The sequence below is a fragment of the Pristiophorus japonicus genome, chromosome 10 (assembly GCF_044704955.1).
Source record: "Pristiophorus japonicus isolate sPriJap1 chromosome 10, sPriJap1.hap1, whole genome shotgun sequence".
NCBI classification, from domain to species: domain Eukaryota; kingdom Metazoa; phylum Chordata; class Chondrichthyes; family Pristiophoridae; genus Pristiophorus; species Pristiophorus japonicus.
This window is the reverse complement of record NC_091986.1, coordinates 160,516,486-160,739,841: the sequence shown is the minus strand read 5'-3', so window position 1 is coordinate 160,739,841 and position 223,356 is coordinate 160,516,486. Positions and strand designations below refer to the sequence as shown.

The following is a 223,356-nucleotide window of genomic DNA, read 5'->3' as shown; positions in this document are numbered from 1 at the left end:
TCATCATCATAGGCAGTCCCTCAAAATCGAGAAAGACTTGCTTCCACTCTGAAAGTGAGTTCTTAGGTGACTGAACAGCCCAATACAGGAATTACAGTCGCTGTCACAGGTGGGACAGACGTCGTTGGAGGAAAGAGTGGGTGGGGAGTCTGGTTTGCCGCACGCTCCTTCCGCTGCCTGTGCTTGATTTCTGCATGCTCTCGGCGACGAGACTCGAGGTGCTCAGTGCCCTCCCAGATGCTCTTCCTACACTTAGGGCGGTCTTTGGCCAGGGACTCCCAGGTGTCGGTGGGGATGTTGTATTTTATCAAGGAGGCTTTGAGGGTATCCTTGAAACATTTCCTCTGCCCACCTGGGGATCGCTTGCCGTGTAGGAGTTCCGAGTAGAGCACTTGCTTTGGGAGTCTTGTGTCAGGCATGCAAACAATGTGGCCCGCCCAGCGGAGCTGGTTGAGTGTGATCAGTGCTTCAATGCTGGGGATGTTGGCCTGATCGAGGACACTAACATTGGCGCGTCTGTCCTCCCAGGGGATTTGCAGGATCTTGCGGAGATATCGTTGGTGGTATTTTTCCAGTGATTTGAGTATTGTATATGGTCCACGTCTCTGAGCCATACAGGAGGGCAGGTATCACTACAGCCCTGTGGACCATGAGCTTGGTGGCAGATTTGAGGGCCTGATCTTCGAAAACTCTCTTCCTCAGGCGGTGGAAGGCTGCACTGGAGGAGGTGCTGAACCTCCTCCTCGATGTTTGCCCTTGCTGATAATAGGCTCCCGAGATATGGAAAGTGGTCCACGTTGTCTAGGGCCGTGCCATGGATCTTGATGACTGGGGGGGCCAGTGCTGTGAGGCAACTGACAGTCGCCTGTGGCCTATGCAATAGTGGCCTGGACAGCATGGCGGCCCTGACCTGCAAGCAACCATCTGCGGCACGTCGGGGCCATAAAAGGAGCGGCAAGCGGCGGCCCCTGGACAGCGTGGTGGCATGCCACTACAAGGTACAGCGTGAGCTGATACAGCAGGACAACGGCAGCGAAGAGTGAAGTCAGTAAGATCCAGGTCGGTGATTAGAGCATGGGCAGATGCAGCAGGAGCGGCGAGATCAGGATGAAAGAGTTGTGAGAGACTGTGGAGGGATGTGATCGGGGCTCAGGGGAGGAGTGAGTTCGGGGCCAGGGGCCCAGGGGCAGCACGGGCCAGCCCACCCTGCGATATGTGTGCGCACTAGGTCTGTGCAGCAGAGCAGGTCTCCAGTTGTCTTGGGTAATCCTTGCCACTGGACCAAGACCTAGCTCTGTCAAGTCGGTGTGGTGGCTGATGTGCAACGGCCACCACATGTTAAAAAAAATCCACGCGCAGGCATCTTCCACCCTTGAGGATGTAGTTCGGGTTCTTCTTTCGAAACACCTGTGAACTCACCCTTTTTTTGGCGTGGAAGCAAGTCATCCTTGTTTCGAGGGACTGCCTATGATGATGATGATGCAATAGGTAATCTAGCTCTGTTTGAATGCCCCAGACCAAAGAAAATGTGAAGCAGTACTTCACTGCAATTAAAATGGAAAAGGGGTAAAAATAAGGGGTCGAGCAGACAGTCCATGTACTGTCTGCTCGAGCCAAGCTCTAAGACAATCTTATAGCTCTTTCTTTGCTTATCATGCACACCCATATTCAATAGGGCACACAGTCAAAGTGCAACTTTCTATTGAAACTGTGGTGTATGGAGAAAGAGTCAGACTGAACACTGTGAGCTCAAAGTAAAGTGTGACCTTATTCTTTTATCACAGGTCTCCAGAGTGCCTCTCCAACCTGTGAAGCACTCTTAAATACCTGTGCTCCCCAGGGGTTATGAGATCCCTTGGGACTCCGGGGAATGAGCCCTCTGGTGGCTGTACAGAGTAAATACAAGTCCAGATACATAACAACATTCCCCCCTAAAGTTAATAGTGTAACTATTTACAATGTGAGTCGATCTGGGGCCCTTCTTGCCCTGGTTGATCGTCTCAGTGTGAAGGCTGGTGTTGTTGAGTCATTTGTTGGGCCCTCGCTGGGCTGCTGTGCAGCTGGCCTTGCTGGGCTGCCTGGTGTGTTGGACCCTGCAGGGCTGCTGTGGATGATGGGTTCTGCTTCATGGTCAACCGTGGTGTCGGTTGCCACTGGTGTGTGTGTTGGGGGATCAAAAAAGGTAGGGTCCAAGGTGGGTTGCTCAGGGTAGTCCATGAATCTGAGTTTGATTTGGTCCAAGTGTTTCCGGTGAATGAGTCCATTTGAAAGTTTGACCCGAAACACCCTTGTCCCCTCTTTAACCATGACAGCGCCGGGAAGCCACTTGGGACCTTGCCCATAATTTAACACGAATACAGGATCATTGACTTTAGTCTTGCGTGACTCATTTGCGCTATCATGGTATGCACTTTGTTGAAGCCGCCTGCTCTCTACCTGTTCAGGTAGATCAGGGTGAAATAACGAGAGCATTGTGTTAAGTGCTCTTTTCATGAGCAGTTCAGCAGGTGGGATCCCAGTGAGTGAGTGTGGTCTCATGCGGTAACTAAGCAGGACTCGGGATAGGCGAGTCTGCAGTGAGCCTTCAGTTACCCTCTTCAAGCCTTGCTTGATGGTTTGCACTGCTCTCTTTGCCTGACCATTGGACACTGGTTTAAACGGGGCAGATGTGATATGTTTGATCCCGTTACGGGTCATAAATTCCTTGAACTCAGCACTGGTAAAACATGGCCCGTTGTCGCTCACCAGGACATCGGGTAAGTCATGTGTGGCAAACATGGCCCTCAGGCGTTCAGTGGTGGCAGCGGACGTGCTAGCTGACATTATCACACATTCAATCCACTTGGAGTACGCGTCTACAACCACAAGGAACATTTTACCCAAGAACGGGCCTGCATAGTCGACGTGTACCCTAGGCTACGGTTTGGAGGGCCAAGACCATAAACTTAGTGGCGCCTCCCTGGGTACACTGCTTAACTGCAAGCATGTATTACATCTGTGAACGCAGGACTCTAAGTACGCATTGATGCCGGGCCACCACACGTGGGATCTGGCTATCGCTTTCATCATTACGATTCCTGGGTGGGTACTGTGGAGGTCATTGATGAAGGTGTCTCTGCCCTTCTTGGGGACCACTACTCGCTTGCCCCACAGAAGGCAGTCTGCCTGTATAGACATTTCATCTTTGCACCGCTGGAACAGCTTTATCTCTTCCTGCATTTCCACTGGGACACTGGAACAGCTCCCCTGAAGCACACAGCTTTTGACTAGTGATAATAAGGGGTCCTGGCTTGTCCAGGTTTTGATCTGCCGGGCAGTGACGGGTGATTGCTCACTCTCAAATGCTTCCATAACCATGGCTAGATCTGCGGGCTGCATCATTTCCACCCCCGTGGTGGGCAATGGCAGCCTACTGAGTACATTGGTGCAGTTTTCTGTGCCTGGCCTGTGGCGGATGGCGTAGTTGTATGCGGACAACGTGAGCGCCCATCTCTGGATGCGGGCCGATGCATTGGTATTTATCCCTTTGTTCTCGGAAAACAGGGATATAAGTGGCTTATGGTCAGTTTCCAATTCGAATTTTGGCCCAAATAGGTATTGATGCATTTTCTTTACCCCATGGACACACGCTAACACTTCTTTCTCAATCATGCTGTAGGCTCTCTCGGCCTTAGACAGACTCCTGGATGCATAAGCAACCGGTTGCAGTTTCCCAAAATCATTAGCTTGCTGGAATACACACCCGACGCCATATGACGACGCATCACATGCTAGTACCAAATGCTTACATGGATCATACAACACAAGCATAACAATTTGTTATGAGCATAACGATTTTCTCACTTTTACAAAGGCATTTTCTTGGCTTTTGCCCCAAACCCATTCGCACCCTTTTTGTAGTAAGACATGCAGTGGTTCTAGCAGGGTGCTGAGACCCGGTAAGAAGTTACCAAAGTAGTTCAAGAGTCCCAGGAACGACCGCAGCTCTGTCACGTTCTGTGGCCTCAGTGCGTTCTCGATTGCCTCCATCTTCACTTTGGTGGGCCTGATACCGTCCGCCGCAATCCTCCTTCCCAAAAACTCCACTTCATGCGCCAGGAAAACGCACTTCAAGCATTTTAACCTGAGCCCCAGGTGATTGAGCCGACTAAGAACCTCATCCAGGTTCTGCAGGTGCTCGACTGTGTTCCGACCTGTGACCAAGATGTCGTCCTGGAAGACCACGGTGTGCGGGACCAACTTCAGTAAACTTTCCATGTTTCTCTGGAATATCGCCGCTGCTGATCGGCATCTGTTATAAACAAAAAGACCTTTGTGCGTGTTGATGTAGGTGAGGGCCTTCGATGATTCCTCCAGTTCCTGCGTTATGTAGGCTGAAGTCAGATCTAGCTTTGTGAACGTCTTTCCTCCCGCCAGCGTTGCAAAGAGTTCGTCGGCTTTTGGTAGTGGGTATTGGTCCTGCAGGGAGAAACAATTGATAGTTACTTTGTAATCACCACAGATTCTGACGGTGCCGTCTCCCTTGAGGACTGGGACAATAGGACTGGCCCAATAGCTGAACTCGATCAGTGAGATGATGCCCTCTCTTTGTAGCCAGTCGAGCTCGATTTCTACCCTTTCTCTCATCATGTACAGTACTGCTCTCGCCTTGTGATGGATGGGTCGCGCCCCCGGAATTAGGTGGCTCTGCATTTTTGCTCCTTGGAATTTCCCGATGCCTGGTTCGAACAGCGAAGGAAATTTGTTTTAAGACCTGGGCACACGAAGTGTCGTCAGCAGGCCATAGCGCTCGGATGTCGTCCCAGTTCCAGCGTATCTTTCCCAGCCAGCTCCTGCCGAGCAGCATGGGGCCATCGGCCGGTACCACCCAGAGTGGTAGCTTGTGCACCTCTCCATCGTAGGAGACCTTTACGGTAGCACTGCCGATTACAGGTATCAGTTATTTCGTGTAATTTCTTAGTTTCGTGCGAATTAGAGTTAAGACTGGCCTTGAGGCCTTGTTGCACCACAACCCATGATGGAATGGCTCGCGCCTGTGTCCAGCTCCATTGACAGCGAGAGTCCATTTAGTTCAACCTTCAGCATTATTGGGGGACAATTCGTGGTGAATGTGTGCACCCCACCTACCTCTACCTCCTCTATCAGAGGTTCTGTTTTGTCGTGATCCTCCGTGGATCTGTTCTCCTCTGCAACGTGGTGGCTTTCAGGTTTAGCAGGCCTAGCAGCTTGCCTGCACACTCGTTGGAGATGTCCCATTGTTCCACAGCCCTTGCAAATGTATCCTTTGAATCGGCATGAATGGAAACGATGATCACCCCCGCAGCGCCAACAAGGTGTTAATGGCCTTGCATTCATCACCCTTGATGGTGGATTCTAAGACATCTGCGGACGTTTAGCTGCAGGTATTTGTGACCTGCACTGTCTGTTACGATTCGCAAACAGCATACTTTGTTCACAGTACTTGTAGCAGCACTTGTGTGCTGAGAGATTTGCTTCCTATTGTCACTGGTGGCAATGAACGCCTGGGCTATCGCTACGGGGTCTCCACAGTCAATAGTTTGCGAAGTATGGTTTCGTGGCCAATGTTAAGTACGAAAAAGTCTCTGAGCATGTGCTCCAAATGTCCTTCAAATTCGCACTGTCCTGCAAGGTTTCTTAGCTTGGCGACATAACTTGCCACTTCCTGACCTTCAGATCTTTTGTAGGTGTAGGTGTGGGCGGCGGGGAGCGGGGGGGGAGGTGGGGGTGACGGGGGGGGAGGGGGATGTGGGGGCAGCGGGGGGTGGGGGGGAGCAACATGACGCCTGTGGAGTTGGCTGCAGCACTCCTGCTCCTCCTAGCTCCACAGGAAAGTTTGTGTACAAATTTAATTTTTCTTTAAATGTTTTTTTGGCAGCTGCAACGGCCGTTGTAGATTCGTGAGGGGACCAGGCCTGCACCTGCTCAGTTCATTGCAAATACATTCCCCAGAGGGGCTCATAAACAGGCATTAGGCCGAGACTAATATTTGCAAGAAGCCTAATACCTGTTTTAGTTGCCGCCTGGAACGCCTAAAATATTGGCCCAACGAATGTAGCAGTGGCCTGAACAATTGGGTCCAGACCGTGCCTGTGCTAAATTTGCAAGCATTATGCACAGTTTTACGCCCGTTAAACGAGTACATGGATACCAATTTTTACTTCAATATCGTGCTAAGCAAGCTGCTTTAGGGTGTTTCTCGCAACCGGCTTTAAACATTTGTTTCTTCTCTGTCACTGTGGGCCAGAAATAGCAGCCTGTCAGCACTGTCAGAATGAGACTGTACCTCACAGCAGAGGCAGCTGGCTCCCAGCATTGCCAGGAAGGTTTGCTCGGGCCTGCAGACACAATTGATTTGCATATTAGTGGGTTAAGCCAGGTTGGCTCTCTGATCTCCCTAGCTTAACTTAATTTTAACTTGACACTCAAATCAACGTGGGGCACTGTGCCTTGCAGTTAACTTTTCAATGCATTTTTTCAAACAATATTTTTGTTTTTGTTTCTACAGAAACATTGCCGACATGTTCTGATGACAAACATAATCAACAAAATAAAATCAGAGAATAAAGATTTTCAACTCCCTCTTTAACTACCCTTTTACGAAAAGTTTTAATATTGTGATTAACATCCATTGCTATATTCTCCTTTTAACCTGTTTCAGTAAATCCCTACGCTCTTGCTGAAGTTCTCCACCTCCCTTTTGCCTGGTAGGCTTCGCACCATAGCTCAATTAGAAGTGATCTCATTGCCAGGCCAGAAGGTGACGGACTGAAGCCCCATGCCAGGACCTTGAAGGTATAAACTGAGCTGACACTCCAGTGCTCCACTGACCGGGTGCTCCCTCGATGGGTGCTCCACCAACTGGGTGCTCCAGTGACTGGGTGTTCTACTGACATGGTACTCCACCGACTGGGTACTCCACTGACAAGATGCTCCACTGACCGGGTGCTCCCTCGACGGGTGCTCCACCGACTGGGTGCTCCACCGACTGGGTGCTCCACCGACAGGGTGCTCCACTGATAGAGAATTCAAACAGGCTGCATTTAGACAAGTTGAGAAAACACAGACTCCAATGACTACGTGCAGTTCAGCATGTTGCATTAAGTCATCAATCAACTTGACATTTTAGGACCTTGGGTAGAGAACCAATTAAAAGATTAGAAGACTATTAATTGAGCCAATAAGGTCAAAGAAGGCAAGTTCTTTTCTGTAAATTGATCCAGGTATAAGTACAGCCATTTTGACCATGTGGTCCCAGAAGGACAAAGATCTGGCTTAAAGCCAAGAACTTGTTACTGCTGTCTGCCAAAATAAAGAAGTTAAAACTACAATCGGAGTTCGTATTTCATTGGAAATTAAGAGATCTAACAATTTTGGCGTCACGAACAGGATCGCTGAGGAAAGAAACTGAATTTTGGACATCGGACCTACATACTGAGGTAAGCACACCTCTTTTAAAAAAGTCCTTGGTCAAAAGTCTAAATTCGCCTCTCCTTCTACGTGATTCCGAAAGCCTCCGGTTTGCGAACCCTCCGGTTGGTAGTCGGCTCGAGGTCCCATAGACGTCTAAACTTCGGCGGTGTGTTAGTTAATTAATCACCGACCTATTGATCGGCTGGAAAGCCTGCGACTCGAGACCCCAGTAAAGCAATCAGTATTATGGCAACAGGAGATAAGAGCAAAGAATTGCCTACAACTCTTAAAGGTGGGCAGGCACCACCTGAAGTTTCGCTAGATTTAATTCTCGAACAGTTGAAAGAATACATAGAGCAACAATTCAATTTATCTAAAACCTATATTAAGATCGAACAAAAGTACGGAACCTCCAAAGGACAATGGTCCTTGGATGAGATTAAAAAGGTCTGGGGAAAAACGACCCTTATGAAAAATAAAGAGCGAACTAGATGGTCCCGAGCGGTTATGGAAAAGATCCGAAACCGGAATGAAATTATAATGCGTTCCCAACATGATCGAGAACTGACCAGTACAAAGGATCAATTGCAAGCAGTTTGTGCACAGCTGCGACAGAAAAAACTTGAACTTGAAAAGCTGGAAGCGGAAGTTAGAGATCTTAAAGGTGAAATTAAAGGATGGAAAAAATCATTAGGTCAAGAGACAGTAATAGGAAAAGGAAAATGTATTGGTCAATTCCCAGGGTACCCATGTTTGGATAAATTAAAAGCGCAAACCCGAAGACACAACCGAGGAATAGATACGGATTCTGAATCCTCCGACAATACAGTGTCGGAGGATGAAGAATTAGGGGTTCGCTTTGCCCCGTTTAAAAAAAGACGAGTTGTAGTCAAATCAGAAGAGACTGCGGATGAGGGCGGAACCAAAAAAACAAAGAAAAGGGTGTACGAAAAATACTTAGTTCATGATCCGGCAGACCCAGAGAAAATTGATAAATGGTCCAAGGAATTGCCCAATCCAAAGAAAGGGGGAGTAAAAACGTGGGACCAATTGGACCACTTAAGAAATATATATCAACTTCATCCCTGGGACAGAGTGCAAATTTTGACCATAATGGTGCCAAAAACACAGGGAAGAAAATTGCACGACAAGGTAGAAGAAGCTTTGGGGCAGAATGAGCAAGAATTAGACGCAGGATGGGAGGCGATTAAACACTGGCTGCAAGCCTTCAGTCCAGCTAAGACAGACTGGGGAAAAATTGCAGCCTGCCAACAGAAAGGAACAGAGGAGGTCCTGGAGTATGACAAGCGGTTTGGATGCACGTGGCTAGAACATTCGGGTATGAATAATACGGATGAGGAAATGGATGAACAAGTGTTTGGACCCCTGAAAGCAGCTTTCGTGGCAGGTCTAAAGCCAGAACTGTCCAAAATGCTTAAGGTAGTGTTACCAGACTGGGAAGGTAGAGGAACTACCTTTGCAGCATTGGTGGATCGATGTAACCAATTAGATCGGGATATGGGAGCTAAAGTCCGAGCTGTACAGGCTATGGGATGGAAATCCCAAGATTCCGATAAACAGTTATTAGGAAAATTACCCGGAAAATGTTGTGGGAAAGAAGGTCACTGGGCCAAGACGTGCAGGGCAAAACAGAAAGTTCGTGGCTGGGGAAGAGGACGCAGCCAGGGATACAATTCAGCCAGGCTTGTCACAAGATAATGACCTCATAGAAGCATTTAAGCGACTGACAATACAACAACAGAAGGAGTTACTTGGGATAGCAAAAAACGGTTAGAGCCCACCCTGGCCCCCCTCCTCGCACTAATACAACAAAGGGGAGATGGGCTATATATAACTGTGAGGGTGGGCGATAATGATGTGGACTGTCTTTTAGACACGGGGCGGAATTAACATGCTTACCCCTACAATATGGAGACTTTTTGCCGTTGGATGGTAGGGCACGTACAGCCTATGGAGTTGGGGGCCATAAAATGGAAATTAAAAGGACAACACCGGTACTTATAGGGCTGGGTCCACATGAACTAACCACGCTGGTCTGGATAGGCCCAGTAGATCAACTCCTATTGGGAATGGACGTTCTAATCCAAATAGATTCATCGTTGCATTTCGAGGATGGTCGGGTGACATGGTCAATTAGAACTTTGAAGAAAGAAGAATTGAAGGAACACCTGATATGGGCTAAAGATAAGAACGATTGTGGCCTACTCCAGATGGAACCTGTGTCATTTACAGGGACCAAGCCTCCATGCACTAAACAGTATCCCATCAGTCCAACTGCCATCGCGGGAATCTTACCGGTTATTCAGCAATTGGAGAAACAAGGGATGCTTATTAAAACACATAGCTCCTCCAATAGCCCCGTGTGGCCGGTACAGAAATCTGATGAGACTTGGCGTTTGACTGTCGATTATAGGAAAGCTAACCAGTGTATTGATCAAAAAGCTCCTTTGGTCGCAGATCCCTCCACCATTTTTAATGCCCTCAAACCGGAACATAAATATTTCTCGGTTATAGATATGGCCAACGGATTTTGGTCGGTGCCTCTGGCACCGGAGGTTCGACAGTGGTTTGCTTTCACGGTCCAAGGACAACAGTATACTTGGACCCGGTTACCGCAGGGTTTCCACAACAGCCCTACGGTATTCCTCATGGATTTACAAAGCCATTTGCGAGAATTACCTCCCCTGTCATCCACAGTCATCCAATATGTAGATGATATCTTCAAACACGGAAGAACAGCATGAACAAGATTTACGAGCTTTGCTGGACCACCTTCGGTTGAAAGGACATAAAGCCAGCATCGACAAAGCACAAATATCCCAAGAAGAGGTTGTATACCTGGGACAAAAGATTTCACAAGGAAAGAGAGAACTTACCCAGGATAGAACTGCAGCCATTCGGGCTGCTATAAAACCCACCACTATTCAGGAACTAAGGTCTTTTTTGGGGTTGTGTAACTTTAACAGAAATTGGATTGACTCCTTCACACAGCTTGCTCAGCCATTGAATGATATTTTAAAGGGGAAATGTGCCTCTTAAGAAGCCATCACCCTCACAAAAGAACAGCAAGAGGCCTTCCTGAGTTTGAAAAAAGCTTTGTGTTCGGCACCGGCTCTGGGAATCCCCGACAGTGGTAAACCATTTACCCTGTTTGTTCATGAGAAAGAAGGATATATGACAGCTATACTGACACAAGAACATGGGGATCGGCAAAGACCTATTGGCTATTATTCAGCAAAACTGGATGCGGTAGCCCTCGGATGGGGAAGTTGCCTAATGGCCATGGAAGCTACATGTCGAGCGGTAATGACCACTGCGGGTCTAGTCCTCGACCAAAAGCTGTTTGTCAAGTGTCCCCACACCGTACACGCTTTGCTGTCTATGAATAGAATGTCTCAGGTGACGGCAGCTGGATGGACCCACTGGACAGTAGTTTTGGAAGCTCCTAATCTCCATATCGTCCGGGCCGGCCCGGTTAATCCAGCAACTATGCTCCCGATGTCAGAATCGAGGGAGCAAGAGGGGGAGAATGTGAAGAGCATGACTGCGTGGAGATTTTAAAAGAAACAGAAGAAGCAGCCTTAGCAGCAGAGGAGCCTCTGCACAACCCAGACCTCATCCTGTTTACAGATGGTTCCTCCTTTGTTGACAATGGTACCAGAAATGCAGGATGGGCAGTTACAACCTTATATGAGGTAGTGGCAAATGGATGTTTACCCTCAGGAACGTCAGCACAACAGGCCGAGTTACGGCCCTGTCAGAAGCATGTCAAATAGCAGAAGGACAGACAGCTAATGTCTACACAGATTCGCGTTATGCTTTTGGAGTTGCTCACGACTTTGGTCTGTTATGGCGGAAAAGAGGATTCCTCACTGCTGCTGGTACACCTATCTGAAATGGAAAAGAAGTCCGAGACTTACTGGAGGCCATACAATTACCTCAGGAAGTGTCCATCCTGAAGTGTAAGGCCCATAACTAGGAAAATACCACAGAAGCACAGGGAAATGCCCTAACCGACCAGGCAGCTAAAGATGCCGCCTCACAGGGCGTTCCTCCAGAAGAACCAACACAGATGTGCAGTTTGAAAGCACTCAGGACTCTGACACGAGACCTTCAAACAATGCAAGGTGAGTGCTCCCGAGAGGAAAAATGGACATGGATTGGGGCAGGAATTAAGCTATGCGAAGATGGTGTCTGGAGACAAAGAGTTACCGACAAGCCAGTCGCGCCACAAGCGCTTATGCCTTTTTTAGCCCAACAGATCCACTCGTGGGGACACTTGGCCTCACAACAGATGACGGCACGGTTCCAGAAAAGCTGGTGGGGTCGGGGATTTAAAAAACATGCCCGGCTGGTAACAGACCACTGTGTGGTCTGCCAGAAAATTAATTCTGAACCCGTCACGGCAATGCCCCAACTGAGGCCCCCTGCCCTTGTCGGACCATTCCAGCATCTGCAGGTTGATTATATATCTCTTCCTTCATGCCAAGGATACTAACATTCTTGTCATGGTCGACAGATTCTCTAGATGGGTAGAAGCTGTCCCAACTAAAAGAGCCACAGCCAATCACACTGCAAAGGTCTTGTGTAAGGATTACATTCCCCGATGGGGAGTCCCGAGTAGCATTGACTCAGATCAGGGAACACACTTCACAGGTGCTGTCTGCCAAGAAGTCTGCAGGTTACTGAACATTACGTGGGATTTACACTGTCCTTATCATCCACAATCATCAGGACAAGTAGAGCGAATGAATCGAACTCTGAAACAACGGCTTGCCAAATATCACCAAGAAGGAACACCATGGCCCCAGGCACTACCAATAGTGCTATGTAGCATTAGGGCAACCCCGAACAGAACTACAGGTCTAAACCCATTTGAAATTATAACAGGAAGACCCATGTCGCTGCCAGGAACTATCGATTTACGGAAAGCTGATGTTCACTTAATGAGTGACACTTTGTTATCATACTGTCAGAACTTAACCAATGCTATTAGTTCTGTTTCCCGACAGGTATCGGCAGCTTAGGGTAATCCACCTGAAGGAGGACACGACATCATCCTGGGAGTTTGGGTGTATGTGAAAAAGTTGCATAAAGAACCTTTGGGTGCCAAGTGGGAGGGACTTTATCAAGTGTTATTGACCACCCAAGCAGCTGTTAAAGTCCAAGGAAAGAAAGCCTGGATCCACTCTTCACACGTTAAACGATCACCCGTAACTGAAGCTGAAATCTAATAAGGACAATTACTTTTTGCGAAAATGTATAAATTTACTGTATTATTGATTGTAGGTATTCTAGGCATAGGCCTACTTCTTACTAGCCGACCTTCTGCACCAAAGGGAAATTGTAGGGTAGCAAGGGAATTACATGTAAATACCTTTTTATATATGTCATACATTTATGCCAAACAAGGTAACATTTCTAGTTGTTGGGTGTGTACGCATATTCCTATTCACTCAAAGGGAGGGATTCCCTTGAGGCCAGTTCCCTTGAATATCTCGGAAATGGCTGAGTGGATAATTAATCAAAACAAAACAGGCAATGCGTTTCAGGATACGGAAAACTGGGCACGTAAATGGAAGTCAGCAGGTTACAATCTGACTACCTTTGAAGGGGGCTACCTACCATGCTACAATAATTCCAAACGGCCCCCATTTTTTGTTAACACTAATACAACGGGAATAGGAAGACCGGGGGGATCGGTCTGTCTGATTAGAAACATCAAAGGAGGCCAAAATATGGGTATCGTAACTGCTCCCGGAATTATAATATAATCAAGCCACGGAACTGTCCAAACTGGGCCGATGTGGGAATTTTTAACGTAACGGGGATTCTGAATAAAACAGATGGAAAAGCCTGGACAGGCACCGGAGTGTTGCTGACAAAGAAACAGCTAACATTCATTGCATATAATGGCACCTATTGGGTATGTGGCCACAAGGCCTACCCTTGGCTGCCCCAGAATTGGATGGGATCCTGCTATTTAGCCTACATTGTGCCTTATATGTATCATATAAAGTCACTGCCAGAACGTTTACACCGTCCTAAGAGAGCTATCACAGAAACAGAGAGGTTCTTTGCCATTTTGATCCCTGGGTATGGGACCGCCAAACTGGCAAGGGAATCCATTAACATGGCATCCGTTGTGGAACGAGTAGCCAATGATGCTTCAGAGGCCCTAGTTAAAATCAATGCAGAAATGGTAGCAATCCGCACAGTAGCCCTGCAGAATAGACTGGCCCTTGATTACATCCTGGCTGAAAAGGGAGGTACTTGCACCCTACTCGGAACTGAGTGTTGTACATATATCCCAGATAGCTCCGAAGAAATTACCCACTTAGCGGAGCATATCCAAAAGGAGGTAGAAAAACTTAAGCAACCCCATCATTCACTTTGTGGAGTGGAGTCACTGAATGGCTAGGTTCAATAGGAACTTCATTGGTGGAAGGTTTAATTCTATTTGTTGTAATTATTTTACTTTTATATTGTTTGTTTATGTTGATTAAATGTTGTTGCGACCAGGCGGCTGTAGCTGCTGTCCTGCATGTGAGACACCTTGCAGGTCCCAGCAGACCGTCTGTATGTGGCACAGGGGTATGTTATGCTTAAGGGAAGGTTGTTTACTGGTTGAACTAAGATATTGATTTGGATTAAATTGGAATAAGGTTAATTAACCTACTAAAACCAGACTTCCATTGTGGCCACGATGGAACTCGGGTTGGTGTAAATTTGTGTGGAAGCTACTTGTCCGGACATGTGGCGAAACACATCAACAAATTTTAGAAGGAAACTCTATTAACATGTATGAAATTATTTTGTAGAATGTTTAACCAGTGATACCTGATATTTTATGATTCAGTTTGTGAAAGAATCAAAGGGGGGATTGATAGAGAATTCAAACAGGCTGCATTTAGACAAGTTGAGAAAACACAGACTCCAATGACTACGTGCAGTTCAGCATGTTGCATTAAGTCATCAATCAACTTGACATTTTAGGACCTTGGGTAGCGAGCCAATTAAAAGGTTAAAAGACTATTAATTGAGTCAATAAGGTCAAAGAAGGCGCGTTCTTTTCTGTAAATTGATCCAGGTATAAGTACAGCCATTTTGACCATGTGGTCCCAGAAGGACAAAGACCTGGCTTAAAGCCAAGAACTTGTTACTGCTGTCTGCCAAAATAAAGAAGTTAAAACTACAATCGGAGTTCGTATTAAATTGGAAATTAAGAGATCTAACATCCACCGACTGGGTGCTCCACTGACTGGGTGCTCCATTGAAAGGGTGCCCCATTGACAGGGTGCCCCATTGATTGGGTGCTCCACTGATTGGGTGCTCCATTGACAGGTTGCTCCACTGCCTGGGTGCTCCATTGAAAGGGTGCCCCATTGATTGGATGCTCCACTGATTGGGTGCTCCATTGACATGTTGCTCCACTGCCTGGGTGCTCCATTGAAAGGGTGCCCCATTGACAGGGTGCCCCATTGATTGGGTGCTCCACTGATTGGGTGCTCCATTGACTGAGTGCTCCATTGAAAGGGTGCCCCATTAGCAGGGTGCTCCATTGATTGGGTGCTCCACTGATTGGGTACATGTGGAATCGCCATAAGTATGCATGAGGATCCAATTATTTTATTGGTTGGGTTGGTCCACTTGGTTTGCAAGTGCCCCTGGGGTACTTGAGCCTCTTCCTGCGGGTAGCCGGAGAGGCCTAGGACCATAAATCTTCGTGCCTCCCGGACCAGCAAGTACACGGGCATTTTATTTGTGGATTGGAGGCATTTCCCCGCAGGAAGCCTCCAACCGCAAATTCAGGGCCATTAGAGCGGCAAAGGATTGTGCGTGCTTAAGGTCATATCTCTAGTCCGTACCTTCAGTGTAGATGGAAGGTAAACATTGGGTAGGCAGAGAATAACACTAGCTAGGAATGTGCTCCTTCAATGGGTTGGAAGGAAAAGAGAAAAGAAGCATGGGAGTGAAGGATCAACATAGGTCTGGAAAGCAGACTATGGGTAAATTTTATGACTCATTCTCTGATCTTTCTCCTGAATGTTAACTTGTAAAATCTACCCTGTGTCTCAGATCTTGGAGCAAACACCGAGCACCTGTAGAGCAGGGTGATATCCCAACATATTTAAAGACGCCCAAGCACCAGCTAAAGACATGACATAAATTTCACCTGGAGTGGAAAGAGTTCTTGGGGAATGATTAGTCCCTTTGACTAGAAACAGAAATAGGAAAGGTTTAAATCAAGAGGTCATTTGATACCTGGCAGGGGACAAATAGTTCTCTGACCTCTCTGTGACTCTTAAGGCACATGTTTTCTTTCTTGTAATATAGGTAATAATTAGGTAACTTTAGGCAATAGTTTAATGATTTATTTGCTTTTGTAACAAAGTGCAAATGGCATATCCTTAGCTCAGCAAGATGTTTAATTTCTAATGGGTAATTTTTCTCACAGTAACAGTATATAGCTCACTGTCAATACTTACATAACTTGAATGTTGTGAATGCTGTTTTATCTGTTCAGTGAAAGCACTTGCATGTAAGGTAAGATTGTCAGACTTCAGTGAGTTGTTGAACTCTCGTGTTTAGTTATTGTTACATGCATAAATAGGTGTAAGTATTTGTAAAATTTTTAAAAAAATGTTTCCAGCTTTTTTCCTTTCATTTTAGCCTGCAAGATCCATTACCCTTTTAGGCTGGAAGTAGTTAGACAATCTGGGAGGCTAAATTGGATCATCCCTGAAAATGGGCATAGGGATCGCAATAAACCCATGCCCGATCGATGTAATGCTGCCAGGACGCCAGCTTCGTGCTGCCTGCTCATTTACATGATTTCTGCATGCTGCCAGCACTTAACGCGCTGTTGATTGGCTGCACACATCAGCAGGGGTCCCAAAATCGTAACTTTTGAGCAGTACTTAAAGCTAGCCTACACTGCCTAAAGTGAGCCTGCACCTCTTAAAAGGGAGGTGCATTATGGCTGGAGCAGGTGCAGGCGTGGGAGTTGAATCTGACATAGGAAAGATAGAAGAATGGCTAAACATGGTTTCTGACACTGCATTGGTGGAGGAGGTGAAAAGGAGAAAAGATGTCCTGTATCTGCAGAGGGACAGGAGCCCCTCCAATCACACAGTGAAATAGCAGTGGGAGCAGATAGCCGTGGTCAATGCCAAGAGTTTAGCCCTGAGAAACTGGATGTAGTGCTGCAAGAAGTTCAATGACCTCCCACGAGTGGTCAATGTCAGCGAATGCATCTTCAAATGCTGTATCCTACCAACTGCAGCACTAGCCTCACACACGGACCAAATCAACACACCCCCATCACTCTCCAGCAGCAACCTCGATCAATCAGGACTCATACCTCACATGCATATGCTTCATCTCACCCTCACACACATAGCACTGTTCCAAGGCTCATACCTGCAGCTCACAGCTTACACATGCTGCTAGCTATTCAACCACATCACAGCCACACCACTCAAACATATGGCACGATACCCAAGGACTGCAATTTGGCCATGCAGTGGAGGAACACCAAGAAAAAAGTGATGATGAAGATACATCATCAATTAATTTCACACTTATAACCACTAGCTCAAATACTGACACTGTTCGTATCTTAGAGGAGAGGTTCTCAATCTCTTTGCTTCTGAGGCAACTGTTCAATGTTACAAAAATTCCGCAGTACCCTGTAACACAACACAAGTATTTTTCTGTATTAAAATTGTTGCATGGGTTGGGGGCGGGGGGGAAGTTTGTCCCACAGTCTATGGGGGGATTCGTATCTGAGTTCCAGTCACACATCCAGCTACTGGGCTTTGACTACACCGGAAGGTTCTGGAAACACTATGGGTCCGACACCCCTGGACAGGCCAAGGAATGGCTGCACCGCTGAGCGGAGCCTCCCGGTAACGGTTTCAGTGAATTACAAAGCCGATGCTTGGACTCAGTAACCAGGGCCTGGAATCCGTAACCAGTGCCCAGCCCCGAGGCAGCCAGGGACCCTCACACCACAGCCAAGCCCGCACAGTTCCCCTGGACTCACCCTGCATCGAGCAGATGGCCTACCACAGGCCATTGGTGCATTGGGAAGCCTGCCAGAAAGCCTGTGTTCAATGTCAAGGAGCATGGAGGAGTCCAGCACCAACTTGGCACAGTGCTTTGCGCAAAGCTTGGAGCCCATCCTTCCCACACTTGTGGACCTACCCATGATGCAGCATCTGATGGCCGTTATCTCAGCTTCTATTGGAGCTCAAGCAGCTTCCACCAAAGTTCTGAGTGCTGCAGGGGAAGCTCAGACTGGAGTCATGCGAGCTCAGACTACTGCCACCATGCGTTATCAGTGTTCAAAAGGGCTTGCAGGCTAGTTCACTCCGCCTACTTGTCTCTGAAGTTAGCTCTCTGGGAATAGAGAATTTCAGTGACCTCCCTTATGCAACTGTGCATGCCAAGCTATGAGATTTTGCTAATATCTCCAGCTGCAGCCTGGAAGGAGCCAAACGCATAAAAGTTCATTAGCACAGTCATCTTCACAGCCACAGGGACTGCGATCCTTGGCTTGCTCTGAGGTTGCTGTTGGGGCTGCAGCAGATAGCAGATTTCAGTGAGGTCGTCCTTACTGAAGTGCAGATGTCTCACACACTGTTCCTTGCTGAGGTTCAGGTCGGAGAATCGTTCCCTGAACACTCTGGGCGGATCTGCCTCCTGCTGAGAGCCCTTTTCCCACTCCTCATCCTCCCTCTTCCAGCAGCTTGTCCTGCTCTGTGTGGCCTCGGCTCATTCTCCCAGTCATGCTCTATTCCAAGAAAAAGGCCTACTCATGCACCCATGTCTGGGAGCAACTGGTTTGTGCAGAAACCTTGAAATCGGCAAAAACTACTTCAGCACCTGCCACACCACTCCCTGTAGACTTTAGAAACTTGAAACAAATATAGAAAGCATCAAAAATGTATAGAATTGTAGCAACAGCTAGAAGAAATGAACGCGCAACAAACCTGTAATAGTTGATTAATCCTTTAAATGGCAGATGGGGATGCTTCCTGCTGCTGAACGTGTGTTCAGCTGTGCGAGCTTAAGAGAGGGCGTCGGCTGGAGCGTTGAGCTCCAATACGGCAGCGCTGGCGTCAAATCAGCGTTGCCCACTGAATGACATCATGATCTGCCTGCTCTGTATACTTCCGGCGGACATTCACTGCGCGCTAACGCCTGCACCAACATAGTGTCTGGAACACTTAATGTCACAAGTGTGTGCATGTGCTGTGGATGCCAGTTTGCAGCTCCAAGGGAGTTACTGAGCCCAATTTTTCGCCCCTGGTCTGTACATATCTCCATGGCCATTCTTAATGCTGCTCTCTCACAGATCTGCTGGAGGGCATGTTAAGCAATGTTAAGCAATGCACAAAGAGAGTGCCTTCCCTGGGCTAATGAAACAGCTGAGATCACTCTCCAGGTATACTTCAAGTGCAAATGGCAATGGGGACTGCTACTTGAACTCAGATTTTCTAACTCAAAGCTAAAACTGGCCAATCCAGCATTACATTTTTAAAATAGACCACAGATTAGTAAATGTGATAATTAAACACAGTTCAGTTGAAATAGAACATTGTTCTAAGTTTAAAGTGGACAAGATGTGTAAATGTAGCATCTACTCTCTGTGCAGCACATTATGTGTAGTCACTGGATAAGAATAGCGCAGCACTCTTTATACACAATGAAACCACAGAGTAGTGATCAGTCGAGGTGTTTCACACTGAAAGGGTTAAATGTTTGTACTTCAACTGAACCAATGTGCATTTTTCCAGCACTGATAACCTGATGAGTAAATAATGCTGTACTATTTCTATTTGTGCCTATTGCTATACCCCACTAAACTTTCTATTTTGTGTCAAATTTATTTGTTTTGTCTTAAAACACTCCTGTGAAGCACCTTGGATTTTACACTGTGTTAAAAGCGTTATATAAGTACAAGTTGCTGTTGTTTTAGGTGATGGTTCTGCTGGCATGGCTCTTCTTTTGTGTCCTAACTGGAAGTCTGACTACCAATGCTAAGAAGTTAGATGACGAAACATGTAATGCTGGAATTCCAGGCACTCCAGGTACTTCAGGACATCATGGTCTTCCAGGTCGAGATGGCAGAGATGGTCCACCAGGAGCTAAAGGAGAAAGGGGAGAACGAGGTATGATGAGACAACTGTGTCATAATCTCTTAATCTTGTCAACACATTTAGAAATTCTATTGTTTTCTTGGTTATTATCTTATGACATCACTGAAAGATATTTCAGCCTTGAAGTTACATTGTTCGATATTATCATACAAGCCCAGAACAAGTTGGTGTGAAGTTGCTTTGACTGCTATTTTATTGGAGGTGTTAACTGCTTTAAAATAAATAGGCAAATACCTCCATTAAAACAGCGATAAAGGGAAATGGATATAAATATGTGTACGGTAACATAGTACAATGTAATTTTCAGGCTTTTATTATTTTCATATTAGAAAGATTTATCTCTAAGTAATGCATACAAAAATTGTCCTAAAATTGTCACAAAGCAGTACTATATTTGTTCAATATTCCATTTATGTGCATGATTTTTAAATGTGTATTTTTTAAGACGTTCTTCAATTAGGTTTTTCTTCAGGTGTATAATAATGAAGTGTATTTATTTTGTATGCTTGTTTCTCAACCTATACAGTCATTCTGGAATAGCAAATGCTAATCTGTTTATTGTTCATTCAAGTGCAGTATACATTGTGGTTTAAGCTCCTTATAAAACACATCTTATTATTTAATAAATTATTTAAACATATAACGGGACCCGTGCTTAAAGGGAGGTAAATTCTGCAGAAGTAAGCAAGTGGTCAATCTATGAACAGCCTCCCTGTAAGATAAGTAGAAAAAAACCGGCCACGAGAAGCAGCGGGAGCTGGGCGGTAGGTAAATAGTAAGTAAGTAAAAAGGGTAAGTTAATGGGTTTTTAATTATTATTTTAAAATTATTTTCCAGTGATTGTTGAAAAGGGTCCTGAGAATGTTTTTTTATTTTTTATTTTATGTTTTTTGGAATTTTTTTTGGTGTTTTCCCCCCTCCTGGCCCAACCTGCAGCCTTGGGCTAAGTTTTAGTAATTACCGCACATTTTGTTTAAGAACCGCTCAATCAGTCCAAGATTGCATTTTCCGCTGAGAATCCGGGTGTAAGGTCCATTTATTTTTGCTGGGTGGAATTTTTTCCTTTTTTTGTGGAATTTAATGCCCACGGTAATTTTAAAATCTTAGCGGTATTTGGGGCGGCAATCTGGCGCTGGCAGATTTTTTTGAAATTCTAGCCCTTGGTCTTTTTCATCTAGCAATTCTATGTTGTTATAAATTGCTTAAATTATAAGTCAATTACTAAGAATGTAATTGATTCAATTATATCAGAATTTATATGTATATTTTTGTGTAATTCACCATTGCAAATAATCGTGATCTCCGAGAAGTACAACACCACAAAAGTTGTATCCTGTGACTGTCTACATCATATCAAAAAGAAACAATATAATTAGAAGCAGCCAACATGGATTTAGAAGAGGAAAATCTTGCCTGACAAACCTCCTTAACTTTGGAGACAAAGTGCCACATGAAAGATTACTAATTGAACTATAAGCCATAGGAATCCAATGTACAACGTGGAGTCGGGTCAGAAGATGTTTTCTAAATAGTAAGCAGAGAGTACCCATAAAAGGAATAATGACAGAATGGGGGCAGGTGTTTAGTGGGACTTGCAGGTATCAGCACTTGGGCTCTTGCAGTTTCTAGTTTACTTTAATAACCTAAATATTGAAAGTAAATGTAAAATTTACTGATGACACCAAAATGCAGTATTGGCGAAAGATTTGTCCAATGAATTATATGGGCTATGGAATAACTTAGATAGGCAAACAAATGGTAAATGATATTCAACACTGAAAAATCTTACTGCACATTGGTTGTAAGAATGAAGAGTATGGAGGAGAATGTCCCGATCCTACGTCATGACTTTGGCAGGAACCCTGGAGAAACTACCATTTACTCCAGGGTTCCTGCTGATCTTCTGCCAAAGTTATGGTGGGAGAGCGAGAAAACCCCCAAAGAAATTCCAGGTGCATAACTAAACAATGGGTTTCCATTGACGTCAATGGAAGGGGAAATCAGGCGGGTTGTACTGCCACCCATTTTACACCCCCACCGTAGCTGAATATCACCCCACAGCAACTTATGATTTGTGAGAAAGGAAACACAATATAAAATCAAAATAAAAATACTGGTAAGTTAGTGATAGCATGATGGCAGCAGACCAAAGAGTTCACTGCAAGTTAAAAACATTTATGGACACTTTCAAAGATCTGATGCTATAATTATCTTTAATTGTTTGTAATTATAAGAACTAAATAAAGTTTACCTAAATAACACATTTTATTGGGTTATTGGTATGATTGGTACTTTAGAAAAAGCAAATCCCTCACATAGAATCTTTGAGAAGAACAGCTCTGATATGTTCACCGTATTCTGATTTATTTTTTACATCATTAATTTCCCTTCTATTGTTTCTCAATTTTATAAGATGGACTCATTAATAACAAATGTTTGATTTGTTTCTCTTTCTAGGTCCAAATGGAGCTGTAGGTCCACCTGGGTACCCTGGGAAAGCTGGGCCACAAGGATCTCCTGGCCCAATGAGTACTTTGACACATCAGAGGATGTATGCCTTCCATGTGGGTCTCACAAGCTCTAACCCTCCTTCAGATATCCCGATTATATTTTCAAAGATATTTTATAATGATCAAAATGTCTACAGTCCAATTTCTGGTAAATTCACAAGTCCTGTAAGTGGGATTTACTTTTTCACTTATCAAATCACAGTATGGGATCAGGACATGAAGGTGACATTAATGAAAAATGGAGATGAAATCCAATACACACAGGTCAGCAATTCCTTGAAAACTATGCAGGGATCTGGAACTGCTATACTAAAGCTTCTGAAAGGGGATGAAATTTGGCTTAAAGTAGCTGAGCAGAAAAATGGACTTTATGCAGACAGCAATGATGATACCACATTTACTGGGTTCTTATTGAGTTAACTATAATATGAAAATCTTAGATACCCGAGGATAAAAATGCCTGCCAGGAATTAGATGTTCAGTTTATTTCTAACTCCAATGCTTGTCTAATCTTGAATTAATTGAATGTTCCCTCACAATTTTTCTTAAAGTCCAAAAGATCCTGATTGCATTAGAAACATAGAAACATAGAAAATAGGTGCAGGAGTTGGCCATTCGGCCCTTCGAGCCTGCACCGCCATTCAATGAGTTCATGGCTGAACATGCAACTTCAGTACCCCATTCCTGCTTTCTCGCCATACCCCTTGATCCCCCTAGTAGTAAGGACTACATCTAACTCCTTTTTGAATATATTTAGTGAATTGGCCTCAACAACATTCTGTGGTAGAGATTTCCACAGATTCACCACTCTCTGGGTGAAGAAGTTTCTCCTCATCTCGGTCCTAAATGGCTTACCCCTTATCCTTAGACTGTGACCCCTGGTTCTGATCTTCCCCAACATTGGGAACATTCTTCCTGCATCTAACCTGTCTAAACCCATCAGAATTTTAAACGTTTCTATGAGATTGTGTGAAGACCTACAAGAGCACAAGCCTATTCTCACAGACTGTATCACTTTGCTTTATTTTTTGTTTGATTATGCCTCTGTGAAGCACCTCAGGATGTTTTTCTACATTAAAGGGGCTATCTAAATGCAAGTTGTTGTTGTTTTTTTGCTGTTGTTTTAAGAGTAACTGTAGACATGTGACAGCCCATATTTTCAGCTGGGGATTTTGAAGAATTTAAAGGAGTACTTTTTTCAATCAGAAAAGCAAAGCATTTTTAATGTTTACCAAACATTTGGCACAGTGTTATAATTTGCTTCAAAACACATTGTGGCACAAAAAACACCAGAAGTTGAAGATTAATCGGTAAGTGTTCAGATATTAATGGTTTTTAATTGATCTTCAAAAGGTGGAGTGCACTCAGATTTAAGATTCAGTTTTAGTATTTACCATATATTCATGAACCTTTAAATGTATCAGGAAGCAATGAGCAGTTATATTTTGCTGCACTATAAATTGATTTTCTGTGACATGCTCCTATAGAATTATTGCGTGTACTTCTAGACCGCGAAAGAGGGAAAAACTGTAAATGCTGGAAATCTGAAATAAAAACAGAAAATGCTGGAAATACACAGCAGGTGTGTACAGTTCATGGGCGTGCTGATGAAGGGTGCATTACTGAAATACCATAACCTGTCAGATCTCTTTACAGATGCTGACTGATTTGCTGTATATTTCCAACATTTTCTGTTTTATTGCACATCCATAGACATTATTTAAGCTAAACATCAGGACAACTCCATCTTGATATCACAGATGTGGACAGGTATATGTCCTGATGGTATTATAAAATCAAAATCAAAGTGTTCTTGTAGATAATCCTGAATTTTTATCGCAAGATACAGAACTTGTCAAACAGTGACGTTAGATTATCTCTTGTAGACGGCAATGTGAATCAATTGTCAAACCTAATTTCCATATGTCAGAACTCTAAGGGCCTTTCACTCATGAGATACGTTCTGATGTATGGTGTGAGACAGGAATCCAGTATCTTTATCCAGCATACTTTGGGAAAATAGACCAAATTGGGCAGCAAAGGCTCACGGGGGGAGGGAGGGTTGCTTACAATTAAAACCACCTGTACAGCAGTTTTTAGATGCTACCCCAGCAGCTTACAAAGGGAAAAGTAAGGCCAGGTGTGTTATCAGCTCAAAGTCTGTTCTCTGTAACTTAACTCAATTAATACATTTTGTATAGTTGTAAGGATTCTTTGTCCTGGTGGGTGAGATCTTTATATCTCTAGAGCTAGTCCAGATAAGACGAACATCTCCATACTAAAGAATAATACTGTATAGGGCCAAAGTGGGAGGGGTGGGGGTGGGCTGGATAATTGTGCAAGACATGCAGAAAAACCCAATATAAGAAAAGTTGAGCTCCCAGTTAGGCTGAGCTCTCGGGGCGATTTGTGACGCTAGTGCCATTGATAGGAGGAAGATTGATCACCTCTGGGTCCGAGGCGCAGATGGGTATTTGTGGTTGTACTGTGTAATTGATAGTAGCATTTAAGGTTATGTAGATTCGTAAAACTATCTCTATTGAGTCTAGTGGCCGACTGGGCAAGTAAGATTATAGCACACTTACACATTGCTCATAGTTTTTGTTTGTAATCTTATTGCCTTATGGCTAGTCTTACCAGTCCTTGTGCCACCTGCTCCCAGAGCACTGCTAATGTTGCTTTATACCAGCAGCCAGGTGGCATGTGACAGCAGTCCGATGTGGAACAAGCTGGTGATTTTTTCTTCCCACCCAGGGAGGCCCCTTGCTTCTGCTTGGTATTTCCCAGTGCAGCATGACTCAGACTACCAAGTAAGTGGAGTGGGAGATTGAACCTGCTCCTGAGACTCTGTGTGTTAGTGCACCAGCATGTAGTCCCCATGCTGCTCATTTGCTTTATAACTCCGATGGCACTGGAAACAAAATCTTCCAGTAAAATAAAACAACATTTGTCTATAACTGAGCAATTTGATTAACTGATAAAAAACTGGCACTTTTACTGACATTGATAGATTCAATCAAGCAATTGTATCTGTTATGTCTTGGATAAAGGATCAGACTAGATACTGCAAGCTCAAAGTAAGTGTGACCGTAGTCCTTTATTACAGATCTCAGAGTGCCTCTCCAGCCTGTGAGGCTTCCTTATATACAGGTTCTCCCAAGGGATTGTGGGTCCCTTGGGACTCCAAGGGATAAGCCCTCTGGTGGTTAGACATGGTAATTACAGGTTCACATACATAACAACACTCCCCCCCCCCCTCAAAAGTCAATAGTATAACTATTGAAAATGTGAGTCGATCTGGGGCCTTCCTTTCCCTGGTTGATCGTCTTGGTGCAAATGCTGGTGTTGGTGAGTCGTTTGTTGGGTCTTTGCTGGGCTGCTGCGCAGCTGGCCTTGCTGGACTGCTGGGGGTGGTGAGTCTTGGTGGGCTGCTGCTGGTGATGGGTTCTGCTTCATGGTCAACCGCTGGGTCGGTTGCCACTTGTGTGTGTGTTGGAGGGTTGAAAAAGGTAGCGTTTATTGTGGGTTGTTCTGGATAGTCCGTAAATCTGAGTTTGGTTTGGTCCAAGTGTTTTCTGCAGGTGAGTCCATTTGCGAGTTTGACCACAAACATCCTACTCCCCTCTTTGGCCAAAACAGTGCCAGCAATCCACTTGGGACCTTGTCCATAGTTCAACACAAATACAGGATCATTTACTTCAATTTCGCGTGACAAATTTGCGCGATAATGATATGTATTCTGTTGAAGCCGTCTGCTCTCTACCTGTTCGGGTAGATCAGGGTGGACTAACGAGAGCCTTGTCTTAAGTGCCCTTTTCATGAGCAGTTCAGCGGGATGGACCCTGGTGAGCGAGTGGGGTCTTGTGCGGTAACTAAGCAGGACTCGGGATAAGCGAGTGTGCAGTGAGCCTTCAGTTACCCTTTTCAAGCTCTGCTTGATTGTTTGAACTGCTCTTTCTGCCTGACCATTGGACGCTGGCTTAAACGGGGCAGACGTGACATGTTTGACCCCATTGTGGGTCATGAATTCCTTGAATACAGCACTGGTAAAGCACGGCCCATTGTCACTTACAAGGACATCAGGCAGACCGTGCGTGGCAAACATGGCCCGTAGGCTTTCAATGGTGGCAGCGGATGTGCTTGCCGACATTATCACACATTCGATCCACTTGGAGTACGCATCTACAATCACTAAAAACATTTTTCCGAAGAATGGGTCTGCATAGTCGACATGAACCCTAGACCACAGTGTGGAGGGCCAAGACCATAAACTTAATGGTGCCTCCCTAGGTGCATTGCTTAACTGGGAACATATATTACATTTGTGCACACAGGACTCTAAGTCTGCATCGATACCGGGCCACCACACATGGGATCTGGCTATCGCTTTCATCATTACAATGCCTGGGTGGGTATTGTGGAGGTCACTCATGAAAGTGTCCCTGCCCTTTTTTGGTACCACTACCCGATTACCCCACGGAAGGCAGTCTGCCTGTATAGACATTTCATCTTTGCGCCGCTGGTTCGGCTTTATTTCTTCCTGCATTTCTAACGGGACACTAGACCAACTCCCGTGGAGCACACAGTTTTTTATTAAGGGGTCCTGGCTCGTCCAGGTTCTAATCTGTCAGGCAGTAACAGGTGATTTCTCACATTCGAATGCTTTCATTAACATAACTAAATCTGCAGGCTGTGCCATCTCCACCCCAGTGGTGGGCAATGGTAGCCTACTGAGAACATCGGCACAGTTCTCTGTGCCTGGCCTGTGGCGGATGGAATAGTTTTATACGGACAACGAGAGTGCTCATCTCTGGATGCGCGCTGATGCATTCGTATTTATCCCCTTATTTTCAGAAAAGAGGGATATAAGCGGCTTATGGTCGGTTTCCAATTCAAATTTGAGCCCGAACAGATATTGATGCATTTTCTGTACCCCATAAACACACACCAACGCCTCTTTTTCGATCATACTGTAGGCCCTCTCGGCCTTAGACAGACTTCTGGATGCATAAGCAATCGGTTGCAATTTCCCAAATTCATTAACTTGTTGCAATACACACCGGACCCCGTACGACGACGCATCAAATGCTGGTACCAAACGTTTACATGGATCGTACAACACAAGCAATTTGTTTGCACATAACAGCTTCCTAGCTTTCTCAAAGACATTTTCTTGGCTTTTGCCCCATACCCAATCATCTCCTTTACACAGTAAAGAGTGCAGGGGTTCTAACAATGCGCCAAGACCCAGTAAGAATTTACCAAAATAGTTCGGGAGTCCTAGAAACGACCGCAGCTTTATCATGTTCTGTGGTCTTGGTGCGTTTTTGATTGCCTCCGTCTTTGAATCAGTGGGCCTGATGTCATCCAACGCGATTCGTCTCCCCAGGAACTCCACTTCAGGCGCCAGGAAAACGCACTTCGAGCGTTTTAGCCTGAGCCCCACACAATTAAGCCGACTAAGAACCTCCTCCAGATTCAGTAGATGCTCGACGGTGTCCTGACCTGTAACCAAGATGTCGTCCTGGAAGACCATGGTGCATGGGACCGACTTCAGCAAGCTTTCCATGTTCCTCTGGAATATTGCTGTGGCCGATCGAATCCCAAACGAGCATCTGTTGTGAAAGAAAAGACCTTTGTGCGTGTTGATGCAGGTGAGGCCTTTCGAAGATTCCTCCAGCTCCTGCGTCATGTAGGCCGAGGTCAAGTCCAGCTTCATGAACGTTTTCCCTCCTGCCAGCGATGCAAATAGGTCGCCTGCCTTTGGTAGTGGGTATTGATCCTGCAGTGAGAAATGATTGATAGTTACTTTGTAATCGCCACAGATTCTGATGGTGCCGTCTCCCTTGAGGACTGTAACAATTGGGCTGGCCCACTCATTGAATTCGATTGGCGAAATGATGCCCTCTCGTTGCATCCTGTCCAATTCGATCTCCACCCTCTCTCTCATCATGTAAGGTACCGCTCTCGCCTTGTGATGGATGGGTCGCGCCCCCGGAATCAAATGGATCTTCCTTGGAATTTCCCGATGCCTGGTTCAAACAGCAAGGGGAACTTGCTTAGGACCTGGGCACATGAGGTGTCGTCGACGGACGAAAGCGCTCGGATGTCGTCCCAGTTCCAGCGTATCTTTCCCAGCCAGCTCCTGCCGAGCAGCGTGGGGCCATCGCCCGGTACCACCCGGAGTGGTAAATCGTGCACCGCTCCATCGTAGGAGACCTTTATGGTAGGACTGCCAATTACGGGAATCAGTTCCTTTGTGTACGTTCTAAGTTTGGTACGAATGGGAGTCAGGACTGGCCTTGAAACCTTGTTGCATCACAACTTATCGAAAATCTTTTTACTCAATATGGACTGGCTTGCGCTCGTGTTCAGCTCCATGGACACTGGGAGTCCATTTAATTCAACATTCAGCATTATCGGGAGACACTTTGTGGTAAATATGTGCACCCCATATACCTCTGCCTCTTCGGTCTGAGGCTCTGGTTCATCATGATCCACCGTGGATCTGTCCTCCTCTGCAACATGGTGGTTTGCAGGATTAGCAGGGTTTTCAGCTCGCCTGCACATACGTTGGAGGTGTCCCATTGTTCCACAGCCCTTGCAAATGTATCCTTTGAAACAGCATGAATCGAATCGATGATCATCCCTGCAGCACCAACAAGGTGTTAATTGCCTTGTATTCACCACCCTTAATGGCGGACTCTGAGTCATCTGCGGACGTGCAGCTATGGGCCTGTAAGTCCTGCCCTGTACATTTCGATTCGAAAACAACGTTACTTTGTTCACAGTACTTGCAGCAGCACTAGTGTGTTGGGAAATTTGTTTGGTATTGTCACTGATGGAGATAAACACCTGGGCTATCGCTATGGCTTTACTCAAGGTTGGGGTCTCTACAGTCAAAAGTTTGCGAAGTATTACTTCATGATCAACACCAAGTAGAAAGAAATCCCTGAGCATATGTTCTTCAAATTCGCAATGTCCTGCAAGGCGCCTTAGCTCAGCGACGTAGCTTGCCACTTCAGACCTCTTGTACGTGTAGAATCGATACCTCGCCATCAGAACGCTTTCCTTCGGGTTTAGTTGCTCCCGGACCAGTGTGCACAACTCATCGTAGGACATGTCTGTGGGTTTTGCTGGAGCGAGCAGGTTTTCCATGAGGCCATACTTTGGTGCCCCGCAAATGGTGAGGAGGATCGCCCTTCATTTGGCAGCGTTCCCTTCTCCTTCCAGCTCGTTGGCCACGAAGTATTGGTCAAGTCGCTCCACGAAGGTTTCCCAATCATCTCCCTCTGAAAATTTCCTCAAGATTCCCACAGTTCTCTGCATTGTTGCATTGGGGTTCGTCATCTGTATCTCGGCGGCAGTTGTTATGTCTTGGATAAAGTGTCAGACTAGATACTGCAAGCTCAAAGTAAGTGTGACCGTAGTCCTTTATTACAGATCTCAGAGTGCCTCTCCAGCCTGTGAGGCCTCCTTATATACAGGTGCTCCCAAGGGATTGTGGGATTCCTTGGGACTCCAGGGGATAAGCCCTCCGGTGGTTAGACATGGTATTTACAGGTTTACATACATAACAGTAACCATGAAAAACCAGCAAAAATATGCAAATGTTTATGTGAAGTTTGCTACTCCACCTAATTGGTTCTTATAAGTAATGATATCCACTTTGGCCTTCTCAAGTGCAGGTGGGGGATAGAGGGGTGAGGGGGGGGGGCGGGGGGGCAACGGCAGGAGGTGGTCATGATGAAAGCAGTTCTGCTCCTCCCAGCTCCACAGGAAGGTTTTTTTTACAAAAGTTTAATTAAAAACCTTACCTTTTGTTGGCGTCTGCAGCAGATGCTGAGGAATCCTGAGCGGGACAGGCCCGCCATCTGCCTTGCTCATTGCTGCATAATTTCTAAAATTGTTAGGCCTCTCATTTACATAGAAAAAGGGCTAACACTTGTTAGATGCCACCTAATTTCTACCCCAGAGTTGCCACAGCTCCTATAACAAGAGCTACTTTCTAATCTTAAAAAATTATCTTTAATATAGTTGCAAATGAAATTAGTTACGGCATGTGTTCCAGCAGGAATCTGTGGACCAGTAGGAGCTATGTTGGAGAATATGAAAGTCACTGCCCAGATAAGTATGATGTCACATTCTGACCTGATAGTTAGCATTGCCAACTCTGGTTGGAGGCATTCCTGGAGGTTTCATCACAAGGCCTCCTGCCACCTCTGCTCCCCCACACCCACCCCCACTGCCCTGCCCAATCAAACAGCCATTTCCCCCATCTGCAATGGTTTCATAACGAATAAACAAGAGTGCTCAAAAATATGAAAAAGAAACACTTTTTTTACCATCCCACTGATTTTTCTACTGGCTTGCTTGGAGGAATGTTTCGGAGATTATGCACGAATTCCTCGAGACTCCGGGGCAATCTTGGAGGTTTGGGAACCTCAGTCCAAGAGATGGTGGAGGGGAGGAAGGAAGCCAAGCCAGGATCACAGGAGTAGAGCAAGAGGCAACTTTGGCCAATGCAATAGGTAATCTAGCTCTGTTTGAATGCCCCAGTCCAAAGAAAACGTGAAGCAGTACTTCACTGCAATTAAGATGGGCAAGGGGTAAAAATTATACAGATGCAATTCAAAATGCTATATGTCCATGTACTGTCTGCCCGTGCCAAGCTCTAAGACAATCTTATAGCTCTTTCTTTGCTTATCATGCACACCCATATTCCAATAGGGCACACAGTCGAAGTGCAACTTGCTATTGAAACCATTGTCAGAGCAACATAACCTCGCTATATGAGGCATCGTAAACTAACTACACACACGATGAGCTACAGAGTAGACACATATTCACCACTGTACATGCTCTTTCAAATTACAACATCTCAAGACTACTTTTCAGCTTGCATGACAAGCAGATGGCACACAATAGAAGGGAATCAGCCCGAACTGGAGGAGGGCCCAGAAATGACATAGCCTTGAATCCCTTTGCGGAGGTCATTGTGGACATCCTTGCATATAAATGTATTTAACAAGTAGACAAATGTGAAGTCACAAGCCTTCCTCAAATTTGGGATAATGCCATCTTGCTCTTGTGCTTTGTATCTCCTTTAAACCTTGTTACCTTTCACTCTCACTCACTCACTCACTCATTCACCTCACCTCACTCATTCACACACTTGACTCATTCACTCACTCATCTCACCTCACTCACTAACTCATTCACTCATGACTCATTCACTCACTCACTCATTCATTCACGCATAGAAATATAGAAAATAGGTGCAGGAGTAGGCCATTCGGCCCTTCGAGCCTCCACCGCCATTCAATGAGTTCATGGCTGAACATTAAACTTCAGTATCCCATTCCTGCTTTCTCGCCATACCCCTTGATCCCCCTAGTAGTAAGGACTACATCTAACTCCTTTTTGAATATATTTAGTGAATTGGCCTCAACAACTTTCTGTGGTAGAGAATTCCACAGGTTCACCACTCTCTGGGGGAAGAAGTTTCTCCTCATCTCGGTCCTAAATGGCTTGCCCCTGATCCTTAGACTGTGACCCCTGGTTCTGGACTTCCCCAACATTGGGAACATTCTTCCTGCATCTAACCTGTCTAAACCCGTCAGAATTTTAAACGTTTCAATGAGATCCCCTCTCATTCTTCTGAACTCCAGTGAATACAAGCCCAGTTGATCTAGTCTTTCTTGATATGTCAGTCCCGCCATCCCGGGAATCAGTCTGGTGAACCTTTGCTGCACTCCCTCAATAGCAAGAATGTCCTTCCTCAAGTTAGGAGACCAAAACTGTACACAATACTCCAGCTGTGGCCTCACCAAGGCCCTGCACACTGTAGTAACACCTCCCTGTCCCTGTACTCAAATTCTCTCGCTATGAAGGCCAACATGCCATTTGCTTTCTTAACCGCCTGCTGTACCTGTATGCCAACCTTCAATGACTGATGTACATGACACCCAGGTCTCGTTGCACCTCCCCTTTTCCTAATCTATCACCATTCAGATAATAGTCTGTCTCTCTGTTTTTACCACCAAAGTGGATAACCTCACATTTATCCACATTATACTTCATCTGCCATGCATTTGCCCACTCACCTAACCTATCCAAGTCACTCTGCAGCCTCATAGCATCCTTCTCGCAGCTCACACTGCCACCCGACATAGTGTCATCTGCAAATTTGGAGATACTACATTTAATCCCCTCGTCTAAATCATTAATGTACAATGTAAACAGCTGGGGCCCCAGCACAGAACCTTGCGGTACCCCACTAGTCACTGCCTGCCATTCTGAAAAGTACCCATTTACTCCTACTCTTTGCTTCCTGTCTGACAACCAGTTTTCAATCCACGTCAGCACACTACCCCCAATCCCACGTGCTTTAACTTTGCACATTAATCTCTTGTGTGGGACCTTGTCGAAAGCCTTCTGAAAGTCCAAATACACCACATCAACTGGTTCTCCCTTGTCTACTCTACTGGAAACATCCTCAAAAAATTCCAGAAGATTTGTCAAGCATGATTTCCCTTTCACAAATCCATGCTGACTTGGACCTATCATGTCACCTCTTTCCAAATGCGCTGCTATGACATCCTTAATAATTGCTCCCGATGTCAGGCTGACCGGTCTATAATTCCGTTTTCTCTCTTCCTCCTTTTTTAAAAAGTGGGGTTACATTGGCTACCCTCCACTCCATAGGAACTGATCCAGAGTCAATGGAATGTTGGAAAATGACTGTCAATGCATCCGCTATTTCCAAGACCACCTCCTTAAGTACTCTGGGATGCAGACCATCAGGCCCTGGAGATTTATCTGCCTTCAATCCCATCCATTTCCCCAACACAATTTCCCGACTAATAAGGATTTCCCTCAGTTTCTCTCACCCCTTTTTTATCCGGAAGATTGTTTGTGTCCTCCTTAGTGAATACCGAACCAAAGTACTTGTTCAATTGGTCTGCCATTTCTTTGTTCCCCGTTATGACTTCCCCTGATTCTGACTGCAGGGGACCTAAGTTTGTCTTTACTAACCTTTTTCTCTTTACATATCCATAGAAGCTTTTGCAGTCCGTCTTAATGTACCCTGCAAGCTTCCTCTCGTACTCTATTTTCCCTGCCCTAATCAAACCCTTTGTCCTCCTCTGCTGAGTTCTAAATTTCTCTCAGTCCCTGGGTTCGTTGCTATTTCTGACCAATTTGTATGCCACTTCCTTAGCTTTAATACTATCCCTGATTTCCCTTGATAGCCACGGTTGAGCCACCTTCCCTTTTTTATTTTTACGCCAGACAGGGATGTACAATTGTTGTAGTTCATTCATGCGGTCTCTAAATGTCTGCCATTGCCCATCCACTGTCAACCCCTTAAGTATCATTCGCCAATCTATCCCAGTCAATTCACGCCTCATACCTTCAAAGTTACCTTTCTTTAAGTTCTGGACCATGGTGTCTGAATTAATTGTTTCATTCTCCATCCTAATGTAGAATTATACCATATTATGGTCACTCTTCCCCAAGGGGCCTCGCACAACGAGATTGCTAATTAATCCTCTCTCATTACACAACACCCAGTCTAAGATGGCCTCCCCTCTAGTTGGTTCCTCGACATATTGGTCTAGAAAATCATCTGTTATGCACTCCAGGAAATCCTCCTCCACCGTATTGCTTCCAGTTTGGTTAGCCCAATCTATATGATTATTAAAGTCACCCATGATAACTGCTGCACCTTTATTGCATGCACCCCTAATTTCCTGTTTGATGCCCTCCCCAACATCACTACTACTGTTTGGATGTCTGTACACAACTCCCACTAACGTTTTTTGCCCTTTGGTGTTCTGCAGCTCTACCCATATAGATTCCACATCATCCAAGCTAACGTCCTTCCTAACTATTGCATTAATCTCCTCTTTAACCAGCAATGCTACCCCACCTCCTTTTCCTTTTATTCAATCCTTCCTGAATGTTGAATACCCATGGATGTTGAGTTCCCAGCCCTGATCATCCTGGAGCCACATCCCTGTAATCCCAAGCACATCATATCTGTTAACATCTATTTGCACAGTTAATTCATCCACCTTATTACGGATACTCCTTGTATTAAGACACAAAGCCTTCAGGCTTGTTTTTTTAACACCCTTTGTCCTTTTAGAATTATGATGTAGTGTGGCCCTTACTCACTGACTCACTCATGCACATCACTCACCTCATTTACTCACTCACCTCACTCACTCTCTCGCTCACCTCATACACTCACTCATTAACGCGCTCACCTCATTCACTCATTCAATCACTGCATTCAGTCACTCACTCACCTCATTCAATCACAGTCACCTCACTCACTTACCTCGTTCACTCACCTCACTAATCTCACACTCACTCGCCTCCCTCACTCACCTCACACTCACTCACTCACTGACTCACTCATGCACATCACTCACCTCATTCACTCACTCACCTCATTCACTCAGTCACCTCATTCACTCACTCACGTCATGTAATCATACATATCAACCACACAAACATCCCACACTATGGGGTAAAAATTTGGCAGGACCCTGCTGCCCAATGGGGAGCTCATGGGCCTTATTAACAGGGCCAGCTCACACAGTGGTGCTTGCCTCGCCGCTGACGGCCCGAAGGTAAGTTGTGGGAGGAGGGTTAGAACGGGCGACAGGGGTGGGGGTGGCGGGGTGTTGGGGGGAGGTGGGGGCGGCGGGGATGGGGTTGGGGAGGTGTGGACCTGGGGGTGGGGAGGTGGGGGCAGCGGGGGAGGGAGATGGGGGCGGCAAGGGGGTGGGGTAGAGGTGTGGATGCAGGGGTGGGGGCGGTGGGGGGGAGGAGGTGGGGGGGTGGCGGGGGGGTGGGGGGAGGTGTGGATGCCAGGGGTGGGGGGGAGGTGGGGGCAGTGGGGGAGGGGGGTTGGTGGGGACAGCAGGGATAAGTGGGGGCAGTGGGGTTGGGGGGGAGGTGTGGTGCCGGGGGTGGGTGGGGGGGAGGTGGGGCGGTGGGGGGGGAGGAGGTGGGGGCGGCCGGGGGGGGGGGAGGGGGCAGTTGGGGGCGGTGGGCGGGGAGGGGGCAGTTGGGGGCGGTGGGCGGGGAGGGGGGAGTTGGGGGCGGTGGGGTGAGTGGGGGAGGTGTGGGTGCCGGGGGTGGGATGTGGGAGCATTGGAGGTAGGTGTGGATGGCGGGGGGGGGGGGTTAGGTAGGTGCGGCGGGGGGGGGAGGAGCTGGGGGGCAGCGGGGGTGGGGGTGGGGGTGGCGGGGAGCAACATGACGACTGTGGAGTTGGCTGCAGCACTCCTGCTCCTCCTAGCTCCACAGGAAAGTTTGTGTACAAATTTAATTTTTCTTTAAATGTTTTTTTGGCAGCTGCAGCGGCCGTTGTAGATTCGTGAGGGGACCAGGCCTGCACCTGCTCAGTTCATTGCAAATACATTCCCCAGAGGGGCTCATAAACAGGCATTAGGCCGAGACTAATATATGCAAGAAGCCTAATACCTGTTTTAGTTGGCACCTGGAACGCCTAAAACATTGGTCCAACGAATGTAGCAGTGGCCTGAACAATTGGGTCCAGACCGTGCCTGTGCTAAATTTGCAAGCGTTATGCACAGTTTTACGCCCGATAAACGGGCACATGGATACCAATTTCTACTTCAATATCGTGCTAAGCAAGCTGCTTTAAGGTGTTTCTCGCAACCGGCTTTTAACATTTGTTTCTTCTCTGTCACTGTGGGCCAGGAATAGCAGCCTGTCAGCACTGCCAGAATGAGACTGTACCTCACAGCAGAGGCAGCTGTCTCCCAGTGTTGCAAGGAAGGTTTGCTCGGGCCTGCAGACACAATTGATTTCCATATTAGTGGGTTAAGCCAGGTTGGCTCTCTGATCTCCCTCGCTTAACTTTGTTTATTTTATTCCAGTTCAAACATGTAATTTGTATTGTGGTCCTTTAAAAGCATCCTTTGGCATTAATTTTAACTTGACACTCAAATCAACATGGGGCACTGTGTCTTGCAGTTAACTTTTCAATGAATTTTTTCAAACAATATTTTTGTTTTTGTTTCTACAGAAACATTGCCAACATGTTCTGATGACAAACATAATCAACAAAATAAAATCAGAGAATAAAGATTTTCAACTCCCTCTTTAACTACCCTTTTACTAAAAGAATGTTTTAATATTGTGATTAACATCCATTGCTATATTCTCCTTTTAACCTGTTTCAGTAAATCCCTACACTCTTGCTGAGTTTCACCACCTCCCTTTTGCCTGATAGTCTTCGTAAGATAGACAGAAAGGAAAAGGAGGTGGGGTAGCTTTATCGGTTAAAGAGGAGATTAACACAATAGTAAGAAAGGACATTAGCTTGGATGCTGTGGAATCTGTATGGGTAGAGCTGCGAAACACCAAAGGGCAGAAAACGTTAGTGGGAGTTGTGTACAGACCACCAAACAGTAGTAGTGAGGTGGGGATGGCATCAAACAGGAAATTAGGGATGCGTGCAATAAAGGTACAGCATGGGTGACTTTAATCTACATATAAATTGGGCTAACCAAATTGGTAGCAACACTGTGGAGGAGGATTTCCTGGAGTGTGTAAGGGATGGTTTTCTAGACCAATATGCCAAGGAACCGACTGGAGAGCAGGCCATCCTAGACTGGGTCTTGTGTAATGAGAGAGGATTAATTAGCAATCTTGTCATGTGAGACCCCTTGGGGAAGAGTGACCATAATAAGGTAAAATTCTTCATTATGATGGAGAGTGACACAGTTAATTCAGAGACGAGGGCCCTGAACGTAAAGAAAGGTAACTTTGATGGTTTGAGACGTGAATTGGCTAGGATAGACTGGCGAATGACACTTAAAGGGTTGACAGTAGATAGGCAATGGCAAACATTTAAAGATCACATGGATGAACTACAACAATTGTACACCCCTGTCTGGTGTAAAAATAAAACGGGGAAGGTGGTTCAACCGTGGCTAACAAGGGAAATTAGGGATAGTGTTAAATCTAAGGAAGAGGCAGATAAATTGGCCAGAAAAAGCAGCAACCCTGAAGACTGGGAGAAATTTAGAATTCAGCAGAGGAGGACTAAGGGTTTAATTAGGAGGGGGAAAATAGAGTATGAGAGTAAGCTTGCAGGGAACATAAAAACTGACTGCAAAAGGTTATATAGATATGTGAAAAGAAAAAGATTAGTGAAGACTAATGTAGATCCCTTGCAATCAGAATCAGGTGAATTCATAATGGGGAACAAGGAAATGGCAGACCAATTGAACAAATACTTTGGTTCTGCCTTCACTAAAGAAGACACAAATAACCTCCCAAAAATACTGGGGAACCGAGGTTCTAACGAGAAGGAGGAACTGAGAGAACTGAGGGAAATCTTTATTAGTCAGGAAATGGTGTTAGAAAAATTGATGGGATTGAAGGCCGATAAATCCCCAGGGCCTGATAGTCTGCATCCCGGAGTACTTAAGGAAGTGGCCCTAGAAATAGTGGATGCATTGCTAGTCATTTTCCAAAATTCTACAGACTCTGGATCAGTTCCTATGGATTGAAGGGTAGCTAATGTAACATCACTTTTTTTAAAAAGGAGGGAGAGAGAAAACAGGGAATTATAGATCGATTAGCCTGACATCGGTGGTGGGGAAAATGCTGGAATCAACTATTAAAGATGTAATAGCAGCGCATTTGGAAAGCAGTGACAGGATCGGTCCAAGTCAGCATGGATTTATGAAAGGGAAATCATGCTTGACAAATCTTCTGGAATTTTTTGAGGAAGTAACTAGTAGAGTGGACAAGGGAGAACCAGTGGATGTGGTGTATTTGGACTTTAAAAAGGCTTTTGACAAGGTCCCACACAAGAGATTGGTGTGCAAAATTAAGGCACATGGTATTGGGGGTAATGTACTGACGTGGATAGAGAACTGGTTGGCAGACAGGAAGCAGAGCGTTGGGATAAGCGGGTCTTTTTCAGAATGGCAGGCAGTGACTAGTGGGGTGCCGCAGAGCTCAGTGCTTGGACCCCAGCTCTTTACAATATATATTAATGATTTAGATGAAGGAATTCAGTGTAATATCTCCAAGTTTGCAGATGACACTAAGCTGGGTGGTGGTGTGAGCTGTGAGGAGGACATTAAGAGCTGAAGGGTGACTTGGACAGGTTAGGTGAGTGGGCAAATGCATGGCAGATGCAGTATAATATGGATAAATGTGAGGTTATCCACTTTGGGGGCAAAAACACGTAGGCAGAATATCATCTGAATGGCGGCAGATTAGGAAAAGGGGAGGTGCAACGAGACCTGGGTATCATGGTGCATCAGTCATTGAAAGTTGTCATACAGGTACAGCAGGCGGTGAAGAAGGCAAATGGTATGTTGGCCTTCATAGCTAGGGGATTTGAGTATAGGAGCAGGGAGGTCTTACTGCAGGCCTCATCTGGAATATTGTGTTCAGTTTTGGTCTCCTAATCTGAGGAAGGATGTTCTTGCTTTGAGGGAGCGCAGCGAAGGTTCACCAGACTGATTCCCGGGATGGCTGGACTGACATATGAGGAGAGACTGGATCGACTGGGCCTGTATTCACTGGAGTTTAGAAGGATGAGAGGGGATCTCATAGAAACATATAAAATTCTGACGGGACTGGACAGGTTAGATGCAGGAAGAATGTTCCCGATGTTGGGGAAGTCCAGAACCAGAGGACACTGTCTAGGGATAAGGAGTAAGCCATTTAGGACTGAGATGAGGAGAAACTTCTTCATTCAGAGAGTTGTTAACCTGTGGAATTCCCTACTGCAGAGAGTTGATGCCAGTTCATTGGATATATTCAAGAGGGAGTTAGATATGGCCCTTACGGCTAAAGGGATCAAGGGATATGGAGAGAAAGCAGGAAAGGGGTACTGAGATGAATGATCAGCCATGATCTTATTGAATGGTGATGCAGGCTCGAAGGGCTGAATGGCCTACTCCTGTACCTCTTTTCTATGTTTCTATACCTCTTGGAGTTAAACAGTACTCAGTCTAACAGTTATTGCATACACAACAGCTATGTATCACTGAATTGCTTATTTCATTCTTTCTTTTCTCTGTAGAAAACTACAGGACTCAGACCGATTACAATGATGCTCTGATAATAAAGTTATTTGCCTTCCAGTTTGCCAACAGTTACTCATCTCTGTTTTATATTGCATTTCTCAGAACGGTAGGTAATGTATTTGACAGTTTATTAAGGAGTGGCTGGTTGCATAAGAACTCCAAAGTACTAATCATTGATCTAATTTAATTTTAGAACAATGAACAGTTTTTCACGTCACTTGGTTTGCCTGGTTTGGAGGATAACTGTGGAGAGCTGAACAATTGCATGACGGAACTTAGTTTTCAAGTCCTTACACTGATGATCACTGAACCACTTTCGAAGTTTGTAAGAGATGCTATTGTACCGTAAGTCTATCTTTGTAATGTTGATTATTTGCTTTAAATTTTAACTGATGCGCAGTACAGCAGTTATTGGAAACGTAATTTTATAGTTTATTTAAAATTATTTAGGTTGTCGTTGTCCAGTACTATATGGCTTTCTCTTTGAGCCTCAAACCTCTCTGATTCTAATAGCTTCAGCTGTGATTAGTTTCATTTAGTTAAGCCACAGGTAGAGCCCACCTATTAATAGTCATTGATAGAGAGGCGGAGAATGCTGGAAACACAGAGGGGCCCCGATATCAATCTGAAAACAGCTTCCGGGCAGGAGCGATGGAATTACGCAGGGGAAACGAGGAAGTCAACTCAGTGCGTCAGAATCTGCGACCGCAACTGAATTTTACCAATTAATTTTGACTTCCGGGTTTCCTGTCTCCAAGCTGCGCAGTGGGTGTGATGCACACCCACATTACGTGAGCCCAGCTGTATTTAAAGGGACAGTGCACAGATGAAAATTGGAGGTATTCAGGATGGATGGTGGACCTAGAGCAAGGGCAGCCCCCAGATTCAATGACGCATCACTGGAATTACTGCTGGGTGCAGTCAGGAGGAGAAGGGACATACTTTTCCCCAGCAATAGAAGGAAGAAACCTGCTGCTCTCACCAAGAAGGTGTGGTTGGAGGTAGTCGAGGAGGTGAGCAGCCGGAGAGCTGTGCCCACATCTTGGATGCAATGTAGGAAGTGGTTTAATGACCTAACCAGGTCAGGAAAAGTGAGCACATTTGCTGATTCAAATACATCCTGTGCTTTAAGCCCCGTTCCCTTTCACTCTGTCTTGCCAAGCATTCTCCATCACATCACTCCTCACACCCACTCAACTTTCAACAGCACCCAGCCTTCACTTTCTATGCACTTCATCACCTCCCTTTTTAGCCATCCGCCATTGCCACTCACCCCAATCCTTATGCAATGTGATGCTTCTGTCTCATAGTCACCCTCACTGAATGCACTGCACCATCGCCTGAATACCTCACCTTCACACACTCACAAGTCTGTTTTTTTGCCCATTGTAGGAAAAAGTGCCAAACGCAAAGGAGAGGGAGAGGACTGTAGGTGGCCCGCCACAAATAGTTCAGCTCACTGATGCAGAGGAGGAGGCACTGGAGATAACTAGCACATCTGGGTCCTTCTCTGTTGGAGATGGAGAGGCGGAGCTCGCAGAGAGCTGGTGACAGAATTATAAATATCTTTGACACACATATTCTGACTTAATTTCATCAATGACTGAAAACATAGAAACATAGAAAATAGGTGCAGGAGTAGGCCATTCGACCCTTCGAGCCTGGAGAGAAAGCAGGAAAGGGGAACTGAGGTGAATGACCAGCCATGATCTTATTGAATGGTGGTGCAGGCTCGAAGGGCCGAATGGCCTACTCCTGCACCAATTTTCTATATTTCTATGTTTCTATATAGGAGGAGCATTGAAGGTTATATGGACTAAATAGTTAGGAAAGCAACTGGTAAACGATGAATAATGGAGATTGCAATAAATAATGTAGGCTGTAAGGTTGGATCGATAATCTAGAGTTTTGTCTGATTGTCTTTGGGGCACAGAAAGCCTTTCCAGAACATTGGGCCGGAAATTGTGGCCTCTCCGATTGCGTACGATGTGCGCACGCACCCGAAGAGGCCTCACAAATATCGGTTCTCAACGCGCGATATGCATGTGCTGAGAACCAGCTTTGGCAATCTGCCAAAATATCTTTTACCAGTGTAAGAGTTTGAAAACATAGAAAAATTAAATGTTACTACTTATTTTTATATTTAAAACCCTGTCTATGAAGATAAGTTTATTTTTACAATTTTTTCTCAAACATTGAATCCAATTTCTATTAATTTTTAAAAAGTGAAGCATTTTTAAAATTTATGTTTGTGTTTTATTGGATTTTAGGGGTATCCTCATTGATAGTAATGTGAGCTCAGAGCTCAGAGCTCCCATTACTATGAATGAGAATACTATATTGTGATTGGTGGTCCAGGCCCACGTGATCCCAGGATACGCATACGATCCTGGAAGACATGTTCCCCTATGTTGGACTGCGCAACCAGGCCGCAGAGCACAATCCTCTGGGTCCACCAGGTATTTTCGTAAAAAACATTTTGGTCGGAGGCGTTTTGGTCGGAGCATCCGACCACAATTTTCCCCCCATGTTTCAGGAAACTAAACAAGTCTGTGATGCTACATTGTATACAGCAAGTGAAAAAATAAACTTGATGGGCTGAACAACTCATCATTATTCATTGCATTACATGCTTTTCCTCCTCATTGCATTTTTACTGTGTTGAATGCTCACCACACTTTCTCCCAGTCTAACTCTTTTTTTTTTCTCTGGACCTCAAAACTGTGGGACTTCTTTCCTCTCACAGTTTTAGTTTCCTTCTACAATCTACAAGTTTTAAAAATAAAATTTTGTCACCTGTTCTAAATTTATCTCATCTCTGCTCCTACTTTTTCTAATGCTTCCGACATCCTGCACAATTGTTTTACAATTTAAAGAATAGTTTCTTATCTTAACCATACTCTGAGTATTTTTGAAAATAACCTAGAAAGCTATTTTACTGAACTCTGTGACTTACACTGCCATGGTAGATTATTGGCCAATATTTTCAGACCATGTGGTAACCGTGGGCAATAATTACATTAGTTTTCCACTTCAGTGATGTCATAATCAGCTACCCGTGAAATAGGTTGACCTCAGCGAGAGTTTTTCTAATAAATAATTCTTTAAACAGTTCTGCTGTAATTGGTGAAATGTTTTCACATGAAGGTTTCAATAATTCCATTACAGAGTGACAGTAAAAGTTTTATCAGCCTTCAAAATTACAGCCATCATTCCAACCTTTCCCACTCTACCAAACTGTCTGAGACTGAAAACATTACCACAATCTTATCTGAAAACTATCTGGCAGATGATTCCAAACATATTCTTCTTTGTGTAACGATGTTCTTCACCAAACTGTCTGAAACTGAAAACATTATCTGAAAACTAATCACATCTGTTCTATTTGCAGATTTTGCAGAAGTACTGGCTGGACAGATCACTCAGAAAAAGAGAGTCGCACTCTGGATGAGGTACAGGTTCAGCCACAGAATAACTGGGCTCTGACTGAGCAGCCCCAACAGACAGTCTTGCATAGGACTCAAGGGAGCTCAACCCAGGAGCCCTGAGAAAAAAATCTTTCTGGGTCTCACCAGTGCTTTTATCACGTTAACTAAAGAGTCAATCTATTCCACCACCTGTACCCAGTCAGCTACTTACTTTTATGTTACATCATCATGACATGTGTCTCAGGATGTTACCAGAATGCAGTGTCATAGACATTTTGAATGGCAAGCAAATGTCTCCTCCTCCACAGTGGTCTGAGAGTCTTGAAGAGCTCATACCTGTCAATTGTTGCTGATGTGTCTGTTAGTCTTTAGTGGTGGACAATGTCAGTAAAGGTGATCTGATTATATTTTAGAGTGACTACCAACAAAATTCATAAAGAATATAATTTACTTCCAAGAAACTAAACTTTTAATCTACTGAAACAAACCCAGCTAAGCATGATTCTGCAATTCAACTTGACTGCTGTATTTGGCTAAAATTAAGCCAAAGAAAGTTAACCATTCACCTAGTTGAGAGTCTAGTAAATGTTCCATTGCAAGGCACACAAGGTGCAGAACTTTGTTCTATAGGCAGATTGTATTAAAGGGAAATTCATCATAATCGGTCTAGATCAGCATGGAATGGAAATAAATAATTCAATTCAGCAGTGTTACTGTTTTCTGGGCATTGGATCTTTATTTGAATCGTGAAAGATCTGGAGAGGGTGATTGTGGATTATTCAAAAGTTTGAATTTGTGTCGTTGCAATCTTAGCTCTGGATGATACCTGCAGACTTGGTGGTACAGGAGTTTTAGGTTGAGTGTAACTGTAGCTGTTATAAAACACACTGGAAAGCATTTAGTATAATGAACCAATCTGAAGTTTATACTTGTATATCTGAAGGATGCAATGCTCCATCTTAATACTCAAGCCTAGCTACTCCTGTTTTGAATTCTTTGAACCTGTAATTGTCTCTAATTTATTATTCCAAATGTATTTATACCACACTTTTCAGAAATAACCAAATATTACCTTTTGGGGACTGGATACATAAGGACATAAGAATTAGGAACAGGAGTAGGCCATTTGGCCCTCGAGCCTACTCCGCCATTCAATAAGATTATGGCTGATCTTCAACCTCAACTCCACTTTCCTGCACTACCCCCATATCCCTTGATTCCCTTAATATCCAATTGATTCCCTTAATATCCAAGAGGATACTGTGGTGGGTTATTCTATGTCCTTTCACCGTTACCATATTGGATTTGAATCTGAGTTGAAATTGATGGGGTGAAAGTGTCATCTCTGAGCAAGTTCTATTGATGAAGTGAAATTGTGCTGTTCAGTTTCTTATTTTGTGCTAAGCTTCTTCTTCTGTTTCCCATATTTCATAGGTATGGTATTAACAGCAGAGACTGTGACTATTCTTCTTCATTTCTCAGTCTTATGCATCTGTCAGTGCTCCTGTTGATCAAAGCACTGACCACACTTGATCAGCTCCACTGGGCAGGCCACATAGTTTGCATGACAGACTCGAGACTCCCAAAGCATGTGCTCTACTCGGAACTCCTTCACGGCAACCGCGCCAAAGGTGGGCAGCGGAAACATTATAAGGACACCCTCAAAGCCTCCATGATAAAGTGCAACATCCCCACTGACACCTGGGAGACCCTGGCCAAAGATTGCCCTAAGCAGAGGAAGCACATCTGGGAGGGCGCTGAACACCCTGAGTCTCGTCGCCGAGAGCATGCAGAAATCAAGCGCAGGCAGCGGAAAGAGCGTGCGGCAAACTAGTCCCACCCATCCTTTCCCTCAATGACTATCTGTCCCAACTGTGACAGAGACTGTGGTTCTCGTATTGGACTGTACAGCCACCTAAGAACTCATGTTAAGAGTGGAAGCAAGTCTTCCTCGATTCCGAGGGACTGCCTATGATGATGATGATGATCAATAAGGGTGGCATGAGTGAGACACCTGTTGATTGTCCCTCTCTCCGTGGGAAAGCAACAAATTGCGGCCTCAATTTATGACACAGCTCAGATAAGGAACATGTTACATAAGAACATAAGAAATAGCAGGAGTAGGCCATACGGTCCCTCGAGCCTGTTCCGCCATTTAATACGATCTTAACTGACCCGATCATGGACTCAGGTCCACTTCCCTGCCCACTCTCCATAACCCCTTATTCCCTTATAGTTTAAGAAACTGTCTATTTTTGTTTTAAATTTATTCAATGTCCCAGCTTCCACAGCTCTCTGAGGCAGCGAATTCCACAGATCCACAACCCTCTGAGAGAAGAAATTTCTCCTTATCTCTGTTTTAAATGGGCAGCCCCTTATTCTAAGATTATGCCCTCTAGTTCTAGTCTCCCCTATCAGTGGAAACATCCTCTCTGCATCCACCCTGTCAAGCCCCCTCATAACAGAAATATAGAAACATAGAAAATAGGTGCAGGAGTAAGCCATTCGGCCCTTTGAGCCTGCACCGCCATTCAATGAGTTCATGGCTGAACATTAAACTTCAGTACCCCATTCCTGCTTTCTCGCCATTCCCCTTGATCCCCCTAGTAGTAAGGACTACATCTAACTCCTTTTTGAATATATTTAGTGAATTGGCCTCAACAACTTTCTGTGGTAGAGAATTCCACAGGTTCATCATTCTCTGGGTGAAGAAGTTTCTCCTCATCTCGGTCCTAAATGGCTTACCCCTTATCCTTAGACTGTGACCCCTGGTTCTGGACTTCCCCAACATTGGGAACATTCTTCCTGCATCTAACCTGTCTAAACCCATCAGAATTTTAAACGTTTCTATGAGATCCCCTCTCATTCTTCTGAACTCCAGTGAATACAAGCCCAGTTGATCTAGTCTTTCTTGATATGTCAGTCCCGCCATCCCGGGAATCAGTCTGGTGAACCTTCGCTGCACTCCCTCAATAGCAAGAATGTCCTTCCTCAAGTTAGGAGACCAAAACTGTACACAATACTCCAGCTGTGGCCTCACCAAGGCCCTGTACAACTGTAGTAACACCTCCCTGCCCCTGTACTCAAATCACCTCGCTGTGAAGGCCAACATGCCATTTGCTTTCTTAACCGCCTGCTGTACCTGCATGCCAACCTTCAATGACTGATGTACCATGACACCCAGGTCTCGTTGCACCTCCCCTTTTCCTAATCTGTCACCATTCAGATAATAGTCTGTCTCTCTGTTTTTACCTCACATTTATCCACATTATATTTCATCTGCCATGCATTTGCCCACTCACCTCACCTATCCAAGTCACTCTGCAGCCTCATAGCATCCTCCTCGCAGCTCACACTGCCACCCAACTTAGTGTCATCTGCAAATTTGGAGATACTACATTTAATCCCCTCGTCTTATAGGTTTCAATTAGATCACCTCTCATTCTTCTGAATTCCAGTGAGTAGAGGCCCAACCGAGTCAACCTTTCCTCATAAGTCAACCCCCTCATCTCCGGAATCAACCTTGTGAACCTTCTCTGAACTGCCTCCAAAGCCAGTATATCCTTTCTTAAATATGGAAACCAAAACTGCACGCAGTATTCCAGGTATGGCCCCACCAATACCCTGTACATCTGTAACAAGATTTCCCTGCTTTTATACTCCATCCCTTTTGCAATAAAGGCCAACATTCCATTTGCCTTCCTGATCACTTGCTGCACCTGCATACTAATCTTTTGTGTTTCATGCACAATTACCCCCAGGTCCCGCTGTACTGCAGCACGTTGCAATCTTTCTCCATTTAAATAATAACTTGCTCTTTGATTTTTTCTGCCAAAGTGCATGACCTCATACTATTGTGTTCCTAACATAGATGAGGCTGCACACAGGGAGGTTAAAGTAACAGTGACCTCAGTCTTTATTAAGACACTCCAGCGTGAGGAACAGGCCTTAGGAGCCGGCTTATATACAGTGCTCCCAAGGGATGCTGGGATCCCTTGGGACTTCAGGGGATGAGTTCCCTGGTGGTGGAACATGGGAGTGCATGCTTTACAGTTACACAACATCACTTCCCCTGCCAAAGTCAAAGTGAAAACTATTTACAAGGTGAGGTGGTTGGGAGCCTTTCTTTCCCTGGTGGACCGCCTCGGTACAAATGTCTGTTCTGGTGTGTTGGCTGTGCGCTCGCTGGGCTGGGCTGACGTGTTGTTGGCCCTGCAGGGCTGCTAGGTGAGCCTGGCCTTGCTGGGCTGTTGGGCATGATGGGCTCGATTTCCTGGTTCGGGGTGGTGTCGTTGATCTTTTGGGTGTGTGTTGTGGGCTGGAAAAAGGTGGTGTCTGCTGTGGGTTGTTCAGGGCAGTCTGTGAACCGCAGCCTCGTTTGGTCCAGGTGCTTTCTGCAAATTTGTCCATTGCCTAGTTTGACGACAAACACCCTATTCCTTTCTTTAGCTATCACCGTGCCCGCAATCCACTTGGTATCATGTCCATAGTTTAGCACATACACAGGGTCATTCAGATCAATTTCCCATGACACAGTGGCGCGACCATCGTTTACAATTTGTTGCTGCCGCCTGCTCTCTACCTGATCATGCAGGTTGGGGTGAACCAGCGAGAGTCTGGTTTTAAGTGTCCTTTTTATGAGTAGCTCAGTCGGGGGCACCCCTGTGAGCAAGTGGGGTCTCGTGCGGTAGCTGAGCAGTACTCGCGACAGGCAGGTTTGGAGTGAGCCTTCTGTGACTCGTTTAAGGCTCTGTTTGATTGTTTGTACTGCCCGCTCTGCCTGCCCATTGGAGGCTGGTTTAAACGGGGTGGAGGTGACATGTTTGATCCCATTGCGGGTCATGAATTCTTTAAATTTGGCACTGGTGAAACATGACCCGTTGTCACTGACCAGTATGTCAGGCAGGCCGTGGGTGGCAAACATGGCCCTCAGGCTTTCAATGGTGGCGGTGGTGGTGCTTCCCGACATTATTTCACAATCAAACCATTTTGAAAAAGCATCCACCACCACCAGGAACATTTTACCGAGAATCGGGCCCGCATAGTCTACATGGATCCTCGACCATGGTCTGGAGGGCCAGGACCACAAACTTAGCGATGCCTCTCTGGGCGCGTTGCTCAACTGAGCACATATGCTGCATTGCCGTACACAGGACTCGAAGTCAGAGTCGATACCGGGTCACCACACGTGGGACCTGGCTATTGCTTTCATCATTACTATACCCGGGTGTGTGCTGTGGAGATCCGAGATGAACGTCTGCCTGCCCTTTTTTGGTAGCACTACGCGGTTACCCCACAACAAGCAGTCTGCCTGAATGGACAGCTTGTCCTTTCGCCGCTGGAACGGCTTGATTGGCTCTTGCATTTCAATGGGGATGCTGGCCCAGCTCTCATGCAGTACATAGTTTTTTACTAGGGACAACAGAGGATCTTGACTGATCCAAGTCCTAATCTGACGGGCCGTGACAGGTGATTTATCATTTTCAAATGCTTCCATGACCATCAACAAGTCTGCGGGCTGCGCCACCATCAACAAGTTTGCAGGCTGCGCCATTTCCACCCCCGTGGTGGGCAATGGTAGCTGACTGAGAGCATCCACACAGTTCTCGGTGCCTGGCCTGTGGCGGATGCTATAGTTATACGCTGATAGCTCGTGTGCCCACCTTTATATGTGGGCTGAGGCATTAGTATTTATCCCCTTGTTTTCAGCGAACAGGGATGTGAGGGGTTTGTGATCGATTTCCAGCTCAAATTTGAGGCCAAACAGGTACTGATGCATTTTCTTTACCCCAAATACACATGCTAATGCCTGGAAGCATAGGCGACAGGTTGCAACTTGCCCGCAACATTAGCTTGTTGCAATACACACCCAACTCCATACGACGATGCGTCACATGCTAGCACAAGTCTTTTACACAGGTTATACAAGACAAGCAACTTGTTGGAGCATAAAATGTTTCTGGCTTTCTCAAAAGCAATTACTTGTTTTTTTCCCCATACCCAGTTCTCACCTTTGCGCAATAACACATGTAGGGGCTCTAAAAGGATGCTTAACCCCGGTAGGAAGTTACCAAAATAGTTGAGGAGTCCCAGGAATGACCGCAGCTCCGTGACGTTCTGTGGCCTGGGCACATTCCTGATAGCCTCTGTCTTGGTGTCTGTGGGCCGAATGCCGTCCGCCGCGATCTTTCTCCCCAAAAACTCCACTTCTGTTGCCATGAAGACGCATTTCGACCTCTTCAGCCACAGCCCTTTGCGATCCAGTCGCTGGAGGACCTCCTCCAGGCTTTGTAAGTCCTCTGCGGTGTCCTGGCCTGTGACCAATATTTCGTCCTGAAAGACCACTGTGTGTGGTACCGACTTGAGTAGGCTCTCCATGTTTCTCTGGAAGATCGCTGCAGCCGACCGAATTCCAAACGGGCATCTGTTGTAGTGGGAGAGCGATAGTAATAGGGGATTCAATCGTAAGGGGAATAGACAGGCATTTCTGCGGCCACAACCGAGACTCCAGGATGGTATGTTGCTTCCCTAGTGCAAGGGTCAAGGATGTCTCGGAGCGGGTGCAGGACATTCTGAAAAGGGAGGGTGAACAGCCAGTTGTCGTGGTGCACATTGGTACCAACGATATAGGTAAAAAAAGGGATGAGGCCCTACAAGACGAATTTAAGGAGCTAGGAGCTAAATTAAAACGTAGGACCTCAAAAGTAGTAATCTCAGGATTGCTACCAGTGCCACGAGCTAGTCAGAGTAGGAATTGCAGGATAGCTCAGATGAATACGTGGCTTGAGCAGTGGTGCAGCAGGGAGGGATTCAAATTCCTGGGGCATTGGAACTGGTTCTGGGGGAGGTGGGACCAGTACAAACTGGACGGTCTGCACCTGGGCAGGACCAGAACCAATGTCCCAGGGGGAGTGTTTGCTAGTGCTGTTAGGGAGGAGTTAAACTAATATGGCAGGGGGATGTGAACCAATGCAGGGAGACAGAGGGAAACAAAATGGAGACAAAAGCAAAAGACAGAAAGGAGATGAGTAAAAGTGGAGGGCAGAGAAACCCAAGGCAAAAAACAAAAAGGGCCACTGTACAGCAAAATTCCAAAGGGTCAAAGTGTAATAAAAAGGTAAACATGAAAGCTCGGTGTCTCAATGCAAGGAGTATTCGGAACCCAGGAGAGGGCTCTGAGCTAGTTAGAGTGGGTGGGAACTCAGATGAACAGGACCCCAAGAAAGAATGCAAAAGGCAGGAGGCAACAGAGCAGAGTACCATTGGGGTAAGTGTAAACCACAAGGTGATTGGAAGGGACAATATGTATGAATATAAAGGGGCTGCAGGAGAGGTCAAAACTAAAAATCATGGTTTAAAAGCTCGTATTAAAACACTCTACCTAAACGCACGCAGCATTCGAAATAAAGTAAATGAGTTGACGGCACAAATCATTACAAATGGGTATGATTTGGTGGCCATTACAGAAACGTGGTTGCAGGGGGGCCAAGACTGGGAATTAAACATACAGGGGTATCTGACGATTCGGAAAGATAGACAAGAAGGGAAAGGAGGTGGGGTAGCTCTGTTACTAAAGGATGATATCAGGGCAGTTGTGAGAGACGATATTGGCTCCAATGAACAAAATGTTGAATCATTGTGGGTGGAGATTAGAGATAGTAAGGGGACAAAGTCACTGGTGGGTGTAGTTTATAGGCCCCCAAATAATAACTTCATGGTGGGGCGGGCAATAATCAAGGGAATAATGGAGGCATGTGAAAAAGGAACTGCAGTAATCATGGGGGGTTTTAACCTACATATCGATTGGTCAAATCAAATCGCACGGGGTAGCCTGGAGGAGGAATTCATAGAATGCATACGGGATTGTTTCTTAGAACAGTATGTTACAGAACCTACAAGGGAGCAAGCTATCTTAGATCTGGTCTTGTATAATGAGAGAGGAATAATAAACGATCCTCGCGTAAAAGATCCTCTCGGAATGAGTGATCACAGTATGGTTGAATTTGTAATACAGATTGAGGGTGAGGAAGTAGTGTCTCAAACGAGCGTACTATGCTTAAACAAAGGGGACTACAGTGGGATGAGGGCACAGTTGGCTAACGTAGACTGGAAACACAGATTAAACGGTGGCACAATTGAGGAACAGTGGAGGACTTTTAAGGAGCTCTTTCATAGTGCTCAACAAAAATATATTCCCGTGAAAAAGAAGGGTGGTAAGAGAGGGTTATCCACCAGCCGAGGATAACCAAGGAAATAAAGGAGAGTATCAAATCAAAGACCAATGCCTATAAGGTGGCCAAGGTTAGTGGGAAACTAGAAGATTGGGAAATTTTTAAACAACAGCAAAGAATGACTAAAAAAGCAAAAAAGAAAGGAAAGATGGATTACGAAGGTAAACTTGCGCAAAGCATAAAAACAGATAGTAAAAGCTTTTACAGATATATAAAACGGAAAAGAATGACTAAAGTAAATGTTGGTCCCTTAGAAGATGAGAAGGGGGATTTAATAATGGGAAATGTGGAAATGGCTGAGACTTTAAACAATTATTTTGCTTCGGTCTTCACAGTGGAAGACACAAAAACCATGCCAAAAATTGCTGATCATAGGAATGTGGGAAGGGAAGACCTTGAGACAATCACTATCACTAGGGTTGTAGTGCTGGACAGGCTAATGGGACTCAAGGTAGACAAGTCCCCTGGTCCTGATGAAATGCATCCCAGGGTATTAAAAGAGATGGTGGAAGTTATAGCAGATGCATTCGTTATAATCTACCAAAATTCTCTGGACTCTGGGGAGGTTCCAGCGGATTGGAAAGCAGCTAATGTACCGCCTCTGTTTAAAAAAGGGGGCAGACAAAAGGCAGGTAACTATAGGCCGCTTAGTTTAACATCTGTCGTGGGGAAAATGCTTGAAACTATCATTAAGGAAGCAATAGCGGGACATCTAGATAGGAATAGTGCAATCAAGCAGACGCAGCATGGATTCATGAAGGGGAAATCATGTTTAACTAATTTACTGGAATTCTTTGAGGATAAAACGAGCATGGTGGATAGAGGTGTACAGATGGATGTGGTGTATTTAGGTTTCCAAAAAGCATTCGATAAGGTGCCACACAAAAGGTTACTGCAGAAGATAGAGGTACTCAGAGTCAGAGGAAATGTATTAGCATGGATAGAGAATTGGCTGGCTAACAGAAAGCAGAGAGTCAGGATAAATGGGTCCTTTTCGGGTTGGAAATCGGTGGTTAGTGATGTGCCACAGGGATCGGTGCTGGGACCACAACTGTTTACAATATACATAGATGACCTGGAAGAGGGGACAGAGTGTAGTGTAACAAAATTTGCAGATGACACAAAGATTAGTGGGAAAGCGGGTTGTGTAGAGGACACAGAGAGGCTGCAAAGAGATTTAGATAGGTTAAGCGAATGGGCTAAGGTTTAGCAGATGGAATACAATGTCGGAAAGTGTGAGGTCATCCACCTTGGGAAAAAAAACAGTAAAAGGGAATATTATTTGAATGGGGAGAAATTACAACATGCTGCGGTGCAGAAGGACCTGGGGGTCCTTGTGCATGAATCCCAAAAAGTTAGTTTGCAGGTGCAGCAGGTAATCAGGAAGGCGAATGGAATGTTGGCCTTCATTGCGAGAGGGATGGAGTACAAAAGCAGGGAGGTCCTGCTGCAACTGTATAGGGTATTAGTGCGGCTGCACCTGGAGTACTGCGTGCAGTTTTGGTCACCTTACTTAAGGAAGGATATACTAGCTTTTGAGGGGCTACAGAGACGATTCACTGGGCTGATTCCGGAGATGAAAGGGTCACCTTATGATGATAGATTGAGCAGACTGTGTCTTTACTCGTTGGAGTTCAGAAGGATGAGGGGTGATCTTATCGAAACATTTAAAATAATGAAAGGGATAGACAAGATCGAGGCAGAGAGGTTGTTTCCACTGGTCGGGGAGACTAGAACAAGATGGCACAGCCTCAAAATACAGGGGAGCCAATTTAAAACCCAGTTGAGAAGGAATTTCTTCTCCCAGAGGGTTGTGAATCTCTCGCATTCTCTGCCTACGGAAGCAAATGAGGCTAGCTCATTGAATGTATTCAAGTCACAGATAGATAGATTTTTAACCAATAAGGGAATTAAGGGTTACGGGGAGCGGGCGGGTAAGTGGAGCTGAGTCCACGGCCAGATAAGCCATGATCTTGTTGAATGGCTGAGCAGGCTCGAGGGGCTAGATGGCCTACTCCTGTTCCTAATTCTTATGTCTTATGTTCTTATGTTAACAGTCCCTTGTGCATGTTGATGCAGGTGAGGCCCTTTGAAGACTCCTCCAGCTCCTGCGTCATGTAGGCCGAAGTCAGGTCGAGCTTGGTGAACATCTTGCCTCCTACCAGTGTCGCAAATAGGTCATCTGCCTTAGGTAGCGGGTATTGGTCCTGTAGCGAGAAACGATTAATAGTTACTTTATAATCACCGCAAATCATGACCGTGCCATCACTTTTGAGTACTGGAACAACTGGGCTGGCCCACTCGCTGAATTCCACTGGGGAGATGATGCCCCCGCGTTGCAGCCTGTCCAGCTCGATTTCCACTCTCTCCCTCATCATGTGAGGTACTGCTTGAGCCTTGTGGTGAATGGGTCGTGCCTCTGGGATCAAGTGGATCCGCACCTTCGCCCCGGAAAAGTTTCCAATGCCTGGCTCAAAAAAGGAAGGAAATTTGTTCAGAACCTGGGTACATGCGGCCTCATCGACATGTGATAGCGCTCGGATGTCATCGCAATTCCAGCGGATTTTGCCCAGCCAGCTCCTTCCAAGCAGTGTGGGGCCATCGCCTGGGACAATCCAGAGTGGCAGTTTGTGCACTGTGCCCTCGTAGGTGCCCTTGACCATGGCACTGCCCAGGACAGTGATAAGCTCTTTGGTGTACGTTCTCAGTTTCATGTGGATGGGGCTCAGGGCATGCCTTGTTGCACCATAGTCTCTCAAATATCTTTTTACTCATGATGGATTGGCCAGCACCAGTGTCCAGTTCCATGGCTACGGGTAAGCCATTCAATTTTACGTTTAGCATTATAGGTGGACATTTCGTCGAAAATGTGTGCACCCCGTGTACTTCAGCATCTGCCTCCTCTCTCTGAGGCTCGAAATTGCTTTGATCCACCATGGACCATTCTTCCTCTGCCACGTGGTGGTTAGCAGGTTTTGCAGAGCTTGCAGCTCGTCTGCAAGCTCGTTGGAGGTGCCCCTTTCTTCCACAGCTCTTGCAAACATACCCTTTGAAGCGGCATGAATAGGCTGAATGGAAGCCTCCACAACGCCAACAAGGTCTGAATTGCCTTGCATTCATCCTTTGTTGGGGACTCTGAGTCATCTGGGTCACCTGAGGCCTGCTGGCAGTTGCAGACTCGTGAGTTCTGCCCTGTACATTTCTGCTCGCAAAAACAGTTCCAATTAATTTGTGAACATTGCTCGCACTTGTATGCTGAGAGATTTGTTTTGTGTTACCACTGGTGGACATAAACGCCTGTGCTATCGCAATGGCCTTACTGAGGGTTGGTGTCTCTACAGTCAAAAGTTTTCATAGGATGGTCTCGTGGTCAATGCCCAGTACAAAAAAGTCTCTGAGCATTTTCTCCAGGTAGCCATCAAACTCACATTGTCCTGCAAGTCGCCTTAGCTTGGCGACGTAGCTCGCCACTTCCTGACCTTCAGATCGCTGGCGCGTGTAGAACCGATACCTCGCCATCAGCACGCTCTCCCTCGGGTTAAAATGCTCCCGAACCAGTCTACATAGCTCCTCATATGACTTAGCTGTGGGTTTCACCGGAGCCAGAAGATTCTTCATGAGGCTGTAGCTTGGTGTCCCGTAGATTGTGAGGAGGACCGCTCTACTTTTTGCAGCGCTTCCTTCTCAATCCAGCTCGTTGGCTACAAAATAGTGGTCTAGCCACTCGACATAGGCTTCCCAGTCCTCACCCTCTGAGAACTTCTCCAGGATGACCACAGTTTGCTGCATCTTTGCGTTGGATTCATATTCTCGTCGCCAGTTATTATTAAAAGGGGAGGGGGGACACTAAAAGCACCGGCAATTAAAACAAATTAAACTTTAAAACATAAAATCAAATTAAAATTTGGTTGCCGGGCGTGACGATGCACTCCAGTCCCTCCGGTGCCCACCTCTCGCGGAAGGCCGCGAGCGTACCGGTGGACACCTTGTGCTCCATCTCCAAGGACACCCTGGACCGGATGTAAGAGCGGAAGAGAGGCAGGCAGTCTGGCTGAACGACCCCCTCGACCGCCCGCTGCCTGGACCAGCTGATGGCACCCTTGGCCGTGCCCAGGAGCAGTCCTACGAGGAGGCCCTCAGACCTACCCGCTCCCCTCCGCACAGGGTGCCCAAAGATCAGGAGAGTGGGACTGAAGTGCAGAAGAATTCCAGGAGCAGCCCCTTTAAATAATAAAACAGGGGCTGCAACCTCGTGCATTCCATAAAAACATGGAACACGGACTCATCCAGACCGCAGAAATTGCAGGCGGCCTGGGAGTCCGTGAACCGGCTTAAAAATTTGTTGCACAGCACTGCTCCGTGCACCACCCTCCAGGCCAAGTCCCCGATGAATAATGGGAGGACTCCCGCATAGAGTGACCTCCATCGGGGACCCCCGTCTCCTCCGGACGGCAAGATGGTACGCCATGGCGTGTCCGGACGGCCGGCGAGGATGACAAAGTTGAGAGTGTGCAGGAACAGCCCGTACAGGAAACCCCTCCGCGCGGAACTGAAAGGCACGGAGGGGATTTCCTCGAGGCGGCTCAAGTTGTGAGGCGCCGGCTCCCGAGGGAGGTTCCGGGGTTTGGCGCCGATGAGGAATTCCGTCCGGACGGGGGTCAGTTCGGACGGGATCTCCCCACGTGCTTGAGCCTCCTCGATGCACCTAACAGAGTCAGGGCCCAAAGCAGTTTTTAGCGACTCGATGGCTTCGGCCGCGCGGCAGACGTTTGCTGAATTTAGGCGCCGCGCCAGCGTGCCTGGGTCATCCAGCCCGCTCCTCCGCCATCGAGCAGGTCCCTGACCCTGGTCACCTCACCAGCCACAGCCCTCTCTTCCGACCGCCACATAAAACCTCGGTCGTGGAGGTACGGATTCCCGAGCAGCGGCTCCTGCAGGACAGCCGCCACTCCAGCCGGCGGAGAGCTGCGCTTGGTGGAGACTTTGTTCCAGACCCTGATGAGTTCCTTGTAAAAGACAGGCAGCTCCTGGAGGGCGGTCCTGACACCCCCCAAGTTCACAAACAGGAGCTGCGTGTCGTAATTGAGGTCGCGCTGCTGGCGGATGAAATACGACGCCAGAGCACACCACCTAGGAGGGGGCTCGACGTAAAGGTATCTCTGCAGGGTCTGAAGACGGAAAGTCGCGAGCTGGGCGCTGACGCACACCAATGACTGACCGCCTTCCTCAAGTGGGAGACTCAAGACTGCGGCAGAGACCCAGTGCTTCCTGTTGTTCCAGAAGAAGTCCACCAGCTTCTTCTGTATCTTGGCGACAAACGCAGGGGGAGGGGTCAAAGTGACCAGCCGGTACCACAACATTGCGGCCACCAGCTGGTTTATGACTAGCGCTCGACCCCTGTAGGACAGCACTCGGAGCAGTCCTGTCCAGCGCCCAAGGCGAGCGGCGAACTTGGCCTCCAGCTCCTGCCAGTTCGCCGGCCAGGCTTCCTCGTCGGGGCTAAGGTAGACTCCCAGATAGAGGAGATGGGTCGTGCTCCAGGCAAAAGGCCTGAGCTCCTCCGGCAGGGAGTCCACCCGCCACTGACCCACCAGGAGTCCGGAACATTTTTCCCAGTTGATTCTGGCGGAGGATGCGGCCGAGTAAATCTCCTGGCCCTCACGCATCCTCCGCAGGTCAGCGGGATCCTCTACCGCGAGGAGCACGTCATCGGCGTAAGCCGAGAGGATGACCTCCACGCCCGGCCCTTGCAGAGCCAGTCCCGTCAACCTCGTCCGCAGGAGGCGCAGGAAAGGCTCCACGCAGATGGCATATAACTGGCCGGACATGGGGCATCCCTGGCGCACCCCTCTCCTAAAGCGAAGGGGCGCCATCAAGGACCCGTTAACCTTAATCAGACACTCTGCGGCGGCGTTCAAAAGTCGGATCCGGGCGACGAAATGCGTCCCGAACCCGAAAGCGCGCAGAGTTCCGAGCAGATAGTCGTGATCCACCCTGTCGAACGCCTTCTCTTGGTCGAGAGATAGGAAGGCGACCGACAGACCAGCCTCCTGGGAATGATGGATGAGGTCCCGGACCAGATGGATGTTAGCGTGGATTGTCCGGCCCGGGACCGTGTTGGACTGATCGGGGTGGATCATGTGGTCCAGCACGGCACCAAGGCGAGCAGACATCGCCCTGGCGAAGATTTTGTAGTCCGTGCTGAGGAGGGAGACCGGGCGCCAGTTCTTAAGGAGGCGGAGATCGCCCTTCTTAGGCAGCAGGACGATGACTGCCCTGCGCCAAGAGAGGGGCATCTCCCCGGTCGCCAGACTTTCCCCCAGGACCCGCGCGTAGTCGCTCCCCAGGATGTCCCAGAACGCCCTGTGGAACTCCACGGTCAGCCCGTCCAGCCCCGGGGATTTTCCCCTCGAGAGCCGGTCGAGGGCACCGGTCAGCTCCGCCAGGCTTAGCGGAGCTTCCAAATTTTCACCGCCCTCCGGGCTGACTTTCGGCAGGTGCTCCCACAAAACTCTACGCGGTTCCTCGCTGGACGGATCCGGAGAGAACAGAGCCCCGTAATATTCACGGGCCCTGTTGTTGACGCCCTCCGGATCCGAGACGAGAGAGCCGTCGTCGGCCAGCAGCGTCAAGAGCTGCTTACGGACACTCTGCCTTTTTTCCAGCGAGTAGAAGGGGGAGCCGCGGTCCAGATCCCGCAGGAACCGGATCCGCGACCACACGAACGCGCCTCGGGACCCGACGAGCTGCAGGTCCTTCAACGCGGCCTTCTTAGCTTCGTACACCGTCCGCAGGGCCAGGTCCTCGACGACTTGACCGAGACAGGATTCCAGGTCGAGCACCTCTTTTTCTAGGCGCCCAACTCCGGCCGCCCGTCTCTTGGTCGACCCCCTCGCGTACTCTTGACAGAAGACGCGGACGTGAGCCTTGCCCACGTCCCACCATAGCCTCAAGGAGGGGAAGCCCCCCTGCTTCCTTCTCCAGTCGGCCCAGAATCGACGGAACGAGTCCTGGAACCGCACGTCCTCCAGCAGCCGGTTGTTAAAGTGCCAGTACCCGGACTCCCGTCCTCGCGCGGAGCGAAGCGAGCTCCGCCCACACCAGGTGGTGGTCCGAACACGGCACCGGCCGCATGGAGGCCGCCGGGACGCAGGAAACGTACGCCCGAGACACGTAAAGGCGGTCGACTCTGGACCATCCTACACCAGGCCTCACCCAAGTAAAGGCGCTGGAGTCGGGGTGGAGATTTCGCCAGACGTCCACCAAGTCGAAGGACCCGACCAGATCCCTCAACTTCTCCATCGCCGTCATGCTCTGCGGGGCACCGGAGCAGTCCCTCGCCTCGAGGGTGCAGCTAAAATCCCCCCCGAGGACAATGCAGTCGCCGACGTCGACGGAGCCAAAAGGAGCGGACACTTCTTCGAAGAAGCGCGCCTGCTGCGGGCCGGGCTGAGGGGCGTACACGTTCACGAGATGGAGCGGCACGTCCCCCAGGCGAACCGTTACGTGCAGCAAGCGGCCTGGCACGGGCTCCTCGACCCCCAAGATCTCCGGCTGAAAATGCGGGCCCAGCAAGATGGCCACCCCACTAGGAGTGGCGGTGAGGTGGCTCATGCGGACCTCTCCTTGCCATTCCAGGAGCCACGTGGCTTCGTCTCCCGGAACGGTGTGGGTTTCTTGCAGGAAGCACACCGCATATTTCCCCTCCCGCAGGAGCGAAAAATTGTCAAATCTACGACGTGCCCCTCTGCCGCCGTTGATGTTGAGGCTGGCTATGGTTATCTTCATGGCAAAAGCATAGTGCAACCTCTACCTTAACCTATTGCGGAGGAGGGAGTGGAGTCTTTTGTTGACCTCCACTCCTTCAGCAGCCCAGCGAGGAACTTTTTGAGCCGGCGCAGCTCAAGGCCTTGTGCCCTTGATAAGGGCCCACCCGCGGCCATGGTTTTAGCGGCGGCGCGGACGGAAGCGATGAGCAGCCCCGGCTCGGACCATCTTTCCCGGGCCAGATGGGCTTGGTTGCGGCGACCCTGGCTCTCGACCAAAAGGTCCCGGAGATCCTCTACGGGAATGAGGGGGGACTCAGTGGCGGGCACGAGGAGATCCACCGCCTCACTGGCGATGGACTCGAGATCTTCCCCCGCGTCCTCCACCGAGTCCCCGTCCTCCTCCGGGAGGTCGCCGCTAGCAGCCGACACGTCGACCGCACGAGGTACGGCAAACGGCCCGGCCGCTCCATCCGGCCCTGGCTCTGCCCCGATCCCACCCCTAGGATCGTCGGCAGAGGAGTCCCCACTGGGCTCTTTTAGAATTGGTGCTGGGTCGGGAAGCGACAGCGGAAGGGGTTCCTCCTCCGCCCCAGGAACCGGGGAACAAGGAGAGACCCGGCCATAGAAAATCCCCAGGCCCTCCAAGCGCTCCAGCTCCAAAGTAGGGGGCGAGGGTGGGTGTTCCTCCCCCTCCCCGCCGCCACCCCCCGGCCCAGCGTGTACAGATTCATTAAAAGTGTTAATACTTTGTATTTCTGCCGAGTCGAGCAAATACCGGGGGAAGTTGGATATTAGCTGGGCGGGCTCAGGTTCGGCCTTTTCGGCCCCGCCCGCCTCAGTCCCCGGGACGCTCGACCCGGCGGCTACGCATTCTTCCGCTGGCCCCACGCCCCCCACGACAGGCAGATCTTTCACGCCATCCCCAGGAGGCAGCGGCTGGGCAGCTTCGACTGTCTCACCCTCCCCGGGGACAGATTCCTCGCGCCTACAGCGCAGTTTGGGGGCGCCGGTGGGGGACGCGGGACACGCGGCGGGCACCGACTCCTCCGCGGAGGGATGTTGTTCCCCCCCCCGCCTCATTGGAGCGGCGCCTCCTTTTTTTCCTGGGGGGGCACGGAGACAGGGAGACACCCATGTCTGCCGAGGCCTCCCGCTCCACTCGCCACTTTTTCTTATCTTGCCCGCGTCAGAACCCCTCTGCGGTATTAGTCAAGGGCTCGGGCACAGGCTCAGGGCACCCCACGCTCGCCGGTGACGGGGTTGGGCCGAGCGCGGTGAACAGCTTGTCTGGCGCACTAAGGGGACCCGCCTCTAGGTGTTTCGCCTTCTTCTGCGCCTTCTTTCCGGCCGGACGCTCTCCATCCCCCCCGCCGGAGGCCGTGAAAACAAACGCCCCCGACGATGCCCGCGCACCCACAGCTCCCGGCACGCGGACGCTACTAGGGGGAGGGGTGGCGGCGGCGCCAGCCTTGTCCGCCCTCGGTGGTTTGGTGGCTTTGGAGGCGGGGCAGTTCTTGCGAACGTGCCCCACCTCCCTGCAGGCATGGCACCGCACGACGTCCAACGTCCAGAAGACGCGGTAGGCAGTCCCCTCGTGCACCACATTAAAGTTCCCCTCCGTCGTCTCTTCCCGCGCCAGCCGGACAAAGAGCTGGCGGCGGAAGGAGAACACATGGCGCAGGCTGTTCTCCCTGACGCCAAGCGGTATGGGGTTGATCCCCGACCTTACCTCCCCCAGTTGGTGTAGGTGAGGGAGGAGGAGCTCAGCGGGAGCAAAGGGCGGGACGTTTGATAGAATGACCCTCTGCGCGGTGGCCTCGAGAGGGTCCACCGGCAGGAACGCCCCGCCCACCGTGAGCCCCTTTTCAATGGCCAGGGACACCGCCCGCTCCAACCCCAGGAAGAACACGGCCTTCCCAGACATCTTGGAGGCTGCGACAATGGCTGAGGGGCCGACTACCCCAGCCATCGCCCGCACGCACTCCTCAATGCTCATTGTGGGGTGAGTGTAGCTCTTGACCCCGTGTTTCGTAGTTATAAGTCTGAATGGTGGCAGGGCAGCAGGTGGCGCAGGAGGTGCCGTGGATGTGGATGCCGCCTGCGCATAAGTCCTAGCTGGCCCTGCCACCGGCGTAGATGGGGTCGCCATCACGGGGTCCCTTTAAGGGCTACACCCACCCCAAAGTCACAGGCCTTAATGGTCTTTAAATGGCCTCGTTTAATAGACTGAGCAGAGGTGCTCTTAACGAGGCACACCTCTCCCCTAGTTGACAATTGGGGAGGGGCCTTGCTCCCTCTGCTCAGTTGTCTTAATTGTTTTATATTTTTCCAATTAATTTGGGAGGAAAAGGGCTCTCAGAGAGAGAGGGGAGAGACAGAGAGTAACAGAGAAAGAGAGAGGGGGGTGGGAAGGGGGGAAACTGCGAGGGCAGGTCTTCCCTCGCAGCTGTGGGTGGGTGCAATCCCCAGATGGCAAACAAAAATAGTCTTTGGGGTGGTCTTCGGGTGAGGGGAGAAGATGTCTTCACCTGGTGCAGCTGGAGCCACACAGGCACACACTCCCAACGATGTTAATTAGGGTGGATTAATTGTTTCTTCAGCCTGGTAGCTCCAGCTATCCCAGGCTAGGCAATGGGGGAGGGGTGCTTCAAAGGTGTGTGGGGCCTAGTTGTAAGCAAGGCCCCCACACACACTTCCACACACACACACCCCCCGCGATGTTCTGGCCTCCGGCTGGTCTTCTTTCCTCCCCCCACCGATACAGCAAAGTCTTTTAGGGACTGCACCAATACACCCACCTGTAGAATGGTAGAGTCTCCCTCCTTCCACACTGGATGTTGTTGTTGGTCTTTCCCCCTCTCTCCAACTCTTTGTAGAAATAGTGAAGTTGTTCAAGTTTTCTGCTTTTTCCTTCTCTCCCTCTGGGTGAAAGTTGGTGGTGAAGCCCCTTCCTTCTCTTCCTGGGCTGATTCACAGGAGCAAAAGCAGCAGCTCCTTCTCTCACTGCTCACAGCTCCAACTGTTTAGGCCACGCCTCCACTGCTCCACAATTGGCCCAGGTGCAGCAGCTAATCAGGAAGGTGAATGGAATGTTGGCCTTCATTGCGAGAGGGATGGAGTATAAAAGCAGGGAGGTCCTGCTGCAACTGTATAGGGTATTGGTGAGGCCGCACCTGGAGTACTGCGTGCAGTTTTGGTCATCTTAAGGAAGGATATACTGGCTTTGGAGGGGGTACAGAGACGATTCACTAGGCTGATTCCGGAGATGAGGGGGTTACCTTATGATGATAGATTGAGTAGACTGGGTCTTTACTCGTTGCAGTTCAGAAGGATGAGGGGTGATCTTATAGAAACATTTAAAATAATGAAAGGGATAGACAAGATAGAGGCAGAGAGGTTGTTTCCACTGGTCGGGGAGACTAGAACTAGGGGGCACAGCCTCAAAATACGGGGGAGCCAATTTAAAACCGAGTTGAGAAAGAATTTCTTCTCCCAGAGGATTGTGAATCTGTGGAATTCTCTGCCCAAGGAAGCAGTTGAGGCTGGCTCATTGAATGTTTTCAAGTCACAGATAGATAGATTTTTAACCAATAAGGGAATTAAGGGTTACGGGGAGCGGGCGGGTAAGTGGAGCTGAGTCCACGGCCAGATCAGCCATGATCTTGTTGAATGGCGGAGCAGGCTCGAGGGGCTAGATGGCCTACTCCTGTTCCTAATTCTTATGTTCTTATGTTCTTATGAGGCCATGGAGGAATTTGAAAACAAGGATGAGAATTTTAAAATCAAGTCATTGCTCAACTTGGAGCCAATGTAAGTCAGCGAGCACAGGGGTGATGGGTGAACGGGACTTGGTGCAAGTTAGGATACGGGCAGCACAGTTTTAGATGACCTAAGATTTATGGAGGGTGGAGATGGGAGGCCGGTCAGGAGTGAGTTGGAATAGTCAAGTCTAGAGATAACAAAGGTATGGTTGAATGCTTCAGCAGCTGAGGCAGGGGCGGAGTCGGGATGGAAGCAGATGGTCTTAGTGATGGGGCGCGGATATGCAGTCAAAAATAATTACCATTGTGAATGAATTGCTCTGGTTGTTATGTGTAGCATCTTCATAAGGTGTTGAGGAAAATTTCCTCTGTTTGTGTTTGTAGTGGAATCATAAGCATGTGATGAAGAGTTTGCCTCTGAAACATTAATGTCTTCTCTCTATCCAGAGGCTGACTGACCTGCTGTGTAATTCCAGTACTTTCTGCTTTGAAATCATAACGATATTCACTAGAAATACTGACCAGAGGAAATCTTCCTGAACATACTTACAGTGCCGTTGCACATAGTGACCTGAGCAATTATTCCTCATTATGTTCATATTGGGCTTGGCATCGGGGACAAAAGTATAAAAGGCAGCTCGATGTTGAACTTCGACACCAAGTGATTTCGTACACTGACATTATACAACACGTGTTTCACATACATTTGAAATGTCCAGTTTCAGTAAAGATAACTAGTCTTAAGTTGTGTCTTTGCTAAACTGAAATGGGTCCTTTTGAAGAAATAAAAAAAAAACAAATGCTGTAAATATGAAGTCAAAAATACTGAAAATGCACGACGGGCCCACCAGAATCCGAAAGGGGAAAAGACAGACACTGACGAAGGAGAGATCATTTTCCAAGTACACACAAGTGATGGGGAGTCTCACCCGCTAACAACAAAAACAAAAAGATTGCCGATGTGCAGCCCTCGATTTTCCAACATGTGTAGGAGGCGGCTGAGATTCCTCGCTGCCAATGTTTTTTCCAGTCAAGGGACTGAGGGACATGCTGCGTACCTCCAGTATTTTGTTTTTGGTCATTTTGTTTGCACCACACACAGTTAAATGTGGGAGGATCAAAAGTAATCCTTCTCTTACAATCTTTTGTTTATTCAACTTCAGTGCAGATCAGATATCTCTTCAGTGCTGGTTACGTACGTGGACAAAACATACTCCTGCTGTCTTTTGCTGAGAATCTGAGGAGAAAAATAATATAGTAATAATATTAGTTATTTTTTGTCATTTCCCCCTTTCTCTTGAAGGTAGTTTTTGGAGGTTCCAGAGATACCAGCGGCCCTTCAATACCTACTTAAGTAGCCATTTCTTCACATGTAACACTAGATAGTGAGTGTTAGCAGGTTATTGGCCACAGTGCCGTTCTGTCCTCATCTGATAGTCATTCATATCTTTCAGCGCATAATATAGGGCTAACTTACTGCTTCCGCACTTCCAGTGGGAAGTTGCGCTCGCAGAAAGTGCAGGTTAGGGAATCAGGATTATCATTTTGTAGCCTTATCTGTGGCCTACATTCCCTTCAGGCACAGTTTTCCTGATAGGTGTGAGTAATGAACCCTTATACTCCGCGCCTGAGGAAAACATTTAGCAGTGGGAATTTTAGCTGCTTTATTTCCTTCCCTTACCGAGGGAACTGAAACCAATTGCACTCCTACCTCTGCTCCATCAAAATTAAACTAACTCAACACAGATCGGGAATCAAACCTGAGAATTCCTTGGTCCACATAGTCGGTTCCTCGCAGAGCATTGAATTTCTAATGAATGAGCAAAGCCTAAAGCACTGGTTATCAGCCAAGTTAGAAAAAAGTCTGATTAAATCAGGAAGTAGCTTTCAGATGCCACAAAGTTTCGGTTTGAAAGGCGATACCAGGGAGAGGGATCACAAAGCTACCCCAATTTATGATATCTTAGAGGTGGGACCAATACAAACCGGACAGTCTGCACCTGGGCAGGACCGGAACCAATGTCCTACGGGGAGTGTTTGCTAGTGCTGTTGGGGAGGAGTTAAACTAATATGGCAGGGGGATGGGAACCAATGCAGGGAGACAAAGGGAAACAAAAAGGAGGCAAAAGCAAAAGGAGATGAGGAAAAGTGGAGGGCAGAGAAACCCAAGGCAAAGAACAAAAAGGGCCACTGTACAGCAAAATTCTAAAAGGACAAAGGGTGTTAAAAAAACAAACCTGAAGGCTTTGTGTCTTAATGCAAGGAGTATCCGTAATAAGGTGGATGAATTAACTGTGCAAATAGATGTTAACAAATATGATGTGTTTGGGATTTCAGAGACATGGCTCCAGGATGATCAGAGCTGGGAATTCAACATCCAGGGGTATTCAACATTCCGGAAGGATAGAATAAAAGGAAAAGGAGGTGGGGTAGCATTGCTGGTTAATGAGGAGATTAATGCAATAGTTAGGAAGGACATTAGCTTGGATGATGTGGAATCTATATGGGTAGAGCTGCAGAACACCAAAGGGCAAAAAACGTTAGTGGGAGTTGTGTACAGACCTCCAAACAGTAGTAGTGATGTTGGGGAGGGCATCAAACAGGAAATTAGGGGTGCATGCAATAAAGGTGCAGCAGTTATAATGGGTGACTTTAATATGCACATAGATTGGGCTAGCCAAACTGGAAGCAATACGGTGGAGGAGGATTTCCTGGAGTGCATAAGGGATGGTTTTCTAGACCAATATGTCGAGGAACCAACTAGGGGGGAGGCCATCTTAGACTGGGTGTTGTGTAATGAGAGAGGATTAATTAGCAATCTCGTTGTGCGAGGCCCCTTGGGGAAGAGTGACCATAATGTGGTGGAATTCTGCATTAGGATAGAGAATGAAACAGTTAATTCAGAGACCATGGTCCAGAACTTAAAGAAGGGTAACTTTGAAGGTATGAGGCATGAATTGGCTAGGATAGATTGGCAAATGATACTTAAGGGGTTGACTGTGGATGGGCAATGGCAGACATTTAGAGACCGCAGGGATGAACTACAACAATTGTACATTACTGTCTGGCGTAAAAATGAAAAAGGGAATGTGGCTCAACCGTGGCTATCAAGGGAAATCAGGGAAAGTATTAAAGCCAAGGACGTGGCATACAAATTGGCCAGAAATAGCAATGAACCCGGGGACTGGGAGAAATTTAGAACTCAGCAGAGGAGGACAAAGGTTTGATTAGGGCAGGGAAAATGGAGTACGAGAAGAAGCTTGCAGGGAACATTAAGACAGATTGCAAAAGTTTCTATAGATATGTAAAGAGAAAAAGGTTAGTAAAGACAAACGTAGGCCCCCTGCAGTCAGAATCAGGGGAAGTCATAACGGGGAACAAAGAAATGGCAGACCAATTGAATAAATACTTTGGTTCGGTATTCACTAAGGAGGACACAAACAACCTTCCGGATATAAAAGGGGTCAGAGGGTTTAGTAAGGAGGAGGAACTGAGGGAAATCCTTATTAGTCGGGAAATTGTGTTGGGGAAATTGATGGGATTGAAGGCCGATAAATCCCCAGGGCCTGATGGACTGCATCCCAGAGTACTTAAGGAGGTGGCCTTGGAAATAGCGGATGCATTGACAGTCATTTTCCAACATTCCATTGACTCTGGATCAGTTCCTATCGAGTGGAGGGTAGCCAATGTAACCCCACTTTTTAAAAAAGGAGGGAGAGAGAAAACAGGGAATTATAGACCGGTCAGCCTGACCTCAGTAGTGGGTAAAATGATGGAATCAATTATTAAGGATGTCATAGCAGCGCATTTGGAAAGAGGTGACATGATAGGTCCAAGTCAGCATGGATTTGTGAAAGGGAAATCATGCTTGACAAATCTTCTGTAATTTTTTGAGGATGTTTCCAGTAGAGTGGACAAGGGAGAACCAGTTGATGTGGTATATTTGGACTTTCAGAAGGCTTTCGACAAGGTCCCACACAAGAGATTAATGTGCAAAGTTAAAGCACATGGGATTGGGGGTAGTGTGCTGACATGGATTGAGAACTGGTTGTCAGACAGGAAGCAAAGAGTAGGAGTAAATGGGTACTTTTCAGAATGGCAGGCAGTGACTAGTGGGGTACCGCAAGGTTCTGTGCTGGGGCCCCAGCTGTTTACACTGTACATTAATGATTTAGACGAGGGGATTAAATGTAGTATCTCCAAATTTGCGGATGACGCTAAGTTGGGTGGCAGTGTGAGCTGCGAGGAGGATGCTATGAGGCTGCAGAGTGACTTGGATAGGTTAGGTGAGTGGGCAAATGCATGGCAGATGAAGTATAATGTGGATAAATGTGAGGTTATCCACTTTGGTGGTAAAAACAGAGACACAGACTATTATCTGAATGGTGACAGATTAGGAAAAGGGGAGGTGCAACGAGACCTGGGTGTCATGGTACATCAGTCATTGAAGGTTGGCATGCAGGTACAGCAGGCGGTTAAGAAAGCAAATGGCATGTTGGCCTTCATAGCAAGGAGATTTGAGTACAGGGGCAGGGAGGTGTTGCTACAGTTGTACAGGGCCTTGGTGAGGCCACACCTGGAGTATTGTGTACAGTTTTGGTCTCCTAACTTGAGGAAGGACATTCTTGCTATTGAGGGAGTGCAGCGAAGGTTCACCAGACTGATTCCCGGGATGGCGGGACTGACATATCAAGAAAGACTGGATCAACTGGGCTTGTATTCACTGGAGTTCAGAAGAATGAGAGGGGATCTCATGGAAACGTTTAAATTTCTGATGGGTTTAGACAGATTAGATGCAGGAAGAATGTTCCCAATGTTGGGGAAGTCCAGAACCAGGGGTCACTGTCTAAGGATAAGGGGTAAGCCATTTAGAACCGAGATGAGGAGAAACTTCTTCACCCAGATAGTGGTGAACCTGTGGAATTCTCTACCACAGCAAGTTGTTGAGGCCAATTCACTAAATATATTCAAAAAGGAGTTAGATGTAGTCCTTACTACTAGGGGGATCAAGGGGTATGGCAAGAAAGCAGGAATGGGGTACTGAAGTTGCATGTTCAGCCATGAACTCATTGAATGGCGATACAGGCTAGAAGGGCCGATTGGCCTACTCCTGCACCTATTTTCTATGTTTCTATGTTTTCTATTTTTTTACTTTTATAACCAGTTGTATAACTCTGTTACTTGTATAACTCTGTATGCGCACATACAGAGGCTGAACTCCAGGACATAGTCAATGTATTTACTGAGGCGTACGAAAGCATGGGCCTTACGCTAAACATCCGTAAAACAAAAGATAGAAAGGAGAATAGTAAAAGTGGAGGGCAGAGAAACCCAAGGCAAAAAACAAAAAGGGCCACTTTGCAGGAGAATTCTAAAGGGTCAAAGTGTGTTAAAAAGACAAGCCTGAAGGCTCTGTGCCTCAATGCGAGGAGTATTCGGAATAAGGTGGACAAATTAACTGCGCAGATAGCAGTTAACGGATACGATGTGATTGGCATCACGGAGACATGGCTCCAGGGTGACCAAGGCTGGGAACTCAACATCAGCATTTAGGAAGGATAGACAGAAAGGAAAAGGAGGCGGGTGGCGTTGCTGGTTAAAGAGGAAATTAATACAATTGTAAGGAAGGACATTAGCTTGGATGGTGTGGAATCGGTATGGGTGGAGCTACGGAATACCAAAGGGCAGAAAACGCTAATGGGAGTTGTTTACAGGCCATCAAATAGTAGTAGTGAGGTTGGGGACAGCATCAAACAAGAAATAAGGGATGTGTGCAATAAAGGTAAAGCAGTAATCATAGGTGACTTTAATCTGCATATTGATTGGGCTAACCTAACTGGTAGCAATGCGGTGGAGGAGGATTTCCTGGAGTGTATTAGGGATGGTTTTCTAGACCAATATGTCGAGGAACCAACCAGAGAGCTGGCCATCCTAGACTGGGTGATGTGTAATGAGAATGGACTAATTAGCAATCTTGTTGTGCGAGGCCCCTTGGGGAAGAGTGACCATAATATGGTAGAATTCTTTATTAAGATGGAGAGTGACAAAGCTAATTCAGAAACTAGGGTCCTGAACTTAAGGAAAGATAACTTTGATGGTATGAGGCGTGAATTGGCTAGATTAGACTGGCAAATGATACTTAAAGGGTTGACGGTGGATAGGCAATGGCAAACCTTCAAAGATCATATGGCGAATTCCAACAATTGTACATCCCTGTCTGGAGTAAAAATAAAACGGGGAAGGTGACTCAACCGTGGCTAACAAGGGATATTAATGATAGTGTTAAATCCAAGGAAGAGGCATACAAATTAGCCAGAAAAAGCAGCAAACCGGAGGACTGGGAGAAATTTAGAATATAGCAGAGGAAGACAAAGGGTTTAATTTAGAGAGGGAAAATAGAATATGAGAGGAAGCTTGCCGGAAACATCAAAAATGACTGCAAAAGCTTCTATAGATATGTGAAGAGAAAAAGATTAGTGAAGCCAAATGTAGGTCCCTTGCAGTCGGATTCGGGTGAATTTATAATGGGGAACAAAGAAATGGCAGACCAATTGAACAAGTACTTTGGTTCTGTTTTCACAAAGGAAGACACAAATAACCTTCCGGATGTACTAGGGGACCGAGGGTCTAGTGAGAAGGAGGAACTGAAGGATATCCTTATTAGACAGGAAATTGTGTTAGGGAAATTGACAGGATTGAAGGCCGATAAATCCCCAGGGCCTGATAGTCTACATCCCAGAGTACTTACAGAAGTGGCCCTAGAAATAGTGGATTCATTGGTGATAATTTTCCTGTAGTCTATCGACTCTGGATCAGTTCCTATGGACTGGAGGGTTGCTAATGTAACACCACTTTTTAAAAAAGGAGGGAGAGAAAACGGGTAATTATAGACCAGTTAGCCTGACATCAGTAGTGGGGAAAATGTTGGAATCAATCATTAAGGATGAAATAGCAGCGCATTTGTAAAGCAGTGATAAGATTGGTCCAAGTCAGCATGGATTTATGAAGGGGAAATCATGCTTGACAAATCTGGAATTTTTTGAGGATGTAACTAGTAGAGTGGACAGGGGAGAACCAGTGGATGTGGTGTATTTGGACTTTCAAAAGGCTTTTGACAAGGTCCCACACAAGAGATTGGTGTGCAAAATCAAAGCACATGGTATTGGGGGTAATGTACTGACGTGGATAGAGAACTGGTTGACAGACAGGAAGCAGAGAGTCGCGATAAACGGGTCCTTTTCAGAATGGCAGGCAGTGACTAGTGGGGTGCCGCAGGGCTCAGTGCTGGGACCCCAGCTCTTTACAATATATATTAATGATTTAGATGATGGAATTGAGTGTAATATCTCCAAGTTTGCAGATGACACTAAACTGGGTGGCGGTGTGAGCTGTGAGGAAGACACTAAGAGACCGCAGGGTGATTTGGATAGGTTAGGTGAGTAGGCAAATGCATGGCAGATACAGTATAATGTGGATAAATGTGAGGTTATCCACTTTGGGGGCAAAAACACGAGGGCAGAATATTATCTGAATGGCGGCAGATTAGGAAAGGGGGAGGTGCAGCGAGACCTGGGTGTCATGGTTCATCAGTCATTGAAGGCTGGCATGCAGGTACAGCAGGCGGTGAAGAAGGCAAATGGTATGTTGGCCTTCATAGCTAGGGGATTTGAGTATAGGAGCAGAGAAGTCTTACTGCAGTTGTACAGGGCCTTGGTGAGGCCCCACCTGGAATATTGTGTTCAGTTTTGGTCTCCTAATCTGAGGAAGGACATTTTTGCTATTGAGGGAGTGCAGCGAAGGTTCACCAGACTGATTCCCAGGATGGCTGGACTGACATATGAGGAGAGACTGGATCAACTGGGCCTTTATACACTCGAGTTTAGAAGGATGCGAGGGGATCTCATAGAAACATATAAGATTCTGACTGGACTGGACAAGTTAGATGCGGGAAGAATGTTCCCGATGTTGGGGAAGTCCAGAACCAGGGGACACAGCCTTAAGATAAGGGGCAGGCCATGTAAGACTGAGATGAGGAGAAACTTCTTCACTCAAAAAGTTGTTAACTTGTGGAATTTTCTGCTGCAGAGAGTTGTTGATGCCAGTTCATTGGATATATTCAAGAGGGAGTTAGATATGGCCCTTGTGGCTAAAGGGATCAAGGGGTATTGAGAGAAAGCAGGAACGGGGTACTGAAGGAATGATCAGCCATGATCTTATTGAATGGTGGTAGAGGCTCGAAGGGCCGGATGGCCTATTCCTGCACCTATTTTCTATGTTTCTATGTCCTCTACTAACCTGTCCTCGCCGCACAGCACTGCCCCCCAGTCATCAAGATCCACGGCGCGGCCCTGGACAATGTGGACCATTTCCCATACCTCGGAAGCCTCTTATCAACAAGAGCAGACATTGACGACGAGATTCAACACCGCCTCCAGTACGCCAGTGCAGCCTTCGGCCGCCTGAGGAAAAGAGTGTTTGAAGACCAGGCCCTCAAAACTGTCACCAAGCTCATAGTCTACAGGGCAGTAGTAATACCTGCCCTCCTGTATGGCTCAGAGACATGGACCACATACAGTTGACACCTCAAGTCGCTGGAGAAATACCACCAACGATGTCTCCGCAAGATCTTACAAATCCCCTGGGAGGACAGACGCACCAACATTAGCGTCCTCAACCAGGCCAACATCTCCAGCATTGAAGCACTGACCACACTTGATCAGCTCCGCTGGGTGGGCCACAATGTTCGTATGCTAGACACGCGACTCCCAAAGCAAGCGCTCTACTCGGAACTCCTTCACGGTAAATGAGCCAAAGGTGGGCAGAGGAAATGTTACAAGGACACTCTCAAAGCTTCCCTGATAAGGTGCAACATCCCCACCGACACCTGGGAGTCCCTGGCCAAAGACCGCCCTAAGTAGAGGAAGTGCATCTGGGAGGGCGCTGAGCACCTCGAGTCTCATCAGCGAGAGCATGCAGAAAGCAAGTCTTCCTCAATTCCGAGGGACTGCCTGTGATGATGAACCAGTTTAGCTCTACCACAATGTTGTGAAAATAGCACCTGTAACTGGATTCAGCACTGAAGAACCTTAAGTGTCCTGCCTGAACTGCTGTATGATTGACAACTTCTGTAGGATAACATTTTCAATTCAGATTTCTGTTAAGCACTGTCTAATGTGTTTGGTTTAATCAACTTAAAAATGTACTTTCTCCCCTATACAAATGTTAGTTATTACACAAATGTAATTTTTAAGTGAATTGTATGGATTCAGTGCAAGGACTCAATAGTGCCTGTCCAGATCCAGATATTTCTGGGCAGTCACACAGTGATAAATTTGAAATGATCTACGATATATTAAAGTTGGATCATTCATCTATTGGTAGCAAATTGCTATTTCTATTATCAGATTAATTCATATATTGGCAATCAAGTAACAATATAAAATACTGGAATCATTATAGATTATTGAATATTTGTTTGATAATAATTTTCAAATACTTATTAGTTTATTGACTATTTATATAATAATCTAACACTTTGGAATAATTCATTTATTCAGTATTTATATTAAGAAAAATAATGTATCCATAGTTGTCCATTATGTCCCCCAGATCTGATTTGTCCAGCTAACCATTTACTGATAATCTACTATCACTCATGCAGTAATGAGGGTCTGATTCAGATGCTTTTCTCCTGACTATCACTCTGCAGCAAAGCTTCTGCCACTCCCCTTCTTTCCACTCTGCTTCAGCTTCTCCATTTCCTTTCAGCCGCTGCCTAAATTAGCCTCCGCCCCTGCCTCAGCTCATCTGCTGCTGAAACCCTCATTCATGCCTTTGTTACCTGCAGACTTGACTACTCCAATTCACTCCTGGCTGGCCTCCCACATTCTACACTACGTAAACTTGAAGTCATCCAAAACTCAGCAGCCCGTGTCCTAACTCACACCAAGTCACGATTACCCATCACCCCTGTGCTTTCTGACCTACACTGGCTCCCGGTTAAACAACGCCTCGATTTCAAAATTCTCATTCTCGTTTACAAATCACTCCATGGCCTTGCCCCTCCCTATCTATGTAATCGTTTTCAGCCTCACAACCCCACAAGATGTCTGCACTCCTCAAATTCTGGCCTCGTGAACATCCCTCATTATAACTGCTCAACCATCGGTGGCCGTGCCTTCAGCTGTTTAAGCCCTAAGCTCTGGAACTCCATCTCTAAGCAGCTCCGCCTGTCTACCTATCTTTCCTCCTTTAAGACGCTCCTTAAAACCTACCTCTTTAAACAAATTTTTTGTTCTTAATTTCTTCTTTTGTGGCTCGGTGTCAAATTTATCTGCTTTGTCTTGTAGCACTGCTGTGAAGCGCCTTGTGACATTTTACTATCTTAAAGGCGCTATATAAATAAAAGTTAAACCTCCTCACTCCGTGATCCCAAGTTACATAGTGTAGCCCCGTACTCTTTTCCAACCCAGGATCAAAGCCCCACCGCATCCACACCCCCATTCTCTCATGCAAAAATAATAAGACAATAGACTTTTTAGGTCCCAGTTCCTAGACAAAGACAAGAGTATTTCTGGGGCAATCAGAAATAGCATTATCATCATCATAGGCAGTCCCTCAGAATCGAGGAAGACTTGCTTCCACTCTAAAAATGAGTTCTTAGGTGACTGAACAGTTCAATACAAGAACCACAGTCCCTGTCACAGGTGGGACAGACAGTCGTTGAAGGAAAGGGTGGGTGGGACTGGTTTGCCGCAAGCTCCTTCCGCTACCTGCGCTTGGTCTCTGCATACTCTTGGCGACGAGACTCGAGGTGCTCAGTACACTCCCGGATGCACTTCCTCCACTTAGGGCGGTTTTTGGCCAGGGAGTCCCAGGTGGCAGTGGGGATGTTGCATTTTATCAAGGAGGCTTTGAGGGTGTCCTTGTAACATTTCCTCTGACATAGCAAGAGAGTAAGAGACACACAGGAGAGAGCAGACGATGCCAAGGAAAGAATTCCACAAAAAAGAGTGAGAAAGAGTCATCGAGCCATTGATATTCATGAAAATGAAAATCAGATGCTTTCAATAATAGGCAGGTCATCCGCAATGCTAGGTTTACGCACAGTCGGCAATGTGAAAATCTATCCCTCCCCCTGTCACCACTATCCTTTTGCTATGGCATCAGCTGAAGATCCATTTGGCACTTACTGATGCCACTTTCTTTTTGTTACACACACACATTAAATGAAAAATGTTGCTAACGTGACACACAAAAGAATGAGGAATGCATTAAATGAATTTGCTTCTTGTCCCTTCTTGTATCTCATTCGTGCTTTTCAGATTGCCTGTCATTTCTAGTGGTATGATCAATACTTTTCTCATTTTAACATGTTTATTTCTTGTGCCATTACTTTTAAAAGTTTAAATGCAATCATTATGATAGTATCCTGGGGTGCAAACCCTTTGAAAATAAATGAATAAGCTGTTTTGCCACCACTCCACCTCTGCTGCTCAGAATCAGCGCAAGAGCATTGTAGAACTACAGCATACCCCACAAACGAATGGTGCCAACATCTCCAAGCTGAAATAAAAAAACAACAAAGGTGTTTGCCGCCTCAACATTTTTATCAATTCTCCACTGTTGTCATGTCTAGCACGAGAAATTCCTGATGTAAAATAATGATCTGTTCAGCAGTATTCAAAGTACATCTATATTCTTATCGATTAAAAAAAAGCAAATGCTCTCATGTTGAAGAATTACCTGAAGAACAAATCAAAAAATCCAATAATGCTGGCTACTTTTGTTGGAATTTCTTTGATAAAACAAAACTGTAATTATAAAGTGATTTTTTACGAATTCCCAAAGGATTTCGCAGCCAATGAAGTAGTTTTGAAATCAGTAACTGTTGTAAGGTAGAGAAAGGCGACAGACAATTTCACACAGAAAGATCCCGTATACAGCAATGTGATAAATGGTGAGATTGACACTTGGTAAGGACACAAATGGCCTGAAGTTCCGCTAGAGGTCTTCCTGTGGGCAAACTAAAGAAAAAGGTAAAAAACTGCGCACTTACCTGTTGCTGCTGCACCCGCTTGAACTTCCGAGCCTGAGGCCTTCACTCCGACGCATCGCAGTGTGTGCACGTTGGGACATGCGCAGGGCTGGTGCTATAGTCACATGGCTTTGGGCAGCCAATCAAGGTACAGTATTTTCTCATTCGTAATAATGGGAAGTTGGAGTTCCCATTATTATGAATGAGAAATTCACCCCCCCAACACAAAAAGTCAATAAAAAATAGAAAAATACACAACATATTTAAGAATCATTTAAATTAAAGTTCTTATAAAAAATAATATTTTCCCAACTTTTTTTAAAGATGCCTTAAAATAAACTTACCATAGTGGGGAGGATTTTTAACAATAAAGTATGTTTTCATATGTGTTTATTTAATTTAATTTGAATGTTTTTATGTATTTTTAAACACTTGTGCCGATAAAAGTAGGCTATACGCCTGCTTTTTCAGGTTGCAAGATTTTAAAGGACATTTGTAGGGCAAGATATTCGTCAATATCGGAAATCTTGCCATGCAAGTGTCCTCACTCCCGCTATATGCGAGATCTGTCAAGCCAGAAACTTGACAGATCAGAAAAGCCGGTTTTTAGCGCATACGCATTGTGCACTGAAACCCGGCTTTTCCGATGCCTTCCCAAGTCCGTAGGAACTTCGTACGTGTCATGTATTCAACCAGCATTGTAACCCATGTATAATCTGACCTAAGTTGTACACTGTGAGAACAATGACCACTAGGTGGTGATCTTGTGGGAGACACTCCGAACCTAGACCTTCAGATATAAAAGGGAAAGTTCCACCCACTTCCAGCACTTGAGTGCTATGAAATAAAGGACAGGTCACAGAATGACCTTCTCTCAAGCATGGGCCTCATGTGCATTTATACTGTATAGTAAGGACGTATCAATGGCGACAAGAAACTGGGATTTAAACCACGCGAGCATGGCCACTAGCAATAACAGGGGCAGTCAGGGACGATCGACTGGCAAGGGATCAAACAACAGCTCATGCTGGAGGTGTGGAGGCACACATTCAGCCGGAGTTTGCAGAGGTGAGCAAAATACCTGCAGAAATTGCAGAAATGAACGCTGGGGCAAATCGCTGGAAGCTGAAGTTCAGCGAGTTCATGTGGAGCACGTATACAGTTCATACACCAGGAAGCCAGCGATAATGATGAAAGTGTTCCTCAATGGCATCCCAGTATCAATGGAGCTAGACACGGGGACCAGCCAGTCCCTGATGGGTATCAAACAGTTCGAAAAGTTGTGGGCGTCCAAGGCCAGGAGGCCAAAATTTTCGCCGATTGACGCACAGCTACGGACTTACACAAAGCAGATCATTCCGGTGCGAGGTAGTAGTGACCCACAAAGATTCGGAGAACAGACTGCCACTCTGGATTGTCCCAGGGGATGGTCCCGCACTACTGGGGAGGAGTTGGCTTGCTGTCATGAACTGGAAATGGAGCGATGTCAATGCAATTTCCTCTGTGGAGCGAGTATCATGCTCACAGGTCCTGGACAAATTTGACTCATTATTTCAACTCGGCATTGGCACTTTCATGGGGGCCATGGTAGCGATTCACATAAACCTGGACGCCAGGCCAGTACACCACAAGGCCAGAGCGGTGCCGTACGTGATGCGGGAAAAGATAGAAGGCGAATTGGACTGCCTGCTGAGGGAGGGCATCATCTCGCCAGTCGAATTCAGTGACTGGGCGAGCCCGATTGTGCCGGTGCTCAAGGTGGATGGGTTGGTCAGGATATGTGGCGATTACAAGGCCACCATCAATCGGGTGTCACTCCAAGACCAGTACCCGCTACCGAGAGCGGAGGACCTCTTTGCGACGCTATCCGGTGGCAAACTTTTTTCAAAGTTGGACCTGACCTCAGCTTACATGACCCAGGTGCTGGCGAGTGAGTCAAAGAAGCTGACCACCAGCACGACACACAAGGGGTTGTTTGAGTACAACAGATGTCTGTTCGGGATTCACTCAGCCGCTGCGATCTTCCAACTAAATATGGAAAGCCTCCTCAAGTCGATTCCAGGGACGGTGATTTTTCAGGACAACATCCTCATTACGGGTTACGATACTGAAGAACACCTCCACAACCTGGAGGAGGTGCTATGCAGACTGGACCGGGTAGGTCTGCGACTGAAAAAGGCGAAGTGCGTCTTCCGAGCTCCAGAGGTAGAATTCCTGGGGATGAGGGTAGCAGCAGACGGGATCAGCCCTACTGCGTCCAAGACGGAAGCGATCCAGAGAGCACCCAGACCCCGTAACACGACGGAGCTGCGTTCATTCCTGGGGCTCCTGAACTATTTTGGTAACTTTCTTCCCAAATTGAGCACGCTGCTAGAGCCGCTACACGTGCTCCTACGCAAAGGTCATGAATGGGTCTGGGGGGACAGCCAGGAAAGGGCTTTTAATAGAGCACGCAAATTGTTATGTTCCAACAATCTGTTAATGCTATATGACCCATATAAGAAACTTGTGTTAACGTGCGATGCGTCGTCCGATGGTGTCGGGTGTGTGTTGCAGCATGTTAATGCCAAGGGTCAGCTACAGCCGGTAGCTTATGCCTCCAGAAGTCTGTCCCAGGCAGAAAGGGGCTACGGGATGGTAGAAAATGAGGCGCTCGCATGTGTATATGCGGTAAAGAAAATGCACCAGTACCTGTTTGGCAGGAAATTTGAGTTGGAGACAGATCACAAACCCCTAATGTCCCTTTTGGCCGACAAGAAGGCCATAAATGCAAACGCATCGACCCGCATACAGAGGTGGGCACTCACGTTAGCCGCCTATGACTACACAATTCGGCACAGACCGGGCACCGAAAACTGCGCCGATGCACTCAGCAGGCTCCCACTAGCCACCACTGAGGGGGCTACCGAGCATGCTGCAGAGATGGTCATGGCTGTTGAAGCTTTCGTAAGCGAAGGTTCAGCCGTGACAGCCCGTCAGATTAAAGTCTGGACAAATAGAGACCCGCTATTGTCTCTAGTCAAGAAATGTGTCCTGAATGGGGACTGGGCAGCCACGTACAGGGCATGCCCTGAGAAATTTAAACCATTTCACAGGCGCAAGGATGAACTCTCGATTCAGGCTGATTGCCTACAGTGGGGAAACCGCGTAGTCATACCCCAGATGGGCAGAGAGGTGTTCATCAGAGAACTCCACAATGGGCACCCAGGCATTGTCACGATGAAGGCAATTGCCAGGTCACACGTTTGGTGGCCAGTGTAAGGGGTTTTCAGGGAGTGTTGTGGTGCCTTGGGTGTCTCTGTCTGGGCTTCTGCCCTCACAGCTTATGCCTGGCCTGTGAGGTACCCTGAGTGCTGCAAGAGCACCCCTGGAGAGACTGTGTCCACAGCTTATGAAGGAGGTTTTGAGACTCATGCGTCCCCACAGCTTATGCCTAGCCTGTGAGGCACCTGTGAGTGTCAAACACTCCTAATCCCTTCTTCCCTAGCCTGTGAGACACAGTTGAGCATTTTCGAGGCGCTCCTAGCTTCCCTTACAATGTTCTGACATAAGACTCACGATCAGGAGATGTAATACAATAGAACTGAGACAAGGTGATTCCAAGAGGAAACTTAGGCTTCCAATTTATTTGACAAGGTGTATCTCAACAAACAGCAATACACCAACAAAACAATCCCCCTAAACGGACACAACGAAAATCTTTACACAAGTTTAGCAGTACAATGCCCAACCTCCCACCTTTCCTGGCCTATCTGAGTTGGGAGTTCCGGGGACCAGAGGTTATACTCACTAATGTGCCTTCTGCAGTCTGGTGGTTTATTTCTTCTATCTTCGGTGTCTTCGGACACTGGTTTTCCTTCAGTGTTGAGAGGCTTGCTGGTTATTGGATCATGAGAGCAGGGAAGCACACACACTACGTCAGAAACCCCTTTTTATAGCCAGATTATCCAGTCTGCCTCTCCTGCTGAAATTGATTCTTCCCATTGGTGGGCTTAGTGATTTTGAAAAATGCAGCAGTTTTAGATTATTGCAGGTTTTTTCCACTGATGTTAACCTACTCAAGGTTTGAGTGGGTGTTGATTGCGTTGGCCTCCTGTAGCCATTGTGTAGGCCCTTGGGTTGTTTTGGGTTCCCTGATTTCTGAAGGTCTGCATAATTTTCCTCGTAGCCCTTGGTTTGTTTTGGGTTCTCTAGTTTTCTGAAGGTCTGCATAATTTCCTTCCATAGTGTAAACATGGGGAAGACAATAGCCCGATAATGGCTATGGGTCATCCCACAGTTTTCGAGCAAGTGCTCTCCCATTGGCTTGAGAGCCCCATGCTTTGGGCTGACTCTGTCCCACTATTGGCCCTCCGGTGTCCTCCCCCGTCCAATCAGTGCTCTGCCAAGGTCAAACCGTCTTGGTTTCAATTCACAGCACAGACCGATCCCACAGCCCTTTTCCTTCTGGGTAAAATGAGGGGGTTTTCGTCCTCCCCTACATAATCCCCCATCTGACACAGTCAGACACCACTCGAGTGTGTCAAAGTTCAGGGTGGTGAGAAAACCCTAGGTCTCCCAAATTGCCCAACTTTCCCCAGTTTAACTCTAAACTGATCCCGTTGATATATATCGTAATTCCTTTTAACACGGTACAAAACACAGAATCCAACAGGTTACAATATACGACAGCAATATACATATATGTACTTAAGGTTCCAGCAGCAATTGTACATTGAGTCTCATTTCAGTCTTAACCGTAAAACAAAGAAACCTGCCCTGCAAACTCCCCAGGGGCCATGTATGAAAACGCAGTCATCCCTGGAATAACAAAACCGCCTAAGTGTCGCGGTCAAGCTTTGTTTACACGCCTTGAGTGTTTAGCAACGGCTCTCCTGTCTGTGTAGTAGCCTGAGGAACTGCTTTCTTTTTCTTTTTCTCCTGAGCTTACAGCTTGTAACTAGCAGATATGCTACAATCAGGAGTTGGCCGATTGCTAAGGCATGCAATCCCACCCGGATCCACGCAGGTATGTCTGCCCGCATCCCCAAATCCCACCATGCTGGGGGTTTAATCTGGGCAATCTCCCCTGCTAGAATTTCAGTTTTCTGCTCCATGGTGTAAAAATGTTTTTGAGACAAATCCACTGCCTGGAGGAGGGCTGTAAGTTTCTCAGGTAGTGGGGCAATAGGATAGCCAAATTGGGCGACATATTGTTGTAGGTGGCTGAGGTTGTTTTGTACCGTGAGGTGAATCGTGGAATGTTTCAGGGATGGGTGTGATTCTGGTGTGTGCCACTTGAACCTCTGCCCTGGGTTTAAAGCAAAAGTTGCTGTACGGTATTGGACACCACCTTCCCGGTCCGTGTTCATACCATTGGGCACTTGTGGTGACACAATATGTCCCACCGCCTACATATGCTACCTGTGGAGGCATGTGGTTAGGGGCCATTACCTCCATTGTGCAATTGATAGGCTCTGCCCCAGCAGTGCTGAACCCACATTGTGGCCTTGCAAAAGCATTCAAGTGCTGGGGACACAGGATTACCTATGCTCCCCTGCTCCGACAACCCGAGAGGTCTGTACCTGTCACAGTGTGCTCCCACATTGTGACATAAGGTGGGACCTCTTGGAATCGAACATGCACCCCTCCACGAATGACTCCCACATTCTCCACTCGGTACAGGGTTGCTGGTCGTGGGGACGCCCCCATCACGGGCATCCTGACCACGACACCCATGATGGCATGGTTTGACTTTCCACAGCCCACCGGTACCGGGTAGGCTTCCGACGTTACACGAAGTTGGCAAGGACTCAAAACATTATCATAAGGGTGCAGTGCTGCTAAGTGCTGGTTGCTGATCCAGGAGGGGACCTGTCCCTGTCTCAGATCCTCGAGGTTACTCCATCCCTCTCCCAGCAACCAGGCCCCATAGAGCACGCACACCTCATTTTGGGCGGCTTGATCGGAGGCGTTTCTATCCTCCCGAATCAAGGCGTTTACAGCCCTGGCCTGTGTCTCCAATTGAGAGATAATCTCCTTTAAGTGAACTGTCATTGCCACCTCTTCGTGGAGCGCGGATCCCACTACAGTATTCTCGTCCCCCAGGATTTTGCGCAGCTGATTCTTTAACCCATTTATCTGGAGGGCCAGCTGCATGTTATCCAAACTGTTTATGGCAGACGCCCCAGTGTTAAACCCCGTGAAAATGTCATTTAAAGTGCCACGCTTCTGCCTGCCCGGTTCGGCCCTATCTCACTGTTTATACAAGTCTGTCACTCTCACTCTGGAAGTGGCCACAGTGATCTCCGGGCAGGGGATGGAGGCCTCTCCGTCGGTAAAGTCCTTATGGTTGGAGTACTTGGTGGAGTTCGATCCCAACCACCCAGGCCATCTCCCCTCGTGGGAGTAGGTGATCCGGCCATCCGACGCCGGAGTCCCTTCTCCTGTGGTCACTGTCGGCGCTCTGCCCCCGGAGCATCCGAAAACCAGGGAGTCCTCGGTGTCCCCTCGGTGCCCGGTGCAGATCCTTAGCGATACCAGCATCACTAACAGCCAGTAGGGAGGTGTTGACATCTGAAAGGCAAGAAGAACATGGCCTTGCCTTGAGAGACCTTTCCAGGCTCGACCCGCGCAACATGTTCCAAACACAAAAATGTTGTACCCAACAGTCACTGCCTTACCTAAACACATATGCACACAACACAAAGTAACAAAACAGGAAGGGAAAATATACACACCGCCACCTGTCCCCGGGTGGCCAGGCTACATCCTGTCACTGTACAGGCGTCGTCGACCACTTGGCTGACCGTACCCTGGGGACCAGGATGCCCTCCGCTGAGGGGCTCATATAGTCCCCCTTAATGAGTCTTGTGCTGCCCTCCAAGGCCGTCCCGAGCCCCGGATAATTGGTGAGAGACCCTTGCGAGCGCAACAGAGCACCTTCCCTGTTGTCTTTCGCCTTCTTGGTCTGGGGCGGGGAGCTATGTAAACAGGGGACCACGGCGCCCTGGGCTGTGGCACTCTGTTACTCCTTCTTACTGTTGGTGCAGAGTCCCACGTTATGGGCTACAATGCTATCACCTCCACCTCTTGGGCTAGCCCCAGCTGATCCATCATGGGAGGTTCAGCTTCCCCTTGGACCTTGCTAATGTTAGAGCCTTTCTCCCTATTTCTGTTAGTGGGCTGGGAACCTCTACCCAGTGGTGGGATAGCCTTACTGGAGCAGTGAACCATCCCCGGCTGTAGAGCTTCGGGGCCCGCTGCCTCCTCCGGAGCCTCCAAATCCACCGGGGCCTGTTCTTCCCCCAGTGCCTGATTCCCTTCCCTTGCTCATTCCCTCTGTTTTTTTACCTCTTTTGGGGTAAAAAATTTACACTGATTAATGTGATACCACTTCACCCGGCGAGGCAATCGAACCGCATAGACCATAGGGCTAGCCTTGTTGACTATGCTGTATGGTCCCATATACAGTGGTTCAAATACCCCGACCCGGGCGAAGCTTCTCACCATCACCTGGTCGCCCACCTCCCAATCATGGTGACTGCGGGGTTCCAGCAGCAGCCGATTGGCACGGTGCTGTTTGCCCATGTTGTTGGCCGCCTGCCAGTGAATCTGTTGAAGCTGTTCAAACAGATTCCTGACAAAGCGGTCCCGGTTCACCTCTCGAAGCTGCCCTTCGGTGAGAACCGGCGCCAACACATGCACTGGGGTTCTCATGATCTAGCCCGTCATCAGCTCATGGGGTGAGTACCCTGTGCTCTTTGACTGACTGGCCCGGATTCCCATGAGGACCAACGGTAAGACCTCCACCCACTTGTTCGGTGAGTCTCCCATCTCCTTGCGCAGCCTTTCCTTTAGGGTCCGGTTCAGGCGTTCTACGGAGCCTGAGACTGAGGGTTGTAGGCGACATGCCATTTCGCTCTTATCCCCAGCACCTTTAGGGTGGCCTGCATCACGTGGCCGGTGAAGTGGCTTCCCCGGTCGGGCTCCATGATTTGAGGTAGACCCCACTGAGAGAACACCTCCCAGGATTTTTGCAGTCCCCACCGCGGTAGCTGTTCGGCAAGGGAAGGCTTCCACCCATTTGGAAAACACATCCACCAGGACGAGGCAGTATTTATAACCTCCCTGGGCGGCCGGTAGGGGTCCGATGTAGTCGACCTGGATCGACTGCCATGGTCCCTCTACCTGCCTGACGTGTCCCACAGACACCTTCCTTTTCTGGGGGTCCGGGTTGTTTGCAGCGCAAACCAGACAGCCCGCACAGAAGTCGCGGACGTCTTCCCGGAGGCCTGGCCACCACCCTGCCTTTTCTACCCGTTGCCAGATAGATTCCAGTCCAGGGTGTCCCGCACCTGGACCCTCATGGGCCAGCTGAAGGAATTCCCTCCGGTGTTGTGGCGGCACTACCCATTTGTCCCCTTTAAACAACATGCCTTCCCTCACAGCAATATCTGTAGCACTGTATGGGCCCTCAGCCTTTTCCCCCTTTTTGATAGCAGCCAAGGCAGCCTTCAGGACTGGATCCTGCATCTGGACTACTTTAAAGTCCGGGGCCGCAGCTGCCCCTACGCTCCCTTGTGTCCCTGGCTTGCTTCTTGCTGCTGCTATCCTGCCTGCCTCGTATGGGTCCCATGGGCGACCTGTGTGAGCACCTTCCCTTGCCAGCAGGTCTGCCTGCTGGTTACCTTCCCCCCCGTGGCTCAGTTTTGGAGTGGGCCTTTACCTTATGGATATATACATCCCCGGTTTCTCCCACTGCAGCCACGATCCTTTCTAGCAGGGGTTTGGTCACAAGGGGCTTCCCATCCGCAGAGGTGTACCCCCGGCGTGACCAAATCACCAGATACTCTGTACACGAATTGCAAGTGAACATGCTGTCCGAGCAAATCGTGTATGGGGTAGGGAATTCCTCGGGGTATGTGACCACATACATCACCGCCGAGAGTTCCGCCTGCTGGGCGCTCAGGGTGCATGGGAGTTTAAGAGCCAAGGCAATCCCTGCCTTGGGATCCCAAACTCCGCAGCCCGTGAGTCTTGTACCCACAGACACTGAACTGGAGCCATCAACGTAGATCTCGCGGCCTGTGGGGTGTATCCCTGCCCGAAATCCAAAGTTGATGTCCCAAACCCCCTCCACAGAGCATCTATGCGGCTGCCCTGGATAGATTAAATTTTCTGCGAGCCTGGGTTTGCAGAGGCCCTTGACCTTTAAAATCATTTGGGAGAGGAGGAGGGTCCAGCGATTGATTCTAGCACTGCTCACTGTCTCGTCCTTAATCCTCCCATCCAACAGCATCTGCGTTGGGGTATGATGGGTGAGGAGTGTAACGGGGGATATTCCGGTAAAGATCTGAGCTCTCTTTACTGCCCAGTGGGTGGCAAGCAAGTGCCTCTCACAATTGGAGTATCCCTTTTCTACCTCCGTGAGGACCCTGGAGGAGTACACCACTGGTCTCAGCTGACCGTTTCGCTCCTGGAGCAACACTGCACTTAAGCTGTCGCCACTGGCTGCCACCTCCAGGAAGAATTCCTCCCCCCCCATCAATTGCCCCTCGGGCTGGTGCTACCTGCAGGTCTCTATTAAGATAGACAAATGCTGCCTCACAACCCTCGTCCCATTCCCACTCGACCCCCTTATGTAGGAGTCTGAGCAGAGGGGCGGCAGTGGCTGCATAGTCCTCGATGAAGTCCCTACAACAGCCAGTGATTCCCAGGAAAGACCTTACCCCCGACACATCCCTAGGGACAGGGAGTTCCTGCACTACCTTTCTTCTAGCCTCATCAATGGACCTTCCTCCTGCCCTTATCGTCAGGTCCAGGAATTTTACCTCTCCAAGACCTATCTGGGCTTTCTTGGGGTTAACTTTAAAACCCCCTTCCTTCAGTAAGACCAGCAGTTTGGCCAGCAGTGGACCGTGTTCCTCACTGCTGTCTGTGAACAACAACAGGTCGTCCACATACTGGACCAGCTGATGTGGTTGGCTGAAGCCTTTTAAGCAGTTCGCCATGCATTGGTGAAAGATGCTGGGACTATTATGAAAGCCCTGTGGGAGGCAGCTTCATGTATATTGCAGTTCCCGGAAGGTGAAGGCAAACTTGTACTGGTCTTCCCTCCGTACAGGGGTGGACCAGAACCCGTTGGATATGTCCAACACTGTGAACGTGGTTGCGGATGCAGGGATTTCCCCTATCAGGTCCGCAACCGCCGCTACTGTGGGAGCACAAGCTGGGATGTTTTTATTGAGCACCCTATAATCCACCGTAGCCCTCCAAGAATTGTCCGGTTTCCTAACCGGCCAAAGCGGGGAGTTGACATGGGTCTCAAAACACCCTGCTCGACAAGCGAGCTTAAAGCTGTCTGCAAGTCTGCTTCTGCCTCTCGGGGAAAGCCATACTGCTTTTGCGGGCGGGACATGGGATCCCCATCTATTCTAACCTCCACTCCTGTGACTCTCCCACAATCGTGTTTATGGGTGGCAAATGCTGCAAGATTTGCTTGCACATAGGCCTGGTACTCGGCTGGGGTGTTACCGACCAGAACCTCCAGGTCGTAACCCCCTTTTGGCTTCATTGTACACAGAGTCCCTTTTCCCTGTTTCTTATCAATAACCATGACTTCTCCCTCTGCTCCCGTGCCCACTGTGCCCCATAGACAGTGATTCCTCAAGTCTACTAGGATCTGGCGAGCGATGATGAAATCAGCCCCCAAGATCCCTTTTCCCACCTGCTCCCAGTTCATCAGGACACACTTCCATTGTGTTTGGAGTGCTCCTAAACGAACTGCGAGCGGGACTGAGAAAAACCTAGCCTTCTCATTTCATGTGAACCCAACTAGTTGATACGGCACCCCGTTTGATAGAGGTGAGGTTGCGGGGTCCTCCGAATGGACTATCGTGCTGGAAGCACCAGTGTCCAAAAGGTAAGTCCCCAATGCACCATCTTGACCCAGGGTCGTCCCCAGGGGTCGTATTCTAGTGGGCACAGGTATGCAGGCTGGGTCTGGGCTAGTCACAGCCTCTGTACTGGCAGGGTTGCTGGTGCTTCCCTGCCTGTTGCCGTGGCTACCTTCCCAGTCCCCTCCAGCGCTGTCCTCACTGCAGCTACTATCTCGTCAAGGGATGGTGAGGAGTTCCTTCCACTTCCCCCACTCTGGGCAGCTCCTGAAGGACTTCGCCCCCCCATATCTCTTTACTGGGCTCCTGCAATCCCTTTTAAAATGCCCAGTTTTCCCGCACCCATAGCACACTCCCTCCTTATCAATCGAGCGGCCATCCTCCTGGTGCCATTCCCTTTTGGGAATCGAGTTGGGTTTTACTTCATTTACCCGACCTTTGGAGGTTTTCTCCTCCTCCCCATCTCCATTCCGTTGGACCAGTGCCAGTTGCCTGACCACTGCTTCCTCGGTGAGGTTGGGGTCCCGGGAATCGAGTTCTGCCCTGGCCTTGAGCCGGGGCAAGCAGTTTGCCACCAGCATCATCAACCAGCGGCCGGTCTGTACCGCGGAAAGATTCACCCGGTCGAGGAGCTCCCCACAGGCTGCGTGGTATACCACCCACAGCCTGTCCGCAAACGCCTGCGGGGTTTCCCCTGTGAGCTGCCTTGTCCTTTCGACCTGTTCGAAAGGACTGCCGTCATCGAAGCCCATAGCCTCAAGGACGGCCCTCTGGACCTCAGTAAATATACGCTGTCCCCTCCGGCATTCTGCCGGTAGGGCCTGGTACAATTTGCTGTCCAGAGAGAAGAGCAGCAGCTTGGCTATCTCTTCCTCGTCGCACCCATTAATTTCCCCTGCCTGCATCACCTCTATGAAGTGGATAGATGGGTCCCCACTGCGAGTGAGTTTGGCCAAATGGGCCACCATGGCCCTGAGTGATTGAACTCCATGGGAAATAATAAAGCGCTCCCTGATCTTGGTCACCTCCCTGTGGAGGACCGTACTTGCGCTGCCTGACCGGGCACATCCGCCCTTGTTCAGGATCTTTCTGCGCTGGTCCCTCTACCTCCGGCTGTCCCACCATACCCGATGCAGCAGACAGTGCCTGGTCACCTGATCCAGCCTTTAACTGACCCTCGGCTGGAGCCTCACATCCCTGCTGCCGAGCGGGACACATTGGTCCTGCCCCCAGCTCTGGGTATGCTACTACTGCGTGCCCTGCTCCTCCTGGTACCCCACCGGACAAACCACCGGTGCCTCAGGAGGTGGTCGGGCGTCTCTTGCCTTTGGATTCTCCTCTACTCCCCAATACTCTCCTTTGTCCCCTGTGGACCCTCCGGGTCCTATCAGGGCGACCATCCCCTTTGCCTGGGATAGAGCGTGGGTGAGAGTTTTAATCCTCTCCTGGCAGGGACCGTGATCTGCAAACTCACTGCTACTGGCCACTTTATAGGTTGCCTGTACGTCTTTTAATTTATTCGCTAGTTCCCAAATTTCTGGGTGTACCGAGAGTTCTGTTCCCGGAGGGACCCCTCACTACCCTTGGCCTCAGTGACCTGACACTGAAGATAGTCCCGGCTATTTCGGAAGGTCTCCTCCAACTGCCTCTTCTCTTGCTGCTCCACAGCTAATTCGGCCAGCAGGTTGTCCCCAACCGCAGCCCGGATAGCAGAGAGCTCCTCTGATTTCTGAAGACTCTGTTCCAAGTCCTTCACCCGCTGGTTGAGCTTTCGGACTTGGCGGGTGAAGCAGATAAGCCAGATGGCCTTTTCCACCCTGTGGTTGTGGTCCTTCCCTGCCGTCCACTGAGCAACAACATCCACTGGGCGCTCTGCCCGTGTGAGGGCTTGCACCCAAGGTTTGGTGAGGTTCACCTTGCCAAAAATGTATGAGGAAATTCTCTCCTCCATTTTAGTTTCCTCTCTTATCACCTCATCTGTTATATTAACATCTCCTGTTTGCTTATGTCCTGCCGTGGTCACCATGTTCTGTAAGGGGTTCTCGGGGAGTGTTGTTGTGCCTTGGGTGTCTCTGTCTGGGCTTCTGCCCTCACAACTTATGCCTGGCCTGTGAGGTACCCTGAGTGCTGCAAGAGAACCCCTGGAGAGACTGTGTCCACAGCTTATGAAGGGGGTTTTGAGACTCGTGCGTCCCCACAGCTTATGCCTAGCCTGTGAGGCACCTGTGAGTGTCAAACACTCCTAACCCCTTCTTCCCTAGCCTGTGACACACAGTTGAGCGTTTTCGAGGCGCTCCTAGCTTCCCTTACACTGTTCTGACATAAGACTCATGATCAGGAGATGTAATACAATAGAACTGAGACAAGGTGATTCCAAGAGGAAACATAGGCTTGCTTCCAATTTATTTGACAAGGTGTATCTCAACAAACAGCAATACACCAACAAAACAATCCCCCTAAATCCCACTAAACGGACACAACGAAAATCTTTGCACAAGTTTAGCAGTACTATGCCCAACCGCCCACCTTTCCTGGCCTAACTGAGTTGGGAGTTCCGGGGACCAGAGGTTATACTCACTACTGTGCCTTCTGCAGTCTGGTGGTTTGTTTCTTCTATCTTCGGTGTCTTCGGACATTGGTTTTCCTTCAGTGTCGAGAGGCTTGCTGGTTGTTGGATCACGAGAGCAGGGAAGCACACACACTCCGTCAGAAACCCCTTTTTATAGCCAGATTATCCAGTCCGCCTCTCCTGCTGAAATCGATTCTTCCCATTGGTGGGCTTTGTGATTTTGAAAAATGCAGCAGTTTTAGATTATTGCGGGTTTTTTCCACTGATGTTAACCTACTCAAGGTTTGAGTGGGTGTTGATTGTGTTGGCCTCCTGTAGCCATTGTGTAGGCCCTTGGGTTGTTTTGGGTTCCCTGATTTCTGAAGGTCTGCATAATTTTCCTCCAATTCAGTTTTTTCTAACCTACTCAAAGTTTGAGTAGGTGTTAATTGGGTTGGCCTCCTGTAGCCATTGTGTAGGCCCTTGGTTTGTTTTGGGTTCTCTAGTTTTCTGAAGGTCTGCATAATTTCCTTCCATAGTGTAAACATGGGGAAGACAATAGCCCGATAATGGCTATGGGTCAGTCCCACAGTTTTCAAGCAAGTGCTCTCCCATTGGCTTGAGAGCCCCATGCTTCGGGCTGACTCTGTCCCACCATTGGCCCTCCGGTGTCCTCCCTCGGCCAATCACTGCTCTGCCAAGGTCAAACTGTCTTGGTTTCAATTCACAGCACAGACCGATCCCACAGCCCTTTTCCTTCTGGGTAAAATGAGGGGGTTTTCGTCCTCCCCTACACCAGGGATAGACGCAGGTCTGGAACTTTGTGTTCGCAGGTGCAACACGCGTGCCCAGCTAGGCAATGCACCCAGGGAAGCCCCCCTTAGCCCCTGGCCATGTGGACTACGCAAGTTCTTTCATGGGGAAATGTTTTTGGTTGTAGTAGACGCCTACTCCAAATGGATCGAGTGTGACATTTTAAATTCAAGCACATCCTCTGCCACAGTAGAAAGTCTACGGGCAATGTTCGCCTCCCACGGTCTACCGGACATCTTGGTCAGCGACAATGGCCCGTGCTTCACAAGCACTGAATTCAGGACTTCATGGCAGGCAATGGAATTAACCATGTTAGAATGGCACCGTTCAAGCCGGCCTCAAACGTCCAGGCAGAACGAGCAGTGCAGATAATCAAACAGGGGATGCTCAGAATCCAAGGGGGTTCCCTACAAAGCCGCTTATCACGCCTCCTGTTGGTCCACAGATCCCAACCACACTCGCTCACAGGGGTTCCACCTGCAGAGCTGTTAATGAAAAGGACGCTCAAAACCCGTTATCCCTTATACACTCCACCATAAAAGAAATTGTCGAGAGTAGGCGCCAGTCACAATATGCGAGGGCGCGATGTATTGATGTAAATGATCCTGTTTTGTCCTCAACTACGCTGCAGGGCCCAAATGGCTCGCAGGCACTGTGGTTGCCAAAGAGGGAAATAGGATTCTGGTAGTTAAACTTACCAATGGACAAATCTGCCGCAAACATGTGGATCAAACAAAAAGGAGGTTCAGCAACCCCATAGAAGAAGCAGAGGAAGAACACGATGTAGAGTTCACTCCACCACAGGTGACCGAACACAGGAACCAAAGGGAGGAGAGCCCAGTCACTGTGGGCAGTCCGGACAGGCCTGAGGCACCGCAAACAGCAGACACTCAGGCCAGCGCCCAACAACCGGAGCCCAACTCAGGCACTCTACAAGGGAGCGTAAACCACCTGAGAGACTTAACCTGTGATCCCAATAAGACTTTGGAGAGGGAGGTGATGTCATGTATTCAACCAGCATTGTAACCCATGTATAATCTGACCTAAGTTGTACACTGTGAGAACACTGATCACTAGGTGGTGAACTTGTGGGAGACACTCCTAACCTAGCCCTTCAGATATAAAAGGGGAAGTTCCACCCACTTCCAGCACTTGAGTGCTATGAAATAAAGGACAGGTCACAGACTGACCTTCTCTCAAGCATGGGCCTCGTGTGCATTTATACTGTATCAGTACGGACCCGGGACATCGAAATTTCAGGGCCAAGGAGAACTCCCCTGCTCTTGGAATAGTTCTATGGGATCTTTTACATCCATCTGAGAGAACAGACAGGGTCTTGGTTTACGGCTTAACATCTCGGGGCTGAAATTGCCCCTCCCGATAAGGCCTCTGACTGCCGGAAAGTGGCAGCCATGGGGCGGCGCAGAATGGCCACCGACTCTCTGTGGAAGGACTGTCATTTTAGAAATTGCCCTACCTCAGGAGTGGAGTGGTGTCCGGGACCATTTTTCCACGGCAGTGTGCATGCGCCGACCACTTACCGTCTGGCGGGGACCCCTTCACGAAATTGCCCTCGCGGAATTGCCCCTTACCTAAAATTGCCCCTCGGTAGAGGCCCCGCCGCTGGCCGGGACCCCGACAGCTTTTGCTGTCGGTACACTCTGTGTGAAATGGCGGAACGGCCGCCCTTAAAGAGGAGGGCGCACTGCTGCAGCCGCCATGTTATTTTTTGCGCATCCATTGCGGCGGCCAGAACACTTCAAAAAGGGTCGGCGCATCCCGTTTACGGCGGAGGGCAATTTTTACCCGCTCATCTCAGACGATGGCTAGAATTTTTACATTGGAGAGTGCGCGAGTTTGGAGGTGGGTCAGCGGTTATAAGCGCGGAAATTGACAACACATCGGAAATCCGCAGTCATCCTGCCGATTTTCGCCTTTAACTTGTGACGCATTTTGAGGTACACCACGGACCCGCTCGGGAGATGTGGATGTCCTTATTGGGATACTTAACTGCTCATTTACAGTCCCTTAACTGCCTTTTTAACATCAGGTTTGGACTTTAACTGGTTGTGCACGGGATTCACGCACCTTGGGAACCTCGCCTGTGAAGGGGAGGCGGAAGCTCAGCTTAAGCAAGCCCACAAATACCCACACGTAACACCTGCTTCTTTCCCTAAGGGAAAGGCTATGGCTGACACCATTTTGTGCTGAGATTTAGCTTTAGAAGTTTGCAGGTAATTTCTGCAACACCAGAAGCCGCTTTCACCACATTGCTCGTCACTTTCACTACATTGGAGGATTGTGGCTTTGATCTCCATTTTACCTATCATCTACCAAAGACTCTTCCTCTTGCAACTTTTCAGGGGCAGACTTAGCTTTCGGGATCCGAGGCAGCATGTGGGGCTCTGACTGAGGGGGAGGCAATGAGGGAGAAGTGGGAGCACTTTGAGAAGAGCCCTCACTTCCATGTCCCCTCTCACCATTATCCCTTTCATGGGCCACCTGCACTTCCCTGCTAGCAAGGAGTTGGAGAGCACCCTGTTGCACATCAGTGGGGCAATGAACACCAAAGCCTACATTGGTATCCCTCCTCGAGATGAGGTCAATGAGTATCTGTAATCTGTTGTTCATAGCAAGCACGTTGGACTGGAGCATTTGCTGCTCCATGCAGATGGCCATCCTTTCCATGGAACAGCACAGCGGTACCATCGCCTGTGAGATGGTGGTACTCATGTTGGAGATGGACCTCTGTGTAGTCACGGCTGCAAAAGCTGCCAGAGCCGCGCGCTTTTGTTGCTGCTCCTCTAAGATCACCCTCTTTCTCAATGGACCCCGAGATTCTGCATCTGCATGCAGTGGAACAGAGCTGGGAGCATCCTGCACCCTCGAGCGAGGAGTCTCCACTGCTGTCCCTGTCTCCACCATCTGCTCTTGCCCACTTGTGATCTGTGAGACATCAGGTGACAAACCAACTCTTTGTCTCACTGGACCAACCGCAGTGTGCATATTTCTGCTGGTGCTGGGTGCGCATGAGTCTGGTGACGGTGTACCCTCCGAGAATGGAGCTTCCTCTGAGGAGTCATCTTCCTACTCTGGCTGGACAGTGAGGGGGCAGTTGATGAACCTGTGGGAGCATAAAGAGATGAATTAGAAGTCTTATGATAAGAATGTGTATGGTGTGCATGATGACATTTCACTGGCTGCTGATATCACGTCACCATGAGTGACTATTGTATGCCATGTGGCTGTATGAAATGTAATTCTGTCACCAAGTTGCTGGGAGGTCCCCCTCTTTCTGTCGCCCACTGCCAGCAGCTCTACAACTGTAGTGAGTTCAAGCACCTCCTCCTCTGCTGGAGTCAGGTTGGTGGAACATTGGAGGGCCACCTCCGGTTCGTTGCCTCTCCCTGTTGTTCTGGGCTTCCTTCTCCTGCAAGGAGGGAAGAGAACAGAACTTTGAGTCAGAGTGATGGAATGAGTGTAAGGAATGGTTGAGTTACATCTGGAGAGGGTGACTATGAGGGAATGGCATGATAATGCCAAATGGCCTCCTTCTGTGGCGTTACTTCCCATGACTGCATTAGGACGAAGGTGAGTGCCGGTGGTGGTTAGTCAGATGGGGATGTGAGTAGGTGCATAGAAAGTGAGGGATGGGTGCACCTTGTAAGGTAGGTTGGTGTGAGGATTGATGTGCAGGAGTAGGCTTGGGAAGGCAGAGTGATGGGGTTGGGATGACATGCACATCAGGATGTAGTTGAATGTGGCATTGCACTTACCTTTCCTGACCTTAAGAGATCGTTAAATCTTTTCCAGCACTGGATCCAGGACCGTCTTACTACATCTCCGCTGCTGACCTCCTCCACGATCTCCAGCCATGCCCTCTTTGTGTCTCTGGCTGCTCCTTTGCGCCCATCCTCAGGGAACAGGACCTCTCTGTGTGCTCTGACTCCCTGGACCAGGACTTCTAGGGAGACATCAGTGAATCTGGGCGCAGCCTTCTGTCAGTGTGACTCCATGACCCACACAAATCTCTGTGATAGCCAGCAATTTCCACTTCTCCCAACCACCTTTAGGTCTCCTCCAACAACCTTCAACTGGGATGTGTGCAAGGCTGTTTTAAAAAACAGAGCTGGGCCGGAAAACCCACATGACTGTTTCCATTGATGTAATTGAGTTAAACACGCAATCCAGAACGTGCTGTTAAAAAGTTTGGGATGGCAACCTAGTACGTGGCCCGCACGCACCCATCCCGATGCTCGGCCGATACCTCTGACAGTGCATCACTCCCACAGTACTGCACTGGTGTGTCAGCCTAGATTATGGGCTCACGTACCTGGAGTGAAGCTTGAATCCACAACTTTCTGACTACCATGCAGCGACACTTTGGGGCAAATTTTTGTATTTATTCGCATTTTTTAAGATAAACAGTAATTGTGATGAATCAGTACTATTAGCATTGGTATAACACAACTTCAGGGGAGCTGGCTCCTTCAAAAATTGTGCTGAACTTGAAATTCTTGCTATGATTTAGCAGTTGGTATAAAATCCACAAATGTTTTCCAATGATAACCATTTTTTCTGTTCCAAGCTGTTCCAACAATTGTTGGCCTCTCCATGCTCCCTAAAGGCTCCTTAAAATTGTAATAAACATGAAATTATGAGGTGTCAAGCAAAAGCAAAAGACTAGTTATTCGGAGTACGAGGTGATCAAATCTGCGACTTACACAGCTGTTGCACTTTGGCTATAATGAGCTGCAGCACTCAACTCCATTTTCTTTTGTGCTTCATATTTTTCCTAAAGTAACAAATACAATGCAATCCTGTTATGTATTGTTGTTCATTTGTGTGCAGTCAGACATGTACAGCATATGTAACAAGAATGGTAACAAAATTAGTTGGGCATTGAAAAAATATGTTTATTTTGGAATTTTGCTTGTATCTGATTGGCCTGAATGTTGATTTGACTGTGCTAACAATGATATATTTTTATGTTTTACTAGAAGCAAAGTAACCCAGTGACCATACTGATGTACTACCTCAGATTGCACATGCTTTTGATATGTTCATTACTTAGACATGTATAATTTCCTATAATTAACCATGCAAAATTAATGTGGCCATTTTCACTGTTAATTCAAAGCATTTTAGATATTTAATTCTGCCATTAACAACTTACCCTCTTTATTGCCAGCTGTATGTGCTGAGGAACATCTGGTATCAAAGTTGAAAGCAGATATTTCACTACAAATACAATATGCTGAAAGAAATAAAGGAATATGTTTTCTTAGTTATTTTATTGTACAGGTTGAACGTCGAAAATCTGGAAGCCTCGGGACCGAGGCCATTCCGGATTCCGGGTATTTCCGGACTTCAGAACGTCTTTCCGATGTCCCAAGTCCGGAAATGCCCAGGCCCAGGTTCCGATATTTCCAGATTTTGGGACGTAATTTTGTAGTTCTTCACAACGCCTTTTTGTTGTCCTTCGGAACACCTTGCTGTAAGTCATGAAAACTTAAAATCGCAATCAGGCACTGCACAGTTGGAAGCACTGGGTCGCTAGTACTTATCCACATTACTTTAGTTCACTCCAGGGAAAAACTGATCCCGATCTAAAACTTCCGGCTCTTTGACATGCTGCGGAAATCCCCCAGTATAAAAACACTTTTCGAATATTAAAATTATGTTGAGGTCGGGTTGGGTGAGGACATGTTGCGTGAAACATAGAAACATAGAAAATAGGTGCAGGAGCAGGCCATTCGGCCCTTCTAGCCTGCACCGCCATTCAATGAGTTCATGGCTGAACATGCAACTTCAGTACCCCATTCCTGCTTTGATCACCATACCCCTTGATCCCCCTAGTAGTAAGGACTTCATCTAACTCCTTTTTGAATATATTTAGTGAATTGGCCTCAACAACTTTCTGTGGTAGAGAATTCCACAGGTTCACCACTCTCTGGGTGACGAAATTCCTCCTCATCTCGGTCCTAAATGGCTTCCCCCTTATCCTTAGACTGTGTCCCCTGGTTCTGGACTTCCCCAACATTGGGAACATTCTTCCTGCATCTAACCTGTCCAACCCCGTCAGAATTTTAAACGTTTCTATGAGGTCCCCTCTCATTCTTCTGAACTCCAGTGAATACAAGCCCAGTTGATCCAGTCTTTCTTGACAGGTCAGTCCCGCCATCCCGGGAATCAGTCTGGTGAACCTTCGCTGCACTCCCTCAATAGCAAGAATGTCCTTCCTCAGGTTAGGACACCAAAACTGTACACAATACTCCAGGTGTGGCCTCACCAAGGCCCTGTACAATTGTAGCAACACCTCCCTGCCCCTGTACTCAAATCCCTTCGCTATGAAGGCCAACATGCCATTTGCTTTCCTAACCGCCTGCTGTACCTGTATGCCAACCTTCAATGACTGATGTACCATGACACCCAGGTCTCTTTGCACCTCCCCTTTTCCTAATCTGTCACCATTCAGATAATAGTCTGTCTCTCTGTTTTTACCACCAAAGTGGATAACCTCACATTTATCCACATTATACTTCATCTGCCATGCATTTGCCCACTCACCTAACCTATCCAAGTCGCTCTGCAGCCTCACAGCATCCTCCTCGCAGCTCACACTGCCACCCAACTTAGTGTCATCCGCAAATTTGGAGATACTACATTTAATCCCCTCGTCTAAATCATTAATGTACAGTGTAAACAGCTGGGGCCCCAGCACAGAACCTTGCGGTACCCCACTAGTCACTGCCTGCCATTCTGAAAAGTCCCCATTTACTCCTACTCTTTGCTTCCTGTCTGACAACCAGTTCTCAATCTATGTCAGCACACTACCCCCAATCCCATGTGCTTTAACTTTGCACATTAATCTCTTGTGTGGGACCTTGTCGAAAGCCTTCTGAAAGTCCAAATATACCACATCAACTGGTTCCCCCTTGTCCACTCTACTGGAAACATCCTCAAAAAATTCCAGAAGATTTGTCAAGCATGATTTCCCTTTCACAAATCCATGCTGACTTGGACCTATCATATTACCTCTTTCCAAATGCACTGCTATGACATCCTTAATAATTGATTCCATCATTTTACCCACTACCGATGTCAGGCTGACCGGTCTATAATTCCCTGTTTTCTCTCTCCCTCCTTTTTTAAAAAGTGGGGTTACATTGGCTACCCTCCACTCCATAGGAAGTGATCCAGAGTCAATGGAATGTTGGAAAATGACTGTCAATGCATCCACTATTTCCAAGGCCACCTCCTTAAGTACTCTGGGATGCAGTCCATCAGGCCCTGGGGATTTATCGGCCTTCAATCCCATCAATTTCCCCAACACAATTTCCCGACTAATAAGGATTTCCCTCAGTTCCTCCTCCTTACTAGACCCTCCGACCCCTTTTATATCCGGAAGGTTGTTTGTGTCCTCCTCAGTGAATACCGAACCAAAGTACTTGTTCAATTGGTCTGACATTTCTTTGTTCCCCGTTATGACTTCCCCTGATTCTGACTGCAGGGGACCTACGTTTGTCTTTACTAACCTTTTTCTCTTTACATATCTATAGAAACTTTTGCAATCCGTCTTAATGTACCCTGCAAGCTTCTTCTCGAACTCCATTTTCCCTGCCCTAATCAAACCCTTTGTTCTCCTCTGCTGAGTTCTAAATTTCTCCCAGTCCCCGGGTTCGCTGCTATTTCTGGCCAATTTGTATGCCACTTCCTTGGCTTTAATGCTATCCCTGATTTCCCTTGATAGCCACGGTTGAGCCACCTTCCCTTTTTTATTTTTACGCCAGACAGGAATGTACAATTGTTGTAGTTCATCCATGCGGTCTCTAAATGTCTGCCATTGCCCATCCACAGTCAACCCCTTCAGTATCATTCGCCAATCTATCCTAGCTAATTCACGCCTCATACCTTCAAAGTTACCCTTCTTTAAGTTCTGGACCATGGTCTCTGAATTAACTGTTTCATTCTCCATCCTAATGCAGAATTCCACCATATTATGGTCACTCTTCCCCAAGGGGCCTCGCACAACGAGATTGCTAATTAATCCTCTCTCATTACACAACACCCAGTCTAAGATGGCCTCCCCCCTAGTTGGTTCCTCGACATATTGGTCTAAAAAACCATCCCTTATGCACTCCAGGAAATCCTCCTCCACCGTATTGCTTCCAGTTTGGTTAACCCAATCTATGTGCATATTAAAGTCACCCATTATAACTGCTGCACCTTTATTGCACGCACCCCTAATTTCATGTTTGATGCCCTCCCCAACATCACTACTACTGTTTGGAGGTCTGTACACAACTCCCACTAACGTTTTTTGCCCTTTGGTATTCTGCAGCTCTACCCATATAGATTCCACATCATCCAAGCTAATGTCTTTCCGAACTATTGCCTTAATTTGCTCCTTAACCAGCAATGCTACCCCACCTCCTTTTCCTTTTATTCTATCTTTCCTGAATGTTGAATACCCCTGGATGTTGAGTTCCCAGCCCTGATCATCCTGGAGCCACGTCTCCGTAATCCCAATCACATCATATTTGTTAACATCTATTTGCACAGTTAATTCATCCACCTTATTGCGGATACTCCTTGCATTAAGACACAAAGCCTTCAGGCTTGTTTTTTTAACACCCTTTGTCCTTTTAGAATTTTGCTGTACAGTGGCCCTTTTTGTTCTTTGCCTTGGGTTTCTCTGCCCTCCACTTTTCCTCATCTCCTTTCTGTCTTTTGCTTTTGCCTCCTTTTTGTTTCCCTCTGTCTCCCTGCATTGGTTCCTATCCCCCTGCCATATTAGTTTAAATCCTCCCCAACAGCACTAGCAAACACTCCCCCTAGGACATTGGTTCCGGTCCTGCCCAGGTGCAGACCGTCCTGTTTGTACTGGTCCCACCTCCCCCAGAACCGGTTCCAATGCCCCAGGAATTTGAATCCCTCCCTGCTGCACCACTGCTCAAGCCACGTATTCATCTGTGCTATCCTGCGATTCCTACTCTGACTATCACGTGGCACTGGTAGCAATCCCGAGATTACTACTTTTGAGGTCCTACTTTTTAATTTAGCTCCTAGCTCCTTAAATTCGTTTCGTAGGACCTCATCCCTTTTTTTACCTATGTCGTTGGTACCAATGTGCACCACGACAACTGGCTGTTCTCCCTCCCTTTTTAGAATGTCCTGCACCCGCTCCGAGACATCCTTGACCCTTGCACCAGGGAGGCAACATACCATCCTGGAGTCTCGGTTGCGGCCGCAGAAACGCCTATCTATTCCCCTCACCATTGAATCCCCAATCACTATTGCTCTCCCACTCTTTTTCCTGCCCTCCTGTGCAGCAGAGCCAGCCATGGTGCCATGAACTTGGCTGCTGCTGCCCTCCCCTGATGAGTCATCCCCCTCAACAGTACCCAAAGCAGTGTATCTGTTTTGCAGGGGGATGACCACATGGGACTCCTGCACTACCTTCCTTGCACTGCTCTTCCTGTTGGTCTTCCATTCCCTATCTGGCTGTGGACCCTTTCCCTGCGGTACAACCAACTCGCTACACGTGATATTCACGTCATTCTCAGCATCGTGGATGCTCCAGAGTGAATCCACCCTCAGCTCCAACTCCGCAACGCGGACCGTCAGGAGCTTGAGGTGGATACACTTCCTGCAGATATAGTCGTCAGGGACACTGGTGTCGTCCCTGAGTTCCCACATGGTACAGGTGAGGTCGGGTTGGGTGAGGTCGGCTTGGCTCCATTCGGGATCATGGGGAGTGGCGATCCGATCACAGCTCCTGATTTGCGTGGTTTCATTTGGGGGCAGGCAGGGGCCGGCTGGTTTGGGGAGCTGCAGTGTGTGTGTCCGATTTTCGGACAGCCCGTTTTGGAACTGCCGTTTGCAGAGTTTCGCCAGGGTCTTGCACCAGCGGTTTTAGGCGGACCACCACCATGCAAGGCTTGGGACGCTGCGGTCTGTGTTTTAGGCATGCCCGTGTTCAGGCCGAGGGAAGGGGACCTACGTGCGGACCCAGGAGTAGCAGTGCCTGTGAAGATCTGGAGTGTTGGAGTTTTTGTTTTTTTATTTCTGAGAGTGTTCTGTCAGTTTGATTTTTGAATTTTCCCTAGGTCTGGCTGGTGGCGGTAAGCGGTTTAGCAGGGTGTCCGGATTCCAGAACAGTACGGATTCCGGAACACCGGATTTTCGACGCTCAACCTGTACACTATTTATTAGACATGCATAAGCCACTGTAGGAGAAGTTATATTGCATTAGTACTAATATATTTGCAATAAAATATATAGTAAATTATTAAACTTTCTTTGTAATTATTATAAAGTACAAGTAGAGTTCATATTTGTATATATAACGGGACATGCTTAAGATCAAATATGCAACATCCAGTATGAAACTAAGCCCACATAGACCAGGAAGATCCCAGGTTTGTGCTTAATTAGCTGATGTTAGTTAATAGTGGTAGGGTGCTACAACTGGTTGAGACAGGCTAAACTTATTTCACATACAACCCTAATTGACAACAGAAGGAAAAGTTCATCTCATCACTGGGTAGATCTGAATCCAGGTCCCAGAATGAAAGGCCAGTGTTTTACCCATTGCATCACCTAATTCCTCGCACCATCATTTTATATGTTTTCATCATTATTACTAAAAAACTGACAAAATGAAAAAGGTACAAGCCACTTTTCTCTCTATCACAGATCTTTAAAGAGATTAATCAGGTGTGCAGAAATTATACCTTTTAAATTACAAGGCATACTACCTGTAAAACCTTATTCATTCTTTTTTTGCTTAAAAATATATTAGCACAGTTTTCCCCAGCAGACTATATAAGATGCCATTTATTAAAATCATCATCATCATCAAAGGCAGTCCCTCGAAATGAGGATGACTTGCTTCCACGCCAAAAAAAAGGATGAGTTCACAGGTGTGTCAAATGAAGAACCCGAACTACATCCTCGAGGGTGGAAGATGCCTGTGCGTGGATTTTTTTTAACGTGTGGTGGCCATTGCACACCAGCCACCACACGGGCTTGACAGAGTTAGGTCTTGGTCCAGTGGCAAGGATTACTCAAGACAACTGGAGACCTGCTCTGCTGTACGGACCTAGTGCGCACACATATCACATAGTAAAATAATTACCATACCTCAAACACAATCAGGATGGCAAGTTTTTCATAAAAGAGCTTCTCCCTCCCAAATTCTGCAGTGAATGCAATGAGGCAGCCATTGGTTACCACAGCCACGGTATTTATTAGATCCAATATTGTGAACCAGTGACCTGACAATAGAGAATCCACATTAGTCATTCCCACATATTCACAAACTAGCAAAAAACATGTTGCAGTAATATTTTACTGGCAGTAGGGGGTATACTTTCCCACTTAGCCTTAAATATAACAACCAGAGAGAATTAAACTAAAAGGAATGGGAAATTGGATAAAGAGCAGGAAAGTCCATTTCTGCCATTATTATTACTGTTTAACATTTGCTACTACTGAAAATAGAAAATGCTTGTTGAGGTATATTAAGGTTTTATTGATGATCTATCATGAGAAAATGATTATTTTAATAAGAGTATGGCAACATTTTCAAGTATCAGCATGCACTGACAGAATGGATGTACAAACACTTATAGCGTGGTGGTTTGGCAGGAGAGAGCAGCCTGGGAATATAGACCGGCACTAATAAACACACTTTGTTAGTTCAACATCAGCACTTCATGGCATATTTCAGAATGTGCTGCACAGAAATCCAGAAACCTGCATCGGTGCAGTAGGAGCACTTGACTGAGCTGCAGACCACCACAGAAAATGGCTACTTGGTTAATCAAGACGTGGACGGTGGACAAATTTAATAGAATTTTGTGAAGAAGTGACTGATTGGATAAATAAAGGGAATGCCACGTAAGTTCTAGGTTGTCAACTGGGAATTGTCTGTTTTCAAATTTGCATCAACGATTTCATAAACAATAATCCTTCAGAGTGATTGTCATCACTCAGTGATATGAAGTGCGTGGTAGATTGCATCTGCACTGACAACCATTGTTTGCACAAAAGGAAACCTAAAACTGGTATACCTTTGCACAATTAATGGTGTACATTATATAAAAACAACATAGAAACATAGAAACATAGAAAATAGGTGCAGGAGTAGGCCATTCAGCCCTTCTAGCCTGCACCGCCATTCAATGAGTTCATGGCTGAACATGAAACTTCAGTACCCCCTTGCCCAGAATGATTCCAAAGCATTGACTATTCCTAGGTTGCCATTTTTCATGTTCAGCTTAAGACTTGACAGTCACAGGTTGTGTGGCTGCTATATGAATACTTTGCATCTGTTTTCACAAAAGAGAGGGGCGATGCAGACTTTGCAATGAGGGAGGAGTGTGAAATATTAGACGAGATAAACATAGTGAGAGAAAAAGTATTAAGGGGCTTAGCAGCTTTGAAAGAGGATAAATCCCCAGGCCCGGATGAAATGTATCCCAGGCTGTTAAGAGAAGCAAAAGAGAAAATAGCAGAGGCTCTGACCATCATTTTACAGTGTCTGACTAACTTGATTGAATTTTTCGAGAAGGTAACCAGGAGGGTCGATGAGGGCAGTGCGTATGATGTAGAGTATATAGATTTTAGCAAAGCTTTTGAGAAGGTCCCACATGGGAGACTGGTCATGAAAGTAAAAGCACATGGGATCCAGGGCAAAGTGACAAGTTGGATCCAAAATTGGCTCACAGGCTGGAAGCAAAGGGTAATGGTTGATTGGTGTTTTTGTGACTGGAAGGCTGTATCCAATGGGGTTCCGCAGGGCTCAGTGCTGGGTCTCTTGCTTTTTGTGATATATATCAATGACTTCGACTTGAATGTTGGGTGTATGAGTAAGAAGCTTGCAGATGAAACTAAAATAGGCTGTGTGGTTGCTAATGAAGAAGTAAGCTACGGATTGCAGGAAGATATCAATGTACTGGTCAGGTGGGTGGAATAGTGGCAAATGGAATTCAATCCGGATAAGTGTGAGGTAATGCATTTGGGGAGGTCTAACAAGGCAAGAGAATACACAATAAATTGTACGACACTGAAAAGAATAGAGGAACAAAGGGACCTTGGAGTGCAGGTCCACAGATCCCTAAAGGTAGCAGGCCAGGTAGATAAGGTGGTTAAGAAGGCATATGGAATACTTTCCTTTATTAGTCAAGGCATGGAATACAAGAGCAAGGAGGTTATGCCTGAACTGTATTAAACATTGGTTAGGCCGCAGCTGGAGTACTGCGTGCAGTTCTGGTCACCACATAACAGGAAAGATGTGATTGCACTGGAAAGAGTGCAGAGGAGATTTACAAGAATGTTGCCTGGACTGCAGAATTTTGGCTATGAGGAAAAGTTGGAGATGCTGGGTCTGTTTTCTTTGGAACAGAGGAGGCTGAGGGGAGACCTCATTGAGGTGTATAAAATTATGAGGGACCTGGATAGAGTGGATAGGAAGGACCTGCTTCCTTTGGCAGAGGGATCAACAACCAGGGGGCATAGGTTTAAAGGAGATATGAGTGGAAATTTCTTCACCCAGAGGATAGTGGGGGTCTGGAACTCATTGCCTGAAAGGATGGTAGAGGCAGAAACCCTCACCACATTTAAAAAACACTTGGATGTGCACTTGAAGCGTCGTAGCCTGTAAGGCTATGGACCAAGAGCTGGAAAGTGGGATTAGGCTGGATAGCTCTTGGACGGCCGGCATGGACACGATGGGCCGAAATGGCCTCTTTCCGTGCTGGAAATTTCTATGGGGCAGATTTTCATCAACGCCTCCACCCGCCCAAAGTGCCGCCGACGGTCGCCGAGGTACCGGACGGTATTTTGGGTGGGATATTCATGGCCGAGGTCCCTTGAAGGTCGGCGGGCAACAAATGGACGATGTATGCCGCCAATCTGGGCGGCAGGGAGCGGGAGGTCCCATTCTCGGCGGCAGAGGCACTTTCTGTCCAAGTGCCGCCGAAGATGGAGTCGGGCCCACGGAGGGTCGAAGACCTGAAAAACAAAAACCAGCAATGAAAAATACAAAAACTATCTGAAGACCTTCAGGGGACCCCATGCAGGTAAGTCACTGTTGAAAATTTTTTTAAAAAAATAGTCACTTACCTTTTTTTCAGGTTCATCAGACTTACTGTCAAGGACAGACCAGCCTCCAGCCAGCGGTCCATCCTCGTTCTGCCGCCGAGTCCCGCCCGCAGGAATCTGGGAACATGCGGGCGGGAACTCAGTTGCACCACTTGGCCGTCCGCTGATATCAGCAGATGGTTCCCAGAGGCTCTCCCCTCCTGCCTGCTTCAGGCCACCTCCAAAGTGGCACTGGATGGATCTGCAGGAGGAATGTTGGCGGGAGTGTGCGGCAATCAGCTGATAATTCCGGCCCCTATGATTCTATATCTTTTCCATTTTCAACAAATTGTGACATATCTTTATATAGAGCACTCATGCTGTTTTCTTCCCTGTAGCATTAAAGTCAATTCCTTACCAATGTCTTGAGCCATGTGAGCGACGGGACGTTTGTACATCTGTAACAGCCGCTTAGCATCCACACGGACGTCGAATAAGATGGTTAGGAAGAAAAAGAATGGTCCCAGTGGGAACGAGACAGCAAAAAGCTGCAAACCAAATAGAGAAGAATTAAAATAAGCACCTTTAAGTGATTCATTCTGACCTATAGAAACAAAATTTTAACTTTTCAGTCCCAGCACTGTAAATATGTTTTAGTTCACCAACTGAAAGTTACTATTTGTCCTAAATTACAGGTAAGTATGATTTTAAAATATATTAAAACGGATCACAACTAATTGCATACTGCTGGAGCTCCTATTTGAAAGAGGTGGGAATCCCATGATCAAATGTACACCAGGGTTGGGTTATGTCACATCAATACGATGCCGACATCATTTACTGACCATACTGCCTGACTAATGTACAAATTAGCTGCTGCAGTTACCAACAAAAACAGTTCTTACACGTCGCAATAATTCACTTGCTGTAAAATGCTTTGGGCTATCTTGAAGCTGTGAATTTACAAATACAAATTATTTCTTTATGCTGCTGCACAAGGTTGAACGCAGCAACAACAACAACAACTTGTATTTATATAGCACCTTTAAGAACATAAGAACATAAGAAATAGATCCCTCGAGCCTGCTCTGCCATTTAATAAGATCATGGCTGATCTGATCATGGACTCGGCTCCACTTCCCTGCCTACACCCCATAACCCTGTATTCTCTTATCTCTCAAAAATCTGTCTATCTCTGCCTTAAATATATCCAATGACTCAGCCTCCACAGCTCTCTGGGGCAGAGAACTCCATAGATTTACAACCCTCTGAGAGAAGAAATTCCTCCTCGTCTCAGTTTTAATTGGGCAGCAACTAATTATGAGATGATGTCTCCTAGTTTTAGTTTCTCCTAGAGTGGAAATATCCTCCCTGCATCCACCTTGTCGAGCCCCCTCATTATCTTATATGTTTCGATAAGATCATCTCTTATTCTTCTGAATCCCAATGAGTATAGGCCCAACCTACTCAACCTATCTTCACAAGTTAACCCCCTCATCTCCGGAATCAACCTCGTGAACCCTCTCTGTACAGCCTCCAATGCAAGTATATCCTTCCTTAAATACGGAGACCAAAACTGTACGCAGTACTTTAGGTGTGGCATCACCTATACCCTGTACAGTTGTAGCAGGACTTCTCTGCTTTTATACTCTATCCCCCTTGCAATAAAGGCCAACATTCCATTTGCCTTCCTGATTACTTGCTGTATCTGCATACTAACTTTTTGTGTTACAAGGACCCCCTGGTCCCTCTGTACTGCAGCACTTTGCAATTTTTCTCCATTTAAATTATAATTTGCTTTTCTATTTTTACTGCCAAAGTGGATAACCTCACATTTTCCCACATTATACGCCATCTGCCAAATTTTTGCCAACTCACTTAGCCTGTCTATATCTCTTTGCAGATTTTTTGTGTCCTCCTCACAAATTGCTTTCCCACCCATCTTTGTATCATCAGCAAACTTGGCTACATTACACTCGGTCCCTGCATCCAAGTCATTAATAGTTGAGGCCCCAGCACCGATCCCTGCAGCACCCCACTAGTTACTGTTTGCCAACCGGAAAATGACCCATTTATTCCGACTCTGTTTTCTGTTCGTTAGCCAATCTTCTATCCATTCTCATATATTACCCCCAAATGTTATCTTGTGCAGTAACCTTTTAAGTGGCACCTTATCGAATGCCTTCTGGAAATCCAAATACACCACATCCACTAGTTCCCCTTTATCCACACTGTTCGTTATATCCTCAAAGAACACCAACAAATTTGTCAAACATGATTTCCCTTTCATAAAACCATGCTGACTCTGTTTGATTTAATTATGCTTTTCCAAATGTCCTGCTACTGCTTCCTTAACAATGGACTCTAGCATTTTCCCAATGACAGATGTTAAACTAACTGGTCTATAGTTTCCTGCTTTCTGCCTGCCTCCTTTTTTAAATAGGGGCATTACATTTGCAGTTTTCTAATCTGCTGGGACCTCCCCAGAATCCAGGGAATTTTGGTAGATTGCAACCAATGCATCCACTATCTCTGCAACCACCTCTTTTAAGACCCTAGGATGTAAGCCATCAGATCCAGGGGACTTGTCCGCCTTTAGTCCCATTATCTTACCGAGTACTACTTTTTTCGTGATAGTGATTGTATTAAGTTCCTCCCTCCCTATAGCCCCTTGATTGTACACTATTGGGATGCTTTTAGTATCTTCTACTGTGAAGACCGATACAAAATATTTGTTCAATGTCTCTGCCATTTCCCTGTTCCCCATTACTAATTCTCCAGTCTCATCCTCTAGGGGACCAACATTTACTTTAGCCACTCTTTTCCTTTTTATGTACTTGTAGAAACTCTTACTATCTGTTTTTATATTTCGTGCTAGTTTACTTTCATAATCTCTCTTCTGTAGTGTTTTAAGACAAAACAAATAAATTTGACACTGAGCCACATAAGAAGAAATTACATCAGATGACCCAAAGCTTGGTCACAGAGGTAGGTTTTAAGGAGCGCCTTAAAGGAGGAATGAGAGGTAGAGAGGTGGCGAGGTTTAGAGAGGCAGTTCCAAAGCTTGCGGCCTAGGCAGCTGAAGGCACGGCCACCAATGATTGAGCTGTTATAATCAGGGTGTTATAATCAGGAGGGCAGAATTTGAGGAGCGCAGACATCTCAGGGGGTTGTGAGGCTGAAGGAGATTACAGAAAAATGACAGACTAAGTGCATGAAACACACAGGCCACGTTCTGGAATTATTATTACATGAGACTCACACTCCAGACAGCGTATAACATGGAGTTCAAATCTCAGGTGTGATTAATCCCATCATTTCGAAGTCAAATCTCTAACGGTCTGCACTTCTCTAACCTTCTTCTTCTTCTCTATAACTTTAATGATGGTTGTTTCTTTCTGGTAACTGTGCAGTAACCAGTGTTCAATCTTACCATCTGGTAACCATACTGTATGACTTTTTCAGTGTACTCCTCCAGTGTGAAGTCTCCAAGGTCTGGTTTGTTGTACTCTGTGAGAATACTCTCATCCACTGCACAGCAGTCTTTTTGAAGGGATTCTTTGTTTTTACCACTGCCACATCTGTTCATCAGCTTCATTACCCACCTAAAAAATAAATGATGCCCAAAGATAAATGTTAAAATAGTGATAATGAAAGATAAAATATTGTTCCATGGAATGTTTACTAAGGATGGATGATACTTTGGTTCTTTTTTAGATGCTATAACCTGTACAGTATTATCATACAAAGTCTTAATACACCTGTATCGAAGTTCTCTATCTGCTATTTTAACAGAGATATTAACCCATTTAATATTAACAGGTAGACCTCTCCATTAAAGTAGCAGATAGAAGAATTTGATCCAAATGCATTAACTGTTTGTATAATAATATTTCACAGAATAATTTCTAGCCCTACATTCCAAGTGTTGGACATGCTTTCTTCCTGGATCCTCTAGGGGAGAAGTGTTTGACTATTAATGTTCCATTGGTAGTAAAAGCAGGTGTCAGGCAGAATCCTTTCCAGATGCCTCTGACCTCTTTAACCAAGATTTTGGTCATCTGCCGTAACTTCTTATATGGCTCGGTGTCAAATTTATCTGTTTTGTCTTATAACTGTGAAGCGCCTTGGGACGTTTTACTATGTTAAAGGCGCTATATAAATAAAAGTTGTTGTTGTTGTTGTTGGTTTACTGTGCAAGTTTCCATCTCTTAATGTTCAGTGGTTAACAGAACAACTTCTAAGCACTCTACTTGCAGATGGAAAGGCATGCCCCTATATTGGTGCCAGTGCCCCCAAAAGTGCGTCACCATCCTCCGCTGCTCCACGATGACATGCAGGCCGTGATCCTTACCAACGCATCCATCACAGACCCAATCCACGTCTGGACCGGGGTCAAACAGGGCTGCATCATCTCCCCAACCCTCTTCTCAATCTTTCTCACCACCATGCTCCACCTCATAGTCAGCAAGCTCCCCGCTGGGGTGGAACTAAACTACAGAACCAGTGCGAACCTGTTCAACCTTTGCCGTCTCCAGGCCAGGACCAAGACCACCCCAACCTCTGTCATCGATCTACAGTATGCGGACATACAGAGGCTGCACTCCAGGACATAGTCGACGTATTTACTGAGGTGTACGAAAGCATGGGCCTTACGTTAAACATCCGTAAGACAAAGGTCCTCCACTGGCCTGTCCTCAGTGCACAGCACTGCGCCCCAGTCATCAAGATCCATGGCGTGGCCCTGTACACCGTGGACCACTTCCCATATCTCGGGAGCCTCCTATCAACAAGAGCAGCCATCGACGACGAGATCCAACACCACCTCCAGTGCGCCAGTGCAGCCTTCGACCGCCTGAGGAAAAGTGTTTGAAGACCAGGCCCTCAAAACTGTCACCAAGCTCATGGTCTACAGGGCTGTAGTAATACCTGCCCTCCTGTATGGATCAGAGACATGGACCATGTACAGTAGATATCTCAAGTCGCTTGAGAAATATCACCAACGATGTCTCCGCAAGATCTTACAAATCCCCTGGGAGGACCGGCGCACCAACATCAGCGTCCTCATCCAGGCCAACATCCCCAGCATTGAGGCACTGACCACACTCGATCAGCTCTGCTGGGCAGGCCACATAGTTCGCATGTCAGAAACGAGACTCCCAAAGCAAGTGCTCTACTCAGAGCTCATTCATGGCAAATGAGCCAAAGGTGGGCAGTGGAAACGCTACAAGGACACTCTCAAAGCCTCCCTGATAAAGTGCGACATCTCCACTGACATCTGGGAGTCCCTGGCCAAAGACTGGTCTAAGTGGAGGAAGTGCATCTGAGAGGGCACTGAGCAGCTCAAGTCTCAACGCCGAGAGCATGCAGAAATCAAGCGCAGGCAGTGGAAAGAGCGTGCGGCAAACCAGTCCCACCCACCCCTTCCCTCAACGACTATCTGTCCCACCTGTGACAGAGTCTGTGGCTCTCGTATTGGACTGTTCAGCCACAAAAGAATTCACTTCAGGAGTGGAAGCAAGTCTTCCTCGATTCCGACGAACTGCCTATGATGATGATGCACATTGCTGGAGTCACATCCTCATCTAGCCCCGACTCCCGCAGTATGTTTTTGCGATATTAATGGATCTCCTCTGGCATAGCTCATGGATAATGACATATGAATTGGGTGCATAAATAAATAATATTTTCCTGACCCACTGCAGGTAGATAAGAATAAAATAAATCTGTGCCTCTCATGTATTTCTGTTGCATAAATAATTAATCCATGCACATAATATTCTGTAATTGCATAAGTAATTAAATGAATGTGTTACTTGCATAGCAGTTAAATAAATCTATGCATCATAGTTGCAAGCGAAATATACAATATATAATATTGCAGGATAAATTCACTGATGTCACAATCCAAGTAGGGATAGGAGTAGGGCTACAAAAGTGTAGAGCAGATTCTGTAACCAGTGCTCCCTCGAAGCATGGCACCCCACTGGGAATGTGGGAGCACTGAATATACCTTTACATATGAACAATATACAAATTAGAAATATATGTGCTTTAATCATATGAATGTAATTATTTATAAATATAAATGTCAATTATAGAATTGCATTAAATTACATAAAATTATATAAAACTAAAAGCTCCCAAATGGCTGCTTTGCTAGTTCTATGCTCATCATCAACCTTGAAAGTACATTCTTGTTTCCACCCATGACTCAGGATCATCTCCAGCACTGAGGCTGAATATTTTGTGCAATAGCTCATTCAACACTTCCACTTTCTATCCTAATGTTGCTACATTACTTGCCATTCAGGGCTACGGCATCAAAAACTTCAGCTGGCGTCTTTCAACCAATAAGCTGCAAGTGCTACACAGCCAGACTCTTCAGAAATGAAAAATGAAAGAAGAAAAGGCATTTTAACATATCCGCTTTTCTCTGATTCTATTAAAATGCTTACTCATCTTTAATCCTTTAGTTGGAAGAAGCGTCCGGCCCAAAACCCGACTTGTCTGTTCTTTCCGCAGATGATGGCTGAACTTCCGGGGGAAACTTTACCCGTCAAGAACGGGTAGTTTGGGATGGGTAATTAAAATGACTGAATTTGACATTGCGACCGCAACCCGGCTTAACCCACCTGCTTCAGTTTAACGGAGGTTTGTTTGGATGTCAGTGAGCAACTTTAGTGCCGGCAGGCGGGTAATTATTGCAGCAGTTAAGGTCGGTAGAACACATTAATGAGGTGTTTTTCAATTGAATTTTACTTAGCTTTAAATTTATCGTGTTCAGCACGGGTTTCCCGAGGCTCAGGAAACTGACCAGTGAAACGGAGACAGGATTGAGCTGCAATTCAGGTGGATATTTAAACTTGTGATTGTGCCATCTGAATAAAACCTCACTGATTACAGCTGTGTCTCAGGCCCCTCTGACAAATATTTGGCAGAGAGTTCTTGTGTGGATATAGCTTTTTCCTAACTTTGGAGGCTATCAAACTGACAAGATCACGATGGGAGGGGCCTTGGATGTGTTTGACAGCACATCAGAAGATGAAGACCATCACCATCTGTGGCAGTGACAACATGCTGTGGTGGGATCAGCACGTGCACAGGAGAGAGGTGCGCAGGAGGGAGGTGATTAGGAGGGAGGTGCGTGGAAGGGAGGTGAACAGGAGGGAGGTGCGCGGGAGGGAGGTGCACGGGAGGGAGGTGCGCGGAAGGGAGCTGCACGGGAGGGAGGTGCGCGGGAGGGAGCTGCACGGGAGGGAGGTGCACGGGAGGGAGGTGCACGGGAGGGAGGTGCACAGGACGGAGGTGCACAGGAGAGGGGCCGAGGTCGCAGGAGGCACTATCCAAGTCACAGGGTTTACAGACAGAGGCTCAGCTTCTTTGATCTCTTGTTAGAGCAGTGCTTCCGCAGGCTGAGCTTGTCACATCAGGTGGTGGCAGATAACTGCAGCCTCCTAGAAGAAGACGTTTTCCCTGCTGGACTTGGCGACCACGCATTACCAGTAGTGAAAGTCACCAAAGCCCTCAATTTGTTTGCCACTGGGGCGCTAGCGGAAACATCTCGAGGGTCTCACAGTCGGCTGCACATAAATGCATAAGGCAGATGATGGACAGATTGTTTGCCAGAGCTGGGAGTTGTGTAAACTTCCCCTGTGATGACAATAGCCAGAATGAGCAGGAACTTAGATTTGTCTCTCTGGCTGGATTCCCACAGGTACAGGGTGCCAGTGATTGCACACACATGCAATCTCAGCATCACCACAGCAACCAGAAGTTTTTATAAACCACTAAAATATTCATCCATCAATGCACAGCTGGTGTGCAACCACAAGAAGAAGTTCCTCCAGGTGTGCACCAGATTCCCTGGGAGCTGTCATGATGCATTCATTACAGTGGCAGCCCAACATTCCAGGCCTCTTTATTTAAGATTTCCAGGCTTAAGGGCTAGCTCGTAGGAGACAAGGAATACCCTCTTCAAACTTCACCTATGAAGAACCCCACTAATGAGGCACAGGAGAGCTACAACCACCAGGTGTGTCATTGGAATGTTGAAGATGCGCTTCAGGTGCCTAGATAGGTTTGGAGGCGTCCTTCAGTATACATCAGCGAGGGTGTCCAGAATGATAGTGGTGTGTTGCATCCTGCACAACATTGCACAGCAGAGAAGATTGCAGGTCGAGGAGGACGAAGGGTCTCATCACACATCTTTGTATGAGGAGAACCTGGGGGATGAGGAGCAGGAGGAGGAGGATGAAAATGGGGCAGACCAGACCATACCAGCCGCTTACATGGCTGCCCAGGATGCCAGGGATTCGCTAATATTGCAAAGATTTGAAGATTGACTCACACAGTAAAACATAAGGAATGAATTCCTGCGGTCCGCTCCCACCACCAGCATCACCTCCCCCTCCCCCCCGCCCCCCCCCCCCTCAACCACTCGTCCATCCATTGCACATGCGCCCAATGGGTCCCATCATGTATTGACATTCACCATGAAACAAGTGAAAGGGCGAGTTGTCACTCGGGATGCAATAAGGGGCAAGACATGGAAGTGGTGCTAATCAATAAATTTTATGTAGCGTTATAAAATGGAAACTTAACATAACACTTTGTCAAACACCCATGTGCATACCCTTGGTGAATTTCAATTTCTTTAACTTATGCTTCCTATCGCTTCTAAGTGCTGTAACATTAGTGGCTTCAGCAGAGGTAGAGGCAGGCTGCTCAGATCCCCGCCCTGACTGCTGAGATGCTTTTGGCCTATGCCCTCTGGGATTTGGAGCCCCTAAGGGTTCTGCCAAACAATGGTCTACTTGCACCTCTGGAGGGGAAGACTCAGCTATTGGGAGACAAGGCAGTTGTTGGGTACTGGCTGAGGGGGTGCGGGGGGTGGCAATGGGTGAGAGGTGGGAGTGGTTTGAGTGGACACAGAGGACACAGTCTAGGGATAAGGGGTAAGCCATTTAGGACCGAGATGAGGAGAAACTTCTTCACTCAGAGAATTGTGAACCTGTGCAATTCTCTACCACAGAAAGTTGTTGAGGCCAGTTCATTGGATATATTCAAAAGGGAGTTAGATGTGACCCTTACGGCTAAAGGGATCAGGGGGTATGGAGAGAAAGCAGGAATGGGGTGCTGAAGTTGCATGATCAGCCATGATCATATTGAATGGTGGTGCAGGCTTGAAGGGTCGAATGGCCTACTCCTGCACCTATTTTCTATGTTTCTATGTTTTCAGTCATTGATGAAATTAAGTCAGAATATGTGTGTCAAAGATATTTATAATTCTGTCACCAGCTCTCTGCGAGCTCCGCCTCTCCATCTCCAACAGAGAAGGACCCAGATGTGCCAGTTATTTCCAGTGCCTCCTCCTCTGCATCAGTGAGCTGAACTATTTGTGGCGGGCCACCTACAGTCCTCTCCCTCTCCTTTGCGTTTGGCACTTTTTCCTACAATGGGCAAAAAAACAGACTTGTGAGTGTGTGAAGGTGAGGTATTCAGGCAATGGTGCAGTGCATTCAGTGAGGGTGACTATGAGACAGAAGCATCACATTGCATAAGGATTGGGGTGAGTGGCAATGGCGGATGGCTAAAAAGGGAGGTGATGAAGTGCATAGAAAGTGAAGGCTGGGTGCTGTTGAAAGTTGAGTGGGTGTGAGGAGTGATGTGATGGAGAATGCTTGGCAAGACAGAGTGAAAGGGAACGGGGCTTAAAGCACAGGATGTATTTGAATCAGCAAATGTGCTCACTTTTCCTGACCTGGTTAGGTCATTAAACCACTTCCTACATTGCATCCAAGACGTGGGCACAGCTCTCCGGCTGCTCACCTCCTCGACTACCTCCAACCACACCTTCTTGGTGAGAGCAGCAGGTTTCTTCCTTCTATTGCTGGGGAAAAGTATGTCCCTCCTCCTCCTGACTGCACCCAACAGTAATTCCAGTGATGCGTCATTGAATCTGGGGGCTGTCCTTGCTCTAGGTCCACCATCCATCCTGAATACTTCCAATTTTCATCTGTGCACTGTCCCTTTAAATACAGTTGGGCTCACGTAATGCCACTGCGCAGGTTGGAGACAGGAAACCCGGAAGTCAAAATTAATTGGTAAAATTCAGTTGCGGTCGCAGATTCTGACGCACTAAGTTGACTTCCTCGTTTCCCCTGCGTAATTCCATCGCTCCTGCCCGGAAGCTGTTTTCAGATTGATATCGGGGCCCCTCTGTGTTTCCAGCATTCTCCGCCTCTCTATCAATGACTATTAATAGGTGGGCTCTACCTGTGGCTTAACTAAATGAAACTAATCACAGCTGAAGCTATTAGAATCAGAGAGGTTTGAGGCTCAAAGAGAAAGCCATATAGTACTGGACAACCACAACCTAAATAATTTTAAATAAACTATAAAATTACGTTTCCAATAACTGCTGTACTGCGCATCAGTTAAAATTTAAAGCAAATAATCAACATTACAAAGATAGACTTACGGTACAATAGCATCTCTTACAAACTTCGAAAGTGGTTCAGTGATCATCAGTGTAAGGACTTGAAAACTAAGTTCCGTCATGCAATTGTTCAGCTCTCCACAGTTATCCTCCAAACCAGGCAAACCAAGTGACGTGAAAAACTGTTCATTGTTCTAAAATTAAATTAGATCAATGATTAGTACTTTGGAGTTCTTATGCAACCAGCCACTCCTTAATAAACTGTCAAATACATTACCTACCGTTCTGAGAAATGCAATATAAAACAGAGATGAGTAACTGTTGGCAAACTGGAAGGCAAATAACTTTATTATCAGAGCATCATTGTAATCGGTCTGAGTCCTGTAGTTTTCTACAGAGAAAAGAAAGAATGAAATAAGCAATTCAGTGATACATAGCTGTTGTGTATGCAATAACTGTTAGACTGAGTACTGTTTAACTCCAAGAGGTATAGAAACATAGAAAAGAGGTGCAGGAGTAGGCCATTCAGCCCTTCGAGCCTGCACCACCATTCAATAAGATCATGGCTGATCATTCATCTCAGTACCCCTTTCCTGCTTTCTCTCCATACCCCTTGATCCCTTTAGCCGTAAGGGCCATATCTAACTCCCTCTTGAATATATCCAATGAACTGGCATCAACTCTCTGCAGTAGGGAATTCTCTGAATGAAGATGTTTCTCCTCATCTCAGTCCTAAATGGCTTACTCCTTATCCCTAGACTGTGTCCTCTGGTTCTGGACTTCCCCAACATCGGGAACATTCTTCCTGCATCTAACCTGTCCAGTCCCGTCAGAATTTTATATGTTTCTATGAGATCCTCTCTCATCCTTCTAAACTCCAGTGATTAAAGGTCCAGTCGATCCAGTCTCTCCTCATATGTCAGTCCAGCCATCCCGGGAATCAGCCTGGTGAACCTTCGCTGCACTCCCTCAATAGCAAGAACGTCCTTCCTCAGATTAGGAGACCAAAACTGAACACAATATTCCAGGTGAGGCCTCACTAAGGCCCTGTACAACTATAGTAAGACCTCCCTGCTCCTATACTCAAATCCTCTCTCTATAAAGGCCAACATACCATTTGCCTTCTTCACCGCCTGCTGTACCTGCATGCCAACTTTCAATGACTAACGTACCATGACACCCAGGTCTCGTTGCACCTCCCCTTTGCCTAATATGACCTTGGCTCTGCTTTATTAGGGCCCAAAAGTGACTAATATACAAAATGGCTGGGCTATTATACTTGGGCTGCACACACATGCGTGCAGCCCAATGGCCTCCAACAGTGACGCCATCTAGTGGCTAGTGATCCAAAAAGTACATACATGACAATACCCACTCTGAGATATTAACACAGTCTTTTACAAATTGAGACGGTCCGGTGTTTTACGCTCCCGGGTTGACCGTCTCAGTTCAACTCCAGCCTTAGGTGAGTGTTCAGAGTCTGTTGTGACTGGTGGCTGGGTGGCTGACCTGGTGGGAGTGGCAATGGCCATGTCAGGGATTGAAAGTCCATTTTCATTGAACATGTCAGTGATTGAAAGTCCCGATTCACTGATGACCACTGAGTCCTCTGATGACTGGGGGTAGGTTGGTTAGTCGTCGATTGTCTCCTCCGACTGTTCCGGTTCGTCTGTGTGCCGCAGCTTTGTCTGAGCCATACGTTTCCTGCATGTTTGCCAATTTTTGAGCTTGACAATGAATACTCTGTTGCCCTCCTTGGCCATGACAGTACCAACGATCCATTTGGGACCCTGACTATAATTCAGAACATATACAGGATCATTTACAGAAATATCGCGTGACACAGCTGCGCGATCATGATACCCTTGCTGACTTTGTCTTCTATATTCAACATGATTATCAAGTCAGGGTGTACAAGAGATAGCTTGGTCTTAAGACCTCTCTTCATCATTAGTTCAGCAGGCAAGATCCCGATAAGCATGTGTGATCTTGTCTTGTAACTCAGCAGTATGCATGACAGGCGGGCCTGCAGTGACCTTTGGGTTACTCGCTTCATACTCTGCTTTATGATTTGGACAGAATGTTTTGCTTGCCCATTGGATGCAGGTTTGAATGGTGCTGACCTTACATGTTTGATACCATTCAGTTTCATGAACTCTTGAAACTCCTGATTGGTGAAGCACGATCCCTTGTTGCTAACAACGATGTCAGGCAGACCATGTGTCGCGAACATGACACTGAGATTCTCAATGGTAGCTGTGGATGTGCTGGATGACATGATTATACACTCGATTCACTTCGAATATGCATCCACCACAACTAAAAAAATCTTCCCAGAAAGGGACTTGCAAAGTCTATGTGAATCCTGGACCATGGTTTGGACGGCCAGGACCACAGACTCAGTGGCGATTCCGCTGGTGCTTTGCTGAGCTGCATGCAAGTGTTGCACTGATGCACACATGATCTAGCTCAGACTCAATTCCCAGCCACTATATATAAGATCTGGCGAGGGCTTTCATCATTACAATGCCGGGATGTGTGCTATGTAGCTCACATACAAATTTCCCTCTCCCTTTCTTGGACATAACAACACGATTGCCCCACAGTATACAATCCGACTGAATAGACAGTTCGTCTTTGCGACGAATGTAAGGTTTGGTCTCCTCGCACATTTGCTTGGGTATGGCGGACCAATCACATTTGAGGATGCAACTCTTCACCACCGATAAAATTGGGTCCTGGCTGGTCCAGATCTTAACTTGTTGAGCCGTGACAGTAGTTTCTTCACTCTCAAAAGCATCCATAACTAACAATAGGTCCGCTGGTTGTGGTGTTTCCCACTCCGGTGTGGGCAACGGCAGAAGGCTCAAAGCATCGGCATAATTCTCGGTGCCAGGTCTATGGCGAATTACATAATCATAAGCGGATAATGTCAGCGCCCACCCCTGGATGAGGGATGAAGCATTGGTATTGATACCTTTGTTTTCAGAGAACAGTGAAATGAGCGGCTTGTGATCTGTCTCCAGTTCAAACCGAAGTCCAAGCAGATACTGATGCATCTTTTTAACCCCATACACACAGGCTAGTGTTTCTTTCTCTACCATGCTGTAGGCTCTTTCCGCTTTACACAAAATTTTTGAAACATACGCGACTGGTTGAAGTTTACCCGACTCATTAGCTTGTTGCAGTATGCAACTAATTCCATATGATGAAGCATCACAGGTCAATACTAAACATTTACATGGGTCATAATGTACCAGCAGCTTGTTAGAGCAAAGCAGATTAGTGGCTTTCTCAAAAGCTCTGTCTTGAGATGCACCCCACACCCAGTTGTCGCCTTTTCTTAGCAGCATGTGCAGTGGTTCTAATAAGGTGCTCAACTTAGGTAGGAAGTTACCAAAATAGTTGAATAGATCCAGGAACGAACGCAGCTCTGTCACATTCTGCGGCTTGGGTGCATTCTTGATGGCCTTGGTTTTTGCGTCCGTGGGCCTGATGCCGTCAGCAGCAATTTTCCTCCCCAGGAATTCGACCTCTAGTGCCATGAAGACGCATTTCGAGCGTTTCAGTCTGAGTCCCACTTTGTCCAGACGATGTAGAACTTCTTCCAGGTTGTTCAGATGTTCCTCGGAGTCACGACCTATGATCAGGATGTCATCTTGGAACACAACGGTTCTGGGAACGGACTTCAGTAGACTCTCCACATTCCTCTGAAATATTGCTGCAGCTGAGCGAATTCCAAAAGGGCACCTGTGATAAATAAACAGTCCTTTATGCGTGTTAATGCACGTAAGCCTCTTCGACGTCTCGACCAACTCCTATGTTATGTAGTCCGACGTCAAGTCCAGTTTGGTGAACGACTTCCCCCTGGCTAGCGTTGCAAATAAGACATCAGCCTTCGGTAATGGGTACTGATCCTGTTTCGAAACCCTGTTGATCGTAGTCTTGTAGTCTCCACAGATTCTGACTGTGCCATCACTTTTCAGCACAGGAACAATGGGGCTGGCCCATTCATTAAATTCAACCGGTGATATGATCCCTTCACGCTGGAGTCTGTCCAGTTCGATTTCATATATTGAACTGCCCGAGCTTTATGATGGACGCGTCTTGCATCCGAGTCCACGTGGATCTGCACCTTGGCTCCTGTGAAGTTGCCGATGCCTGGTTCGAACAGCGAGGGGAACTTGCTCAGTACTTGGGCACATGTATCTTTCTCCGACGACAATGCCTTGATGTTGTTCCAATCGCATCTGATTTTTTCAAGCCAGTTCCTGCCGAACAGCATTGGGCCATTGCCTGGGACAATCCATAGCAGTAACTCGTGAACCGCACCGTCATACGACACTTTAATCGTGGCAATGCCAATCACTGTTATGAGTTCTTCGGTGTACGTGTGCGACTTGGCATTGACTGGACTCAGCTTGGGCCTCACAGCCTTAGTATCCCACAGCTTGTCGAATGCCCTCTGGCTCATTATCGATTGACTCGCCCCTGTGTCCAGTTCCATCAATACCGACACCCCATTAAATTTCACGTTGATCATTATCGGTTTGCTCTTAGTTAGGAACGAGTACCGTCCATACACTTCCTCCTCTGGTATCTCGGATTGCGTATCTGGATCCGCGCTAGTCTGACTCACATCCTCCACGTGGTGTGTCACAGCACGCTTGCTCATCTGCGGACACTTGTGCTGGAGATGCCCCACTCTCAGACAGCCTTTGCAACTATATTGCTTAAATTGGCACTGCTGCTGCTAGTGATTTCCCCCACAACGCCAACACGGAGAAATCGGATGCATTCCTGCTGGCGGACTTTGGGCAGCCACAGGTTTCGCGTACGCAGTTGGGTAGGCCCTGCCATGTGCTGCTGTGCCAAACGCCGAATCAATCATATTTATAGTACTTGCCGAATTTCGATTTTTCACTGATATCTGCTTTAGACTTCGATCCATTGTCATGCATGACTAAGCGATCGTGATGGCCCTATTCAAGTCCAATGTCTCCACCGCCAGTAGTTTACACAGGATCACCTCGTGGTTCATGCTGATTACAAAGAAGTCCCGCAGCATGTCTGCCAACACAGCCCCGAATTTACACGGTCCCGCTAGACGTCTCAGGTCGGCAACAAATTCTGCCGCATTCTGGCCCTCTGAGCGAACATGCGTGTAACATCTGTATCTCGAGATGATGATGCCTTCGTCTGGCTTAAGGTGGTCCTGTACCAGTGTACACAATTCTTCATACGTCTTCTCTGTTGGACTCACAGGCAGGAGTAGATTCTTTATCAGAACATGAATTTTTGGTCCGCAACCCATGAGGAACCCCGCCCGGCGCCGATCTGTGTCGCCGACCTCCTCCATTTTGTTGGCCACGAAGAACTAGCTCAAACGGCTCACAAAGTCTGCCCAATCTTCTCCTTCCACGAATCGCTCCAACAATCCAATTGCGCTCATTTTTGCATGCAAAGGTTCTTGCCTCGTCGCCAAATGTTGTGTATGCAATAACTGTTCGACTGAGTACTGTTTAACTCCAAGAGGTATGACCTTGGCTCTGCTTTATTAAGGCCCCAAAGTGACTAATATACAAAATGGCTGGCCTTTTATACTTAGGCTGCACACATGTGCGTGCAGCCCAAAGGCCTCCAACAGTAACGCCATCTAACGCCAAAAGTACATACATGACAATAGCAAAGTGCTTTGGGACATCCCAAGGATGTGTGTTTAGCTGCTATATAAATGCAAGTTCCTTTCTTCTTTCTAAACATTAGTCATCATCATCATAGGCAGTCCCTCGAAACGAGGATGATTTGCTTCCATGCCAAAAAAGGATTAAGTTCACAGGTGTTCCAATGAAGGACCTAAAATTCCAGGTCCTGAGCTACATCCTGAGGGGTGGAAGATGCCTGTGCGTGGATTTTTTTAACGTGTGGTGGCCGTTGCACACCAGCCACCACACGGGCTTGACAGAGCTAGGTCTTGGTCCAGTGGCAAGGATTACCCAAGACGACTGGAGACCTGCTCTGCTGCATGGACTTAGCGCGCACACATATCGCGGTGTGGGCTGGCCCGTGCTGCCCCTGGGCCCCTGGCCCTGAACTCACGCCGCTTCTGGGCCCCGATCACGTCCCTCCACTGTCCCTCGCTGCTCCTTCGCCTCGACCTCGCCGCTCCTGCTGTATCTCTCCACGCTCCAATTACCAACCTGGACCTTGATGACATCACTCTTCTCTGACGTCGCAGCCCGTGTTGCTCCCTGAAGTGATATGCCTTCACGCTGCTCCCAGGGCCTCCGCTCAACACTCCTTTTATGGCCCCGACCTGCCGCTGGTGTTCTCACGCAGGTCAGGGCCTCCACGATTAGCATCATCTTAGTGATTACATTAGTGTCAGCTGTGGCTCAGTGTGAAGCACACTCGCATGAGTCAGAAGTTTGTGGATTCAAGTCCCATTCCAGGTACTTAAGCACATAATCTAGGCTGACACGCCAGTGCCGTTTTTTGGATGAGATGTTAAACTGAGGTCCCGCCTGCACTCTCAGGTGAACGTAAAAGATCCCATGGCACTATTTCGAAGAAGAGCAGGGGAATTATCCCCGGTGTCCTGGCCAATATTTATCCCTCAACCAACATAACAAAAACGGTTTATCTGGTCATTATCACATTGCTGTTTGTGGGAGTTGCTGTGAGCAAATTGGCTGCTGCATTTCCCACATTACAACAGTGACTGCATTCCAAAAGTACTTCATTCGCTGTAAAGCGCTTTGAGACATCTGGTGGTTGTGAAAGGTGCTATATACATGTAGGTCTTTCTTTTTTTTTGTCTTCTGGTGTCAGTTAGTGTTAATATTATTGGGTAAACTCACACTGTGAGTACTGACATACAGCCACACTAATGTTAACACGCCAATAGTCTTTAAATTATTTATGATTCCCTTATTCAGCCACTATAACATTGGCTTTGCTAGTTTTCTTCATAGGGATGTGCATCCTTTTCACATTCCTTCGACCTTTACATTGTCCTCTGGATTTGTGCTGGGCTCTATTTCGCTCCCCGTTATTTGAATAATATTAACATTTATAGATAACATTATGTCCCATGGACAGCAGACCAGTGTTAAAACACTTGAACAGTAAAAATATATAACTACTTACCCCAGTCAGTCATTTTAACTGCGATTATCTTGTACACCTAAAATTAAAATAACAATTGTCAAATTCTTTAATATATTTTACATACTAGAACATTGAAGTTTTATCCCATTAAAGGGTCATTTCAGATTATTAAAATTAAAATATCAAAGAGCATTGAGGAGATTAATACACAAACCCTGGCAGCGGGTCTATGCGGTATGGTTGAATGATACACCGCTTTTTCACCTCAGAGATCTGAGTTTGAGGCCCAGTATATCTGATATAATAAAAGTTATCATTCTCTAGTGGCTAAAATGATGACAGTTTCAGCAGTCTGTGTCCAGTTCCTGTGTATGAGTGTGAGTCAGCAGCATAAAGGTGCTTATAATTTGATAGTGGCAAGGATAGTTGTTGTGGGAAATAAAATATCTTACATCAGAATTGTAGGGAGTACTCTTTATGGCAGGGTGCAGTGAATTTTATTCTGCAGCTACACCTGACCTGGGTGTGCTTGATGCTAAAACTAGGTGCAAAAAGTAGAAAAATACATTTCTCTTTTTGACAAATACTGACTTACAGACATAAATAAAAAGTAGCAAATTTAGCTTTAATATCCTTGAGGAATGGAAACTGTACCAAAAGATTAATTTTTATGGAAAAAAGTTAGTTGTGATTCTTGGCTGATAACCTGGCCTATTCCTTTAAGGCCACCGGTCAAGTGGTCTCCTCAGGAATCCAGGACTTTTGCAGCTGTTTGTAAGGCATTATTGAATCTGCTTCCACCACTCTTTCAGACAGTGCATTCCAGATCACAACAACCCGCTGCATTATTTTCTTTTCCTCGTGTTGCCTCTGGTTGTTGTGCCGATTACCTTAGATCTGTGGCCTCTGGTTACTGACCCTTCTGCCACTGGAAACAGTTTCTCCTTACTTGCTCTGTCAAAACCCTTCATGATTTTGAACAGATTAAAGTGTCTTACGTAGCAGGATTTCGTATCACTACTGTTTGCAATAGAAGAAAGATTTTCTGGCATCTGTTTTAATAAACATAAGCGTGACTTTGCCTTTGTAACCCATTCCCCAAATGACACAGATAGATCTTGAAAACTTCAACTCAGGCTTTACAAGTAACAATCTAGACATTTTTGAGATTTGAATTTAATTCGTAAATATGGTCAAATAACAAGCAACAGCAAAGATGTGACTGAAATTTGGCACAGTTACAGATCTTACTCAGTTTTCACACCATACAAAGTTTTGTGATTTTATGCAAAGCTATTTGTTAATTATCAGGAGTCAGGTTGCTTCTATTGAAGCATTAGATCAGCCTTATCAAACATAATAACCAATAAACTTACTTTTCTCAGGACTGTAATGGACAACGCATTGAGTAATGAGCTAACCAAAGTAGTTAAGAGAAAGCTCTCAAATGAGTTAGCGGTCGTCACTCGAAGTCTGGCCCAGGTTTTATAAATTACCACTGCCAAGACACTGATGAACACACAGCCCACCTATATATAATGCAAAAAAGAAAACTGTGTTTTTGTAACTGATATAATTATATCATCCATTTTTATTACTTGAGTTCAAAATTGAGTTCAGCTCAGATATATAGATGCACAACATATGTATACATAATTGAACTCCTGCAAGATACCGGTAATTATAAGCCACTAGAATTTAACCATACCCGTTGATCTCTATTGGCATTTCACATGCTAAGTTGGAGAATATGGTCAACATTTAGGGCAACCCAATATTGCAGAGGAAGCTTCATATAGGCATTATTTGAATACGTAAATTTTGAATACTGTGTCAGGCGAGGGCTCTGGATCAATGCACTTTTTAATTTTTTTTGGGTGATTGGTCACTTTAAGGGGCTGCATGGCCCATTCAAAATACCACGCATGCATGGTTCTTCCTATTTAAAAGCCAGTGAGCTGGCTGTGTGGGAGCTGTAGAGCACGGTGCGGCCACATGGCCGCACAGCTTAAAGGGAACATTGCCCTGGATACCTATTTTTTTGCCTACACCAATATGGCGGGTGGCGAACCTTTAGCTCATAAGGAGTATGCACTTCCTGCCCACCATATTAGAGGCTTAAGGGGCCGATTAGCACTCGAAAAATGGGTGCTGTGCAGTCAAATTTCTAGGCCAGAGATTTTTGCTTCCCCAGTTAATACCCCACTGCCTAGAGATCTTGCCAGACTGCTCAATCCCCTCCACCACGGCTCCCGTTTAAAATAGTTTGCCTCATCACCCTGTTAACAGTGTTACATAGTTTGCCAGCTCATGCCTCCGGTCCCAGCCCCTGCTTTGATTGATGGCTTCCCTTCATAGCTCAGTTTGCTGCCCTTTACTGAATTCTTTCCACAATGTCTATTTCTTCTCAAATACTGGAACAGACAGAGAGGGCCTTGGCTTATTACCTCATCTCAAACATGGCGCCTTTGACAATGCAGCACTCCCTCAGTACTGCAATTTATGGAGTCAGAGAAATCCATCTCTTTTATGATAAAATATAACTAACTGACTATACTCCCTGACTGACTATTCCTCACTGGCAGAAGTCAGTCTTACAGTAACATTAATAGCAGCGGTGATATCCACAGTCCCGACGGTCTTATCTTTCAGATTTCTAGGTGGGCTGGGGAGTTTGAAGCAGGGTAAAGTCACATTTTGAAGAGTAAAATCAAGAGAAAGGAGAGATTGAAAAGAAAAAGAAATATATCTTCTCTTTCAAATCAACTGCTTACCATTACAATCCCTACTGAAAGGGAAAGCATCAATTTCAGCCGTTGTCTGGAGACTGAGTAGACAGCTTCAGGTTCACCCGTGATTGGATCCTACAAAATTAATGAATATTAGGACAAGTCAGAGAAGATGCTCATTTTACACACCGACAGGCAAGTTTGTTTATTTTCACAAGGGAGGCAGTGTAGATAGCACTGAGGGACAGCAGCTTCAGTAAGAAACACAAGTGAAAAACTAAACACTGCTAATTGCCTCTGAATTTTAAAAACAAAAATCAAAAACAGAAAATGCTGGAAATATTCAGCAGGCCAGGCAGCATCTGTAGAGAGAACAAAGACAATGTGGATTTTGACAAATTTCCACACTCCAAATGTTTTCTCCACAGATGTTGCCTGACCTGCTGAGTGCTTCCAGCATTTACTGTATTTGCTCTTAATGATACCTGTATAGACTGAACCTTTTGCTCCTCCTTTCAATTTTTTTTATCCTGAATATTTAGCGTATCTGATCTAATTTTTTTGTATGTCCAATAAATTATTATTCTGAAAACAGATTTTGAAGCGAGATATTTGTCATGGTGATTTTCGTCTTCACCGCCTTGGTGATAATTTAGCCCTTTAAAAAATAAAAATTAGGTGGGTTCCATAAAGACCCAGCAATCCACTACTACCCGTGCTGTCCACAATCCATCTCTCATTCACTTGCCATCATTCTTTCTGCCAACTCTGTTACTTGCTATTTATCTTCTATGGTCACTGGCACGTACTGTCACACTTGCCCTTGTTCTGTCCACTATTCACAAACTTTGCTTTTGGACTGCCTACTTTCCCACTCTCCACTTTTCATCTCCTCGTTTGTCACCTTTCTCTCTGTGGCCTCCAGTGAGTTATTCCTCATGCAGCCTTTGAGCTGATGTGTTAAGCACCTAACGTCATTCAGTAGATAATTCCAAAGGATATCACCATTTTCCATCACATATTCACATATTACACATATATATAAATGAAATACACACCGGTTCTGTTCCATAAAATTCAGGCCTGACTAGTTCATCATTTTCATAATTTTCAACATCCCACTCGTACACTAGTTCTGTATTTCTCCTTTTCCACGTTTCCAAAAATATCGTCCCTGGAAATGAAAACATGTCTTTACTCATCCAGCTTAGAATTTTACAAACAACTATAGTGTAATGCACTATGTAGAAGTGCACAGTCTATTAAACGGTAGAATAAAGATGTTCAAGCCCACGATTGTCCACACATTCTTCCTAATCTCTGTCGGGGTATCAAGGAAAAGTGAAGAATGGAGAATAGGCAAAAATATGAGGACCAGCCAACTTGCATTGCTCTTGCACACATTCCAGTGGATGCCCCATGAGTAGTATTGGCAGGTGCTTGGGAGCAAGTTGCCTGCTTATTCTCTGCTTGTCACAGAGAGAACAACAGTACAGGGTATGATGGAAACAGAGCCATGTCATGCCTCAAATGTTACATAGTTTTTGTATGACTTTAGATAAAACAATGCATTTTAAAATTGACTTTGGTTTGCTGTGTCTAATTGACCTCTGGGGAAGTTACCAGCAATTTGGAGCTGTATAGAAGCAAAACAGTCTAAATTTACAGTTTAAACCAAATGGGGGTCGGCGGGGGTGGGGGGGGAGATCAAAACATCAGGGAGCAGGCAAATCAAATACAAAGGAATCTGGATAGGTTGGGAAGGTGGGCTATGAGTGTAAAATGCCATTCAATGTGGCTAAATATAAGGTAACAAGACTAAGGAAGGGAAATAAACGGTGGGAATATAAACTAAATGGCTTTGGGCTACAGGAAGATTCTGGGGTTGTTGGGTGGTAGTTCACTGAAACCACCAGTGTGTCAGAAGTAAGAAACACTGATTGGATCTTGGAATGTATAGCCAGATGGATAAGCACTAATCCCAGGAGATGATAATGAATCTGTGCAAGACAATGGTATGAACACACTTGGAATACTATGTACAATTTTTGTCACCTCCATACTACAGCAAGGATATCTTGGCATTTAAGGCAATGCAGAAACTGTCACCTAGCTTAAGGCATCTGAGATATGAAGAGAGATTGAACAGCCTGACATTGTTTACACTGAATAGGAAAGACACAGAGGAGATATTATTCAATTACTCGTGATTCTTAAAATTAAACTCTGACAATATTTTTTAAGATTGCCATAAACTCCAGAAGCAGAGGGCATGGGCTCAACTACTTTATGCAGAGGGTGTTCAACTTATGAAATGGGCTGACTGTTAGGGGATGAAATTGCCCCTTTTTATAGGCCTGTTAGCGCCTCTGGGGGGTGCTAACGGGCGCAATGGCGTTTTTTGCCCGGGGGAGGGGGCCGCTATTGGCTCCCAAGAAATTGACCTGTAGGTTTGAGGGGTGCTGTCCCGGCAGCGGCGTGCCCCCTGACTAGAGCCCCGGGCCAGTGCACAACCGGTGATGACATCATCGCCTTACGCACCGACCCCTCACCGCCCCCGCCGACCCTGTGGGGGTGGTGTGGATGGATGGCAACGCCAACTTTGCGGGTCACAAAGCTGCCGGACATCCTCCGTCGGGACGCCCCTTAAAGGGGAGGTCTTTAGCACCCCAGGCCGCCATCTTTATTTGTTGGCCGCTCTTGGGAAGTCCCGGCCCCAGAAGGTTATCGTTCCCCAATCGAGTCGAGGGGCAATTTCTAGCCCTTAGTCTTGTTGCACACTATTCCATTAATGTCACACATAAGGGTGCAAGTTTCATTTCATAGGAGATATGGTCTGTTTATCGGAAATGTTTTTTTGTTATAAGTGCTGGGTGAAAGTCTGAATTGTAACAAATGGTTAGAAAATGCAGCATTTAAAAAAAGAGCTAGTTCATCTCAGCTGGATTCAGTGATAGAGATGTTACAATTGGCCCTGAGTTACAAAGGAGAAAAATTAGTGGATGCTTCCTGCTCCTATTAGCTTAGCCAGTGTCCTCTCCTGGACAGAACGCATTGGTGAACATTGAGGGAGAACCAGACTAGGCTTGGCCTGCCTCCCCTCCCCCCCATTTAAATAGCTTGTCAACATTCACTGTCACAAGTGAAGAATGATCACTTGGGATGAGGTTCTCCAGGTGGGAGTGCCTTTGAAATGAAACCACTAGCAAGCATTAGCATAGTCAGGAGAGAAAATTGTGGGAAGAATCTAGAATAATTATCACTTTTTCTATCATGTCATTGTGAATCACATATCTTTCTCCAAAATATCTATTAAGTGTACATTCTGATCAAATACTTGTTTTTAGATTAATTAATTCAATGTTAAATATTCTGGTTAACTAAACACTAACTTAAAACACAGTGGGGCTACAATTCTGCACGAGGTTCCATTGGTCTCCCACAGTAACTACTAGCAGGCAAGCAGAACTGCCAGGGAAACCACCATTTATCACATTTTACTGTGGGTTCCACCAGTTCCCCTGCTGGAGTTACAGCAGGAGACCAGAACTGCTGTGGAGATTCTGGGTCATCCTGTTTAAGTTCACAGATTTTGAAAGCTTCTGAGGGTATTCACTCAACTAAGCACACCGATCCTAGTTGCATCTGCACCATTGTCCCACCAAGGTAACATATTTCACATCCACTTATATCCTATTTAAGGGGGAAAAAACAGTAACTGATTTTGCGTCAATCATACCTGTAAAAATTCACTCACTGAACACATTGATTTCAAATGCAGCTTGATGAAAGATACAGCTGCGATTAGCTGGCAAGAACAATGTGCATTTCAGTGGAATTTACTGTCCCCCACAGATAGAGTTTATGTAATGCATAAATACTTCAAATTATATTTTCCTTTTCCTGCAGATGTGATTTGTGATCACCTTATTTTCTCCCAACTACTATACAGTATTGTAGTGTTCAGAGGATCCTTACCCCATAGACAAATGAATAGTCCAAATAATGGTGTAGCAGCATTGTCAAAGGAAGACTTGATTACATTAAAGATATCATCTAAAGGGACTCTATGAGGAAAACAGAATCAGTGCGAGAAACAATAAAAATTCCAACAAAACAAAAGCAATTGGCACATTTAAAATATTCTATTTTATTTGTTTCATTGACCTCTGGTTGTGAATATATATTGTGTAGCAGTGAGTAAAAAGAATAATTACCCTCCTTGGGTAATTCAGAGACTGATGGGACTGAAGGTTGATAAATCTCCAGGGCCTGATAGTCTGCATCTCAGAGTACTTAAGGAAGTGGCCCGAGAAATAGTAGATGCATTGGTGGTCATTTTCCAAAATTCCATGGACTCTGGATCAGTACCTATGGATTGGAGGGTAGCTAATGTAACCCCACTTTTTAAAAAAGGAGAGAGAAAACATAGAATTATAGACTGGTTAGCCTGACATCGGTGGTGGGGAAAATGCTTGAATCAATTATTAAAGATTAAAAAGCAGCGCATTTGGGAAGCAGTGACAAGGTTGTTCCAAGTCAGCATGGATTTATGAAATGGAAATCATGCTTGACAAATCTTCTAGAGTTTTTTGAGGATGTAACTAGTCGAGTGGATAAGGGAGAACCAGTGGATGTGGTGTATTTGGACTTTCAAAAGGCTTTTGACAAGGTCCCACACAAGAGATTAGTGTGCAAAATTAAGGCACATGGTATTGGGGGTAATGTATTGACGTGGATAGAGAACTGGTTGGCAGACAGGAAGCAAAGAGTGGGAATAAACGGGTCCTTTTCAGAATGGCAGGCAGTGAATAGTGAGTTGGCGCAAGGTTCAGTGCTGAGACCCCAGCTATTTACAATATACATTAATGATTTAGATGAAGGAATTGAATGTAATATCTCCAAGTTTGCAGATGACACTATGCTGGATGGCAGTGTGAGCTGTGAGGAGGATGCTAAGAGGCTGCAGGGTGACTTGGACAGTTTAGGTGAATGGATAAATGCATGGCAGATGCAGTATAATGTGGATAAATGTGAGGTTATCCACTTTGGTGGCAAAAACAGGAAGGCAGATTATTATCTGAATGGTGACAGATTAGTGAAAGGGGAGGTGCAACGAGATCTGGGTGTCATGGTACATCAGTCACTGAAGGTAGGTATGCAGGTACAGCAGGCAGTTAAGAAAGCAAGTGGCATGTTGGCCTTCATAGCGAGAGGATTTGAGTATAGGAGCAGGGAGGTCTTACTGCAGTTGTACAGGGCCTTGGTGAGACCACACCTTGAGTATTGTGTGCAGTTTTGGTCTCCTAATCTGAGGAAGGACGTGCTTGCTATTGAGGGAGTACAGCGTAGATTCACCAGACTAATTTCCGGGATGGCAGGACTGACATATGAAGAAAGACTGGATTGGCTAGGCTTATATTCACTGGAATTTAGAAGAATGAGAGGGGATCTCATAGAAACATGTAAAATTCTGACGGGATTGGACAGGTTAGATGCAGGCAGAATGTTCCCAATGTTGGGGAAGTCCAGAACCAGGGGTCACAGTCTAAGGATAAGGAGTAAGCCGTTTAGGACCGAGATGAGGAGAAACTTTTTCACCCAGAGTGTGGTGAACCTGTGGAATTCTCTACCACAGAAAGTTGTTGAGTCCAGTTCGTTGGATATATTCAAGAGGGAGTTAGATGTGGCCCTTATGGCTAAGGGGATCAGGAGGTATGGAGAGAAGGCAGGAGTGGGGTACTGAAGTTGCATGATCAGCCATGATCATATTGAATGGCGGTGCAGGCTCGAATGGCCGAATGGCCTGCTCCTGCACCTATTTTCTATCTTTCTATGTTTCAATTGCCCAACCTGTACAATTCTGAGACCAGTCAAGTTGGCAATTCCAGTTGAAGCCTTGGGAGACTTGTGGCACGATCTTCAACATCTGCCTGAAATAGGTGCGAAGTCGGTGGAGCAGTCACACTGCCCGCCCAAGTCCAGCCATTTTCACTTTGGGCCTCATTTGGACCTCAATGAGCTGCAGGCACCAAAAACAGGCACACTCCTATGGCACCCGGCACCATATTGCCTCGGGCGATATTTAGGCATCCCTGGTAAGTATTCGATGTCTTGCATATGCTAATTAGGGGCCTAATGTCTGTCTCATGGCTCCGCTCTGAAATTCAGCAGAACTGAGCGGACCATGCACCAGGCATGCTCTTCAGTTTTCCCGGGTTGCTCTGCAGCCTAACCAATGGTCCTTGAAGTGCATAACGGGTCCGTAATTGGGAGATCTCTCTTAATATAAGAACATAAGAAATAGAAGCAGGATTAGGCCATTTGACCCATCGAGCCTGCTCCGTCATTCAATGAGATCATGGCTGATCTGATCATGGACTCAGCTCCACTTCCTTGCCTGCTCCCCATAACCCTTTACTCCCTTATCGCTCAAAAATCTGTCTATCTCCGCCTTAAATATATTCAATGATCCAGCCTCCACAGCTCTCTGGGTCAGAGAATTCTATAGATTTACAACCCTCTGAGAGAAGAAATTCCTCCTCATCTCAGTTTTAAATGGGTGGCCCCTTATTCTGAGACTATGTCCCCTAGTTTTAGTTTCCCCTATGAGTGGAAATATCCTCTCTGCATCTACCTTGTCGAGCCCCCTCATTATCTTATATGTTTCGATATGACCACCTCTCATTCTTCTGAACTCCACTGTGTATAGGCCCAACCTACTCAACCTATCTTCATAAGTCAAACCTCTCATCTCCGGAATCAACCCAGTGAACCTTCTCTGAACAGCCTCCAAAGCAAGTATATCCTTCCTTAAGTACGGAGACCAAAACTGTACGCAGTACTCTAGGTGTGGCCTTACCAATACCCTGTACAGTTGTAGCAAGACTTCTCTGCTTTTATACTCCATCCCCCTTTCAATAAAGACCAACATTTCATTTGCCTTCCTGATTATTGGCTGCACCTACATACTAACTTTTTGTGTTTCACGCACAAGGACACCCAGGTCCCTCTTTATTGCAACTCTTTGCAATTTTTCTCCATTTAAATTATAATTTGCTTTTCTATTTTTTCTGCCAAAGTGGATAACCTCACATTTTCCCACATTATACTCCATCTGCCAGATTTTTGCCCACTCAATTAGCCTGTCTATATCCCTTTGTAGATTTTTTGTGTCCTCCTCACAATTTGCTTTCCAACCCATCTTTGTATCATCAGCAAACTTGGCTACATTACACTCAGTCCCTGCATCCAAGTCATTAATATAGATTGTAAATAGTTGAGGACCCAGCACCGATGCCTGCAGCACCCCACTAGTCACTGTTTGCCAATCGGAAAATTACCCATTTATTCCGATTCTCTATTTTCTGTTAGTTAGCCAATCCTCTATCCATGCTCATATATTACCCCCAACCCTGTGAACTTTTATCTTGTGCAGTAACCTTTTATGTGGCACCTTATCAAATACCTTCTGGAAATCCAAATACACCACATCCACTGGTTCCCCCTTATCCACCCTGATTGTTATATCCTCAAAGAACTCCAGCAATTTTGTCAAACATAATTACCCTTTCATAAAAACACGCTGGCTCTGCTTCATTGAATTATGCTTTTCCAAATGTCCTGCTACTGCTTCCTTAATAATGGACTCTAGCATTTTCTCAACGACAGATATTAGGCTAATTGGTCTATAGTTTCCTGCCTTTTGTCTGCCTCCTTTTTTAAATAGGGGCGTTACATTTTCCAATCTGCTGGGACCGTCCCAGAATCCAAGGAATTTTGGTAGATTACAATCAATGCATCCACTATCTCTGCAGCCACCTCTTTTAAGACCTTAGGATGTAAGCCATCAGGTCCAGGGGACTTGTCCGCCTTTAGTCCCATTATTTTACTGAGTACTACTTCATTAGTGATAGTGATTGTATTAAGTTCCTTCCTCCCTATAAACCCTTGATTATCCACTATTGGGATGCTTTTAGTGTTTTCTGCCGTGAAGACCGATACAAAATATTTATTCAATGACTCTGCCATTTCCCTGTTCCCCATTATTAATTCCCCCAGTCTCATCCTCTCGGGGACCAACAGTTACTTTAGCCACTCTTTTCCTTTTTATGGGCCCAAGTTTCGGGCCGCGCCTGGAACGGCGCAGCCCCGACCTGGACACCCATTTTTCGCGCCACAAAAGTGTGCCCAAAAAAAACTTACAGATTCTCCGGCTCCCTGCTGGTCCTCTGGAGTCGGGCGCGGCACAGCACGAGCTGTAGGGGGCGGAGCCAGGTCCCTGCGCTGAAAACAATGCCGGGACCTCTGCACATGGACGCTACAGTGGGCGCGCATGTGCAGTAGCTCCAGGCGCCCAAAACTGTGTGGGAGGGGCCTGAAGCACGCAGCCCCTAGCCCTGGCCGAATGGCCTCACTGGGTCTGTGTGCATAAGGCTGCCTCCCACGCCCAGCTCCTGCTTCCTCCCGACCCGACTCGACTCGACTCCCGCTTCTCCCCCCCCCCCCCACTGCCCCTGGACCGGACCCGACCCCGACCCGACTCCCTCTTCCCCCCCACCCCCCCCACCCCCCGGCCCCCGGACCGGACTGGACCCGACCCGCGCTTCCCTCCCCGCCCCCGACCCGAACCGACCCGACCTGACCCGCGCTCCCTCCCTCCCCGAACCAACCCGACCTCCCTCCTCCCCCCCCCCCGACCCGACCCTCCGCGACCCCGACCCACGCTCCCGACCCCGGACCCCGGACCCGACCCGACCCAACGCCACCTACCTGTAAATCTGGTGCTGGGGACGGGCCCTGCCCGAAGTCTTGGGCCCGACCGGGCCCGGCCCGTTCAGCCTCCCCCCCCCCTTCTCCTCCCCCGCCCCTTCACCTTCGCCCCGCCCTTCTCCTTCCCCCCTTCTCGTTTCCTTTCCCCCCCTCTCCTTCCCCTTCTCCCCCTTTCTCTTTCCCCTACTCCCCGCCCTTTCCCCTTCTCCCCCCCTTTCCCCTTCTCCCCCCTTACCCCTTCTCCTCTCCCCCCTTTCCCCTTCTCTCCCCTCCCCCTTTCCCCTTTTCCTCCCCCCCTTTCCCCTTCTCTTCCCTCCCCCCCTTTCCCCTTCTCCTCCTCCCCTTCCTCCTCCTCCTCCCCCTCCCTTCCCCTGCTCCCCTTCTCTCCCCTTCTCCCCCCTTTCCCCTTCTCCTCCCCTCCTTTCCCCTTCTCCTCTCCCCCCTCCCCTTCTCTCCCCTCCCCCCTTTCCCCTTCTCCTCCCCCCTCCCCTTCTCCTCCCCCCCTTCCTCCTCCTCCGCCCTTCCCCTGCTCCCCTTCTCTCCCCTCTCCCCTTCTCCTCTCCCCCCTTTCTCCTTCTCTCCCCTCCCCCCTTCCTCTACCTCCTCCCCCCCTTCCCCTGCTCCTCCCCTTCCCCTGCTCCCCCTTCCCCTTCTTCTCCCCCCCTCTTCTCTCTCCCCTCCCTTCTCCCCCTTCCCTGCCCCTTTTCCCCCTTCTCCCCCATCCCTCCCCCTTCTCCCCAATCCCTCCCCTTCTCCCCCATCCCTCCCCCTTCCCTCCCTCCCCCTCTGCCTCCCTTCCCTCCCCCTGCCCCCCCTCTCCCTCTACCCCCCTCCTCCCCCTCCCCTCGCTGTCAGAAACACAGACACTGACAGACAGAGAGTGAGAGACACACACAGACAGACAGACAGAGAGATAGAGACACTGACAGAGACACACTGGGGGGGGGGGGGGGGGGTGGGGGGCATCCCAGCACGCTGTTGGAGGGCTCCCGGTGCTGCAGTCGGTAAGTAGAAAATGTTTTATTTATTGATTTTTAAAAAATTATTTCTTATTAATTTTTTTTGATTGATTTATTGGTTGATTTATTGATGTTTTTATCATTTATTATTGATGATGGCTCTTTATTTGTAAAACTGAAGTGTTTAATGTTTGTAAACTTCCCTTTAAACCCCCCCGTCCCCATTTCCCACGCCTGATTTGTAACCTATGCCTGATTTTCTAAAGTGTAGATAAGGTTTTTTCGAGCGTACAAAAATCTTCACTTACTCCATTCTAAGTTAGTTTGGAGTAAGTTTTCACTGCTGAAACTTTGAAAACAGGCGTAAGTGGCCGGACACGCCCCCTTTTGAAAAAAAAATTCTGTTCCAAAGTGAAACTGTTTTAACTGACTAGAACTGGAGCAAACTAAATGCCGAGAATTTGAATTCTAAGATACTCCGTTCTACACCAGTTGCTCCAAAAAATCAGGAGCAACTGAGGCCGAAACTTGGGCCCTATGTACCTGTACAAACTCTTACTATCTGCTTTTATATTTTGTGCTCGTTTACTCTCATAATCTATCTTCCCTCTCATTATTTTTTTGTTGTTCTTTGCTGGCTTTTAAAAGTTTCCCTTAGTTAGCCACGGATGGTTATCCCTTCTCTTACAGTCTTTCCTTCTCATTGGGATATATTTATGTTGCAAGTTATAGAATATTTCCTTAAATGTCTGCCACTGCTCATCAACCGTCCTATACTTTAATCTATTTTTCCAATCCACTTTAGCCAATTCTGCCCTCATACCTTTGTAGTCTCCTTTATTTAAGCTTAGGACACTGGTTTGAGAATCAACTGTCTCACCCTCCAACTGAATTTGAAATTCAACCATGTTATGGTCACTCATTCCTAGAGGATCCTTTATTACGAGATCATTTATTAATCCTGTCTCATTACACAGTAATATAGAGATATGCAGCATGATTTATTTGAGGAGACGCAGCTCCAGGCAGGTGTACACCATGGAAGGTTGTGCATTCATGGCTATTGAGCAGGAAAAGGACTTGGGATTATAGTTCATGTCATTGAATGTCCATGTGTTGTCAGGATGTTGCAAAACCAAATAGGGTGTTAGAATGAATAGTTAAGATAATTAAATATAAAGCTAGAAATACAATCCTTTCCTTGTACAAGGGTTTGGTCCGACCACATCTACAATACTGTTGTTACGTCCAGAATAAACTAATGTGATTGAGTACTGTAGATGTAAGTGTGACCTGAGTCTCGTTATTCTAACTCCAGAATGTTGGTACAGCATGGGAGACCTGCTTATATACAGTGCGCCCAAGGGATGCTGGGATCCCTTGGGACGCTAACAGATATGCCATCTGGTGGCGGTAGAATGCTGGTTACATAGGGTTGCATACATAACATAACTCCTTTCCAAAGACAATAGTACACTTATTTGCAGGGTGAGACAATCTGGGGCTTTTCGCTCCCTACTTGATCTTCTCGGCACAAATGCAGGTGTGGGTGAGTTGGTTGGTTCTTCGCTGGGCTGCTGAGCAGCTGGTCTTGCTGGGCTGCTGGGGATGATGAGTTCAGCTTTGTGGTCAACCGTGATGTCGATTGCCACTTGTGTGTTTATTGGAGGATCGAAATTGGTGGTGTCCTCTTCAGGTTGCTCATGGCTGTCTGCGAATCGCAGTTTGGTTTGGTCCAAATACTTTCTGCAAGTTAGTCCATTTGCGAGTTTGACCTGAAACACCCTACTCCCTTCTTTGGCTATGACAGTGCCAGCAAGCCAGTTGGGACCATGTCCATAGTTGAGTACAAATACAGGGTCATTGACTTCAATATCACATGACAAATTTGCGCAACCATGATACATGCTTTGTTGATGCCGCCTGCCCTTGACGTGATCATGGAGATCAGGGTGGACGAGAGAGAGCCTTGTTTTGAGAGCCCTTTTCATGAGCAGCTCAGCTGGGGGAACCCCGGTGAGTGAGTGGGGTCTGGTGCGGTAGCCATTGTGGGTCATGAATTCCTTGAATTCAATGCTGGTGAAGCACGGCTCGTTGTCGCTGACAAGCACATGAGGCAGGCCGTGCGTGGCAAACATGGCTCGTAGGTTTTCGATGGTGGCAGTGGATGTGCTTAAACATTATTACACACTCAATCCACTTTGAATAAGCATCCACAACAACCAAGAACATTTTGCCCAGAAACGGGCCAGTGAAGTCAACGTGGATCTCTGACCACGGTTTGGAGGGCCATGACCACAAACTTAGCGGTGCCTCCCTGGGTGCATTGCTCAGTTGAGAGCAAGTGTTGTATTGGTGCACGCAAATCTGAGTCGATGCCGGGCCACCACACATGGGATCTGGCTATAGCTTTCATCATTACTATGCCTGGGTGGGTACTGTGTAGGTCACATATGAACGTTTCCCTGCCTTTCTTGGGCAAAACCACGCGATTACCCCACAAAAGACAGTCCACCTGTATGGACATTTGATCTTTATGCCGCTGGAATGGCTTGATCTCTTCATGCATCTCTGCTGGGACGCTGGACCAGCTCTCATGGAGGACACAGTTTTTTACAAGGTTCAGTAAAGGATCCTGGCTGGTCCAAGTCCTGATCTGATGGGCCGTAACGGGTGACTTTTCATTTTCAAATGCATCCATCACCAAGAGCAAGTCTGCAGGCTGTGCCATTTTCACTCCGGTGTTGGGCAATGGTAGCCGACTGAGGGCATCAGCTCAGTTCTCTGTGCCTGGCCTGTGGCGAATTACATAGTTTTAGGCAGACAGCATGAGTGCCCATCTTTGGATGCGAGCAGAGGCATTGGTATTGATACATTTGCTCTCTGAGAGTAGCGATATGAGCGGCTTATGGTCAGTTTCTAACTCGAACTTAAGCCTAAACAGATACTGATGCATTTTTTTAACCCCGTAAACGCATGCCAGAGCTTCCTTTTCAATCATGTTGTAGGCCCTTTCAGTCTTGGATAAGCTCCTGGACGCATAAGCGACCGGTTGCAATGTCCCAGATTCGTTTGCTTGTTGTAACACACCCGATCCCGTACGAAGACGCATCGCAAGCTAGCACTAAATGTTTACAAGGATCATACAAGACAAGCAGTTTGTTGGAACATAACAGATTTCGGACTTTCTTAAAAGCTATCTCTTGTAATTTCCCCCATACCCAGTCACCTCCCTTGCTTAGCAACACATGTAGGGGTTCTAGCAAGGTGCTTAACCCAGGTAGGAAATTACCAAAATAGTGAGGAGTCCCAGGAACGACCGCAGCTCCGTCACGTTCTGTGGTCTCGGCGCGATCTTGATGGCCTCCGTCTTGTCGTCGGTGGGTCTGATGTCATCTGCCGCAATTCTTCTCCCTAAGAACTCGACCTCTGGTGCCAGGAAAACACACTTCGAGCGTTTCAACCTGAGTCCCACACGATCTAGCCGACTTAGAACCTCTTCCAAATTCTGCAAGTGTTCGATGGTATCCCGACCTGTGACCAGTATGTCGTCTTGGAAAACCACGGTGCACGGAACCGACTTTAGCAGACTCTCCATGTTCCTTTGATAAATAGCCGCGGCCTATCGAATCCCAAATGGGCATCTATTGCAGATGAACAGACCTTTGTGCGTGTTGATGCAGGTGAGGCTTTTCAAAGATTCCGCCAGCTCCTGCATCATGTAGGCCGAGGTCAGGTCCAACTTGGTGAACGTCTTTTCTCCTGCCAGCGTCACAAATAGGTGGTCTGCCTTGGGTAGCGTGTACTGATCCTGCAGCGAAAAACGGTTAATCGTTACTTTATAGTCCCCGCAAATTCTGACCGTGCCCTCGCCCTTGAGAACCAGAACAATCGGACTGGCCCACTCGTTGAACTCAACCGGCGCAATGATGCCCTCTCATTGCAGCCTGTCTAGCTCGATCTCTACTTTCTCTCGCATCATATATGGCACCACACGTGCCTTGTGGTGGATGGGCCGTTGACCGGGAATCAAGTGGATCTACACCTTCGCTCCCGAGAAACTTCGATGCCTGGCTCAAACAACGATGGAAACTTGCTCAGAACCTGAGTACATGAGGCGTCATCGACGGACGAAAGCGCTCGGATGTCGTCCCAGTTCCAGCAGATTTTACCCAGCCAGCTTCTGCCGAACAGTGTGGGGCCATCTCCAGGTACAATCCATAGTGGTAGTTTGTGCACTGCTCCATCATAGGAGACTTTTACTGCTGCGCTGCCAATTACAGGGATCAGCTCTTTAGTGTACGTTCTCAGCTTGGTGTGAATGGGGCTCAGCTTGGGCCTGTGTGCCTTGTTGCACCACAGTCTATCGAAGGCCTTTTTGCTCATGATGGACTGACTCGCACCCGTGTCCAATATGGATACTGGAATTCCGTTCAGTTCAACTTTTAATATGATCGGTGGACATTTCGTGGTGAAGGTGTGTACCCCGTATACTTCTGCCTGCTCTGTTTGAGTCTCTAGTTAAGTTTGATCCGCCATGGATCGGTCTTCCTCTGCAACGTGGTGGTTTGCAGGGTTTGCAGCTCATCTGCACATTCGCTGGAGGTGTCCCATTGTTCCACAGCCTTTGCATGCAGTGTTTGAAGCAGCATTGATGGGCTCGATGATCACCTCCACAGTGCCAACAAGGTGTTAACTGCCTCGCATTAACGCTTGATGGCGGACTCTGAGTCATCTGAGGTCGTGCAGCTGCAGGCGTGTACGTTCTGCCATATGCATTCCTGCCTGAAAATGACATTACTTTGTGTACAGTACTTGCTGAAACATCTTTATGCTGCGAGATTTGTTTGGTGTTATTGCTGCTGGACATAAATGCCTGGGCTATCGTTATGGCTTTGCTCGGGTCCGATGTTTCAACAGTCAATAGTTTGCGAAGGATAACCTCATGGCCAATGCCAAGCACAAAAATGTCTCTTAGCATTTTCTCCAGGAATCCATCAAATTTGCAATGTCCTGCAAGGAGCCTTAATTCGGTGACATAGCTCGCCACTTCCCGGCCTTCAGACCGTTGACATGTGCAAAACCGATATCTCGCCATCAGAACGCTCTCCTTCGGATTTAGGTGCTACCGGACCAGCGTACACAGTTCTTCATACGATTTGGTTGTTGGTTTCACTGGAACAAGAAGATTCTTCATGGGGCCATAGGTTGTTGCCCGGCAGACAGTGAGGAGGATCACCCTTCATTTGGCAGCATTCACACTCCCTTCCAGCTCGTTGGCCACGAAGTATTGGTCGAGTCGCTCCACGAAGGTTTCCCAATCGCCCCTTCTGAGAATTTCTCCAGGATACCAACAGTTCTCTGCATTTTTGCGTGATGGTTCATTATCTCGTCGCCAGTTGTTACGTCCAGAATAAACTAATGTGATTGAGTACTGTAGATGTGAGTAAGTGTGACTTTAGTCTCTTTTTCTAATTCCAGAGTGTTGGTATAGCATGGGAGGCCTGCTTATATACAGTGCTCCAAAGGGATGCTGGGATCTCTTGGGACTCCAACAGATATGCCCTCTGGTGGCGGTAGAATGCTGGTTACATAGGGTTGCATACATAACAACTGTGTCCAGTTTTGGTCCCCTTATATGTTGGCAAATATCGAGGTCCTGGAAAAGCTTCAGTGGATGTTCACTCGATTGAAACCCAGTTTAAAGACCCTTGGTTATCAGGATAGGCTTAGAAAGCTGGGAGTTTTTACTTTGGAAAAGTGTAGATTTCAAGGGGTTATGAGTAAAGGCTTTAGAATAATGAATGGATTAGATTTTGTCCATTCGGGTAGATTGCTTGAGCTGGACAGGTAGGGAAGACTAGGGGGGCATCGGTTGGAGTTACAAAAGCATAGAGTTCGGTTAGGTGCTCAGAAGTACTACTTTTTGCAGATAATTGTTTGGATTTGTTTGGTTTGTACGTGCAATAAGTGTGAATTAACTGCAGGCATTCAAAAGGGAGCTGGACGAGTTTCTGCAAGTGGAAGGCACCTCAAGTGAAAGAATGTAGGTGGGTTAACGGGGATAGTAATAGTCAGTGCGGTCTACTGGCACTTGCTCGTTTGCCGAAAGGGCTTAGAGAAGAATTTCACAAGAATTTCCTAAATTATCCAAAGATATTTTTTTGATATTTTTTGTGCCTCAACAACAACTTGCATTTATATATATTGTTTGCCTTGCCCAGGAGATTGGATGACTATGGATTGCCTGTGCTGTGTGTGTGTGGGGAGGGGGGTGTGCGGTGGGGGGAGGGGGGGCGGGCGCGGGAGGTGTGGGGGGGAGAGGGGGCAGTAGTGTGGGGGGGTGGGGTTAATGGTGTGATTAGGCTGCACCATGTCAGGATAGGACAGATTTGATAAATCAAATGGTTTATGTTTATGAGTCAGTCAACTGATTGCCCCAAACCTCATGCGGTGTGTGGAAAATGCATCATTGTCATAATGAAGAAGACACTACTGAAGTTAGGGAATCTCTCTTATTAGGTGATGGGAATTAATTGGCAAAGTATACATTAACAACTATTAAATGTATGGCATAGCCATTAATACCTCATTTATCTGTCAGGAACTTCATACTTACTGAAAAATACAATCACTGTGCACCTCAGTAGCACAAGTCCTGTTAAGTACTTGTTCAATATTCCTTTTCCTTTCAGCAACATTGTCACATTTACCCCTAAAAGAAAGGAATGTGAGATTAGATATGTTTTTTTATCTTTAGCAGAGATGATAATGGTGATTATTCTTTGTTAAGTGTGAAAGATCTAACTCACAAGTATGACTGGTCTGAAAAAGATCTCACTTATGAGTCACTCTATGGTCCTTATTGGTATGGAACATAGGAACATAGAAACAGGTGTAGACCATTCAGCCCTTTGAACCTGTTCCGCAATTAAATTAGATCATGGCTGATCTGCATCTCAACTTCACTTACCTGTCTTAGCTCCATATCCCTTGATACCCTTACCTAAAGTTACCTAATGATTTTTTATTACTTGCTCAAGTAATTGGAATTTAAAACTTGCTCAAAATGGAGAAATGAAAGCCTATATGACGTGTAATATATTCCTTACAAAATCACAAACACACAGACTCCAAGATGGCTGTTAACTTCAGGAATTTGTCAGATGACCTGTCTCTGATGCTTTATTGTAAAAACAGCATTGGCTGCATTACCACAGTAATCCACTAGGTATATGACTCTTCTCCCTCCGTGAAGAAGTAATTATAACAAACAATCATCATACATAACTTGCATGGTTATGCACATCAAAAGGTATGGGGCTAGAACCCCCACTTTTGTGCTTATCGCCCAAAAATGGGCATTATTTCCGGCGTGGGCGGTAAATAAGGTTTTCAGATCGCTGGCTTCTCGCCCATTCTCAAAACACCTAGTTTACATTTTTGAAAGTGGGCATTACCGCGAGCGATATCAAATGGGTGGTAGTGTTAAATTTTGGTGACCTTCTGCCATAAAATGTGGCTGTCCTTAGCAACGGCATGGCAATGCTCGATTCCCATGATTCAGGAGGTTAAGGGTCATCATGACATATGCAGAAGAGGAGACAGAGAGAAAGGGAGCTCAGAGGCACTGAAAGCATGTGGCTGTGGTGTGTGCTTGTCTGGCTGTTGTGGGAAGCAAGATGGAGATTCACCAGCAGCAAAATGCCTACTAAGCACCAAGAACATAGTTGACACCGAGTTTTTGTCCAACAAATAACATATAAAATGGAAGGGGTGGAGGAGATCCTGGAGCTGGTAGCCAGGAACACAGGTGGCAGAGGGCTCCCAGTGGTCCCAGAGCACGGCACTGCACCACAAGGTGGCACACCCCCATTGCCAACGACACGAGAGCCAGCAGCAATATCTTGCTTATGGCAAGCAGCACATTCCCATCTCGGGACCGTCCTCTCCCGTATCCGTCCAAGCAGCACTTCGGCCGTCACCCCCCCAATGAAGCATCACCTGAGGAGCGCCTCAGCCAGGCAGTTTGGAGTCCGGAGGGTAAGGGAAAGGGGTAGAGGTGGGGTTGAGAAGGGGGTGGGTGAGGGCTGATTTGTACAGAAATACTGATGATTTCAGACTAATGTTCGGTTTAAATGTTTTTCATTTTACAAAACTTTGCAACTCATTGGCTCAGATAGCTGCACTATTACACACTGGTGATTCCTTAACGTCAAAGGGTATAATCATGCTTAACTTCACTCAATGTAAACTTTCAGCATCACCAAGGTGATGCCCACCATTGATGTATGACCTGCACACCCAGCAGTGTGTCAGCCTTGGAAATAATACCAACGTTCTTTCAGGCAAAGCGATCATTGATGAGCTCCTGATGTAAGGCTCTTGCAGCTATCATGCCACCATGGGCCCTTTCATGCGGTCTACAGGTGGGGGGGGGCGGGGTCATGGCTTCAGCATCAGCCTGATTGTCTGGGCCGATGTCAGCGTCCGCCTCCTCATCCTCCTCTTCCTCTCTCTGGTAAGGTGGACTGTTAGACTCATCAGGCAATTCTTGTCCCCTCCTGATAGCCAAGTTTTGTAGCATGGAGCACACCACCACAAATTGAACTATCTGCTCAGGGTGGTATTGGAGCTCGCCTCCCGAGTGGTCCAGGCATCGGAAGCGCTGTTTCTGCACACCAATGGTTTTCTCCATGATATTGCGAGTTGCTCTGTGGCTCTCGTTGTATCGCCTCTCGGCCTCGGTGTGGGTGTCACGCAGGGGGGTCATCAGCCAGGTGGTGAGGCCATATCCTTTGTCCCTAAGCATCCAGTATTGACCTTGTGGCTCATTGTTAAACAAGTCAGATACAGTGCTCTCATGCAGGATGTGTGCATCATGGATGCTACCCGGAAATTGAGCATTCACTGTCAGTATAATTTGCTAGTGGTCGACAACCAGCTGGACATTCAGGGAGTGGAATCCCTTGCGGTTCTTGAAAACTTGAGCATCCTGAAAAGGTGCCCGCATCGCGATGTGAGTACAGTCTATTGCTCCCTGCACCTTGGGGAAGTTGGCAATTCTGGAGAAACCTAGAGCAGTCTCACTATGTGCCTTCATGGTCTTAGGGAAGCTGATCAAGTCCCTCCTGCATGCGTACAGGGCTTCAGTGACCTGTCTAATGTAGCGATGTGTGCATGCTGAGAAAGTCCACAAATGTCGCCAGCTGTGGCCTGAAAAGAACCCGAAGCATAGAACGACAGTGCCACAGTGACTTTGACCTCGACAGACAGTGCAGTATTGATGGTGCTGGCAGGCTGCAGGTCTGCCCTTATCAGCTGGCATACCTCAGTGAGAACCTCTTTGTGGAAGCACAGTCTCCAAAGGCAAATGGTGTCGGGTAAGTCGAGGTAAGAGTGCTTCTCCTTGTACTTGCGGGGGGTGTAACGTTTGGTCCTCCTCATCTGTCTGTCACTTCGTTCATTGGGCACATAATGCAGTGCAGCGTTCCTTCGGCGATGTCGACTCTGCTGCACGTATTTGGTCACCAAGAGAGGGTGAGAAAGGACAGGCCCCATTGCAGTAGCTCTCTGTTTGCCACCGATTGCACACAACAAGGAATGTCCCGACGAGCACACCTCTTCAATTCCAATTGGTCACTGTGTGGTCAAGATGTTTTCAGAGATGTTCACATCAACTCCAACGACCTGCAGAATACATCCGAACTCCACCGAGGTTGAAGCGCAGCAGCCTTTTAAATGACACGACATGTGACCTACAACATGGCGTCCATAACACTGTGATTCATCCCGGTTAGTTCCACTTTTCGTGGGCGTTTTATTGAGCGAGCGATATTGTGGCCGATATGTGTGCGAGGTGGTGAAATTGACGATGGGCAATCTCCATGGCCGCTAGTTTGGGTAAAAATGTTCTTTATGACAAAAAAGTCGCCGGGCGCTAATATTGAATCTCGGCGTTATTTCCGTGCGGAAAATAACGCTGGGCGATATTATGGGCATTGAATTCACCCATCCTGCTGATTCCGCACCAAAAAAATGGACGGGCAGTAATATTTTTTCTCGGCGTTAAGCCCATTGGGAAAACAACGCTCGGTGATAAGTCTCCTAAAAAAAACCCTCAGTTTCCATTTTGTGCCAAAATGGGTGATATCTGAGTGTTATACGTCATTTCAGCGGTAAAATGGGTGTTAAGTGGGCACTAAGCAGCCAAAAAAATGGAGGTTCTAGCCCTTGGACTCATTTTGCCATATTTACAAATTAAACTTTACCACTGGTTTTCTGTTTCGAAGAGGATGCCTTCGCTCTCAAACAGAACCTTCCAAACATGGTGTCGAACTCAGACTCATCCTAGGCTGATCCTGAGGAAAGTTTTTCTCCAAGGGATGCCCTTCAGTTACATTTGAACTCTCTTCAACTTCAGACAGTTTGGCTGCCTGACTCAGACTCAGACTTAAATTCTGATTCTCCCTTCGACTTGTTTCGAGTACGTTTGATGTAGGATTTGCTGCTGGTACTGTACTTGTAATAAGACTATCTGATGAGTCAGAAATAATTGAATCATTCCAACTTTCAATTCCTTCCACATCTGTAGGTAAAATATGATTAATGTGAACAAACCTAACCTGTCCATGATCAAACATCTTGACCAAATATGTACGAGGACCACATATCTTCACCACTCTTCCTGGTAACCACTTTAACCATTTATGATGATGGTTCTTCACTCTCACCTTCTGATTTAATTTCACACTTCTCTCTCTTACTCTACCTCTATCATGATTCCCTTTGGATGCGTCATAGTGAACTAACATGGTTCCCTCTACCAATTGGCTTTTACACTCCTTGAATGCTGCGTTGCATTCTTCTGACCACTTCCAATGAACCTGTTTTTTCAACAGCTCATTCAGTGGATGTAACACTGTAGCCAAATTTGGTAGGAACTTCCTATAATAGTTCAAAATACCCCAGAATGATTGAAGTTCAGTAACATTCTTGGGAGTGGGTGCATTTCTAACTGCATCCAGCTTTCCCTTGCTTGGATGTAAACTATATTTGTCTACTCTGCCCTCAGTACTCCACTGAGTTTTGAAATAACTCACATTGTGAGCAGTCACTTGTACTCTGTGCTTCTCTAGCCGTTTGAGTGCTTCATTCATTATTATGGATTTGCCTGTTTGGTGCTGAAATTAGTAGATCATCGAAATAACATACTACCCCTTCAATGCCTTGCAAAATCTGGTTCATCACCCCTTGGAATATGGTGGGGATGAAAAACATTCCAAATGGTAGCCTATTACATTGATATAGGCCTAGGTGAATATTTATAGTCAAGCATGACTTGGACTCCTCATCTAGTTCAAGCTGTAAGTAGGCATTTGTAAGATCCAACTTTGAGAAGATTTGACCACCTGTCAGTGTTGTGACAAATCTTCTACATTTAGCAATGTATTGGGGAGATTACACTCTAGAACCTGGTTTCCGGTTACTTTAGAATCCCCACACAACCTTACCTTACCATCTGACTTAAGTACAACAACAATGGATGTAGCCCAATTACATAGATCTATCTTAGAGATAATGTTCTCAGTCTCTAGCTTTTTGAGTTCTTGTTCAACTTTCTCCTTGAGTGCATATGGTACGGAGTGTGGCTTGCAGAAAACTGGTCTAGTGTCCTTCTGTACCCTGACACTCGCCTTGAAACTTTGGATCGGACTGCCTGTTTCACAGAACACCTTCAGATACTTCTTGATGACATCATCTTTTGATGCAAATCTCGTTTCAACATGAAAAATCTCACTCTAATCCAGCTTCAGTGATCCCAACCAATTTCTTTCTAGTAACGCAGGCTTGTCTCCTGCCACCACGAAGAGAGGCAAGCTCTGAAATTGATCCTTGTATTTCACCGCTGCAGTGATATGACCTACCACAGGAATTAGCTCTCCTGCGTAACCTCGCAACTCTACCTTGGATTTCTCCAAAGGAAAATCATGCAATTTGTCGAGGTATAACGATTCTTCTGGTACTACGCTCACGGATGCACCAGTGTCGATTACCATGGGTATCTTGGTTCCTGCAACATCTACTTGGATGATGATATTTTTCATATCACTGTTAGATACCCTCGTGCTCCTGATAATGTGTATCTCTTCATCCTGTTGCTTTCCTTCCATGCTATATACTCTCTGGATATTTATACTTATAGCCTTGAAAGTTGGTTTACTCTTCAGTCGGCATGCTTTTGCAAGATGCCCAGTTTTCATGCAGAAGAAGCACTCTGCCTTCATATATGGACAACTTTGAGCAATGTGTTGTCCTAGGCACTGATTACATGACTTCAATGTATTGTTACCTCAGCCAGTTGCTGAGGCCTTGGGGCCCAACTGCCTTTTACTTTTAACCTGCAGGCAATTGACCTTGGTTGTCTGATGACTGGAAATGGTACAAAATTCTCGGGAATATTGGTCGGCCATATCCATTGACATAGTTGTCTGACAAGCTAAATCAAAAGTCAAGTTAGGGGCTGTCAATAACTTCTGATTGCTTCATTTTTCATCCCACAAACAAAGCGGTCACGCAATGCTCGGTCCTGAAAGTTTCCAAAATGACAGTGACTAGATAGTTTTTTAAATGCTACAATGTTCTCACTGATACTTTCGTCAATTAACTGATCATGTGTTCCAAAACGATAACTTTCAGCAATTTCCAGGGGCTCAGGATTGTAGTGCTGTTCTATAAGTGATGTACCTATGGCTTGATGGGAACCAGCAAATTTTTCAGGGTTTCATACACCTCGGGGCCTGCTTCTGTCAGGAAAATAGCCCGTTTTCTTTCCAACACCACACAGTTATGGTTTTCAACATCGGGGACTTCAATGATACTATTCGCAGTGAAAAACATTTGTAGCTGCTCCACATATGCTCCGAAAATCTTACGGTCGCGTTGAACTCCCCCAAGCACCCTATTATTCCCATAGGCGCGGCCATCTGGACTCTGGCAGTTCATCCAAGTGTGCTTGTAATTTACCTTGGATTTTTAGCTGTTCTGCAAACAAAGGACCTCTCGAGTCTCTCTGTTGTTTGGTTGGAATCATCCACCAACAAAAATTTCAGCTAGGGAATCCGATTATCCCATCCTTCATCGCCAATGTGATATATTCTTATGACCTCACAACACACACAGACTCCAAAGGTGGCTGTTTATTCCAGGAACTTATCAGGTGACCTGTCCCTGAAGCTTTATTGTGAATACAACAATGGCTGCAATACCACAGTTATCCACTAGGCGGAGCTATATTACAGGATGGATAGTCCTCTGAACCCTGTGTTAGAGCACTGGGCAGACCAAGCACACCCAAACTTTATTCCACCAGCAGTGACCTGAACCCGCCTGTATTTGCAGAAAAGAAAGTTGGTCTCTGCGGCAGATTGAGAGTCCTGCAGCATTGATAATGACCGCTGTGGGTGTGGCCTGCCTGCTGTCCATAAATAGCAGGCAGAAGGACTCCAGCCTTTCCCTAGCCCAATGACCCTGTTAAAGCAAAAAAAGGGACTCATCTTTAAGGCTGCTGCCTTGCTTTCTCTGATCCTTTGCTTGGACTGAGGCTGGGCGCAGGATACCCCTCAAAATGGGCATCTGGCTGGCCAACAAACAGGACAGTATGGTAGCAGGGCCAACAATGCTCCTTCTATCTCATTTGAATGACCGTACCAAGACGTGTGCCTACTGCAGTCTTGGATATCCCAGGGCAGCATATAAGGGATGTTAAGGGTCTCTGCCACATTTCCTGTGCTTTGCAACCCGGGAATACATGTTCTAGTGAAAATCGGCTCTTGCATTTCACATCTGTGAATCTCTTAATAGTAATCCAAAGTTAGCATTGCAAGTGGATGAATATAATGAAATATTACCTAAAATAGTCTGAATAATGGAGATTTTAAACTCCATTTTATTAGTTTGCGCTAAAAATTGATTCACATATTACAGCAACATTGAAAAGTAGGATATAAAAAAACATCTGAAATATGCTCTTGAATGAACATTTTACCTCATTAGATCCACCGCCTTATCTGCCATTTCAAAGATCATGTTTGGCGTTGAACAGACTATGCTACAATTATATCCATACAATAATGTGTTCACGTCACTGTTGGCATTGTAACATGATACACTGAAAAGAGAAATATATAGCATGTAAACATTTGTAAAACGTGAATTCAGACTGAGCATTTTGGTTTAAGTGTTGACATCAATGTTGCCTTATGTGGCCACGCATGGCTCCAGGGATCCTGCGCAGCTGGCTTGCCAGCTTTTCAATGCAAAAACCGTGCATGCACTGTACTTTGAATGGCCTGCACAGCCCCTTAAAGGGCATGCAGCAGCAAGAAAAATTACAGGGAACATTAGTTGGCATACCAATCAAATTTATTTGAATATTTAAACGTTATGTTCACTACAGTTGCAATATATGTACTAAGAGGTTCATTTACTATACTGCAGCCTAGAAATTCAAATGTACCAGAAACCTGCCGCACAGGGTGGGGTACACATTGCATGCCCCTGTTAATGCTGTCCCAGCCAACACATAATATTCGTGCTGCGTGCTCATTATGAGTCAAGCGAGCAGCAAGCACTATTCACTTCCTGCACACCTGCTTATGGAGGCTGTAAATCGGGTGTCTCTGACGCCACTTAAAAGACGGTCAGCAACTCCGAAAGGGGAGGTGCACTCTGGCTGCAGACAACAGGGAAAGCTTCTAAAGAAAAAAAAATGACTGCAAGACCTGCAGATCATGCCACCTGGTTCTTGGAGGCTGCTTTGGAGGCTCCGATCCAGGCGCTGGACAGGAGGAGGGAAATCCTGTTTTTCCCAGGGAGCAGAAAATCCTCCTAGCAAAAGCTCTACTGCCAGTGGGAAGGCATTGCAGAAGAGGTCAATGCCAAGGGTTTAGCTTCCAGGAGAACACTAACACACTCCCCTCTTTCTTACAGAATGTAGCCCACAACTGCCGGCAGGAGAGTGCTAGCAGAGGAGACCGAGCTGACTGCACACCCTCTCCCCATTTAAAGAAAACGTCTGGCCATCATGGGCAAGGGCAGATTCATGGCTGTGGTGACTGGCAACGCTGGAGAAAACATTGCACAGGGTTTCTTCACACCTTATCCTCTTTAGTCATTATTACTTCTACCTCACCCTACACACCCTGCATGGCAAACTGCAGATGGTTTCACCAGCCACTTGTCTTTCTCTTTCATTTCAGCTGCTGAAGATGTGGACATACCTCTGCCACTTCAGGAAGAGGAAGCCAGCGTTCCTGATGATGCAGCATCACTCAATCTCACCATCGCAAGCACCAGCTCAGGTATTGACACTGTGTGTGCATTAGAGGTTAGGTTGGAGGATGGGTCTTCACGTGATGAATCAATCGGGCAAGGTGAGACAAAATAACCTTCCTTCTACCCTACCTTTTTTATTCTGATCACAAATTGCTGCACTCAAATTCTGTTAGAAAATAACCATATGAATTTCAGTACCTTTGATGAAGGCCATACATGAAAATAGCCAAACCAATGAGTGCAGGAACAATTAAACTGAGTATAAGGATTTCCATTAGAGCAAAATAAAATGCAATTTTTTCTCCAAAATAGTTTCTAATCTTCCACAATGGCTGTAATCTATAGGTGTTAGCCCACAGATTATTAAGCTCCGTCCATCTGTTGTGAAGATCTGCAGAAAGTTAACAAGATTCATTACATTTAATACATATTTGCAAAGTAAATGTAAAATCAGATATTGCATTCAGTGAAACAAAAACTATTTTGATTCCTTTTTTAACAATTAAATTGAGTCCCTAAACATAGATCGTAGAAAAACTTCCAGGAAAGATGAGGGATACAATTATGCATGACTGGCAATAGGCATTTGTGCATTGAGTACCTTCCTGCTTTTAGTTTTTGTTCCACATTTTCCTTTCTGCTTTCCTGAAAGTGGTAACTTTGGTTCCACAGGAGCGGTACCTCATCTCATTTGCTATTCAAATGTAGAGAGTATCATAGCCAATGCCTGAGCCTATCCTCACCAGATGGCCACACATGTACAGCAGGAGTTACAGAATGGAGATCAGGAAATTTCTTAGAGTAACCTTGAAGAGATAGAGATGAGACCAGGGCCCCAGTATAAGAACATAAGAACATAAGAAATAGGAACAGGAGTAGGCCATACGGCCCCTTGAGTCTGCTCCGCCATTCAATGAGATCATGGCTAATCTAATCATGAACTCAGCTCCACTATCCCGCCCGCTCCCCATAATCCCTTATCCCCTTATCGCTCAAGAAACTGTCCATTTCTGTCTTAAATTTATTCAATGTCCCAGCTTTCACAACTCTCCGAGGCAGCAAATTCCACAGATTTACAATCCTCTGAGAGAAGAAATTCTTCCTCATCTCTGTTTTAAATGGGCGGCCCCTTATTCTGAGATCATACCCTCTAGTTCTAGTCTCCCCCATCAGTGGAAACATCCTCTCTGCATCCACCTTGTCAAGCCCCCTCATAATCTTATAAGTTTCGATAAGATCACCTCTCATTCTTCTGAACTCCAATGAGTAGAGGCCCAACCTACTCAACCTTTCCTCATAAGTCAACCCCCTCATCCCCGGAATCAACCTAGTGAACTTTCTTTGAACTGCCTGCAAAGCAAGTATATCCTTTCGTAAATATGGAAACCAAAACTGCATGCAGTATTCCAGGTGTGGCCTCACTAATAACTTGTATAGCTGTAGCAAGACTTCCCTGCTTTTATATTCCATCCTTTTTGCAGTAAAGACCAAGATACCATTGGCCTTCCTGATCATTTGCTGTACCTGCATACTATCCTTTTGTGTTTCATACACAAGTACCCCCAGGTCCCGCTGTACTGCGGCACTTTGCAATCTTTCTCCATTTAAATAATAACTTACTCTTTGATTTTTTTCTGCCAAAGTGCATGATCTCACACTTTCCAACACTATACTCCATCTACCAAATTTTTGCACATTCACTTAGCCTGTCTATGTCCTTTTGCAGATTTTTTGTGTCCTCCTCACACATTGCTTTACCTTCCATCTTTGTATCATCACTAAACTTGGCTACGTTACACTCAGTCCCTTCTTCCAAGTCGTTCATATAAATTGTAAATAGTTGGGGTCCCAGCACTGATCCCTGCGGCACCCCAATAGTTACTGGTTGCCAACCCGAGAATGAACCATTTATCCCGACTCACTGTTTTCTGTTAGTTAGCCAATCCTCTATCCATGCTAATATATTACCCCCAACCCCGTCAACTTTTATCTTGTGCAGTAACCTTTTATGTGGCACCTTGTTAAATGCCTTCTGGAAGTCCAAATACAGTATTTAGGGGGCTGTGCATTTGGAGCTGGGTGGGGGGTGGAGGAGTTATGGACGGGAAACCCGGACGTACGGTTTTCTGAAGGTCCTGCAGTTTTTAACTACAGGCGTATTTTTAATTCTTTGGCTGCGATTTTCCCGTCGCTCAGCGGATGGGATGGGTGGCGAGTCAGTTGTGAAATTTAAAATGATTGACAGTGGGTTGGGAACCCGCTGTCAAAACGCTCACACCTGAAGTTCCTGATGTTGGGTCTGCCAGCACTGAGCAGACCCGACACGTAGCGGAGGGGAACCCAATTCAAATCATTAGTGACTTTTTTACAGCCACTTAAGAATGCTTTTTTGCGCAGCTTCTTGAATTTGACAGGTCGCCCACCGGTTTCCCGCTGTGCCTAGACCTCGTGTGTGAAACTGAGGTGGGAGGTCACTTGCCATTTAATCAGCTGATGAGTTGACAGCTTCAAATGTCAAGTCAAAGCTCCCAGCTAATTGAGAAATGTTCCCTTAACCATTAGCTTCTCTAAACTTCATTTCCACTACAGATTCAGAATGCTGCAAGTCTTTACACAAGTCCCCATCCGTCTGACCTCATTACCTCTCCCACCATTGACTTCTGTCATCTCTACTTCGCCTGCCATCTATTCCATCAACGTGGGTGCACTTTATACTCTCTCATCTTCGTCCTCAAAATCTGACCATGATCATCCCCAACACCAGCATCACTAGGCACACCAGCAGCACCCACAACAACACCAACCTTCTCCGCAATCACGTGATGCTGCGCAGGACAGAGGGCATCAGCACCCGACCACATTGTTGCCCGGGACGCTAGGGATGGCCTCACCATGGCCACATTTATTTCACTTGACGCTGCATACCCTGGCTGCCACATGATGCACCAGGTTGGCACCACCCCACATCAACACCATAAAGCATCCCTACAATGGTCAAGCCATTCCTTTCACACTCACCACCATTGGGGGGGGGGGGGCGGTACTGTTATGTCCCACCATTCACTGCAACTCACTAAGCAACTTCCAAAGGTGCACACAAATCTGTCCAAGAAGGCAAAGTGTTGAAAATAAAGATTTGAATGTTTGACAACACAGTAACAGAAACTTCACAAGAACATTGGCTAAAACATACAAGTGTCTACCCTTGTGTGTTATTAGTTGGTATGATTGGACTAAGATGAGGGTGAGTGTGAGGTGTGGCTAGTGAGATGGGGATGTGATAGTGTAGATAGTTGGAGGTGCAAGGTAAGTTGGTGTGAGGAAAGATGTGCAGGAGTAGGGAAGGGAAAGCACGGCAGGATGAGGTTGCGTGTGGCTTTGCAGTAACATTTCTTGATCTACTGAGATCATTGAAAGGTTTGCACCACTGCAGCCAGGTCCTCCTGACAACAGCTCTGCTTGTACCCTCCCATGCAATGTGCAACCAGGCTTCGTGGGTCTCCTGGGGAGGACTCTTCCTCCCATGGGAAGGAAAAAGGACCTCCCTGCATGCTGTGACTCCCTCTATAAGCATATGGAGGGAATCATAGTAGAGCCTGGGTGCAGCTGTGCACCTCTATGCTGTGCTTGTCAGTGTTTGCAGTACCTCAATGCTATAGAACACCGAGCACATATGTCAAAGTAAATTTGCACATGGTCTCTTTACGGAAACCAGCTGATGACGCATCATCAAATGTCGTCATCTGTCCCACTTCCTTCAATTGGCCGGGAAACGTGATGAGCAGGCCCAATCAGGGGAAAGTCATGTCGGATGCCAGGATGGAGACAGGAGCGGGGCCAGGACCCGCCATCAATGTCGTTCGCTATGGACCCGCTGAGGTAGGAAAAATCGTGGCTTTTCTTCAGGTTTCCCACCCAACAACCAGCCTGTTTAATGGCTGGCTGCCTGTCGGGCTGGAAAGCCTGCAGCAGAAGGTCGCAGCAGAGGAGCAGGTAGGGAGGCAGGGTGAGATTGCGGTCAGAGGTGAGGGGGTTCTAGTGCAGGGGGGAGAAATCTCAGGAGGAGCGAGATGTTGGTCGGCATGAGAGAGGTGGTGGTCGGGGAGCAAGATGGAAGAACAAAAGAAAGACTTGCATTTATATAGCGTTTTCAAAATCACCGGACATCGCAAAGCGCTTTACACTTTTGGAGTGTATTCACTATTGTAATGTGGGAAACACGGCAGCCGATTTGCACACAGCAAGCTCCCACAAACAGCAATGTGAGAATGAGCAGATAATCTGTTTTTGTTATGTTGATTGAGGGATAACTATTGGCCAGGACACTGGGGATAACTCCCCTGATCTTCTTCGAAACAGTGACATGGGATCTTTTACATCCACTTGAAAGAGCAGACGGGGCCTCGGTTTAACATCTTATCCAAAAGATGGCACCTCCGACAGTGTAGCACTCCCTCAGCACTGCAGTGGAGTGTCAGCCTAGATGTTGGTTGGGGGAGCAAAATTTTGGTCGGGGAGCAAGATGTTGGTCGGGGAGCGAGATGGTGGTCAGGGGGAGCGAGATGGTGGTCAGGGGGAGCGAGATGGTGGTCAGGGGGAGTGAGATGGTGGTCGGGGGGAGTGAGATGTTGGTCAAGGGAGAGTGAGATGGTGGTCGGGGAGAGTGAGATGTTGGTCAGGGGGAGTGAGATGTTGGTCAAGGGAGAGTGAGATGGTGGTCGGGGAGAGTGAGATGTTGGTCAGGGGGAGTGAGATGTTGGTCAAGGGAGAGTGAGATGGTGGTCGGGGGGAGTGAGATGTTGGTCAAGGGAGAGTAAGATGCTGGTCGGGGGGAGCGAGATGGTGGTCGGGGAGAGTGGGATGTTGGTCAGGGGGAGTGAGATGTTGGTCGGGGGAGCGAGATGGTGGTCGGGGGGAGCGAGATGTTGGTCAAGGGAGAGTGAGATGGTGGTCGGGGAGAGTGAGATGTTGGTCGGGGGAGTGAGATGTTGGTTAGGGGGAGTGAGATGTTGGTTAGGGGGAGTTAGATGTTGGTCAGGGGTAGTTAGATGTTGGTCAGGAGGAATGAGATGTTAGTCAGGGGAGAGTGAGAGATGGTGGTCGGGGGGAGTGAGATGGTGGTCGGGGAGAGTGGGATGTTGGTCAGGGGGAGTGAGATGGTGGTCGGGGAGAGTGGGATGTTGGTCAGGAGGAATGAGATGTTAGTCAGGGGGAGTGAGATGGTGGTCGGGGGGAGTGAGATGTTAGTCAGGGGGAGTGAGATGGTGGTCGGGGAGAGTGGGATGTTGGTCAGGGGGAGTGAGATGTTGGTCAAGGGAGAGTGAGATGGTGGTCAGGGGGAGCGAGATGGTGGTCGGGGGGAGTGAGATGTTGGTCAGGGGGAGTGAGATGTTGGTCAGGGGAAGCGAGATGGTGGTCAGGGGGAGTGAGATGTTGGTCAGGGGGAGCGAGATTGTGGTCGGGGGGAGCGAGATGGTGGTCAGGGGGAGTGAGATGTTGGTCAGGGGGAGTGAGATGTTGGTCAGGGGAGAGTGAGATGGTGGTCGGGGGGAGTGAGATGTTGGTCAGGGGGAGTGAGATGTTGGTCAGGGGAGAGTGAGATGGTGGTCGGGGAGAGCGAGATGGTGGTCGGGGAGAGTGAGATGTTGGTCAGGGGGAGTGAGATGTTGGTCAGGGGGAGTGAGATGTTGGTCAGGGGGAGTGAGATGTTGGTCAGGGGGAGCGAGATGGTGGTCAGGGGGAGAGAGATGTTGGTCAAGGGAGAGTGAGATGTTGGTCAGGGGGAGCGAGATGGTGGTCAGGGGGAGCGAGATAGTGGTCGGGGGGAGCGAGATGGTGGTCGGGGAGAGTGAGATGTTGGTCAGGGGGAGTGAGATGTTGGTCAGGGGAGAGTGAGATGGTGGTCGGGGGAGTGCGATGTTGGTCAAGGGAGAGTGAGAGATGGTGGTCGGGGGGAGCGAGATGGTGGTCGGGGAGAGTGAGATGTTGGTCAGGGGGAGTGAGATGTTGGTCAGGGGAGAGTGAGATGGTGGTCGGGGGGAGTGCGATGTTGGTCAAGGGAGAGTGAGAGATGGTGGTCGGGGGGAGCGAGATGGTGGTCGGGGAGAGTGAGATGTTGGTCAGGGGAGAGTGAGATGGTGGTCAGGGGGAGTGAGATGTTGGTCAGGGGGAGCGAGATGGTGGTCAGGGGGAGCGAGATGGTGGTCGGGGGGAGAGAGATGTTGGTCAAGGGAGAGTGAGATGTTGGTCAAGGGAGAGTGAGATGGTGGTCAGGGGGAGCGAGATGGTGGTCGGGGGGAGCGAGATGGTGGTCGGGGAGAGTGAGATGTTGGTCAGGGGGAGTGAGATGTTGGTCAGGGGAGAGTGAGATGGTGGTCGGGGGGAGTGCGATGTTGGTCAAGGGAGAGTGAGAGATGGTGGTCGGGGGGAGCGAGATGGTGGTCGGGGAGAGTGAGATGTTGGTCAGGGGAGAGTGAGATGGTGGTCAGGGGGAGTGAGATGTTGGTCAGGGGGAGGGAGATGGTGGTCGGGGGGAGCGAGATGGTGGTCAGGGGGAGTGAGATGTTGGTCAGGGGGAGTGAGATGTTGGTCAGGGGAGAGTGAGATGGTGGTCAGGGGGAGTGAGATGTTGGTCAGGGGTGAGTGAGATGGTGGTCGGGGGGAGCGAGATGGTGGTCGGGGGGAGCGAGATGTTGGTCAGGGGAGAGTGAGATGTTGGTCAGGGGGAGCGAGATGGTGGTCAGGGGGAGTGAGATGTTGGTCAGGGGGAGCGAGATGGTGGTCAGGGGGAGTGAGATGTTGGTCAGAGGGAGTGAGATGTTGGTCAGGGGGAGCGAGATGGTGGTCAGGGGGAGTGAGATGTTGGTCAGGGGGAGCGAGATGGTGGTCAGAGGGAGTGAGATGTTGGTCAGGGGGAGCGAGATGGTGGTCGGGGGGAGCGAGATGTTGGTTAGGGGGAGTTAGATGTTGGTCAGGAGGAACGAGATGTTAGTCAGGGGAACGAGATCGTGGTTGGGGGAAAGATCGTGGGGGAGGGTGGAAATGATCGTCGGGGGTCCAATTGCGGTGGGGAAGGTGGGTGCAGACAGGTTGCGGGGGGTTTACAGGGTAAGCTTGTTCGGCCGGGAGGAAACACTCCTGCTCCTCCTGACCAACAAGCAGTGCTGTAAAGGCACTTACGTTACACATCCAGCCCATCTCGCCTCCTTTTACCTGACGTGTTTCCGAAGCCGAGGAAACCCAGCCGACATGGGTTAAAAATAAAAACACTGTTAAAGTGAAGGCCGCAACCTGCTTAAAACGTTTCAAAAACCGACTCGCCTCCTGAGGGCAGATTGGTTGCCTTCCCTCCCAGCGCCCCCAGTCCCACCTCCGTTAAAATGGGATCGAGGCGGGTTGGGTTCCTGTTTCAGATTTTTTTATTTTTTAACCTCCCACCCGACCCAAACCCATTCGTTTTTGGAGGTTAAAATTACCCTCCAGGTGTCTGTATTACAGAAACAGACAAAACTGGTTTCTAACTATTTTCAGACAAAGAGAATAAGATGTGGTGCTATGGTTACATCATATCCTGTGACCAAAGTAGGTTTGTTATAGAAGAGTTATAAAGGTTGGTGTGTTCTACTGGTCTGGGGACAATTTGAACTTATGGCAAATTCCTTGAGCTTGAACTTAAGACAAGTTCAAGCTTCAAGATATCCAAAGATCCATCCAGTGAGTTGTCTACATGTAAGTAATGCAGATGCACATCGCTTATGTGTTTTCTTCGGCAGCACCTCATAAACACACGACCTCTACCACCTAGAAGGGCATGGCAGCAGGCACATGGGAACACCATCGCCTGCAAGTTCCCCTCCAAGTCACAAATGATCCTGACTTGCAAATATATCACCGTTTCTTCATTGTCGCTGGGTCAAAATCTTGGAACTCCCTACCTAACAACACTTTGCAAGTACTTTCTCAAGGGCAATTAGGGGTGGGCAATAAATGCTGGCCTTGCCAGCGATGCCCACATCCCATGAACAATTTTTTAAAAATTATGATTGATGTGTCAATATAAGCTAAGGCAGAGGCTAAATCTTGCATTTCTCAACAAAATATTAAAGTTGCTGACACTGGAGTGTTGGATCCAATAAGATAACAACAACAACTTGTTTATATATAGCACCTTTAACATAGTTAAAGATCCCACGGAGCATCACAGGAGCGTTATTAGACAAAAGTTGACACCAAGCCACATAAGGAGATATTAGGACAGGTGACCAAAATCTTGATCAAAGATATAGATTTTAAGGAGTGTCTTAAAAGAGGATAGCGAGGCAGAGAGGTTGAGAGAGGGACCAGAGCAGATAAGGCAGAAGCCAAAATCTTGCACCTACAATTCGCATGAATTATCTGATACATTATCCACCTTCACCAAAATTCATCTGCAGTCAGTCACACTGGTCATGAGACTTTCTCTACCTACCACCATTTTTCTGTGTTGAAGATGCACTAGGTTCCTCATCAGATTTGGGTTTAGGTCCTTCATGCAGTGTGAAGGCAGATTGAAATGCTTTCTTCATTAGTAAGTATGGTAAAGTGGGAATCTGTTTAATTTTTCCATCTTCTTTCTCACAATCTATTTGTTAGAAAACAACAACCTGCTTTAATAAGAATAACAGTCAAGGAATGAGAGAACATTCTGTCTCAATATAAATTTGTGAATAAGGAATACTGAGTTTAACAACATTCAAGGATTATGTGAGATGTGTCAGCGTGGCTCAATACTAGTACTTTCATCTCTGAATCAAAAGTTTGTGGGTTCTAAGCCTCACTCCAGAGTCTTGACCTTATATTCCAGGCTGACACTTCAATACAGTACTGCTGGATTGTTCAAGGTGCTCTCTTTCGGATAAGATGTTAAACTGGAGTCCTATCTGCCCTCTCAGGTGGATGCAAAACATCCCATGGCATTATTTGAAGAAGGCAGTTCCCTTGATGTACTGGCCAACCTTCATTCTTCAAGCAGTCCTTTATTATACTGCTGTTTGTGGGATTGCCAAATAAGACTCCCAAAGCAAGCGCTCTACTCGGAGCTCCTTCATGGCAAACGAGCCAAAGGTGGGCAGCGGAAACGTTACAAGGACGTTACAAAGCTTCCCTGATAAAGTACAACATCCCCACTGACACCTGGGAGTTCCTGGCCAAAGACCGCCCTAAGTGGAGGAAGTGCATCCAGGAGGGCGCTGAGCACCTCGAGTCTCAACGCCGAGAGCATGCAGAAATCAAGTGCAGGCAGCGGAAAGAGCGTGCGGCAAACCAGTCCCACCCACCCCTTCCCTCAACGACTATCTGTCCCACCTGTGACAGAGTCTGTGGCTCTCGTATTGGACTGTTCAGCCAACAAAGACTCACTTCAGGAGTGGAAGCAAGTCTTCCTCGATTCCGAGGGACTGCCTATGATGATGATGTTGTTTGTGGGATCTTGCAGTGTGTAAATTGGCATCCACGTTTAACTACATTAAAATGGTGAATACTATTGTGTTTCTAACACAGATGAGGCTGCACACAGGGAAATTAAAGTATCAGTGACCTCAGTCTTTAATAATATACTCCAGAGTGAGGAACAGGCCTTAGGGGCCGGCTTATATACAGTGCTCCCAAGGGATGCTGGGATCCCTTGGCACTTCAGGGAATGAGCTCCCTTGTGGTAGAAAATGGGAGTGTATGCTTTACAGATACACAACGTCACTCCCCCGCCAAAGTCAAAGTGAAAACTATTTACAAGGTGAGGCGGTCGGGAGCCTTTCTTTCCCTGGTGGACCGCCTCGGTACAAATGTCTGTTCTGGTGTGTTGGCTGTGCCCTCGCTGGGCTGGCGTGTTGTTGGTCCTGCAGGGCTGCTGGGTGAGCCTGGCCTTGCTGGGCTGTTGGACGTGATGGGTTCGATTTCCTGCTCCGGCGTGATGTCGTTGATCCTTTGGGTGTGTGTTGTGGGCTCGAAAAAGGTGGTGTCTGCTGTGGGTTGTTCAAGGCAGTCTGTGAACTGCAGCCTTGTTTGGTCCAGGTGCTTTCTGCAAATTTGTCCATTGTCTAGTTTGACTACAAACACCCTATTCCCTTCTTTAGCTATCACCGTGCCCGCAATCCACTTGGGACCATGTCCATAGTTTAGCACATACACAGGGTCATTCAGATCAATTTCCCGTGACACAGTGGCGCGACCATCGTTTACATTTTGTTGCTGCCGCCTGCTCTCTATCTGCAGGTTGGAGTGAACCAGCGAGTGTCCTTTTCATGAGTAGCTCAGCTGGGGGCACCCCTGTGAGCGAGTGGGGTCTTGTGCGGTGGCTGAGCAGTACTCGGGAAAGGCGGTTTTGGAATGAACCTTCTGTGACTCGCTTAAGGCTTTGTTTGATGGTTTGTACTGCCCGCTCTGCCTGCCCATTGGAGGCTGGTTTTAACGGGGCCGAGGTGACATGTTTGATCCCATTGCGGGTCATGAATTCTTTAAATTCGGCACTGGTGAAACATGGCCCGTTGTCACTGAGCAGTATGTCAGGCAGGCCATGGATGGCAAACATGATTCTCAGGCTTTCAATGGTGGCGGTGGCGGTGTTTCCCGACATTATTTCACATTCAATCCATTTTGAAAAAGCATCCACCACCACCAGGTAAATTTTACCGAGAAACGGGCCCGCATAGTCGACATGGATCCTCGACCATGGTCTGGAAGGATAGGACCACAAACTTAGTGGTGCCTCTCTGGGCGCGTTGCTCAACTGAGCACACACGTTGCATTGCCGTACACAGGACTCTAAGTCAGAGTCGATACCGGGCCACCATATGTGGGATCTGGCTATCGCTTTCATCATTACTATACCCGGGTGTGTGCTGTGGAGATCCGAGATGAACGTCTCCCTGCCCTTTTTTGGTAGCACTACGCGGTTATCCCACAACAGGCAGTCTGCCTGAATGGACAGCTCGTCCTTTCGCCGCTGGAACAGCTTGATTGGCTCTTGCATTTCAACGGGGATGCTGGCCCAGCTCCCATGCAGTACACAGTTTTTTACTAGAGACAGCAGAGAATCTTGGCTGGTCCAAGTCCTAATCTGGCGGGCCGTGACAGGTGATTTATCATTTTCAAACGTTTCCATGACCATCAACAAGTCTGCGAGCTGCGCCACCATCAACAAGTTTGCAGGCTGCGCCATTTCCACCTCCGTGGTCGGCAATGGTAGCCGACTGAGAGCATCCGCACAGTTCTCGGTGCCTGGCCTGTGGTGGATGGTATAGTTATACGCTGATAGCGCGAGTGCCCACCTTTGTATGCGGGCTGAGGCATTAGTACTTATCCTCTTGTTTTCAGCGAACAGGGATGTGAGGGACTAGTGATCGGTTTCCAGCTCAAATTTGAGGCCAAACAGGTACTGATGCATTTTCTTTACCCCGAACACACACGCTAATGCCTCTTTCTCAATCATGCTGTAGGCCCTCTCAGCCTTAGACAGGCTCCTGGAAGCATAGACGACAGGTTGCAACTTCCCCGAAACGTTAGCTTGTTGTAATACATACCCGATCCGTATGATGACGCGTCACATGCTAGCACAAGTCTTTTATACGGGTTATACAACACAAGCAGCTTGTTGGAGCATAAAATGTTTCTGGCTTCCTCAAAAGCAATTACTTGTTTTTTTCCCCATACCCAGTTCTCACCTTTGCGCAATAACACATGTAGGGGCTCTAAAAGGGTGTTTAACCCCGGTAGGCAGTTACCAAAATAGTTGTGGAGTCACAGGAAAGACCGCAGCTCCGTGACGTTCTGTGGCCTGGGCGTGTTCCTGATAGCCTCTGTCTTGGCGTCTGTGGGCCGAATGCCGTCCGCCGCGATCTTTCTCCCCAAAAACTCCACTTCTGTTGCCATGAAGATGCATTTCGACCTCTTCAGCCGCAGCCCTACACGATCCAGTCGCTGGAGGACCTCCTCCAGGTTTTGTAGGTGCTCGGCGGTGTCCCGACCCGTGACCAATATGTCGTCCTGAAAAACCACCGTGTGAGGTACCGACTTGAGTAGGCTCTCCATGTTTCTCTGGAAGATCGCTGCAGCCAACCGAATTCCAAACGGGCAGCTGTTGTAGATGAACAGTCCCTTGTGCGTATTGATGCATGTGAGGTCCTTCAAAGACTCCGCTAGCTCCTGCGGCATGTAGGCCGAAGTCAGGTCGAGCTTGGTGAATGTCTTACCTCCTGCCAGCATCGCAAATAGATCGTCTGCCTTTGATAGTGGGTATTGGTCCTGTAGCGAGAAACGATTAATAGTTACTTTATAATCGCCACAAATCCTGACTGGACCATCACTTTTGAGTACTGGAACAATCGGGCTGGCCCACTCGCTGAATTCCACTGGGGAGATGATGCCCTCGTATTGCAGCCTGTTCAGCTTGATTTCCACTCTCTCCCTCATCATGTGAGGTACCACTCGCGCTTTGTGGTGAAAGGGTTGTGTCTCTGGGACCAAGTAGATCCGCACCTTCACCCCGGAAAAGTTTCCAATGCCTGGCTCAAAAAGGGAAGGAAATTTGTTAAGAACCTGGGTACATGAGGCCTCATCGACATGTGATAGCGCTCGGATGTCTTCCCAATTCCAGCGGATTTTGCCCAGCCAGCTCCTTCCAAGCAGTATGGGGTCATCGCCCTGGACAATCCAGAGTGGCAGTTCGTGCACCGTGCCCTCGTAGGTGACCTTGACCATGGCGCTGCCCAGGATAGTGATAAGCTCTTTGGTGAACGTTCTCAGTTTCGTGTGGATGGGGCTCAGGGCTGGTCTGAATGCCTTGTTGCACCATAGTCTCTCAAACATGTTTTTACTCATGATGGATTGGCTAGCGCCAGTGTCCAGTTCCATGGCTAAGGGTAAGCCATTCAATTTTACGTTTAGCATTATAGGTGGACATTTCGTCGAAAATGTGTGCCCCTCGTGTACTTCAGCATTTGCCTCCTCTTTCTGAGGCTTGAAATGGCTTTGATCCACCATGGACCGATCTTCCTCTGCCACGTGGTGGTTAGCAGGTTTTGCAGAGCTTGCAGCTCGTTGGAGGTGCCCCATTGTTCCACAGCTCTTGCAAACATACCCTTTGAAGTGGCATGAATAGGCTGAATGGAAGCCTCCACAATGCCAACAAGATGTGAATTGCCTTGCATTCATCCTTTGTTGCGGACTCTGAGTCATCTGGGACACCTGAGGCCTGCTGGCAGTTGCAGACTCATGGGTTCTGCCCTGTACATTTCTGCTCGCAAACACAGTTCCAGTTAATTTATGAACATTGCTAGCACTTGTGTGCTGAGAGATTTGTTTGGTGTTATCACTGGTGGACATAAACGCTTGTGCTATCGCAATGGCCTTACTGAGGGTCGGTGTCTCTACAGTCAAAAGTTTTCGTAAGATGGTCTCGAGGCCAATGCCCAGTATAAAAAAGTCTTTTGGCATCTGCTCCAGGTAGTCATCAAACTCACATTGTCCTGCAAGTCACCTTAGCTCGGCGACGTAGCTCGCCACTTCCTGACCTTCAGATCGCTGGCACGTGTAGAACCGATACCTCGCCATCAGCATGCTCTCCCTCGGGTTAAGATGCTCCTGAACCAGTCTACATAGCTCCTCATATGACTTACATGTGGGTTTCACCGGAGCCAGAAGATTCTTCATGAGGCTGTAGGTCGGTGCCCCGCAGACTGTGAGGAGGCCCGCTCTCCTTTTTGCAGCGCTTCCTTCTCCATCCAGCTCGTTGGCTACCAAGTACTGGTCTAGCCATTCGACATAGGCTTCCCAGTCCTCACCCTTCGAGAACTTCTCCAGGATGCCCACAGTTTGCTGCATCTTTGCGTTGGATTCGTATTCTCATCGCCAGTTATTGTGTTCCTAACACAGATGAGGCTGCACACAGGGAGGTTAAAGTAACAGTGACCTCAGTCTTTAATAAGACACTCCAGAGTGAGGAACAGGCCTCAGGGGCCGGCTTATATATAGTGCTCCCAAGGGATGCTGGGATCCCTTGGGACTTCAGGGGATGAGCTCCCTGGTGGCGGAACATGGGAGTGCATGCTTTACAGAGACACAACAAATACACTTAAAAAATAATGGCCCTGAATTCACGGTCGGTGGTGTAGCTAAGGAATACGCCACAAACATTGGAACGCAATTTGCACTTACTTTGTGCAAATCCCCCTTCAAGAAGTAGCTTTTAAACGGTGCAGAGTTGTGCACAGCATATTGGCCCACAGATCCCGGGGCATATCGTTGTGTGTATGCAAACCTGGGATCATGTGGGCGGTGCTACTTTCACTTCCTGACTCTTAGCCAATCAGGAAACAGAGGAGATTGCTGAATTGCGAACAACACATTTTAAATCATTTAGCAACCAGAAATGCTATTTTATTAATAAATTATGATCATTGCAGTTCTATTTAATACACAAACTAAGATTTCAACATTAATAGAATTCAATCAAAAACTGAAAAGTCTTGAGATACTTTTTACTGAAGGTGTTCTTAAAACCATAAAGCTCGATTAGAATGCATTTTATACAAAACATGCAGCTCAATTAACATTGGCCCTTTAATTCTGGGCCATGACAATTTCAACTTATAATTACGTCTATTGAATTAGTTTCTCCACTGTTAGACTAACTTTTGATTAATTTAAATAATCGAAAATCGAGAGTTTAAATGTCTGATAACATGAGGAAATCTTGAAAGTGAATTAAATCCTATCTAAATAGAAGTTGTGAAATAACTAAACCAAAACTATAAAATGCTTTTGGGCAGCAAAGATGGTGACGCAAAAAGACCCTGCTGTCAGACTCAAACAAATGAAAGTTTTCAAAGTTCGTATCGCTCAGACACCGTCCAGTGTCTTATTGTTATGGGCTGTAGCATAAACCTAGCTCAATATTAATACAATCTCATCCGCACTCTCCTTACGCTGTGAAACAGGCTCCTGCGCCTGTTTCTACCAGATGTAAAAATTTTCAGGGTAATTAATGCATAGTAGGTAGGCAATTAGCCCAACTTTCACCAATACATTGATTTGAATGAGGAGGTCAAATGTGCAGCGAAGCCTATGTGCAGTCGGAACTTATCGCAAATTTGGGATTTACCACGTGCTTCCAAAACTTGTAATCAATTTCACAGTACTCTGAGAGCATGCCGTCATACCGACCGCAACTTCAGAGTCAGAATACTGGCTGTGAAGCACTTCGGGACATTGTGAAATGTGCTATATAATTGCAAGCTCAAGCTATTGGGACAGACTGAGGCCTTGATGTAAAAAAAATAAAGATGATATTAAAAGATACAGTGGGGAGGATAGTGAGAGACTTCAAGAGGACAGAGACAGGCTGGTGGAATGGGCGGACACGTGGCAGATGAAATTTAACGCAGAAAAGTGTGAAGTGATACGTTGTTGCAAACGTTACACCATTGTTCAAAAAAGGGTGTAAAGGTAAACACAACTATAGACCAGTCAATTTAACCTCGGCAGTGCGGAAACCTTTAGAAACAATAATCAGGGACAAAACTAACAGTCACTTGGACAAGTGTGGATTAATTAAGGAAAGCCAGCACGGATGTGTGAAAGGCAAATTGTGTTTAACCAACTTAACCGAGTCTTTTGATGAGGTAACAGAGAGAGTTGATGAGGGCAATGCGGTTGATATGGTGTACATGAATTTCTAAAAGGCATTTGATAAAGTGCCACATAATAGGCTTTCCAGCAAAGTTGATGCCCATGGAATAAAAGGGACAGTGGAAGCATGGATATGAAATTGGTTAAGTGACAGGAAGCAGAGAGTAGGGTGAACGGTTGTTTTTCGGACTGGAGGAAGGTATACAGTGGTGTTCCCCGGGGTCGATACTAGGACCACTGCTTTTCTGATATATATTAATGACTTGGATGTGGGTGTGCAGGACACAATTTCAAAATTTGCAGACGACACAAGAGTTGGAAGTATCATCATCATCACAAGCAGTCCCTCGGAATCGAGGAGACTTGCTTCCACTCTTAAAATGAGTTCTTAGGTGGCTGTACAGTCCAATACGAGAACCATATTCTCTGTCACAGGTGGGACAGATAGTCATTGAGGGAAAGGGTGGGTGGGACTGGTTTGCCGCACACTCTTTCCGCTGCCTGCGCCTGACTTCTGCACGCTCTCGGCGATGAGACTCGAGGTGCTCAGCGCCCTCCCAGATGCACTTCCTCCACTTAGGCGCTCTTTGGCCAGGGACTCCCAGGTGTCAGTGGGGATGTTGCACTTTATCCGGGAGGCTTTGAGAGTGTCCTTGTAAAGTTTCTACCGCCCTACTTTGGTTCGTTTGTCGTGAAGGAGTTCCGAGTAGAGCGCTTGCATTGGGAGTCTCGTGTCAGGCATGCGATCTATGTGGCCTGCCCAGCGGAGCTGATCAAGTGTGGTCAGTGCTTCAATGCTGGGGATGTTGGCCTGGTCGAGGACGCTGATGTTGGTTGTCTGTCCTCCCAGGGGATTTGTAGGATCTTGCGGAGACATCGTTGGTGGTATTTCTCCAGTGACTTGAGGTGTCTACTGTACATGGTCCATGTCTCTGAGCCACACAGGAGGGCGGGTATTACTACAGCCCTGTAGACCATGAGCTTGGTGGCAGTTGAGAGACTTCAAGAGGACATAGACAGGCTACTGGAATAGGTGGACACATGGCGAATGAAATTTAATGCAGAAAAGTGTGAAGTGAAAAATTTTGGTAGAATGAGGAAAGGAAATATAAACTAAAGGGTACAATTCTAAAGGGAATGCATGAACAGAGAGACCATTGGGTATGTGGGCACAAATCATTGAAGGTGGCAGGGCAGGTTGAAAAAGCGGTTAAAAAAGCTTATGGGATCGTGGGCTTCATAAATAGAAGTATAGAGTACGAAAGCATGGAAATTATAATGAAACTGTATAAAACACTGGTTCGGCCTCAACTGGAGTATTGTGTCCAATTCTGGGTATCGCACTTTAGGAAGGATGTGAAGGCCTTAGAGAGGATGCAGAAAAGATTTATGAGAATGATTCCAGGGATGAGGGACGTCAGTTACGTGAATAGACTTTAGAAGCTAAGGTTATTCTCCTTAGAGCAAAAAAGATTGAGAGGAGATTTGATAGAGGTGTTCAAAATCATGAGGGGTCTGGACAGAATAGATAGAGAGAAACTGTTCCCATTGGCAGAAGGGTCGAGAACCAGAGGACACAGATTTAAGGTGATTGGCAAAAGAACCAAAGGCGACATAAGAAAAAACAATTGCACAACGAGTGGTTAGTATCTGTAATGCACTGCCTGAAAGGGTAATGGAAATCAATCACTGCTTTCAAAAGGGAGTTGGATAAGTACCACAGAAGAAAAGATATTGCAGGGCTAGGGGGGAAGGGCAGGGGCGTGGGACTAGCTGAGGTCCTCTTGCAGAGAGCCGGCACGGGCCTTCTTCCGTGCTCTAACCATTCTATGATTCTATGATTCTCCCAATCCTCAAGCTTATTATGCTTTTTAGCAACTTTATAAGTTTCTTCTTTTAATCTTATACTATCTTTAAGTTATCTAGATTGCCATGGCTGTACAACTTTTCCAGTGGAGATTTTATTCATCAAGGTAACATATATTCGTTGAAAATTCTGAATTATTTCTTTAAATGTTTGCCATTCCTTATCTACCATCTCATCTTTTAATCTAGTTGCTCAATCTACTGTAACCAACTCGCTCCTCATACCTCTACAATTGGCTTTGTTTAAATTTAAGACCCTAGTTTTGGACAACCACATCACTCTCAAACTTAATATGAAATTCTATTATATTATAATCATTTTTCACTAGAGATCCTTTACATATTGTCCTAGAAAACTGTCTTGAATGCATTCCATGAACTCGTCCTCCAAGTTACTTTTGCCAATTTGGTTTGGCCAGTCCAGAGGAAGATTAAAGTCCCCCGCGATTATCGCATTAACCTTGCTACATCCTCTTCTAATTTCTGATTGATATTCTGTCTAACACTATAACTACTGTTAGGGGTCATATAAATTACTCCCACCATGTTTTCTGCCCTTTTATTTCTAAGCTCCACCCATACTGATTGTTCATCCTGATTTTCTGGGCTAAGATCTTTTCTCACGACTGCCTTTATCTCATCCTTTATTATCAGACTTCACCCCCTCCCCCCCACCCCCTGCCCCCTACTTCCCTGCACACACCTCCTTTTTATTTTGCTTATCTTTTCTAAAAAATCAACTACAACCACACCTCATTAATAGTTACTAGATCAAACCCATTTATCTCTATTTGTGCCATTAATTAATCTATTTTGTTCCAAGTGCTTCATGCATTCAGATACAGCGCCTTTAATTTTAACTTTTTACTATTTTTCCCTGATGTGGCCTTAGTCGCTAATGCTCCATTACCGTTGTTAAACTCGCTGTCCCTTCCTAACACAATCTGCTTGATTTTACCCAAATCGCTACTTTGCTCTACAGTCTTGACATTTCTCTTCAAACTTATAAATTTACCCTTACCTGAACCCTCCACCCCTTATTAGTTTTAAGTCCTATCTACAGCCCTAATTATTTGATTCACCAGGGCACTGGTCCCAGCCCAGTTTAAGTGGAGTTTGTCCCAATGGAACAGCTCCCTCTTTCCCTAGGGCTGGTGCCAGTGCCCCATAAATTGAAACTCCTACCTCCTACACCACTCTTTCAGGAACATATCAATTAGAATTGATGAATAACCAATAAGAAATCAAGGCCTAGAAATTGGGAAAGCTGGAAACCTGTGGGTAACATTGGCGGGTAAGGATAACGCCCGCCGGCCGCGAGAACGCAGGCAGTACTGGCATTTTGGTACTGCCTGCTCATTATCATCAGCGTGGCGGTGATATTCCAGTGCAGCATGCTCTTTGCAGCACTAATCTTAGAAGGAGGCCAAAGGTCGCCTCTGTCTCCCCATCGCAGTGTCGGGGAACAGGGAAGAAAGGAGCGACCCGAACAGCCGTACGTGCTCCAAATATATTAGTTGCCACCTGATATTTGTCAATTTTTTGTTTTTTATGACATGAATGCAGATAAAAGAGATCTTATTACAGATCATCTTCAATTGTTGAAATGGAGTTCACCCATTGACTTACTGACCCACAAACACTGTAGACATCCCGGAAAGCTGCCAGAAAATGCAACCGCCCACCACTAATGGGCAAAAAATGAAAGTTTAAAAGAAGAACCTTTATAAAGGAGGCATTTGAAGTTTCAACATCCATCCTCAGTCCTGGCAGACTCCTCATGACCATAAAAGTTGCTGAAAGACCTGTTAGTGGCAGCAAACACTGGCGTGATTTAGCGTGGGAGGCAATGCGAGCGGAGAACTCCAAAATGGATGAGCTGGCACCAACTCGGCTTTGTAGGCTGATTGATGTCACACTCCAACTCATTAAAATACTTTCGCCGATAGCAGGCAACATGCTGAAAATGGCAGTTGCCGCTGGACCCGCCACCAGCTGGTGACAGAGCGTTGGCCGCTGTTTTTTCGCCATTTCATGCCGCTAATTGGTGGCGCAAACCACCCAAATTTCTAGGCCCAAGTCTTTTTTCTCAAATAAAGCTGAAAGATTATGCAGATTAGAATGATAGTCCAGGAATAAAAGTTCTCAATTGGGGAAAGGTCAATTTTACTAAGATGAGATGTGATTTAACAAAAGTGGACTGGAAACAACTACTTGAAGGTAATTCAATGTCAGAGCAGTGGGAGGAATTCAAGGATGAGATAGGGAGACTTCAGAGCAAATATGTTCCCACAAAAAAAGGGTGGGACCCCCAAATCTAGAGCCCCTGGATGTCAAGGGGCACAAAGGGTAAGATAAGGATAAAAAGGGAAGTTTATGTCAGATATCGAGCACTAAATACTGCAGAAAGCCTAGAGGAGTATAGAAAGAGCAGAGGTGAAATTAAAAAGAAAATCATAAAAACAAAGAGGGCATGAAAAATTATTGGTAAGTAAAATCAAGGAAAACCCAAAGTTGTTTTAAAAATATAACTAATAGGATAACTAAAGAAAGAGTAAGTCCCATTAGAGACCAAAAAGATAAGCTGTATGTTGAGGCGGAAGATGTGGGTATGGATCGTAATGAGTACTTTGTGTCTGTCTTCACAAAAGAGAGGGACAATGCAGCCATTGGCGTTAAGGAGGAGTGTGAAATATTAGATGAGATACAAATAGTGAGGGAGGAAATATTAAAGGGTTTAGCAACTTTGAAAGTAGATAAATCGACAGGCCCGGATAAATTGTATCCCAGGCTGTTAAGAGAAGCAAAGGAGGAAATAGCAGAGGCTCTAACCATCATTTTTCAATCCTATCTGGCTACAGGTGTGGTGCTGGAGGACTGCTAACATTGTACCATTGTTTAAAAAGGGAGAACGGGATAGAACAAGTAATTACAGTCCTGTCAGCATAACCTCGGTGGTGGGTAAATTATTGGAAAAAAATTATGAGGGACAGTATTACTCGTCATTTAGTAAGGCATGGATTAATCAAGGACAGTCCGCATAGATTTGTTATGGGAATGTCAGGTCTGACTAACTTGATTAAATTTTTTGAGGAGGTAATGAGGATCGTTGAGGATAGCGCGTTTGATGTTGTCCACATGGATTTTAGCAAGGCTTTTGATAAGGTCCCATATGGCAGACTGGTCAGAAAAGTAAAAGCCCATGGGATCCAAGTGAAAATGGCAAGTTGGATCCAAAATTGGCTCAGTGGCAGGAAGCAAAGGCCAATGGTCGATGTGTGTTTTTGTGACTGGAAGGCTGTTTCCAATGGGGCTCCCAGGGCTCAGTACATAAGAACAAAATAAATAGGAGCAGGAGTAGGCCATACGGCCCCTCGAGCCTGCTCTGCCATTTAATATGATCATGGCTGATCCGATCATGGACTCAGGTCCACTTCCCTGCCCGCTCTCCATAATCTCTTATTCCCTTATCGTTTAAGAAACTGTCTATTTCTGTCTTAAATTTATTCAAAAGACCCAGCTTCCATAGTTCACTGAGGCAGCGAATTCCACAGGTCCACAATCCTCAGAGAAGAAATTTCTCCTCATCTCAGTTTTAAATGGGCGGCCCCTTATTCTAAGATTATGCCCTCTAGTTCTAGTCTCTCCGATCAGTGGAAACATCCTCTCTGCATCCACCTTGTCAAGCCCCCTCATAATCTTATACGTTTCGATAAGATCACCTCTCATTCTTCTGAATTCCAATGAGTAGAGGCCCAACCGACTCAATCGTTCCTCATAAGTCAACCCCCTCATCTCCGGAATCAACTTTGTGAACCTTCTCTGAACGGCCTCCAAAGCAAATATATCCTTTCATAAATTTGGAAACCAAAACTGAACACAGTATTCCAGGTGTGGCCTCACTAATACCCTGTACAACTGCAGCAAGACTTCCCTGCTTTTATACTCCATCCCCTTTGCAATAAAGGCCAAGATTCCATTGACCTTCCTGATCATTTGCTGTACCTGCAGACTAACCTTTTGTATTTCATACACAAGTACCCCCAGGTCCCGCTGTTCTGCAGCACTTCGCAATCTTTCTCCATTTAAATAATAACTTGCTCTTTGATTTTTTTTCTGCCAAAGTGCATGACCTCACACTTGCCAACTTTATACTCTAGCTGCCAAATTTTTGCCCACTCACTTAGTCTATCTATGTCCTTTTGCAGATTTTTTGAGTCCTCCTCACACATTGCTTTTCCTCCCATCTTTGTATCGTCAGCAAACTTGGCTACATTACACTCGGTTCCTCCCTCCAAGTCATTAATATAGATTGTAAATAGTTGGGGTCCCAGCACTGATCCCTGCGGCACCCCACTGGTTACTGATTGCCAACCCGAGAATGAACTATTTATCCCTACTCTTTGTTTTCTGTTCGTTAGCCAATCCTCTATCCATGCTAATATATTATCTCCAACCCCGTGAACTTTTATTTTGTGCAGTAACCTTTTACGTGGCACCTTGTCAAATGCCTTCTGGAAATCCAAATATACCACATCCACTGGTTCCCCTTTATCCACTTTGTTCGTTACATCCTCAAAGAATTCTAGCAAATTTGTCAAACATGACTTCCCCTTCATAAATCCATGCTGACTCTACCTGACTGAATTTTGCTTTTCCAAATGTCATGTTACTGCTTCTTTAATAATGGACTCCAACATCTTTCCAACCACAGATGTTAGGCTAACTGGTCGATAGTTTCCTGCTTTTTGTCTGCCTCCTTTTTTAAATAGGGGCGTTACATTTGCAGTTTTCCAATCTGATGGGACCTCCCGAGAATCCAGGGAATTTTGGTAAATTACAATCAATGCATCCACTATCCCTGCTGCTACTTCTCTTAAGACCCTAGGTTGCAAGCCATCAAGTCCAAGGGATTTATCCGCCTTTAGTCCATCTTACTGAGTACCACCTCCTTAGCAATTGTGATTGTGTTAAGTTCCCCCCACCCCCCACATAGCCCCTTGACTATCCACTGTTGGAATATTGGTAGTGTCCTCAACCGTAAAGACTGATACAAAATATTTGTTCAGAGTTTCTGCCATCTCCATGTTCCCCATTACTAATTCCCCGGTCTTGACCTCTAAGGGACCAACATTTACTCTAGCCACTCTTTTCCTTTTTATATACCTATAGAAACTCTTGCTATCTGTTTTTATATTTTGTGATAGTTTACTTTCATGGTCTATCTTCCCTTTCTTAATCATTTTTTGAATCATTCTTTGTTGGCTTTTAAACGCTTTCCAATCTTCTGTCCTTCCACTAGTGTTGTACACATTGTGTGCCCTTGTTTTTAATTGGATACCGTTCTTTATTTCCTTAGTTAGCCACGGATGGCTATCTTTTCTCTTATGCCCTTTCGTCCTCACTGGAATATATTTTTCTTGAGAGTTGTGAAATATCTCCTTAAATGTACACCACTGTTCATCAACCGTCCTATACTTTAATCTATTTTCCCAGTCCACTTTACCCAACTCTGCCCTGATACCTTCATAGTCTCCTTTATTTAAGCTTAGTACGCTGGTTAGAGATCCAACTTTCTCACCCTCCATCTGAATTTGAAATTTAATCATGCTATGGTGCCTTGCTTTTTGTGGTATATATCAATGATTAAGACTTCAATGTAGGGGCGTGATTAAGAAGTTTGCGGATGGTACAAAAATTGGCCATGTGTTTGATAGTGAGGAAGAAATCTGTAGACTGCAGGAAGATATCAGTGGACTGGTCAGGTGGGCAAAAAAGTGTGAAATGGAATTCAATCCAGAAAAGAGCGATGTAATCCATTTGGGGAGGGCTAACAAGGCAAGGGAATACACAATAAATGGTAGAATATTGAGCTGTGTAGAGGAACAGAGGGACCTTGGAGTGCATGTCCACAGATCCTTGAAGATAGCAGGACAGGTAGATAAGGTAGTTAAGAAGACATTTAGCCGTGGCATAGAATACAAGAGCAGGGAGGTTATGCTTGAACTGTAAAACATTAGTTAGGCCACAGCTACAGTACTGCATGCAGTTCTGGTCACCACATTACAGGAAAGATGTGATTGCACTAGAAAGGATACAGAGGAGATTATGAGGATGTTACCAGGACTGGAGAATTTTAGCTATGAGCAAAGACTGGATAGACTGGGTTTGTTTTCTTTGGAACAGAGGAGGCTGAGGGGAGACTTAATTGAGGTGCATAAAATTATGAGGAGCCAAGATAGAGTGGATTGGAAGGACCTATTCCCCTTAGCAGTGAGGTCAATAGCCAGGGGGCATAGATTTAAAGTAATTGATAGGATTACAGAGGTGTTGAGCAGAATTTCTTTTCACCCAGAAGGTGGTGGGGGTCTGGAACTCACTGCTGGAAAGAGTGGTAGAGGCAGAAATCCTCTTCACATTCAAAAAGTACTTGGATATACACTTGAAGTGCCATAACCTACAAGAGCTGGAAAGTGAGATTAGGCTGGATAGCTCGTTTTCGGCCGGCACAGGCACGATGGGCCAAATGGCCTCCCTCTGTGCCGTAAATGTCTATGATTCTATGAGATGACAATATCATGACTATTTCTTTGGGAAAGATTTATTGAGTGGTACATTACAAGAATTTGATTTTATTTTTATTTATACACAGTGGATGTCCAAATATATTCTAACCCTTTGGATAAGGTCTGTACAAATGAGATACCTCTGGGACACCCGGTAGAATTGTCCTCAGTAAGCCCATATTTTTGCACCAAGCTATTGGATATCATTGAAATATTGGTAGGGTAGACTAATGCTGCATTGCTTTCTCTGTCTCTCTATGTGGAAATTAGATCTTGCTATCAGTGACAAGTTCAATCACTTATTTATCATTATTAAATTAATGACTGCAAAAAAGTATCTAGTTATAAGCTAAACCTGGAAGCCATGATCCAGGTGGGAGAGAGGAGAACTTTAGCTGCTGGAATTCAGGACAAATTCCGTTTTAAATAGAACAATATAGTCTTCTGCTATTTCGGGATTAATCTTACACAAAGTGGAGTCTTCCCTGTATTAATTATAAAAGCATAGACGACTACTTGCATTGCTTAATGACCAATAAGAAATCAAATCTGTTTTCCTCTGTTTGGAACCATCAGCACCTTTTAACCAAAAGGAAATAAATTGACAGAACAAGAGGTCAATGAATCATATTGCATCCTTGTGTGAACGCACCTGTGGGTGAAGCTCAGTGACCACCCTTCCCACAACTGTGGAAACAACAACAACAACTTGTATTTATATAGCGCCTTTAATGCCTAGGAGCTTCACAGGAGTATTATGAGGTAAAAAATTTGATACAGAGCCGCATAAGTAGAAATTAGCGCAGGTGACCAAAAGCTTGGTCAAAGAGGTATGTTTTAAGGAGCGTCTTGAAGGAGGAACGAGGCGGAGAGATTTAGGTAGGGAGTTCCAGAGCTTGGGGCCAAGGCAACAGAAGGCATGGCCACCAATGGTTGAGCGATTATAATCAGGGATGCTCAAGAGGGCAGAATTCGAGGAGCGCAGACATCGCGGGAGGGTTGTGGGGCTGGAGGAGATTACAGAGATAGGGAAGGGTGAGGCCATGAGAATTTAATTGAGGCCATGAAAATAAGGATGAGAATTTTGAAATCGAGGCTTTGCTTAACCCAAAGCCAATGTAGGCCAGCGAGCACAAGGGTGATGGGTGACCGGGACTTGGTGCAAGTTAGGATACAGGCAGCCGAGTTTTGGATCACCTCTAGTTTATGTAGGATAGAATGTGGGAGGCCAGCCGGAGTGTATTGGCATAGTCAAGTCTAGAGGTAACAAAGACATGGATGAGGGCTTCAGCAGCGGATGAGCTGAGGCAAGGGCAGAGACTGGTGATGTTACGGAGGTGGAAATAGGGGGTCTTAGTTATGCTGCGGATATGTGGTCAAAAACACATTGCAGGATCAAATATGACACCAAGGTTGCGAACAGTCTGGTTCAGACTCAGACAGGAGTTGGGCAGAGGGCTGGAGTCAGTGGCTAGGGAACGGAGTTTGTGGTGGGGACTGATAACAATGGCTTTGGTCTTCCCAATATTCAATTGGAGAACATTTCTGCTCATCCAGAACTGGATGTCAGACAATTTAGAGACCGTGGAGGGGGCGAGAGAAGTGGTATTGAGGTAGAGCTGGGTGTCATCAGCATACATATGGAAATTAAAGCTGTGTTTCTGGATGATGTCGCCAAGGGGCAACATGTAGATGAGAAATAGGAGGGGACCAAGGATAGATCCTTGGGGGACACCAGAGGTAACGATGCGGGGGCAGCAAGAGAAGTCATTGCAAGTGATTCTCTGGCTACGATTAGACAGATAAGAATGAACCAGGCAAGTGCAGTCCCGCCCAGCTGGAACAGCCAAAATAACTGGGCGCTTCCCCTTTGCATCACTACACAAATAGTGCATGTACAACGGACCGTTGCAGCAGAGCTTGGTCTCCAGTCGTCTTGGTTAACCCTTGCCACTGGATCAAGACCTAGCTCTGTCAAGCCCGTGTGGTGGCTGGTGTGCAATGGCCACACCACGTTAAAAGAATCCATGCACAGGCACCTTCCACCCTTCAGTATGTAGTTCGGGACCTAGAATATCAGGTCCCTCATTGAAACACTTGTGAACTCATCCCTTTTTGGTGTGGAAGTGGGTCATCCTCGATATGAGGGACTGCCTATTACTATTCACATCCTACTGAATCATGATCATTCTGTTAGTTGGTGTTTGTTTCTGCTGATGTTAATAACCCTTCAACTAGGCTGGAGTTTAATATTTTGATATTTCAAATAACAGTGTGTCAATATTTGATGTCTCCAAGATAAGAGGAGACTAATTGATGTCCTGTTACTGACTGCTCCATTTTTGATCAGGTCGGAGGAGCGGCGAGAGATCGGGGCCCAGGAGAGGCGAGGGCCCAGAGGCAGCACGGGCCAGCCCACACTGCGATCTATGGCGAGAAGGAGCATGTGGGCACACTAGGTCCGTGCAGCAGAGCTTGGTCTCCAGTCGTCTTGGTTAGCCCTTGCCACTGGATTAAGACCTAACTCTGTGAAGCCCGTGTGGTGGCTGGTGTGCAACGGTCACCCCACGTTAAAAGAGTCCACGCATGGGCATCTTCCACCCTTCAGTATGTAGTTCGATATCTAGAATATCAGGTCCCTCATTGAAACACTTGTGAACTCATCCCTTTTTGGTGTGGAAGCGGATCATCCTCGATACGAGGGATTGCCTAATGCTATATACTATGTACATCACTGGCATCACCAATATAATGAGAGTATTCATCACTTCTGGATCCTCAGAGGAGCTGCATTGTACTCATAGCTGGATTGATTATGAGTGGACCCTCTATACTTCATTGCATGAAGTTGGGGCAGTGAGTCAAAGGGAGGTTTGCTGCTGCAAAAGTAATTTGGTATCTTCTTTGAAATGCTGTGACAGCCATTTCTTTTTTCTGGCACTGTAAGATTTTATAATTATTTCCCTCCCTATAATTTCTTTATTAACTAACAGAAAGGGGCTGTAAGGGCAATTATCTCACCACCATGTCATGGGACCTTTTAGCTGCTGCTGGATAGTACAATATCTTACATAGAAACATAGAAACATAGGAAATAGGTGCAGGAGTAGGCCATTCGGCCCTTCGAGCCTGCACCACCATTCAATAAGATCATGGCTGATCATTCACCTCAGTACCCCTTTCCTGCTTTCTCTCCATACCCCTGGATCCCTTTAGCCATAAGGGCCATATCTAACTCCCTCTTGAATATATCCAATTACTGGGTGCAGGGTTGCGGCGGGGGCACTGATGGCCCAGGATAGCAACATTGGATGGATTGAGGCCATCGCAGCACAGTGTACTTTAGGCATGCTAGGCCAGTGTGGGTGGGGAAAGGAAAGTCGACCTTTACATCTCTGAGGACAAAAGAAAGAAAATTAGTTTAATTAAGTTGGACATTGAACTTCTAAATTGAGTGAATGACGTACCTTTCTCTGTGTTACGACTCTTCAAAAAAGAACCCATTTCTGTATCTTCTTTGCGTTCTCCTGAAATTAACAACAACAATTATAAGAATGTTATAAAAAATGCAGAGAGACCATAATGTAATGTAGCTCTTTGGTGGAGCACATCATTGAAATATACATTTAATAAAAAATACTTCCTGAACAGAAATGCTAAAACTGTAAATTGATGGCTCCCTGATGTTACCTTTCTTCTTTTGATTTTCAATGGGTATATGGATGTCATTCAGAATGTGGTGAACCTACAAAATAAGCAGAATGTGATACGATTACTTTTCAGAAAGAATGCTATCATCATTCTATAAATGATCCCATGGTTTTTGTTATACCTGTTCCTCTTGGAGAGATAGAACTGTCATATAACAGGATGATGTTTGATGTAATACTAACTGAAACATGAAGCAAGATATAAAGTATGTTTTTGAATGCGAGAGTCATCAAGTTAAATTTGTGATTGAACATATATGAAACAATGAACTGTGTTAAATATTTCCTTGGGTATATCATCATCATAGGCAGTCCCTCGAAATCGAGGAAGACTTGCTTCCACTCTAAAAATGAGTCCTTAGGTGACTGAACAGTACAATACGAGAACCATAGTCCCTGTCACAGGTGGGACAGATAGTCGTTGAGGGAAGGGGTGGGTGGGACAGGTTTGCCACACGCTTTTTCTTCTGCCTGCGCTTGATTTCTGCATGCTCTCGGCGATGAGACTCGAGGTGCTCAGTGTCCTCCCGAATGCACTTCCTCCACTTAGGGCGGTCTTTGGCCAGGAACTCCCAGGTGTCAGTGGGGATGTTGCACTTTATCAGGGAGGCTTTGAGGGTGTCCTTGTAACGTTTCCTCTGCCCACCTTTGGTTCGTTTGCCGTGAAGGAGTTCTGAATAGAGCGCTTGCTTTGGGAGTCTCGTGTCTAGTTATAGTGGTGATAGACATTCTCATAAGTAGTCTGGGCAATTAATTATACGATAGTGTGACCCGAACTCGACTCTAATCTTCTACACTTTGTGGGTGTCGAAACCCCCTTCTTATACCGTTACTCTCATTCAAAACCTACAGGCCTAGAGATTGGCCTACATAGCGCCTCCCGTTATTGGCTCCAGGGAACAATAACAGGTGCTAATGACTTACCGACCGGGCGCAGTGAGAAGATCGACTCCCGCCATATTCGGTGGGAGGTTTGCGGCGGCCGGAGATCATGACGTTATTGTCGTGCGCATCGCCCCGGTAGCGTCCCGGACTCAAACTTGCATTCCGGCCCCTGCAGCATTGCTGGGCAAAAACACCAGCAGCTGCAGGAGGCGTTCATCGGGGGGCGATGCTTAAAGGTGAGGTGGCCAAGATAATTAAAAAAAAATTAAAATCTCTCTTTGAATTTTTTTCCTTGTTTCCTGCCCGCAGTCGATCAGCACGGCACTCTGATGCAGTGCATCGGACTGATCGGGCCGGATCGCAGCTGCCATCGAGGAGAAAGTAAGTCTTCTATTACAGAGCCTGTACCGATGGCCCTTCCCTTTCAGGGAGGGAAGGAGCCTTCCAATGCGACAACGCTGCGTGGCCCCTTGCTGCACAAGTCATCATCATCGTAGACAGTCCCTAGGATTCTAAAAATGAGTCCTTAGGTAGCTGAACAGTCCAATACGAGAACCGTAGTCCCTGTCACAGGTGGCACAGATAGTCGTTGAGGGAAGGGGTGGGTGGGACAGGCTTGCTGCACAAGTACCGCCCCGCCTGCTGCCTCTTGCGCTCCAGGAAGGAAGTGGAGCGCTTAAGAACATAAGAACATAAGAAATAGGAGAAGTAGGCCATTTGGCCCCTCAAGCCTGCTTCGCCATTCAATAAGATCATGGCTGTTCTGATCATGGACTCAGCTCCACTTCCCTGCCCACAACCTTTACTTCCTTATCGCTCAAAAATCTGTCTATCTCCACTTTAAATATATTCAATGACCCAGCCTCCACAGCTCTCTGGGCCAGAGAATTCCATAGATTTACAACCCTCTGAGAGAAGAAATTTCTCCTCATCTTAGTTTTAAATGGGCAGACTAAATTCAAAGAGAGATTTTAATTTTTTTAAATTTATCTTGGCCACCTCACCTTTAAGCATCGGCCCCCGAAACGCCCGGCGTCTCAATGAACACCTCCTGCAGCTGCTGGTGTTTTCGCCCGGCAATGCTGCAGGGGCGGGAATGCCAGTTTGAGTCCGGGGCACTACCGGGGCGATGCGCACGACAATAACGTTACGATCTCCGGGCGAAGGAGATCGGGACGCAACGCCATACCGCCACCGCAAACCTTCCACCGAATATGGCGGGAGTCGATCTTCTTTAGTTTTAGTTTCCCCTATGAGTGGAAATATCCTCTCTGCATCCACCTTCCCGAGCCCCCTCATTATCTTAGAAGTTTCAATAAGATCACCTCTCATTCTCCTGAACTCCAATGTGCATAGGCCCCAACCTACTCAACCTATCCTCATAAGTCAAACCCCTCATTTCCAGAATCAACCGAGTGAACCTTCTCTGAACAGCCTCACTTCCTTCCTGGAGCACAAATGCCGAATATTTTTAAAGTTTGAAAACATTAGTGCCTGCTGCTAATTTTTCAAACTTTTAAAAGGTAGCAACTCAAACGGGGCGCTCCTGAATTTCTCCCTCCATGGAGTCTTACTGAACCAATCACTGGCTTACGTGCAACCTGCCTTTCTCTCTTCATAGGGTATCTCGTGTCACCTGAACTTACATAGTCCTTCCATTTTTTTGTATTTTTCCACAGTAGTTATACTATTTCAAGAACCTTGGTTGACACATAGACACATAGGCATCTTCCCAACCTATCTGTTCTGCAACCTATCTGTTCTGCTAGTTCTTGCTACGGTTGAGCAGTTTGCAGCCTTTTCCAAGGTCCTGCTGCAATATTTCAATATACCACTGTCCAGTTATGTGTACTATTTTAAAATGGATGATCTTTCTTATAAGCCAAGCCATCTCAATAATTTCCCATTTACTCTTCTGCCAATTATAATTATGATTGTCTACATATTTTAAAAAGTGTTAATAAGCAAATTAAATAAACAAAAAGATTATAATTTTACAATAACCGAAGGGTAAGAATAGTATCCTCTTATCATCTGTATGGAATATTTGTGTCATTCACACATGTACTTCTTCAATCTCTCCAAAGTCAACGCTCCGGGCGATACCACTTATCGGTGCCGGTACCAGCCAACTAAATTTGCCGAGCGTTGCTGCTGTCGCCACTCGCTAGCACTAACCCCCTAGCCCCATGTAATACCGCTCACAGGGAGCACTACACAATCTAATTTTTGCCCCACCTATCATCTTAGTGGCTTTTTATAAACTTACGCAAACACACAAGGGTGAAATTGTTTTTCGGTGTTCGTGCAAAATAGGCAATAATGAATCGGCAGCCCGTTTTCCACCGCGCTCGATTTTCTTCTCCATTTACTTCGATGGAAAAGAAAATCAGGTGTGGTATAAAGCATGCTGCCAATTCATTATCACCCTTATTCCATTGCCACCAATTTCACCCCTAGTGTGTTTCGAAAAACATTTAAATGATCAGCTATAATCTTATTGAATGGTGGTGCAGGCTCGAAGGGCCGAATGGCCTACTCCTGCACCTATTTTCTATGTTTCTATGTAACTATTTTTTCGAAAAGCTCTCAATGGAAAAATTCTGAAAAAAATCTCAAAACACAACAGTCAAGGATAATTACAAATGTACAGGTTTCTCATCTGAAAGACTGGGGCCGAAATTGCCCCCCCTCCGCCCGCGCCCCTGCCAAAAATATGGCACACCTACCATGTTTCGACTGTTTTCTCCGCCGCGGTAGATGTGGTGGCCTCTTGTACAAAATTCCGCTCTTTGGCTTTTTTTTCGAGCAGCCCAGAAGTCAGTCATAATGCGGACGGAAGTGCGGCAGAAGTTCGGTAAGTAGAGGGGCGGAAGTGGGGGCGAGTGGAGTGTCTGCCGCTGTGACTCATCAGCGTAGTGCTGATGACGTCATCACACTGGCGCATCACCATGTCTCTCCCTTTCATTTAAAGGGGAGCGACTCTGGGATTCTTTAAGTTAGGTCCACTGGACCACCAAGAGGGGGTGCCAGGCTGCCTGTTGGCGGCCCAGCTGAACCCGGAGGCATAATTGTCGGCCCGACATGGCAGTCGGCCGACAAAGAAAAATAAGATGGCGGTCACAGGTCCTCCCCTTTAATGGCAGCCGCACCGCCATTTTAGAAGCACTCCAAACACACTGCACCGACAGAAAAAGCTGTCGGTGGCACCGAGCGGGAGGAGCAAGATTTTCTGCGCGGAATTTTGCGTTCGGGGGGAGGGGGCACATTGGCGGAGCACGCTTCGGACGTATCGGCTGCAGCAGAGCGGTAGTTGGGGGAGTGGTGTCACCGCCGGGATATGGCCACCGATTTCCAGCGGTAACAGGCCCCAGTACCTCCAATGTTATATTATTCCCTCCGTGCCACACTGAAGTGTTTTGCCTAGATTATGTGTTCAACTCCCTGAATTGAGGCTTTTAAAAAAAGTTATTTTAGGGATATGGGCATTACTGGCAGTTTATTACCCATTCCTAGTTGCCCTTGAGAAGGTAGTAGTGGCCCTTCTTCTTGACCCAAGTGGTGAAGGTACTCCTACAATGCTGTTATGTATGGAGTGCCAGGATATTGACTCGGCGACAATGAAGGAATGGCAATATATATCAAAGGCGGGATGGTTTGTGACCTGGAGGGAAACTTAAGAGGGGACAGTGTTCCCATGTACCTCCTGCAATTTATCCTTCTGGTGGTGGAGGTAGCGGGTCTGGGAGGTGCTGCCGAAGTTGCCTTGAATACTTGCTACAGTATATCCTGTAGATAATACACACTGCAGACATCATGGAGGCAGTGAATGTTTAAGGTGCTAGATGGGGGTCCAATCAAGCGGACTGCTTTGTCCTGGATGGTGTCGAACTTCTTGAGTGTTGTTGCAGCTTTAAACCATTCAGGCAAGTGGAGAGTATTCCATCACAATCCTGACTTGTGCCTTGTAGGTGGTCGAGAGACTTGTGGATTCAGGAGGTGAGCCACTCGCCACATAATACCCAACCTCTGACCTGCTCTCGTAGCCAGGGTATTTATGTGACTACTCCAGTTGAGTTTTTGGTCAAAGGTGACCCCCATTGGAGGTCGATAGTGGGGGATTTGACAATGGTAATACCATTGAATGCCATGGTGGTTAGACTCTCTCTTGTTGGAGATTGTCATTATTTGGCACTTGTGTGGCGCAGATGTTACTTACAACTTATCAGCCCAAGTCTGGATGTTGTCCAGGTCTTGCAATATTTGTGCATGGGTTTCTTCATTATGTGGCAAATTATGAATGGAGCTAAACATTGTGCAATCACCCACTTCTTGATATCATGTGGAGTGAATCAAATTGGCTGTAGAAGTGATGGCGGGGACTAGAGCAGGTGATTGCGAAGGATGATCCACTCTCTAATTCTGAGTGAAGAAGGTTCTGAACTCGTCAGCCTTGTCTTTTGCACATCTGCTGGGCTCCAACATCATTGAGGATGGGGATGTTCATGGAGCCTCCTCTTGATAGTTGTTTAAATTGACTGAATGTGGCAGGACTGCAGAGCTTTGACCTGATCTGTTGGCTGTGGAATTGCTTAGCTCTGCCTATAGCATGCTGCTTCTGCTGTTTAGTATGCATTTAGTTCTGTATTGAAATTTCACCAGGTTGGCATTTCATTTGCAGGTACACCTAGTGCTGCTTCCAGCATGTCCTTTTATACTTCTCTTTTAAGCAGGGTTGGTCATCTGGTTTGATGATGATATCTCGGGAGCCTATCAACAAGAGCAGGCATTGACGACGAGATCCAACACCGCCTCCAGTGCGTCAGTGCAGCCTTCAGCCGCCTGAGAAAAAGAGTGTTTGAAGATCAGATCCTCAAAACTGCCACCAAGCCCATGGCCTACAGGGCTGTAGTAATATCCATCCTCCTGTAGGCACAGAGACATAGATCATGTTTAGTAGACACCTCAAGTCGCTGGAGAAATACCACCAACGATGTCTCTGCAAGATCCTACAAATCCCCTGGGAGGACAGGCACACCAACATTACATCCTCAACCAGGCCAAAATCCCCAGCAATGAAGCACTGACCACACTTGATCAGCTCCGCTGGGCAGGCTACATGGTTCGCATGCCAGACACAAGACTCCCAAAGCAAGCGCTCTACTCGGAACTCCTTCACGGCAAGCGAGCCAAAGGTGGGTAGTGGAAATGTTATAGGGACACCGTCAAGGCCTCCCTGATAAAGTGCGACATCCCCACCGACACCTGGGAATCCCTGGCCAAAGACCTCCCGAAGTGGAGGAAGTGCATCCGGGAGGGCGCTGAGCACCTCGAGTCTCATCGCCGAGAGCATGCAGAAATCAAGCGCAGGCAGCGGAAAGAGCGTGCGGCAAAGCAGTCCCATCCACCCCTTCCCTCAACGACTATCTGCCCCACCTGTGACAGAGTCTGTGTCTCTCGTATTGGACTGTTCAGCCACAAAATAACTCAAAACTTTAAGAGTGGAAGCAAATCTTCCTCGATTCCGAGGGACTGTCTATGATGATGATGATGATGATGAAGGAGTGAGGGATATACCAAGCTATGAGGTTACTGTTACATATGTAAACCTGTAAATACCTTGCTTAATCACCAGAGGGCTCATCCCCTGGAGTCACAAGGGATCTCACAATCCCTTGGGAGCACCTGTACTTTAGGAGGTCTCACAGGTTGGAGAGGCACTCTGGAGACCTGCAATAAAAGACTACGGTCACACTTTACTTTGAGCTCACAGTATCTGGTCAGACTCTTTATTCATACATAATAACTGGCAACAAGATACAAATGACGAACCCCATCACAACGATGCAGAAAACGGTGGGCATCCTGGAGAAACTTTCGGAAGTAGATGATTGGGAAATCTTCGTGGAGCAACTCGACCAATACTTCGTGGCCAACGAGTTGGAAGGAGAAGCAAATGCTGCCAAACGAAGGGCGATTCTCCTCACAGTTTGCGGGGCACCAACGTATGGCCTCATGAAAATTCTGCTTGCTCCAGTGAAACCCACAAAGAAATCGTATGATGATTTGTGCACATTGGTCCAGGAGCATCTTAACCCGAAGGAATGCGTTCTGATGGAGAGGTACCGGTTCTACACATACAAGAGGTCTGAAGACCAGGAATTTGTGAGCTATGTCGCCGAGCTAAGATGCCTTGCAGGACTTTGCGAATTTGAAGGACATTTGGAGCACATGCTCAGCGACTTCTTTGTACTTGGCATTGGCCATGAAGTAAAACTTCACAAACATTTAACTGTAGAGACACCAACCTTGAGGTAAAGCCATAGCGATAGCCCAGGCATTCATCGCCACCAGTGACAATACCAAGCAAATTTCTCAGCACACGAGTGCTGCTACAAGTACTGTGAACAAAGTAATGTTGCTTTTGAATTGTAACGTACAGGGCAGGCCTCACAAGCCTGCAGCTGCACCTCCGCAGATGTCTCAGAGTCCACCATCAAGGGAGATGAATGCAAGGCCATTAACACCTTGTTGGCGCTAAGGGGGTGATCATCGTTTCCATTCATGTCGCTTCAAAGGATACGTTTGCAAGGGCTGCGGAACAATGGGACACCTCCAACGTATGTGCAGGCGAGCTGCAAACCCTGCTGAGGAGGTTGCGGAGGAGGACAGATCCACAGGATCATGACGAACCAGAGCCTCAGATCGAGGAGGCAGAGGTATATGGAGTGCACACATTTACCACAAAGTGTCCCCCGATAATGCTGAAGGTTGAATTAAATGGACTCCTGGTGTCAATGGAGCTGGACACGGATGCAAGCCAGTCCATTATGAGCAAAAAGACTTTCGATAAATTGTGGTGCTGCAAGGTCTCAAGGCCAGTCCTGACTCCCATTCGCCCTAAACTGAGAACTTACACAAAGGAACTGATTCCCATAATCGGTAGTGCCACTGTAAAGGTCTCCTACAATGGTGCGGTGCACAAGTTACCACTCTGGGTGGTACCGGGCGATGGCCCCACGCTGCTCAGCAGGAGCTGGCTGGGAAAGATACGCTGGAACTGAGACGACGTCCGAGCGCTCTCGCCCGTTGACGACATTTCGTGTGTCCAGGTCCTAAACAAGTTCCCCTCCCTGTTCGAACCAGGCATCGGGAAGTTCCAAGGAGCAAAAGTGCAGATCCATCTAATTCCAAGGGCGCAACCCATCCATCACAAGGCGAGAGCAGTACCATACATGATGAGAGAGGGTGGAGATCGAGCTGGACCGGCTGCAACAAGAGGGCATCATTTCGCCGATCGAATTCAACGAGTGGGCCAGTCCGATTGTTCCAGTCCTCAAGGGAGACGGCACCGTCAGAATCTGTGGTGATTACAAAGTAACTATCAATCGTTTCTCCCTGCAGGATCAATACCCACTACCAAAGACAGACGACCTTTTTGTGATGCTGGCGGGAGGAAAGACGTTCACGAAGCTGGACTTGACCTCGGCCTACATGACGCAGGAGCTGGAGGAATCATCGAAGGGCCTCACCTGCATCAACATGCACAAAGGTCTCTTCATTTACAACAGATGCCCGTTTGGGATTCAATCAGCCGCGGCGATATTTCAGAGAAACATGGAAAGCTTACTGAAGTCAGTCCTGCGCACCGTGGTCTTCCAGGACGACATCTTGGTTACAGGTCAGGACACCGTTGAGCATCTGCAGAACCTGGAGGAGGTTCTGAGTCGGCTTAATCGCGTGAGGCTCTGGTTAAAATGCTCGAAGTGTGTTTTTCTGGTGCCTGAAGTGGAGCTCCTGGGGGGAAGAATCGCGGCGGACGGCATCAAGCCCACCAATTCGAAGACTGAGGCAATCGAGAATGCAACGAGACCACAGAACGTGACGGAGCTGCGGTCGTTTCTAGGATTCCTGAACTACTTTGGTAACTTCTTACCGGGTCTCAGCACACTGTTAGACCCACTGCACACTTTACTGCGTAAAGGAGATGAATGGGTGTGGGGTAAAAGCCAAGAAAATGCCTTTGTAAAAGCTAGAAAACTATTATGCTCAAACAAATTGCTTGTGTTGTATGATCCATGTAAGTGTTTGGTACTAGCATGTGATTCGTCGTCATATGGTGTCGGGTGTGTATTGCAACAAGCTAATGGATCTGGGAAATTGCAACCGGTTGCTTATGCATCCAGAAATCTGTCTAAGGCTGAGAGGGCCTACAGCATGATTGAAAAAGAAGCGTTCGTGTGTGTTTATGGGGTAAAGAAAATGCATCAATATCTGTTTGGGTTCAAATTTGAATTGGAAACTGACCTTAAGCCACTGATCTCTCTCTTTTCTGAAAGTAAGGGGATAAATACGAATGCATCGGCCCACATCCAGAGATGGGAGCTCACGATGTCTGCGTACAACTACACCATCCACCTCAAGCCAGGCACAGAAAACTGTGCCGATGCTCTCAGTAGACTGCCATTGCCCACCACGGAGGTGGAAATGGCACAGCCCGCAGATTTAGTCATGGTAATTGAAGCATTCGAGAGTGAGCAATCACCCATTACCGCCCGACAGATTAGAACCTGGACGAGCCAGGACCCCTCACTGTCCTTAGTAAAAAACTGTGTGCTCCACGGGAGTTGGTCCAGTGTCCTATTAGAAATGCAGGTAGAAATAAAGCCGTACCAGCGGTGCAAAGATGAAATGTCCATGCAGGCAGACTGCCTTCTGTGGGGTAATCGGATAGTGGTACCAAAACATGGTACGGACACTTTCATTGGTGATCACCACAGTACCCACCCAGGCATTGTAATGATGAAAGTGATAGCCAAATCCCACGTGTGGTGGCCCGGTATCCATGCGGACTTAGAATCCTGCGTGCACAAATGTAACACATGTTCACAGTCAAGCAATGCACCCAGGGAGGCGCCACTAAGTTTATGGTCTTGGCCCTCCAAACCGTGATCTCGGGTCCATGTCGACTATGCAGGGTCGTTCTTGGGAAAAATGTTCCTAGTGGTTGTAAGATGTGTACTCCAAATGGATTGAAGGTGAGATAATGTCGGCAAGCATGTCCGCTGCCACCACTGAAAGCCTGCGGGCCAGGTTTGCCATGCACAGCCTGCCTGATGTCCTTGTGAGTGACAACGGGCCGTGCTTCACCAGTGCCGAGTTCAAAGAGTTCATGACCCGCAATGGGATCAAACATGTCACATCTGCCCCGTTCAAACCAGCATCCAATGGTCAGGCTATGAGAGCAGTGCAAACAATCGAGCAGAGCTTGAAGAGGGTAACTGAAGGCTCACTGCAGACTCGCCTATCCCGAGTCCTGCTTAGTTACCGCACGAGACCCCACTCGCTCACTGGGATTACACCCGCTGAACTGCTCATGAAAAGGGCACTTAAGACAAGGCTCTCGTTAGTCCACCCTGATCTACATGAACAGGTAGAGAGCAGGCGACTTTAACAAAGTACATATCATGATAGCGCAAATGTGTCACACGAAATTGAGATTAATGATCCTGTATTTGTGTTGAACTATGGACAAGGTCCCAAGTGGCTTCCCGGCAGTGTCGTGGCCAAAGAGGGGAGTAGGGTGTTTGAGGCCAAACTTTCAAATGGACTCATCTGCAGGAAACACTTGGACCAAACCAAACTCAGATTCACGGACTATCGAGAGCAACCCACATTAGACACTCCTTTTTTTGACCCCCCAACACACAAACTAGTGGCAACCGACACTGCGGTTGACCACGGAGCAGAACCCATCACCAGCAGCAGCCCAGCAGGACTCACCACACCAGGCAGCCCAGCAAGGTCAGCTGCTCAGCAGCCCAGCGAGGGCCCAACAAACGACTCACCAAAACCAACATTTGCACCGAGACGATCAACCAGGGAAAGAAAGGCCCCAAATCGACTCTCCTTGTAAATAGTTATACTATTGACTTTAGGGTGGGGTGGGGGGGGGAGTGTTGTTATATATGTAAACCTGTAAATACCTTGTTTAACCACCAGAGGGCTCATCCCCTGGAGTCCCAAGGGATCCCACAATCCCTTTGGAGCACCTGTACTTAAGGAGGCCTCACAGAACATAATAAGAACATAAGAATTAGGAACAGGAGTAGGCCATCTAGCCCCTCGAGCCTGCTCCGCCATTCAACAAGATCATGGCTGATCTGGCCGTGGACTCAGCTCCACTTACCCGCCCGATCCCCGTAACCCTTAATTCCCTTATTGGTTAAAAATCTATCTATCTGTGACTTGAATACATTCAATGAGCTAGCCTCAACTGCTTCCTTGGGCAGAGAATTCCACAGATTCACAACCCTCTGGGAGAAGAAATTCCTTCTCAACTCGGTTTTAAATTGGCTCCCCCGTATTTTGAGGCTGTGCCCCCTAGTTCTAGTCTCCCCGACCAGTGGAAACAACCTCTCTGCCTCTATCTTGTCTATCCGTTTCATTATTTTAAATGTTTCTATAAGATCACCCCTCATCCTTCTGAACTCCAACGAGTAAAGACCCAGTCTACTCAATCTATCATCATAAGGTAACCCCCTCATCTCCGGAATCAGCCTAGTGAATCGTCTCTGTACCCCCTCCAAAGCTAGTATATCCTTCCTTAAGTAAGGTGATCAAAACTGCATGCAGTACTCCAGGTGCGGCCTCACCAATACCCTATACAGTTGCAGAAGGACCTCCCTGCTTTTGTACTCCATTCCTCTCGCAATGAAGGCCAACATTCCATTCGTCTTCCTGATTACCTGTTGCACCTGCAAACTAACTTTTTGGGATTCATGCACAAGGACCCCCAGGTCCCTCTGCACCGCAGCATGTTGTAATTTCTCCCCATTCAAATAATATTCCCTTTTACTGGGTTTTTTCCCAAGGTGGATGACCTCACACTTTCCGACATTGTATTCCATCTGCCAAACCTTAGCCCATTCGCTTAACCTATCTAAATCTCTTTGCAGCCTCTCTGTGTCCTCTACACAACCCGCTTTCCCACTAATCTTTGTGTCATCTGCAAATTTTGTTACACTACACTCTGTCCCCTCTTCCAGGTCATCTATGTATATTGTAAACAGTTGTGGTCCCAGCACCGATCCCTGCGGCACACCACTAACCACCAATTTCCAACCCGAAAAGGACCCATTTATCCCGGCTCTCTGCTTTCTGTTAGCCAGCCAATTCTCTATCCATGCTAATACATTTCCACTGACTCCGCGTACCTTCTGCAGTAACCTTTTGTGTGGCACCTTATCGAATGCCTTTTGAAAATCTAAATACACCACATCCATCGGTACACCTCTATCCACCATGCTCATTATATCCTCAAAGAATTCCAGTAAATTAGTTAAACATGATTTTCCCTTCATGAATCCATGCTGCGTCTGCTTGATTGCACTATTCCTATCTAGATGTCCCGCTCTTTCTTCCTTAATGATAATTTCAAGCATTTTCCCCACTACAGATGTTAAACTAACCGGCCTATAGTTACCTGCCTTTTGTCTGCCCCCTTTTTTAAACAGATGCTTTCCAATCCGCTGGTACCTCCCCAGAGTCCAGAGAATTTTGGTAGATTATAACGAATGCATCTGCTATAACTTCCATCATCTCTTTTAATACCCTGGGATGCATTTCATCAGGACCAGGGGACTTGTCTACTTTGAGTCCCATTCGCCTGTCCAGCACTACCCCCCTAGTGATAGTGATTGTCTCAAGGTCCTCCCTTCCCACATTCCTGTGACCAGCAATTTCTGGCATGGTTTCTGTGTCTTCCACTGTGAAGACCGAAGCAAAATAATTGTTTAAGGTCTCGAGACGCAGTCACAAATCATTTAAAGTAGTAATGCAGGTGAGCAAAACCATAAAACATACAAAGCACTGGAGTTAATTTCTAGAAGAATAGAATTCAAAAGCAGAGAAGTTATGTTATATAGAACCTTGGTTAGACCACACTTGTTATGGTCTCCATATTACAGAAAGGATATAGAAGCACTGGAGAAAGTGGAAAAAAAGATTTACAAGGATGATATCAGAACTGAGAGGGTAAAACTATCAGGAAAGATTGAACAAGCTGGGGCTCTTTTTGCTAGAAAAGAGAAGACTGAGAGGTGACCTGATGGAGGTTTTTAAAATTATGAAGGTGTTCGATAGGGTAAACATAGAGAAGATGTTTCCACTTGTGAGGAGTCTAAAACTAGTGGACAGAAATATAATATAGTCACTAATAAACCCAATAAGAAATTCTGGAGAAAAATGGTGAGAATGTGGAACTCACTACCACATGGAGTGGTTGAGGCAAATAGCATAGATGCATTTTAGGGGAAGCTAGATAAGTACATGAGGAAGGATGGAATAAAAGGCTATGTGGATAGGGTTAGATGTAGTATGGTGAGAGGAGGCTCATGTGGGTCATAAACACTGCCATAGACCTGTTGCACTGAATGGCCTGTTTCTGTGATGTGAATTCTATGTAATTCTATGAACTTTAGGTGGCTGAGGAAAGCTTACCACTATGACAGTAGGCAGGATTCAGTTGGCAGCAATAGTGAGTAGGACTCAGTCAGCAGAGGGATCATAATGAGATTAAAGCAGGCGCTTGCTACAACATGCTGGATCACACTGACAAATGTGCTAAAAGATTCAATCATCTTCAAAATGTATAAGCCAATCTTTCAGCAATTATAGTGAAAATGCAAATGGCTAATGAACAAAAGGTCATATTTATAAATTTCACATTAACTAGGTGAACTCAATTAGTTGATTTGTGTAAAGATCAAAATGCTGTCCTTGACTGTTGACGCCTATATAACCACCGGTGCCCAGATCACTGCGGTGGAGTGCACTGCACCATCAATATTACTATTTGGGGGTTGAATTATTTCCTGGTTGCCCCTATGTTAATATTTGGACCTGAATTTGCTGCAAAGTAGTACCACAGTAATGTTGCATTAATGGCATGCAGCATTGTTAATATCGAAAAGTTCCAGGAAATAATGGAGTAATGCCATGAGTTGTGATACGCCATAGCCGTAGCCAGTGAGACTGAAAAATAATGGCGTGGCTGACCTGGTAATGATGTGATTTATAGCCAATGCAACTCGTAGCTTGGGAAGCAAAAAAGGGACCCTTAAAGCTGTGACTCCTCCCCCTGCAGTCTGGAAATTGTTCTAAGACTTTTTTTGTTAAATCTCTCATTTTGGCAATTTATTCTTGCCAGCTTTGCCATCCAGAGTGCTGTTAATCTCTGAAGGCAATTACTTTCTGGGCCCCCACTAATTTCGACCTGCAAGGAAGGTGAAAACATTGTAATGGCCTATCCACTAGGCATTTCCCTGTTCCTGATTATTATGGAGCAGAGGGGGCAGGCGCAATGTGTGAGGCGCCATGGCCAGTGATTGAACCAATCTCACTATTACCTGCCATAGAGTACGCACTGTTCATATGAGGCACTGTCGGAGGAGCTCTGTGTGCACAGACTGCGCTTCACCAGGGAAGCAATTGACCACCTCTGTGAGATTCTCTGTTGAGACCTAAAGTCCGCCTCCCACAGTGCCTTGTTGGTGGTAATGAAGGTGACAACAGTCTTCAATTTCTACATCTTCGGATCCTTCCAGTCAAACACTGCAGACTTGTGTAACATAAGCCCATGAGTTCTGAGGACCTGAATTCAGCAGGTGACATCTTCCACAGGGCATTCAACTTCATTAAAAATGACATGTACCCTGCACAGCAAAGAGGAAGGTTCATCAACCTCTACAGGAATGCTGGATTCCCCAGGGTGCAGAGGGCTCCATTTGAGGTACCTATCACTTTTATCAATAGAAAAGCATATCGCTCGCTAAATATGCTAATTTTCTACGATGCCCAACTGATGCCCATTCTGCATGAAAACACAGCATCGGGGATAACAGGGATGTGCAGACACAGATATAGAATAACAAAATCGTACAGCATAGAAGGAGGTAATTTGACCCATCAAATCTGCATCTCTTCTTTTGAAGAGCAATTCAGTTACTCCCAGTCCCCCACTTTCCCCAAATCCATGCAATTTTTCTTCTTCAAGTATTTCTCCAATTCCCCTTTGAAGGCTATTATTGAATCTGCCTCCACCACCCTATCAGATAGTGCATACCCAATCTTAACCACTCATTGTGAAAAAGTGTCTCCTCATGACACCTCTGGTTCTTTTGCAAATCACCTTAAATCTGTGCCCTCACGTTATCAACCCTTCAGTCATTGGAAACAGTTTCTCTTTATTTACTCTATCTAAATCCTTTATGATTTTAAACACCTCTATCAGATTCACTCTTAGCCTTCTTTGTTTCAAGGAGAACCCCAGCTTCTCTATCCACGTAATCCTTCACCCTGTAAATCTCTCTGTACTCTCTCGACAGCATCATGTCCTTCCTAAAGTATGGTGCCCAGAATTGGACACAATGCTCCAACTGGGGTGGAACTAGGATATAGGTTTAGCATAACTTCCTGGCTTTTGTAAATGCCCCAATTTGTAAAGCTCAGGATCCCATATGCTTTAACTGCTTTATTAACCTGTCCTACCTCCTTCAGTCTCCCACTGAAATAATAACAATCTTGTTATGTCTCAGTTTCAGTACCATTTAAACAGTTCACCAAGATGATTTTTTTGCAAAGCAAAGCAAAATCTGCACATATACATGTGGCTTCACAACTGGTCCACTTTGACATCCTTCATAGTTTTTGTCAAATTGTCATAACTGTTACATTATTGCCCAAACTCAGTATTTGATCTCATGCACATTGGCAATATTTCCATTTGATGTGGCAATTCTCTCCACAACTGGGACATATTGATCAACGAGATTCTAATGATCAAATCTATGGAATGTGGTTGGGAAATGTATTGGCACCTAATCAGGGAGTCTTCTGGTTGAGCAGATCCAAGCCCACCCTCTTCAAAAGGCCAAGATGGCCCTTTCCACTTCAAGCGTTGAGTTAATTCATATCCAGTTTTTTCTGTTGAGAAGATTATGCTGAGCGGGTTACATGACAATGGGTGGAAGGAAGCTCGTGTGGAGCATAAACACTGGCATGCGCCAGTTACACAAAATGGTCTGATACTGTGCTTTACATTAATAGAATCATAGAGTGGTTACAGCACAGAAGAAGGCCATTTGGCCCGTCGAGCCCGTGCCGGCTCTCAGCTCGTCCCACTCCCCTGCCCTTTCCCCGTAGCCCTGCAAATGTTTTTCTTTCAGATACTTATCTAATTCCGTTTTGAAAGATAAGATTGAGTTTGCCTCTGGCTCCCTTTCAGGCAGTGCATCACAGATATTAACCACTTGCTGCGTAAAAACTTTTTTTCTTTTGCCAATCACCTTAAATCTGTGTCCTCTGGTTCTCGACCCTTCTGCCAATGGAAACAGTTTCCCTCTATCTACTCTGTCCAGACCCCTCACGATTTTGAATATCTATCAAATCTCCTCTCAATCTTCCATGCTCCAAGGAGAACAACCCCAGCATCTCCAGCCTATCCACGTAACTGAAGTCCCTCATTCCTGGAATTATTCTTGTAAATCTTTTCTGCACCTTCTGTAAAGCCTTCACATCCTTCCTAAAATGTGGTGCCCAGAATTGGACACAGTACTCCAGTTGGGGCCGAACCAGTGTTTTATACAGGTTCATCATAATTTCCACACTTTTGCACTCTATACCTCTATTTATGAAGTCCAGGATCCCATAAACATTTTTAACTGCTTTCTCAACCTGCCCTGCCACCTTCAATTATTTGTGCACACATACCCCCAGGTCTCTCTGTTCATGCACCCACTTCAAGATTGTACCATTTAGTATATATGTCCTCTCCTCATTCTTTCTACCAAAATGCATCATTTCACACTTGTCTGCATTAAATTTCATCTGTCACGTATCCGATCAAGTATCTCCACTAACTCCTCCTTCACTATTTCTATGGCAGCATCCTATTCCTTGGTGAAGACAGATGCAAAGTATTCGTTTAGTACCTCAGCCATACCCTCTGTCCCCGTTCATAGGTCTCCTTTTTGGTCGAGAATTGGCCGCACCCTTCCTCTTTCTACCTTTTTACTATTTATGTGCCTATAGAAGACATTTGGATTAGCTTTTATTTTGGTTGCCATTCTATTCTCATATCCTCTCTTTGCCTCTCTAATTTCCTTTTGCACGTCTCCTCTGACCTTTCTATATATAGCCTGATTTTCAGATGTATTTGAACCTGACATCTGTCATACGCTCTCTTTTTCTGCATCATCATATTCTCTAACTCTTTCGTTATCTAGGGACCCCTGACTTTAGTTGCCCTGCCTTCCCCCCTTGTGGGAATGTACCTCAACTGTACCTCAACTATTTCCTCTTTAAAAGCAGCCCATTGTTCCATTATAGTTTTGCCTGTCAATCTTTGATTCCAGTTTATCCGGGCCAGATCAGTTCTCATCCCACTGAAATTGACCTTCCCCCAGTTAAACATTTTTACTTGGGATTGCTCCCTGTCTTTTTCCATTGGTAATCTAAATCTTATGATGCTATAATCACTGTTCTCTAAATGTTCACCTACTGACACTTGATCTACCTCATGCCCCAGATCCGGATCCAGCAATGCCTCTTCCCTCGTCGGGCCGGAAACATACTGATCAAGAAAGTTCTCCTGAACACACGTCAGAAATTCTTCCCCTTCTCTGCCCTTTACACTATTAAAACATATAAGATACTGAGGGTGCTCAACAAGCTAGATGCAGAGAGGATGTTTCCCCTCATGGGGGAATCTAGAACTAGGGAGCATAGTTTCAGAATAAGGGGTCGTCCATTTAGAACTGAGATGAGGAGGAATTTCTTCTCTCAGAGGGTCGTAAATCTGTGGAATTCTCTGCCCCAGAGAGCTGTGGAGGCTGGGTCATTGAATATATTTAAGGTAGAGATAAACATATTTTTGAGTGACAAAGGAATGAAGGGTTTATGGGAAGCAGGGAGGGAAGTGAAGCTGAACCAAGATCAGATCAATCATGATCTTATTAAATGGCGGAGCAGGCTCGAGGGGCCAAATGGTTACTCCTGCTGCTATCTCTTATGTTCTTATCTTAAGAAAACATCACTTTTGTTATAAGTAAACTAAAACATTTAACACAGCGTTCTATTCTTGCTGCGGACTAACATCGTGTGACAGTTTGAGTCCACATAGAATATAAGGAGCCGAAATTCAGTTGATAACGCCAGTTGATAATTCCGGCATTAAGCGTTAACTGGGTGGCAGTGGGTTGTCGCTGGCACTAGGTGCTGTTGATGCCTGCCTCCTACTTCTTATGTTCTTATATTCTTCCCTATCTTTCCTAAACACCTTATAACCAGGACCCCCTCAAATATACAAGGACACCCTCAAAGCCTCCCTGATAAATGGCAACATCCCCAGTGACGCCTGGGAATCCCTGGCCAAAGACCGCCCTAAGTGGAGGAAGTGCATCCGGGAGGGTGCTGAGCACCTCGAGTCTCATCGCCGAGAGCATGCAGAAATCAAGCATGGGCAGCGGAAAGAGAGTGCAGCAAACCTGTTCCACCCACCCTTTCCCCCAACGGTTATCTGTCCCACCTGTGACAGGGACTGTGGTTCTCATATAGGACTGTTCGGTCACCTAAGGACTCATTTTTAGAGTGGAAGCAAGTCTTCCTCGATTCCGAGGAACTGCCTATGATGATGATAACCAGGAATATTAATATCCAACCCTGCCCAGTTTTGAGCCAGGTCTCATCATTATTGCCACATCATATTCCCATGTGGCTATTTGTGCCTGAAGCTCGCTTACCTTGTTTACTTCATGCTTTCACATACATACACTGAAAACCTACCTAAGACAGTCCTGTGTTCTCTCTGAGTCTGACCCCATTCGTTTTATGGTGTGACTCCTGACAACGACCGGAAGCTACCGGAAGCTGCGCAAATTAAAAAAATAACCGGCAAATTTAAAAATTACCGTTCACAACGGCTCGTGGAGCTCTGGAGCCACATCAACTCTCAGTTAAAACGCTTTTTACTGAGGTTGAGAGCTCCCAACCACTCTAGTTAAAAGGGGATGTGACATTTTTAGAATTGTAAAAATCTAAATGTTCATTTAAAGAGCCGAAGAATTATTTTTTGAAAAAAGGGGACATGCACGGGTACACCTGTTTAGACTGTTGCCATCAGACTAAAATCAATTGAAGAAATCCATTGATTTATAAGAATCACAATGGTTATTTTTAACCAGTGCCCCCTCCACATGTCAAATGTAACTTAAACATATTCAACATGACGTGAGTAGGAACTGAGATCTATATCACTTGTCAGGGCTGTCAACATGGAGCTGTTATGAGAAATATCTGATCAAAAGCACTGAGGCAGGTCACAATCCCTTCTCAAATAGCTGAATAAATTCTACAATTCAACAATTAATAAATTAAACTACAGCTGAACAAGATTTTTTTTAATCTGCTTCTTAATTCATCATTTTGGGAAGTCGGGTGACAACAAACAAAAGAAAACACTGGAACTGCGCATGGGCAACTACTTCCGGTTCATTGGCAGTAGTCGTGTCCTTAGTTTAAACAGCCTTTTAAAACATATTTGTTCATAGTAATTAACTTTCTAATGTTACATAGGATTGCATAGGATATACGGCACAGAAACAGGCCATTCGGCCCAACCAGTCCATGCTGCCATTTATGCTCCACTCGAGTCTCCTCCCGTCTTTCCTCATCTAACCCTATCCGCATAACCCTCTATTCCCTTCTCCCCCATATGCTTATCTCATCATCATCATAGGTGGTCCCTCGAACAAGGATGACTTGCTTCCACATGAGTTCACAGATGTTTCAATGAAGGACCCAATGTTTCAGTCCTGAACTCCAGTTGAAAGTGTGTAAGATACCTGTGTGTGGAATTTTTTAACGTGTGGTGACCGTTGCACACCAGCCGCCACACGGGCTCGACAGAGCTCGGCTTTTATCCAGTGGCAAGGGTTAACCAGGACATCTTGAGACCTGCTCTGCTGCACGGACCCAGTGCGCACACATATCGCAGTGTGGGCTGGCCCATGCTGCCCCTGGGCCCTCGGCTCTTCTGGGCTCCGTACCCTCATTTGCCGCACCTCCGCCATAAACATTCGCCACACCTCCGCCACAATCTCATGTCGCTCCTCCGCCACAAAACACTCGCCGCCTCCGCCCCAAACATTCGCCGCACTTCCACCACGATCACCCAGCGAATCTCAGCCACAATCCCTCACCGCTCCTCCGCCTCAATCATTTGCCACACCTTCGCCACGTCCTTCCTGCTCCTTTGTTTTACCTGGGCCCCGCTGTTGCTCCTGCCTACGCTCCAAACAGCGACCTGGGTACTGATGACGTCACCCAATCACCCACCTTGAAGACGTCGCACACTTGGAGCAGCTCGCACTGGAAGTTGTAGTACGCCACTGCAGCTCTTATACTTCCCGACCTGCGCACCTCCGCAAGTCAGGAAGTATAAGAGCTGAAGTGGAGGGCCCTGTAGCATCGTCGCCCCCAGACCTCTGAGAGAACTGACCTACTACCCCTGACCCTACTGACCTACTATCCCTGATCCCACTGACCTACTATCCCTGACCCCACTGACCAACTGCCCTTGACCTCACTGACCTACTACCCCTGACCTCACTACCTACTACCCCTGATCTCACTGACCTACTTCCCCTGACCTCACTGACGTACTGCCCCTGACTTCACTGACCTACTGCCCCGACCGCACTGACCTACTTCCCCTGACCTCACTGACGTACTGCCTCTGACCGCACTGACCTACGGTGCCTCCCTCATCCCCCAATGCATCAAGTTTGAAAGCCTTGTCTCCGATTCCCTCCATGGCCTCGCTCCACCCGCTGAGCTATAACCCCCAGCCCCGCCCCCCGCATCCTTCGGTCTCCTCACTCCGGCCTCCTGCCCATCGCTGCTTCGCTGCTTCCTTCATCCCACCATTGACGGCAGAGCCTTCAGACACCTCGGCCCCAATCTCTGAACTCCCGGCCTTAATCCCTATCCCTCTCCAGCTCTCTCTCCTCCATCTGATACGTCCTTACTATACAGTATAAATGCACACGAGGCCCATGCTTGAGAGAAGATTAGTCTGTGACCTGTCCTTTATTCCTTCGCACTCAAGAGATGAAGGTGGGCGGAGCTTCCCCTTTTCTACCCGAAGATCCAGGTTAGGAGTCTCTCCCACAAGTTCACCACCTAGTGGTCATTGTTCTCACAGTGTACAACTTAGGTCAGATTATACATGGGTTACAATGCTGGTTGAATACATGACACCATCAAATACCATCCTTTCACCCAGGCCTTCAATCACCCTTTCTAAAGCCCCCACCAACCCCCACTCCCACCCGGTCTTACAGCAGCGATGTGAAGCATCTTGACACCTTTGGCACGTTAAAGGCATCAGATCAGTGCGGGCTGTGTGTGGATTTCGGGTGAGGACAGTGCTGGACACAGTGGTGAGGCCTCCTGCAGTCGGATATCCTGCTGAGAGGGTCCAGGCTTACACACGTGGAATGGGGAAATGAGGTCAGAATGCGCTGTTGAGGCCCATGGAACTGGACCCCAGCATGAAGCCTTCCTCAGGAGTGGAGAGGGAATGTTCAGAGCCCTGGGCTCCATTTCTCACACCAGGCATTTCCTGTCCCAGTGAATGAATGAGATGGCAATTCTGTGCCCAGGTTTGGGCAGTATGGTGCTGAGGGCCCAGGACAGCAAGAGGGAATTGGATATAGGCTTGAAAAGGAAAAATTTGCTGGGGTGCAGGGAAAGAGAGGGGAAGTGGGACTAATTGGGTAATTCTTTCAAAGAGCTGGCACAGGCACGATGAGCCAAATGGCCTCCTTCTGTGCTGCAACATTCTAGGCTGTGAGCACGGTTCATAGTTTTCTCCCATGTCATTAACAAACTTACAGCTGTGACAACATCCCTCTTTCACTTTCTCTGTGGGTGAAATTTCATTCTTCCGATCTAACAGTCTCTTCAGATTTTTTGCACGGGGATTTTCTGCTGTGGTCTGAGGTTCTAATAATAACCATTCAATCAGGCAGATTAACAGCAGCTCGGACCGGCTAGGACAGCGGACCAAGGTTCAGTGCTGACCTTGCAATATGCTTCTCACCAACATCTGAGGACTTGTGCCAAAAGTGGGAGAGCTGCCCGACAGTCAAGCACCAGCCTGACATAGTCCTACTCACAGAATCATACCTTTCAGCCAATGTCCCAGAGTCCTCCATCACCCGAGGTGGTTTACAGTCAGGAGGGAGTGGCCCTGGGAGTCCTCAACATTGACTCCAGACCCCATGAAGTCTCACGGCATCAGGTCAAACACGGGCAATGAAACCTCCTGCTGATTACTAGCTCCCGCCCTCCCTCAGCTGATGAATCAGTACTCCTCCATGTTGAACACCACTTGGAAGAAGCACTGAGGGTAGCAAGGGCACAGAATGTACTCGGGTTGGGGGACTTCAATGTCCATCACCAAGAGTGGCTCGATAACACCACTACTGACCGAGCTGGCCTAGTCCTGGAGGACATAGCTGCCAGAATGGGCCTGCGGCAGGTGGTGAGAGAACCAACATTAGGGGAAAACCTACTTGAATTCATCCTCACCAATCTACCTGTCACAGATGCATCTGGCCATGACAGCATTGGTAGCAGCGACCACCGCACAGTCCTTGTCGAGACGAAGTCCCGTCTTCACAATGAGGATACTCTCCATCATGTTGTGTGGCACTACCACCGTGCTAAATGGGATAGATTCAGAACTGATGCTCAAAACTGGGTATTCGTGAAGCGCTGTGGGCCATCAGCAGCAGCGGAATTGTATTCCACCACAATCTGTAATGTCATGGCCCAGCATATCCCTCACTCTACCATTACCATCAAGCCAGGGGACCAACCCTGGTTCAATGAAGAGTGCAGAAGAGCAGCCAGGAGCAGCAGCAGGCATACCTGAAAATGAGGTGCCAACCTGGGGAAGCTGCAACACAGGACTACATGCATGCTAAACAGGGGAAGCAATATGTTAAAGACAAGGCTAAGTGATCAAACAAGTCAGATCAAAGTTCTGCAGTCCTGCCACACCCTGTCGTGAATGGCAGAGTACAATTAAACTACTAATGGGAAAAAGAGACTCCATGAATATCCCCATCCTCAATGATGGCAGAGCCCAGCACGTGAGTGCAAATAACCATCTTCAGCCAGAAGTGCCGAGTGGATGATCCATATCAACCTCCTCCTGAGGTCCCCACCATCACAGTAGCCAGTCTTCAGCCAATGCGATTCACTCCACTTAATATCATGAAATGGGTGAGTGCGTTGGATACAGCAAAGGCTCTGGGCCCCGACAATATCCTGGCTGTCATGCTGAAGACATGTGCTCCAGAATTAGCCGCGCCTCTAGCCAAGCTGTTCCAGTACAGCTACAACACTGGCATCTACCCGACAATGTGGAAAACTGCCCAGGTATGTCCTTTCCACAAAAAGCAGGACAAATCCAATCTGGCCAATTACCATCCCATCAGTCTACTCTCAATCATCAGCAAAGTGATGGAAGGTGTCGTCAACAGTGCTATCAAGCGACACTTACTTACCAATAACCTGCTCACAAATGCTCAGTTTGGGTTCCGCCAGGACCACTCGGCTCCAGACCTCATTACAGCCTTGGTCCAAACATGGGGTGGTGGGGGAAGAAACCGTCACCACACTTAAAAAGTACTTGGATGTGCACCTGAAGTGCCGTAACTTACAGGGCTACGGACCAAGAGCTGGAAAGTGGGATTAGGCTGAATAGCCGCTTGTTGGTCGGCGTGGACACAATGGGCCAAAATAGCCTCCTACTGTGCTGTAAATTTCTATGATTCTCTATGATTCTATGGACAAAAGAGCTGAATTCCAGTCATGAGGTGAGAGTGACTGCCCTTTACATCAAGGCAGCATTTGACCGAGTGTGACATCAAGGAGCCCATTAAACCTGAAGTCAATGGGAATCAGGGGGAAAACTCTTCACTGGCTGGAGTCATACCAAGCACAAAGGAAGATGGTTGTGGTGGTTGGAGGTCAATCATCTTCGCCCCAGGACATCACTGCAGGAGTTCCTCAGGACCCAACCATCTTCAGCTGCTCCATCAATGACCTTCCCTCCATCATTAGGTCAGAAGTGGGGATGTTCACTGATGACTGCAATGTGTTCAGTTCCATTCGCAACTCACTGAGTCATAGAATGGTTACAGCACAGAAAGAGGTCATTTGGCCTGTCGAGTCCGTGCCGGCTCTCTGCAAGAGCATTTCAGCCAATCCCACTCCCCCATCCTTTCCCTGCAGCCCTGCAATTTTTTTCCTTCAGGTACTTATCCAATTCCCTTTTGAAAGCCACAATTGAATCTGCCTCCTCCACTCTTTCAGGCGGTGCATTTCCAGATCCTAGCCACACGCTGCGTAAAAACGTTTTCCCTCATGTCGCCTTTGGTTCTTCTGCTAATCACCTTAAATCTGTGTCCTCTCGTTCTAACCCTTCCACCAATGGGAACAGTTTCTCTCTATCTACTCTGTCCAGCCCCCTCATGATTTTGAACACCTCTATCAAATCCCCTCTCAATCTTCTCTGCTCTAAGGAGAACAACCCCAGCTTCTCCAGTCTATCCACGTAACTGAAGACCCTCACCCTGGAATCATTCTTGTAAATCTCCTCTGCGCCCTCTCTAAGGCCTTCACATCCTTCCTAAAGTGTGGGGTCCAGAATTGGACATAATACTCCAGTTCAGGCAGAAACAATGTTTTATAAAGGTTCATCATAACTTCCTTGCTTTTGTATTCTGTACCTCTATTTATGAAGCCAGGATCCTGTAAGCTTTTTTAAAATCGCTTTCTCAACCTGTCCTACCACCTTCAACGATTTGTGCCCATATACCCACAGGTCTTTCTGTTCAGGCACCCCCTTTAGGATTGTACCCTTTAGCTTATATTGCCTCTCTTCATTCTTCCTATCAAAATGTATCACTTTGCCCTTTCCTGTGTTAAATCTGCCATCTGCCATATATTGCCCATTTTACCAGCCGGTCTATATCTTGAAGTCCATCACTATCCTCCTCACTATTCATTATACAATCACATTTTCTGTCATCTGCAAATGTTGAAATTGTTCCTTGTACATCCTTAGCCAATTTCATATCCATGCTGCCACTGTCCCTTTTATTTATTTTATTAGTTCCCGGGATGTGGGCGTCGCCGGCAAGGCCAGCATTTATTGCCCATCCCTAATTGCCCTCGAGAAGAACCGCTGTTCCTTTTTTTAATAGCGGTTTGGTACAACTGAGTGGGGTAAGATTTTGTACATGTTTGCTGTAACTTGACCAGATTTTATGTACCAGCATGTACCTCGTGAAGCCAACAGAACTTTCTGCTGCACAAATGTCCATTAAAGCTGCTGAACGCTGCAAACTGTCCTGTGGTTGAGCTACTTCGGAAGCTGTTTTTCACAGGTAAGGGAACTAGCGGCCTTCAGACCATGAGAGCTTTGTGAGAACAGACTCAGAAACAGGATCTGCAGACTTGAAGTCTCCAGTTTTGAGGCCCACTGTCTAGTTGGTTGATTAGGAGAGAAGAACATCAATGGCCATTACTCCCATCGAATGGGACACGGACATATTGAGGGAGTGCCCATTCCTCCCATCGAATGGGACGCGGACACACTGAGGGACTGCCCAGTTTTGGGGTATAAAAAGAGCTGCAAAAAGACACTTGGTCAGTTGCCAGTAATGGGCTACATCTAGTCACCACCGAACCGACCAGTCGCTGGTGTTAGTACGTGTGAGGTTGCTGATGATTGCTTGAGCTTAAAGTAAAGGAATAGATCTGTGCATGCTTATATATAATCCGAGATTACTGTGTGTAACAGTATGATTACAGGCTTATTTATAATCCGGGTTAATGAGTGTAACAGTACTATTAGAGGCTTACTTGTAACCTCTTGTTGATTTTAAGTAAAGAGAATTTATTCCAGAAATCTTTTGTCTTCAGTTGTCTGTTCCACAGGAACAAACCCTATAAGCTTTTGGACAGGGTGAGGGGTAAATCCACATGTCTTACAGTGACTCACTGGGCCATTTCAGAGGGCAGTTAGGTGTCAACCACATGGTCATCATTGCTCACACTAGTTTTTTTAATTCCAGACTGAATTTAAATTTTCCAAGCTGCCTTGATGGAATTTGAACTCATGTCTGCAAATCATTGGTTCAGATCTCTGGATTACTAGTTCAATAACATTACTACTATGCTACCATTTCCCATTCCATGGGCTCCAACTTTGCTGGCAAGCCTATTATGTGGCACTTTATCAAACACCTTTTGGAACACGTCAACCGGATTGCCCTCATCAACCCTCTCTGTTACCTCATCAAAACACTCAATCAAATTAGTTAAACACAATTTGCCTTTAACAAATATATGTTGGCTTTCCTTAATTAATCCTCCTCAGAAAATGAAGCAGTCCATGCTCGCATGCAGCAAGACCTGGATGGTATTCAGGCTTGGGTTGATAAGTGGCAAGTAACATTCACGCCACACAAGTGCCTGGCAATGACCATTCTTCCAACAAGAGAGAATCGAACCGTTGCCCCTTGACATTCAACGGCATTACCATCGCCGAAACCCCCACCATCAACATCCTGGAGTTCACCATTGACCAGAAACTTAACTGGACCAGCCACTTAAATACTGTGGCTACAAGAGCAGGTCAGAGGCTGGGTATTCTGCAGCAAGTGTCTCACCTCCTGACTCCCCAAAGCCTCTCCACCATCTACAAGGCACAAATCAGGAGTGTGATGGAATTCTTTCCACTTTCCTGGATGAGTGCAGCCGGCTTGATTGGCACCCCATCCACCACCTTAAACATTCACTTCCTCCACCACTGGCACACTGTGGCTGCAGTGTGTACTGTCTACAAGATGCACTGCAGGAAACCCCGTGCTGCGGCGCTCAATCTGCTGCGCTCGGTGCCGGGAGGCGCTCGATGCCAGCAGGGCTCAGTGCGGGGGGGGGGGGGCTCAGTGCTGGGGGCACTTGGTGCCAGGGGGCGCTCGGACACTGCGCTTGGTGCAAGGGGGGGCGCTTGGTGCAGGGCTCGGTGTGGGGCGCTCGTTGCCGGGGCGCTCGGTGCGGGGGGGCACTCAGTGCCGGGGGGCGCTCGGACACTGCACTCGCTGCCAGCGGGGCTCGGTGCAAGGGGGGCGCTCGGTGCAAGGGGGGCGCTCGTTGCCAGGGCGCTCGGTGCGGGGCTCGGTGTGGGGGGGCGCTCAGTGCCGGGGGGCGCTCGGTGTGGGGCTTGGTGCGGGGCGCTCGTTGCCGGGGGCGCTCGGTGTATGGCTCGGTGTGGGGGGGGCGCTCAGTGCCAGGGGGCGCTCGGTGCGGGTGGGGGAAGGGGGGAGTGGCGCTCGGTGCGGGGCACTCGGTGCCGGGGGGCGTTCGGTGCCGGGGATGCTCGGTGCGGGGCTCGGTGCGGTGGGGAGGGGGGCAGGGGGGCTCGGTGCCGGGGGGCAATTGGACATGAGGAGGATTTACAGATGGGAAACTCGAACCAAACATGATGTCAAGATTTGTCACTCGATTCATCAGGACCTTTCAAAGTAGGAGAAACGTTTGTCTGTTCTGTCTGTGGGAAAAGATTTCAAACGTCAGTGTGACTGGAAAAGCACCAAGACAGACACACCCGAGTGAGAGTGTTTCTGTACACTGACTGTGGAAAGAGCTTTAACCAGTTACACAGCCTGAAAAAACATCTCCCCATTCACAGCGGGGAGAAAAGTACATGTGTACTGTGTGTGGACCAGGCTTCAACTGATCATCCAACCTGGAGAGACATAAGGACACCCGTACCATGGAGAAACCGTGGGAATGTGGGGACTGTGGGAAGGGATTCAATTACCCATCTCAACTGGAAATTTGTCGACGCAGTCACGTTGAGGAGGTGCCGTTCACCTGCTGTGAGTGTGGGAAGGTATTGCCTTTGTCATCCAGCCTGCTGGCACACCAGCGAGTTCACTCTGATGAGACAACTTTTAAATCAGCTTTTAAAAAGGGACCTATCTGGACCGCCAGGCAGCGGGGGTGCCACACGATCAGCCTGACACTGAAGCAGAGTGCTGAGCTGAGCGATCTCGGCCAGGACCCCGCAAAGAAACCAGATCAGCAGCGGAAAAACAAAGCCTCAGGATCTACATTGGAGTATTGCATTCAAGGTGCAGCGAGGGATCGTGGCAAAGGTGCGGCGAGGGATCGTGGCGGAGGTGCGACAAATGAAGGTACGGAGCCCAGAAGAGGCGAGGGCCCAGGGGCAGCACGGGCCTGCCCACACTGTAATATATGTGCGCACTAGGTCCGCGCAGCAGAGCAGGTCTCCAGTCATCCTAGTTAACCCTTGCCACAGTACCAAGACCTAGCTCTGTCAAGCCCATGTGGTGGCTGATGTACAACGGTCACCACACGTTAAAAAAATCCACGCACAGGCATCTTCCACCCCCTCAATTGGAGTTCAGGACTGAAACATCAGGTCCTTCATTGAAACATCTGTGAACTCAAGTGGAAGCAAGTCATCCTCGTTCGAGGGACCGCCTATGATGATGATCATGATGATGATGATGCCATCGCTGGCATCATTGGTCAGTCCGCATAGACCGAGCTGTCAGCCCAACGTACATGGTACATCATCGGCAAAGTCATGGGTGGCGTTAGTGTTGGTATGACCCACACAATGGCAGAGTCAGGAGCTTCAAGCAATATCCAGTCCCCGACCTAAGATTTTGGACGGGATCCCAGGAAGGCAACCACCAGTTACAGTGGGGGGGGTCATGCAATCGTATGGATGGCCCTGGTCACCAGCGGAGAGTAAATCCAATTCAGTGTATAGCAAGCAAGAGTCACAAGATTTGGCCTCAAGACCACTACCAATAGTTTGTATGCCTAATCTGGGCTGACTCTCCATTGTAGTACTCAGAGAATACTACCTTGCTTTAGGTACCATCCTTCGAATAAGATGTCAAACTGAGATCATGTTTGCCAGTTTTTATGGACATTAAAGATCACAGTCTCCAGGCCAATATTCCTCCCTCAACCAACATCATCTAAAACAGATTAACTGGTCATTCACCTCATTATTGCTTATGGGATCTTGCCATATGTAAAATGGTTTACCTACATAACAACAATCACTGGACTCTAAAGTAATTTATTGTAGATAAAGAGAGATGTGATAAAGTGCTGTATAAATGCAAGTATTTATTTTCTTTCTGAAATGGAGGGACATCAAGCCCATGATAAAATGGGCAGCATGGCGGCCCCAACCTGTGAGAAACCATCAGCAGCAGGTCGGGGCCATGAAGAGTGATGTCATCAAGGTCCAGGTTGGTGATTGGAGTGTGGGCAGGTACTGCAGCAGCGGCGAGGTCGGGGCGAAGGAGCGGCGAGAGACTGTAGAGGGACGTGATCGGGGCCCAGGAGAGGCGAGAGTTCGGGACCCAGAAGAGGTGAGGGCCCAGGGGCAGCACGGGCCAGCCCACGCTGCGATATTTGTGCGCACTAGGTCCGTGCAGCAGAGCAGGTCTCCAGTCATCCTGGTTAACCCTTGCCACTGCACCAAGACCTAGCTCTGTCAAGCCCGTGTGGTGGTTGGTGTGCAACGGTCACCAGACGTTAAAAAAATCCACGCACAGGCATCTTCCACCCTTCAAGATTTAGTTCAGATCTGGAATTTTAGGTCCATCATTGAAACACCTGTGAACTTTTTGACGTGGAAGCAAGTCATCCTCGGTTCGAGGGACTGCCTATGATGATGATGATGATGATGATGCACTACAGCAATTCACCAAAGCTTCTTCGGCAGCACCTCCCAAACCCACAACCTCTACCACTTAGAAGGACAAGGGCAGCAGGTGCATGGGAACACCATCACCTCCAAGTTCCCCTCTAAGTCACACACCATCCTGACTTGGATAAATATATTCCATTCCTTCATCGTCACGGGGTCAAAATCCTGGAACTCTCTCCCTAACAGCACTGTGGGAATAGCTTTACCACACAGACTGCAGCGGTTCAAGAAGGCGGCTCAGCACCATCTTCTCAAGGGCAATTAGGGGTGAGGGGGTTGACTTATGAAGATAGGTTGAGCAGGTTCCTCCCCTTAAATGTATCTATACTATTCACTTTTTGCAGTTCAAAAGTTCCACATTCTCACCACTCTTTGGGTAAAGAAGTTTCTTATGAATTCCCTAATGGATTTCTTGGTGACTATCTTATATTGATGGCCTCTAGTTATGCTTTCCCCCCACAAGTGCAAACATTCTCTCTGTATCCAAAACCTTTCATAATTTTAAAGACCTCTATTAGGTCACCCTTAGCCTTCTTTTTTCAAGAAAAAAAAAATCCAGCCTGTTCATCCTTTCCTGATATGTATACCCTCACATTTCTGGTTTCATCTTTGAAAATCTTCTCTGCCTATATATCCTTTTTATAATATGGTGATCAGAACTGTACACGGTATTCTGTGGGCTAACCAAGGTTCGATACAGGATAGCATAACTTCCCTACTTTTCAATTCTATACCTCTAAAAATAAACCCCAGTGCTTGGTTTGCTCTTTTTACGGCCGTGCTAATCTGTGTCACAACTTTTAGTGATGTATGTATCTGTGCTCTGAGACCCCTTTGTTCCTCTATCCCACCCAGACTCGCACCCTCCAAGTAATAAGTGACCTCCCTATTCCTCCGACCAAAATGTAATACCTCACATTTACCTGTGTTGAACTTCATTTGCCAATTATATGCCCATTCTGCAAGTTTATTAATGTCCTCCTGTAATTTGTTGCAGTCCTCCTCAGTATTGGTGTCATCCACAAATTTAGAAATTGTGTTTTTGATTCCAAAGTCTAAATCGTTAATGTAAATTGTGAACAGCAGTGGTCACAACACTGATCCTTGTGGAACACCACTACCCAGATTCTGCCACTGTGAATAGCTACCCTTTACTCCTACTCTCTGCTTTTTGTCTTGAAGCCAGCTAGCTATCCATTCTGCAACTTATCCTCTGACTCCGCATTCTCCGACCTTGTTCATCAGTCTATTATGTGGTATCTTATCGAAGACCTTATGAAATTCTACATAAATTACATCTAGTGCATTACCATCATCAACTCTCTCTGTTACCTCTTCAAAAATAATTCAATGAGGTTGGTCCATTCGGACTATTCATGATTATATTTTTTGTTTCTCGATGTTCTTCTATTTTCTCCTTTAGTAGGGATTCCGTTATCTTTCCTACCACCGGTGTTAAGCTGACTGGTCTATACTTCCCTGGACATGTTCTATCCCCCTTCTTAAATATAAGTATTACGTTAGCTATCCGCCAGTCCTCTGGCACTACACCTTTTTCTAATTATTAACTTTGTGTAGTAATGCCTCTGCTATCTCTTCCCTAGATTATTTTAAAATACGTGGATGCTTTTTGATTTTGATTATTTATTTAATATATCTCCTTTTTATTTTAAATGAACTTGTCTCATTACTAATCTCATCAACCAATGTCATGTCCACCTGTTCTATCTCCCTGATAAATACTGAAGTGAAATAATTATTTAATATTTCTGCCATCTCTCTATTGTTACCTGTGGTATTATGCTGTCTATCTCTTAATGACTCTATTCCCATCTCAACCTTCCTTTTTATTGATATGCCTGTAAAATATTTTACTATTTTGTTTTATGTTCCTTGATAATTTCGTTTCCGAGTTCCTCTTTGCCTTCCTAATTGTTTTTTTGACTTCTCTCCTAATCTCTTCATATTCTCCCTTATCATGCACTCCCCTGCTGTCTATGTACTTAATGTATGCCTCTTTCCTTACTCTCAATTGTTCCCTTATGGCTTTATTTATCAATGGAGTCTCATTAGTGTACAATTTGTTCTTTCCTTTTAGCGGAATATATTTTTCCTGCAGTTGATTTCAGAAGTTGCAGCTCACATATCTCCCAGTGCCACACCTCAATCTGCCTTATGGCATCTATTCTCAGGTATTTATAATGCCCTGTGGTGGGATAGCGGGGTAGGAACATAGGACTAGATTTTCCATAAGTTTTGCAGCGTTACTGCCCACTTAACGTCCATTTTTAGGCTGAGATGAGGTATAATGCCCAGATATCGCCCACCTAGTCAAAAAATGGAAACTTATGCCAATTTATTGCTCACTTATCGGCCAGCATTACTTTCAGCATATAGTTAACGCCGAGAATTAATAATATCGCCTGCCCATTTTTTTTGCCATAAATGTCAGAAAAATGGAAACTATCGCCCATAACATTGCTGAGCATTACTTTTGGCATCTCGCCCACATAGCGCCGAAAATATCGCTGAGAAAAAGCTACTCTCACCTGACCTAACCCAACGGTATGGACGCCATTTTGTAAATCGGAGGACTTTTCATATGAAAGGCTGCTTCAACTTCTGGGGTGTTTTGATGTACTCTGGAGTTATTTTAAGGTGATTTGAACATCTGAACAAACATCTTATCATACTGTGGACGAATTTAATTTATTTTATTTGTTTTAGTAGATAATTTATTGTTTGTGAACAATAGATATAATACTGATTGTTACTGTAATGGGGCCTGCAATTTCTCAGCCTGTCTTGATGACTATGCACATGCTGCAGACTAGAGATGGCAGAAGGTATATTGAAGATCATTGTGTGCCCAAAGAGGTGGCAGACTAAGGAGGAGGAGGACAAGAATTTATACCCGACGCACTTACAGGGAGAAGGGGTCTTGTCTGAGAACATGTGCAACAATGTTATGTTAAATAAAATAAATGTAATGATATGTGTATTAATTCATATTGATAACTATACAAAACACACCACTCCACAACAAATTTCTAACATTTATTAAATTTTTAACATTTCCAATAAGACTACACAGATAACACAAATGCAAAAAAAACAAGATACCCCCTCCCCCCAAACTTCCCAATATTTATTCACTAGCAACAAAAGCAACATCAATATTGTCACAACTACAGCTCCTGCGGCCATGCACCTCACTTTCCTTTCCCCCCCCGCATCTTCTCCCCATCTCTACCCTTTCCCCTCCCGACTCCAAGCCACCTTTTGCAGTGCTCCTCAGGCGCTGCTTCACTGGGGGAGATATTGGCAGATCCGCTGGTTGGCCGGATGCTGGAGAGGACGTTCCCGAGGAAAGAATATCCTCCGAGTCAGAAGCAAGAACTTCTTCCTGGCTCGCATGTGTCATTGGCAATGGGAGTGCGGCACCTTGGGGTGCAGTGCCGCATTCCGGGAACACTGGTAGCCCTCTGGCACCAGTGTTCCTGGCTATCACCTCCAGGGCCACCGCCATCCGCGTCATGTTCTCCGTCATGGTCGCGGTTGGTATGGCCAGCTGTTGTGATATGCCCCCATTGTCTGGAGGATCTGCTGACTTATGTCAACACTCCTCCTGGACAAATGTACCATGTCCCCGCTGGGATCTGCCGAACGTGGAGCAGTCCTGCTGCGTCGAACCAACCTCCGCGGGGTCGGCGCCAGCATGGAGACACTTGGGCTGCCCTGCGGCAAAGTGCTTGGGCCTGCTACCTCCACGATGGAGGAGGACACAGCCACAGGAGCACTAAATGTAACGGGTGTACTTGACATGAAGCTTGTTGCTGCAGGCTCCTCCAACTCCTCACTGTCGTCAGTGGAGAGGGCACCCTGCAGCTCAACGGACAAGATTCGGTGCTCCTCACCACCAGAAGGACAATCCACCATCGACGCCGGATCCGCACCTTGCCTCGGCACTGTTGCCAGTGACTGCGCTCTTGGCTGAGCTACAAAACATTGTTCGTAGCTGTTGGTGAACTGCAATTTGATTTGGTCCAAATGTTTTCTGCGCGTTTGTCCATTGGCCAATTTGACCTGAAACACCCTACTCCCCTCTTTGGCTATGACTGTGTCAGCGAGCCATTTGGGATCATGTCCATAATTGAGTACAAACACAGAGTCATTGACCTCAATATCACGTGACAAGTTTGCACGGTCATGGTACACACTTTGTTGATGCCGCTTGCCCTCCACGTGATCATGGAGATCAGGGTGGACAAGACAGAGCCTTGTTTTGAGCGCCCTTTTCATGAGCAGCTCAGCTGGGGGAACCCCGGTGAGTGAGTGGGGTTTGGTGCGGTAGCTGAGCAGCACTCGGGACAGTCAGGTCTGCAGTGAGTCTTTCGACACGCGTTTCAAGCTTTGCTTGATTGTCTAAATTGCCCTTTCAGCCTGGCCGTTGGATGCGGGCTTGAATGGGGCAGATGTGATGTGCTTGATCCCATTGCGGGTCATGAATTCCTTGAATTCAGCACTGGTGAAACACGGGCCATTGTTGCTGACTAGGACATCAGGCAGGTCGTGTGTGGCAAACATGGCTCGTAGGCTTTCAATGGTGGCCGTGGACGTGCTTACAGACATTATTGCACATTCAATCCATTTTGAGTAAGCATCCACGACAACCAAGAACATTTTGCCTAGAAATGGGCCTGCATAGTCCACGTGAATCCTTGACCACGGTTTGGAGGGCCACGATCACAAACTTAGCGGTGCTTCTCTGGGTGCATTGCTCAGCTGGGTGCAAGTATTACAATGGCGCACGCATGACTCTAAATCTGAGTCGATGCCGGGCCACCACACATGAGATCTGGCTATGGCTTTCATCATTACAATGCCTGGGTGGGTGCTGTGCAGTTCACAAATGAACGTATCTTTGCCTTTCTTGGGCAAGACCACGCAATTACCCCACAGCAGACAGTCCACCTGCAAGGACATTTCGTCTTTGTGCCTGTGGAACGGCTTAATCGTAACCTGCATCTCCGCTGGGACGATGGACCAGCTCCCATGGAGGACACAGTTTTTTTTACCAAGGACAGTAAAGGATCCTGGCTGGTCCAGGTCCTGATCTGGCGGGCCGTAACGGGTGACTTTTCGTTTTCGAATTCATCCATTACCATGAGCAAGTCTGCAGGCTGTGCCATTTCCACCCAGGTGGTGGGCAATGGCAGCCGACTGAGAGCATCAGCGCAGTTCTCTGTGCCCCGTCTGTGGCGGATTACATAGTTGTATGCCGACAGCGTGAGCGCCCATCTTTGGATGTGGGCAGAGGCATTGGTGTTAATCCCTTTACCCTCAGAGAATAGCGATATGAGCGGCTTGTGGTCAGTATCAAGCTCAAACATGAGGCCAAACAAGTACTGGTGCTTTTTTTTAACCCCGTAAACGCACGCCAGAGCCTCTTTTTCAATCATGCTGTAGGCCTTTTCGGCCTTGGACAAACTCCTGGGCGCATAAGCGACCGGTTGCAAAATCCCCGATTCGTTGGACTGTTGTAACACACACCCGACACCCGTATGATGATGCATCACAAGCTAGCACTAATCTTTTGCAAGGTTTATACAGGACAAGCAGTTTGTTTGAACACAACAGATTTCTGGCTTTCTTAAAGGCAGCCTCTTGTGAATTCCCCCATACCCAGTCATCTCCCTTGTGCAGTAGCACATGTAGGGGTTCAAGCAGGGTGCTTAGCCCAGGTAGGAAATTACCAAAATAGCTAAGGAGTCCCAGGAACGACCACAGCTCCTTCACGTTCTGTGGTCTCGGCGCTTTCTTGATGGCCTCCGTTTTGGCATCGGTGGGTCTGATGCCGTCTGCTGCGATTCATCTTCTGAAGAACTCGACCTCCGCCGCCAGGAAAACACACTTCGAGCGTTTCAACTTGAGCCCCATGCAATCCAACCGACTAAGAACCTCTTCTAGATTCTTCAAGTACTCAATGGTGTCCTGACCTGTAACTGGTATGTCGTCCTGGGAAATCACAGTGCGAGGAACCGACTTTAGCAGGCTCTCCATGTTCCATTGGGAGATTGCCGCAGCCGACCGAATCCCGAACGAGATGAACAGACCTTTGTGCGTGTTGATGCAGGTGAGGTCTTTCGAAGACTCCTCCAGCTCCTGCGTCATGTAGGCCGAGATCATGTCCAACTTGGTGAACGTCTTCCCTCCAGCCAGGGTCGCAAATAGGTCGTCTGCCTTGGGTAGTGGGTACTGGTCCTGCAGCAAGAAACGGTTAATCGTTACTTTATAGTCCCCACAAATTCTGACCATGCCGACCTCTTTAAGTACCGGGACAATCGGACTGGCTCACTCGTTGAATTCCACCGGCGCGATGATGCCTTCTCGCTGCAGCCTGTCCAGCTCAATTTCCACTTTCTCACGCATCATGTACGGTACCGGGAACCAAATGGATCTGCACTTTCGCCCCCGAGAAGCTTCCAATGCCTGGCTCGAACAACGATGGAAATCTGCTCAGAACCTGGGCACATAAGGCGTCATCGACGGATGAAAGCGCTCGGATGTCGTCCCAGTTCCAACGGATTTTTCCCAGCCAGCTTCTGCCAAACAGTGTGGGGTCATCCCGTGGCACGATCCGCAGCGGGAGTTCGTGTACTGCTCCATCATAGGGGACTTTGACTTCTGCACAATTACAGGGATTAGTTCCTTGGTGTAAGTCCTTAGTTTGGTGTGAATGGGGCTGAGCTTGGGCCTGTGTGCCTTGTTGCCCCACAGCCTGTTGAAGACCTTTTTACTCATTATGGACTGACTCGCACCCGTGTCCAGTTCCATAGATATTGGAATTCCGTTCAGTTCAACTTTCAACATTATTGGTGGACATTTCGTGGTGAATGTGTGTACCCCGTACATTTCTGCCTCCTCGGTACGAGTCTTCAATTCAGCCTAATCCACAGTGGATCTATCTTCCTCTGCAACGTGGTGGTTTGCAGGGTTTGCAGCTCGCCTGCTCATTCGCTGGAGGTGTCCCATTGCTCTGCAGCCATTGCACGCATAGTGCTTGAAGCGATATTGATGGGCCCGATGATCACCTCCACAACGCCATAAAGGTGTTAACTGCCTCGCATTAACGATTAATGGCAGACTCTGGGTCATCTGAGGTCGTGCAGCAGCAGCCGGTGTGTACGTTCTGCCACGTATATTCCGGCTCGAAAACGACGTGACTTTGTGCACAGTATGGGCCGAAACCTCTTTACTCTGCAAAATCTATTTGGTGTTGTCGCTGGTGGACATAAATGCCTGGGCTATCATTATGGCTTTACTTAGATTCGGAGTTTCAACAGTCAACAGTTTGTGAAGAATTACCTCATGGCCAATGCCCAGTACAAAAAAGTCTCTAAGCATTTGTTCTAGGAATCTCTCAAATTCGCAATGTCCTGCGAGGCACCTTAGTTCGGCGACATAGCTCGTCACTTCCTGGCCCTCCGACCGTTGACACGTATAGAACCGCAGCTCGCCATCAACACGCTTTCCTTAGGATTTAGGTGCTCCTGGACCAGCATACACAATTCTTCATAGGATTTAGTTGTTGGTTTTACTGGAGCTAGAAGATTCTTCATGAGGCCATAGGTTTTTGCCCCACAGACAGTAAGAAAGATCGTCCTTCATTTGGTAGGGTTCTCATCCCCTTCCAGCTCGTTGACCACAAAGTATTAGTCGAGTCTCTCCACGAAGGCCTCCCAATCATCCCCTTCTGAGAACTTCTCCAGGATACCAACTGTTCTTTGCATTTTCGCGCGGTTGTTCGTTACCTCGTCGCCAATTGATACTCATAATAAAGGATGAAACTGAGTACCGTGAACAATGAGCAAGTGTGACCTTAGCTCCTTTAATAAGACTCCAGAGTGTAGGTACCTTGTGGGTGGCCTGCTTATATACAGTGCTCCCAAGGGATGCTGGGATCCCTTGGGACTCCAACAGGGTAGGCCCTCTGGTGATAGTGTGATACAGGTTGCAAGGGACAAAATACATAACAGTTGCCAAGGCCAATTTTCTAAAACTACTAATGCAGGCTGCTGGCTACAGATACAAAGCAGGCCCAATTCCTAATTCAGGCATCTATTGACTTTACATCATGCAATGGTGTATACTTTACTCACATGACATAACATCTGGTTCTGCTGCTGCATGTGTGACCGACCGGGTGTGAATTCTCACTAGTGCCAGCGCCCGCTCCTCAATGTCGGTCAGCTCACACATCACTGGTGCGCCGCTGCTCGGCCCTATTCTTCGAAAGCTTCTTCTGCAAAAGGTAACAACAGCACGACATGGCATAAGATCATTGCATAAGATCATTGCTAGGTACTGTCACAAATACTGATACAACACATAACCGACAGATGTTATAATTTTTATCATTATTAACCTAAAGACGTACACCGTAAACATAGGATTTGAGTAAAACATTACTGGTCTAACTGCAATACATCAGATCTGAATTTATTTACTCATTACACTTACAATTCCAATTATATAAATATGTAAGTAAATGTAAATAAATGTAATGCTTACTCTGCTGCAGCTGACAAGGTCGTTCCAGCACTTGCGGCACTGGTTGTCCTCATGCACCTCGTGCATCACCGACGAGACCACCTTGGTGATTTCAGCCCAAATCTTCTGATACACCTTCGGAGTGGGCTTCCCACGCCCACCCCGGGTCAATTGACCCCAACATGACTCCAGCTCCTGCAGGAAGGCAGCATTTGCCTCGTTGGAGAATCTCCTCACTCTTTTTCGTCCTCCCATGTCCAATTCCTTTCCAACCTCACTGTCCTCATCAGCCTCCTCCACCTCCACATCATGCTCTCTTGCCTCTTCCATGCCTTCCATTTTATTTTATTTTTTTCCGCTATTTCTGTATCACTAAACTAAATAGTGCTCTAATTTATTATTCCTCCTCACAAAAATCGTTCCAACCTCGCAAACAGCCAAACAAACCACAAAGACCCAGGCAACAAACCCACACACGCTTTCCCTTCCTCTCTCTCTCTCTCTCCTGCGCATGTATTGATGACCCCTGACTTCCTGAAATGCAGGAAAAGACCATTGCTATGGCGTTGCTATGGGCGCTGACATTTTACGACAGAAAAAGAAATACCGTTATCACCCATTTCACATCGCTCACGCTGACGGCCATTTTATAAAGTGGAAATTAGGGGGTTTGAAAATGACCGATAATCCAGCAATCTCAAAACCCATAAGAAACGCCAATGCTGGATATAACGCCCATTTTGGGGTGATCTGTACAATAATGGAAAGTCTAGCCCATAGAAACACGAGTCGGCCATTCAGCCCCTCGAGCATGTTCTGCCATTCAATGGCTGATGGCTGATCTGTATCTTAACCATTGGCTGAGCCATCCACGAGGTCCCTAATTCGCCACTGACCTCGCCATGCTATAGATGAATTGATGTTCCAGAAAATGACGACATCAATAAAGATAGATATGAACAACGAGCTGAAAAGTTCAAATGACGGTATGTGCTGCCAAATACACCATTCTGGCAAATTTAGGTCCAATGTTTATTGCTGCTGACTAACAGGAAGGTCTGAGCTCACAATGGCTAGTCTCCCCTTTGGCTAAGTGGGTAAATGCACCGTTCAGACCAGGAAAGTGCCAGGTTTGATCTGCGCGCTCGGTATCACAGCTGTTTATTGTTTTACAAGATACATATGCTAAGAAGTATGTAAGAAATATTTTGATGTGTGGAAAAACCAATTCTGCAAATTCAACAGTAGCTGTCAAACACTGAATTGAAGGAATATAAAATGATAAAATTTACTGGTGAGCAAAAACTTTACTGGTGAGTGAAAAAGGGTGAAAAAGACTAGCAAATAGCAAGAAATATTGACATCAAATAGATGCAATAGATGAATAACCAACAAAACTAGGGATGAAAGGCAAGTGGTAGAATAAAGTTCAAAGATGTATTGTTATTCCTATTCTTGTAAACAGATACATTGGACCATACAACTGTCTTAGGAGAATCCTAGACCACCTACTCCTGATTGCAAATATTCTGGCACTGTTCTAAATGGGTAAGCATCAGGAGTCAGAAGCCAACACAATCAACACAAATGATCCATGATGCTTCTGGGTAGATTAGGAGATTGCTAAAGAATTCTAATTTGACCAAACTTTTGCCATAAAATTGACTATTTTCTCCACAAATTTGGCAGAATTTACAAAACTGTGCTACATTATGTTTTCCACTGCACATTGCCAGACTAATTCCGAGTGACAGGATGGGTGTAAATGACAGTAACAACTTAGATTTATGTCTTTAAAGTAGGAAAACATCTCAAGGTGCTTCAGAGGTGTAAACAAGAGTGAAATAAGGCTACAAGGGAATATTTACATTGTTTTCTGAAGAACTTTAGGAATTAGTGCCACACAGGACAATAGATTTCCAACTTACTGCCCAAATGTAAACCTGGCTTTGTGGATGAGCCGCCTGTTACAGATATCTTCCAATTTTCATTTCCATTCATTTCAAAAAAATGAATGACCTTCTTTAGTATCTGTACTCTGTATGGAAATAATTCAGTTTAGAATCTACCTATTTGCCTTTGCAATTAGCTTGTAGGAACTAAGAATCACATTCCAAGTTTCAAAGCACTGATTTCATATATTTTTGTTGCACACTTTGTAAGATTCTGCATTTTGCATGAGTTAAAATATATTATAAATTCATACGTAGTAATGCTCCAGAAATGTATTTACACACTTAGAAAAACATTTTTTGGGGGGAGTAACAGCCATTATTGTATAAACACATGTAGTACAAATTAAAGCTATGACTATAACAACAAAAAATGCAATTTACAATTAGAGATCTCACAGCAGGACGAAAAAATGTGGTGGTCTTATCAATTCCTGCAAATAGATGTTGCTTGTCATGTCTATAAGGTGCACTGAAATAGTTGTCTTCATTGTCTGTCTCAAGATACTTCATCAAGTTCAACAGACCAGTTGTTGGAATGTCAGCACTCTGAAATAACCAAAAACAAAATTTCAACACACAAAAATTAATTTGCTTTTTTAGTATCTGTAATTTGTGTGTAAATATTTCATCCGCGCCCAGCAAAAAGTTGGACTTAGTTGCCCCTGAGCCAGGAAGAGAATACATCTGCCAGGGTTTCTGATCCCTGGTATCCATTAACCCGTGCTGAAAGTGATTGTTGGGTGAAGACAGGACTGGGCTCAGCTATGGTACTGTCCACTGTCAAAAAGCTTGTCAACACTCATTGTTAGAATCATACTTGAACAGTTACTTGTGGAACTTTATCAAATATGACCAGAGAAGGGTTCCATAATTATGTTTCTATCACTGAGGTACTTGTAAAATTCTATTAATGTTTAAATTTTAGAATCATAGAATCATAGAAGTTTACAGCATGGAAGGGGGCCATTTCGGTCCATCGTGTCTGCGACGGCCAACAAGAGGCTATCCAGCCTAATCCCACTTACCAGTTCTAGGTCCATAACCCTGCAGGTTATGGCACTTCAGGTGCACATCCAAGTACTTTCTAAATGTGGTGAGGGTTTCTGCCTCTACCATCTTTCCAGGCAGTGAGTTCTAGACCCCCACAACCCTCTGCGTGAAGAAATTTCCCCTCAAATCCCCTCTAAACCTTCCACCAATTACTTTAAATGTATGCCCCCTAGTTGTTGACCCCTCTGCTAAGGGAAATAGGCCCTTTCTATCCATTATATCTAGGCCCCTCAGAATTTTATACACCTCAATGAGGTCTCCCCTCAGCCTCCTCTGTTCCAATGAAAACAAATCCAGCCTATCTAATCTGTCCTCATAGCTATACACTTTAGGTTTGCTTTTTAAAATGTTATTTCCCTTCTTTTTTGCCGATTATAGCATTTTATCTTTCACAGGTTGGCGGTTGACATGTTTTATGTTTTGCCAATTGGTGCAAGAAAACACAAAATAATTTCTGATGAACAAAGCAGGTTTAGAGGGACAATATGGGCAATGGCGTCAGCACACATCTTTTGCAAGTTTCTTTTCTGGAATTTGATTTTTTTTGATAAAAATGAATCCTATGACATGCCTGCTAGCCTTTAGAAAGTGTACTTTCTACACACTGTTCCTCTGAAAGATCTTCCCCAGGCACTCTGAATAATGCTGAAATATCATACATTATATTCAGTACAGGCAGTTGCCACTCCTTAAGGCACGAGTGTAAAGTCCAAGGATGCACGTTATAAAAGGCCTCAGAATGTGTACAAAAAGGGGTTATAAATTATGATCAATAACTTAGGTCATTCTGAGATAGGTGCATTTCTGTGGATAAGCAATACTTACAATGGGAATGTGATCATTCTCAGATGCCGCATTGAATCTTTCTAAGTCGTTAATTTAGAAATGGTTATGATTTTCTCACCTGAATATTTAATGGCATCTTCAATTTCATTTTCTCAGCGGCTTGGCTCAGTATCTTAAACGGAGCGTAGATTTTAATAATCTGATTTGGTTCTCTCTGCCCTTTCTGTTGGTTTTCATCATTCTCCTTCATCTCGTTTTCTTCCTTGTCAGTCACATCAGGGTCCATGCTGAGCCCAGTCTTTTTCACTTCGCTCAGGAACTCCATTCTCTCTTTCGCGCACGGGTGATCCTTGCCCTTTTCGTACACCAACACATAGTCAATCACCGGGAGCCCCTCTGCTGTTTCCATTGCCGCCGGTGCAGGTATAGTATTTCGGATGCAAAACCTCAACTTTACATAATCCTCTAATTGCTAAGAATGCTGAGAAAGGAAGCATGCGTAAACAAGCCTCATCTAAAACCTGAAAGACTGGACCTTCTTCTGGCTGATCTTTCACTGTTTGTACACATTAATAGGCAATGAGAACCGCCTCCGCATGCGCGGGAACTCCACCCTTGCCAAACCGAAACACTCCAACTGATGCAACTGTGAGGGTCAGGGAAACAGGGAAGGGCATTTTGAAACCTTTATGATCAAAGATGTTTAAGGTGAAAACTATTATTGACCCTTGCCTAAATGTTGACCTCAGTTCTTCCAAACCCCAGGGCACACCCCTCTCCTGATACCACGAAATCCCAGGACTTCCCCAGTGCTGCAGAACGATCCCTCTGCCCTCGCTCCCAATGCTGCTCCAGCCTTTATAGAAACATAGAAACATAGAAAATAGGTGCAGGAGCAGGCCATTCAGCCCTTCTAGCCTGCACCGCCATTCAATGAGTTCATGGCTGAACATGAAACTTCAGTACCCCCTTCCTGCTTTCTCGCCATAACCCATAGAAACATATGCTTAAAAAAAAGATGATAAAATTGAATACATATACAAAGGAAGATATAACAGCAATAATAATAATCATGGTCACTGATTTACACCTTTCACAGAAAAATTATCAAAATTCCAGAGTTTAATCTCAAATAACGGGCAAAAATACTAGAATACAGCTGTATGTCAGTGGCCGGATTTTGCAGGGGTAATTGTCATGTAACCACAATGTAACACCACTGTATTACTGTATACACTCAACCTCGATGCACACCTTGACCACAAGGGGTGAACTTGTGGGAGACACTCCTTACCTGATCACTCAGGTATAAAAAGGGAGGTTCCACGCAGGGTCACTGCTTTTGGAGTCCTGTGAATAAAGAGTTCAGGTCACAGAGTGACCTTATCCCCAGAATGTGCCTCGTGTGGTTTCATACTGTAGAGTAAGGACTTTACATTGGCGACGACAAACGTGAATTCACGACCCACGAGAATGGCCACCGGTAGCACAGAGGAACGGTACTGTGCTGGGGAAGACTGGGACGATTTTGTCGAGAGGCTTCAGCAAAGCTTCGTTACGAAAGAATGGCTGGGGGATGCAGCGGCCGACAAGCGAAGGGCTCATCTTTTGACCAGCTGCGGACCAAAGACTTACGCGCTCATGAAGGACTTACTAGCACCCGAAAAGCCGGCAGACAAAACCTTTGAAGAACTTAGCAAATTGATCGGAGAGCACTTCAAACCGGTGAGTAGCATACATATGGCCCAACACAGATTCTACACCCACCGACATCATGAAGGACAGAGCATACCAGACTTCGTAGTGGACCTCCGGCGTTTGGCCAGCCTCTGTAAGTTCACAGACGCCTGCAGGGGAGAGATGCTAAGGGACTTCTTTATCGAGGGCATTGGTCATGCGGGAATTTTCCGCAAATTAATTGAGACCACGGAATTGACCTTGGAATCGGCGGCATTGATGGCTCAGACTTTCATGGCGGGGGAGGTCAAGAGATGAAAATAATATACGCGCGCAATTCTGCCTCTAACACGGCGATAGATCATCAATGCGACTCAGAGCCCCGCAGGCAGGCAGGGTCAGTCCGAAGCAATAGACTCCAGAGCAGGACTTCAACAGAGACAATGGCAGGCTGAACGGACATTCACGCCATCACAGTGGACAATGTGGCCCAGTATGGGCCATTGACACCCACTAATAAGGTACTTAAGAGCAGTCAAAGGGACAGTCAGCGCGGAATGCCTGGCCATAGCACTTTTCTTCCCAACAATGGAAACTTTAACTCATGCTGGAGGTGTGGGGGAAAACACTCAGCTAGATCTTGCAGATTTCAACAGTTTGTCTGCAGGAACTGCAATCTCAGTGGCCACCTAGCTCGAATGTGCAGGAAGCCTGCAACCAGACTAATATATGAGGTGGATGGACCAGAAGAGGGTTCTTTGAGGCAGGTTGACTTTTGGGGCAAATCGATGGACGCCGAGGTTTAGCGGGTCCATGTGGCGAATACTCACAGTTCATACAACAAAACGCCACCAATGATGATGAGGGTTTTATTAAACGGTATTCCTGTATGCATGGAGCTGGACACTGGGGCCAGCCAGTCACTCATGGGCGTTCAGCAATTTGAGAAGCTATGGCCACTCAAAGCCAGTAGACCCAAATTAGCACGTGTTGACACACAATTATGGACTTACACGAAAGAAATCATTCCGGTGCTAGGCAGTGCAATGTTGGCTGTCACACACAATGGGCTAGTGAATCGGCTACTGCTTTGGATTGTCCCGGGCAATGGTCCCGCACTGTTGGGGAGGAGCTGGTTAGCTGAGATGAATTGGAAATGGGGAGATGTTCACGCAATGTCATCTGTGGTGCGAAGTTCGTGCTCACAAGTCCTACAACAATTCGATTCACTGTTCCAACCTGGCGTCGCGACTTTCAAAGGCACTAAAGTAGTGATGTACATCACCCCGGACGCCAGGCCAGTGCACCACAAAGCCAGAGTGGTGCCGTATGTGATGCGGGAAAAGATCGAGAGCGAACTGGACCGGCTGTTGAGAGAAGGCATCATCTCACCTGTTGAATTCAGCGACTGGGCGAGCCCCATCGTTCCCGTCCTAAAAGCGGATGGCTCAGTCAGGATCTGTGGCGACCACAAGGCCACCATCAATCGGGTGTCCCTACAATATCAATACCACTCCCGAGAGTGGAGGACCTCTTCGCCACGCTGGCAGGCGGCAAGCTGTTCACCAAGTTGGACCTCACTTCAGCCTATATGACCCAGGAACTGGCCGACAATCTGAACTACTGACCACCATCACCACGCACAAGGGACTGTTCTTTATAACAGGTGCCCGTTTGGCATTCGATCAGCGGCCGCGATTTTTCAACGAAACATGGAAAGCCTGATTAAATCCATTCCTGGAACGATCGTATTCCAGGACGACATCCTCATCACTGGTCGAGACACCGAGGAACACCTCCACAACCTGGAGGAAGTACTACGCCGACTGGACCGGGTAGGCCTGCGACTCAAAAAGTCTAAATGTTTGTTCTTAGCTCCTGAGGTTGAGTTTCTGGGCAGGAGGGTTGCTGCAGATGGGATTCGGCCCACCGAATCCAAAACAGAGGCGATTCGATGAGCACCCAGGCCCTGCAACACATCGGAGTTGTGTTCATTCCTGGCACTGTTGAACTATTTCGGGAATTTCTTCCGAACTTGAGCACGTTGTTGGAGCTGCTACACGTGCTCCTGCGTAAGGGTTGCGATTGGTTTTGGGGGGACTGTCAGGAACGGGCTTTTGCTCGGGCGCGAAACCTACTTTGTTCAAACAAGTTGTTGACCCTGTACGACCCTTGTAAAAAGTTGGTTCTGACATGTGATGCATCGTCCTATGGGGTTGGGTGTGTGTTGCAGCAGGGCAATGCTGAGGGTCAACTACAACCTGTGGCTTATGCCTCCAGGTCGCTCTCTCAAGCAGAACAGGGATATGGGATGGTCGAGAAGGAAGCGCTTGCATGTGTCTATGGTGTAAAAAAAATGCATCAGTACCTATTTGGTAGGAAGTTTGATTTAGAGACGGACCACAAACCATTAACATCCCTGTTGTCAGACAGCAAGGCTGTCAATGCCAACGCATCAGCTCGCATACAACGATGGGCTCTCATGCTGGCTGCTTATGACTACTCCATCCGGCACCGGCCTGGCACTGAAAATTGCGCTGACGCGCTCAGCAGGCTTCCACTGGCCATCACTGAGGGGGCAGCAGAGCAAAGCGCCGAGATGGTCATGGCTGTTAATGCCTTTGACAGCGTAGGCTCCCCCATCATAGCCCGCCAGATCAAAATCTGGACAAACAGAGATCCCCTCCTATCCCTGATTAAGAAATATGTCCTGACTGGGGATTGGGCGCCCGCACACAGAGCATGCCCTGAGGAGGTCAGACCGTTCCGCAGACGGATGGATGAGCTCTCCATCCAAGCCAACTGCCTACTATGGGGCAGCCGGGTAGTTATGCCCCAGAAGGGCAGGGAGGCATTCATCAGGGAACTCCACAGCGAGCACCCAGGCATTGTACTGATGAAGGCCATTGCCCGGTCACACGTTTGGTGGCCTGGAATTGATTCGGACCAGGGAACACTGTGTTCGCAGGTGCACGATGTGTGCCCAGCTGGGTAATGCCCCCAGGGAGGCCCTGCTCAACCCGTGGCCCTGGCCCACCAGGCCATGGTCACGCATTCATGTTGTCTACGCGGGCCCATTCATGGGTAAGATGTTCCTTATTGTGGTAGATGTGTACTCGAAATGGATCGAGTGCAATATTCTGAATTCATGTATGTCATCCACCACCGTGGAAAGCCCATGTGCGATCTTTGCAACCCATGGCTTGCCGGACATCCTGGTTAGTGATAATGGTCCATGTTTCACAAGCTACGAATTCCGAATGTATGTCGGGCAATGGCATCAACCACGTCAGGGCTGCACCATTCAAGCCGGCCTCCAATGGCCAGGTGGAACGTGCGGTCCAAATCATTAAGCAAAGTATGCTCAGGATTCAAGAGCCCTCCCTACAATGCCGCCTATCGCGCCTCCTGCTGGCCTATAGATCCCGGCCGCACTCACTCACAGGGGTCCCGCCCGCAGAGCTACTAGTGAAACAGACACTCAAAACTCGGTTGTCACTCATTCACCCAGTCCTGACCGACATAGTTGAGGGCAAGCGCAAGTCACAAAACGAGTACCACGACCGTAATGCGAGGGGGAGATGTATAAAAATAAATGATCCTGTATTCGTCCTCAAT

The 223,356-nt window shown here is 46.8% G+C and overlaps 1 protein-coding gene across 1 annotated transcript; it reads right to left on the bottom strand.

Annotated features, from left to right (window-relative positions):
- Positions 1 to 91,845: 91,845 nt before the first annotated feature.
- Positions 91,846 to 218,470, bottom strand: LOC139274638 (anoctamin-7-like). The gene is made up of 21 exons (XM_070891316.1): positions 218,180 to 218,470; positions 216,607 to 216,771; positions 175,910 to 175,964; positions 175,687 to 175,746; positions 156,598 to 156,747; positions 148,326 to 148,518; positions 146,839 to 146,961; positions 139,411 to 139,506; positions 127,039 to 127,127; positions 124,119 to 124,234; positions 123,106 to 123,195; positions 121,708 to 121,860; positions 120,371 to 120,407; positions 113,503 to 113,612; positions 113,264 to 113,415; positions 106,214 to 106,385; positions 103,199 to 103,328; positions 99,838 to 99,971; positions 93,866 to 93,946; positions 93,414 to 93,484; positions 91,846 to 92,119 (listed from the first exon to the last, which is right to left on the bottom strand). Exons 1-21 carry the CDS (start codon positions 218,468 to 218,470, stop codon positions 91,846 to 91,848), a joined length of 2,742 nt encoding a protein of 913 aa, XP_070747417.1.
- Between the last annotated feature and the right edge of the window lie 4,886 nt (positions 218,471 to 223,356).

Excerpts from the sequence above, each read along its gene's own strand:
- LOC139274638 (XM_070891316.1), bottom strand. The coding sequence starts at position 218,470 with ATGGAAACAGCAGAGGGGCTCCCGGTGATTGACTATGTGTTGGTGTAC. Across the intron at positions 106,386-113,263 it reads GTAAGAGATGCTATTGTACC|GTGGGTAATGAAGCTGATGA; the intron begins GTAAGTCTATCT and ends TTTATTTTTTAG. Across the intron at positions 93,485-93,865 it reads TACAGCTGGCAATAAAGAGG|GAAAAATATGAAGCACAAAA; the intron begins GTAAGTTGTTAA and ends TTGTTACTTTAG.